We start from the raw sequence: 288,358 nt of genomic DNA, 5'->3' as shown, positions 1-288,358 counted from the left end.
TTTCTTGTTCAAATTACTGGTGTGGTTTCTGTCTCCTGAGTGGGCCCTATCTTATACACAGTGGCCCTGACTACCATTAGATGAGTTTCTGGGATTAAAAAGGGACTGGTTTGTGGGGGCAGGTGAAGGGAGTACAATTGTGTGTGTAACAGTATTTATCAAGTCATGACTTCATCCTCAAGAGAACACTATAAGAAAAATACAATGGTGAGGCCTGATGTCAGAGATGGTCTTCAGCTGGCCCTTGCAATTGGGGTTTGGCTGATCCAACCCAGCTCAGGTCCTGAGCCAAACATGATGGGCGGGATCCTGAGCCCTATCACAGGGTGGAGCCTAGAGTTACATCTTGATTACGAATACACAGTTTCTGTTGGACCAGAGATGAGCTTAAATGTCCATAAAACCATCCCAGCTCAAGGCATTGTCTGTCCCCACCTACCACTCTCCTTCCCCCAAAAATAGGTATCGTGCGCCTACTGTGTACCTACTTAGATTTTGATAATGCAGCCCCAAATAAAAGCAGAGACCTTTGTGTAGCTTACAGTCTAGTAAATAAGGCGTACATTGGTCAAATAATTAAAAACATAAATCTTACAAGGTGCATGGTACCATGAGATCCACGAATAGGTGGCTTTGTCTCAAAGATGTTTGGGGAAATAGTTGCTGTGAGATCTAAAGGGAAAAATAGGGGTTAAATGTATTAGTTTGCTCAGGCTGCCATAACAAAATATTATAGACCAGGTAGCTTAAATAACAGAAATTTATTTTCTCATAGTTCTTGACGTTGAAGGTCCAAGATCAAAGTCCCAGCCAATTTGGTTTTTGGTGAGAATTATCTTCCTGGCTTGGAGATGGCTGCTTTCTTGCTATGTCCTCATATGAACTTTTCTTATTATTTGTGCACAGGGAGAGAAGGGGAGTAAGCTCTCTGGTGTCTCTTCTTACAAGGACACTAATCCTACTGGATCAGGGCCCTACACTTATGACCTCATTTAACCTTAATTACTGCCTTACTCCAAACATAACCACACTGGGGAGTTAGGGCTTCAACATAAGAATTTGGGGGGGAATACATGCATTTAATCCATAATACTTGGCAAATAGCAGAAAGAAGAGTACTTCCTATAGAGGGAACAGCACATGCATAGGTCCTTTGGTGGTCAAGGATACATGGTGGTTTAAACAAAGAGGAAGAAGAAAATTGTACAATGAGGCAGATAATTGGAGAAGATAAAGCTAGAGAGGTGGACAGTGGCCAGATCATGCATAGCCTTGAAAGTCATGGTAATAATTTGAGTCATATTCTAAGAGCAAGAAGGCTTTACTGAAGTGATCTGAATAGGGGCAACATGCTGGGTGGAGACTAGAAGGCAGGGTTTAGAATGGACACAGAGAGAACAATAATGAAGTTGTCCAGCGTATTGAGGCTCAGCCAAGACTATACAAGTGGTCATTGGCTAGCCTGGAGGAGACGCTGGCCAGAAAGATTGCCCAGGGCCAAGGAAGACAACCAGTTTCTAGCCCAGGTGAACTATGACTTGCAACTTCTCTGCAGTCTTGGCTTCTCTCCTGCTATATATACTCTACCTGGTAGACCCCATGCCTTATATCACCTCAGTCAGGACAAACCATCTCTCTGAATAGCTCTGTTTCCCTAGCCCAGTATAGCCCAGCTTGCCTTCCTCCTTTTCCCATACTGGACCACAGAATGAAGATTCATCATGCCGCCCCATGACCAAGTAGATTGACCAGCAACTGCCCATCCCTTCTCCAGACTCTTCAGTGTGACATTCAAGCCCTGAGCAAACAAAACTCTTCACACTTTAATGTAGGATCTTGAAGAGCTTTAATTTAAGAGAAGATGTGAACTGGAAGTGATCCATTCCTTGCACAGATGTATCCTGGTTTCAAGTCATCTGAGTGGACTAGATAATGTCAAGCTCAATACAGAGTGAAAGGATCCTAAACTGTTAAGCACTCCTACGGGCTAGAAAAAAAATCTCTTTGGGAGAAGTTTACATCATCCTAACCTTAAAATAGTTTCTACTAACAATTTTTTTCATGCACTACAATGCTAATGCACAAATACAGCCAGACATATAAGAAGACAAGACACCATGAGAGAAAACAAGTAAAGCAACAAAGAAACAGACTCATGATGACCCCATATACAGGAAATTGTCAGGCAGAGACTAAAAAACAGCCAAAGGCACTATATTCATGGAGATAAAAGCCAAGCTTAGACAAGGAAAAATCATGAGATATCGCTTCACAACCATTAGGATGGTTATTATCCAAAAGAGAAAAGAAAAAGAAAAAACCAGATGTTGTAGTTGATGCAGAGAAATTGGAATACTTTTGTGCTATTCATGGGAACGTACAAGAGTGCAGCTGCCCTGGAAAACAGTATGATGGTTCCTCAAAAAAGTTAAACATAGAATTACCATATTATCCAGAAATTCTACTTCTAGGTAACATATCAGAAAGAACTGAAGGCAGGAACTTAAACAGACATTTCCATACCCTTGTTCAGAGCAACAGCATTCACAATAGCCCAAAGGTGGAAGCAACCGAAATCTCCATCAATGAAGATGAATGGAAAAACAAAATGTGGTCTCTATACACAATAGAATATTATTCAGCCTTTAAAAAGGAGAAAATTCTGACATATGCTGCAACCTAGATGAACCTTGAGGACATGATGCTGAGCAAAACAAGCCAGTCACAAAAGGACAAATACTGTATGATTCTATTTATATCAGGTGTCTATAATAGTTAAATTCATAGAGACATAAAGCAGAATGGTGATTGCCACAGATTGGGAGGAGGAAAGGATGGAAAGTTGTTGTTTAATAACATTTAAAAATGTTTCAGTGTTGCAAGGTGAAAAGAATTCTGGAAATTGGTTGCACAAAAATGTGAATGTAATTAAGACTAGTAAACTGTACACTTAAAAATAGTTATCATGGGTTATGTTGTGTTTCTTTTACCACAATGTTAAAAAATCTAACGAAGAGGGTAAAATCAGGTAATAAAAAATACTTGGCTGAAACAAAAGAAGGAAGAAAAAGAGGAAAACGGGAACAAAAACCAGGTAGAACAAAAAGAAGACAACAAGATTACAGATGTAAATGGTTTGGAACCGTGTCTGTAATTATGTCAAATATAAGTGGACTAAGTATTCTAACAAATAGAAAAATATTGTCAGGGCAAATTTCTAGAAAATTTTTAAATGTTTATTATTTTTTTTTTTCGAGAGAGAGACAGAATGCAAGTGGGTTCGGGCAGACAGAGAGGGAGGCACAGAATCTGAAGCAGGCTCCAGGTTCCGAGCTGTCAGCACAGAGCCCGACGCGGGGCTCGAACTCATGAGCTGTGAGATCATGACCTGAGCCAAAATTGGACGCTCAACAGACTGAGCCACCCAGGTGCCCCAATAGGGCAAATTTAAACAAAATATAAGATTCAACTATATGATGTTTATGACATACTTTAGTATGAGGACATATAGGTTAAAAGATCATGAAAATATTCTCGCTAAAATTTTAAATAAGAATACTATTTTAAACAAATTCCCTTAGAAAATAGAGGGAACACTTACCAACTTATTTTATAAGGTCAGCATAATCATACTACCAAAACCTGGCAAGAACATGACAAGAGAAAATATCACTATCTCTCATGACATCAATACAAAAATCCAAAACAAAATGTTAGCAAATCAAGTACAGCAGCAAATTAAAAGGATAATAAGTCATAACAAAGTAGAGGTTATCTCAGGAATGCAAACTGGTTTAATATTTAAAAATCAACCAACCACATTAACAGAATAAAAAGGAAAAATAATTTGGCTATCTGAATAGATGCTAAAAAAAAGCATTTGACAAATTCAACACTTATTCACAGTAAAAACTCTTAGCAACCTAAAGATGGAAGATAGTTTCCTCATTCTGATACAGGAGATACAGGGGGGATCAACTAGAGCTAACACCATTCTTAATGGTAAAATAGTGAGCATTTTCCTCTCTAAGCTCAGGAACTGACAAGAATATCAGTCATCACCACTTCTTTTTTTTTTTTAATTTTTTTTTCAACGTTTTATTTATTTTTGGGACAGAGAGAGACAGAGCATGAACGGGGGAGGGGCAGAGAGAGAGGGAGACACAGAATCGGAAACAGGCTCCAGGCTCCGAGCCATCAGCCCAGAGCCTGACGCGGGGCTCGAACTCACGGACCGCGAGATCGTGACCTGGCTGAAGTCGGACGCTTAACCGACTGCGCCACCCAGGCGCCCCAGTCATCACCCCTTCTAATCAACATTTTATGGGCTGTCCTAGCCAGGGCAATAAGACAAGAAAAAGAAAAAAAAATCAAAAAGCTAAGAAAGAAAGAAATAAAGCCGTCTTCAAAAATGACATAATGGTAGGGGCCCCTGAGTGGCTCAGTTGGTTGAACATCTGACTTCAGTTTGGGTCATGATCTCCCCATTCATGGGTTCGAGCCCCGTGTCCAGCTCAGCTCAACCTGGAACCTGGTTCGGATTCTGTGTCTCCCTTTCTCTCTATCCCTCCCCAGCTTGCTCTCTGTCTCTCAAAAATGAATAAACATTTAAAAAAATTTTTAACAATAAATTAAAAAATGACATGATTGTGCAGGTAGAAAATCCTAAGGAATCTCAAATAAATTATTGTCTTAGTCTGGCTGCTGTAACAAAGTATTATAAACTGGGTAGCTTATAAACAATAGGACTTATTTCCCCTGTTTTGGAGTCTGGAAGTCTGAGGTCAGGGTGGCACCATGGTCAGGTTCATGGTCAGGTTCTGATGAAGGTCCTTCTCCAGGTGCATAATCAATATGCCAAAGTCAACTTCTGTCTTCCAGCAAATGTCAGAAAATAGTGTTAAATAGTCAAAACAGTTTTGAAATAGCAAAAAAATACCAAGTACCTACAAATGGGTCTAACAAAAGACATGTATGACCTCTAAGGAGGAAACCATGAACATTTTAGTAAATATTAGAGAATAAATGAATAATGGAGAGAGATACCATGTTAATAGATTAGAAGGCTCAATATTGCAAAGCTGTCATTCTCTTCAATTGGTCTATAGATTCAAAGCAATCCCAGTTGATTTTCATATGGCACTTGACATGGTCATTCTAATTTATATTAACTTACATTAAACTTTATAGTTTATATGAAACTGCAGAAGGCCAACAATGGCTAAGGTACACTTGAAGAAGTACAAGGTAGAGGGGATTTAGTCTATCAGCTAACAAAACTTATCATAAAGCTCTAATAATTAAGACAGTATGGTATTGTTATAAGAGTTGACAAAAACCAACGGACAGGAGACCCCCCCCTCCAACCATATTAATGTTAGAGATAGCATTGCAGAACAGTGTGGGGAAATGATCTTTTGAATAGTGTTAAGTCGATTGAATGTCCACATGGGAAAAATGACATTGGAACCCCATTGCACACCATCCTCAAAAGCCAGTTTCTACACATTATGGACTAAAATATGAAAGGTAAGCCAGTAAAGCTTTAGAAGATAACATACAATATCTTTATGACATCAAAGGAGGAAAAGTTTTCTTAAGACAGTAAAAGCACTAACCACAAGTGAAAGACCGATAAATTGGACTTCTTTATAGTTAAGACCTTTCGTGCATCAAGAAACATCATTAGCCACAGAAGAGAAAGATTTGCAATGCACATAGGTGGCAAAGGATTTATAACCAGAATATATAAAAACTACTATAAATGATGAAAATATAGAGCAATGGAAAAATGGGGAAGAGCAGGGTCTGCACACAAAAAAATCCACATGGCCAATAAACATATGAAAGGTGCGCAGCCTCATTAGTAATCAGGGAAATGAACCAGAGAGAAGAGGTACTACAGACCCACCAGATGGCTAAAGTACAAAGTCTGATAGTACCAGTTGCTGGGAAGAACCATTGGTAAATGTACAAGGGGAACTCTCATATATTGCTGGAGGGCGTGTACTTGTATAATCATTTTGGGAAACAGTTTGGCTTTATTTTTTTAAGTTAAGCATAGGAATACCTATAACCCAGCAATTCTGCTCCAGAGTATATACCTAGGAGAAATACATGTCCAGGTGGATACAGGTGGACATGTAGAAGAATGTTCACAGCAGCATTCTTTGCAATAGCCCCAGGCTGGAAACAACCCGTATGTCAATCAGTAGAAGGGACAGATAAATTGTGGTATATTCACTTGATGGAATGCTTTATACTACACAAAACATGAATGAACTACAGCTGCACACAGCAACATGGAGCTCTTATAAAAAACGTGAAGTAAAAGAAGCCAGACACAAAAGAACAAGGACTTCTTTTGTATAAAGCCCATAACCAGACAAAACTCAACATGCCCCTGCCCCCACAATCTTCCACCCCTCCCTGTACCTACGAATACATGAAGAAGGGTAATAAAAGATGGATTTGCGGGGTGCCTGGCTGGCTCAGGAGCGTGCGACTCTTGATCTCGGGGTCATGAGTTCGAGCCCCACATTGGGCGTAGAGATTACTTAAAAAAAAAAAAAGATGGATTTGCAAACAAGTTGGGGAATCACTCTTTTGTCCCAGCCACAACTGCCCCTCTGCTGAATTGTCTCCAGTCGGAAGGGATGAGAAGAGAAAATGGTCCTGGGGGTGAGCTGAAGGAAATTGTTGACACAGCTGTCTGACGTGGGGATGGAGAACAAGAGTCAGGCACCCCTCATGTTGGAGTTCCTTATGACAACCTCAGTGACATTTTAATAAAGTCACTCAAAGTTAGGAGGCCATACTGACACATTGCTAGTGTGTTAACCTTCACTGGAGACCACGAGGTGGGACAAGCGGCACGGGCAGTTTCTGAAATGCAAGGTACACCAGCCAAATAAGGCCAAGCAGTTTTCACAAGATTCCCAACAGCGAACATAGTTTTGTTTTGTGCATGTTCTTCCAGATGTCTTCAGGATATCTAAACATTTTTTTTATTATTATAACTACAGGATTATATTACAGACTGTTGAACTTTTAAAAATACTTAACAACAGGTGCTAGACATCTGTCCGTTTGAATACATGTAGACCTACTTCTTACTTGGGGGTGATGGATATACCCATTATCTTGATAGTGGTGGTGGTTTCATGGGTAGTGAAACATGTTGAAACTCAAATCCTTAAGTGTGTGTGACTGTACATCAGTCATACCTCAGTAAAACCGGAGAACTGTTGTGCCTTCTCGCTCTTCGGCCGCTTTCCCTGCCTGACGCTGTAAGCCCCATCCATTTTGCTGTGTGTACATCTATGCCATCTCTTCACAATGCCGTGCAGAATCTCCCGGCAGGTATCCGTGGTTTACTAGCTCCTTCCTTCGGCACTTCCCTTGCCTCCCGTTCACCTATGCCATGAACATTGCTCTTCTAAATATCCTCCTCCTGGTGTTCTCATGTATCTGAGCAAATTTTCAAAATACATTTCAAGGTGTTAAATTGCTTACCTCTGTGCCCTATGCGTACTTAATGTTACCGAGAACTATGTGCTTATTTTCCAGGAGGGCTAAGCAAGTTTCCCTTCCTGCCAGCTGGCCATGGAGAGTTCCCAGTCTTCGCTTGGGTTTCTGACTCTTCATGCTGCATGGATGTTGGTTCCTCATCCCTCCCCTCTCCCTCGTGTAGTATTGACTTCATGGTTACTGACAAATCTTTAGGTTCTTTTGGTTTATATACCACTTCAAGAGCCTCTTTTTTATTATTATTTTTGAGAGAGAGGGAGAGAGTGGGTAAGAGGGGCAGAGGGGGAGAGGGAGCAGAGGAGAGAGTGAGGGAGAAAAGAGGAGGGGGGGAGAGAGGGATAGAGGAGGGGGAGAGAGGAAGAGAGAGAGAGAGAGAGGGAGAGAATCTTAAGCAGGTTGTACGCGGCGCGAAGCCCCACATGGGGCTTGATCACATGACCCTGGAATCATGACCTGAGCTGAAATCAAGAGTCGGGCACTCAACTGACTGAGCCACCCAGGTGCCTTTTCATGGTTGCTGACAAGTAATTCGTCAGACCATGGCACACGGCTGTGGCCATTCCCTAATCCTTAGGAGATGGAATTTCTTTCCATCTTTACTTGGTTTATAATCATGTTTTGGGGGAGGGGTGCATGTTAGAAACGGGAGCTGTATAGCCTGTCTTTCTGGGCATTCCCTGGCCGCCTTGAAAGGTCCCATCCACATGAAGGAACTGGGCCTTGGTGCTGGGGCCAGTGTTTTAAGCTGCAAGGAATGTGGTGACTCAGCTGGTCGCTCAGGGACACCTCTGTGAACAAGGCCGAGGGAAGGAAGTCATTACACAGGCAGCTGGGCTGTAAAAAACAAAAATACTCCACACACCAAACTCTACAAAGCAGTGTGGCTGTGTGTCCCATGACTCAACGGGACTGTTTCTGCCACGTGGCGCCCAGCTCAGGATATGTGGCACACAGCCTTCACCTACTGCCAGCCGCTTCTCTGAGCTGCTTAGAAAGCTGAGTGGGTGGGGACCCCGAGAAAACCTGTGACTGTCTTCTTTCTCCTCCCTCTCCACTCTGGCCATTGCTTCCCCAATCATCTCCTTCCTCCTTCCTCTCTAATCCTCTTGCTGTTACACAGAGCAAAAACAGGAATTTAGTATTTCATGCCTGCTGGAGACGCGGCGGGGGACACAGTGAGGTCAAAACACCCGCACCCTAGGAAGGCCCTCTGGAGTCAGGCAGATGACTGCCTGACAATTCATATCACCTAGACAGGGGCTGGAGTACCGGAGAGAGGGGCCAGAAGGAGGTGGGCCAGCAGCAGAGGATGGAGACTTTGAGTCATGCGCAAGATCATCAAAGATGTGGACGCTCACCTCTCCTGGAGACCTACTATGTGCCAGACGCCACTCTTGGGATATATCAGTGAAGACAGGTCTTGTCCTCACAGGGGCTTACATTCTCGTGGAGGGGGAGACAAATGCCAAATATCATAAATAAGTAAAACATATAGCATGTGAGACGGTGGTTCATGTTCCTGGGAAAGATTAGAACCAGGAAAGGTTGGATGGGAGTGGTCAGGGTAGAAAGGTGACATCTGAACCTGACTAATCTTGGCGTGGGTGAGGGAGTGAGCCATGAAGGTGTCTGGGGAAAAGCACTGTAGGGACCTCCAGGGCAAAGGGGGAAGTGTCTCTGGTGTGCTCATGGATCGGGATCCACGAGGAGATGAATATGGCCGCTGCAGAATGGGTGAAGGGGGCAGAGTGGGACAGGAGGGTGGCAGTGGGCGGTGGGGAGGGCTCTCCAAGCAGGGCAGAGTTTGGTTTTAACGGCATCCCGCAGTCAGATGGCTTTGACCTCTGGGAGTATGGCGCAAATGGAGTACAAAATGAAACTACAAATCTTGCCAAAGATGTAGAATTTATGAAGCCGATGAGAATGGTGTTGGCAAACTGTGGGAATCACACAAAGCATTAGCAGATGAGGGCCTGTTTGGGTCAGGTCAGAAAAGGACAGTGACGGGGAGGAGTTTCCAAAGAATGATTTAAGTAAGAGGTAAGTCTTTGGGAAAACCAAAGGAGCCCCAAAGTATTTTTGGAAGGTTGTACTTTTTAGAAAATACAATGCTCTACGAAGGAGGTCATACCATGCAATCTACACCCTGCTCCCAAATCATTCATTCTGTAGTCATACTAAAAATTAGGATATGGTGGCATATATAAACCAAAATGTTTACTTAGAAGATAATAAGATTTTGTTTAGTATACCTTTAAGTTTATGTTTTTTTTTTTTAATTTTTTTTTTCAACGTTTATTTATTTTTGGGACAGAGAGAGACAGAGCATGAACGGGGGAGGGGCAGAGAGAGAGGGAGACACAGAACCGGAAACAGGCTCCAGGCTCTGAGCCATCAGCCCAGAGCCCGACGCGGGGCTCGAACTCACGGACCGCGAGATCGTGACCTGGCTGAAGTCGGACGCTTAACCGACTGCGCCACCCAGGCGCCCCTAAGTTTATGTTAATAACTGGTTTCTTGGGTGGCTCAGTTGGTTGAGCATTGGACTTCGGCTCAGGTCATGGTCTTGTGGTTCTTGGGTTTGAGCCCCTCAGTGGGCTCTACGCTGGCAGTGTGGATCCTGCTTGGGATTCTCTCTGCCCCTACCCCGCACACACGTGCTCCTCTCTCTCTCTCTCTCTCTCTCTCTCTCTCTCTCAAAATAGTAGACTTTGAAAAAAATACCTTGTTTCCTTTTCTTCCTATATAACAATGGTTCCCACTTAGCCACATTGTAGTAAAGATTAAAAAAGAGCACTCACTCACTAACACATGAACTAATCCTTATTGTAGGTCTTCTTCCACGTGTCAGGCACCGAGAGAGACTCTGGGGGTAAAGTGATGAGCAAATGTGTCCTCATGAAGACATAGCATTCATCAAATGGTATATACAAAGTGTCACATAAAAGGATGAAAAAGCACTTTAAAAAGGAAAGAAAAGGCACATAATGCTATGAGAGCCTATGTAAAGGGGTTACCCTAGCCGGAAGGTGCATCAGTTAGTTACTGCTCTGTAATAAATCACTACCGACCTAGGGATTCTCAACAACAGAGATTTATTATCTCAGTTTCTGTGAGTCAGGAGTCTGGGCATGGCTTAGCTGGGTCTTCTACTCAGGGACTCCTAAGGCTGTGCTCAAGGTGATGGTGGGACTACATTCTCACATGGGGGCTCAAGCTCCCTCAGATTGCTGGCAGGATTCATTTCCTGGTGGCTGCAGGACTGAGAACGCTGACTTCTTGCTGGCCGTCAGCAGGACCTAGGGACCACCCATAGCTCCTTGCCACTCAGGCTTCCTCAACATGGCTGTTCCCTTCCTCAAGTCAGCAAGGAGAGTGTCAGAACTAGTCTGCTAGCAAGACTCTATGTTACATAATCATGGGAGTGACACCCCATCACCTTTGCCATATTCTAAAAGCAAGTCACAGGTCCTAAGTCACAGGTCTAAAAGCAAGTCACTCAAGAGGAAAGGATTACACGAAGGCATGAACACCAGGAGGTGGGGAGACAGGGGGTCACCTTAGAGTCTGTCTGCCATTGAGGGTTTCCCAGAGTAAGTGACAATGGATCTGGGATCTAAAAACTGACTTGGCATGAACTGTATAGATAGGGGGCAGGGGGAGAACGATGTGGGCAGACAGTGCAATAACATTCACAAAGGATCTAGTACAATGACCAACAATATTATCTCTCTCCTGCTCAACAACCATCCATGGCTCCTCAGTGCCCATGGTTTTGCCCAACACTGAAGGCCAGACAGGTCATCTCCTGGGCACTTACTTTCTCTCTCCATCATCTGTGCCTTTACTCACTACTTTCACCCACTTAGACTGCCCTTGCCCTATTATATACACTCCATCTATATATAATTCAGGGCCCAGAAGAAATTGATCTTCCCTAAACAATATTTTTGAATACCTATTTAAGTGGAGGGCACCACGCAAGACCCTTCTTGAATTGCAAAGCCTAGTGACTTTCATCCATGGTCCTGGATGTCAGCAGGTCGGGGCAGAAGGTATACCCAAATAAAAAGAGGAGGAACGGAAATCCCTTGCAGAAGGTCAAGCCAATGGGGCAGCTGGTAAGTCCTGCAGAGATTTTGGACACACAGAAAGCGCTGCTTCCTACGGTGGTTAATGGTCTTCCAGTAATCCTCCCCGGGCTAGAAATCGCAAACGGATCCTAAGGTTCAGCCAAACTGACGTTTTTCCGGGAAGGACAGCTGGAATCGGGAACTGCCCAGCCTCAGCCCACACTGCCAGGCAACCTGGCCAGGCTGGGTCAGTCCTCCGCTGGCAACAGAGGCTTCGTTGGCAGGAAGAGGAGATAGCTACGGAAGTGTCCTGCGCTCCAGCCCAGGAATCCCTGACCACATCCAGGGCCTGTCCTTGAAAAGCTGAGAGAAGAGGCCCCAGTAGCCCCACGGCCGTTGCCACATCAGCAGGAAAAGGCAGCATGGGAGGCAAAAGCGACTTAGGCCAGTAGCCCAGAGCCTGGCTGCCTCCAGCCGGAGGTGGAGGGCGGAGCCGGAGGCAGGGGGCGGAGCTGGAAGCAGGGGCGGGGTCGGCGGATGGGTGGGGCCGGCAGAGGGGAGCGGTGACCCGCCCTGCTTTCCCAGTCCCGCTTGTCAGTCCCGGAAGGAGCTGGTCTTAGACTGCCGGTCCTGGAACTGAGCACCTGCCCGCTGCTGCCATTGGGGGGTCGAGTCTCCGCAACGGCCTGGGGAGTGGCGGGGGCAGACCTAGGGGCGGAGGAAGGCCTGGAACCCCCTGCATCCCAGTCCCCACCCCCATCTTCCCTAGTGCCATCTCAACACCCATTAAAGCTTTTTCCTTTGCTCTGGGGGCAGAGGACCCTCCCCCCACCCCCCCCAATCTGATACTTCCCCCGCCCCCCCCCCCCCCCCCCGCTCTCCTCACCTTCATCTTCAAGACTGAACTACCCCCAGGTAGCTCTGCAGGGCCTTTGCACTAACCAGTCCCTACACCCAAAACATCATTCGCACCCTTCTTCATCTAACTAATTTCAACTTATTTTTCAAGCTTTTCAAAGCCCTCCTTGACCTGTCCCATCTTGCTATGGGTTTCAGGGTTTGGTCCGGCTAAGCCTGGTCATCTTAAATCGCAACTGCCACTGCCGGACTACCTGTCTATTCTTTCTCTTCTACCCACCCCCCCCACCCCCCTCAAGACTGTGGGGTCGCTGCAGCATCTCTAGTGCCTGGCCTAGGTATGGTGCTCAGTGAGATCACAAACATCCTGCCTGGGAGTCCTCTGCGATCCCCTAGACCTCTGCCTGGTGACAAACTCCTGTGGTCACTTCACCTGTTAGAGCAGTAGGTCTCAAACTAGAGTGTGAATCAGAAACACTGAAGGGGGGGAGGGGTGTCTTATTAAAATACAGGTGACTGGGCCCCACCCCCAGAGATTTTGATTCCTAAGTGTGGAGCAGAGGCTGAGAGTTTGCATTTCTAAACATCTCTCAGGGGCTGCTGCTGCTGACACAGGAACCAGGTTTAAGAATCACTGTTAGGGCCGGGGTGCCTGGGTGGCTCAGTTGGTTAAGCTGCCTTAACCAACTCTTGATTTCCGCTCAGGTCACGATTTTACGGTTCATGAGGTTGAGCCCCACGTGGGGCTGAGCCTACTTGGGATTTCTCTCTCTCTCTGCTCATCCCCCGCACGTGTGCACGTGCTCTTTCTCTCTCTTTCAAAATAAATAAACATTAAAAAACAAAAAAGAATCACTGTTAGGGCATCAGTTTCTTCATCAGTAAAATAGGATAACTACTGTCCATATGCCGTATGAGGTTTTATGAGAACGAAATGAGATTATGCAGATGAAGAACTAAGCATGGGGCCTGTACCCAGGAGGTAGTCACTAAGTGTTTGCAATTGCTACTGGGAGTGGGAAGGACACATGCCATCAGGGGAAACATGAGCAGAAGAGGTGGGTAAGGGTCCAAGCACGGCAGCTGGGCTGGCAGAAGAGCAAGGCCCAGCACAGCAGCCAGGGAGTCAAGGTTGTGCTATGGAAGCAGGGAAGCAGCTGGGAACCATGCACAGTTCTGGAGCAGGGCAGTGACAGGTGGAAGCTGAATGTGGCAACATTGAGCAGGAGGGGCAGCAGCAAATTCCCTGTGCTGGCTTTTCCTTGGCTGTTTGGCCAGGCATAGAGCTGCTAGATTTAGCAAATAAAAATGAAGGCTATCCAGTTAAATTTGAAGTTCAGATAAATAATGATTTTTTTTTTTACTATAAGTATATCCCAAATTGCATGGGACATACTTATACTAAAAAAACTTTTGTTATTTATCTGAGCTTCAAATTTAACTGGTGTTCTTTATTCTTATTTGCTAAATCAAATAATCCTAGCGAGACATCAACTCCCTAGCCCCCAAGCCCCAGGACTCCATGCTGGAGGGAGCCAGCCACAGGTTCTCTGCCTCCCTCCCCATTTTCAATGAGGCCACCAGGCCACCAGGAGTGACTGAGGAGCTGTTCCAGGCTCAGTCTGGCTGTCATAACAAGTGGTCACAGCCACAGGCCTAGGTGAACAGGTCCTCCCACTTCACACCGGGTTCACCCAGCAAAAAAGTCGTGAGGCACAGTAAATAATCATTGGGTCTATAATTTATTGAAGCACCTAAAGTTACCAAGTCCCATAAAGAGGGAGGTGCCACGTGCACTTGTGGGTTACTTAAAAGTCAAACAGTTGCCACTGGCATAGGCCTGCCTGGTGAGGGTACCCAGGGAGAGGAGAAAACAGCCCCTGTCCTCAACCCCAGACATGAACAAACATAAGAGCCCAGGGTGCTTGCATGCTCAGAGCGTGCCTTGGAAATAGTTCTATAAACTGCAAGCTAGAACAGGGTGGTCCCTGCCTCATTCAGTTCCGTTGGACGTTGGGATAAGTTATATTACCAGCGGCTGCCTCTGTCTCCCCCACCCCCATGATCACCAAATCCCGATGATTCATAGTTCCGGAAACAAGCCTGTTGGAAATCCAATTACTGCAACAACCTTTATGTCAATTTATTTCTTCACTAAAGAGGAACAATGAAAACAATATGTGCTCCGTTTTTTTTTTTTTAACGCGCTACACATTTTTGAATGCCTAGTGTGTGCCCTTTGTGCTAAAGCTCAGGAGTTCTCAGCCTTGGCTGCACAGTGCCATCACCTGAAGATTTCCCAGGTGATCCCAGTACCCCAGGCATCAGTATTTTCCCCGGGGTATGGTGCTCTCAATGCACAGCCAAAGTTGAGACCCACTGACTGAGTTTGTCCTGCTTAATCCTCACAACACAATCCTGCAAGGTAGGTTTTATCTCCATTTTGCAGATGAGGAATTGAGGCTCAAAGAGGTACAGTAACTATGGCATCAGTAGCCATCACCTTGGACCTTTCCTTTCCTCCCAGGCTCCCTTGTGGGATTCTTATGTTTCCACGATTTCACTGTTAAATATAATAGTTACGTATAATGCTTCCACAGATATGTTGGAGGCAGCGCTGCCCTCTGGCCAGCTTGAGACACCTCTGCTCCCAACAGGGCTCTTTTGAGATACAAACCAGACATGGTTTGGGTTTAGGACTGACACTAAATGGCTTTGCTATAGTGAGGACAACTGGAGACAGTCACCCCACCCAGGTCCCGTCATCTTGGGTCACAGAACAATGGCGGCCACCTCTCACTCCCCACCACCCGGGACCCTCTAAGCCTGGCTCTTTACAATGCACCCCACTCCTCCAAGCGTCTCGGTGCCCTCGCTCTTCACAGCAAACTCCCTCACCTCCTGATTCCTAGCGCATCTTTTTTGCAGGAGCCGTACATCCACACGGTTTGTCAGAAAGGCCTTTGATCGAGGACAGGCCACAGATCCGAGGGGAAAGAAAACCCGTGTCCTAGCCCGACTCCTCGCCCTTGGCTCGCGGGCCCGCCGATTCTTCAGACGTGCGCGCACCTGGGCTCACCTGTCCCGCTCCAGCCCGGCCTGCCGGCTGAGAGGAAGGGCAGCAGGGCGAAAAGGCTGGTCACCGCCTGCCCTCTGCTGGCCGATAGCAGTATTGACGCTCCACCGGTGCGTCAGATGGGTGGCATGAAGGAGAGCGGGCATCTATTGAGCTCCCGCTGTATGTCAGGCACTGAACTGGGCGCTGGGGTGTAAGGATGAACGCGACCTGCTCTCACAAAGTTCAGCTTCAAATGAGGAGACGGACAAAAATCAAACAGTCATTCAAACAAATATGAAGTTACAGCCGTGGGCTATGTGAGCTTATGATGCGAGGCTCCTGTCCAGTCTACGGGATGTGTTGGGACGGTCAGGGAAAGCTGCCCCTGAAGAGGGAACGTGTGAGGGCCAAGTGCCCCACAAAGTCGTTTCATGTAATCTCGGAAATCACACGAGGTGGCTATCCGCTTTGCCAAACAGAAAACAGGCTCAGACTGGGGAAAACTTACCCAAGGTCATACACCAAGCAAAGCCAGGAGGGCCTAAGTCTGCCGGATTCGAAAGTCCCCGCTTTTCCGCTGCTCCTGGCTGTGGGGCAGGTGGGGGCCACCGGGACGTCCCATCCAGCCGCTGTAGGGAGCGGGGCGGGGCCGGGGTGGAGCCTGCGCGGGGCGGGGCCTGAAGTCCGGCCCGCCCAGCCTTTATAGGTGAAAGGGCGCCCTTGGGCGTGGGGACTGGGCGGAGGCGGGGTCTTTTTGCGGGGTGGAGCCTGGACGGACTGGGGCCTGCAGACACTGGCCTTAGCTCGTGGAAGGGGCGGAGCCGGGATCTCACCCGGTCCTAGAGGAGACGGAAGCTCCAACTGAGTGCGGGGTCGAAGACACTTACCCTGTGCACTCGGGCAGAGACTGCGGTTCGGGGTCCCGGAGGTCCAGTGGGCAGCTCCCCAGGTAGGGCCTGACCCCGGCCTGAGAAGAAGTACCCCCCCCACCCCTGCCCTGCCCCGCCCTTCTGTCGTACCATCTGACCCTCGTTCCTTCCTGTCCGCGGGCCTGAGTCCATCTCCAGTCTTCAGAGGGTAGCTCAGGCGTGGAGGAGCCGCTCTCACTTCGTCTGTCTCCCTGGCCCAGCCGTTGCGGGACCCCGGACATCCAGAATGTGGGATCAGGAGATAAGATGCCAAAACCTCTCAGAGGAGGCTGGCGCAGCTCCACCCCAGCCTGACTGTGTGACCTTGGGGAGATCGCCCACCCTCTCTGCTACTGAGTGTCCCGTGCCTGCAGACTGGGCGAGTCAGCTGGCGTAGCTGTGAAGGCTGTTGGGGATCCAGGGGTGCAGCTTTCTCCCTTCTAGGACTATAGGAACACTTATCCTTCTGCTTCTTCTGGTCCTGGGTGAAGAGCTGTCTCCCAACCCTTCCCAAATCTGGGAGTCTAGAAAGGCCGAGAGCTCAGCCCCAGGGCAGTTCGTTCTGGCTTCCCTGTAGTGGAGTTGTGTGCTGGCCTAGGAGGCCTGTGGGTGTTCCCAGAGTGGACTCTGAAGCTTGGGCATCCTGCGAAGCCTGCCCAGAGCCCACCTGCTCACTTTGCAATTGGTGGGCCACCAACATGCAGGGCCTCGAATGCTATGTAAAGAAGTCTAACCTCTCAAGGATGGGCAGGGCAGGGCAGGGCATTGGAGTCTGACCTGTAGTGTGCCCTAAGGACCAGCCTGGTGACTGGGGCTGTCATGATGCCAGAAAAGATACTACTGTTGATAGGTGACACATATGGGCATTTATTGCATGCTAGTGCTTTACCTGAATTATCTCATTAATTACACATCCCTTATGCCCATTTCAGAGGCTGAAACCAAAGCTCGGAGAAGTGAAGTGATTTGCCTAAGGTCGCAGCTAGTAAATGTCAGGGAGAGAATTAGAACCCAAACAGTCTGGTAGTCTGGTACCTTACCCACAACGTCCTGTTGCCACCCAGGATCTGGGCATCTGGTAGTAAAGCCTTGACCAAGGACAGCAGGAGGAGCAGGGGATTGGGGAATAGAATTCAGAGGGCTCGGGAGGAAGGGACTCGCATAAGTCCTGAGAGGAATTCAGCTGGCCTGGGTCCCCGGGGGGAAGTGAAGTGTTTGATTATAGACATACTAGTTTGGGGTGAAGGGAGGTATAAGGGAGCTGAGCAGAGCTCTTCATATGGAGAAGACCAAGGAGGCAGAGCTGGGTCCTGGGGGAACAGAGATGCCTTCAGAGATGGGTGTAGGGCTTGGCTCACAGGAGTCCCCCTGAATGCTGAGCAGACAAATGTGGGGGGCATCTGTGTGTGGGGGGGGGTGGACAGTGGGAGGAATGAATTGTTGGCTGAGAAGGGTTTGAAAAATTGAGGCCTTGTTTCATAAAGGGGAAACAGGCTAGCAAGTCACTTGCGTGAGGATACCCTGTGGCAGGATCAGAGTAGGACCCAGTGCCCCTTGGGTGCCATCTCTGCTGTTAAGCTCTTTCTCCTACATCAGTGGCTCTCTACCAGGGGTAATTCTCTTCCCCAGAGGATGTGTGACAATGTTTGGAGACAATTCGGTTGTCACAACTGGAGGTGGGGTGATACTAGTATCTGTGGGTAGAGACCAGGAGTGTTGCTAAACATCCTACAATCCCCCCAAAGCAAAGAATTATTCAGTCTCTAATGGCAGTCGTGCTGAAGTTGAGAAACTCTGTGATAGGTAAGCTGGACCTGTCATTATTTCTCCAGCCCAGCTCTTTTGCCCCTAGCAGGACAGATAGCTCAGGCCTGAGCCTCCACCTGGGCAGACCTTTGCCCCCACTCCTAGTCTGCCCCTCCCATGCTTGCTGCCTTGTTCCTGGAAACTTCTGAAGTCCTCTCTGCTTTTCTTGGGCACAGTGGCCTAGAGCCCTGCCCATCACATGTCTGTCCTTGTCTGTCTTCCTAGACCTTTTATTCACAGAATTTGATGTGGTAGGGAGGAACCAAAGTGGGAATTTTCACCTAGCACATAGTAGGTGCTTTGCAGATAAAATATTTATTAAATTTGAGTGCCATTTTTGGGATCAAAAATCTTCATTTTATCCCAGGTTTTCATTTTAACAATTCTAATTGTATCTTATGTTTGTGAAGCTCTGCGTTCCTAACAAGCACCCCACCCCCCAGGTGATGCTGACGCTGTTGGGCCATGAGCCACATTTTGAGTGGCAAGGCATTGCAGGGTTGTGCAGAGGTGGGCTGGGGCGGGGCTGCACCCCCTGCAGACAGCTGTGGCTGTGGTTTGAGGACTGTGGAGTGGAAGGAACCATGGTATGGAGTCAGGAAACCAGGACACAAATCATTACTCCCTTCCCCCCATCTATGGGCTGTTAGCCGAATAGAGTTTGGATAAGTCACTTAACTTCTTTGAGGAGTGGTCTTGCATGGCGGGTCATCCGCCAGGGGTTCTGATGCAGGGTCTGAGAGATGGGAGTGCCCTGTGGAGGTGGGATGGCCTGGATCCTGGCAGCCAGAAGGGCACTAGGCCACTGACCTGGCCAGCAGGGAAGGGGCAATGAGCTGATGCTGGCAGGGCGGGCACCATGCCAGCATGGAAGCAGCTCTCATTATGGCCCTGGCTCTTCTCCATGGCTGCCACAGCCTTCTGCTTCTGGCTTACCCAGCTCTGCCTGGTGTGGGAAAGCTGGAGGGACCGGTCTGGCTGGGGGAAGGAGGGGCAGCTTTGATGGGTTCAGGGACGAGCCCAAGGCCTGAATGTGGGTCTCAGGGCCTGACCAGCTGAATGAGGGCCTCAGAAATGGGGGTCAGGCTTGATACCCATGGCCTAGAGACACTGGGATCAGACTGTGGACCCGTTCCAGGGAAACTGGGAAGGAGTTTGGTATTTGAGGCCATAAACCGAGAGCTTACTCTACCCCCAGCTATAGGGGATGCCCTCCTTCAAGCCTCTGACCCCAGGAATAGAGCTGGGCAGAGCCTTAGGTACCTGCTGCACCCTACCTCTGGTTCTCCACAAGTCAGCCATGATGGCCCAGCAAGGCCCCTTCCAACTCCTAAGACCAGGAGGCAGCAAGACAGATGAACCCATTTCCCAGATGGAAGAACAAAGACTCTCTCCTCCTTACTTCCTGGGAAGATATCAGTCTTTAGGGCTGTCACCCATTACCCAGCAGGGCCCTGGGCCTGATATATCATGAGGCTGCCTCCCCCTATTCCCACAGTTGGGCCAACCCAGTGGTTCACACTGAGGGTTCTGCAGCCAAACAGGCCTGGGTTTGAGTCCTGGCTCCTCTCCTTACTAGTTGTGAGGTCCTGGGCAAATCACTCCACCTCTAAGCCTCAGGTGGCTTGTCTGTAAACAGCAGTAATGACACCCGCTTGGCCAGCCTCGCAGGTTGTTGTGAAGTTGAAATGAGCCCTACCACTGAAAACCATGGTCATTATCATTACTCATGGCATTTCGAGACGCAAGCCTCCCCAGATCGCCTTACCTGGTGCTCTCATTTGACAGATGTGGAGATTGGCACTTGGAGAAGGAAGGCAGCTGCCCAAGGGTCTCACAAGCAGGTGGTGGGCAAGCCAAGACTAGAGCCCACACTTACAGACATACCTCCCGTCCCACAACTGTTGCCCATCTGCAAAGGCACTCCGAGGGCAACGCACTGTAAGTCTGGGGACCTGGGGGGTCAGGCTGCAGAGACTCCCTGCAGAGGGAGGTGGACCTGACCTTTGCCCCATCACCCCCTCCCTTTGCCAGCACCAGCCATGAACTACGTGGGGCAGCTGGCAGAGACGGTGTTTGGGACAGTGAAGGAGATATACCGGGGCCTGAACCCGGCCACACTGAGTGGTGGCATCGATGTGCTGGTGGTGAAGCAGGTGGACGGCTCCTTCCGATGTTCGCCCTTCCACGTGCGTTTCGGCAAGCTGGGTGTCCTGCGGTCGCGAGAGAAGGTGGTGAGTGCTGGCCGGCCAGGGGCCACTGTAGGGTGGGCTCTTAAAGCCAGGACAGCCACTGCAGCCCCAGGAGAGGACCGAGGCCTCCCTCAGGTGGGGATCTGTCCATGGGACAAGCTTCCGTTCTTTCGCATTTTCTTTGAAAGTTTTGGGTCAGTCTGGGGATTTGGGTCCAAGAGGGTTCCCGTTTTCCTGTGGAGGCAGCACAGCGGGGCAGTCCCTGGTACTGGGGCCATCACACCTGGCTCTAGCTCACTGAGAACTTACGTGGGTTTTCTTGGTAAGTCTTTTCACCTGTGCAAATGAACACACTCTGCTCTACCTGGTGCTGGAGGGGTGATTTTGGAGCATGACATAGGAGCTGATGACACTGTCGAAGGTGACACTCAAAGGTTAGCTTCTCTCTTTTAGGAAAGCTGTGCTGTCTTCTCTGGGCCCCAGCGAACATGACACATTTTTAGTTAGCACTGAGGTCGGGAGTATGAAAAGAGGTTTGGTGGGTCCAAATCCCTTTTGCATTGGAGCCACTGGGGACTTGCCAGAATCCTAACAGAAAAGTGTAAGCTTGTAGGGGACAGTAGGTAGCGAGGTGGTTAAGAGCTTGGGTTGTGGACCCAGCCTTCCTGGCTCACAGACAGCCTCCCTCGGCCACTTCCCAGTATATTACTTAACACCCCCGAGCCTCAATTTCCTCATCTATAATGTAGGGGTAGTGATAGGAGCTACTGCACAGGGTTGCTGGAAGGTTAAATGGGAGAGTCCCGATAAAACTCTCCATTCAGCGCTTAGAAAATGGTCATTCGGACTATGGTACGTGTATGTAGTCAGCAAGTGCTCTGGCACTATCCTGGGGGTTGGGGAAACAGCAGCAGCAGCGACAGGATGGGTCATGACTTGTTCTAATGGGGTGTGGCAGAGAGAAGAGTTAGAAACCACGGCAGACACAAGAATACTGAGACGGTTATATGGGCAACAAAGCCCAGAGAACGGGGAAATGGTGGGGGAGGGGCATGGAGAGTTCAGCACAGCCTCTCTGAGAAGGGGAACTTGAGCAGAGACCCTCAGGGTGGGGAGGAGCCAGGGTCTGGGGTGGGGTGGGGCTGAAGTTCCAGCGAGTGCAGTGCTCCATGGAGGCAGGCAGGACAGTAGACTAGAAGGTGGGGGTAAGGGAGAATGGTGGGGACTGTGTGCTATCATGCCTCGTTACAGGTAGACATTGAGATCAACGGGGAGCCCGTGGACTTGCACATGAAGCTGGGAGACAGCGGGGAGGCCTTCTTTGTCCAGGAGCTGGAGAGCGATGATGTAAGCGCCTCGTGGCACCTGCACCTTCACTAGTGCCCCCTCTGGCTGGGCCCTTGGGACCGGTCACCAACCCCACCCCTGGGAATACCCCAGCAGCAAGAGCCTGATGCAGGGGGACTGGTTAGGGCTGGCACTCGAGGCATGCTGTTGGAGCCTGGGTAGAATTGGGAGGGGGGCAGCAAGGGTTGATTTCCTTCCCGGGGAAAGTTGAGGGAGGTTTCTCAGAAGAGGACGCCTGAGCTGGGCCCCTGGAGGGTGGAAAGGAGGGCTTCCCAGGGAAGCTTGGAAAGGAAGGGAGTGCTGAGGAACTGGCTGGGGGGCTGGTGAGCATGAGATGCGTGGTTCTGGATCTGGTGCTGGCTCGATGCAGTTAGAACATAGAAGTGTGTGGGTGAGAGCTGAGCAGAGGCGTGTTTGCAGAAGGGGGACAGAGCCCAACACAAGCCAGCGGAGGTGTTTAAACAGTTTGAGCTTCACAAACTTCAACTGAGCCCCTACTCTATGCCGGACACTGTGCAGTGGACTCGGATGAGGGGTGATCCCTGTCTCCAAAGAAGCTTCCCAGACTAGCCTAGGAGACAGATGTATAAACAACAGATGATGGAACTACATAGTCATTATAATGAAGGGAGTTGGAACAGGGGCTGGGGGTAGTCAGGGTAAACTTCCTGGAGGAGGTGATGCCTGGCTGAGTCTTAAAGGAAAAGCAGGTGTGGTCAGAGAATGAGTAGCCAGTGTCCAGGTTTCTAGCTGGACAGTGTGGTTCATGTAGCACCTGGCCCGCCATGAACTTCCTGGGGTACATGCAACCCCTGGGATTGGGGCTGCTCTCTGTCTCTGTCAGGGAGCTCGGATGCCAGTGGTGTTTGCAAGGCCTTGCTGCTGCTGCCTCTGGCCAGCCTCCATGCCTGTTTTCCTGACCCCAAAGGAGCTCACTCCAGGGCCTTGGGACTCAGGCAGGGCTCAGAATGATTGAGTGGTGAGGGTGGCCCCCCAGGCTATAGCCCCTCGTCTGCTCCACAGGAACACGTGCCTCCCCGCCTATGCACATCACCCATCCCTTGTGGGGACCTGTCTGGGTTCCCCTCAGACTCCCAGCTGAGCACAGACAGTGAGCCTGAAGCCATCACTGAGGGGGTGGCCTCCACGGGGCGGAAGAAGAGGCGTCGCAGGAGGAAACCCAGGCGGAAGGAGGACACGGTGGCAGCCAATTCCAGTTCTGAGGAGCTGGAGACAGGCGCTGAGAGTGAACTGTCTCTACTGGAAAAGCCAAGGCTGGAGCCCCCAGGGTGTGTGGGGACCAGGGTGGCCAAGGGTGTGGGGATACCAACCAGGGTTCAGGCACCTTTTCCTTTGCTGATGCTGTGTGACCCTGGGCAAGGGCCTTGATTTCTCTGGGCTTTACCTCCCCAAACCCCTGACACCCAGGCTCCCATGCCCTTCCGTGGGTACCCTGTCCTTGTCAGTGACCATTTATTTCCTTGTGACCCCTCAGCAGTGTCGAATCCGAAGGGGAGTCCTCACCGCAAGCCAAAGACTTCTACCCCTACTCTGATGGCGAATGGTGCCCCCAGGCCAGGTGAGAGTCTAGGAGGCCTGCAGGCAGGGACTCAAGGCCAAGGTCTTAGAGTGGCTTTCATTTACATTTTCCTAATGAATGATATAGAACACATTGAATGTGTTCATCAGCCATTTCTGAATCTCCTTTGCTAAGCATTTATTCAAGTCTTTGCCCATTTTTTTTTTTTTACTAGACTGCCTCATTATTGTTGGTTTGTAGGAGTTTTTCATATATTTATACATTCTGGATCCAAACATAGGCATGAATACGTATCACAAATATTTTTTTTTCCCCAGGCTGGGGTGGGCAGCGGTGGGCGGTAGGCTGGCTCGAGGGTCTCTAAGTTCTTGTTTCTGGCAGCCTCTTGCCGGGTGTGCTAATGACATCCCCAAAGAGCGACTCAGAGCTGGAGCTGCGGACCCCCGAGCCCAGCCCCCTGCGAGCTGAGTCCCACATACAGTGGGCCTGGGGGAGGCTGCCCAAGGTGAGTTCCTCCGTGTCAGCCTCCCGAGCCTGCCTTTCTGCGGTCCCTGTGGGTCAGAAGTGGAGTGACTGATACCCGGGACCCCCAAGGCCTTTTGGGGTGTGGGAGGCAGGGCCTGCACTGGTTTACACCCCCCGCCCCCATTTGTTTGATTGAAGGTGGCCAAAGCAGAATGGCCCGAGTGCTCGAAGATCGCTGATGGTGGTGTCAGGGCAGCTCCACCTCTTCAGGGAGAGCCCGGTACCCCCTCTGCTCCTGTGGCTGGTGTGGACCCTTCAGGGCCCCTAATCCTGCAGACAGGGGCTGGTGCTGACCTTCCTCCTACTGACACGGAGCCTCCTGCTCTGGTGGGTCCCCCTCTCCCCACCCCTGAGAGAAAGAAAACCAAGACTCAGAGCCAAAGGGATCCAGGCCTCCCTCCTCCCTCGAAATCATGGAGCTGGGCCGCCCTGGAGGGTCCACTTCCCACCAGGCAGCCCGAGGGGGTCTCTAGCAGGAAAGGTGAGTAATGGCTGGACCTCTCCCAGGCTTTTCCTGGCCTCATGTTACCCACTGGCTGGACTCTGGTACTTCAAGCATGTTTTGAGCACCTACTGTGTGCCAGGCACTGTGCTTGGCACCAGCGCTCATGGGCTCACAGCCCAGCGAGGCAGATAGACAAAGCATGTGTGAACAGGAAGAGCACGTCGTGGGTGACGCAGGACAGAATCATTGGTTGGGACAGAGGCTGTTTAAATCATGTGGTCGGGGAAGGCCTCTCTGAGTGGGTGATGCGTGAGCGGAGACTCCAACAATAAAGACCCAGCCAAATAAGGATCAAGGGAAGAGAATTCTAGGCAGAGGAAAGAGCATGTGTCAAGGCCATGAAGTGGGAGGGAGGCTGTGCGCCCAGGAACGGAGGCAGCTGGTATGTCTTGAGCAAGGCGGGGGTGGGGAAGGAAGAAGCAGATGCTGGATCCTTGGCGCAGGAGCTGGGGTTTATCCTAAGAGTGTGGGAAGGCACTAGGACTCACCGCCAGATCAGTAGTTGCTGGCTATCTATGGCTCTGTAAAATTTAATTACAATTAAATCGCATTTAAAATTCTGCTTCTCCGTCACACCACATTTTCATGTGCTAATACAGGGATGTGGCTAGCAGTTACTGTATTGGACCCGTAGATGCGAGACATTTCTATCGTCCCCAAAAGTCCTACCAGACGGTGCTGCTTTAGGGCGTTCAGAGACCAGACACATTGTTCACGCTACTAAGCACATGTCAAGTCTATAGGTGTCCCCTCTGCCCTCAGGCTCCGTGAAGAGAAGCCAGCACCTGGGCCCCAGTGACATCTATCTGGACGACTTGCCCTCTCTGGATTCTGAGAATGCAGCCCTTTACTTCCCCCAGAGGTGCCTGCGTTCTGGGTTCCAGGGTGTCTTGGGATTGGGGCCGGTGAGCCCAGGGGTTGGCCAGCAAGGGCCTGGAGCGGTGGGCCCCTCCTCACAGCCTCCTTGTATTTACATCACTATTGGCTTCTTTGCCCCCAGTGACTGTGGACTGGGGCCCAGAAGGTGGAGTGAACCCAACAGCCAGAAGCCTCTGGGGGACCCCATCCCTGAACAGGAGCCAGAACCCACTTTGGACATGATAGTGCTTTCCCTCTGTGGTGGACTAGCTGACAGCCGGGACATCTCCCAGGGTATGTCTGACCATGGCCTGAACCCTTCCAAGGATTGGCACTGAGCCCAGGGGATGGGGGAGGGCAGGGAGGCCCCCAGAGTAGCAGGCGGCCATGGTGTGAGGCTAGGCTGAGGCCTTGCTGTTCTCTGCCCTGTGGAGCCCCATGCGGCCAGCGAGGGCAGGGCGTTCCCAAGACCCTGTGAAGCAAACACTTAAGGCTAAGCTGTGACTTATCCTGTGAATCCAGGATGGCAAATACCTGGGGTGGGCACAGCAGATGCAAAAACCACAGGTAGGGAGAAGCCCTGCTAAGTATCACACCCAAAATGCAGGAGGCCTGATGATAGAGTGTAGATGGTAGAACGGGGCCTGATGGTCCCGTTCAAATGTGTCAGCCTCATTCCTTACCCTCTGCCTCTGTGCCCAGAGAAATTCAACCAGCACATAGTCTCCTACGAGGACCTCGTCCAAAACCCTGGCCTCCTTGAGCACCCGAACCTGGTGGTGAAAATCAATGAGAAGTGAGTACCAAGGCTGAGACCCTGGCAGCCCCAGAGCCCCCCTGCCCGCCACCACCCTGTGGCTGCTGCAGCCCTGACTCCTCCTTCTGTCTCTCCAGACATTATAACTGGGCTGTTGCTGCCCCCATGATCCTCTCCCTGCAAGCCTTCCAGAAGAACTTGCCCAAGGTAATGGTTAGAGCACCAGCGGGCCTGCTGAGGGTAGATGGTTATGGCCAAGAAGCGGACAGTGGGCAGAGATGGGTCTGGGGCTGACCGGCTACAAGACCACTCTGAGAGGGGATGCTGAGTCCCCCGAAGCCTCACCCCATGACGTGTGGACAGAGCCCCACCCTTCCCTGGCTTCCTGGCATGGCTGAATCCTGGCAAGGGGACACTGTACTCCAAAGGAGCTCAGGGCAAACCAGAGGGGGATGATAACCTTCAACAGGAGGCTTTTAGATCTAAGAGATGAGGCTTGGCAGACAGAGGGCCCACTCCTTACCTTGCCCTGGCAATGTCTCCAGGCTGGACTGTGGGCACTTGCTTGCTTTATTGGCACGCATTTGTTGAGCACCTACTTTGCGCGTTTTTTGAGCACGTACTGTGTGCCAGGCACAGGCCGGAGCCAGTCATGCCCTCCCAGAAAGACAGTTGTCAAAGACTCAGCCAGATGAATGTAAAATTCAACCGTGAGTATTGGGAGTGAGGCTGGGGTGCTTTGAGAGGCTAAAGTGGGAGTTTGCTCAGTGAGTGCCTCCTGGGTAGAGATCCGAAGGATGAGTAATCTATAAGCAGACGAGGGGAGGGGAACAGCATGTGGTGATGCTCAGAGGTGGGAAGGAACCCAGTCTCTTCAGTCCCTCCCAGAACTTCCACTCTCTGACCTGCCCCTGCCTCTCCTATGCCACTGGAAGTGGTACAGGGCCCTGCCCTAATCTGGCCCATGGTTCCCAGATCAGTTAGACTTGCCCAAGAACATCACTAACCAGATGTTGACAGCAGGTGCCTCCCTTTCGTGACACTCGGCTCCACCCTTTGGCTGGCTCTGGGTCTGAGCTAGGACCAGAGCCTATGGGAAGGAGGAGGGCCACTCTCCTGCTTGGTTCTCCTCACTGTCCTCAGACAGACCCACCACCTGAGGCCTCTGGGAGACAACCCCAGTCTGTTTCCAGCTCAAGGGGGTACCCTGGCTGACCCACCTCCAGGTCATGTCCTCCTGACTTGGGTTCACCATTCTGTTTGTAGGAAGCTGATAAGTCTCCTGGGAGGGTCTTGGCCCCGGCTCTCCTGGCCTCTCCCTGGGGCTAACTAGCACACATCTAATGAGCATCTTCCCAAGGTCATGTTCTCCCACCAGACAATCGTGGTAACACAGAGAGGGGGGCCATCCATGGGATAGAGTCACTGACCTTTGGGGTTGCCTATGTTGGTCTTGGAGGTTGAGGGGAGTACTGGCTATGGATTGTTCTTGCAGCTGTCACTTGGTGGCATCATGCAGAGAGTACTAGATCCTGAGAAACGTCAAAGCACGGCCTTCAGCTGCTCTAGTAGCAGTACTGGCCCATAGGATCTGGAGGCCAGGCCAAGCCTGGGCAAGAGCTAGGGGGTCAGAGCTGGAGTAGAGTGGGGATTGGCAGGAATGGCCCTTGGTCTCCTGTGCTCAGCTACATGAGTCACTGTTTGGAAGCCAAGGATGGAGGTGAGGATGCTTCCACAGCCTCCAGATATTGACAGCACCTTGCTCTAGGGTCAGCCCTAGACTCTGGGTTCATGGGGGCCCCAAGGGCAATGAAAAGTAGGTTTGGTGGTGCAGGAAAAAAAATGCCATGGCCTTTATCTGCCCACAGAGCACTGTGGACAAACTGGAGAAGGAGAAGATGCCCCGGAAAGGTGGACGGTGGTGGTTTTCCTGGCGACGCAGGGACTTCCCGGCCGAGGAGGTGAGTGATCATGGTCAAGGGGGTGGTCGGCACAGTGTGGAGGCGGGGTTTACTAGACGTATGTTCTTCCCACAGCGCAGTGCCCAGGCAGAGAAAAGCACAGCCCGGGAGCAGCAGGGGTGAGTTGGATCTCTTAGCTGGCACTCTGCAGCTGGAGCTGAGCCTGGGGATGATCCCTGTGGGGGCAGCGGTGGCGCCAGCAGCCCTCCGCCAGTGATGGTTGTTTGTCACTACCCAGTCGCTTCTACACCCTTTCTTTTTCTTGAGAAATAGCCCCATTTCACACATGGGAAAACCGAGGCCTAGAGCTGCACCAAAATTTCCACAGCTGGGTACCGGTGGAGCTGGAACGGGTGCCCAGACTCCTGGCCCAGACAAGGATTACTGTCTTAAGGAAGGGTGGGAGGGGTGGGGCCTTCCCCTCTTTGCCAGGGGCCGGCTGACCTTGCCTTCTTCACAAGTGACTACACCTCAGCTTGGGTATGAGTGATGACCAGGGGTGGGTCTGCTGAAGCCAAAGCAGGTGGGATTGGGAATAAACTCTAAGACGCACACCTGGGTCTTTCAGGTAACCATCTCCAAGGCTAGCTTGGCCATGCACTAAGGGCCGGGAGCCCTGGCCCCTTTCTGGGCATATACTGCCGACCTGCACCCTTAATTCTGCTACCCCTCTCCAAATGGGTGGCACCTAGAAGGAGAGGTTTCTGATCCCCTGAGTGGTCTCTGGAGGGGCAGCGATAAGCCCCAGGTTCCTTGTGGCCTGGGCCAAGGGGTAAGCATCTGCTGGGAGTGCAGGGCATTGGCAGAGGACAGAGGCCTGAGAGCCGGGCTGCCTGCAGGGCGAAGACTGATGTGCCGAGTAGTGAGGATGACGCCCCAGAGAGCCCTGTGATCCTCGAGGTCCCCTCCCTGCCACCCTCGCCTCCAGCCTACCCTCCTACCTACAGGAAGTCCCTCCGCCTCTCCTCCAGCCAGATCGTGAGTGTGCGCGTTGGTGTGTCCAGGTGGGGGTGGGTGGGGCTGAGATAATTAGGCTCCAAGGAATTTAAAAGCCCAGAATCCATCCTCTTGGCAGCCTCCCTAAGAGCCTCTGCTTGAATACCTTCAGGGTCAGGGGGCTCACTTCTTCATGTGCCAACCCATGTCTTTGCTGGATGCCCTCATTGGAAAAGTGTTCTCTACGTCATCTTAAAATATCTACCTGCGGTGGGTTGTGGGTCTCTCTTAGAGGCCACTCTGAAGGAATCGAAGGCTGATGACAGCCCCTCAGATTTTGGCAGTCCCTGCCCCTGAGTCCTGCCTTTGAGCTCAGTAACTGGCCCCTGAGTGTGGCTCTGTCAGGGAGGGGCCCAGGAGGGCCAACCTGGTACAGAGCAGCTACCATCTGTGTGGTACCCCTGTGTGACACCCACCTTGGGGTCAGCCAGGGTCCAATAGCCTTGGTCACCGGCTATGGCTGAGAGCTGCCCTAGGGACCAAGCACAGGGCTAGATCTCTCTTTGGGGGGATGTCACAAGTACTTGTGAGGATCCCCAGGAGGTCCCTTCTATGGAGTGGGGTGTCTCCCCACCAGGAGCAATGCTAGCCTTAGGGCCGACCTGAGAAACCTGGGTGGGAGCCACGGGCCAGGCTTTGTCTGTGAGCTTCATCCTAAAGGGGCAGGAAGGGAGATTAGGGCTCCCGTGCCTGCCGGTGCGGACCCCAACCAGCACTCTCGTACTGCCTAACTGCCCAAGTTTACCCTCTGCCTGTGTGCACGTGTGTGCATGTGGCTGTCTCTGATGAATTCAGGCAGGTTCTCTGAGCTGGGAGGAAGAGGAGCATGAGAAGCCTGTGGGGTTCACAGGGCACGGTTTGGGGTAGGGAAGGGGGACACACCAGGCTGGGGCACATCACAGCTTCCTCCCTTTGCCCGGCCCCAGCGGCGCCTGAACCTGCAAGAAGGTGCCAATGATGTGGTCTTCAGTGTGACCACCCAGTACCAGGGCACCTGCCGCTGCAGGGCCACCATCTACTTGTGGAAATGGGACGACAAGGTGGTCATCTCGGACATCGACGGGACCATTACCAAGTGAGGCCTGGTTGGCCAGGGGAGAGAGGGAGGGCCTGGGACTGGCCTCCTCTGTGCCGGGGGAAGGGGGACATCAAGAAAGGCCCTCTACCTGCAGTGCACCATCCTGGGCACTGGGGGCTGTGGCACACGAGGGCTACATGGGGCTGCCTCGGAGTGACCCTTCTTCTGTGGCTCTAGGTCGGATGCTCTGGGTCACATTCTGCCCCAGCTAGGGAAAGACTGGACACACCAGGGCATCACCAGTCTCTACCACAAAATCCACCTGTGAGTGCCTGGGCTGGGGAAGGGCCCTAGGGAGGGAATGACAGGATGTTAGGCCACTATGGCCTTTGCCCCAGGAAGCCAGGCTTGGGGACCAGGAGGGCCCACGAGGGAATAAGCCCCAGGCATGTCCCTGGAGCACAGTAACCTACTGGCTGGTCTCCCATTCTCCTGTGAAAGACCGGTCTCCTGGCGTCTGAGTCTAACTGCTGGTCTTTGTGCTGTAGAGAAGCCTACGGACTTGCTCAAACCTTTGTTCATCCCACTCCACCTGGGCCTCAGGATGCTGTCCGTGCCCCTCCTATGTGGGACAGCAGCTGAGGCCACCTCTGTCAGCCGTTCTTCCTAAGTCCCCTCCCTGCAAAGGCCTCTGGGTCTGAAGGCCAGAGCCCCGGGGTTGAGCTGAGCTGGCCGAAGCCAAGAGGGTGGGGCAGGGAATGGCTGGTCTCTGACGACTCTGTGCCTCTCCTGTCCCCCACCCCAGAAATGGGTACAAGTTCCTGTACTGCTCGGCACGGGCTATCGGCATGGCGGGCCTCACCAAGGGCTACCTGCAGTGGGTGAGCGAGCGGGGCTGCGGCCTCCCTGAGGGCCCCCTCCTGCTGTCTCCCAGCAGCCTCTTCTCCGCCCTCCACAGGTAACCACCCCTATAGGACACAAGCCCACAGGCTCTTGTGGGGGGGGGGCAGGCTCGGGTGTCGGTTGAGTCAGACCTCGCGGCACCTGACCCTGCCATCCTCCAATTGCTCCCCTTCCTGCTCATGGCCCTGGCTGCCCCAGGGAGGTGATTGAGAAGAAACCAGAGGTGTTCAAAATCGCCTGCCTGAGTGATATCCAGCAGCTGTTCCTGCCCCACGGACAGCCCTTCTATGCTGCCTTTGGGAACAGGCCCAACGTGAGTGTGTCACCTCCCCAGGGGCAGGGCCACCTTCTCCCTATCTTATCTCCCAGCCCACAGGCCCCTCCTTTGTCCCCCACAGGATGTCATCGCCTACCGGCAGGTGGGCCTACCTACGTCTCGAATCTTCACAGTCAACCCCCGGGGAGAGCTCATCCAGGAGCTCATGAAGAACCACAAATCCACGTGAGGCCAAACCCTGCCATGCACCCCCATGCCGCAAGTCCCCATGCCCTAGCTTCTCCCTGGGCCCCGGTTCCACCCAGGGCTCCCAGGCAGGATGCAATGTTTGCCCGACATGATGGGGGCTGGGGCCTGGTGGCAGCTCAGGCTCTCGGCGCTGACCCTGTTCTGCCCACAGGTACGAACGGCTCGGCGAGGTGGTCGAGCTCCTCTTCCCGCCCGTGGCCCGTGGCCCCAGCACAGACCTGGCCCACCCTGAATACAGCAACTTCTGCTACTGGCGGGAGCCCCTGGTTGCTGTGGACTTTGATGCCCTGGCCTGACCCTGCCCCGGCTGCCCCCTCCTCCCTGGCCAGGTGTTCTAGGGAGTGGGTGTCCCAGGGATCAGGACACTGGAAGCTGGGTACCACGGGGCCAGTCCACTGAACGGGAGGAGGGGGCTGAAGGCTGGTTAGTAGCCACAGAGACCCCCCCCCCTCCCTGTCCTGTCTCCTGCCTTTGCCAGCTGAGCTGCAGGAGGTGGGGGGCAGCTGCTCCAGGCCTCAGCACAGCCCTGGCCTGTAGCAATTAAATGACTGTCACCCGGGCCCTCACAGGATTCTCCATGCCCTTGACATCTCTGTCCCTGTAACCCTGGTATGTTGTCCCAACTGCTGATAGGACAGGGAGAAGAGGGAGGTCCCGGGAGGCTTGAGACCTGTAGGCACGGAAATGGCTGGCGGCAGCAGTGGGGAGGGGTTGAGTGCCCTCTGCACAGCATGGATCATAGCCTCTGAAGCCCGATTCCTCCATAACCCCGGCCCCTTCCCACAGCTCTTGAGCCAGACCTCACCACTCTCCCTGGCACGCCGGTATCTCAGCACACCCCAAGCCAGGATGCTCAGACATCAAGGAACGAGGATTCCCAGGCAGTGCGAGGGCTGAGGGAGTGTGACTCCCACTTGGCCTGGCCCGTACCCAGCTGCTGCCCTTGTTCCCCTGAGTACCTCCCCTAAGGACACAGCCCCCAAACCTGCCAGGGCCAATGGCAGTGACCTGCCAACCCTCCCTAGACTTTGCTGGTCAACTCAGGGCCCACAGAGCTGCCGAGCAAGCTCGTACGGGGATGAGGAACTTTAGGAAGTGGGGCTGGCTCCCCAGCAGTGCAGCCTTCCAGCCTGCTGTCCTTGGGGAAGAAAATACCTTTAGATGGGTTAAAAGCTTTAATCCAGGCCTGCCCCCCCCCCCCAACAGCACCACAGTGGAAGGAAGAAACCAGAAGGCAGGGCTATAGGGACCTGCAACACAGCACAGAAAGCCCTGGGCTGCTGTGGGGGAACTGAGGCCAGGAACCTCAGCAGAGATGGGCATCAGGGTCTCTGGGAACTCTGCAGGCTGGATGAACACTGTGTTTTCAGGTTGTCCCGTGATGGTGTCGTACCTGAATTTCTCACCATTTAGTGAACATCCAGCAGAGGCTGGGGTTTTGCCGGGATGCTGGAAACAGGGCTTGGAGGCCTTCCTCTCCTGTGGCCTCCTGTTCAGAGTCTGGCCTCATTCAGGCCATGACATATATGAGGGCTATTCTCTGAAGAGAGGCTCTAACCTGGGCGGGTGGGGGGTGGGCAGGATATTCTCCCATATGGAAAGGAGGGGAGGGTGTGGGGACCAGAGGCCCTGAAGCATTTTTGGGAAAGAAAAGGAAAAGGATAAATTGGGGTGGGGTCTCTAAACAGAGCCTGGACCCTGTCCTTTTTCTCAGGGAATCTACAGCTGCCTAAGCCCTCACCTGAGGGGAGGGTCAAAAGAAATAAAGAGAACTGAGTCTTTGTGTTTCTGTTCTCCGAAGGACCAGGGCCGGTGGAAACCTCTGGTCCTTGGTTTCAGAAACCATATCCACGAAGCTGCCGGGTGTGAGGACAGTGCCAGTGGGCACCATCTTCCTGCAGAAACTGAGCCCAGACAGCAAGGGAGAGAAGCCAAGGGGACAAGGGAACCAGAAGCCCCCACAGGCTGGGGGCTATAGCCTGGGGACAAAGGGAGATGTGGACAGGTCACTGTCTGTGACCAGACCTGCGGGTCTTTGTACAGGTGCTGACCCTGGTGTGTCTGAAGAGGGACAATTTGCAGACTGGATTGTGAGGTCAATTAGGTCCACCCTGGCCTTCAGGCATGACGTCCTTGCCTTGACCACGATGTTGAATTGTCCAGTTGGTACAGCACTGAGTGTGGATTTTGGTGGCTGGGACAGTCATATGGAGCTGGACCAAGGCTATTCCTTCTGTGGCCTCTGAAGTGGCATCCATGCTGGCCAGGGGGGGCTGGGAGGCACTGCTGGGCAAGGCTGGGCTCTGGAGGGACATCCCCAGGGTCAGCGGGGTCCAGGGGCGGGTCCCGTCTGGCCTGCCTAGTCAGCTTGCCGGGGCCGCGCCTGCTCCGCCAGCTGGGCCCGGCAGTACAGGAGGTCATCCCGGAGGCGGGCGATGTCCTGCGCATGCTGAGCCAGTGTGCGATTCAGCTGGTCCACGTAGCCCCACAGGCCCTCCCTGTGGGCAGCCAGTAGGCCCAGCCTCCCGCAGGCACCCTCCACCTGCGCCACCCTCTGGTCGAAGCGGCCCAGCACGTGCCGCAGGTCCTGGGCTGTGTGCTGGCAGCGGCTCAGCCCGCCCGCCACATCGGCCACGCCGGCCTTGAGTCGCTCCAGCTCCCCCCGCAGGCTCAGGACCTGCCTGTGGCCGGCCTGAAGCCGAGAGCCCTGGCTGCTGACCTGTTCCTGGATGGCGTGCACCTCAGCCTCCACCTTGCGCTCTCGCTCGTCCAGGGAGGAGTTAGCCTCCAGGAAGGCATCGGAATACCGGCTGACGGAGTCGCTGAGGCCCGTGAGCGACTTGCTCACAGAGTTCAGATTGACCTTGAGCAGGGTGATCTCGCCTTGGAGTGAGCTGCCCGTTGCTTCTGCCAGCTGCTCCTGGACCTCAGCCACGGTGCCGTTGAGCTGCCGGAGCAGGGCTGCGTGGCTGGCCACCTGGTGTAGGAGGGCCTCGCTCCGGCTCTGCCAGGCCTTCACCTCTGCCGCGAGGGTGTCCAGGATGGCCGAGGTGGTGCTGGGAGTGCACGAGGACTCCAGTGAAACCAGCCGCTGTTCCAGCACCGCCAGCTCCGTCTGCACCCGGGGCCGGGCCGACCTGCCCGGTGGGTCGCTGTCATGGCTCAGCTCCCCAGCCAGCGTCACCAGGCGCTCCTCTAGGCTCTGCACTCGCTCTTCCAGCAGGGTCCTGAAGCTGCCCACGTCCCATCCCCCATCCTCCCCCCCCAGGCAGCAGCCTCTCCCTCCGCCTTCCGTCCCATTGAGGGTCTCCAGGCCCTCCAGCAGCCGGTCCGCACCCCCCTCGAGCATGGCAGCAGAGAGCCGCTCCAGCTCATCCCTGGTGAGGGGGCCATGGCCCCTCTGGGCCTCAGTGACAGCCTGTAGGTTCCTCTCGAGGTTGTCCACACGGGCGCTGATCAAAGACAGCCGGCCGCAGCAGCCGCCCCCTCCGGCCATGCTCAGCCCCTGCAGCCTCGACCCGAGCTGTGACAGCTCCCGGCGCAGGGCCAGCTCCCGGCCATCCAGGCTCTGGTGCAGCCTCTGGCTGGCTGCCTGACCCTCCTCACACTGCTGCCGCACCTCCTGCACCCGCAGGTCGCAGGAACTCTGGACACCTTGCAGCTTCTGTTCGAAGCCATCCAGTAGGCTCCCCCAGAGTCGGTGCAGCCGTCGGTCCACGTACTCATCCAGAAGCGTCAGGGAGGTGAGTGGAGACGGAGGGGCCTCCCGCAGCCGCTGTAGGTGAGCCTCGTGACCCAGGGCCAGCCCGTGCACCTTGTCCAGCAGCTGCACCTTGGTCCGGAGGGTGTTGCTCACCTCTGTCACCTTGCTCAAGATCTCATCCAGGGGGGGTGTGAGTGGCCCTCCAGCTCTGTCTCTGGGCTTCACAAACCCCTCAGAGACGATCCCGAAGCCCACAGGGGTGGCAGGAGCCCTGGGACCACTGGTCATCCTGTTGGGGTCTTCATGGCTGGCCACCAGGCCACTGAGAGTACCATATGCTTGTGCCAGGCGCTGGACATCACCCTCCAGGCGTTCTAGCCGCTCACCAAACAGCCCTGGACCTTTTCTTCCTGGAAGAGAGAACCCCAGGGGCATCGCTGGCCTGCCTCCCTCAGCTTGTCCTGTAGCCAGGCCACCTGAGAGATTTTCTGTTCTAAGCGCACCTTCCCACTGGGCATAGCTCTCTCAGCTTTGGGAGGGGCTCTGGGAGCTCTCCCTCAAGCCCAGCATGAGATGCACCCTCCCCAGCCCTGCCAGAGCTCAGCCTACCTGGCTCAATCCCCTCCCCGCCGCTCCAAAAAAACCTGATCACCTGGTAGGGTCTCCTCCAGGCAGACTCACCATAGGGGCTGGGGACCGCTCTGCTAGAAGAAGGGGGCTGGGACCCTGGGCCCAGCTGCCCCGAGGGAATCTGGGGCTGAGGCTCTGGCTGGGCTGGGGAGGCCCCATGGTCGGTGAGGTGCTCGGGGCAGCCTTCTCCAGTGAGGCCAGGGCAGCACCGCCAGGTGAGGTCCGTCACTGTCTTGTAGCCGACCTTGTATCTGGGTCTGAGCACTGTGCGGTACCTGGGCCAGACAGGGGGAGAGGGCGCTGCCCTGTACCTGTGGGCTGAGGCTCCTGCCTCCTGGCTTAAGATCTAATTATCTCCCCACCTCTATACCACCATCAAAGCCTCCCTTTTCTGTGTATTCTGTGACAGGGCAGTTGGGGTGGAGGCGGGCCTTTCAGGGCTTCAGAGAAGGGTTAAGGAGCAGGTGCAGGTGAAGTCCCATCCCATCCTGTTTGCTTGGGGAGAACACTAGCAGGGACTTAGCCCCAGTGTCCCCAAGACCATTTTGGATCCCCTTGAGCTCATGCTGCCATGAGAAATTCCACTCTGGCTTTGGCGATACCGGGAAGAATTCTGGCACAATCTCAACCCCTCCCCCGTGGGGTGGGGTGGGATGGGTACTGCCCTGGAGCCGGGGTGCACAGCCCTTCCCAGTGTGCAGGGGCTGCTCTCGGCTCCCATCTGTCCCCTCAGTTCTGTCTGCTCCTCTGTAGCCTGTTCTGGGAACTCAGCTCTGGCCACCCAGGCTGGTGGATGGCACCTTGGATTCTGAGCACAGAAGGGAAGGCCCAGGGGTGCAGGGCAGGGCTCGCCAGGGCCCCTCCCTCGCCTGCTCAGCCACGTGCCTGTCTACCCACTGACACACTGGAGCAAGTGGGTTTGTTTTCAGACATGCACTTAAACCTCTCCAAGTATAGACCTGTGTGCATCACACCTGTGCACCGTCCTACATATCCTCACACAACCCCGCCTGTCCGGCCCAGGCCCTGGCAACCTGGCCTCCATCCCCTCACCCTTGGCCTTCCTTTTCTACAGTCACCACAGCCCTTCTTGGGTCTTCCTGGGGCCCTTTTGGCATCAACCATTGTCAGTGTGAGCCTCTGCCTTTTCTGTTCACCTCCAACCCTCTTTGCCTCTGCGGCTTCTTCCTTGCCTAGTTCTGTGTCTCTTTTAGGAATCCTCCCTTGGTCCCTCTGTGGGCCCTAACCTGAACCTGCCTATGTCTCCTCCCCGCCCCCCCGTTCCCTAGCCAGCCTGTGTGGGAGCTGGGGTAATGGGCTCTTTGCAGTCCAAGGAGGTACAGCCCCTTGTGGAGCTGGCTGCCGCTCTTGGGGGGAAGGCAGGCCTGGGGCTTGTGCCCAGCAGTCCTGAGTGGGTGGCATGGGGGTGCACTCACATGACTGTCCCGGGGCACTTGGGCCCCCATCCACACTGCCGGTACTCAGCCTTCACATAGCTGTCTGCTCCCTCCTGTAGGATACAGGTCACGTTCCTGTGCACCACGTAGGCGCAGAGGGCCCTGTAAGGGAACAGCATCCTTGCAGTATCTGGCCTGAGCCAGGCCCACTGAGGCTCCTAGACCCCCCTCCCTATCTGTAGGTCTCCCCAGGAGACTAGATTCCCATCTCTCTTCTGTCTCTGTTCTTTGTTCCTGGAGGCCAGGGCCCTGGCCTGGGGTCTGGACCCACTGCTGGTCAGTCAGATCCCAGACTTCCCAGTGGGTTGGTCACTGGGGTAAGCACTGTAGTGAACCAGGGGCTGCCTTTCCTGTGGTCTGGCCTCTGCCCTCCTTACCTGGATTCCCCAACAAGAGCCTTGCTGTATTCTCACCCTCCTCCAACTCCTTCACTGGCTCTCAACTCCTTATCTTGGCATTCCATCCTTCTGAGATCTCAACTTAGTGCCTCTGTGCCTTTGAGACCACACTTCTCCTCCTTCCTTCCCTGACTCCTGGGGAAATACATGCCACCTCGTAGTTTCTAGCCCCTGCCTTTGCTCCGGGTTTCTCAGTCTCTGATCACTTCTGGTACTGCCTCCTCCAGGAAGCCAGCTCTGATGTGCCAGGCCCACTGAGCTATGGGCTGAGCACTCTCCTACAATACAATTCAGCCAGCATCCCAGGTAGAGCCCCTAACTCATCTGACTGGGGCCAGTTCCCAAGCCACTGGCTACTGAAGACCAGAAGCTGAGGCAGGGGTGAGGCAGGAGCCAGCCTCACAGGTTACAAGGGGTGGGGAGTGGCTGCCTGGCTAAGCCAACCACCCATGCACTGCTATTGGCCTCTGGAGCCACAACACAGGCCCGGGACCCAGGCGCCCCCATCAGTTCTGTGGTCCAAACACGCTGGGGGTTCCCAAGGGGTGCCCGGGGTCAGGCTAACCGCCGGAGGGGGCGGGCTGCAGGGCGCTGGGCTCCATCTCCTACCTGGCGGGGCAGGGGAGAGAAGGGGGGCGCGGCGCGGGTGGGGGCGTGGGGGATTCCCGCGTATGCCTCGCGTCCACCGTCCTCCCTCCGCTCCCTCTACCTGGTCCGCTTGCGCCGGGAGTTTGCACACAGCGCAGCTGGAAAATGTTACTTCGCTGGAAAGGTTTCCGCGGGCACTGCCAGGTCCCAGCCGCCGCGCCAGGCCCCCTCGGCTTATTTTTCTTCGCCAGCCCCGCAGCCTCCCGGAGCGTGGGGGCGCCCGCCGGGGCAGGGGCTCGGCCTCGGGAGCCCGGATCCCCCCTCTCCTGCGCGCGGTCCGGGCAGGTGGGAGCGCCGCCGGGGCCCCATCCCTCCCGCTTCCCGCCCGGCCGCGGCCCGCGCTTACTTGTGCGGCCCCGGGCGCAGCCGCGGGCGCCATCCCGTCGTGTAGAGGCTGTAGCGGGGGGCACCGGGCGGCGCGGGCCGCGCGAGGAGCGGGGTGCCCTTGGCCTGCGCCCCCGAGAGCAGCGCCGCGACGGCGCACAGCCACACCGGCAGGCGGCGGCCCATCGCGGCCCGCGGCTCTCCACCTGGCCCCGCGCGGGGCCCCCGCCCGGCGTCCTCCCGCCGCCCCGCCGCTCGCCCGCCCGCCCGGGTCCCGCCGCCGCCGCCCGCGGCCCCCGGAGCTCGCTGGCCCGGCCGCCTGGCGCTGCGCAGCGGCTGCGTCCCGCCGAGTGGCCGGCGCTGCTCGCGGCTGGGGCCGCGGAGGGGAGGCGGGAGGCGGGCTCTGCGCGGATTAGCATAAACTTGGGGCCGCGTCGCTCGCCTCCGCCGGCCCCCTCTCCGCCGCCAGCCCCCCGCCCTGGCTCCGAGCTGACGCCCGAGGGGCCGCCTGCAAGCGAGAGGTTAAGAAGGGAGCAGCCCCGGGGTGGCAGGGGCGCGGGCAGTCGCGCCCTGGGGAGGCCCCCGAACGCACCCGTCCACCACCGTCGCCCGCGTGCAAGACAGGGAAGCAGAGCCGGACCCCTGGGTCCCGCCCTGGCGCGGGCCGCCCCCTCGCTCCAGGAACGGCGCCCACCCGCGGGGCACACGGGTCTTAAAAACCCTTGCGTGCCTCAGCTCTGGAGCGGAGATGACCCTGTCTGGGGGCGCACCAGCAACATCTCCGCCGCCACCTCCTTGGAATAGGTTCCAGAAGGTCCCTGTTGGCTAGCTGTGCCTACTCTGCACCGTCTCCGTCTCCAGGTGGCCAGGACAACTGATAGCTGTGCTGCCCCTACCTGGGGCATCTTAACCTCTCCCTGCAGCCCAGTGGGTGACCAGGTCGTTCCTGTGGTTCCCTGGTGGGGTCCGTGCTTCCTCTCTCTTAGGTATGGGGTGCAAGGAGACCCAAACACCCCTCGCCTCTCCAGTCCAGCAGTGGATGCTCTGCTTCTCTTTGTGCAACTAAAGCTCTTAACCAGCTGGACCCCGGCACTGGTTTACTATTTGCAACCGGTCAAAGAAAACCTTTGGGTCCTTCTCGCTGCTGTTAAGGCAGGCTCCTCCTTATTCCCCTTGTGAAATGGTCCCTTGGAACCCAAGAACTGGCCTTTACTGTCATTCTCATTCACCATCATCTCGATGGCCTTCTAACCTGCAAAGAGCTTCTTGAATCCTGCTTCTGTCATCCAGCAGGGTGGCATTTCTTCCTGCCTGTCTCATCCACACAGGTGACTGCAGCCTTCTGTCTTTACCCAAGTAGCTGATAGGTGTGTGGAAGGCATAGAACTCTGAGGCATCCCGGGAGAGACCTTCCTGCAACCTGAGATGTGAATCCGTGCCCTTTGATTAAAGTGATGATATGAGGGTGCAAAATGGGGACAGCTCTGAGAGTCACATGTATGCCCCCTGCCCATTCCCAGCCATAGTATGTGGGTCCCTGGTGGGGGAAGCAGATACCTGACCGAAATGGGCCAACTGTCCCCTCTCCTAGGCTTTGGTACACAGGTGCAGGGGGATCCAGCCTTCAGGCGGGAGTTTCCTGGTCTCTTTGATTCCTAGGGCTGCCATAACAAATTGCCACAAACTTGGTGGCTTGAAACAACAGAAATTTACTCCCCCACAATCCTGGAGGCTAGAAGTGTGAAATCAGGTGTAGCAAGGCCACAGTCCCTCCAGACTCTAGGGAGGAATTCTCTGCCTCTTCCAGCCTCACTGGCTCCAGGCACTCCTGGGCTTGGAGGTGTATCACTCACTGCATCATCTGCTGTCTTCACATGTTCTTCTCCCTTGTGTCTCTACAGGGCCTTTTTTCTCTGTGTCTCTGTGTCCTCTCCTCTTCTTATAAGGACACTGGTCACTGAATTTAGGGCCCAGTCTAATGCAGTATGACCTCATCTTGACTAATTGCATCTGCAAAGACCCTGTCTCCAAGCAAGGCCTCATTCTAAGGTTCAAGGTAGACAAGAATTTGGGGGAATACTATTCAGTGCACTCCAGGGCCCCTGAGGGGTGGTGAAGGGACAGCCCGTGGCATGCTGTGGCCATAGCTGTGTGGGACTTACAGGGAAGCTAAGGAAGAGAGTTTGCCAAAAGAGAGTTTGATGGGGCCCCTGGGTAGCTCTGTTGGTTGGGCGTCCAACTTTGGCTCAGGTCATGATCGCAGGGTTCGTGAGTTCAAGCCTTGCATTGGGCTCTGTGCGGACAGCTCAGAGCCTGGAGCCTGCTTCCGATTCTGTGTCTTCCTCGCTCTCTGCCCCTCCCCCGCTCACACTGTTTCTCTCCCTCTCTCAAAAATAAATAAATATTTTAAAAATTAAAAAAAAAAATGAAGAGAGTTGGTCGAGTCTATGGTGCTCACCCAGGGAGAGGTGTGGGAGGAGCCATTTGGTAACTGGCTTTCCCTGTCTGCTTCCCATAACCCACCTCACTTGAGCTAGCTTGAATGGGTTTCTGATCCCTGCAAATGATGCCTAAGACAGCCTTTTATCCTCTGACCCAAATCCACCAAACGTGCTATTATATTCTCTTTAACAGAGATGTCCATCTGCTGGGGGCAAGTTACACGGTATCCATAACATGCTCTTGATCTTGCAAGCACTGAATTTCCACTTCTCAGACAGTGAGAGACATCTGGGTGGGACATGAACAGAGCTGGGCTCCTGAGTGGGTTCTGATGCCTGGCAGCACAGCCCTGGTGGTTCTGGAAGAACTCCCCCACCCCCACCCCTGCATGCTACAGAAGCTGTGATCCTTTACTAAGGGGCCCCAGCCCTGCCTCTCACTCCCTTTCCAGCCCAGATGTGGGGCCCACAACTCAGAGGGAGGAGGCTGGACCCTGTCTGAACTTGGAAAAGGCCACATAACAAGGGGCTGAAAGAACAGTTGGACCCCACTTCCCCTTTTCCCAGGTGGCTGACATCAAACACCCTCTTTAACTGGAACAATTCGGGAGCCAGCCCTGGGGCCCCATCCTGGGGTGGAGAGGAGGACGTCGGCAGAGGAGATAGATGCTCAGGTTCTTGGTGGGATCCGGCCAGAGTCTGGGTCTCCCCCACAGATGATGAGGACACTTTGCATCTGCCAGACAGGAAATTGAGGGAAGCCAGAGGCAGGGGAGGGAGGCAGTCGTGTCCTCCCCCCACTCAGCCTGGAGTCTCTACACCTGGATCGAGGTAGGCTAAGGGGCCACAGACAGGATCACGATTTCTGTTCACAGGGGCATGCACGCCCATACCCAGACACATTCTATCTCTGTCTCTCTCTCTCACACACACACCCCACTTCCATACACACACACACACAGAAAGAAGCATATGTTCCCAACCTTTACTAGCCCTTGGTGACAGATGTGCCACCTGTCCCTTCAGGAAGAATGGAGGATGCCATCAGGAAGACAAGATAACCCTGGGCAGGGAGAAGTGTAGCCTTGCGTTTCGGGTCCATCAGGGAGTGGCACTGTGGGGGAACAGGAGTGGGGGCCCCTGCCAGACACCGCCACTTTCCCCCCTCCTCTGTGGGCTTCCTGGGGCAGAGGGAAAGAACTGGCCTCTGGGGGCAGAGAGGATGAGAGAATGGATCCCTGGAAGCTGCAGAGAGGCAGGCTTGCCTGGTGGTAAGTTAATGAGGGACTCTGGTGTTTGGCAACCCACCCACCTTCCCTACCTCCATGCATTTCTCAGAACCCAAGGAATTGCATCCCCCCTCTCCAGGCTTCTTCCACCTTACCCAGGAGGTTCCCCCAGCTTTATCGAGGCCTTCCATGTGAGATCATTGAGAGCTTCACCAAGTTTGATGGAATATAGTTCCCTGAAAAGAGAAGGAATGGGAAGCACTGGAATGACCAGCTCTCTGGCATAAGCCCTTCTCGCTACAGATGAGCCCCCTGCGACCAAGGGAAGCATATCCCCCACCCCCCAGGCAACCGGTGATGACACCAGCCTTAGGATACGGGCTGACTGCACAGGTGCTCTGTCCCTGCCCACCACCCTGCCCCATCTCCTTTCTCCTGAGTGCACAGCTCGGCCTCCCTAAAAGGGGCCACCTTTGGAAGTTCTGTGTAGCAAGGCTCTTTCCCCGGGGCTCACTCTCTCCCCAACATAAACATCAGCATGCTCAAAGCCCAGTGAGCATTTTGATTACACCCACACCATCAAAACCAGTTACTGTCAAGTCCACATGCATTTCTGGGGCAGGGGTTTGGAGTGACCCCTTCCAGCTAGGGCAGAAGCAGGGCTTCTCCAGGCCCCCCCAGGGTGGGTAGATGTGCATACTCAAGGTGAGGGCCTGGGAGAGACTCCAGAAATCATGGAAACTGGACTCTATAAAGCCCGGGTGGACTTCTATTGAGTGAGAGTTCCTTAAAAAGCAACTTACAAATTGTACTGACGGGGCTTCATTGTGGACACATGCAAACCAGATGTAATAATTATGCAAATTATATGCAAAACACATGCATGGGCCTCCCAACTCTTGCGAATGCCAGATGCAGCCCCTGGGGATCCTGACTTCAGCTGAGTCTTGTTGTGGGGCAGAGAGATGACCCTGGGCTTGCCAGTCTCTTACAGTGGGCAGGAAGGTCTTAGCTCCAGGGCCATTCACACCCTGGGAGAAGGAACCAGACGGGGGGTGGGTGGCTCTGATCCAGGTTTGAATGCCAGCTCCTCCCTTCACAAGTTGCTTGACCTTCATGGAGTCACTTCACCCCTTTGAGCCTCTGTCTTCCTGTCTATGAAATGAGGGAGCCAGAGAACACTGCCTAAGCTCCCATCTGCAAAGTCAGGCAGCTACGAGACCTCAGTGAGGGTCTCCCCTTCCCTGGGAGGCGGGTGGATGTCTGGGCTTCTTTCCACTCCTTGAAATGGAGACTGCCACGGGCAGCACCTTCTCCACGGGCAGCAGCACAGCTGTGGGTTCAGGGAAGGCCAGTGCTGGACGGGCCCAGAACCCACATATCCTTCATTTCTTCAGAAATCTGTCCGAGGTCCCACTTGACTGTGGGGTGTGGCAGATGCTGTTGGTACCCTGCCAGACCCCTTTTCCCCGGCCTGTGCACCCATCATCCCCCCACGGTGGGAGTGCTGGCTGTTAATACTCATGGCCTCCTATTGCAAACAGTCCCTGGCTGATGAGAGCCTCTCCCCGGAAGTTACAAACCCTCCCACCTGTAGCCAATGACTGGCTGCTTCAGGGTTACAAAAGGTTGGTCTCCTCCCCCCAGGGGGACAGCTCAGCAGCGTAGTCAGGGTCTAGAGCCCTCTGGATCATGCCACATCTAGAGGCTACCTGAGATCCCATTCTTGCTCTGCACGCCCCCTCCCTCGTGTGTCTCCTGAGAGCCCTCCCTAGTAAACTGCGTGTTCCTGAATCCTTGCCTCCAGCTCTGCTTCTGGGGAACCTGATTCAAGACAGGAGACAGACCTGCAAACAGAGAAGGACAATACACATGATACCATTGCAGTCAAGGACCCTCAGGAGGCATGGGCTCTTGAGGCCCAGGGAGATGTGTCTGGGGTGGAGAGGAAGGGTCAGAGATATCTCCCCAGACAAGCAATACTGCAACTCATCTGTGGAGAGAAAGCATCCCAAGTGATAGGCGCAGCCCGTGTGGGGCACAGAGGCAGGAGACAGCCTGGTATGTTTGGGGAATACCAAGAGCTCTGTGTGTTTTGGGGGGGGGTGGGCGTGGGGAGGCTAGGTTCCACAAGAGGTTGGCAGGGGCCATACAAGAGGAGCCTTGAATACTCCAGTGAAGAGTCTGGACTTAACACCCAGGTAACAACACATATAGAATAGTTGTGGAAAATGTCCCTTGGTCACCATTACAGAGAGCAGGTGCTGGAGGCAGGGTGCCAGGGAGGCAGCGGCTGCAACAGTCGCAACAGCCGCAAGGCTGACAAGGCTCTGGTGGGGATGACAGGGGGTGGATTCCAGACGCTGTCAGGAGAGAAAGCTGACAGGCCCTGGTGGCTGGTCTGGGGGCTGTGAGTATGGGAAGGGTTTGGAAGGTGCCAGGCAGAGGGGAGACACAATGTCAGGCCTGGGGTGGGAGTGACCCTGTGTGGTCAAGTGTGGGGAGAGGGAAGCGTTTAATGAGCTGTCCAGGCCAGGGGTCCACATTCCCCACGCCTGCTGCAAGGCAGCCACAGGCCGGGGAGCCTTGATGGGGAGGCCTTGATAGTGATGGTGGGTGTTCACATGCGTGGCTGGCACAGCCGGCATTCCAGGGTGGGGAGGGGGAGGGCCCAGGGCTGCTCCCTGCAAGCGGGTGGTGGGGGTGTGGGGGTGGGCACAGGGCCTGGGCTCATGCCTGCTCTCCTCTAGCTCTTCTATTCATAAGCACAGGAATAAAAACCACACAGGATTACCAGCTGGTAACAGAGGATGCAGGCATGTGATGGGAGGGGGGAAGGGGGCGACCCTCCCCTGAGGGCAGGGGCCCGGGTGGGGGAGGGGAAGGGGGGGTGACCCTCCACTGGAGCAGGGGCCAGGATGGGGGAGGCAGGTCGTTGCCATGGCAAACTCATGCTTGGATGGGCAGAACCTGACCTCCACCCAGACAATGCCCTTATCTCAGACCTGCTCTGCCTTAATTCCTTAACTCTCCAGGACATTTGCTGGGCATCCCCTCCATGCTAGAAGCACAGGCAGGTGGGCGCCAGGCTGTGCTTAGGGCACCTGAGACTTGCGGGGGCAGAGGTGGCTGAGAGTTGGTAGGAGTCCCAGGAGGGGACCGGGGAGGGGTCTGGGGAGGGGAGGGGGCAATGAGAGTGAGGTGGCATAGGAGGGGTGTTTGTGGGGTTCTTCAGTATACAGGCTGAGGACTGGAGAGGTGTTTACAGAGATGCCTGGGCTTCAGCCCCTGTGAATCCACTCACCTGCCAATTCCTGCATGCTACTGTCACTGTTACTGCATAGAGGTCCCCTCCTGACTGGCAGTTACAGATGCAGGGGCCACCTGCTGTCTGTGTTTGTGGAATGGTGAACTGTAGGTTGCAGACAGTCCCTCTGTAGCCATGAGGAGGATGCACTGGGGAGGCTGGTGCAGGAAACAAGGCAAGAGATGCTGGTGATGGGAGGGCAGGAACCTGGGAGGAGGGTTGTGGGGCTTTTGTGGACTGGCTGGAAAGATGGGTCAGGGCCAAGGTCACAGTTACGGACTCAACACCCCAGCGGCGTCCTGGGCCTGTCTCCCGCCCGTCTCCCACTTGGCCCTAGACCATACATTTGGCATCTATTCAGGGGGCTCCCTGCCATAGCCTGATGGCTGCGACTCCCCAGAGCAGCCCACCCACCTGCTCTTGCCTTCTACCATGTGACCAGCAGGGTCCTCCCCAGCCTGAGCCTCTTGTAGCCAGGGACTCCCGCATTCCTGGCTACGCTGGTATTGGCCTCAGTTCCTTTGGGAAAGGGCAGGCAGGAGGCTCCCACGGTGGGGGTGGGGCGTTATCCCTCCCTTCTCTCTCCCGCCCCAGGGCTGCACTGGGATGAGGACAGCCTCTCCCCCGCTGTGTCATCCCTGTGCCTATCACCCCGCCACTAGACTGCATCTGTCCTCCTCCCCTCCCACCTCCTCTTCCGTCTGTCTGGTGAAGGGCCCCATTGTGCCTTCAGCCACCTTGTAGAGCTGTGGTGGGGAGGGTGGGGTGAGGAAAGGAGTCTTGGTGCTGGTTCAGAGGCTGTGCTGGTGCCTGGGGTCAGAACTGCTACCGTGGAGTTGGGGACGGAAGGAAGTGGAAAGCATCCAGAAACATCAGGAGAACGAGGAAGCCCTGGTGATTTCCGAGGGGCTACAGGATGCCTCCAGGCTTCCGGTGTGGGGGCCCTTTTGCTGAGACAAGGCAAGAGGGGAGGCACAAGTTTGGAGGGAAGCCACGCTGAACTGGAGGTGCCTGCAGACACCCAGGAGGAGGGAGGTCCACGATAGGCAGGTATTTGGGGCGTCCCAGGTGTCCGCTGCCCCTTCCCAGTTTGGGGGGCTGGAGGGCGCTCAGCGAGTCCTCTAGTGCAAGGTCAGGATGTCTGCCCCACACATACCCTGCTGGTATCTCGGGTTCCTACTGGAGCCACAGGGAAGTGCCCGACCAGTGGTCCTGGTCACCTCATTCCTCCCAGAGGCCTGGGTTCTGTCTGGGCAGGTGGCGGAGGCCCTGAGCGCCTCTGCTGCCCCTGGTCGCCTGACCTGACACCTCCCAGGCAACTGCTCCACCACCAATGCCACTCTTAGTTTTGGGTCCCTGGTGTGTCCTCATCCTTCCTCCTCTCTCCCTGGATTCTCCAGGCTTCCTGCCCAGGTGCCCTCCCTCTCTACTCCCCCAAACCTCCTTCTTCTCCTTTCCCTGTAATTAGGACGAAACTTGATGGCCCCAATGTATTCAGGGCTCAAACTGGCAGCAAGAGAAAAAGTCATTTTCTCCACCTTGAGAGCTCAGCTTCAGACATTCCGGGGCCAGGCACATTTCGCTCCCAGGAAGAGGTGGGAGAGGTCTACATTCTGCCCTGGGGAGGGTCACCCTCCCCAGAATGGGCTGAATGACTCTTCATTCAGGGGGAGATAAAGACAAAAAAATGTTTTCCTAACGAAAACAAATGGAAGGTTCAAAGCCCTATCTGATTTATCTGGATTCAGAGAGATGTTAATTCATTGGCAAAAGCTAAAGCCGTGGGAACAAAGAGGCATCCCAAGAAGTTTGTGTGATGTAAAGGGAAGCTGGGACATTTAAGGGGAAAACCAAGGAAGAAGAGTCAGTGAAGGAGAACAGAAAGATGTGGTCAGAGGAGTAAGCCAGCTGGGCCAAAGGGCTGTGGGGAGGGAGAGAGAGAGAGATGCCAGTCCAGACAAGGGAGAGGAAGTTTCCACGAGATGCAGGGAAGCTATAGGTGAGACCTTGGCTTTCCTGACCCAGAGAGAAGGCGGGAGGCCCTTTATGTGGGCCAGGCTGGGCCAAAAAAGGGCAAGCAAGGTGGAGTGGGGGCGGGGAGAAAACACAGGAAGGGAAGGCATGAGTTCCAAAGAGGACTGGGGATCTGGGATGGAAGAGCTGGGGGAAGAAGCCAGAGAGAGGGAGGCAAGGCCCCTAAGGGGATGGGACTCAGGCCAGAGGGAGGAGGTATGGGAGGAGGGAGATGGCCAGGAAGGCGTGGGAAGCTGAGCACCTGCAGGAGGGACAGGGGGCTGAGTGGGGAGCAGGAAGCAGAAAGCGCTTCACTTGATGGTCTGGCTTCTTGTGCTACATAGCAGGTGAGGTTGAGATCTGGGGTGGGGACAGAAGGATATTTAGATGGGGCCAAGGATAGGGGCACCTGGGTGGCTCAGTTGATGAATTTCAGACTTCAGCTCAGGTCATGATTTGTAGTTCATGAGTTCGACCCGCATCGGGCTTGCTGCTGTCAGTGCAAACCCTCTGTCCACCTCTCTCTCTGCCTGCCACCCCCCCACCCCCACCCTGCCGCCCCGCTCATGTTCTCTCTCTCAGACAAATAAATAAACATTAAAAAAAAAATAGATGGGGCCAAGGAGAATGCAGAGGCTCCATCACAGTGTGCACGGCAGGGCCACCCTCGTTTGAAGGTGGGGGCAAAAATGTGGCTTGTAGTGCATATCCAGGGCTGTAGGTGCACATCTGGGGAGGGAGGGGAGGCCCTGGCAGAGTAGGGATTGGATGCTCCCCGACCTAGGCTCCCAGGGAAAAATTTAGGATAAGTAGAAGCATGACAATGCCTTCTAAAACTACCTCACCCCGTTGTGTACATTATAAAACATGGGTCTATTCTGTAAAAAAAAAAAAAAACCAAAACACAAAAACGCAACCACCCATTTTCATGAGAAAGAAAAGCAACAACAGAAGAAAACATGAGTGGGAACAACTCGACTGGTGCTGGTGTTTCCCTGTGCCCTTTCTGCCCTGTGTCACCAGTGTGCCCATCCAGCTGGCCTGTTTATCGCTGTGCTGGCAAACATCTCCTATGCTGCAGTTTTCAACGTCTTGACCAAAGCTGGCTGTGGTTTCCTTCTTAGGAATTGTGAGTGTTTAAATGCAGCCTGTTGTCATTTTCCACCAAGAATCTAGAGGCTGTCCAGGGAATTAAGTGATGGCATGCACTTTTCCAGAATCACTAACACCTGGCACCAAAAGAGTGTGTGTGGTACCATTCCAAGACAGGTGTCACTTCTTGAGTGAAGGCAGCCCATCAAAAAACACAAGGTTTGGGGTGCCTGGGGTGCCTGCCTCAGTTGGTTAAGCGTCCGACTCCTGATTTCAGCTCAGGTCGTGATCTCACGGTTTGTGACTTTGAGCCCTGCATCAGTCTCTGCGCTGACAGTGGGAGCCTGCTTGGAAGTCTCCATCTCCCTCTCTCTCTCTCTCTGCCCCTCCCCCGCTTGCTTGCTGACTCTTTCTCAAAATAAATAAATAAACTAAAAAAAAAAAAACAACCCACAAGTTTTGTGCAAATTACAGGATTTTTAAGAGTCTTGATAACTAGAGAGGTTTCGCATTTTGTGACTTTTGCCAGTTTGTCGACTACCAAAAAGTGAGCTGTGGGGAAAGCTAAAAAGTTTATCAGGGAAAGGGCGTGCCTCGTCAGTCCTTTCGTGAAGGCATATTTCCGGAGTTGTTGGATATCGGAAGAAGAAATAAGGGAAGAACTCTTCATCAATGAGGACAAGTGCTGAGTTCTATGTAAGTGTGCAAATTCTAAATAAATTGCTAGGAAACGTAAAAACCGAAATGTTGCAGAGTTTTGAGACCATCAAGTTTTCCCTGGCTTTTTTTGGGGGGGGGGGATGAGTAACGAACCTTAGCTTTGGGTCCACAGAGATTCCTTGTGGTGTTCCCTCTCTTGCAGTGTGTGTTTAGTAGTTTCCATAATAAAAGTGTTTTTTTTTTTAATTAAAAAAAAAAAGGAAAGGATGGAACAAGTGACAATAGATGCTGGCCACTCCTCTTTTCCCTTCCCATTTGGAAGCTCCACTGTATGTTGCCTTCACTAGCGCTGACCTTCCCTTTTCTGGTTTTTGGAACTTAAACAAGTTCTGTTACAAGTCAGCCAGGTACCAGTTCATTCCTCCCACTGAGGGTTTCTCTTCCCGTCTCCCTTCCCCCACAGCCAATAAGAGGTATTACAATGCTTTCACCGGCGCCCTTTCCCATGTTCATCTCCCACCCCTTACCAGCATCATTTAGTGCTTTTAGCTGCAGGCTACCAGTAGGTATTATTATATTTCTCTTCTGTTTTGTTTAAGCTTATTTGGTGCTTATATTACAAACTCAGTCTCACTGATCATTACCCACTTGGAACTAACTACACATGAATTGGTAGGATCTTGGCTCCCTATGGATGGCTTCCTCTTCTCTTCATCTGCCCTGTGTGCAATCAGATTGGTTCATTGCCTGATTCCACTCCTTTCTCTGGTGTTTTCCCCTGTCCAGGGAGCCTCCCCAGAGCCTGACATCTTATCTATCCTGGGTAGGCGAATGGCACCTTGGTGGGCATAGGATCCTTTTGTCTTTTCTCGCTTGGCAAAGGAGATGTGCGTTTTCAGTCTGGTGCTCTTTTCCTCCCATGTAACTTGTTCCCTCATCCGGGAAGCTTGTAAGAGTTTTCCCTTTAATCATGGAATTCAGGAATCTTCCCAGGCCGTGCCTAGATGTCTGCTTTTTTCCATCGCTCCTGCCTGGAACTCAACAAGCCCTTTCGAACCAAAGTCTTTCTTTGCACCACGGAAAATTTTCTTTCTTGTTTTAAAGTTATTGCTTCTCCTCCATTTCCTGGATTCGTCTCCCCTTCTAGGCTTTTTATTATTCACATGTTATGTCCTCTGGGTCTGTCTCTTCCTAGGCTCTTGTCTTCCTCTGTACATGTTCTGTCTTCTTCCATTTTTGCTTTGGGTTTTGCATGATCTCTTCCACTTGGTCCCATTTCCTCTCCTCCGGTTCGTGTTAAATTTAAAAACATGCTTCCTAGTTCAAAACAAGATATTTTCTTTTGCAATTGATTTTTTAAAAAAATATTCTTATCGTTTTGTTTTCTTTGTGTCATGGTTGGGCAGGCTGTGGTCTGTCTCCTCCCGTGCCTCTGAGTGAATCGCGGGCTTTCTCCTGACTGTTGGTTCCCTTGGGTGTTCACTGTCTTTTCTTTGCCTTCCCCCCCCCACCAGAACATCAATATAAATCATATTAAGTTCACTTTTTCCCAGCTTTCCTGATAAAAATTGCATATATTTAAGGTGCACAAGGTGGTAATCTGGTAGCAGCATGCATTGTGGAGTGACAGCCACAATCAAGCTGATTAACACATCTGTCTCTTCACAGTTGTTTTTGTTTTTGTATGTGTGAGAACACTCAGGATACACGGTACAGTTTTGTTAATGATGTCCACCATGCCACACGCCAGGTAATCCTGCATAACCAAAGCTTTGTGCCCTTTGACCAACCTCTCCCCCTGTAGGCACCCCGTCAGTCTAAAACTTGACGTTTTTAGATTCCACGCAGAAGTGACATCGTGTAGTATTGCTTTTCTCTGTCTTGCTTATTTCACTTAGCATATTGCTTTCTGGGCTCATCCATGTTGTTGTAAATGACAAGGTTTCCTTCTTTCTCGTGGCTGAATAATATTCCATTGTATATGTGTGTATCATGTTTCCTTTACCCATTCATGGAAATCATTCCAAGTAGCTTTTCTAGCCACAATGGAATGCAACTAGAAATCAGGAAGAAAATGAGAAAATTCACATTGGCAACAATACGGATGGAACTAGGGGGTATTAGGCTAAGCGAAATAAGGCAGTCAGAGAAAGACAGATATCATATGATTGCACTCCTGTGTGGAATTCGAGAAACTCAACAGATGAACATAGGGGAAGGGAAGGAAAAATAAGATAAAAACAGAGAGGGAGGCAAACCATAAGAGACTCTTAAATACAGAGAACAAACTGAGGGTTGTTGGAGGGGAGGTGGGTGGGGGGATGGGCTAAATAGATGACATTAAGGAGGCATTAAGGAGGGCACTCTTTGGGTTGAGCACTGGATGTCATATGTAAGAGATGAATCACTGGGTTCTACTCCTGAAGCCACGAGTACACTGTCTGTTACTAACTTGAATTTAAATTAAAAAAAAAAAGAAAGAAAATGAGAAAATTCACAAATACTTGGGGACTAAACAGTATGCTCTTGAACAATCATCGGGTGAAACAGGAAATCAGAAGGGAAATTTAAGAACATCCTGAGACAACTGAAAACAACATGCCAATCATACAAACAGACCAACATACATAACATACCAAAAACTTAACGGGATGCAGCAAATCTGTGCTAAGAGGGAAATCGGTCCCTGTGCATTCTTGCACCTCTAACTGCCCCAAGTCTCAGGTCCAGCTGACAGGCTGGCTGTGCGTGGAGGTGCCCCAGGAGGGTGTGCCCTGTGTCCCCATCCCCCAGGGACAGGGAAGGATTCTGCAGGTCCTCCCAGACCACCCAAGTCTGCTGGCCCCAGCTCTCTGGCGGCCCCTTGCACCTCCCCGCACCACGCTCTCTCCTGGAACTGGGCGGCCCTGATTCTCATCCGAGAGGCTCTCCGCTGTTGGCCCCCACTGTGCGGCTGGAGGGACCCAGCACCCTTATTCTAGGGCGCTGCCCATCGGCCACGCCTGGCTGCGGGCTACCTGGGAGCCCGCTATAGCAGCACATTTAGGGTTGGGAAGCAGGGCAGCTCTCCTCCAGGACGTTAGAGGTTCTTGGGTCTCATGAATATTGACGCATGACCGAGGTGGATCATCTATCTCATGCAGGGTTATAAAAATATACCCGTGAAGAAAAATGGCAGCCAAGTGAAATCGACTTGAACGTGCTACGAGATCCATGACAACGCATCTGGAAGGTATAGAACGCTGAGTGGCACGGAGGCGGTTTGAAGAGTTCTGCACATCGGTTCTGGTAGTAATGAAGTTCTGAGAGGAAAGGAAAGACCTCAAATGCCCTTGGTGATGTTCTTGGCACAACACAACGTATCTCCTGCAAGAATTTCCCCAAACTTTTGGAAGTGGGGTGCAGATGAAGCGTGTGGGAGGCAAGGTGATTTCTCTGAAACACCTGGAGCTGTGAGGAGCAGGGTTCAGACGCCGTTGGGCCATGGCCCGTTGTAGTGAAGGCGGCATTCAGTGGGATGGATGGCCCTGTGTCCAAATTTGAACTTCTCTTGCATTTTAAGTTTCTTTACCACATGGTAAGTGTCATAGGAATATTTTTCTGAAGAGCTTCAAAGTGAAACTATAGATGCTTTCTTTCTTTGTCTTGAAAATCCAAAAAAAGATCATCATCTGAGAGAAATTAGGAACATTTCAAAGCCGCCTGGGACACAGTGGATAAATTATGCCAAAAACCAATTCCTAAGGACTTCAAAGTTGAAAAGTATTTCTTTCAGAAGAAAGGAAATTCTGAAATAAAGTAAATGGCGGCGATTCAGATTATGCATTTCTTCGGCTTTGTTAGAGGAAAAGTATTCAATTAGTATCTGTTCTAAGGGATAGGTTCCTAGTTTATCCGATTTAAATTTATACTTTCCTAGAAGCGATCATGAAAAAGTGAAACAAATTTCTGAACTGCCCTGTTCGGATGGAACAAAATAACAAAAAGAAAAGGTCAAACATGTGCAAGGCTTGTGCAGACTGGGAGCACTCTGGAGCCCTCATTCCTCCAAACCCCCCGTTCTGTTGGGATTGCATCGGGCTAATTGATCTTAGCGGCTTGTTGATTTGACATGGTCTTGACCGCCCTGCTCCTTGGTCCCAGCTACCATGTAGGGCAGTGCAGAAAGCTGATCTTCTACTCTTAGTGGCCTAGAAATCCACTTTTTCTGCCCTCTCAGGAGAGAGGTTCTGGCTTTGATGGCTGCTGACTGGGACAAATCACAGCAGCAAAGGTTTCCCGAGTCCTCACTACTTCCAGCCTCAGAAGCAACCTGAGTACATTAGCTCATTCGGTCTTCAAGCAACCCTTAGGGAAGGGATGATTAGCCTCACTTCCTGGGTGAAGAAAACGAGGCTCAGAGAGGTATAGTGACTTGCCCAAGATCACACAGCAAGGAAGACTCAAATCCAGGGCCCTTGACACCAAAGCCAGTGTAATCACTATGTTATTTGTAACCAAAGGGATGAAGTCCCTGTGACACCATAGATTTGTCTGCATCCACTGGGATTAAAAAAAATGCAGTACTACTTTAATCTCATATTTAGGCCATTTCAGGAAGTATGCTGTGTTTTATATACATTTTAGGATGATTACACATTCGAGTACAGTTCTGAAGCTCCCTGCTGAGTAGGGCTGACTGTCCTCTCTGTTGGTGGGATGACACAAAAGAGAAACATGAGAGGGAAATATTATGAAACAATTCCTCATTAAAAAGTAAATTTCCCAGGACGCCTGGGTGGCTCAGCCCGTTAAAGCATCCGACTCTGATTTCGGCTCAGGTCATGATCTCATGGCTCGTGGGATAGAGCCCCGCATCGGGCTCTGTGCTGAGAGTGTGGAGCCGGCTTGAGATCCTCTCTCTCTCCTCTCTTTCTGCCCCCCCCCCCGCTCTCCCTCTCTCTCAATAAATGTAAACAAACAAACAAACAAATAAATAAATACATTTCCTTTGCTAAACAAACTGTGGGATATTTATACAATGGAATACTACTCCACAATGAAAAGTATGGATTCGTGTAGCAGCATGGATGAGTCCCAAACGCCTTATGCTGGGCAAATTAAGCCAGACACAAAAGAGGACATAGTGTACAATTTTTATTTACATGCAATTCTAGAAAAGGTAAACCTGGTGTATTCTTTTGCTGCAGCTGCCACAGACAAAGTGGCTGAAACAACAGAAGCTTACTTTCATACAGTGCTGGAGGCCAGAAGTCAGAGATCAAGTTTTGGGGAGGGCTGGTTTCTTCTGAGGTCTCTCTCCTTCCCTTGGAGATGGCTGTCTTCTCCCTGTGTCTTCACATGGTCTTTCCTCCCGTGTGTGCATATCTGTGTCCTAATCTCTTCTTTTTAAAAAATATTTAAAAATGTTTATTTATTTATTTGCTTGTTTATTTGTTTACTTATTGACAGCACGCATGAGAGAGAGAGAGAGAGAGAGAGCACAAGTAGGGTAGGGGCAGAGAGAAAGGGAGAGAGAGAGAATCCCAAGCAGGCTCCACACTCTCAGTGCAGAGCTGGACTCAGGGCTCGAACTCACGAACTGTGAGATCATGACCTGAGCCGAAATCAAGAGTCGGATGTTCAATGGATTGAGCCACCCATGAGCCTCTCCTAATCTCTTCTTAGAAGGACACCAGTCATACTGGATTAGGGCCCACCCATGTGACCGCATTTTAACTTAATTACCTCTTCAGAAGACCTGTCTCCAAATACAGTCACATCCTGTGGTCTGGGGGTCTTACTGTCCACTTAAGACTTCCACATTTCATTGTATGTCAATTTCACCTGGAAGAAAGTCAGGAACAAGTACCAGACCCTAGTGAGCGATTTGCATGCACAGTGTTTAGGGGTGAAATATAGTGATGTCTGTAAATTGCTTTTGAACTGATTGATGGGTGGAGAGATGGATAGATACAGCGGCATGTTAACAACTGTAGTATCTAGGCGGTGGGTTTATATGGTATTCATGGTACAATTCTCTCAACATTTCTGTATGCCTGAAGTTTTTCATCATAGGACGTTGGGCAGAAATATTTTTAAAAATAACATTTCCGGGGTGCCTGGGTGGCGCAGTCGGTTAAGCGTCCGACTTCAGCTCAGGTCACGATCTCGCGGTCCGTGAGTTCGAGCCCCGCGTCAGGCTCTGGGCTGATGGCTCGGAGCCTGGAGCCTGTTTCCGATTCTGTGTCTCCCTCTCTCTCTGCCCCTCCCCCGTTCATGCTCTGTCTCTCTGTCCCAAAAATAAATAAAAAACGTTGAAAAAAAATTTAAAAAAAAAAAATAAAAATAAAAATAACATTTCCATTGCAAAATGTTAGTCAGACATTTCTCTTAAAGCCTCTTCAGTGCTAGATCAAGTCCACCCATAGAGAGAACCACCACAACCCCATGCCGTGTCACTGGTAGGTCATTGGTGTTTTTAGCCCCTATATGCCGGTGTCTGGAGGGAAGGGTAGGAAGACAATTCAGAGAGAAGCTTGAGGATGCTAGGAAATTCCAGGGACTGGCTAAGGTGTCAGGGGAAACTGAGGCGCAGCGTTGTTTAAGCTTTGTTGTTTAGAATCCAGGGCAGACCATGATCTGTTTTCTTAAGCCACGATGGAGTAATTAAGCTGTGGTGGATGTTGTGGGGGGGGGGGGCAAGTGAATGATAACGAGTTGGTAGCACACAGTAGGCTCACAAGTGCTGAATAAATATCTGAATGAAATTGGAAAGTGGCCTTCTAAGCACGTGGCCCTCAGGAGATAGTGAAGTCGCCTGTCTGGTGGAAGGGAGTCTGTCCCTGCCTCTGCCCTGGCCCACCTCTGGCCTGGCCTGAGTTACCTCGAGAAATGGGCCCAGGAGAGGCGGCCTGGTCTCTGGGTTCCTGGACAGCCTGGGTGAGGGCGCTTTGCCACATTCTTAGGAGAGAGCACATCCAAAACAATTTCTTTTTCTAAAAACTCAGTGCTAACATGTTCCAGATGTCCATTTGTTATATAATGGGGTTTGTTTTAATAGCGTCAACTTCCAGATGTGCAGCCTGGAATCAAGAAGCCCATTGGCCCCCTGAGGACACCACGGGCCAAGCTGAGAGCTGCCCGGGGAGGGGGGGAGAGGCAGACGTACGTGCAGAACCAGGCACGAGAGAAGAGCTGGGGGTGCCTTCCCGCCTACTGGGCCACTCACCTGCCCAGTGGCTGCCCCCAACGGGGGACTGGGTAGGGTGGTCCAGCCCTGTCCCTGAACAGGGCCTCCCGGGGGACAATCACGGAAAGACAGCCTGAGGGGTGTGTGCCTTGGGATCCGGGGTGCACCAGAGCTGCTGGGTGATCCTGGTTGGGTCCCTTGGCTTTGCGGAGCCTCTCCGTCCTCAGACGTAAAGTGGGTCAGCACCACTGCACCCTCAGGGTCACGGGGGAGGACAAGGTGAGGTGAGGGGCACAGAGGAGATACTGGGAAGCCTTGGGCCTTTCCTCAGAGTGGAAGGACCAGGCCCTTGTAATCCAGCATCCTGTGTCCCCCTGCCCCGGCTTTCCCACCAAGCCGGGAAGCCCCTGGACGGCACTGGTGACGTTTTCCCTGGAAGGCTGGAGAAGTGCCATTCGTGGAGCAGTCACCACCGCGCCCCCCCCCCCACCCGCCCCGGGGCTTGTTTCATGGCCTTACAGTTATTCTTTTGTTTGCCACGGGGTGACGCCCAGAGGTGTAAGTTTGGCCCTCTGGAGCCTTGCTGAGCCCGTCACTCCCTCCTGTACATGATGGCCCTTGAGTGCCAGAAGACAGCAACCCTGTCTCCCAAACCTTCTGCTCTTGGGTGGCTGCAGCTATAACATTTGAGGGATTGAGGTTTGAGTGCCCCAAGAAGGGGTGACCCAGACCTCTGACAAGAAAGATCACAGAACCTTGATGTAGTCATAAGAAGCACACACGCCTTTATCCACAACAGAAAAACTCACTGCCGTGAAAGACAATCACCCCCAAATTAATCCATGCAAATAATGCGATTCCAATAAAATTCCAATCAAACGGGGGGGTGGGATAATATAGAACAGAAATGGAAAATGAGTATAGAATAATAATTGCTGTGGACTGAATGTCTGTGTCCCCCGAATTCATATGTTGGCATCCTAACCCCCAATGTGATGGTATCAGGAGGGGAAGCCTTGGGGAGGTGACTGGATCCGGGGGCAGAGCCCGCTGGCACGGGATTAGAGCCCTCGTGGAAGGGACCCAGAGAGCTCGCTCACCCCACTTCTGCCATGTGAGGACACAGCGGGAAGCCGGCGGTCCGCCACCTGGAAGAGGGCCTTGCCTAGAACCCAGTCGTGCTGGCATCCTGATCTCAGACCGTGAGAAACACAGTGCTGGTGTTTATACACCACCCGGTCTGTGGTCCTTGGTTACAGCAGGCCGAACGGAGACGGTCGCGGTACCTCTGCCAGTGAAGACCAGTAAGGGGGGCACCGACCCCGCCAGCTGTTCAAGCACGTGGTAAAACTCCAGTGCTTCACACAGTTTGCGCCCCGGGACCCGTGGTGCCAGCACTTGCATAGCAGAGAGAGAAATGGCCCACCAAACTGGAAGTCTGGAGACAGACCCGTCCACAGAGGACGGTGTGGGATGTGGGAAGAAAATGCATTTCAGGGGGCGCCTGGGTGGCTCAGTCGGTTAAGCAGCCTTCTCTTGATTTTTGCCCAGGTTGTGACCTCGCAGTTTGTGGGTTCGAGCCCCGTGCTTGGGAATCTCTCTCTCTCTCTTTCTCTGCCAACTCTTTTGCACCCTCTCTCTCAAAGTAAATAGATAAACATTAAAACAACAACAACAACAACGCATTTCAAACCAAAGCCAATGGGAAGTGTTGGCTGGTTCCCTTCAGGGAAAAGGACTTGCCTGGGGCAGTGTGGAGAGTGAGAGAGGAGGGCTTGGTTTTCACGTTGTCTCTTTCAGGACTGTGACTTCTCCAACACTAGACGTGTATTACCTTTTGTTTAAGGTCAACATATTTTTATGTCAGTTACGTGTTTTCTAGAGCTCTTGATTCCTTTCGGTATTTTTCTTTGTACATCTCTGTATTTAAGCGAAACCTAATAAATGTTACTACACTAACAATAAAAGGATATATAATAAGCTGCTGGTGGTCATTATTTCGGGGAGGTGGGTTCAGGAGAGGGCTTTACCTTCTGAGTCAGATCTTTCTAGGACCATCGGATTACTTCTTCTCATCCTCCTCGCCTCATCTTCTTGTCCTCTTCCTCTTCCCCCTCCTACTTCTCCTTTTCTGTCTCTCTTTTTTGTTTAGGTTGCAAGTACGACTTTAAAAACTGAAAAGATGAGGAATTTTGAACAAAATAAACAAACCAGTGCAGGAGTGATGGATTACTCACTGAATGGGACTGGACAACTGGCTAACAATTTGGAAAAAGTAAAGTTAGATTCCTGCCATACACCAGAGTAAACCTAGATGGCTTACAGATTTACGCGCTAGAAGTTAAACCATAAAGAATCCTAATGCCTAGAGGCACCTGGTGGCTCATTGGTTAAGTGTCTGACTTTGGCTCAGGTCATGATCTCATGGTTTGTGGGTTCAAGCCCCACATCAGGCTCTGTGCTGACAGCTCAGAGCCTGGAGCCTGTTTGGGATTCTGTGTCTTGCTCTCTCTCTGCCCTTCCCCTGTTTGTGCTCCCTCTTTCTTTCTCTCTCTGAAATAATAAACTTTAAAAAAATCCTAATACCTGTACAATTTTACAATAAGCAACGCTTTTCAAAGAAAATGTCAAATGAACAGATTGGTGGATTGGACAACAAAAATATATAAGGCTCCTTTCCATCAAAGCAAAATAAAATTAAGGTCAAACTGCACAGAGAGAGAGAGAGAGAGAGAGAGAGAGAGAGAGAGAGAGAAGGAGGGAGGGAGGGAAATGACAGACAAGATATCTATGTAACAAAGAATCAAGAATTTCAATATACAAAGACCTCCTACAAAAATTCCTGCCCATAATTTTTTTTTCTTCCAAGCCAAGAAGAGAAGGGAATTTGACCACAGTGCAAGCTGAGTTTCCTAGCACAAGCTGCAGGTGGGGCGGGTGGGGCTGAGCCAGAGGGTTCAGAATGGGAGCGAATAGCTCCATGGGGCAGCTCCAGGGCCAGGGCTGGGTGCCCTCCATGTGGCAGGGGTTCCCCAGTCTCCCTGGCATCCACAGGCCCATCTGGTGCCAGCTTCTCCAGCCCAGCCTGACACACGCCCCGCCCCGGCGCATCTAACACTTCCCATTCCTTCACACACATCAGGCGCTTCCCATTCCCATGACTTGTGTAAATGCTCGTCTCCTGCCTGGTTCACCCTCTCTCATCTTTAACCAGAAAAAAAAAAAAAAAAATCCAACTGCTCTTTGAAAGCTCAGCTCAAATGTCCCTTGTTCTGCAAAACCATCTTGGAGCCACCTGTGCCCCAAGGAACCCCCCTCAGGCTCCCGCAGGGCCTGCCCAGTCCTCTGTCTGCCCAACCACACTTTCCGCCTACCTGTCCTCGTCCCCCGCTGGGCTCTTCTTCTGGGTCTTTCTAGACAGGGCTCTCGGTGGGCTCTCGGTGGGCTCTCGGTGGGCTCCCTCTGGGCCGCTCCAGGTCTGGCAGGGAGCCGGCATTCAACCCATCAACAATGCACAAATGAATTGTACCGCGAGTGACAGGGCAGAGCACTTGAACTGCCACTCCCCACACTTGGCTGGTTGAACTTCGTTATTTTCTAAAACAGTACAATTCTATTAACAGTAAGGATACAAGGTATTTGACTGCCATGCAATTATGAGAGATATGTGAGAAGAGAGGCACCAAGTTACAGTAAGAGCAAAAGCTAGAAACCCACCAAGGGGCAGTGGTAGCTGAATGCACCTGAACTTCTGAAAGCCACTGCTGAGTCTGACAGTAACGGCCTCATACCAGGCTCGGTGCCAGGCATGCCCTGGCCTTCAGATACCCCAGGGAAGAGGAAGAGCTACGAGAATGACATTCCCGGCTTTGTGGTGACACCGTGAAGGTGTTTGCAGGTTGCAGATGCAGGGAAGAGCCCCCAGCAGAAGGGTCCTGGGACTGTCGGGACCCACCTCCGGAGGGTGTCCCTAGACTGAATCCTCTTGAGTTAGAAAACGGGACTGTCCTCACTGGGGGTTCGCCAGCAGAAGACGTGGCTCTGAGGTGGAGGGAGAGAGTGGGGCACCGGGCAGCAGGGCCAGGACCATGAGGGAGGAAAGGGACCAAAGGGAGGAGGGGAGTCACAGAAGCGTCAGATGGATTGGGTGTGGGCTCCACCCTCCTCCCTGTGGCCAGAGCAGCGGGCGCTCCCCCGCTCCACCAGGCCCAGAGACAGCTCGTGCAGAGCAGAGGCGGCTGTGGACTCCAGGAGGAGGTGTGCCTCTGTCTGGGCTTGGAGCACTGTCACAGGGGCTCCAATGAACACAGGGCTCAGGAAGGTCTGTTCTCAAAGCCACCCAGCTAGCGACAGAGCCAGGATTCAATGTCACATCTTTCTAATTCCAGAGCCTGACCTTTCTTTCACTCTGCTAAAAAAAGCGAGGCCACTGGCACAAGGCAGCCGTGGAGCCCCGGGGCCGGAGCCGGGCCTCAGTCTGGGTCAGTGTAGCACCAGGGCCAGGCTTAGAACCATGGGTCACCCTGGGGCCAGGCCCAGGCGAGGGCAGGGAACCACTGCCTTCCTGGGCTCCGTGCAGCCGGCAGAAGACAGCATCTGGGGGTTATGGCAGGGCCTGCCTGGCCCCCGCGCCCTCGCCCGCAGCCCCGGCCCCGCCTGACCTTCCTACCCAGAAGCGAGGAACTGGCCTGGCCCCGGTCCTGGGGAAGGCTGCAGCTGCTCCCAAAGCCCCGGTCCCAGCAGACAAAGGCGCTTTCTTTCCCAGCACAAGGTCTTGATTGCGTGTTGCCCTGGATCCAAAAGTTCCTATGAAGTAAGTGGTTCCCGGCCAGGGTGTGTGTGTGTGTGTGTGTGTGTGTGTGTGTACATGGGTGTACGGGTGTGCTGGGCCCAAGGGAGCTGGGTTGTCAGCATGGTCAAGCCCTCTCCCTGCCTCCTGGGTCTGGCTTGGTATTTCTCCATATGCATCCTTTGCACACGTCTTTCGCTGTGTATTCCATGTGCACACGTGTGGGGTGGGGCCGTATGTGGGAGCATGTTTGAGCACGTCTCTGCAGCTGTGTGCGTGACCGCCTCAGTGTATGTACCTGTGCAAACGTCTGTGCACGCCAGCATGCCTCCCTACATGCTTGCATCCCTGTGTGACCCAGTCTGCACCCAAGCGCTTTGGGGGTGTGTATGTCTCGCATGTGAGTCTACATGAGACACCTGGGACCGGACCTCCTCCCGCTGCTGCCTCTGCCTGTGCCTCCTCATCCTCCCCCTTCCCTGGCTGTGGCTCCACAGTGTGCGAGGCCTCCTGAGGTAGCCCCCTTCCTTCTCCCCTCCCCTCGCCCCCGCCCCGCCTCTGCATTCGTCTGGGAACAACCTGGCCCCTTTCAGCTCTGGGAGGAAGACAGGTTTGTGCAGCTTGGCTTGGCCCATACACTTTCCAAAAGTTCCCTGGCTCCCAGCCGATTCTTTATAAAAAGGCTCACGGGGAATCGCCTAACAGGAAGGTGGGGACTCACGAGGGGGCTCAGGACCCCCGCTCCTAACCCCAAGATGAAATGGGAGCATCAGTCAGCTGAGCCTCAGCTAGAGAGGGGGCCCTAGGTCCTGAGGGTGAGCTTGGTCTGAGGACACTCCACTCTCAAGGGAGGGACACAGCAACTCAGGCTCCCATGCCCAGGCTGGCAGAGCAGGGAGGGACTGGGCACAGGGAAGGCGAGGCCCACAGAGGTGCCCCAGGCCATTTAGGGAGCTGAGCCCCTCCCAGGCATCCTGCTGGCCATGTCCCTAGGGACCCTTCTGTGGGCATCCCTGGGTCTGCCCACCTTCAGGGAGGTGGGTGCTGCTGCCAGTCTCTCGAGGCCTCAGAGGGAGGTCTGAGGCCTGCCCACCCCTTGCTCCTGGCCCACAGAGCCTCTGGACCCAATCACAAAGTCAGTCTTTGTACAGTGCTGGTGTCTTAGGGTGGGTTTTACCCGGCAGCCACCTGGCTCGGGCTGGTTTCTCCCAGCCCCACCAAAGCACAGGGGTGGGGGCTTCTGCCCTGTTCTCCCTACACTGAGAGCTGATATGGGGGGCACCACCCTCTAATGGCACGGGGGTCCTGGAGGCCCTAGGGTGTTGGAAGGAGGGTTGCTCAATGGGGTAAGATCTGATCCCGGGTGAAGTTCAGGACACAGGTAGCAGCCGCTCTCCCTGTCTGTCTGGGGGGGTTGGGGGGGATGGGGGGGAGGGGACACGTGAGCTGGTGCTGAAAGAGGGACCACAGTCACAGGGGGAAGGGCAGGCCCGGGCCACCCAGAAGAGCTCCCAGAAGCGTGCAGTGTAGATTCGGCTCCAGGAGGCTCCTGGGTCCTGGAGTTGGACAGGGCGCACTTGAGGAGGCTGGTCCTTTTGTCCTGTCCCCAGACCCCCCAGCCCCCAGCAGTCCACCTTCTCTTACCTGTCACTCTTCCAGGCCAGGGTCTGCTTTGGGAACTCAGAAGCCAGGCAGAGTCTCGTCCCTGAGAACTGAGCACAAAGGGAGGGTGGCACCAAGGATACAGGGGTAACTAATAAAAACAAGGTCAGGGTTTTGAGAACATTGTGCACCCACTGTTGACCCTGCAGAGGAAGTACCACTTTGGGTGGATGTTTTATGTCTTTTCAGACCTGCTCCTTTTTAGTCCTGCTGGGGTGGCTGGGTCGGTGGGGTCTAGGCAGTGGAACATGGCCCCTGTCCCTTGGGCTTGTTTTGGGGTGCTGGGTTGTGCACTGAGAGCGCTCAGCCTGCCTCTCCATGCCCTTCCTGCAGGGGAGGCTAACTATCTCCTACTCCTCTGGGGAAGGGAAGGAAGTGGCTGCAGGGGCTCAGTCGGCAAGACTGCCTGCTCCAGGGCCACCGTCACTGTCCTCCACCCCTCTGTCTCTGTCTCTCTCAGATGCACACCAACACTAGGACTCCTGGAGTCAAGGCCTTGTTCCTTAAATGCATATACTCTGCTTCCTGATGGGGACATTTGACAAGGGACTGAGTCAGAATAGGAGGGTCCTCCAACCTGGGGAGCCCAGGGGCCCCAGGGGCTGGGGTCAGGGCCTTCCTCAGGCCCCTGTGACCTACCTGACAGGACTGCACGTGTCCCCTCGCCACTCCCCAAAGGCATTCACCCGGGCCTTGGCAGCCCCTCTGGCTCTTTGCTGGCCTGGAAAATTTGGGATCTGTGAATGGAAAAGCCCGGATCAGAGCTGGAGTGGGGATGGGAGTGAGGGGGGTGGGTGGGAGCGGTGTCTAGAGTTTTCCTAGTCTGGCCTCCTCTTGGTCAGAGCCAGGAAAGAGGCTTAACACCTCAGCAGCCCTGAGTCACTGCCTGCCCTGCTCAACCTGGGCCCCCCCAGCCCCTGCCTTCCTGTTAGCCTCCCCCGACTCACACCTGCAAGGTGGCCCTTGGTGGTATCCCCCACTCTTGGGAAGTCCCTGAGGATTCTTGGGGACTCCCAATGTGCTGGGGATAGAGAAATGTGGGGCCCAAGTGTCATCTTGAGTGGGTGATACAACAGGCACATACACCCCACAAGACCAGAGTCAAGGGGCCTAATAATTTGCCTAAGGAGGTTTTGCCAAGCTGCTTCAACCCGGCCTCTTGTCTGCTCCCGGCAAGTGCCCAGCACCTCCCCCACGTGGGGCCACAGCGTCTCCCTGGACCCCCCCCCCCCCCCGCCAGGTGGAGAGCCCCTCTGGGAGGGAGATGCTAGCTGCCAGGATTGCACTGACCCGCACTCCCGAGCTTTTCCTTGTGTCCTGAGAGCCGGCGGGACTCCCCAGTGGGAGACAGGACAGTCCCCTCCCTTAAAACACATCCCCGATTCTGTATTCTCCCAGGTCACCTGCTGGTTGTGTCAGGAACCTGCCAATGCCCACGGCTCTGCAACCACTCAAGAAGCAAACTATGTGCTCTGTGCGTCCTGGATCCAATCTGCAGACAGATACTTGCTCAGTGGATTTTGTTTTTTTGAAAACTGAACTTACCGCATACGTTGAAAAGTCCATCTTCTATTGAAAAAAACACTCAGGGTATTGGGGAACACAGAGCCCGCCTTCCTGCATGGCATCACTGGTTGTCGCCGGTCGAAGCTGTCCCTTTTAGTCGGGGCATGATCCCCTCCGTTTCCTATTGCCTTATATTTGGCCCCTGTCCCTCACGTGTGTCGTCTGCCTTGCCCGGTAGGTGTGGGAGTCTACAAACACTGCCAGACTTTGAGAAGCGAGCCCACGGGCCACTGATGCCTCCCCAGATGCACACAGACCATTGCTTAGTTGTGTTCGGGCACGGCTGTCCAGGCAGGGGCAAAGCCCACAGCTCTGCATTTTGCCTGTCACAATGGAAACCACACTGAGCTGCTCTGGTCACCCAAAGGGGATGGAGGTGACTGTGGCTTGACCTGTTCTTGATGCACCCTTGGCACATCTTTAAAAATCCTTTCTACAGGGGCACCTGGGTGGCTCAGTCAGGTAAGCGTCTGACTCTTGGTTTCGGCTCAGGTCATGATCTCATGGTTTGTGAGTTTGAGCTCTGCATTAGGCTCTGGCTGACAGTGCGGGGCCTGCTTGGGATTCTGTCTCCCTGTCTCTCTCTGCCCCTCCCCTACTTGCTCTCTACCTCTCTCTCTCAAAAATAAACAAATCTTAAAAAAAGATCTTAAAAAAAATCCTTTCTATAATTTTGCCCACTAGGATAGGTGTCACATTGACTAGGCTGTAGTTCCTGGATCGCCCACCTTCCTTTCCTGAAAATGTCAGCACTTCCTCCCTCTTGTCTCCCACACCTCTGCCGCCACCCACGACTTCTGGGATGCAGCGATGGCCATCCCATTACAGATCCTTTTGGCTCCCGTGCGTGCATAATCCCACCACTGGCCGGCAGGAGATGTCTAGCAGATGTAGCTGTTCCTTCAGTCCGTCCTGTCCTCCCAAAAGGAGGTCCCCAACAGCAGAATGGTGTCTGATCTGCCTCCCCCCAAGCCCAGCCTCACTTGGTGCACAGCAGGAGAGGCTGGAAGTCCCCAGGCAGTGGCCGAGGGCCCACTAGCTGTCAATCAAATGAGGGTGGAGCTGGCCGCGGTTGGGGCCCGAGGAGGGAGGGGCCGGCTGCCCTGAGCTGCAGGTGTGGGAGGGGGAGGGATGGAAACTCATAGCTGCATAGACCGGGTCTCCGCCGCTCTTTCCTGGGTTCCTCTGAACTCTGCTTCCAGGATGTGGCTGCAGTCGGCCTGGGCCAGGGGACCCCCCCCCCCCCCCCCCCGGCTGCCAGGGCTGCTACTGCTGCCCTGCGCTCTGCACTCCCACGTCTGGCCTTCCCGTTGCCTGGCTCCGGGTGGGAGTGAGGCCAGTGCTTTCCTGGGAGGCCTCCCTTCCAGCCACTCTGCAGGTAGACAGCGCACCGCCACCAGCCACGGACCGGACCCGGGTTGCCGGCCCCTTCCCCAGGCACAGACGGTGTTGCCTCCTGGTCCTTAAACCCACGTCCTGTGTTTCACTCGGGCTGTGCCCTCCTGCCTTTTCTGGGTCCTCTCTCTAAACACTGCCTCTTCTCCCACAGCGTCTAATCCGTCCTCAGGCTCTCCTGAGCGTGGGGGCAGGGCAGTCCTAACTTTTCCTCCAAAGTGACAGTGCGCCCTGGGGGTTTGGAGGTGGCCCCTCAGGAGGCAGGCCCTCGGTCCAGGGCTACTTTAAAGCCTGCTTTATCTTCACAGGTGTCACTCTTATAATGTGCGTGCAAAAACACGGTCAAATAAATATAAGAAGACTTTAAATGACTTACTTTCTGCACTGAATCTATGAATAAAACCGATGCTCTAGGCCAGGGGTCTGCGAGCTATTTCTGTGAAGGGCCAGATAATAAACATTTTCGGTGTTGCAGACCACGTGGTCCTGTGACAGCTCTCAACTCTGCTCGTGTGGTGCACAAGCAGCCACAGATGGTACGTTCAGGAGCAGGTGTGGCTACGCTCCAATAAAACTTAATTTATGGTCTCTGAAATTTGGATTGGGTATGATTTTCACATGTCAGGAAATATTCTTCTTCTTTTGGTTTTTCCATTATTTAAAACGTAATGTCCACTCTTGGCTCGTGGGCTATACAAAAACGGACGGGGGCTGTGCTCTGTGGACTCCACGCTGCCATCAGACCCACCTCTAAATTCCAGCTGAAGGCAGGTGGCAGCCTCCCTGAGCCCTGTCCTCATGTGGAGGACACGTTTGGGGATGAGCTCCTGCATGTCAAGGCCTGGCACAGTGGGCAGAGCAGAGGAAATGGGCACCCAGGGGGCCGTGCTGGAGCCGCCCTGGGGGGAAGGTCACGGCCAGGGCCTGGTGGGCATGGAAGGAGCGGTGCTGCCTCCCCCTTCCCAGGCGGCTCGTGCTGCACCCAGCACACGAATGGTGGGCGATCGTTGAACATGCTGGGGTGAGGGGGGAGCACACCAGAAAGCTGGATCAAAGCTCTCCCAGTTGGGTTTCTGGTCCTGCTTACTCAAACCTTATAGCAGAAATTAGGCTCCAGCCTTTAGAGATGGTCTGCTGTCTGGGAGGCTGGTTTCCCTGTCATTTGCGAGATCCCCCTCCTCTCGGTCCCGGCCAACTTCCCTCTGGCCCTTCCGGCTGAGAAGTTACACAGACCCCTGCCACTTCTTTCTAAGACTGGACGCTGCTTCTCGCATGGCCCCTTAGGCCTGGGCCTGGTGTGTCTGAGCACCAAGAATGAGACTCCAAGAATGACCCTAGCCTAGCACAGCAGGATGGGAAGGAAACACCTCCCCTCCCCCCCCACCAGTTACCCCGCTCAGGGCAGCTGGCCCCCCAGCCCCTTCCCCTGCTCACCATTCCTATCACCCTATTTCCCAAAGCTGCACCAGAAGGCAGTTTGCTTCATGCCCAGACTAGATGCCCATGCTGATCCCCTGGTTGGCTAATGGCTCTGCAATCTGTCTTTCTGGGTCCCCAAATCCCAGCTCTTGTCGTTTACAGGTTGGGTGCCTGGACAAGTTATTTCACCTCTCTGGGCCTCAGTTCTCTCATCTGTAAAATGGGGACTTTTGAGTGAGTGAGAGGATGGAGGGGATGGCCATAAAGCACTTAGAACAAGCTCTAACTAGAGGAGGTGCCTGCTAAATAAATGTGCACTGTTACATTGAGTGAGGTTATCAGAGAAGATACAGGATGCCTAGTTAAAGTTGAATGCCATATAAAAGTTTTTTGTGTAATTATGTACAAAATACTGCTTGGAATATACTTATACCAAGAGAATTAGTTTATCTGAAATTAAAACTAACTGGGTGTCATTTTCTCCCCTCCATCTGGCAAGTCTATACTGAAGGAGGCCCCAGAGATCCAGGAGGATCTTGGGACTGAGCAAGACCTTCCTTATCCCTGATCCGATTACCCTCCTTCCAGGGGACAGGAGACTGGTGCTCCTCCCCTCACCGGCTACTCAAAAGCGGTAAAGATACATGACTCATATGCAAGCATACTTTTCAGCACCCGACACTGGTCATTTTGATCAATCCTTTAGGTTGCGAGGTACAATTAGCCCTGTTCTACAGATGAGGAAATGGAGGCTTGGAGAAGGTAGGGATGTGCCCCTCCCCCTGACCCCAGAAGCCCCATCTCTCTTCCCTCTGCCCCCCTCTCTCCATCCTAGTTCATTCCTTTGTCCTTGGGCCTCGGGCAAGGGCTGAGCCAGAAATCCGACAACAGGACTGTCTCGGCAGCGTTAGCTTCAGGCACATCCAAACCGATCCCACGAACACCTTCCTCGCAGGAGCTGTACTCGGCTCACCCCACATATCCCCTCAAGTCTGGATCATGAGGGTGGCCCCAGAACTGGCCACCCAGGCAGCATGCACCAAGGTCCTGAGCACCTGCCCTCATGCTTCTGTACCTCAGAGACTGGGTTTTGAGAAGCCACGGTCTGGAACCCAAGGTGCTGGTCACTGGGCTGGGTGAACCCCACTACTGACCTAAGAGACCATCCTTCTGTGGTTTCCAGACCAGGCAAATGAACAGTAATTCTTGCAAGAAACCATTTTAAGGAATTCACTATAAATGAATCAAGCATAAAGTTTTCCAGAGGGTGTGGCCACAACTGTTCCGTTTTCCTCGGTGCCAATTTTTCCCGAGAGTCACTCAGTCAGATCTGGTCTCTGAGGCGGAGGGGGTCCCAGGCTGGCATCACAAAGGCTGGCCTGTTCCAACCTCAGGCTGGAGGGACGGAGAGGTTAGCCCCAGCTCTGCTGTGATTGATGACACAGCTTTGCTGTCTTCCAGTGGCTTTCATTAGGCACACCGGATGCCAGCGCCCTCTACCCAGTAACCAAGACGCTCTGAAGACAAATGAGGTCACTTATGGCAAACACACACAAAACACTGCAACACTAGCCCAACGTACTAAACTAATTGCACTCCTCTGCCCTCACAGAAGCAGACTCTGCTGGGGCAGCCTCGGGGGTTAAGAGTGAAACCAAGACTATTTATTACTTATTCTGCATAAATTATTCCTCTTCCCAGAAGAATGGCTCCCCCCCCCCCCCCCCCCCCCCCCCCCGTCTGGACTGGAGGGCTGCAAAGACTGGAATACACCCTGACTTGGAAAACCACAGCAGAGGACTCTGGGGTCTTAGAGAACAATGCCTCACCCATTCTCCAGGCTCTTCAGCCGCCATCCGTTGGCCCCTAGTGGTGACCCAGCAAGGGCGAAACTGGTGGGTGTCCGGCTGTGTGGCCAGGGCTTCAGCACTTTCCTGCCAGTCTCCTCGACAACTTCGGACACAGTCCTTCTGGGGCTTGAGAAGAAAGCTAAGGGCCACCAAATTCTTAACAAGCCTTAAGAATTCTGAGGCACTCCTGTGTTTTGGGGCCTGTTCCGATCCCACAGTGGTTCCACCGTCCCCCCACCCCCACCCCGAGGTCCCAGGTATGTGATTTGAGGCGGGGCTTCTAGAAAGTGGCGCAGTTGAGGCGTCGGCTGGAGCGTGGAGCGGCTGGAGCTTTCGGGCCCCAGGCCCGGGGGCCCCAGGTCCGGGAAGCAGGGACTCTACTGCTCTCCCTTCTACGGCACGTGTTTTAACCAGGTGTGCCGGTGGGTCAAGAGATAAGGCAAATCAACCCCCGTGAATATCCAATTTAACAAGCCCCCAGTAGCGTGCCCAGAACAAAGTGGGCACTCGGAAAGACCGTGGACTGCTGTGTGCAGATGATGTATTTATACAAGGCCCAGGCAGCAAGAGACATCCAAGTGCCACTGAATTTGACTTTTAAAATTGTTTTTTTTTTTTTTTTTTTAAATCCAGGATCAAGACCACAGACAATTTATTATGTAAGACACGGGGTGAAGAATGACCAAGGAAAGTTATGGCTGTGAGTGACATGGAATTTAGATGAAAAGGCTCAAGTTTGCTGAAGAGAGTTTAAATTTGGCTTTTGCTCTTGGAAACGTCAAAATAATCATAAGAAGCACTTATGCCTTACAGAGCAAATAATCCACAGAGTGTCATTTTCATTTTGCAAACAGGGACACAATAGCAGTCAAATATAAGCCTAAACACCCAGAGAGTTAAACATACAGGTTCGGTAAGATATAACAAGGGGTTTAGCATGCTGGTGGGTTTTTAAATCAAATCCATATTGAACCCTGTGACCTACTGGAGGTTCTAAGTGGAACCTAGGGAAAGCAGCTTTTCCATACGAAACAACAACGAGGACAACAAAGGAAACCCAGGCTCTGCTGGATGTCTATAATACTCATTTGCAGTAAGGCTTTCAAGATACATGAATTTTTATAGCATTTGTATTTTAAGGATTTAGGGCAAATACATTTTTTTTCTACTTGATAAAAAGAAAATTAGTACTTAAAAGGTTCAAAAATATATCGATTGAGTGATTTTTTTTTTACATAAATAAATTATATTGATTTTTAGGATTTAACAGCTGAAAAAACCCTTTCTGCTTCCACTGGAGGCAAAACTGAACAAAATGTTAGTTAAATAGAGAGCAGCATTTCTAAGAAATCTGTTGTCAGCATTATCGACCATCTACGCTACAAAGATGTCATTAAATAGGATTTGTTCAATCAACGGATTCTTTCTTCTTATGCGATCGGTTACAGAATTTCTGATTTTTATCTCTGATTCATAACTCCACCGTTCGAAGATACATCTTATTTTTTTCTTCGGTCACAATTTAACAGACTTCTTTGAGATGCTCATTTTAACATTTACATAATTTATAATCCCAAATGTATAAAAGACAATGACAAAAGCATCATAAATAAATAATGCAAACTGAAATAGTTATGTCAAACTTTTGGACCTTATGATAAATTAGCAAAACTGTAACAGGAAAAGTAAAAAATACAGTAAATTGTGGCAACACCAAGTGAAACTGGTACCAATAGCACTTCCAATGTCTCCGACGGCCCCCGCACGGGCCCTGTGCCCCCCGAGTCCTGAACCACGAGCTTATTTCCAGCCTCAGAGCATGACCGGCCCTCTGGAGTGCGGGACACAAGTGGGAGGGGAACGCAGGCAGGGTAAGCGCCACTCAGGCAGGTGCTTCCCGAGTGAGAAGGGAAAACGATGTTAATTTGCAACAGTCTCGACTAACCTGATCTGGAATCTGGGTCCAACTGTGTAATGGAAACCGAATAGAGAAAAAAAAAATGGGAGAGAAGAAACAAACTTTCACAGTCGTTTTATAAAGGTGGCACACACCAGTTCGGACAACCTCAAATAATCTGACGAAGGGACCTAGCAAAGTGTAAAAGTGTTGAGTGACTATATCCTCGAAGGCTCCAGAAAGAGCCCTACTCTTGGTGAAGGGGAACACAAAGTAAGAACTTGTGAGGGCCTGGTGGTGGCTGGAGCGATTCTTGAGAGTGAGGTGAGCAGTGTCCAGCCCCACAGAGGACGAGCCCCTCACCTGCCCCCACTGCCGGCAACAACCCCGGTGTGTAAAGCTTTTCCATACTGTGAACGATCTTTACGTGGGGGAGACGGCATACATATGTATAAAATAATGCCTCGTCAGTATTCCTTCTTGCCGCAGGTGTCTGAAAAACCATTAAGGGGGATGTCCTGTTACTACCAGTAAGGTTTTTGCTTTCTAAAGAAATGAATATATGCATTTTCAACCATTAGTTATATACTTCTGTCTACACTACTCATTTAGTCCTCATGATAAAATAGGGAAATATCTTAACTAAAAAATACGCACGAGCACTTTCTTCTTCTGTGCTTTTTGGTTTCCCCATTAGATTCTTCCCATTCAACACAGCTCACGGAAAAAAGAGCTCCTCTCTGTCTCTGTTCTTTGGCCCTTTGATGGTAAATCCCTAGACAGCTTTCTTTTGCCACTGTCCCTCCTCAGGTGAGTGGGAACTTGGAAGAGAAGGGGGGGAGGGTGTGTCACCACATACTGTATTAGCTACGGTTGCTGGAATGAACAACTGGGTAACAGAATGAGAATTCTGTGCCTCCTACACTAGGTCGACGACACTCAGCTAATGAAGTGGCAAGACCCTGCAACTATTAACATCTGTGACCACAGTTCTCAGAAAATTAGGTAGGTAATATTACTTATGGAAACACAGGTTCTTATGAAGGTGGAGTGAGGGAAGTAACAAACCTTTATGGGATAAGAAACTTACAAGTCACAATCATTTCTTAAATGAAACAGTTCTAATTGGTGTCACTGTTGGAGTCTTTGAGGCCCCCTTCCCTGGCCTGTGCCACATGTCCTCTCTCTGGAGGGATGGGGGCCCTGGGTTCGGGGCAGTTCTGATCGCCGCCTGGCTCCTTTTCGGACCCGGGAGCAGGCTCTGGGTTGGGGTTCAGGCTGTCCCCTTTTGTTTTCTTCTTCTTCCGCTTCTGGCTCTCCAGACCTACTGCTTCAGAGTGTCTGGCCTGCTGCATCGCCGGCAGAGCCATGCCCATGCCCGGGGACAGAAACATGGATGGGTAAATGAGTCCAGGAGACACTCCTGGGATGAGAAAGGGGTTAAAAGCCACAGGACTACTGGTAGTTATTGCAGGTTCGGACTGATCAGAAAACGGACCAGGACCAGGCTTGTCTTCAGCTAACGTGTCCGTTTTTACATCATGGCTACTCGGCTTGTCTTCTACAGTCTTTTCGGTCGCTGCTGTGCCACTTTTTGTTGTGCTTGACAGAGGCGCTGGAGCGGTGTTGGTGCAGGCAGTGGCCATGGGTGCGTTGAGGAGTCCCCCGACACCGAACATCTGGGGCACTGCGGCCATTCCCGGCAGCATCATGGGCAGCATGCTCAAGGTGCTTTTGACCTCTTCGCCCGTGGGCATCGTGGCGAAGCCGGCCGGGAACCCCACCAGGCCCGTGAGGGGGATGCCTGGCAGATTTCTCATGTTCTGGAGTCCTACCAGGTCCATCCCAGCGATCAGTCCGTTCATGAACAGTGGCCCCATCCCAGAGGGAGAGTCCGCCACGATGGCAGGGGTCTTCAGGAGCTCGCTCCGAGGCCGCCTCCCCCTCCTTCGGGGGCCCGCATCTCGAAGAACAGGCTCGGCCAAGGTGTGATTGAACTTGTTTTCTGGGAGAAATCCCTGTAAAAGGACAAAGAGATGCCGAAGGTTACTGGGGGGCAGGATGGGCTGGGGATGAAGACCAGGGTTCTGTACTGGGCCAGACTGCCCCTGTTCTGCCAAGGATCCGAGTGGGAGCCCCCTGCCTACCTGCCTCAACGGCTCTCTAGCCTAGGTGCGCCTGAGGTCGTTGGCTTGGGAGGCCGAGAGCCAGCCACCACCAGCACACGACAGCAGCATCCACTTCTTGGAGGAGCTCGTCAGAGAGCTGGGAACTGGAGCCCAGCTAAGGACACCCAGGTCTTAGGCGAGACTTACAGCTGCAAGGCCTTGACCAAAGCGAGCGTTCATCTTCCTTGTGACACAGGAAGCTTTTTAATGGAAGCAACAAAGCAGAGTAGGGGAGACAGAGTTTTGCAGGAGATGGACCTGAATTTTGGTCCCAGCTCTGTAACTAGCTGGAGTTACAGAGGGAGTCGGGCCACCTCAGTTAGACTCGCAGAGTGTGAGTGAGAAAGGACCATGACATCTCTCTGGCCTTACCGGAGGCGAAGTGTGCAACACATTACCCGACCCACAGGAACAAGTGCTTACTGGAGGGGTGCCAGTGACCGCACACACCTCACTCCCTGTGGGTCACAAGTTCCTGCAGGACAACTCTGTCACCAAACAGGGTGTCTACATGTTTGCTGAGGAGACGAGGGCATTCTTAATGTGGCTGGGGAAACGCATCATAGTGACTGGTGTTCTGGTTTCCCTCAAGGGAGGCAGTCTAGTTTCCCTCTCATCGGAGGGCTGTGCTCTAGTTTTCCCAGCTGGTGGAGAACTCCGGGGCTAAGTACCACGCGGCCCGCCATCCAGCTCTGCTGCACGTGGGTCACCCAGCACCACGCATGCTCTGCTACCGCCGTGCGGACGATTTACTATGGGGAATCAGGGAACCTGCTGCTCCAACGGCATCAGTGAGTGGTAGGCCACACGGCGGACAAAGCACCAGCCTGGCAGCGGGCTTGCTGCAGCCGCATGCGCTCCTTCCTTCGTGACCGTGGTTCAGGGGCTCTGGGGGGGTGACGAGGATGTACCAGAGCCTGCCAGAGAGCCCACTCTGCCAGAGCTTCCCGTCTGGTTGCAGAGAGAGAATTAAACAAACCGGTGCAATTACAGCGTACCTAACTCTGAATCTGTTCCCAAAGCAGCACGAATAATCCCCATAGCAAGAGAAAGGGAGAGATTTCTCTCAGGACCCTCTGCGTGGAACCCCTGCGTCACCCGGGAAACCACACCTTTCCCTCTTTCTACTGCCTCCCGCTCCTCCCTGCTGTCATTGAGCTCATGGAGGCGGTGCGTGTCCACGGGCTCAAAGGCACGTTGGGACAACTGCCGTTGAGCAGTCTCAATCTTTGTGGAGAAGAGCATGGAGAAAAAGCCCTTCCCTGTGGTCCCTGGAAGTCCTCTCTCCTTTCTGAGCCATTGAAGGAAAGCAGCCTTAACTGCCTGGGCTTCTCCTCGTGGGTCCTGTTACAAAGCTGGTGTGATTCTGCCACCTTCTCTTTGATCACAGCAACGATGAGGCTGAAGATGTTGAGTGGCCATTAGTGATCTGTCACAGTGGGTTTGCACTGGGGACGCAGGTCACCATCAGGGCTGGAATGTGGAAGCCGGGACAGGCCCCAGCACAGCAGCATGACATGGGAGGGCCCAACAGTGAGGCCCCCCGCGCTGATGCTGGAGGAGCCCACGCTTCTCTACGGCTGACTCTGCTGCCTTCTCAGGATGCTCAGCCATTTGTATGCACGCCTTCCCTTCCTGCAAGTCTGCAGTGGGGAGTGGGGACCTGATAAGACACAGTTGATACTCCACCAGTCTACTCTGAGGCTCAGATGCAGGGCCCCAGCTGCAGTCCTTAATGGAGCATACTTGGAGTGAGAAGGCAGGGACAGATCGCACCAAGAGACACCAGAAGGGCCTGAAAAATACTTTCATTAGGGCCAGGACTGCTAAAGAAAATAGGAAAGGAAGTCAGGAGTCCGCGGACACCTAAGGGCTGAGACTGACAGCCAGGTCTGAGAATAGTTAAGATGACTCTTCACAACCTTGGGGCACCTGGGTGGCTCAGTCGGTTGAGAGTCCGGCTTCGGCTCAGGTCATGATCTCACAGTTTGCAAGTTCGAGCCCCACATCAGGCTCACTGCTATCAGCACAGAGCCTGCTTTGGATCCTCTGTCCCCCCCTTCTCTGCCCCTCTCCTGCTTGCACATGGGTGCATGCTCTCTCTCTCAAAAATAAACAAACATTAGAACAATTTTTGAAGAAAAAAGAAAGATGTCTCTTCACAACCCTCCTAAGGACCTCTACTTCAAACTTTAATCCAGGAGTTCTGGCATCTCCATTCAGTTCCCTGCCTCTCTTCTGCCTAACTGTTAAAGAAGCAAACCCTTAGAAACTCCAACAGATCTCTGCTTAAAGGGGCAGCTGTAGAGATGTGGTTAGTTGGTGACACGGGTCCTCGGTGAACACACCTGTGTGGTGGGCTGCCAACCAAGAAGCGGCTGGGAATGGAGGCATGGGGACCTCAATAGTGGCAGTGTGGACAGGACTGTGGCCATCCCAGAGGGGCAGTGGGGACTGGAAGAGCAGCAGGAGTACCGACAGTGCACTAAATGTGCACCTGCCCTGCGTCAGGCAGACATTAAGGGTTCCATGTGCATTAGTCATCCCACCAGCCCTGAGGGGTCAGGACAATGGTCACGGCCATTTCACAAAGGATTTACAGATCCATACATGTGAAAGATGTGTATTTGAATGTTCCCAAGTCCCCAGGAATAAGGTTATTTTTGAAGTCCTACATCTCTCCCTCAATTTCCCAGAGAATATTCAAGAAAAACCCAATCACGGGCAAAAAGCTTTATGATGGTTGACTACAAGAAAACTCTTCTCCAGAAGGCTCGGTTTAGACTAGCAGAACTGAGGGAACAGTGATAATGTCATGCTTAGTGCCCCCCTTCTTTTTTTTTTTTTTTAATTTTTTTTTCAACTTTTTTTATTTTTGGGACAGAGAGAGACAGAGCATGAACGGGGGAGGGGCAGAGAGAGAGGGAGGTACAGAATGGGAAACAGGCTCCAGGCTCCGAGACATCAGCCCAGAGCCTGACGCGGGGCTCGAACTCACGGACCGCGAGATCGTGACCTGGCTGAAGTCGAACGCTTAACCGACCGCGCCACCCAGGCGCCCCGCGCCCCCCTTCTTTCTCACAAAGTGGGAGAAGCAGGGATCTGCCCCAGGGGCACAGCAGACCCTTCCCAGCTTGGCTGTCGCATGCACCTCGCCACACTGGCTCTTACTCCCACCCGTGACCAGTGCCTGCTCTTCGCTGGGCCAGTGTGTCCAGGGTGCTGGGCAGCCACTCACCCTGGCTCTGGGGATGATCACTTGGGGAGCAATCCCTGCCTGGTTCCTATTTCTGAACAGAAAGAGTAGCACTTGAGGGACCGGGGCCAGGCTAAAAGCAGAACTTGTAACGCACACCAGTCAGCCGAGGGCCCCAGCTAGGGGAGCCGCAACAGGACCACAGGGCTTTTCCAGGACCTCTTCCCTGCAGCCCAGCCACAGCCGCGAGCCAGAGAAAGGTGTTGGGGTGTGTCTTTTTCCTTTATACCCACAAAGTTCCCTCCTAACTCTCCAGTAGAGGATGTGTTTGATCTGAGAAGCCTTTCTGTTAGGAAGTAAACCCAGAGCTTGATAAACAATGCCTCCATCTTCTTTTCAAACAATTTGCTATAAACCAGATGTTAACATCTGGGCATCTGGGGCATCTAGGGCTAGACACCTCGTCAAGCCCTATATCCCGCAGGACCTTTGGCATGCCCCTCCGGCATCAGGATGTCCAGAAATGTTCCTCCCCTGCTCTTGTTGTGAGCCTCTGACATAGAGAAACTGATGAGCCCTTTCAGAACTGGGAACCTGCCAAGGAGGCATACTGCCTTCTCCCCTTCAGACTGGATGAGCAGCAGCAGAAAGGTCCCAGGGGTGAAGACAACGGCTCTTCACCTACTGCCATGCGAGAGGGGTGCTCGCAGAGGAAGTCAGCTCTCACCACTTCCTGTGGGAGGGATGGTCCCTCCAGCCGCCCAGCTGCTGCCCACCCTAGTCAGGTGCCCCTCCCAGCAGCTCGGCGACCACACACAGCGGCCAAGTTGGGCTTTGGCAGCTTTCCCTCCTGGTAATTATACCCTGAGAGCAAATCTGCTTCCTCCTCCAGGGAAGCCTGGGGAGAGGGCAAGGAGAGCAGGGAGCAGGAGAGTCAGACGTTAAGCAACACTGGAGGTAAATCTGCTCTTCTAAGCCTAGAAGGACATCTTCACCAATACACAGAAGCACGTATTCCAAAGCCTGTGGATTCTAGCTCTCAAACTTAACTCCTGGTAGAGGAGGAGGAGAAGGTGGTGACCAGAACTTCCTTGCTCCTCCCAGGAAGGTTAGGAGGGTTAGCCCACAAATATTCATGACTGAAGAGAGACCTAACAAACCAAAGGAGGTGTGTGTGGAAGCAAAGTTAAAATTCCTACACACAAAACAGAATGAAACAAAAACTAGCCCTAGAAGATGTTTTTGGGGCAATTTGGGAAATCTGAATGTACACTAGATATTAGATATTAATATTCACATGTGTGATAATGTTAGTAGGTAGGAAAATATTCTTAGGAGACACAGGCTGAAGCATGTAGGGGTGAGGGCTCACGTCTGCAAGTTACTGTCAAATGGCTCAACAAGAAAAAGAAAATCTATACACGCATCTAGACAAATGTAACTTACGTATGTATGTGCATGCACACACACACACGTCTCATGAGCGCCCACTATGTACTGGGCATCCTGAAAGCTGAATCCCACAGGCTTACTGTGGCTAGTGGAGCTTGCCCGGCTGAGCCACAGCACACACAGCAGAAGGGCTGAAGGAAGGAAGAAGTTTCTTGATTTGAATCTGTTTTCCAGAAGCAGGGGTAGGATGGGTGGGGAGTGAGGTCTCCATGGGAAGACACCGGAGGGCTCCTGTCCCAGCAGGAGCTGTGGGAGACAGCGTTGAGGGGAAACTGGCCCTCCTGGGGTCAAGCAGCGTGTTGCTGTCTGGGCCTTGCTGGCTCTTCCCCAGTGGCGAGGCTGGGCAGCCCTGAGGACCGGGTAGACAAGTGCTTCCTCCCCTGGCCTTACTGCAGGAAAAGGGCCTCCGAGGCAGGGACTGTGTTTATTTAACAAGGGAGGAAAAGTGCATCTCTGGTAAGAGGCTGGCTTGCAAGAAGGGCTTAGAAATGGGTTTTCTGGCAAGGGGTCAGCATCTGTAGGAGAGTGATGAGCATTAATTTCCAGAGAACATGAGGGAAATTGTTAGACATAGAAAGAAATAAGAGGGCCAAGGAGGAAAGCACGTGGTTTCTCTGACACGTCTCTAAACCAAGAGCTCAGAGGCTACAACAAAGCAAGGACCACAGTCTCTCCTGGATGCCTTCCATGTGACGCCCTGTGTGGAGACACAAGGAGAATGTGGGGAGACGGCATGAGGGCTGGAGAAAGATGGCTGGGCTGAGAACTACAGTTGTGTCAGCTTGCACAGCACAAGGAGGTCTAAGAAAAGGGGTGGGAGCGACACTCTCTGACAGTAAAGCAAGAGAGGGGCAAAAGGGCAGCTTTTCCAGTGTGATAAGCTTTCTGACAAGCGGCCGACCTTGGGACGGGGCCCCAGCCCCACTCCATGGGGATGAGGGGGGAGCAGGTATGTGTGAAGGTATGTGTGAAGAGCTGCTAGACCAACCCACCAGGTGACATCGGTCACAGCCTCCTTTAAAACACTAAGTAACAACTTCCTTCTGCAAGAGGAGGAAATGACTAGGGTGGGTGGTCTTCTGGAGCTGAAAGAAGAAAATCACATCCAGGCAATCCCACTAAGCAGGGAATTCGTACCCAAGGAAAACCCCAGCTGGCAGAGCCTGGAGGAGAAGGCATTTAGGAAAGCCCATGCTTTTGGGGGGACAACCCGAGAGGGGCGGATGCCCAGGAGGCTCTTGAGAGGCTCCCTGTTTGGGGAGGATGCACTTTTAGGAAGTTAGAAGTGCATTTATGTATGATTTGCCTAAGCTTGACATTTTCAGGTTGAAGTGTTATTACTGCCCCCTAGAGGTTCTATCTTTGCTATTCCAACTCTACTCTGAGCTATAGTTAACTCAGATGCATTAGGCTACAAGTATTTCACAGATGGCTTTGAAGTCTCTTCCAGGCTCATGATTCTATACGAGGAATAGGACAGGGCTTGGAGTCAGCTGTTTTTCATCACCAGTGAGGATGGACTAGGAGGAAATGTCTTAAATGGAAATTTCCAATAATGACATTTGTTAACACTAGAAACAGACTCCTGACAGGGGTTAAGGTCTCCCTGAACTCTCTACACTGTAATGGGGAAGGGGGGATTATCAAGTTTTGGAAATAGTTAAAGTACAAATTTAAACCAAAAGTTTTGGAGGTAAAGGGTGAAAACAAAGGACGACGGGAAGTCCTACTGCTGCTCAAGAGGCCCCAGTACCACTTATCTCTACTTATCAACTTCCTCCCGTGCTGGCCTCTTGTCCTCTCGGGAGATGCTGCCTGGCTCCCTACTTCCCAGCTGGAGCTTTCCCCAAGTCCGCAAGGCTTGGCTCCACTGGGACACGTCCCTCTTCCTTACCCTTAGTCCTGGCTCCTTGGGGACAGCGGGAACCCTCTCTTCCCCACTCAGGGAGTTGACGTCTAATTTTCCAGGTTCCTTACAGCGTGGCCTCCTCTGCTTTGGTTTGTCTGAAAAATTCTAGGAGGCAAATGGAAATCAACATTACAAAACATTCTGTCACAGATTCTTCTGAGGAGGGTGGGGCTTTTCAGCTGGTTTTGCTCTTGTCTCATTAATGGCCCTCTGTACAGGACCCAGTCAGGTTAGGTTGAAAGACACAGCTACCAGGCCCTCAGCGAGGCTTTCTTTGAGGCCACAGTGTTCCTACAGCTGGAGAGCAGGATGTGTGGGCTTCCTTGTCAGACCTGAGCTGACTCACTAGTCTCCCAGAGTACTGTTTAATCTCTAGCTGTCACCTCCTCATCATTTCCCCCAATTCTCTCTCCCCACTACCTACCTGGTGGGCTCTGTCTGTCTCTGGAGGGTATGCATCTGTGAATGCACTCTCCTCCTTTTCTTGTGAGCTCTCTACCTCCACATCTTATCAGTTAGATGTACCCAGGACAAAGACGGTGGTGGGGTAGACGAACAAATGAGAAAAGGAAAACCAAGAAGAGACCTCAGTGGTCATACAGATTTCTAATCTGAAGGATCTGGGTCAAAGGCCGTAGAAGGACTTGAAGGACGAGTCCCAAAGCAGTAACTCGAGCTAAGAGCAGACACTCCTCCCTACAAAGTGGTCATATTTTCAAGTGGAAAGAATACATAGGGACATGTTCATGAAGCGGCACTGTTTATGCAACATAAAGATTTCTCTGTGCACTTAGGGTCTGGTGTGGTCGTTCTGGGAGACAGGGGCACTGAGTTTAGGCAAATTCTGTCCTCATAAGGTTTTGTGCAACGACTTGGTACAGCATTCTGACAGGGGCTGTGATTTGTTACTAGAAACTCAATGACAATTTAAACTTAAAAAAAATCCCAAAAAACAAAACTTTAAAATGATGTTCTCAGTTAACACAGATCTCTCCCAAACTTCCCAAGCTCCCCGAGCATGCTCCTCGTCAAACACAGCACCCCATCAGCGGGAAGGAAATGGCAGGTCGGGCAGAACCAACAAAACTTACTGCTCCAAAGCCAGGAACCTCTAAGGAGTAGTCGGCCTGCTGCCTCAGCCAGTCAAGGAGACTCTTGCTGGGAATGGCCTTCTCAGCCTGGCTGCCAGCTGCTGGGGCTGGCTCAGGGGCTGAAGCGGCAGACACCGGCCCTTCCGGATGTGAGGCGCTTGAGGGCGCCTGCCCTGGGTCTTCATGGACTTCCTGGACGAATGAGAAACAAGTACGTGCAGTTAACCATGACAGAATGAAAACCAGTTTCTGAAAGGAAAACACGTAAGGTGTTCTTTGTACCTTTCCATCCATTTCCCCCCGAATGTTACTGTGCTGGGGTGCTTGAGTAAGAATCTTCCACGCCACTGACCCACACGCACGCTCCGGCAGGGGCTGGCGTTCCCTCCACCCAATGCTCCTCTCCCTGTCTTGTCTGCTTGGTAACCTTTAATTCCATCCTGTCTGCTTAGGTTCAGTGTTACCTCCTTTGCCACCATCAATGACCATCCCAGAGAGCACAGGCCACTCTACTTCCTGCTCCCCCACGGCGCCCTTCACAGGCTTTCCACATAACCGGAAATGCCACACTGCAATTTACTTACCTCTTCTTCCTTCTACAGGTTGAAGAGCTGTGTTACTCATCTCTGTATTCCCAATGCCTATAATCGGGTCCATGAAGTACAATATGGTGCCAGATATATGTTTGCATAATACATTTTTAAAAATACTCTGAGGCCAAGAGTATTTGTTTTCCTAGTCATTCCACTGCTAAATGTTTTCCTAGTCATTCCACTGCCAATCTATGATCACTACAAAGAAACTAGGGCCTTGCACCTCTAAAAAAATGAGACAACGGTCTTAAAAGCTTGCAGGACTGGGCAGGGAAAGAACCTGCCACTTCAGCCTCCACATTATACAGAAAGTCTAAGAGGAAGACAAAACTTTAAAATATACCAAATAGCAGAGCTTAAAAATAAGGCCCTCAGGTCCCAGTGAACAAAGTCTTTGGTTTGGTTCCCTGATCTGCCACTTTACTGGATAATCTTGGGAAAATTATTTAATGCTTGTAAGCCTCAGTTTCCTCATCCATAAAATGGGAGTAACAACACCACCTTCACAGAGTTGTGAAGATCAAATAGGACAATCACACAAAACCCTGAACATAGTGCCTGGCACACGGTAAGCACTCATTAATACCGGTTACTATTATTCCTTTTACAATTAAACATGAAATGTGATTCCTGTTTTGGAGCTTGAAATTCAGTAAGTAGGAAAAACCAAGACACAAAGAGAAGTCAGTTGTCTCTGACACATTAAGAAAAGTTTATGGGGATCTCTCCTGGCCAGGCACATGGCTTCTAACCTTGTCTGTTGTTTACAATAATCTCCTCTGGGTTTAGGGGGTCCTGGCGTGACTCTGGTGAACCCTCCTCATGGCAGCCCTCTGTGGGAGATGCTGTGGGCCCACTACAGAGCAGTGAGGCTCAGTGGTGCACCCCATGTCGCCCACTATGTCAAGCAGTAGAGCCAGGATCAACTTTCAGGATCCTGACCCCCAGCAGCTCCTGGAAAGCCTGCCAATCCGCATGCCACTGCCACAAACTCAACCCTGCCATTTGCTTTAACTCCATCACCAGTGGCTCTTCCAAAACACTGGGGGATATGGGCTGTTTGTACTGGAAATGTCAAGACCCCTGGCTCCTATCTCCAGGCTGCATGCAGGTGAAGGGTCCATAATGGATTAAACGCGTTTCTAGAAAAGACTGAGGGCAACTTACAACAAGAGACCCCAAGTGGGACAACTGAAATAGGGATAAAAAATCCATAAATTAAAAAACTGGGTGTCTGGGGAAGGGTCTGTTGCTCAGTGTAGAAAGGTCAGTGTTGGGGCGCCTGGGTGGCTCAGTTGGTTAAGTATCTGACTTTGGTTCAGGTCATGATCTCACGGTTCATGGGTTTGAGCCCCACATTGGGTTCTGTGCTGACAGTGCGGAGCCTGTTTGGGATTCTCTCTCTCCTGCTCTCTCTGCCCCTCCCCTACTCTACCTCTCTCTTTCCCTCAATAAATAAATAAAAACTTAAAAAAAAAAAAAGTCAGTGTTTTTTACTTAATGGCATCATATACCCACCAAGATTCCTGCCTGAAGTGTCTGCTCCTTCAAAAAGATGAGGTCCATCCCTCCTTCAACATGTTTCCGTCTCCCTCTCCTCCTCCTCGTGGCAGCGTCATCTCTTCTGAGGCTTCCGTTGACGATCTGTCCTGTCACGGGATGGATCAGGCCAGCTTGCAGAATCCCAGACAAGTCCATGCCGAGGGCTCCTTGAAGTGAACCGATAGCCCCGATCTTAGGGGTGCTGGCGCTCAGTGGGAAAGGAGACGCGGCTCCTGGGGACCCCTCTGAAGTGCAGGAGAGGTCTATTGCGGACTCCCCGTGCCAGCCATTGAGGACGATGGGGGGGTGCCCGTGGGTGGCGGAGAACTGGTCCAGACCCCGCGCCTTTGCATCCCGCTCCACCTCAAACTCATAGGGCCGTCTGTGCTTTTGGTCATCCTTTGTGAATACTGGAGCCAGGAAGCTCTCCTGTGAACATACACAGGGGGCAAGAGAGGGGTGAATGCCACTTCCGTGGCCATATGGTAGCTCTTTCTCCCGGCCTGATTTCCTGGAGCCTAGTAAATTCCTAATCAACTTCACAGAAGTTCTTTCCACTCAAGGTTTCTCAACCCTTAGCACCAAATCACCTGGACAGCTTGTTAAAATGTCGATTCTACTTTAGTGGGTCTGAGATTGTGCATGTCTAACAGGTGTCCAGGTGCTACTAAAGCTGCTAGTCCATGAACTAGATCTCAGGGAAGCTCAGCCTCAGCTGTGCATCAGAATCTACTGGGAAATTTAAAAAAAAAAAAAAAAAATTCCAATACTCAGTCTACACCCTGGACCAATTAAATCAGAACCAGCAGCTTTTCAAGGTCCCCAGCAGGTTCCACTGTGCACTTGAAGGTTGACAGCCAGCGTGCTAACAACGTACCTCAAATTAGACCTTACTTGTAAGCCTGAGTTTATAAAACCCATTGTGATTTCCCTAGTTTCTATCAGCTGCCATTATTCTCGTGTCCTTCCAAGTACCGAACACACCAATCCGATCCATTCACGCCTCCTTTTCCTTATCCGTTTATTAGTTATCAAGTCATGCTTTCCACCTCCCCCCCACCCCCGCCCCACGCTGTTTAGATCCATGCTGCCACTAACCTGGTCTAGAACCTCAACTCTTCATCAGACCCACCCTTGGCCTCCCAGCCGCTGGCACCCTTCTTTCCTGACGCTCACGTCCCAAGAGCCCCGCACACCCCTCCAGCTGAGCTGTAAACTCTGCTCTCGTCATGCATTTCCCTGCCCTAAGACTTTCAGTAGCTCCCTGCTGCCTACAGGATAAAATCTAAATTCTTCAATTAAACTAATGACTGCACAAAAAAAGAATAAAAGTCCTATCCATTCAGTCAGTGTTTGCTGAATGAATGACTTAACTGAGAAGAGCCATGTGTCCCTGTTCTCTGCTGCACAATCAGCCCCACGCTATGGCCTCACCTTCTGGATCTGGGCCACCAATGCTGCACCACTGCTGAAGCTGTGTTCTGATGTTTCTGGCTCCGAGATGCTGCTTCGAGAACCAGCACTGCTGGTTAACACAGGGGTGGGCAGTGTGCCCGGGGGCTCGTACTGCTGGCTGGAAGGCCACTTCCCTTTTAACACCACGTGGCAGATATTATCCAGGCGGTTGATTATCACGCGATCCTATAAAAAAGACCAAAAGCTATGAGGAGTAATCACCAAGCTACTCAAATTCACTAAGTCCCTTGAGATCACGTGTCAAGTTTTCTGAGCAGAAGGAGTTGATTAGAAAAGAGCACACTCATATGTACTCACTTTACAAGTCTTAAAATAAGTTCTATGGTCCGGACAATGAAAATTAAAGCCATAGTGCTGTAAATACGAAGACATTTTTATAGTATCGTCTAATTAGTCGAGTGTGTATGTGTTTAGTGTTCAAATGTTACCATTACTAATACCTTTTCAAGATATTACACATTTCTCTGAATTTATTATTCAGAAATACTCTACAAGCTGAGAAGGCTTTAGGTAGAAAACGCACACTCTGTGAGGTACCTTTGGCCACTCAGAGAAGGAAAAGAGGGTCTTCTCCTGGAGCAGTTGAGCAATGGTGGGAGCCCGAGCCTCCTGTAGGTCATCCCCGAGGTCTCCAGCAATGCCTGATGCTGAGCTCTTGCTCTCCTCTTCAGAGTATTTCCCTGGGTAATCTGCAAAGAAGGGTTTAAAAAAATCAATTTGGTACTTGGGAGACAGTAATGATCTGAAAGATTAGGACACCTGATCTGTCTTTTCAAAAAATTAGCTCATTCGGTGCTAACTTATTTGAAATTAAACATTAATGACCATGCCTTCTCTTTCCAGAAGGTTCTGGAAGAACCAAAATGCAGATCCTTCTTTAGGGCTATCCATGCAAGTCATGTGATAACTCTGCATCCACACCCCAACAAAAACAACAAAAGAGGAGACTGTCCTGTGTATCCAAGAATGAGAGCAGGCTGAGCAGCAGAGGCTCATGTAGAGTAGCTGAGGAGAGGAAATTGAACATTGTAATATTTTGATGCATTGAAGGCACAGTCCACAGCAAGACGCTGATGTTAATGAAGGATGGGAGGTCCTGACACTTACAACAAAGGCAAAATAGACCTGATTCATGTCAACAATGATGCAAAGAACCTAGAACATTTATATCATGATGGAAACAAATGGAAACGCAGCTCATTCTTTCAAGTTTCAGTAGTGAAAGTTTATTATCAGTGTGAAATGGATCTTCAAAGATCCACTTACCAGTAATGATAGGGAATAAACACAGGGTAGCAAAATGTCCAGGGCAGGAAAAGCTGTGTGCCTCTTTCCTTGTGAAATGACAAGGAAGGTCGATCCTCTGAAACACAGAGGTGGAGATTTCACTGCTGACTGTGCACCAGTCTAGGGAGCTGTGGGGACCCCTGACCACAAACAGGGCCTTGCCAGGCCATTGGATTCAAGGATATGCAAGACAGATGTGGCCCTGACCCTCAGGCTCTTATGATTTCATCGGGGAAAGACAGGAAAATAGTAATGATAAACGAATAACTACAATTACAAACCATGGCAAATGCTTTAAAAAGAAGCAAGGTGTTATGATAGGGAAAAAGAGCTTTGGAAGGACCTGCTGGTAGAAGGTAAGGCCGGTAAAGAGGGCTTCTTGAAGGAGAGAACACCCAAGAAGAGGAGGAGGATGCTTCTTTTGGACGTGCTGAGGAACAAAGAGACACATCCAGGGGAAAAGTACAAAAATGAGGCTGGATGGGTAGAATCATCTAGATGATGCTGAATCCTGTAGGCCATGATAGAAAATTCGAATTTTACTCTAGATCTAATGGGGAACATTCCTGAAAGGTTTTAAGCAGAGAGCCTGGATTTAAGTTTTATGAAAAAAAAAAAAAAAAGAAAGAAAGAAAGAAAAAAAGAAAAAAGATGTATGAGAGAAAACCCTGGAAAAGAGCCAGGAGACCTGGGGGCTGGCCCTGACAGCTGTACCAATTACTGCCCAACCTGTTCCACATCTCCTATTTGTGGAGGACCCCCTCTGAGGCCTGCTAAAGCATATATGTTATGTGTGTGTGTGTGTGTGTGTGTGTGCATTTATTTACTTATTTATGAGAGAGAGAGAGAGAGAGAGAGAGAGAGAGAGAGAGAAACAGAGTGAGTGCGTGTGCAGGGGAGGGGCAGAGAGTGGGGGATGGGGGTGGACAGAAGATCCGAAGCAGGCTCTGTGCTGATAGCATCCAGCCTGATGCAGGGCTTGAACCCATGAACCACGAGACCTTGACCTGAGCTGAAGTCGGACACTCAACCCACTGAGCCACCCAGGTGCCCCACCCCCACTTAAAAAACATTTTTTTTTTAAAATTTAAAACCATTTTTAAAAGCACTGGTGCAAGGGGGCCTGCCCGTGAGTGTGCCACTCACCAAAGCTCATCAAGCTGATGCTGCACCAAAGGGCCTCAGAGCACAGAGGTTTCTCCTCTAAACCATACCCTTCTACGCCCTGTACTCATTTCACCGTCTGGATTTCCAAGGACTGTTTGGTGATTTTCCCCATAACAAGGTTCAAAACACAATGTGGGTCACAAAGCAGTGATCCTTTGTAGCCTAGGCTGAGGATGCACAAGGTCAGAGACTGGCTCCCCTTGGGTCACCTGGGGCTACAAGTCGACCTAAGCTACTTTCAGTGGCCTGTCATTATCCCAGGTAGCATGTAAAGTTTAGCTTGGGTTTGGAACTCGTCCCAAGGGACATCACAATGACTAAAGCCAAAGGTAAGGGGCTTACAAATAAAAGGAGGCTAGATCATGCAGGGGGGCTCAGCTGAGCTCCTCTCCCTTTTTCCTGCTTTGATAGAAGGGCACTGTCCCAGAAGGAGGAAGCTGTGTCTGTCTCAATCTCTGAGCACCACACCTGGCATTAGGCCAAGCATGAACTGGGTTTTTTTGTCTTTTGGTTGTTTTTGACAACGACAAGGATAAATAGAATTGTTTTTGTCCATTGTAATATGTCCTCTTGGGTCTGAAGGAGTAAAAACACCAGTGAAAAAGGTAAAAACCAATTCTTGTTGCTCAGAGTCTCTAATCAATGTATCTTTGCAAAAGCACAGAAATATCTGAGTCAGGTAGATTCTTAACATTTAGAAAGTCATCTTAACTTGAAGCCTTATCTAAGAATTTATTTAAAAAGACCAAATCTATTTGTATTTTTGTTGAGTTACTTGTAATTTTGTATTCTTATTCCTGTTAACTTACTAAAATGAATTTAAATTCAATGCACCAACATTGACTCACGGGTTTTGACGATAACATGAATAAATGGTCCTATCTTTGCTCACCTTAATAAAGATCGCATTTATTTGTATTTTTGTGGAGTTCCTGAAAAATTAACTGCACCTACACAAAACTGCAGGTTCTTGATGTTCCCAGGTGTTTTTACTTTGACCAGTTTGAAGCACGTCCCTTAGCGGAAGAACAAGTAACTTCCCCCAACAATGTATCTAGCACCTACTGTACAGAAAGAAGCCTACAGCCCTGCCCAAATCACAAGGCTGGTGCAGCAAAGGTGCTACGACTGTCCATAATCATCTTCAGTTCTAGAATGATCAGAGTTGAGCTACTCTGTCTCACTTTCAGACCAAGGCCTGTGACCTTTGATCTTAAACCACAGGAGAGCGGGCAGGTCCCTCTCAGAAGCCACACCATCTCCTGACCCTCCCTCCACCCTGCCCCCTCCCTGTCACGTGAGAACTGGCTTACCCAGAACACCACAGACTGTGCAGACTATACCTTGAGCATGGCTGTTCCCATCTCTGTCGTAATCATCTTTACTCTCAAAATCCATGTCTTCGGACTTGAGCTCACTTGCTTCTGGATATGCAGGGAAACCTTTTTTGCCTTCTGCATTTTCCTTCCAAGGTTCTTTTGACAGCTCGTGCTTTCCCTGAAAGGGCTCTGATGGAGGAGCGGTGGGCTCACCCTCCACTGTGATACTATTCGTTTTGCTTCTGTACAGGTCTGGGGTATAACCCTTGGATTTGTCCACTTCAAACTCCTCGTTCTCGAGGCCACGTGCCCACCTCTCCGTGTGCTTGCAGTGACACTGACAGGCTGCTGGAGGAAAAGCCCCCTGTGGTCTAGGATGCTGGTTCATGGCCTCCAGGCTTCCTCTCTTGACCTCATCCACAGGGAGGCCTCGGCTCTTTTCCCTTAGGATATTAGCAGTGGGCTCGGCTAGATGCAAAACCTCGGGCCTTTCCCTCAGGCCTGTGGTCACACCTACGTTCTCCTCCTCATTCTCTTCCTCTTCCTCCTCCTCTTCACTGTGGTTCTGACTCAAAACCAATTTACTTTCTAAACTTTTGTTTTCTAATAAATCAATTAACTGCTGGTCTGATGACAAGCTTCTTCTGGAATCACAGACACTAAGATGGCACATATCTACAAACCCACTTTCATTTCCCTGATCCAAGGAAGGGGAAGCTAAGTGTTTGGCTTCTAGCTGCCCAATGCTTTCAGGCCTCTGCCCTGCCTCACTGCAGACATCCCCTTCCCTTGAAAGAGACAGCAACAGATGTTTTCCATTTTTGATGTTCATCTGAGCTACCCCTGCTTCTAAGCTACTCATAAAAGACGGCCCTGAAGGTATTTCTGCCTCATGGCCAGCAGGCCGGCAGTTCCCATCTTTGCTTGCCGAGAGGGCCAGAGCATCCTTTCTGGGCTCTGTGTTTGTACTGGGGCTCTCCTGGAGAGAGCCCGGCTCTCGAATGAGAGCCTTCTTCCCATACATCATGCTCTCCAAGGACTCAGGCAGCAGACTTTCATCGTGGGTGATGGAAATGACATCCTGAACTTTAGAAATAAAGTTGTCACAAGTCATGTCAGATAAACTGCCTCCAGGTGGAGCGAGATGATCATCTCTACTTTCTATTTTCACCAGATTCTCAGGTTCATTTTCAAGGGGCTCTGAAGTCCTGCTCATCTGAGTGTACGTAAGAGATTCATACAGCCTGGAGTTGGTCTGGTAAAGGCAACAGAGACTTTCTGGTGCCTGGGCGTCCGTTCTCTTATGCTGGGCGTAGTTTCTGTAGGCATCCAGGAAGGACAGCTGGGGGTCGGTCATGATGTAATAGTCAGTGCGGTTCAGCCCATGCTTGGCGGTGCCGACGAGCAGGTCTCGGTCGTGCTTCCCACACTCCCACCAGACTGGGAGGTAGAGGCTGGGCCTGCAGAGCTGGAGGCGCTCGTGCAGCTGAGGACACCTCAGCACTTGCTCTCGGACCTTCCGCAGCAGCTCAATGCGGTAAAGGGTTCTCGCGGCCCGTTCCTCCGTGATGGGTTCCACATAGATGCTGGGATCTGGGGGACCTGGAAAGGCCAACACAGAGCCCATCACTGAAGGCAACCCCAGGACAACTGCTGCCCACCTGAGCCCCTGTATCTCTGGTTCTGCGTTTAACTCGCTGGCTCCCCAGCATGCAGTCCTAGGTGAGTGTGCCCCTGCTACACGGAAAAGCTACGACAATGGAAGGTTTTTATGAAACAAGGACAGACCCAGTAAAGGTGAAAGGAACACGAGAACTTCAGTTCTGGAGGTGACATGAGTTCTCATTCAGTAAGCATGTACTCGGTGCCCTGTATCCAAAGTCCTTTACGTGCCCTTCGGCTCTCATGGCTATGCTACGCTACAGCATCGTCAGCCCTGCCTAAAGGATGGGGAAGGAGGCTCAAACACGCTAACTTGCTCCACAGGGCAGAACCAGGATTCGAGTCCAAGTCTCATCAGTGGGGCTGCAAGGCCCGGCTCCCTGTGTTCTATCCAGCTCCTTGGTTTTAATGAAAACACCCTAACCGTGTCACGTGGGGGCAGAAGCGGGGACGTGTGTGCATGCTGCCGTCAGCCCAGAACGCACGCTGGGTGGGCTCTGTATTTGTTGTAGCTTTCCTACAGTACAGTCCTATGGTCCAGACCAAGTTTATCTACAAACAAAGGCAGAAGAGGGACATCAAGGAAGAAGCTGTTGCAAATCTTAACCAAGAAGCAATTACTCTGAAGGCGTCCCTGTTGGAGCAGGGGATGTTTAAAACAGCCACTTCCTTTCTATAGCTACAATTCAACACATGGAAAAATAAAGTTACTAAGATGTAATCTAAGGACGGAGCAAAGTTCACCAGAGAATTCAATCTGTACGAGACTTAATGATCCACTGGAGGTTAATTAACAGCAGTCTCCCAATACTTCTGTGAGATGTTTATCTGAATTTCAGTTTTTGTTGAAGCTGCGTCATTTTGGGAGAGAGATTTTATTTTATGAGGGTGGACCCAATTAGCAGTTCAGGAACTTGTGAAAACCCACTTGACTTTACCTGAATTCTTCAGGTAGACTCCACTCTCATGATCAGGATTACCTGAAGTGATTCTGTACCTTGAAAATAAACATGCCCCTTTCCTGTGTATCGGGGATACACAGAGAATTTGCTCACCACCATCTTTCCATGTGGGCAGACGACAGACGTTCCGGCACATGGCCACAAAGCTATAAAAATAGTGCTCCAGGCTCTCATCCGACTTCTTGTCCAAACGGGAAATGATGCGGAACTGCGTCCAGTCAAAAGTTTTCTTTTCTTGATCATAAACAACCCCAAAGGAGGACACTGCTCTGTAGAAGTCTGCTTGCTCTCTCCTAGTCCACCTTGGGATTTAATCAGAAAGGGAGAGTGAGCTGTTTTCCCTTAAAAAAAAAAAAAGCCAACATCTACTTATTGAGTGCCTACCTACTAGGAGAGCCCATAGAGTCAAGAAAGCAGGGAGGGCGGTTTGCCTACTTTATTATTTTTATTTAAGTTAAATTGGGCTGAGAGGCTTATAATGAAAACAGCCTATTACCTTACCACTACTTTCAAATCTTTCAACTTCTTATGGTATTTATCTCTCCATTTCTAAGTCACATGTACAGACTTGCTATCTCTTGATTCATTAATTTTAGATTACCTAGTTTGTTTCCACTTGTTGGAGATGAAGACTCTAAAATCTTCATTTTAGATGAAGACGCTTCAATATTTTATTTATTTTTCCCCCGGTAACACAACACAGAATCAGAGAGTCCTGGAGGGCCTTAAAGCCACCTCCTTGCTTTTCCAAATGAGGAAACTGGTCCAGAGAAGGGAAGTGACTCCCTCAGCCACACATCTCCCCCATTTCACATAGGCTTTCTTCCAGTTTTATGTAGGTAGGTAGCCCATATCTAGGACACAAAGGTTCTCTAGTCTCTACATCCTGCAGGGTTAAGATAATGATGTAAGGTGGCTGGAATATTATACCCGGCCCAGGGTCTTTATGAGGGGCTCTTGGGCATAGTACTTTCCATCCCCGGAGGGAGTTAGGCCAGGAGTGGGGTGAGGGAGTCACAGGAAGAATGAGAAGCAGGCAAGAAGGGCTCAGGTTCTCTTCGGAGCTGTGAAAGATGGAAGAAATATTTTCTCTGAATTACCAAATTTCATAAAGTCAGAAGGCATACACAGAAGTAACTGAGTTTGCTATTTTTTCTCTTTGGTGTTCTTTTAATTCAGTGGATGCTACATCAGAAGGATGGATAGATGGGGTGCCTGGGTGGCTCAGTCGGTTAAATGTCCGACTTCGGCTCAGGTCATGATTTCACAGTTTGTGAGTTCGAGCCCCGCACTGGACTCTGTGCTGACAGCTCAGAGCCCAGAGCCTGCTTCAGATTCTGTGTCTCCCTCTCTCTCTGCCCTTCCCCTGCTTGTGCTCTCTCTCTCTCTCTAAGAATAAACATTTTTAAAAAATTACATAAGAAAAAAAAAGATGGATAGAAAGACTAAAAGAACTGCAGCTTTGTTCATTTTTTTCTGGTGGCATCATTCCTAGACTGTGCTGGCCTTCTGTAGCCATTTTAATCGTAATTCTCAGATTGGCAAGTAACTCCTGATAATTTATCCCCTCCTTCTGAGCAGGCATTTTATAGGGCTTACTGCTTTCAAAGTCTTGATAAGGACTGGTAACTATAACATGGCACCTTCATCACACACTGGTCACTTCGCTGCTAAAAGAACACGGTCTGATATATGCTAATTTTAAACCACATTTCCAGGGACTGGGGTCCAACTTAGGAAGGGGGTCAAGCTGGAAAATCACAGAAGTCTGGGACTTGGGAACAAAACTGTTTCCTAGATCTCACCAACTCTCCAGTCAGTATGACCACACCATCGCAGTTGGAGCCTGGATTGGATTAATTCTGGAGACCACCTAACTTCACGTGAGAACATTAAATACACTTGTTCTCCAGCGATCAGCTCTCCCTCGTCACCTTTACTCAGTGGGCAGTTCCGCATGCCCTTTTGGTCACTGGCTTTTACCTCTTTTGAGCTTCCTTGTTGATGAGATCCATTTCTGAGGTTCTCCTGAACATCTCTTCCTGGACCCAGTATCCTTGGTTACCTGGTCCCAGGACTTCCGGTCGGCAGAGTTCCTTGCGGTTACAGCGCTGGTACACGGTGACCAGACGTCTGAGCCGAGCCGTGAGAGCAGACGGAACTGGCCAGGGTGATTTGTCTGGGTCGGAGCCATCCTGGGCTTCAAACATCAGTGAGGATATTAGTACTTACAAACAGAACCAAAACAAAGGTGGCTGTTTTTGTCGTTTGGGTTCAATAAAAACAAAGCTGACTCAAGAAGCTGATCTATCAGCTCAGGAGCTAAAGCACAGCTGGAAGGCCCGTAATGCCGCGGTAGGAACAGCTTCAGGCTGCGGCTGGCTTTAGCATCTCTCACGTGCAGGACCAATTTGGGGGCCTTGCTCTACGGCGTGGGGACAAGGAGGCCCTGTGTGGCCTTCTCCATATGGAACTAGGGGCTTTGTGTAGCTGGGTATTCCAACCAAGTCTTCCAGGTCTGAATTCAGAAAAAATGAACCACACCAAACCAATCCTCCCTAACTTTCCTCCCCTTATATTAATTAAACGAATAATACATCAATGAAACCACAATTCTTCTTTCTCTGACTCCATCCTGTCCTCAGATATCATTGACCTCACTTCCAAATTTTGAGGACAGGTGGGGGAAGCTTGCCAGAGCCACATTAAAGCTCCATGTGTGACTCCAGGAGACTCTGATGAAGGCCAACTTTCTAGGCTCTTTAAAAGAGCCTCCTTAGAAAGAGCACTTTTATTACACATGAACTCCAGGATAACTACAAACTGGGACCTTACTTTGCTCTGCCTTCAGAAGGACACAGTCTCACCTGCCCGGCTGTCATCTTTCTTTTCGCCAAAAATGCCATCACCTCCATCGCTGGAACTCTCCTAGGGACAAATGGAGCATAGCTGCAGCCCAGGACAAATCAGCCCAGGCAGCCCCCAGGCAGCAGGAGACCTCTCCTGCCCACGAACAGCTCAAAGACTGAAATGGTCCCCGGTAAATAAAGCTTACTTGTGCAGTTTTAAAAGAACCAGAAAGCAGCTTATTTAAAATAAGCATTTCTTCTTAGAACGGTGTAGAATGATTCTGCCTGCAGAGAATTAGCTTAAAGAGCGACGAGCTGGCATGCTCTCCCTGGCAATTACATTTTACAAGCACTATTTTAGCTGTGAATTTAAATATTTGCTTTACCATCGTCTCTTGCAATTTAATACTGTCATTTCACAAAGGTTGTGCCTGCATTTTGGGGTTTTCATTTTTTGCTGTGAAAAAGTATGCTCGTGTTCATTACAGTTCGTTTACTTCACAGCAACAGATGCTCTTTTCCTAAAACGTGACTGCTCCAGACATGAGACCTGATGGCGCAAAAACCCCAGGAATTTAAAATTGAAATCACAACTGAGGCTCCAAGTGAATCTGGAGTAATTTCACAGGCACAGAGCTTATTCATGGTGGAGCATTTGTCAAACTGGCTCTGATGGATTCCTTTACAAATCCTTTCTTGGTCTCAGGAAGGGAACTCTCAAAGTTCTTTATATGTAAGGCGTGTGGGAGAGTTTGGGGGTGGGAGAGGAGATAGTGCTATTTTTCAACTGGACTCCATTTTTAACATGAAAACTTACTGTCTTTTTGATTAGCATCTTTTGACTTGAATGATGAAGAGAATAGCCCCAAGATTCAAGACTCTGGCCATGTTAGGGAGGGTCAGATGGGAGTAAGGATCAGTAATCTATGGTCTACAGGCTGCTTTTGTGTGGCCCTTGAGCTAAGATTAGGTTTTACAGTTTTTTGTGTTTTTTTTTTTTTTTAATGTTTATTTATCTTTGAGAGAGACAGAGTGCAAGCCGGGGAGGGGCAGAGAGAGAGGGAGACAGAATCCAAAGCAGGCTGCAGGCTCTGAGCTGCAGGCACAGAGCGCGATGCGGGGCCTGAACCCACAAACCACAAGATCATGACCTGAGCCAAAGTCAGACGACGCTTAACCGACTGAGCCACCCAGTGCCCCAAGTTTTTACAGTTTTCACACCTTTGGAGGTTAGAAGAAAAAGAAGAGGAAGAAGAAGAAAAGGAGGAAGGAGGAGAGGGAGAAGGAGGAGAATATGCGACGGACTGGAGGTAGCCCCCAGGCCTACATACAATCCGCTTCCTGGAAGGGTGCATGCAGCATATCATCTAGGTTCGGTAGGAATGGAGAGACACCTGTGACTGGCAATAGTCAAAATCATCACCATTCTCTTAGGTCCCTAATACCATGGAAGAGGCTGAAAGAGAAAATTCTAGAAAGGCAACAAGGAGCAGGGGTACGTTTTCTCTCTTACAAAATAGTGATAATAGCTAACATTACTGAGAACTACATGTTACTTAAGCACTGGGTGAAACCTTTTACGTGGTTTATCTCATTTAGTTATCGGAACTGCTTCACGAGGTAGAGACTATGACTCTCCTCATTTTACAGATGCAGAAAACAAGCCCTAGAAAGGTTCTGTAACTTGCCCAAGGTCACATGGCTGGCAAGTGGCAGGGCTGGGTTTAGAACACAGTAGTCAGGGGCGCCTGGGTGGCTCAGTCCGTTGAGCATCCGACTTCGGCTCAGGTCCTAATCTCACGGTTCGTGAGTTCAAGCCCCTCGTTGGGCTCTGTGCTGACGGATTTAGATTCTGGACCCCGCTTTAGATTCTGTGTCTCCCTCTCTCTCTGGTCCTCCTCCTATACACTCTGCCTCTCTCTCAAAAATAAATAATAAAAGCAAAGCAAAACAAAACAAAAAACACAGTTGTCTGATGACTGCCTACACTTTCCAACCATTCTAACCATCTAAAAATAAAGGGCAAAATGAGAGTCTGGGTTGAAACTTTGTTTTGGAAAGTGAAACATATTTAGAATTGGAGAACACCAGTTCAAGCTCTCTTCCCCAGCCCAAACTGTTTCCTGCCATTTAGTATCAGTGAAGAGTGGAACCCTCAAGCTGATCTACTATACCATTAAAAAAATAAAATGTTTACTTATTCATTCTGAGAGGAGAGAATCCCAAGCAGGCTTCACGCCATGCTGTCAGCGTAGAGCCTGTGTGGGGCTCGATCTCACAAACTGAGAGATCATGACCTGAGCCGAAATCGAGAGTCGGAACCTTAAACAACTGAGCCACCCAGGTGCCCCTGTATTGTACCATTTAAATACGCATTTAAATACGCCATCTCATCCTCTCCCACTATTTAAGTAGCTAAAAAAGAAAAAACTACCACCCATGTCCTATATCCTTTCCTGCCGTTGAGAACATTTTTGAGTATCCTCACTGTATCCACAAAGATCCTTCGAATGCTGAAATTTATAATCCTAGACACTTCCAGATGGAGAAACGTTCTACAGCCTGTAAAATGTGGGAGTGAGGCTCCCACGCTCCTTCTGATGGATGGGGTGGTTAACTTGGGCGTCACCACACTCCAAATCCACAAGGGCAGCTCCCAGCTTGGGGTGAGGCAGACACATGTGACATTTGGGTCTCCCTTCCAGTCCCTCTACCAGTTTCTGTTGGTGCACAGTTGGGAAGCATGAACAGCCTTAGGCAAACTCTCAAGTAAGGCAAGATTCTGGTATTGACAAGTGTCTTTCTGTGTACCCTGCCCCGTCTTAGAGGCACTTCCTCTCTCTGGAAATGACAGAATGGAGAAGACCTGGCTTATCAATAGCCCAAGTGGAAAAGATGTCATAATCTTGTAAAGTGAGTGTTTCGTGTGGCTGCAGTGACAGGCTGGGACCAGAGGAGGCACACGGAAAGCCCTGCACCTGAAGTGCACAGTTGAACATTCAGTCTCAACGTCTGCACACATGAATCCATCTGAAAGAAAGACTCATCTTTGAGGAGGTGTGAATCTGTCATGTCAACATGAAGGGCCCCAGAGAGTGCTGACACCAAGAACCTCAAAACAAAGGAAACTGAAAATGACAACAACAAACAGAGGAAACCGACTGGTTACAATGTGCAATTTCTCCATCTCAAGCGTGCATGTGATTTGCAGTCTGACAGTCCACTTCTCAATCTCACAAGCTCATTTCTTCATTTGCAAAAGGAGATAATAATACTTCAGAGGGTGACTGTGGGGCACAAATGTGTTGATTATGTAAAGTGATGAGCCAAATGCTGGCACAAAGCAAATGCCTAACACACAGTACCTGGAACTATGGGAACACTAATACACAGTCCCAACTCCTAGAAAATCAATCAATATCGCTATCTTCCAGCTAAAATGTGTGCTGTAAGGAAGGCTTTAAGGTAACAGGAGCAATAACAACACAGGTCTACTGGGACCCAGGTAAGTGAGTTGCCAGACACTATACCAAGTACTTTCTATGCATTTTCATTTATTCATTATTCCATTTAGACAGGAGGAAACTGTGGAATGGGGCAGTTGGCAATCTCATCTAAGATCACACATAATTGTTAAGTGGTGAAGGTGGAATTAAAGCCCAGAAATCCTGATTTTAGAGGATGAGCACTAACCACTGTACTACATTGCCTCTGGCAGGTAAAAGACAATTTGGCAAGTGGGCCGAATCAAAAGCACTGTCCATCAGCCAAGAGTCCAGACATGTCACCTCTGCACTGGGGGCAGGGACGTGCACGGACTCCTAGTTACTGAAAACAGAAGGCACCGTCTCCCTTGTGTGTGGCTGGCCCCTCCAGGCCTGGCCGCTGCCCTATTTGGTCTTGATGTGGGTGCGGGTGGAAGCATCAGTGGGACCTGCAGATCCAAGGAATTTCTTCTGTGCTCTTACAAAACCCCAGGACCAACACAACAGGCAAGGAGCTGTCTTCTTATATTGAGCAAACGAGTGTCCCTTGCTCTTGAGTGCCAGAAGCTGTGCCAGGTTCAAGGGCTGTAACAGGAGAAAAGATGGAACCCTTGTCCTTCCAGAGCTCACAGTCCGGTGGTCATGAGACATGCAGAAAGATACTGGCCCTGCTTTGTGATAACTGCTCCTAAACACAGCGGGAAAACAAGAGTCACCAGCCCTGCCAGACCCAAATCAGATAGGGGGAAAGATACCCACAAAGCAACTTTTGAGCTTGCTACTGAAGGACACATAGGAGTTTGCCAAGAGAACTTGAGAGCCCTCTGCGAGAGGTAATAGGATGTACAAAGGAGGAATTAAAAAAGATCCCACAGTGACTTTCATTTTACAGGAAAAATCAAGCATTCTACTTTTTTAAAAAAATGTGTATTTATTTACTTTGAGAGAGAGAGAGTGAGGAGCGCCTGACGCAGGGCTCAATCTCATGACCTTAGCTGAAATCAAGAGTCGGACATTTAACAGACCAAGCCACCCAGGTGCCCCCAACTATTCTATTTTTGCATAAATGTCATGTTAGAGAGTAGACAGACACCAAATGTTATTAACATAAAACGCAAGGGTTTTATTATGGAAAGACCGCAGGATGTAGAAGACTGAGTAAGGGAGACACTGTTCTTGTGTCCTCTAGCCAGAAGGACTTTCAAATAAAAATTTTTTTAACATTTATTTTTGAGAGAGAGAGAGAGAGCAACAGAGAGTGCAAGTGGGGGAAGGGCAGAGAGAGAGGGAAACACAGAATCTGAAGCAGGCTCCAGGTTCCGAGCGTCAGCACAGAGCCCGACGCAGGGCTCAAACCCATGAACCATGAGATCATGATCTGAGCCGACGTCGGATGCTTAACCGACTGAGCCACCCAGGTGCCCCAGGACTTTTGTTTTTAATGTTTATTTATTTATTTTGAGAGAGAGAGAGAGAGAGAGAGAGAGAGAGAGAGAGAGAGAACAAACAGGGGAGGAAGAGAGGGAGGGAGGGAGAGAGAGAGAGAATCCCAAGCAGGCTCCATGTTGTCAGTGCAGAGTCCAACGTAGGGCTGGATCCCATGACCCTGGGATCATGACGTGGGCCAAAATCCAAGAGCCAGACACTCAACCGACTGAGCCACCCAGGAGTCCCAGTAGGACTTTTTTTTGCAAGTGATGAAGAAAAATATTTCAGCTTCCTCCTCTCTAGAATGGGATAAAGATAATGCCTAACTGAAGGGGAACATGCTTTGTTAGCTTGGAAGTCGTCCACATTCAAATATTACTGTTTGAGTCTGGAGCACCCTCAAACTCTGAACTTGTAAAGAAAGGCAGAGAAACTAGGGATACTTCACCTGAAAAGACATTTAAAGAGATTACGGTAGCTAGCTGGCCTCAAGAATTTAAAATCCCATCAGAGAGGAAAGAAAGAATAGTTTTGTTCTTTGCAGTATCATAAGAAAAGGAAACAGAATCCATGGAACCAGCTGGAAGCCAGATTTCTGCGGCAGTATAAGGAAGTTTCACCCTACGATGAAATGGGCTTCCTTGGAGGACAGCACACTTTCCCTCTTCTTCCTATGGACTCCCAGAATTACCTCAACCTACTTGGAATGACCTCTGACGGCAAGGCTGCAGAGGGGATGGAACATTCAGAGACCACTCAGACGTGTGTTAGGGTTCCTTACAATACTGGGATGGTGCCAATCTACTAAACGTCCCGTCTGTGCCCAGATCTGTTTATTTCAGAGGAATTCGCCTAGTTACGGACGACACGCTCTTTGGGCATCTTTAACCCTGCCTGTTAATCTGCCCGAGAACAGAACTGGGAGAAGGAAACACCTACGCAGTGTCTTTGGGGCAGGAGGTCTGGGATGGGAGAGAAGCAGGGGTGGGGCAACAGACCAGGTTCAGATGTTGGCTGTTCCTCTACGTTTGTTATTTTAGCACATGGACTAGAAGTCAAGCTTAATCTGTATACAATCTGTCCACCTCAAAATCTGGGAGAAGCCACTCCCCATTCTTTTGATTATATTCTATAATCAAAAGGGACCTCAAAAGCAAAATAAATAATACAGGCATTAATTACATGAATGAATAAAATGTCATTCCAGAGTTTAACCCTACTGTAAGGAAACCTGAGTTATTTTGCAATTCTGGCATAACCCCTTCAGTGCCCAGATCTCTCCAAGGCTGAAGACTGATCAGCTAAGTGTATAAACATGACTGAACAGCTTTCAGAGTTGGGCTGGCCTACAGTCGGTATGTGGCTGTCTTTCCACAGAAGTGCAAGTGCATGTATGTGCAGCTGAAATGCCTTCTGCTTTCCTGAAAGAACACTTGATTAGAGAACATAAAAGCAGAATATCTAGAAAATGTCTAGTCTGAACTCTATCCTTTGGTAGCTGTGAGAATTTGGCAAAATCCTTCAAACTCCCTGGGCCTAAATGTCCACAATAACATCGGAAGTGTTTAGTGTACTTGGCCAAGGTGAGGATTGATGGAAACAAATAGAAAAAGTGCTTTGGAAAGAGTAAATTTGCATCAAGCATAAGGTATTACTTTCATTTCTTTGGTACTTGACTTGCTTCTATGGAAAAACACATCCCAAATTCCAGACAAAAGGGTAACAGGATTAAGTTAGGGACTGGAATGGCAGAACTTGGATTTTAATTGTCAACATCAGAACCTAACTTCCTTCAGGTCAGGGTCAGAAGTTTCATGCTGATCTGCTTCAATCCACTGCTTCTCAAACCATGGGGAGACATGGAAACATATCTCTGAACAATAATCATTTCCTACTTTGGGGAAGTGATATCATTGTTACTGTTATAGGAATCACAGCTGATGGAAGCCAAAGTAAATATCCCACATTCTCCCAACTAGAACCAAAAGAAAAGAATCGACAACTTTTGGGTGGTGATGAGAAGATGAGAGATTATCCTGGCAATGGACTCAGTTGGGGACAACTATACAGTCACCCCTGGGATTCAGAATCCATGAAACTCTACCAGATTCATTTACTCCACAACTCAAAGCCAGAGAACATGTGTGGTCAAACGGTGCTGGGGCCCTGGTAAGGTTTCAGTCTACTTATGCAAAGCCCCAGAAACTCATTTGTAAAACGTAATGCAGACTTGTACTTCTGGGAGAATACACATTTCCCTATTCCTCACTCTAAGTGTAGTTAAACCCCCTGGACGTTATGTATGAACAAACATAAGAAAACTCTGAAAGGTGAAGACAAGGCAAACAAACTAAGGATTCTGGGACCCAAGGAATGACACAGTGGTGAGCTCCATGGGTTTTCTTTTTTGCCTTATATATCCTATATCTGGAAGTAAAGAAGCTGACTACCTGGAAATGCCAAAGTGTGCAGATTAAAAAAAAAAAAAAAAAAAGCCCCAACAAAAGTCTGCTCTCCTTAGCTAGGGACCAGGAAAAATGCAGGTTAGGAATATACACAATGTTGAGGCAAAATCCACTATACTCCAGCCTGACAACACATAACACTGGCTCAACACATCCATGCCAGCAAAGGCCAAGTTGAGAATCTAGACTTCCACCCTTCATAGGCTATAAGATGGCACCCCATGCCCCTGCTGCAGTGGTGTCAAAAAGCCAAGTAGGGATCTGGGACTTTCATCCCTGAGAAAGAGTAATGAGGTCCCCATCCCTGCCCACGGTGTCAGCAAAGAACTTCCTCTGCCCAGCAATAATGAGAAACATCACCCTCAGGTTTCAATGGGAGCAGACTGGGAACATGAACTTCTACTCTTACCTGGTAGTGACAAGGTGGTACCCGCCCCCTACCCCATTCCCCTATGAGAGGTGTCAGAGGTAGTCAGCTAAAACAGAAGTTTTAATTAAGATCCTGAGTCTTACAATATAATACCAAAACGTCCAGACTTTGGTAAAAAATCACTTATCATACCAAAAGCCAGGAAGACCTCAAACTGAATGAAAAAGGACAATAAATGCTGCCACCAAAATGACAGAAATCTTAGAATTTGACATAAGGATTTAAATAGTCATCAATGAGCAGTTCTGAACATGCTTGCCACAAATGAAAAAACAAAGTCTCAGCAAAGAAACAAAGATCCAAAGAAAAACCAGAAAGAAATTTTAGATCTGAAAAATATAGTAACCAAAAGCAGGCCCTCAAAACAAAACAAAACAAAACAAAATAAAGAACTCAATCTCAATGGACAGGCTCAAGAGCAGAGTGGAGGAGAAGAAAATCAATGAACTCAAAGACGGAAAAATAGAAAGAACCCAATGTAAATACCAGGGAAAAACAGATTAAAAAAACAAAAAACAAAAAACCAGAGCACCAAGGACCCGTGGGACTGTAGCAAAAGTTTTAACATTCATATCATCAGTCTTGGAGAAAGGGGGAACGAAAAGACCCAAAGAAATAATAGCTGAAAACTCTCCAAATTTGACAAAAGACTTAAACCTACAGATTTAAGAAGTTGAAAAAAATCCCAAACAGGATGAAGTCAACGAAATCCACACACACACAAATAATCATGGTTAAACTTCTGAAAGCTAAAGACAAAGAAAAAATCTTGAAAGCAGCAAGAGAGAAAAGACGCCTTACCTATGGGGAAAAACAACTGGAATGACAGTGGATTTCTCATCAGAAACCATGGAGGCCAGAAGAAGTGGCACAGCATTTTTCAAGAGCTGAAAGAAAAGAACTGTCAACCCAGAATCCTACATCCAGTGAAAATATCCTTCAGGAATGAAAGGGGGATTAAGACAGTCTCAGACAAAGAAAAACTAGGAGAAACGTCAACTAGACCTACCCTAAAAGAATGGCTAAAGGAATTTCCTTTAGAAGGAAGAAACCTTGGAACACCAGAAAGAAGAAAGCATCCAGTAAACAAAAATACAAGTAAATACCATAGACTCTCCTTCTCCTCTTGAATTTTCTAAATTATATTGACAGTTGTGGCAAAAGTATAACATTGTCTGATATGGTTCTAAATGTAAGTATAAGAAATATTTAAGACCATTATATATATTGTAAATAGGGGGAAGGTAAAGAAACAAAACTGGAAGTGAGGTATCTACACTTCCCTTGAACTGGGGAATGATGATAGCAGTGGACTGCGATATATTATGTATATATAATATCTAGAAGAACCATCAAAAAGCTGTTAAAAATATAAATGAAAAAGGAATCATAAAGTGTTCAAGTAACCCAGAGGAAAGGAGGAAAAAGAAAATAGAGAATCAAAACTTGGAGAAAATAATAAAATATCAGACTTAAAACTTACTGTCTCAATAATTACATTAAATATGAATGACTGAGGGGTGCCTGGGTGGTTCAGTCAGCTGAGTCTCCGACTTCAGCTCAGGTCATGATCTCACAGCTCGTTAGTTTGAGCCCCATGTCGGGCTCTGTGCTGACAGCTCAGAGTCTGGAGCCTGCTTCAGATTCTGTGTCTCCCTCTCTCTCTGCCCCTCCCCCACTCATGCCATGTCTCTCAAAAATAAATAAATATTAATAAAATTTTTAAAAAATATTAATGGCTGAATACACCGACCAGAAGATTGGCATAATGCATGAAAAAGTATGATGCAACTCTATGCTGCCTATAGGAAACTCACTTCAAGTATAATGATAAAAGTAGGCTTAAAGTAAAAAAATGGAACAAGTTGTAAGATGCAAACATTAATTAAAGGAAACAGGAGTAGCTACATTAATGTCAAGTAAAATACACTTCAGAACAGAGTAAGCTATCAGAGGCAGAGATGGACATTACATAATGATAGCAGTCAATCCACTTAAGAAGACAAACCTAAAATGTATGCACCAAACAACAGAGCTGCAAAATATGTGAAGCAAAACCTGATACAACTGAAAGGAAAAATAGACAAATTGATAATTATTTAGAGATTTCAATACTCCTCTCTCAACAACTAATGAAACAACTAGATGGGAAATCATTAAGGATACAAAAACTTTTTTTTTTAAGTTTATTTATTTTTGACACAGAGAGAGAGAGCAAGTGCGAGCTAGGGAGGGGCAGAGAGAGAGAGGAGACACAGAATCGGAAGCAGGCTCCAGGCTCCGAGCTGTCAGCACAGAGCCAGCCCAAAGCAGGGCTCAAACTCACAAACTGTGAGACGATGACCTGGGCCGAAGTCAGACGCTTAACCAACTGAGCCACCCAGGCGCCCCAAAGATACAGAAAAACTTAACAACACTATCAACCAACATGATCTAATCGACATTTCTGCAATTATGTCAACATAACTGCACCCAATAACAGTACGATTCACATTGTTTTTCAAGTGCCCACGGAATGTACACCAAGACAGATCATATCCTGGGCCATAAAACAAACCTTAACAATTTTAAAACAACTAAAGTAATAGTTTGTTCTCTGAACATAACGGGATCAAACTAGAAATAAAAAACAGACTTAAAAAAAAAAAGATTAAAAAAAAAAAGTGGGGCACCTGGATGGCTCAGTCAGTTAAGTGTCCGACTCTTGGTTTTGGCTCAGGTCATGACCTCACGGTTCATTAGAGCCCAGAACTGGGCTCTGTGCTAACAGCACGAAGCCTGCTTCGGATTCTCTTTCTCCTACTCTCTCTGCTCCTCCCCTGCTTGCTCTTTCTCTCTCTCTCAAAATACATAAACTTAAGAAAAAAAACAAAAAACAGAAAGAAAATAGGAAAATCTCCAAACACTTGGAAACTAAGTAATAAACGTCTAATGATCTGTGGATCAAAAAGGAAGTCTCAATAGAATTTTTTAAAAAAATATATTAAGTTGAATGAAAATGAGGATAGAACACAGCAAAATTTGTGAGATATAGTTAAAGTAATATTGACAGGGAAATTTATAGCACTGAATGCATACATTAAACAAGCAGGGAAGTCTCAAATGGTAATTGAAGCTCCACTCCAAAAACAGAAAAAGAAAAGGAAAATAAAACCGGGGCAAGCAGAAGGAAGGGGATAATAAGGAGTAGAAATCAATGAAATTTAATAATTTTTAAAATTTATTATCTAGCTAGCTAGCTACCTCTTTGAGAGAGAGACAGAAAGAGAGCGTGCACACGTAAGTAGTACAGAGTGGGGCAGGGGGACAGAATCTTAAGGAGGCTCCATACTCAGCATGAAACCCAACGCAGGGCTTGATCTCATGACTGTGAGATCATAACTGGAGCCAAAATCAAGAGTCGGGACACTTAACCGACTGAGCCACTCAGGCACTCCTGAAATCAATGAAGTTTTTAAAACAGAAGACAAAGAGCTGATTATTTAAGAAAATAAAGCAGACAAATCTCAAGCAAGCCAGGTAGAGAAAAAAAGAAGACACACATTACCAGTATCAAGAATGAACAGGGAATAGCACTATACTTCTGCAACTATCAAAAGGATAAGAGAATACTACAAAGAACTCCACACACATAAATTTGACAACTTAGCTGAAACAGACCAAGTTCCTTGAAAAACACAAACTATCACAACTTACTCAATATAAAATAGAGAACTGGATTCATAATTTTAAAACTCCCTCAAAAAAGAATTTCCAGGCCAGTTACTGGGGAATTCTACTAAATATTTAAAAACTTAATACCAACTCTAAACAACCTCTATCAGAAAATAGTTGGAGGGAACACCTAACTCGTTTATAAAGTTAACATTATTACCCTGATATCAAAAGCACACAAATATAGTACCGAAAGAAAATTATAGACCAATATCCCTCATGAACATAGATGCAAAAAGCCTTAACAAAATATTAGCAAGTAGAATTCAATATTAAGAATTATATACCATGTCCGAGTGGAGATTATCCCAGATTATCCAGGGATGCAAGGCTGATACAATATTTGTGAACAATCAATGTAATCTAACATATTAATAGGCTAAATAAGAAAGACCTCACAATCATATTAATTGGTGCAAAAATGCATTTGACAAAATTCAACATCTATTCATGACAAAAATTCTCAGAAAACTAGGAATGCCTCATTTTCAATAAAGAACATCTACCAAAAACCTAGAACTAACATTATACTTAATGATGAAAGACTGAATGTCTTTCTCCATCAGGAACAAAGCAAGAATATCTGCTCTCAGCATTCATTCAACACAGTGCCAAAAGTTTCAGACAGTACAATACAGCAAGAAAAAGAAATACAAGGAAGATAGATCAGAAAAGAAGAAATAACGCTAACCCTATTCACAGATGACATGAGTGCTGATATAGGGAATTTCAAGAAACCTAAAAACCCCTAAAACTGATAATTGCATTAAGCAATTTTGCAGGATAGAAGATAATTGTAACACCATTTACAATCGTGCCAAAGAAAATGAAATAGTTAGATGTAAATCTATAAACAGAAATTGTTTGCTGAAAAACTATAAAATGGTGATGAAAGAAATCAGAGATCAAAATAAATGGAGATATATAGTAAGATCCAACAGAGTAAAAAAAATCAATATAGTAAAGGTCAATTATCCTCAAAGTGATATATGAGTTTAATGTGATTCCTAGTAAGATCCCAGCAAGAACCTTTATAGCTATAGATAAGATTATCCTAAAACTTATATGGAAAGGCAAAGGAACAAGAAAAGCAAAAACAATTTTGAAAAAGAAGTGGAAGCAATCAGTCTAATCAATTTTAAAACTTATACTATAGCTACAGTAATTGATATTACATGCTATTGGCAGAGGAAGAGATAAATAGAACAAAGAAACAAAAGAGAGAACCCAGAAATAGATCAATCGCTCAAATGATATTTTGACAAAGGTATAAAAGTAATTGAATGTGGAAAAGATAGCTTTTTAACCAAAGGCTTAGAGCAAGTAGAGAGCAACAGGTTAAAAAAAGAACCTCAATCTAATTCTCTCCATTTATATGAAAACAAACTTAAAATGGATCATGGACTTACATGTTAAACTAAAAAACTTCTAGTAGAAAACACAGAAGAAAACTGTCAGGACTGGAGACAAGCAGAATTCTCACACTTAAAACCGGCAACACGATCCATAAAAAGAAAAACTGGTTAAGTTGGACTTCATCGAAATTAAAAACCGCTGTTCTGCTGAAGTCAATGTGAATCAGATAAAAAGACAAACTACAGGTGGGACAAAATACTTGCCAACCACATGTCTGACAAAAGACTGGTATCTGGATTATATAAAGAACTCTCAAATACCAACAGGAAAACAAAGAAACAAACAATGCATTTAAAAAATGGGCAAAGGACACGAAGAAACATTTCACCGAAGAGGCTTCCAGGTAGCAATTAAACCTATAAAAAGATAAATGGTGACAACACTGAAAGCTAATAAAAGATGAGGAAGTGCACCACTCCTACATGGCCGGTGGGAATGTGAAGTGGTACAGCCACTCTGGAAACAGCTTGGCAGTTTTTAAAAAAAACTAAACACGCAACAACCGTATGACCCAGCAATCGTACTTCTGGACGTCTATCCCACAGAATTGGAAATGTACAGTCACACAACATCTGTATGCAAACGTTTACAGAGGTATCTGTAATAGTCGAAAACTGGAGACAATGCACATATCCTGCACATGGATGAATGGTAAAACAAAGTGGGACATCCATACCAAGGACTGCTATGCAGCAACGAAAAGGGAATTACTGTTACAGAAAACAACCTGGATCGGTATACAGGGAATTACGCTGCGTGACAAAAGCCAATCCCCAAAGGTCACACAGTGTATGTTTCCATTTAATATGTATATTCTTGGGGTGCCTGGGTGGCTCAGTCGGTTAAGCATCTGACTTCAGCTCAGATCATGGTCTTGTGGTTTGTGGTTTCGAGCCCCACGTCGGGCTCTGTGCTGACAGCTCAGAGCCTGGAGCCAGCTTCTGATCCTGTGTCTGCCTTTCTCTCTGCTGGTCCCCTGCTTGTGCTCTCTCTCAAAAATAAATAAAAACATTAAAAAAAATTTTAAAGATAATGTATGTTCTTAAATTCTTATATCTTATATCTTCTATCTAAAAAACAGTTTATTTATTTTTGAGAGAGCAAGTTGGGGAGGAACAGAGAGAGAGGGAGACAGAATCCTTAGCAGGCTCTGCACTGTCAGCACAGAGACCAATGTGGGGTCGAACTCACAAACAACGAGATCATGACCTGAGCTGAAATCAAGAGTTCAATGCTTAACTGACTGAGACACCCAAGCACCCCACCTCTTATTATATATCTTAAGTAATAATCTTAAAATGACAAATCATAGAAATGGAGAAGAGGTTAGTGGTTGCCATGGATTAAAGAGGAGGTGAAGGTAGGAGGGAAGTGAATGTGGCTGTAACGGGCAACAAGATGGACCTTTGTGGTCATGGAAACGTCCTATCTTGACTCTATCAATGTCAGCACCCTGGTTGTGATTCTGTACTACAGTTTTGCAAGATGTTCCCCTGGTGGGAAACCGGATAAAAAGTACGTGGGATCACTCTGTAAGGTATCTCACAAACGCATCTAAAATCTATAGTTATATGAAAATCAAAAGCTCACTAGAATGAAAGTGCAATGCAGTCTGTATGTTGAGAATTTTTATAATAAAATCCCCAAGCCCACTGCCAAGATGGGGGTTTCTCTCTCGACACTAAGTAAGGACTGTGTGGACCAACACAGCACATGTGACTCACCATTTGTTTCTGCAGGCCATCTAACTTGTCTTCAGTGTTGTCTTCTTTATCCGTGTTGCCTCTAAATAAAAGTAAAATAAAAAGCATCACGCACCACCTAGGAGCTATTTTGCAACCAGGATGCTTGTAAGAAAACCATCTAAATCACTGACTACAAAAATATTAGTGGATCCCTTTTCCCACAGGCCTCAACATCTGTTTTTTTTTTTTTTTTTTCCTAGTGTCATAACGTCTACGGGCAAGGACCTCCACTCAGTACTAAGACTTCAGCATGAGACTCAGGATCTTCTCAGACAAGTTTAGAGGCCGGCTGTTTGACAGTGATACTGTCACAAACAAGAGCATTACTGCCCATCCAGAGTTTCCTGAACATGGGTCTTTGATGAAAGAAGAGACTCCAGAGGTTGAGGCCTGTGCAACAACCCCCCACCCCTAATCACAGTGGGGTGAAGCTTCATGCAGAATCCCTTACCTGGTGGCATTCACTTCCTTGGGAGGAAACGGGGCTGCCACTGCTATTAAGGAAAGACATTTTTCCCTCTTTCCCATCAGACACCTGCCTTGAGCTTAGCTGCCCAATGTCTTCTGTCCTGTGAGCTTAACTATTGCTAACGCCTGTTTTTCATGATTTGTCTTAAAACTAGCTTTGAAGTGTTCGTATCTCAAATACTCTTATTGTTGCTGCTCAGGTCCTGGAGGCAGTACAATCTCCCACCTTTACTGCTTAACCACACAAAAAAGAGCCACCCACAAAAATGTAAGCTTTCTGCCCCATTCTACCTCACCCACATAGTGCCTTCCCCCCACATCCAGTATTAGTATCACCACTCGGGCTTCTGTTAACATCTTTCCAAATGTATCTTTATTATCTGCTCACAGGAAATTCTCTTTGGTACAGAGAATGTTACAGTAGCTTAGTTTTCATTAGGGGTTAAGGACAGATGAAAAATGCTTTTCACTCTTTTGTTGGCTTTAACAGGTGGTTAGGAGCTCCTGGCTAGGCCTGGCCGCAGTCCTAGGCAATGCAAAGCGATATTTGCTACTTTTGGGGAGAAGATGAGCTCAAAGTTTACCAAACACAAGCTAAGAGATATGTATTACGTCTTCCAAATATATATATTTTGGAGCACCAGTTTCTGGCTGTTTATTTAGCTCTCTTATGAATTTACACATTTGGGAGTTATGCCAACAGTAGATAAACTCAAAGGAGACGTTTTCATACCTTTTTTTTTGCACACGACCCATAAACAAGGCCTAAATGCCACAGCCATCAAGCAGTGGTTCCTAAATCCACCTTACTCATGGACAACGCATTCTTAAATAATGCCAGAATTTCATCTGAGGAATTTCAAGATCAGGAAGCCTGTACTTGGGGTACCTCTTAGTTTCTGTTAGGTATGAGAGGTCTAGCTGAATTCATCCTCAAGAATCCGCTGATCAAGTAAGAGACGAGTTGGGTAGGATGGTGGGCAGCTTGGGGAATCCATGAAGAACAGGAACTGGTATTTGGTTCAAAATGCTTGGAAGTCAAAAAGGCCTAAGGTGTAACAGAACGTAACCAATGCAGCAGTTTTGAAAAGTAGTTCCCAGAGGGCAAGACTGAAGGGAGATGCTGGGAGAGGCTAGCAGAATGCTGGATATGTGGAAGGGGTCATAGATTCATGGCAAAATCTGTCACCTCACAGATGACTCACCGCTCGGGAATGTCTGAGGTCCCCTCTGTAACACCCTGTTCTGCAGAAAGAGACTTCTCATCTGGCATCCCGACTTTCTCCAGGAAGCAAAGTGCTGGGTCTGCTCGCATGGCATTGTACCTCTCATACCCTGATCGGGGGCAGAGAAATGTCAGATGATAGGTTAGAACTCCCCAAATCTACCCTGGGCCCTGGACAGCCATTTTTGTTTTGCTTATTAAATGAAAAATAAAACAATCAAAAAACACTATTTAAGATTAATAGAATCCTATCAGATATCCTATCAGAGGAATATCCTTGAGCTAAAGTAGATGCCCTGAGTAGTGCTTGACCAAAAATAAAAGCTTATGCACGTATTCTGTGTCCGTAGAGATACAAGGCCTAGATACAACACTTACTCGTTTACTTCTTTTGGACAGCAAAAGTAATCAGGCAAGTTGGTTCTATAGCTTCTTCCCCTCAACCCCCAACTCCGGACAACTTGTTACCTCCTGAACGGGCCCTGTTTTCTGATAGTCCAATACCATCCCATGTGTTAGGAACAGCAATTGAACAAAGTGATGCATGCAGGGGATAAGACACAGGGAGGGCTGCTGTGGTTGTTAATCAGATTAAAACCGACCTATTGCTTCCATAATCATCAACTCAGTATGAAATCCTAATCTACTGGCAGGGCTTTGGAATTACCTAACCTCACCACATCCCAAAAGTCAAACACAGGATGAGCATTTTTGATGCAGAAGAGACTCCCAAAAGGAAGCCAAAACCGTGAGATAACATCACTTTTACTGTGATAATCCCAGGCTTGAGAATTTGTTACTATTTTACTAAACCTAATGCCATCTTATAATGAGACAGGATTTGGTCACATACAAGATCCAAATCTATTGTTATAGCAAATTATCTTGGGTGAAACTCCTTCAGGATCGTCAAAACCCTTTCCATGTTGCTCCTAGGAAGCAAGGTTCATTTCTAGCTCTGGAGTACATACACAGAGACCCCCGTGATGGAAAATGCTGTACCTAAAATGAGAGCCAGCATGGGTGCTAATAACAGACTTTGTTTTACTTTGCTGGGTACTTCACCTCCTTGTTGGCTTCTGTTCTACCATCACTGTTGACGCACTTCTGTCCTCCACCCTGTAGGCAGCACCTGGAACTTGTTCTCTGAGGAGCTGCAGGTACTTTATCTTTTAATCCAAAGTGACTCTTGTGCCATCTCAATGACAGGTGCTGCCCGCATGAGGCATATGGCAGGAGAAACTGCGATGCCTTATGTTCTTTACTCGCTATTCCTCAGGGCGATTACTTGATTACTGTCAGTCACATGTGATTGTGGGCTCCTTAGGAAAAGAACCTGGGTCTGTTTCTTATCAGTACACATTCAGTACCCAGCGTGGGGCCCAACACCGTGCACGCTCGAGAAAAGATTGCAGGAGTCAGCTTTGTCCAGATTCTCTTCCAATAATCGTTGTAGGCAGAGCCATTCATACCCTCTCCCTGTGTCCTACCTCAGCTCACAGGAAAACAAAGGCCCTCCATGCTCCTGCTGCCTTGAGGAAATTCCTGCCGCTAGCTCCACCTGCTGCTCCCCATGAAAAGAGAGGTGCTTCATCTGATAGGTGAGAGGCTGAAAACCTCCTCCACCAGCCCTTTACTACTGAGGACCATGTGTCCTGCCCTCTGGTGCTCTGGGCTCAACAAGGGCATGAAGCAGTTCTTTCAGCAGCCGACTACCTGGGGACGCTTCTGTTGTGCAGCCCTTCTCTGTCTTGTGTGGCTCTCAAGTCTAGAGAGATTTTGCACTCCTATTTCTCAGTGAGCTACGAAGCTGGTGGCAAGGAGGAATGACGGATTCAGTCCCCTAGAAAACCCGACAACCTCCCTGCAGAGTCGCAGGAGCTGGAAGAGCAGTACCAATAAATACATAGTAGATGATGGCCTTTGAGGGTGTGGGCTGCTTGCAGAACATGAACAAAAATACTAAACTCCTTATCTTGATGAACTTTTTAAACACAGGCTGCCCTAGAGGGCTGTAGTCAGTTAACACAACTGACAGCTGTCAGGAGCATCATTCAGAAGAGGTTTGCTACAGGGCCCTTCTTGTTGCAAACAACCAAAGGTTCAGGCAATTCTTCCCCAGGGGTCAGCTTGGAGATGCAACCATGGCTATATCCTTCTAATCTAAGTAGGGTTGTAGCGGGCTATGTCTGGGGCAGACTAAAAGAGCCACAAAACTACAGACAATGAATGGCTGTGTGTTTCTTAACAAAGAAAATGGCTGTAGCGCCGCAGCTCATACTTAGGCCTCCACAGGATGAAGGCGAGGCAGAGGGCTTCCTGCCAGAAATCCCTGAAAAGTGAACACCAGATGGCTTGGGTGTCTGGAAGCTTGACTGTCAGCTGGTAAGACCTGGTAAGACATGTTATGTGGGCTAAGTTATACAGGGGTCATCAGGTGTATTCTCCAGATGAGCCTATGCTCATGGAATGTCCGATGGGCATTTGGCCAGGGGCAGGATCCAATGTGGATTCTATAAGACACCAAGGAGGATGAGCACATGAAACCAACCACAAGCATCTGTACAATGTCATCTAGGTAGAACCAATGTTACCATCCAGCTAAAGAGGGCTAGTTCTATGCAGGAGTGAGCCAGGTACGCATGTGTGGTTTAGGTCTAGTCCCCCAGCACTGGGTACGGAGGCTGGGTTTTCCCATCTTTATAATGTGTCTGCTAGTCATTGTATGCCACAATGAGCCACTGTAGGCATCGCACACATGCCCTCAGCCCTGATTTTGACAGTGAGTTCACCTCAACTGGCAATCTGGGGGAATCTGAAAGGAGTGGGTGATGCATCATCGTAAGACTGCACGAGTGTGCTCAGGAAACACTTAGGAGTTACTAACTTATACCCTCCCAAACTGTTTCATAGAGCAGAGGAGCATTAGACATGGAAGTTATCTTAGACATCATCTGACTGGCCCTTGAACATTTCCAGTATAAGACTAAGATCAACTGATTAATCCACTACCCTAAGCCTTCATCAGGGACAAAAAAACTAATAGGTATGGTGCCAGCGTTAATTTGCCTTTCCTAAGAGAGAAAGGGTCTTGGCTCCACTTAGAGTCCTGTCTTCTTACACATTCTGAGGTTACCCTGCTAGCCACACCTTTGTAAGGAACTACACTTATCAGCAAAGTATAACGACCTTCTTTATCCCAAACTATCCTTTCCTTAAAGACCTTTTGTAGGACACTGATCTTGCCACACTAGGTCTCTTGTGTTTTGTTTTTGTTTGTTGTTAGCATTGGTCTGGGATATCTTGTTTTACTGCTTACAAGGCAACCTCATTCTATCTTCCACATTTTCTCCTCTTTCGTGTCCATAATTTATCTCCCATGAACATGTTCTTCCAGCTCTGCATGCTTGGGCCAAAGGGCCTCTTCTTGCCCTCCTTTCCCAGAGGGCTTGTTTCTTTCTTGCGTGTGGGCATTACAAACCCAGTCTCTCTGGTTTGCTGTCCTATCAGTGAACTTCCAGCTCTGGCTTTAAGTAACCTCTTCATTCGGGGATTTTATTTGTTTCATGTGTAGCTAGGTGGTTTCACACTGTTGTCAGAATCCACCCAGGCTTTCTGTATGTCTGTGGTGTGTGTGTGCTGGGTTGGAGGAAGGATGGAGGTGAAGCGTGTGGCTGCCATAATGCTGGGACTTCAGGTTGTGAGGTCTTTCCACATCACGTTCTCTCCACCAAGGGTCGGGCAACATACCCTAAAACTACCGCCGATAGGAGACCCAGGGTCAATGGACTTTCCTACACACTGAGTTCAGATGCTCTGAATCTGCCTGTCTCCAACAACTTGTCTTCCTTTGAGTTCTTTCCAAAATCAGATTAAACCAAGTTTTGGTTGTACTGTGGGCTCCTTGTGCTTAATCTTCATCCCACTGCAGAGGTGAGTTCTGGCCCTGCACTGCCCCAACGAGGAGCCACATGTGGTTATTTAAATTTCAATTAATTACAATTACATAAAGTTAAAAATATAGTTGCTCAGATGTACCAGTCACATTTCAAGTGCTCAAGAGTCACATGTGGCTGGTGGACCACACAGCGGACAGCACAGAGACAGGGCATTTCCACCATCACAGGCAGCTCTTGCTAACAGCATCGCTGCTCCCACCTAAACCAGCGGTTTGACAAAGGGCTCTCAGCAGCCCTGACCTCCCACTGCAGCACCCAAATCCAAGCGTCGAGGGGATTCCTCATTAAAATATGTACAGGCATGGCTCTTAAGGAAGCGTGGCTGGTTGGCCTCCAGATTTGAGTCCTACTGATGAGGGCTGTGTGAGAAAGCGACTTTCCACGGGCAGAGCAGCGAGTGGCTGCACATAAGTGGCAGAGCAGCACTGAACATGTCCTACACTGGCACGTACCGCCTGGCACTGCCCTAGGCAGTCCACATATAGTGTCTCAAAGAGTCTTCAAACAACCCTCCGGGCAGGCTGTTTCGATACTATCCTCGTGGTACAGGTGAAGAAACAGGTCAGAGAAATTTATAATTTGCTCAAGGTCCCACATGTAGTAAGTGGCAGAGCTGACAGTGAAAGCCAAGTATAACCAACTCTTCCCACTTTGAGTCCTGCTCTCCAGTTTAAGATTTCAGTTACTTCACTGGGCAGGGAAGGGGTCTACCAGCCACAATACAGTGACTATCACGTGGTGCTTCCATCATTCACCTTAACCGCTGGCTGAAGGCAAGGGCAGGTGCCTAGGACAGTTCCAGAAGTGAAGAAAGGGGCACTTATTTAGTTTTTTTCCAAGCTACTCAAATACTTCTCTCAGTCCCCTAGACTCTTAGTTACCGTATTTTTAAAAAACGATGTCCATGCCATCTTGTATTCTTAAATTTTTATACCAGTGGGGCAAAAAGATGCACTCCAGGAATATGTAGATTATCTAGACTGATCTTAGAATTCTACATACATACGAAAGGTTAAAACCTAACATTTTCCCATTTACTTATTCTTTTACTCAAGCAATGCTGTATGCCTACACGTGCCAGGCATTAGGCTAGACACTGGGACTCTAAGAGTGAAGGAGAATGAGGCAGTCCAAGGTTTGACAGTGTGGACAGGCTCTCTGTAACCACAGCAGCTCTCTGCGAAGCTCCTCACTGATATTATTTAATGTTCGCCCTATTTTCATGACTCACACGTTCATCTGAGAGGACAGAGGAGAGGTGAGGCTTACTTTCTACCAGAGACGTGCAGCAAGCTATGGAGTTGCTCAGGAAAGGGAGAGCATGCACTGAAATACACACCGTGTTTGAACACGCCTATCAGAAGGGACTTATCGGCCTCAGCATCCCACCAATCCACTGGGATCTCCATGTAGTCGATGTCGGGCAGGGGTACGTCTAGCTCCCTGTGGAAGGAAGGGCATGGGCTCAGAGTTCCTTCAACACAGACAAAAAACAATGCAAGAGCTACTGGCTGAACCCTGATATTAAGCCACACCCCAGTCACACGCTGAGAGGCTGAAGTTACAAGGACTCAGAAGGCTGTGGGCTAAGGTTTCTTAAACCAGGACTTTATCACATTCACCCAGTGAGCTATTTCATACATGTACTTGATTTCTAGGCTCTACCTTAGACTGACACAGAACCCTGAAGAACCTCTTGGAGAACTCATCAGTAGGTCTAGGTTGGGGCTTGGGATCCTTATGTGTAATGCCCATCTTCAGCTGGGAACCACAGCAAAAGCCATCAATACATTGGTCAACTGAAGGTAGAACACTCTCCACTTGGCTGAATTCATACACAATCAAATGTTGGAAAGTGCCCAAATCATCCTGGTTCAACATGTGGAGATCTCAAGCACTGTTTGAGAACAAGACAGTCAGCACTGGTACATGCAGGGAAATAAAGACCGCCTGTTCAGAGGACAGGTCTCACAGCAGCTGGCCTCCTGGCACGTAGGGAACTGACCCCGGGCTGGGTGCAAACACGGGCCTCCTGAAGCACAAGTAGGTTTGTCCGTCTCCATGAACGGGACTATATGGTAGCTCTTTAACACCAAGAGCCATGCTGACTTGTTTTACCTGGCAGGGGTGCCTTCAAACGCTTTATCAGCTGCCTCTCCCAGTATTTCAGCTTTTAGGTAGTACAGCATCCGGACTCGCAAAAGGACCCTGTGAAAGGTGAACACATCAATGCAAACGTATCAGAGCCCATGAGCTGCCTATAACCTGCCACCCCCAAGTGGACACATGGAAATTCCGGGCGCTCCCAAGTTATTATGATGTGAAGTAATATATGAGAAAGCACTAGAAAAGCAAAACCCAAGGTATTGATGGCAGATGCTACTGTGATTATCCCCACTTCACATGGAAAAATGTATCTCACCAGCCCTGTAATCACCCTGTAAGCCCTGGAGGGCAGCAGAAACACTGTTTCTCCAGATCCACAAGAGTACACACCACCTCTATGGGGCCATAATGACCTCTAGGGCAGAGGTGCCTTCCAAGAGGCTGGTTACCAGTTTATTGATCTACTGAAGAGCAGGTCATGTTGAATGGTGCTGTTTTCCGTTGCATTTGCATGTGTTAAAAATGGATATTTACAAGTCTTTTTCATGGCAATACTCCCAGACAGTAATCATGCCTTCTCTCCTGAGGTGCTCAGTTCCCTGGATTCTGCTCAGAGCATACTCAAGCTCCAAGGGAGGGCATGCGCCAAACATGTCCGAGACAAGGAAGTAAGCGTTTGTTGGGCAACTACTGTGTGCCCTGCACCATGCTGGGTACTGTGAGGCACAGAGCAAAAGCAAGCCTGTTTTTGAGGAGCCCACAGCAGTCTAACAGTGAAATGAGACCAACCACGAAAGAACTACAGCATGGAAGATGACCCTGGGAGTCGACGTATGCAAAACGGGGTGAAGGTAAGGGTAGGCACAGAGAAGCTGGCCCCATTCAGGGAGAGGCTTCATATTCACGGCTAAACTGCAAAGAAGTTTAGAAGAGTACTTGTAACTTGTACAATACCAGTCAAGACTAAAGGCTAGCTATTAAAAATAAAGGCCTACTTACACAGATAGGGACAGACCTCCATCTAAGTTATTTTAAAAGGAGAAAGAGAAACAGCGCAGAGCACGAATAGTATGTAAAATACACATTATTTTTGGGAGAATAAAAGGAGGATGTACATTCATCTAAGCTGGTCCATGTACAGAGTATCTCTGGAAGAACCTGGTTAGCAGTGGCTGCCTCTGGAGGGGGAAATGGGAATTGGAGGTGGGAGGAAAGGTTATTTTTGGCAATTTTTAAAAAACACATAAAGTGCCACTCTGGGCTCGAGTAGTAGGTGGCAACACACACACAATTTTTAGAATGGAAAGAACCCTTATTTTTCTGGTATGCCATCCCTTACCTCAGCTGTCAGTCAACTCAAATAATTTCAAGGTTTATTTTTTTTAAAGCTCAGATAATAAGAGCTCTAAGAATTTACAACAGTCGTTGATCGTTCTACCTTGCTGACAGTGCCTGCTGGCCTCCTCAGTAAGAACTTCAGTGAGGAGGTCTTAGATATGGGAATCCCAGCCTGCTTACATCTAGCCCAATCAGAGGAAGGTTTTCCTGATGATGTAAGATAGAGTGGTCTCTACTTCTTTAAACCGAAATGTGTTGACACTTGGTAGCATCTATGGCATGAGAGAATAGAATTTTAAGTGAACAGTATTCACTTATTCTCCAAATGAGAAAGAAATCAATTCAGAGGACAGATGGGCAGCTCCTCCCCGAGTGAGAGGATAACCCCAGCTGGCATCTAAACTCAAAGGGAAGGAGGACTGGGGCACGTTTGTAACACCCTTACTTCAGCCAGACAAAACCCACCAATATTTCGGTGGCATTACTGCTCTTTCCTTCATCTCTTTCTTTAAAATAAAACACAACACCACATTTTGTTGATATGAAATACACTTCCAGGAAGTGCACCTTAGATAAACATACAGCTTGATGAATTTCCAAACTGAACACACATGTGAATCCAGGACCCAGATTAGGAAGCAGAGCATGTCACCAGGACTCCCCTGACTTCTCATAGCCTGGATCTGAAACAGCTGTTATTTAACTTTTTAAAGTTCTTTTGCTGACAATTTCCTGTCCCTAAATACTATACCACTACTACTACTGAACAATGCTTTGAGTACTTATCACATGGCAGCATGTATTAGCTCACTTAATCCAAACAACAATGCTAAGAGATGGAAACTATTATTACCCTCATTTTCTAGATGGAAACTATTATTATCCTCATTTTCTAGATGAAAGAAAGAAGGCAGAAGGCACAAAGAGGTTAATAATTCACCTGCTCACAAATCCAGGCAGTCCTGACCCCAGACCCTGTCTCAACCTTTATCTGGTATGAGGGTGGCAATAAATTTGCTAACAGAGCCTACAATTCTAGAAGCTCCCAGTCCACTTTTTTTTTTTTTTTTTCAACGTTTATTTATTTTTGGGACAGAGAGAGACAGAGCATGAACGGGGGAGGGGCAGAGAGAGAGGGAGACACAGAATCGGAAACAGGCTCCAGGCTCTGAGCCCTCAGCCCAGAGCCTGACGCGGGGCTCAAACTCACGGACCGCGAGATCGTGACCTGGCTGAAGTCGGACGCTTAACCGACTGCGCCACCCAGGCGCCCCTAGTCCACTTTTGCTGAAAGAATTCTGCCTGTTCTCCAACGTACCTCAGGGCAAACCAGGACCCAAGATCAAAGGGTGGAAGTTTCAAGGAAGCAGACTTCAGATTCAATACATAGAAGGGTGATTAATTAGAATCTGGTAATTAAATGAGCCTTGCAGAGAAATGGTAAGCTCCCATCGCTAGGAAGGCTCGAGCGCAAGCTGGCAGACTCCCTGGCAGGGTCCTGCCCCCAGAACTCCCATGCTGAGTGCAAGAGCTGCAAGGTCCCTGCTGGCTCTTGCTGAGCCAGGACTAAAGAGGACAGTTGTCCCCTTTGGATTCAGAATAATAAACAATAGTCAGCATCTCTGAACTCAGATAAATGCTTTACTGCATTCTTTTCTCTTTCTTTTAAAGATTTTATTTTTTTTAACAGTAATCTACATCCAATGTGGGGCTCTAACTCACAACCCCGAGAACAAGAATCACACACTCCACCGACTGGGCCAGCCAGGGGCCCCTATTGCATGTGTTCTTTGATTCCCAGCATCAGGCACACATTCAGGAAAAGTCTTGGGGATGGCGGTTAGAAATGTTAAGGAATTCCTCAAAGGTCCAAACTGGTTCTGTTCATCAGCTGTGATCATCTCTGCAGGTATCAAGGGAAGTTCTATGCCAACTTCTCCAGCTCAGCCTGTTTTCAGTGCCCCACACCCACATGTGCAGTAAGGAATGGAAGAGCCACATACTGCCACTGTCACTTAGCAGGGTACAACCCGAGTCCTTCACCTTGCACCTCACTGTTCAGTGAATGTAAGGACTCTGATTCTGTTCCAGCTACAAGTACTGTTATTCTCCTAGCCGGTAAGACTCACAGTCATGAGTTAGCTGCTTTCTATATTCCTCATCACATATTACGGGTTATTCCCTAGTTGTGTCATAGTCGACCCTTTCTCCCCAATTCTACAGTTGGCACCTTTCTCTAGATCCTTATGATCCATACTTACATTACGACAGAACTCTCCTAGATGGCCACTTAGCTCTCGGTTTACCCAGTCCATCTCACTGTTGCCAGATAAAGTTTTCTCCCCAAACATCATTTTTTTACTACATGTCTCACTTATTAAAGAAGCATGGCTGCTTAATCTACAACAGAATCCTCAGCCTGCAGTACAAGATCTCCTAGGAGTCCTCTTAGCTAGGCAGCCTCCTCTTTCTGTCTGTCCCCTACAGGTGACTCTGAGTCAGTCCCATGGCACATGCTACCAGGTCCTCTACCAGGCAGGTTCTACCATCAACAGCACGCGCCCTTTAATTCTCAGCTTGAGAACTACTGTCCCAAAGAGCCTGTCCTTCTGTGCATGGTTTTTATTACTGTTTTGGGCACGAGACCTATCTTCAAAGATTTGGAAAGATGAAGGGAAAAGGATCAGACTTCATCTGTAAATGGTGAAGAACACAACCTGACAACCACCGCAGGACCATTAGGCTGATGTCACAGGGAAGACACACTAATTTGTAAGTTGACAAACGCTTACTTCTCACTTAACTTAGAAGGTCGTACCCAGAGGTGAGGCAGCAGAGACCTTCTCACTGCCGAGCAGGAGTGCTGGGGAGACATGCCTGCAAGGCCTACGAAGCTGGGCTAGGTGGTTTCCAAGGGTCCTTTTCGTCCTGATAGATACTCCGTATGGTGATGCAAATATCCACGTGCAACTCGTCACTGTTTGGTGGCTGAGTGCCCTCTAACTCCCCAAACTAAACTTCACAAGAGCAGTTTCATTTTCCATCACTCTTTCCTTTGCCCTGCCATCCACCCTGCACGGTGTTGGCCCAGGGATATAAAGGGTAATATCTCAAATGCAAGTCTGTCAAATGCCTGGAGGCCATGAATGGCAACAGCAAATCAGAAGAGGAAGCAACCTGGCATGGGGGAGTGGGGCTGAGAGTAGTGGCCACTAAGGCCAGTCTTCTGCTCTTGCTAATGTGACCTCAGGGGCAGAAGGAGAGAAAGGGAAAGGAGAGGAAGCAGTAAAATCACAATGTCCTAACTGGATTTTGACAGTCAGGTCAGAAGTCCCCTCAGGGGTATAAGGGGCAATGGTAGAGAGTCCAGGTTCTGGGGGAGAGGAGATGTTGCCAAAGGAGGGAGACAGGCTTTATGTGAAGGGATCCCAACCAGGTTAGACCACATACCCTGCCTTTTCAGACCCTGCATGGTGGTACAGGAGCATCAGGTGGTCCCCCACAGCCCCGAGGGGATCCCAGGAGCCTGAACGGTCTGAATGGAACTGCCGCGAAGGATGGGGAGGGGCACACTCACTTGTTGCAGTGCTGTTTGAGGTGTTTCTTATAGCCGTCATCATGCAAGACCACCTCGGGGTTGCAGGTGGCCAGCCAGTCTGCATTCTTCAACTCAGGGAGCAGCAGCTGGTTCTTCGTCTTCTTCCCCTTCCTCCCTCTGGGGACTGGAGCAGACAACCCTGAAACAGAAAGGAAGGCCCATGAGCCTAGGCAACTTTAAACATGGGGGCAGAACAGAGTTGGGCTTAGGGGCCCAGGAGGCAGCCAGGCTGTGCATGGCGGCCCTACGTGACAGATCCCCCTCCTCGGCCCACCAAGTAGTGCTAGTGGTGAGGAGATCTGCCTGGGCTCCAGCTCAGTAAACTCCAGGAATGTTCAGTCAGGCGGTAAGAATTTACTGAGCACCCCATGCAGACTAAGAACATCACCTGCACCCCTCGGGAACTCACAACCCGGCCAGGGAAAAAGGGATGCTCGGTCCGAAACGTGAACGTGAGCAGTGGCCAAGCACAGGGAAGGAGAAGCACAGCACAAGAAAAGGCAGAGACAGGTAGAACTGGGGCACAACAGTGACATGCCAGAGAAAAACCAGAGCACATGGCGTGACCCCAGTTCCGTGCGGGAACCCTCGGGATGCTCTGGTCAGCACACAGGACTGGCATGCGGGCCCAACTGTACTCCCGCAAAATACTACAGGCAGCACTGGATCATTCTGAGGGAGAACTGAAGGAAACCTCTTGCTCTCCCACAGCTAACATTCTCAGATAACATCTGAGGAAGAGAAGCCTCCCAAAGCACAGCAACCTGGGCAATGCAGAAGGACGGGAGCACACAGGAGCTGCCGCTTCTCAGGCCAGCCCTGCTGCCGCTCACCTGAGTGGTTCTGGAGGGTCTGGGCCTGCCCGTCTTTGGTAGGTGTGATCAGTTCCCAAATGAAGCTCTTGATCTTCTCGTCCCCCTTGTAATGCTTGACACAGTAGACCAGCAGGGCCCGGCAAATCATCTCCATGTCCTTCTCATTCAGATGCCACTTGAACCGCCCGTGGGTCAGGATGTCCTTCCACCGGCCCCAGCTGGGAGTGGAAACACAGAAGGGCGTTGGAGGGAGGAAGGGCCATGTGTGCCCTCAACACTGCAGGACAAACAGGTGCCAGGAGTGCTTCTCATCGTCTGCTGAGTCTGCTAGTCACCCTGAGGGCTTTGCCCTGAAAGGCCTTCAAGGACCACATGCTGTATCACACCGAGGGTCACCGAGGTGACCTGAACCCTGAGAGCTTCATATGGCCACTTGAATGTTAACAAGGGAGGGACAAAACTATTTGGAGAGGGGAATAAATTTGGGATTAAGACAGTCCAGCTGCAGTATTCAAAAGCAATGGTGAGCTCCCAGAAACTAAACCTCGTACTTCAACTAGAACCAGAGCCCTGCACGAATCATGCCCTAACCGCAACATCTGCTGTGCTGACTCCATATATATCCTCGGTGGGGGGAAAGCAGGAAATCAGTACCAGGCAACAAATTAGTAACAGAGATTTGCCGTGACAAGCACACGAGAAAATCATGGCGCGTCTACAATATGGCAGCAGAGCGTACAACAACTGAGGGGGGGCCATGGGCGAAAAGCACGGTTCTCTCCTGCTCTAACGGGTCCTCCGTCAGCCCGGAGCGCTAGAGGTGACTAGAGACACAAACTGGACAAATCTCAGGGACTGGAAAACAGCAACACACAGTCCAGGCCAATACCCACCCAAAGATGAGCAGGTTCTTCTCTACCCGGAAACACTCGGCTCGGAGGTAGCGCCTGGTTTTGTCATTGAGGCGTCTGGACCTCGTGGGCCTTTCGTCTGAGTCGCTGTCTAGCTCCGAGAACTCCATGAGCTCATCCTCCTCAAAGGAGTTGTAGTGTTTGGTCTGCTTTCTCACTCGAGGCCGGTCGATCACTAAGCTCTCCTAGAAACAGAGAGGAACAGTTGGGGAGAGGACCCTTCTTCGTTCTTCCCCCATCACGATGCATACATACACCCTGTCGCTGGTCCTGGGTCCTGAGGACACATCCGGCAGAGAACCACACCCCAGCCTCGTCCTCCAGCAGGTAAGGCTCTTCCCAGCACACCTGCCGTGTCCACGACAAGCAGAGGGGATTCTCTGAGACTCGCTGGAGTTGGAGTGTTCCCCAAGCCCCCGGCGCCGGCCGCCACCATCTGCTGTTTCTGTAGTCTTTCTAACAGTGCAGGCGGATGGCAGGCAAGGCCCCCCAGCACCCAGAGTGGCGGCTGCTCTTGCCAAAAAAGGCAAGAGTGGGGCACCCCAGCTGTTCTGCCCAGCATGCAGAGGCAGCCTGCGCTCCGGAGACAGGATGAGTCGGACAGTTCCATCTGCTCGGCGACTTTCTCAAGATGCATACATTTCCTGCCACTTCATTCTCTGCCTTCCATGGGCGCTAACTCCTAACCTTTTGTCTTTCACTGAAGACATAATCTCCAGCCCAGGATCTTCAACTCCTTCTGGCAGCTCCCCTACCAGAACCATCACCTCTTTTCCAGTCCCCGCCATTCCTGCTCCTTACCCCTTCACCCCACACCTCTTCCTAAAGCTTGGCTAAGCTCTGTGTAGCCCAGATACATTGGGGCATCACTCCTGCTTCAGTCACTTTGCTTTCCGCCTTCCATGCTCCAGCTGCTTCTAAACGTCTCTACGACAAGAGCTTTTTCCTCTCCGCCCTCACCCGCCATCCTGTGCACAGAGTAACTTCTGGATTGTCACCTTATAAAACAGGTTTTACTAAACAGGTTACTCAAGGGACTTTAGACTCTTCCTACTAAAGAAAACAGGTTGGACTGAGAAAGCTCTGGGGATGGGATAGAAGAGTTAAGGCTGGGTGTGAGTTACTGCATCAGCTAGATAGGAGCAGGGACTGTCTCCTGAGCTTGTGGGTTCACGAGAGTTCAACATTCACCCAAGAAGACCAGTAGAAAGGGATGTGCGGGCACTCTGGAGTGAGGTGACAGGGCCAGAGATGGAGGGAAGGGAGATGAACATTTCAGGGGTGCCTCCCAACAGGCGAGGCAGGTGTATTCACAAACCTTATCTCCCAACTCTGCAAAGGGGCATCACCACCTCTTTTTGTCACATGTCTTGCTCACTTGTCTCAGTGGGGTCAACTGCCTTGCCCAGAAGAGGCATGCAGTCAGGGGCAGACTGACATCGGACTCCAGTTTCATTCCACAGCTATTCTCTTTCTCATGTTCAGAAGTTAGAAAATTCAAGGTACAGAGAGAATGGAGGAGAGACCAACAAACCCCTTCATTCTGCTTAGCCTCCCCTGGAGTATCTGTCAGAGGTAAAGTTTCTTTCACAGGAAGTGTTGAGGCAGAGGTAAAATAGTCCCTTGCCAAGATGGGATGCTGGCCTGGGTCTGAGGGCTGAACTTGACCTGTGTGGCCAGTTCCAGTTCTAATTGCCTTTGTCACATTTCCCAGGTGCCCAACAGACTGTAGGTCCCAAGAAGTCATTTTAAAATTGTTAACAGTGAGAGGCGCCTGGGTGGCTCAGTCGGTTGAGTGTCCAACTTCAGCTCAGGTCATGATCTCGCAGTTTGTGAGTTTGAGCCCCACATTGGGCTCTGGGCTGACAGCTCAGAGCCTGGAGCCTGCTTCAGATTCTGTGTCTCTCCCTCTCTCTGCCCCTCCCATGCTCATGCTGTTTCTCTGTCTCTCAATAACAAATAAACCTTAAAAAAAAAAAAAATGTAACAGTGAACATTTATCAAGCTCTATGTGTCAAGCATGCTTTAAGTGTGTTACATATAGGATCTCACTTAAGAACTAAGGCTCAGGAGTGAATAATGACTTGAGCCATGTGGGAATTTATGGTCCTACAAGCCACAGCAAAATGTACAATGGAAGAGAACATTCTCAGTACTGTACCTTTTCATTCTTTGCTTCGGTGTCCAATTCAGCTATTTTAGCCCATTTTTGCCAAAAGTTTGGGTCATCTAAGGAAATATCTGTCCTGTTTCCTGAAGCCACAAAGCTAGCCTGTGAAGATAACAGAAGTCAATAAACTGCTCTTGAACACAGTACAAGCTGATAATACCACCTGCATTATTTCAAATTTACCAGAATCCCAAGTATGTTCTCCAATTGCATTTGAAGCCAAAACCCCTAAAAGAGCCTCCCAAATGAATGTGAAAATCTCAAGGCTGTTCTTTTTTTATTTTAAAGATTGGGTAAGGATATTACAATTTCCACCTCCAGGATCATTTTTTGGAACTTAAACTTGGAAGCAGGAAGAATGCCCTGGAACACAATGGCAATGTGTTACTTGGTGTCTAGCTCCCTGCAAAAGGGTTGCTTTGTGAGACTTCCCTAGATGCAATTTTTCTTTCAGTTCACCACTTTCCAAATGTCTGCTTTGGGAAACGCACCGGGGTTGGGCAGTATGAGGTATACTGAGATGACCAGGCACTTATAAAGCACAAAATGTCCTATTGAGGAAGTCCTACATAAGCCACCAAACAGGAGACTCAAACAGGCCACAAAGCTCCCAGAGCCCACGGCCGGAGACACCTGAAAGTGATTTGGTAAGTGGCCTCATCAGTCAAATTTGAAATCCAGTGAGGTGAAGAGCAGGGGAAAGAGGCACCTAGAGTAGCAGCTGGGAATCTAGACTAACATCTTTTCTCATGGAACGAGCAAAAACCCTTGCTTCAGTTTGAGGAATGGAGGGTTCAGCGGAATTTCAGTGCGTGGACAGTGATCACGGGGTGCTCTACAAGGAAATCCAGATGACCATTCAAAGGTTTTGGAGCAGTCTTTGCAAACAGTGAACGGTGCAAACTGTAAACCGAAGTGTCTGTCCTGTCTGCTGGAGACAGCTCCCACTGGTCAGGAGTGGGGTTTTCTTTCTATAGCTTCTGACTCATTACTCAGAAACCCTCTAAAGAGTCTGTATTTTCTGTCTCACACAAAACCCACGTGTAGACAGATAATCTCAACAGTTTGCATATTGAAAAAACAAAGCCTGGCTGGTGAAGGTCAAAGAACAGTGTTTTCTTTTTGCTCCCATTCCGACACGGACTCTGGAGAAAGGTGCCATACCTTGGCAAAAGTAGATCCTTTCCCTTCAGACTGGATGGTGATGGTGTGGGTTCTCCTCTGCAGAATCTGGTCTATGTCTTCTTCACAGAATTTGGAGCCTTCATCTTCCTCGTCCATCAGGGCTCCATAAGCCCCTTTCCGGAGCAAGTCCTCTACTTCCATTTTTGAGAGCTGTTGTACCTGGACAGGTCACCAAAGGCTACTCACAATGTGGAAAATGCACAGGAGAAAAACAGCCTAAAATCTGGCCTTCATGATCCACTTCCTCCACTAACTGTACATGTCGGAAGACTAAAGATATGGGCCACAAGTTTTAGAAAATTAGAGCCCAGATAAAGATACTCAAGAAAACTATGGGGAGGGCAGACAGATAATCCTCTATAGGGAGCTCTGGAATCAAAGCCAGCACATGACCCAATGGCCCTAACATTCCTCAGGACATTGATTATTATCACATGTCACAAGCTATTGAAATTATGCACCACTGAAGAAGGTATGTTTAATGCTTTAGTTTGAGTCTGTATCTTTAAAAACCTCCAGATGTACTAAACAAGCTACAGAATGATGATTTATTCATTATTAAATAAATACATGAGTATTGGAAATGATGTCATTTCTCAACTAAAGAAAGGGTCCTGTGCCAAGTGTGATCTTCTCAATTGCTTGTTGAAAACAGGAAATGGGAGTTCAAAACACCCTTTCCTGGTTCTAATTAAGAATCTGGTTCTCTCTCTACCAATCACAAGAGGGAGTTCCAGGACTCCCAGCACTGGTGAGCTGAAGTATTAAACTTAGCAACACATGCATAGCTAAGAGGATACAGAACATCTGGACTGAAGACAACTCATTGGAAGGTTTTAATTCTCAACCTTTGATGCCCTGAGTCCAGAGATTAAGGAGATACTCTGTTTTGTTGGCCTATAACTTAATACAATTTAAGAATCTTAGCTGCATTTTTTATCCCTGTGTAGGGGGGAAAAGATTTTATTAACTGCCATATTGCAAGCTGCTAACTTATTCATTTTTTTTTTCACTGACCATCATGCATTGAATATCTTTAATATGCCAAGTACTGTTAGGGGCCATGGGTGATACAGATAAAATAGGTTTCATTATACCCTCAGGAAGCTCAAAGTCTGGAGTATGAGATAAGACATGGTGACAATAGATATTCAGAGTGTTAAACGTTAAGATCTACGGACTTCTAATGGGCACTGTTAAAAATTCTGCTTACCGAAACGTTACTGCATGCTGGGCAATCCTACCACACCACTGCGCCTACAGATTTCCTTTATCCATCTGTAAAAGCAGAGACCTGACCCTGAATTATCCTCTGCTGTGGGGAATGACTCAACAAAGATGTGCAACTGGATTTAATTTAGTGAAAGTGAATCTTAAAACAGCTGTAAGAAGGGAGACCCCAGAGGGGCCCGGGCTGTGTGGCGAGTGTCCTGGGGGGCTCTGAGCAGGTCCCGTCATACTCACCCCATTGGTGCTGCCCTTTCGGTTTATGTCCTGAAGAACAGCCTTGTCCAGGCCCAGCTTTAGGCTGGCTTTGTCAAACATTTCCCGCTCATAGGAGTTCCGAGTAATGAGACGATACACCTTCACGGCTTTGCTCTGGCCTATCCGGTGACATCGGGCCTGAGCCTGGGAAGGAAGGAAGGTCATACATATCCCGTCACCAGATATAATGGCAACAGCCCAAGGAACAGGGAAATGCCATGTGGTGTGAGTGGCCAGCTCTCACAGTTATGAGTCACGGGACCAATTTTGGAAGAAAATTCACCCAGATGTCGGCTGCCCCTCCAAACTCACTCATTTCTTCACGCATTATTTATTGAGTGACTACCACATGCTGGGATAAAGTGATGAGAAGGACATGACTTCCTACACTCCCCAGCTTGAGGGCTGAGTGCAGCTACTCATTCCCAGGATGCTGTCCTGCTTTCTGGGCAAATGCCTCAGAGCTGGCAACACCAGTTTTTAAACTTTTTCATCTTACTAGAAAGAAATTTTCACACAAAGACCAAAGTAGAGAAAAAGCAGAATGACCTCTTATGGATGATCCATTTTTTTTTTCAATCTCTACTATGTTCCCACCCTCCAAGACTATTATGAAGCAAATCCTAGGCATCCTATAGTTTCATACTTATGTATTTCAAAAAAAATTTTTTTTACATTTATTTATTTTTGAGAGACAGAGAGAGACAGAATGCGAGCAGGGGAAGGGCAGAGCGAGAGAGGGAGACACAGAATCCAAAGCAGGCTCCAGGCTCTAAGCAAGCTGTCAGCACAGAGCCCGATGCAGGGCTCAAACCCACGAACCATGAGATCATGACCTAAGCCAAAGTTGGACGCTTAACTGACTGAGCCACCCAGGCGCTCCCATACTTATGTATTTCAATATATAATTCTTTTTTTTAATCAGTGCTGATTTTTTTAAAGTTTATTTTGTTTTTAGTATTTAAGTTTATTTATTATTTATCTATTTATTTATTTAAAGTTTATTTATTATTTTGAGAGATAGATAGATGGATAGAGATAGAGAGATGGATAGAGAGCGAGCAGGGGAGGGGCAGAGAGAGAGGGGGAAAGAGAGAGAATCCCAAGCAGGCTCCACACTGTCAGTGCAGAGCCTGACGTGGGGCTTGAGCTCACAAACCGCGAGATCACGACCTGTGTGGAAATCAAGAGTCGGACGCTTAACTGACTGAACCACCCAGACGCCCCTCAATATATAATTCTAAAGATAAGGACTCTTGTAAAATAATGCTGTTGCCACACCTCAAAACATGAACATTGGTACTAACAATCTCATCAACGTCCCAATTTCCCTGCTTATCTCATGTGTATTAATAACTACGCTTATTTGGATCAGGATGCAAATAGGGCCCATACGTTGTACCGGACTGATAGAGCTCAAGTCTCTCTCATTCTGTAGATATCCCTTGCCTTTGACCTCTCCTTTTTCAAATGCAGGTTTTTTTGTTGGAGAGACCAGGTGTCTGTCCTCTAGCTTCTCAGGGCTCACATGTTGCCACCTGTATTCTGGCTGTGGTGTTAAACAAGTTCCTCTGGTCCCTGCATCTCCTCTAAGTAGGTCATTGTTTCTAGACCTATTCAGTGGGCAAAAACAGAAGTGTTTGGGTGTGTAGAGTGTATACAATTATGTGCATATACAAGACAAAATATGTCATGAGATCAACTTAATTCAAATTTATAACTATGGGACTTTAACTTCACCAACCACACATCTGTATCTCTTTTTTAACCATGTCAAAAAGCTCAATTCTCAACCACACGAATATCATTATTCATTTGATTTATCCCACAATGTATATAAGAGTCTCAGAAAAACTGTACCATCAGGAACTCCCCAAAACATAATTACTGAGAACAATGCAAGATCTTTGTTTTCCTCCTCTCAGGGCTATATCCCACTAAGTATGCATGCTCCACTTAAAATGTTTTAAGAACTACCAGCAGGTAGGTTTCTTTTTCTTTCCCAGTGTAGGGTCAGCAATTCTGAAACTACTTTCTGTGTAATACAGGATTGAGGAAAGGGGTAAATATAACAGGGGTCAAGGCTTTCATTGTTGAAGAAGGACGTTACAAATATGGAAAGAAAAAAAAGTAGAATAGCCGTATGGTGGTGTTTCTATGGAAATAGGTACAGACATGTGTGTGTTTACACGTTATTACACGTGTATATATACACGTACATATGAATGTATGTTATGTACCTGTGTATTTATATTCTCTGTGTGTATGTACTCTAGCTATATCCACTGAATGGGCCTAGAAGCAATGGCATCACAGCAGCAAAGACCATAACTCCCAGATCTTGGTTTCTAAATATATTCTCCATCAAGACAAAACCAAAGCATGTAAGAGAAATAATTAATTCCAGGACTGGGGGCAGAAAAAACACCGGATGAGTCCCAAACATATTACTATGCCAGAAAATAACGAAGTACTCAAAGAATGATGGAGACACACCAAAAGAACACTTCCAACTTGAAGAGGTTTACCACTGGCTAGGCCCAGAACGGTCTGAATATCAAAATAAACATAGTAGTGAAATATAACCCACCAGATAATAATAATAATAAAAGAATCAATGAGTACATAATGACATAACTAAATGGGAGAAAAAGGAAAACTCTATTATAGTAGAATAACTAACAGACATAGAGTAACAAAGTTTAAAAAATCACCACTTTGCAACCAGTCAGCGCTGACTGATACGGGCAAAAATAATCAACAGATACTAAAACCAGTGGGTTAAACTTTGATGAGGAGCAGGAAATTTATATAGTCTCAAAGTATCTTTCCAAAATTGCTTATTAATTTCAAAGGGGAAAATGCCCACTTTTTAGTGTAGACATCTGGTAGATACCACTTAACTAAGATATCCAAGTACATATTATCAGACAAACAGACATCACGTTCCTCCTGATGTGATATATTGAGAAGGACACATCATTTTGGTGTTATTAGTAAGACTGAATCCTACCCTGAGGAAATACAAACACAAACTGAGGGATAATCTATAAAACAACTGGCCTGTATTCCTTAGAAATAACAAGGTCGTATTGTTCCGTATTCCCGGAAAAGGGAACTCTTTCGGATTCAAGGAGGCTAAAGAGATATGGCCAACAAGGTGACAGGTGCTCCTTTACTGGATGGATCTCAGAGTAGGGGGGAAACAGTGGCTATAATGGATGCTGAAATAAATAATAAATTTGAATATGGACTCTGGATTGAAGACAGTTTTTGTATTTCCAATCCTGAGAACTAAGCTGTGGTTATATAAGAGGATATCCCTGCACTTAAGAAATACATGCCAAAGTACTGCGGGGGCAACTCACTCTCAAATGATTCAGACAAACAATGGCGTGTGTGTATATGTGTTTAAGTCCATGTATGTACTCAGAGAGGTCGAGGAGCTAGAAGGCAAAGTGATAGGGTAAATGGGGAAAATGTAAAGGGTTGGTGAATCTGGATAAAGAGTATACTGGAATTATAAACAAATTATATCAAAGTGAAAATGTCAAAAATATTAAATACAAACATTTGAAATGTCTCTCTTGGGGTTATGCTGTCCACTTGATAAACAGCTAGATTTCAACTGTTTCATTTTGCTTCTAAATTTTGGGGATTGATTTTTTCCCCCCACATTAATTTAACCATAATGAAGGGGGTGGGAAAGAAGAAAACCAAACCAAGTAACTTTGGAAAATGATATTTTGATTATATACTGTAGGACTAATGACAACCCCCCCACATTACAGCCCAATATTATATATTGGTAAATTTATTTATGTTACATAGAATATGATTAGTAATTCTGCTACTTTATGTACACACTAGGACTGAACAAATGAGTAAAAAAATATACTGTGTTATCATGAGACTGAAATTTCTCAAAGCCAGAGAAAGGATTTACAAGTGAAGAAGAGAGCAAGGATGGAGTGAATCAGCAGCAACTCACGAAGGGTGAAGAGAGATGGGCAAGTACAGCCATGTGGTGTGAGTGCTTCTGTCAGTACACATACACGTATTTCCTAGCTCTGTCTGCTCACAGAATCTAGAAGCGCTAACACTCTAGCAGCAATGGGCACTCCTAGTAGCCAGATCTTGGTTGTTAAATGCCATTCTTGAATAAAAGGAAGCAGGGATCCTTGGAGAAACTGTCAATCCCATGGCTGTGGCAGGAAAAATGCAACATGAACCTGAACATCATGCGGTGCCAGAAAGGAAGGAAGTGCTCAAAACCTGACAGGTGCACATCAAAAGGACACAGGAACCAACCTAAAGGACCTCCTAATGACCAAGTCTGAACAATAAAATAAATAATAAGAGTAATAGATTATAACCCATAAAATGAGTTCATACGGATATAAATAAATAAATGGGGAGAAGGGACAGCTGTTCTTTATAGAATTCCAATTAATAAGTGTATAAGAAATGACTGAAAGAGAAAATTGCCATTAGCCAAACCCCATGGTAATAATTACTGAAGGCAAGAACCATTGATGGATGCTAAAATTAACAGGTGAAAGTAATGGTGAGAATCAGGAAATGTATGGTCTCAAAATATCTCTTCCCAAGATACTGATTAAATTTAAAAGTAAAAACAGTTATTTTACAGTGAAGAAACCTGGCAGATACCACCTCAACTAAGTAATCAAGGTTATCATCGCAAGCAATAAGATGTATTAACATCATGTACCCCCTGAAATGATGCACGGAGGAGGACGTAACATCACTTCTATGATATTCTTGCCAAAAATATATAACCTCAAATCTCATCATGAGAAAACACCAGGCGGACACAAACTGAGAGACAGTTTGTCAGGACCCTTCAAAATTGTCAAGGTCATGAACGATAAGGAAAAGACAGGTGCTGCCACAGACTGAAGGAAGCTAAGGAGTCAGGATTTCTAAATGAAATATGAGAATGTGCATTAGATCCTGGACAAGAAAAAGAACATTGGGAGGAAACTGAAGGAACATGAATAAGGTCCATAGATTTCTGTGTCAATGTTAATGCCCTTATGTCAATAATTAGACTATGGCTTGCATAAAATGCTAACACTAAGGGAGGCTGGGAGAAGGGTCCTAGAACCCTGTACTATTCTGCAACTTTTTTAAAGTTTAAAATGATTCCAGAATAGTTTTTAAAAATTTAATTTTGTTTTATGGTGTTATAAAATACTGAAGGTGGTTCCAAAGGCAAATATACAAAAAGGCATGTTTGGAAAAAGTAGCTTCTTTTCCTGTCTCTTCCATCTTATCCTGTCCCCTTACTCCCCCTACAGCTAAACCATTTAATAATAAAGTTTTTTGTTTTATCTTTCAGCTGGGAGGCCAGGGAGGAAGACACACACACACACACATACACATACACACAGCTTTTTTAGATAATAGCTAGCATAGCATACATACTTTTTTCCACCTTATCTTATTTTTTTTTTTCCACACACCATATACTCCAGAGATGACCCCCTAGCAATATATGGAGATAATCATTCTTCTATCAAAGTTTTATCCACTACGGTTTAGTCAGTCAGTCTTCTATTGGTGAACAACTAAGTTGTTGAGCCTTTGGCTATTATAATTAGTTGCCACATCTCCTTTCAGTATCTTTAGTGGCAGTAAATCTATGAGAAGATTTGATGGATAGTTGGTAAACAAAGGAAGTGATCAAGGTAACTAATATGGTTTATGGAACCTATAAAGCACTAATAATAGGTGGCTACAAGTAGTGACACTGATTTTCTTTCTCTGGCTCATCTGACATCGTAGGCAAATTACAAGAAGGAGTTTAAAAAATGTTTTGAGCAAAGGTCCAATACAGGATCAGTGCAGACGCTGCTAATTACCTTCTTGTTATCCACATGCCCCTTCTTCCTTGCTCCCAGAACCCTGATGCTTGTAGAGGGCAGCAGTGTGTTCACCTGAAACCATCTGCAGCCTCCCAGGGATGATGAAGTAATACAGCCTGGACAACGAGGTGCAGCAGAAGTCTATCAGGGACATCTGGAAAAGTCCTGCCCTCCTGACAGAAGCACCACACCTTCCTTCCTGATCTTTCCTGTCTGGTCTGAAGTATCCATCTTGGAACAAAGAGGTTGTAACTCACACTCCCTGAGGATGGAGCAGGAAAACAGAAGGAATCTGGGACTTGGATGACACTGTGAAGCCACCTTACCCTGGACTGCCATCTCCAGACTTCTCATTAACTAAGAAAAACAAACCTGTTCTGGGGAGTGGGGGGGAGTCACTGTCACAAGCAGCTAAATGACACCAGGAGGTAACATGTGGTCTCCCGAAATGCCTTACCTGAAAGATAACAAGGGTGACTCCTATCACATTTAAGAGACTCATCATTTTACAGCTAAATCTCACGGACAGGCCTTACTTATTTCCCTGATCAGAACTCACACACAAAACACTGTGGTAAAGAGAGAAACGCTTGCAACAAGGGCAGCAACTGAAACGAAGTCCAAACAAGATCCTCAGCAAAGCTGAGTAAATGCAGAACTTCTAGAGCAGGCCACAGGGGCGGGAGGCAGTGGTGCGACCCACCCTCACAGGAAAATCAGAGCTCTCACGCTCTCCCAAGGCATGACGCGCAAGCTCAGAGTCTGTTCTTCACTGATTAATACATTTGAGTCGAACACAGCCAGGCCTACAAGAAACAACTAGTGATGGTCAGAAAATGAAAAACAACCAACGAGGCACAGATCCCAGGGACTGCAATGGCAAGAAGGGGGAGCCGCTTAGTTGAACAAACAGTGACAGATTTCAAATTGATACCAGCCTCTGACTCACTATTGTCAGTTTCAGGTCCAGAACTTGGCAAACCTTGTCCTACATTTTTACAACCACACAAAAATTAAATAGCTGGTACAAAGATCCAAGCACAATGCTGACTCCTCTCTTGACCATAACAACTTTTTCAAATCATTTGCTACATTTTAAAAGTACATTTTCTTTAATACTTTAAAATGCTACTTGGTCCTTAATGAAAATCCACATTTCAGAGAAGTTAAACACAATTGCCTACAGTCCCACCTGAACCTAACCACGTCTAGCACAGTGGTATAGCTTCCTAGCCCACCTTCTCTGCCCAAGTATTTTATTTCGGGTCCAGCAATTTTACATTTCTTCTGGCACTCTAAAAGTGCGTATCCGCAGGCCAACTACTTGTGCAGAAGAGGACTCAGGGGCTCTCCCTGCAGTAGGAATCAGAATGCATTAGATGATGCCCTCCCCTAACTATCTCCTTTGCAAGCCTGCTTTGGAATTGGAAGTTTCCGGATCGAGATTTATTCCTTGGGGAAAGGTATTATCCCCTCTTAAAATGTAAACATTTTGGGGGAATAGCACAGATACCTGCTCACTCCATTTCTACTATGTGACTCAATTTATCACCCAAACCAAAGTCCTGGGCACTGTAGTCTCCCCAGGGCCTGGCCTGCTGTCTAGGGCTCAATAAATGTGCCAATAAGTCAGTCAAGAGCTGGCTGACTACTGGAAGCAGAGAGGAGTTAGTAGCATAACAAAAGGGTGCTTTGTGGCAGCCAAAAAAGAAGTGGGGAGTGAAAAGGAGAGGCCACTGGAAGGAGAGAGAGGAGTGTACTCAAAAACCTGACTCACTTTATTTGGGGTTGATGCTGTAGTCAGTGCCCATTCCATCTGCCTCAGGGGTGCCACCTATGCTCATTCTCACCTTTTTTTGTTCCCTTGGTCTGTAACATTCTTCTGATCTCATATTTGAGATCCTGCCTTGTAGTCAGGTCTCTGCTCGGATGTCACCCTCTTAAAGAAGCGTTCCTAGATCATTCTCTAAGTCAGGACACCAACCTCCACCATTCTTTTATTTTTTATTTTTTTAACTGTAGAGAGCCTGAGAGAGAGTGAGAGCAGGGGAGAGGGGCAGAGCCAGGGAGAGAAGAGAATCCACGCTCAGCATGGAGCCTGATGTGGGGCTTGATCCCTCGACCCTGGGATCGTGACCTGAGCCAACATCAAGAGGCGGATGCTCAACTGACTGAGCCACCCAGGTACCCTGCAACCCCTGCCATCCTCTTAGTCTGTTTTACTTCTTTGTAACAAGTATGCGATCCATTACTACCTCATTTATTTTTCCTTGTCACCCCATGAAAATGGAAGTTCCATGAGAGCACTAACCATTGGTCTTGCTCACTGCTGTGTCTCTAGTCCTTTGAACAATACCTGGCAGGTCCCAGTGCTCAGCAAATACTGAACGAATGGACTACACAATGGAACATTCACAAATTCCGAACTTTCTTCCAGCAAAGAAAAGTAAAGCCAGTGGTATCTAGCTCTCTGAGGTCAGGGCTGGATTCCCTCTCCCTTCCCAGATCCTGTGGACAGACAGCTGCTGCATTCCCCTGTGGCAGTGCCCTCTGCCAGTGGCCCTGTTCCCATGCTTTCTGAATCCTCCTTTTAGGGACCTTATCAACAGGACAGACAAGGAACCTTATGGACCCACCACAGTTACCCAGTCCAACCCACAGGAACTCTGGCCTTAAAGAGCAGGAAGCTCCCAGAGGAGAAGGAGTGTCACAGAGCAATGAGAAAGCAAGGTGCTCATGGTCTCGGTGAGGGGATGCGTGGTACCCTGGTACCCTGCTACTCCCATAGGCCTGTCTCTGACCTCTGAGCTGGTAGCACTGCTGGCTTCCTGCAGGGGAGACAAGAAACCTGCTTTTCACTGCTCTTCATCATCCTCAAGCTACTGTCAACACCCTTTGCCATTTCTTAATTTGGGTGCTCCAGGAAACCTGATGCACCAGGACTGGGTCACAGCTATGCCTCCCAAACAAAGGTGACATAGAGTGAATCTACGCTCCTGATTTTCTTATACACACGGACACTAACATAGACATATTCAAGGTGAGAGAGAACAGGTGCATTTACCTGAGACCTCCAGGTAAGGTCTGCTTATTAAAGGGACCTCAAGTTGATTCACCTCGGAGATTGCTGCAGTCCTTTGGTGGTCACTTTATTCTCTCATTATCCCTGAGCAGTGCCTGGTTCCTATCCTAGATCCTAATGAACTTCACTTGTCTGGAAGGTTTGGGAGGGAAGTGCTCCCAGAGTAGATACTATAGGAAGAGTCCTAGTTCCCTCTCCTCGTGCTTCCACAGGGAACGTCTGCTCCCAGGCAGGAACATGACAGTCTGTCTCTCTACCCTCCTTGTCCTCTCCCTATCCTGAATGGAGGAGACCTGACTGATCAGTGAAACGTAAGATCCGGTCCGAGCTCCTGTGGACTCACCCCTTCCCCTCGTCTTTTCTATCACTGGCGGTCCTGAGTGGGCAGACTCTGCTCTGCAGATGACTGCCAGTGGTTCTCTGTGGTGAGGGTGTACGAGCGCAGGAGTCTGAGGGAGCCCCATTCCGGCTACAGGTCAAGCTGTATCATCTAATCCACCTTCACAGTCTATTAAGCTCATCTTTTGATCCTCCACTGTATTACCGTGTCTATTTCTTCATTGGTTCAGATTTAGGCATGGAAGACAGATAGAACTTACTGGACTCCTCAGGTTCTAACAAGACCAAAGGAAATAGCATGTGACACTTGATGTCATTTGTTTTATGAAGACCTAGATTAAAAAAAAAAAAAAATTTCTAGCAATTCCTAAGCCTAATTCTATCCCCATAGCACAGAAAACCCCAGCAACATGGTCAAAAGAGAAGGCTGAATGAATGAATGTTTGAGAATAATGAAGCCTGCACCAGAAATGGTAACACTGCTCTCTGACTTTCAGCTGACTTCTCAGAGAAAGAAACTATGTTCTCTAGCTGTGAAAGCTGGTTGTCTGCAGACCCTTCTCAGGGCCTCGGGCCTACTTAGCTGAGCCCAGCCTCCCCTACTCAGGTTGGCTTCACTTCCAGCGCTCTGAGAGGGTCTGCCTTGGATCAGTCAAGAAACAGCGTCCCAACATTGACACTGCTTCTCCATGCTGGCTTGCCTGGGGATAACCACGGACTGCACCAAATCTTTCCAGGCTGTTTGAGTCCAGAGTGAACACTCACACTTTCTATCATCTGAACTTGGACCTCTGGAGCTATGCTGAAATCCCACTAGGGTAGGGCGTGAGACCCTATTCATAATGAGATTCTCCCATCTGTGGCCCTGACATTGATACCAGGCAGAATACATCTCAGTCTACACACAGATAGGTGTTCTATGCCAAGGCCATCTCCCAAGAGAAATACAATCATCATCTATCAGATCTGGAATTGTAGTTCTTCAATAACCATAAAGAATTACAGATGACTGAAAGCTTTCACGCATTTAACCAAAAATATTAGATTATATACACATGTGTGAATGATTGTGTGTAAGTTAACATGACGTAACTAGCAAGGATAGTACTGGGGAGCAGTCCGGTTAAGTTTTCTACTGTTAGGGTTAGGAACACAGCTCACTGATGTTCACAGCTGCGTTCACCTGTAGTTCTGGGATGGTCTCAGGGTCCCAGTGTCCAGACTCTCTCCCTGACATCGTACTTACGGCCTGTGCTATGAGGGCACATGGCAGGGAGAGGGTGGAAGGTGAGCATGCACCGTTCTGTGGGCAGCCTCCAGGCCCCGTGCTCCCTCCCACGCCAAGCAAGCACACCACCTCCATCTCTGCAGGTGACTCAGAACTAGACCTTCCTTTCACTGTCCCATCTTCCTCACAGCCCCCCAACCCCACTCCCCACTAACACGGATCCCTGCCCTAACATTACTCTTCCCAATCTTTTAATTTCTACCCCAGTCTGGCTGACATTTCAAAAATAAAGGACTGGTCCCTCTAAGTTACAAAACTTTTACATGAAAATAACAATGACAACAATAGAGCAGAGAGCAGTAGATGTAGAAGGCACAGTGGCCAGTCTGGAGCCCACGGGTTGAGGACTTCTAACTAACTGGGACCTGCAGCTCCCACTGTCACTGAGGCCCTCACTCGTTTACCTTCTGCCACATTCCTGGCTCTTGTCCCCTCCCTGCATAGCCTGCAGTGCTGGTGGTCTTTGTTCCTTCACTGAGGCGGAGCGTTAGAGGAAGTTCAGAGACTGACTCCACTGGAAGTCTCACACAGACCAATTTCCATGTGACTTCGCTGCTATTCCTTTGTTCATCTCTTGCCAGTTCCCCAGCAGTGGACATTAAAAACAGGTTTTCCAAAGCTTCTCCCTTTTTCCCAGACCCTAATTCTGGACAGCCCCACGTACCCCCTCTGGCTGCTACACATACAAATCAATCACCTCAAATGACTTCACCTTCTCTACCAGGCTTGACCATTCTCGTTTCTGCCCTTTCCTATCAGTTGGCATTGGCACCTATTTGCAACTGGTAATGTCTAGGATTTCACCTAGATCAAGCATGGTGATCCCCAAATCTCTGCCTTGACCATGACTTGCCTCCAAATGCCAGCCTTATGTTTCCAATTTCCCTCCTGGAAATTCCTCCAGGCATATCCAGCTACCATGGCCTCAAATTGGCCAGGTACCAAGCCTCATAGTCAGATGAGCACTGCAAAGGAGCACAGAACTGGACTTAGGAGATCACCTGTATCGGGGTCAGCAAACTTCTATAATAGTGAATATTTGAGATGTTGTGGGCTATGGTCTCCATTCCGATACTCTGTCACTGTAACATGACAGCACCAAAGATCATATGTATACGGATGGGTGTGGCTGTATTCCAGTAAAACTACTTAAAACTGGTTAGCCAATGGGCAACAGTTCTGCACCACCTAATCTATATCACTACCTAATTAAGTTCTTGCTAGTTACCTAATCAAATACTAACTTTTGTTTATTTTTATGTTAGTGCTGAGTATAGCATTCCTTTAAAAATTGGTTATTCATTATATCTAGCAACTCACCTTTGACCCAAATATCCCTTCACCAGTAGAAAGGCCTCATGGGGAACTAGTCATGTCCACTGATTTTCTTTGAAGTTGGATGTTGAAACAGTGCCACACAATTTGGTTTACAAATGAGTTTCCCCCCCTGGGTTTCAGCCAATTGTCACCAATTTAATAATTTAAAGTGCCATCTAGTAGACTGCTTTCTTCAAACAAAATTTTATTTGGAAACTCATTAAATGAAAAAGGCAAAGCCAAATGACTGTGAAGTGGTGGGTAAAATGCCCCCAGCTGAGCTCCTTTCCCAGTGTGTGTTCCCTTGCAGCATCCCCTAAGGCACCTCTTCTGTTTTGTGGCACAGCAGCCTCCAACCTTCTTTTATCAATCACCTGTATCATGAAAAAGGTTCTGAGCCACCCACCACCCTCCCCACTCACCATATTGGCATTAGCAAATATCCCAGCATTCAATATATACTTAGGGCACAGTTGATCATTAATGAAAATGGAGGTAAATCTAGAAATGGTATTCTTGACAAGTTAGAATCTTTTTAGCAGACATACTGTCCTATCTGGCCAGAATGCTACTGTTTTTACTTTGAAGCAGGGTGGATAAAGAACTCTGATCCAGAGAACTGTTAGCTCTTTTTCTTGTTTATGCTTTTTTAAAAAAACTGTATTAACTCCAATCTTTACAAGAATCTTTTAAAGCCACCAATTATCTAGTCTGGTTAAAACTAACAAACATGTCTGCAAATTCACTCAACTGGGCACACAGAATCTCTAATATGCAGATTAGGTAGACAGCAAGTGAACTAGGGAGGGCGCCTGTCACCCTGGCCACACAACGGAACCTGGGGTTAGGTGTCTCCTTTACTATCTAGGACAGAAGACCATCTCACAAACCAACCAATGAAAATGCCTGAATCAATCTACATGTCAAAAATTAGAGGATTAGTCAAGCTTAATATTTTTCTTTATGTCTGATAATAAATAGCTCTATTCTTTATCTGGAGGTTACCACTGTGAAAAACCATTTGGTTTAAAGCAAAAAGAACCACTCTCTGATTAGTGGGAAAGGGTGACATTTACTTTTCGTTCAGTTTCACCCCCTGGCCGAGGCTCTAAAAGCCTGCGGTCCAGCTGATGCCCTAGCATGGAGCATGGCAGACACTCTCTAGCAAGCCAGGCCCTATCGTGACGTTCTTAGATGCAGGGGCAGCTAAGGCAAACAGCAATCATCCTAATGGTTACCTGCAAGTCATTTTGTGGGTTCCAGTCTGAATCAAATATGATGCAGGTATCAGCAGCCGTGAGATTGATCCCCAGGCCTCCCGCTCTGGTGCACAGAAGAAAGACAAAGCGGTCTGAGTCTGGCTTACAGAACCGGTCGATGGCTGCCTGGCGCAGGTTTCCCCGTACTCGCCCATCAATTCGCTCATAGGTGTATCTGAGGGGACCCAAACGAACGAAAGCCCAGGTGTTAATCATGACTTCAATGGAGAGCAGCAAACAACGCAGGAAGCTGTTGACCCATGGCCTTAATCCCTCGCTTCTACATTGGGACTAAACTAGAGCAGTCCACAAGGAATCCCACCCCCCACCCCCAGCCCACATATTCAGCAGGGCAGACACCTAAAACCGCATTGTGAAACGTACCCCCCACCAAAACAAGCCAACAAAAACCAAACCAAACCAAAAGTGTCAGCCACAAACTAAGGGACTAGAAGAATTGTGAACATAAAATATCAGTCCCCACAGCCTGAGCAACTTATTCTCTGGTATTTCCCAGTTTTTACTTGCACTGAATCTAATCCTAGAACCAGGAAAAGCAAACAAAAGCCTCAAACACCTACTTTAAGTAGTGCTCTTAAGGAATCAAAGTTCAAATCAGTGTGTAGCTGCTACAGGGTAAAGTGAAAATGGGAAGCAGACTGTACTGACAGACAGTCCTTGTGCGTCTGGGCTGGTCATTTCCAGCCTGTCAGTTCTCCCAGGCAGTACACTGCCACGCAGATAAACCACAGGGAAGGTTTCTGAGCTGTGTTGGGGGTTGGGGCACAAAAACTGAGGACTTTTTTGAGGAAAATAAAACAAGGAAGCAAAGCTAACAATCATTAAGAAGGCACATACCTGTGTGGAAACAAGGGCGAAAAGCACGGTGGAGGAGAGGGTAAAAGGAAGGAGAATAAAAATAAAACTGCTATGGGAGTGCATTACTACCTGTCCATCCAATAAGCATACACAGAAGGGATCTTTATGATGGAATCATGTGATTAATACAGAGTTAAAATACGGTAGCAAGGTGGACAGCTGCTGAGCACCTAATTCTTTTCTTATTTACCCTGAGCAGGAAATGGTTTATAAAGTATAACTAAAAGGAACCTCGTAAGGAAAGGACCAAGTCACCCTGGACTCAACAACAGCCAAGAACATGAATCCTGACAGAAACCTTATCAGTAGCCCAGAACTTGGGAAATCTGATCCCTAAAACCTCAGATAAATAAGTGGTAAGGGAATAAGGATAGATAGACACTTTAGGGTCTCTGTGTGGTTCTAGAAAGTGGAGTTTGGCTACATAATCCTGACTTCCCTGAAGAAAAGGAAAATCCATGTAAAGAAACCACCCAAGGAAATAATATGTAGAGAAACCAGACCAACTCAGACTCATAAGGACACATATAAAGCAAAGAACCAAGTGAAAAGGGGGTCTTCCTTTTACAAAGCTATAGTGCACCAACACCTGGAATTATAGGTGTGGATTTTTTCCTTTTTCTTCCTTTTTAATGTAATAAACGTAAGAATAATATGTGGGACTACAGAAGCAAATAAAACAGGAGGTGATGACTTCTATAAGGGCAGACTAGGAAGAGCTGTGTCAAGATAAAAGTGAAGGCTGTATGCCTAAATTTTATAAAACCACAAGGCAGCTAGATATAATGGTCATTCTCATTAATAGCAGCCACAGCAGTAGTATTAGTAGCAAGCTCTTAAGCATCAAGCTACGTGCCAGCCAGCCAGGCACTGTGATACACACTTGATCTGCACCATCACTTTATAACACCTCACGATAATCCTAAGGGATGTTTTTCTTATCATCCCTATTTTAGACTCTAGGAAACTTCCAAAACAAAAACAATAAAACCCCATACAAGCAAACTAATTTGCTCAGTCACTGAGCAGGTGAGTGGCTTGAACTGAGATCCATTTGACTCAAAGTCCACATTCTTTAAAAAAAATTTTTTTTAATGTTTATTATTTATTTTTTGAGAGAGAGAGAGAGAGAGAGAGAAATAGTGTGAGCAGAGGAGGGGCAGACAGTGAAGGAGACACAGAATCCGAAACAGGCTCCAGGCTCCGAGCTGTTAGTACAAAGCCCAACATGGGGCTCGAACTCATGAAACATGAGATCATGACCGGAGCCAAAGTTGGATGCTTAACCAACTGAGCCACCCAGGCACCCCTCAAAGTCCATATTCTTAACCAGTTTGCTGTATGGCCTTCATATTGTACCCTACATTTCAATGCAGGAGAATGGAAAGACTGCCCTAAAAACTTAAAAGAGACAAAAATAAATAAAAGAATTTAAAGAAAAATTTTAAAGGGGCACCTGGGTATCTCAATCGGTTAAGCATCTGACTCTTGGTTTCGGCTCAGGCATGGTCTCTTGGTTTCGTGGATTCGAGCCCCACATTGGGCTCTGTGCTGATGGTGCAGAGCCTGCTTGGAATTCTCTCTCTCCCTTTCTCTCTCTGCCCCTCCCCCACTCACATGGTCTCTCTCTCAAAAATAAAAAATTTTTTTTTAACTTAAAAGAGAAAATTAAAGATAAATAAGAGACACCAGTAAATTTAGGAAGGTGATAACTCTAGTGGAAGGTGGAAGAAGACACTATAGGTACCAACATGGTTTTGATAAACCAGTACACTGAGAACCTGCACTGAGTACTCAGAAATTTGGGCATGTGGGTGATATGATGGAAGTACAGGATTTGGAGCCAGAGGACAAGGTTGAGATTCAATTAAATGAGAGATGCCACCACCCCCACCATCATACATGTGAACAATTAATGCTGCAGGCACAGAGGATTCGTGTTCTTTGACAAGACACCTCTAGCCATCAGAGAGAAATCAGAAGCCCATAGGTCGAGGGAGGCAGGGAATTAGCACAGCGTTAAAGAGGAGGAAAAATCAATCGTGATGCTACAGTGATGCTACAGCTCAACCGTCAGCCAGGGAAAAAATTCCCATAAAACTATACTGTTTTGCCAGCTATGATACAAGAACAGTTTTAGAAATTGTGCAGGATGACTGGAACATTAATTCTCATTTCCATTCTTGTTCAGTTTCGAGGAAGTGCTTTCAAAGAACACAAAACTAAAAATCCATCCCATTATTTGAGCTCTTTTAAACTGTTCCTCACTCCCCTCACTCCTGAGCCAGATCCCTTGGCTATGCCCTCACCCCTGTATGAGAATATGGCATGAAATTAAGTGGGACCAAAACCAAACTGACAGCTGGAGAGGCAACAAGGCTCAAGAACAAAGAACATCTTGAAGGCTAGTAAGTCTGAATGAAGAAATCAGACATCAAAAAAATTTTCACACAAAACATCAGTGCAGCAATTAACCCTCTGAGTCAACTATATTTTGAACAAAATCCCTAGGAGTTTATGTGGCTCATCAAACCGTGATTCTCAGTCACTGTCAAATTTCAACAAGAAGCAGGTGGCTGTCTAGAAAACCTGTGTGCTTTGTTTTGGGTGGGGGGGGTAGTGACATGTTTTTTGGCACAACAGGAAATGCTGACCTCAGAAGGCCTGAAGGAAAATGAAAAACTTTCTCATCTCTCAGTAATAACCAGCTGGAAAACAAAAAGAATTAAAAAAAAACAGAATCCCACTCACAATAGCCATACACATACAGAATACTTAGGATTAGGCTCAGAGAAAGAAATATGTAGGACTTGGCAACATGACTCTAGGCGCCATGTTGGTTTGTTCACCATGTCCCTAACACCTCCAGAGGTTCTAGCACAAGGCAGGCATGTCATAAATATTTAGTGAACCAACAGTGTATATGGAATACCTGAATACGTACAGTGAATAGCAGATTCTTCAGTTTTGCAAAGATGTCAATCCTGTCCTACTAAATGTATAAAAGCCAATCAAAATCCCAACCAATGGATATATGTATACATAAACACAAATATGCACATGTGTGTACCCACATACATATATACTTTTTCTGTAGTCAGAGGTAGATTAAAAAAGAATAATTCTGAAGTTTATCTGCAATAATACATGAGCAAAGGAATAGAAATACTGATCAAAAGAATACACAGGTTAGACACACACCCAGCATAAATAGTATTTCAGTATATTTTATGGACAGTGTTTTATATGAATGGAGGAATTATTGAATTAAAAATGAGACACATTTGGGAATAAATTAGACATTCATTATATGCCATTTACCAAAATTACAGAAAGACTAAAGACTGAAATGTAAAAAAAAAAAAAAAAAAAAAAGAAAAGAAAAGAAAAAGAAAAAACCAAAGAAATCTAAAGAAAGATTCTCAGATTAGAAATAATTCAATACTGAATGTCCAAAGGGATCATGCATTGGTGGCACCAGGTAACCCTGAAAATGGGGATGCAAAGAGTCTAAAACAGAGGAACTGGCTTGAGTGTTTGTGAAAGTATCAGCCTACAGATCACCCACCCCAGCCTTGAAGAGGGTAAAATAGAAGACCTTTAGCCCTCTCTCCCCCAGGAGACACCAAGCACCATTAGAGGTACTATACTGAAAAAAGGGAAGAGAGAGAGAGACTGAGAACTCCCTATTTCTCGCCACCCGTTCCTCACAACTGGCTCCCATTACAATCAAGCTCCCATCCTCTAGGCAAAAGACAGGAAGAGAAACACCCCCAAAATACAGACACTGGAGGTTCCCCAATGAGATGATCCAGTTAGATGGATAGTGTTCATATATGGAGAGTAAAACCCACAGTCAACAGCCTGGCCCACATACCCAGAGCTTCTAACCAGCCCACCATCTGCCAGCTAAGACCAGACATGAAAGGAAAGCCTCTGATCTGAAACACAGAGGCTCTGCTTCTGGTATGGAGGCAGAAGTTCCTAACACACCAGCCCTCCAGCAAATAACAACCACAAAATGAACAAAATACAAAAAAACAAAACACAAATTTTTAAAGTGGAAGATAAAATATAAATTTTCCAGAACTGAAGGAACACAGGTTTCAAATGAGAAAGACCTGTTCGGTATCCAGGTCAACAGATCCCATACAAAGGACAGTTCGCTGTGCAATTCCACAGATCTGGGACAAAGAGGATAAATCAATGCTTCCGAATAGAAAAGCATGTCACATACACAGACCAGGAAGCACAAGGGCTCTGAACTTCTAAGCAGCAACCGTGGAAGCTAGAAGACAGTGGACTAAAACCTGAAAATTCTGAGGGGAAAGGATTTCTAACCTCCAATCCTAAACCCAAACTGTTACTCAAGGAGAGCAGACTGCGAACATTCCAGACAGTCTCCACATGCATCTATCATTCACCCTTCCTCAGAAGCTCCCCAAAGCCATACACGGGATTCACCAAGGAGGTTTTATTCCAGAGGGAAGGAAAGGAACTTGTCAGTGTGATGAAGGAAGGGAGAGCCCAGGTGGCAACGTGTACCAGGTGGGAAGAGCACTTGGCCAGAGAAGGCAGGACGAGCAGCCCCACCAGAGGCGGCTCTGAGCCCAGGAAGCTGACAGGCTTGAACGTAACAAGAGGAGATTTAGACAACCAGGGTCAATTCTGGAGCTGAAATTATAATAAGGAAATAGAAAAACAGGCAATAAAATGAAAGGAGAATTTTTAGCTTCATGAAAAATAAAAATTGTGAGAGAAAAAAATGTAAACAGCATACTATAGGTCAGAGCTATCACTCAGCATTTGTGTAAGTCATGTGGTGGTTATGAGGGGCAATGAGAAAAGATAAATGCTCATCTTCCATAGTGGGAACAGGTAACACCTAAAACTAAACATCATCAAGATATTACAACTACTAACACTACTTAGGTATGGCTATAAATCCCAAAAGAAACAGCATAAAGAACTTAAAGTCATCGTTTCTGGGGCTGGAAAAACGGGCTGGGAGGGAAGGGTGCTATCAGGAAAGGCACTTTTTTAAAAGTCTAACAGAACAATTTGGTTCCCTAAATTATGTGCACGTATAACTTTGCTGGAAATAAAAGCTAAATTAAAAAGAGAAAAGTGGGGCGCCTGGGTGGCTCAGTTGGTTAAGCATCCAACTTCGGCTCAGGTCATGATCTTGTAGTTTGCGAGTTCGAGCCCCACGTCGGGCTCTGTGCAGGCAGCCGGAGCCTGGAGCCTGCTTCAGATTCTGTGTGTTCCTCTCTCTCTGCCCCTCCCATGCTCGTGCTCGGTCTCTCTCTTTCAATAATAAATAAACATTAAAAAAAAATTTTTTTTAATAAAAAAAAAAAAAGAGAAAAAAGTAACCATGATATTAAGGCCAGAAGAACCCTGCTGGATGCTGCTGGGGTGAAGAAACCACAAAAAAAAGTGTAAAGAAAATACTTGAGAATATTTATATAATTGCATGGTTTTCCAACCCATGAATTTAAGTATTTAACCTTACCTTTAAGCATAAATAAGCATTTAAGTTTATACAAAGCTGCTTTAAGACTGCAAGTTTTGACTATTTCAAAATTTAAAACTTCTAAAAATAAAATAAACAAAAACTCACACCTATAAACAAAAAGTCAAAAACAACACTGGGGAAGTATTTGTGCTCTATTCTTTTTTTTTTTTTTTTAATGTTTACTTATTTTTTGAGAGAGAGAGCACGTGTATGAGAGCACGTGAGCATGAGTAGGGGAGGGGCAGACAGAGGGGGAGGCACAGAATCGGAAGCAGGCTCCAGGCTCTGAGCTGTCAGCACAGAGCCCCACGCAGGGCTCAAGCTCACAAGCTGTGAGATGATGACCTGAGCCGAAGTCGGAGGCTTAACCGACTGAGCCACCTTGGTGTCCCTGTGCTATATTCTTAAGTAAACAAATAGTTCTTATAAATAAAAAGGCAAAGAGCAACAGAAAATGGAGAAAGAACACGAATGAGCAATTCAAGCCCACAGAAATACAAATAGCTAATATATATATGGGAAAATATTTACTCTCCTTATTAATCAGAAATACAAATTAAAACAAGATAATTTTGGCTTATTGAATTAGTTAAGATTAAGCAGCAAAAACAGTATTAATCAGAGAATGAGGGGGGAAAAAGCATTCTCATACACTGCTGAAAGGCATAAAAATAAAAATATCTTTCTAGAGGGTGTTTTGGAAATATGTACCAAATGCTTTTTTAAAATCAGAATTTAGCCTAAGGTAATAACTGGAAACATTCACAATGACTGTAAAGGGACAGCTACAGAGTTCCTGAAAATGCTGAAAAACTGGGAACAACCTATGAGAAAGAATATTATCAAAATTATGTTGTGGGAAAATGAGTTTAAAGAAAAATCCATGATATATTAAATAAAAAGGAGAATATATAAAATTGACAATGAAACTAAATGTTTGCATGTGCAAAGTAGAAGATAACTCCCTGAGTATGAGTGGGAGCTTTGAGCCAGTAGTGGTGTTATGTATGTCCATATATTCAAGAGAAATTGTAATACCTAAATAACTTGAAAATAAAATGAGCAATAAATGCTAAGGAAAAATAGCATAAAAGGGTGCTAAGTAGAGACATCTGTACTTAGCAAAAGTCTATTAGTTACACCGTTACTCATTTTGGAGGGGTTCTCTAAAAAAAACCAAACTGTTCACTAGTAGTTGCAATATATTTTGAAAAGTAAGATAATATATATATTTATAAAAAGCAAGTGTTCTGGAAATGGGTTCCTAATCTATAGTGAATTTACAAAATGTGAAACTACTTTCACTAGTTTCGATTTACTCATTATAAATTCCTCAAAGAAAAAAATAATGTAAGTCTCAAGAATTCTCTACCTAAAGACCTCCACTACAGGGCTCTGAGAAATTCTTTTTATTGTCTAATTTGATTTGAGAATTATTCATGTAACATCAAATGTCAGCGTATCCCATAGTTGAATCTGTCATTTGTTTTAATACTCTTTCTATAAATGTTATAATAGCAAACAGAATTTTTAAGGATATTTAAGACAACTGAGATTTGCTATAATTACTATACGAAAACAAAGATTTCCTTTAAACTCAGCAATGCGAAAACTAATAGTTTCTATGACCTTAAGTCTTTTCTCATTGCATAAATTCTTAAAAATCAACTTATCATTCGGATCATTCGGATCATTGCTGTGTCCCAGTGACTGGAAACATAATGTTCACTGGATAAAGGAACAAAGTAGAACCCACATGAATCCAAACAACCCATATAACATAACCCCACATACTGTTCACCTGCGTGAGTAATGGAACTTGGACTCAAGGAATTAACAGGAATATGAACAAGACAACAGACTGGAATGCTATAGCTAGTGTATCATAAAACCTTAGAAGGTTTGCTGAGAAAGGACAGAAAGTGTCCCCAAGTTCTTTTTTGTGGGCTGTCAGCTTATACTCTTAGCAACTTGATACAGGGATGTTTTCCAAGATATATTTCTCTCATCATTATTAAGCAAAAAATAAAAAAGGAAATACATTGTTTTCTTAACCTTCTCTAATGCTTTTGAATTCCGTGTCTTACAACTAGAGAGAATATAAATAAACATGCAGAATTTCTTTTTTAAGCAAAGCAAGGGCTCCACATCATCGGCTGCAGCATTCACTTTAGGCAGTTAAAACTGGGCATACTTGGTCACGGGATTTAACTCTGAATTTCAGTCAGTCTTTAGGAGGAGATTCCTTTTCTCCGTGTTTGAATGCTTTGTTGTTGTTACAGCATAATTTCTGCATGAATCAAAAAGGTATCAAAACAGGGAACCGCCTGCAGCTTCTGATGAACAGCTCTGACACAGGTTCTCACCTTCTCTGGATGAGATAATCTTCCAGGATATCGAGGCAGCGCACCATCTGGGAGAAGATGAGGACTTTGTGACCACCTGCAATCAGCTTAGGGAGCAGTTTATCAATCAGCACCAACTTCCCTGCTGCTTGAATCATGGCCTGCAGCTGAAAGTCAGGGGCATCGGGGCTGTGGGTTTTTCGGAAATCTTCCAGAATTTTCTCCTCTGCCCCTGAAAAGGAATGGGACAAAACTATTCCTTGAACAAACTATGAGGATAAAAGCTTCTCTCTGCTTTACGGGTCCTAGAAAAATGAAGTGAATTCCTAGGTCCTGGACCAGCAGGCCGGTTGGTGAGGCAGTACTGTGGTGCATACCTGGTCTGTGCCCGCAGCAGAGGGGCTGCAGTGGCAGCAGGGCCATTTTGCAGAGAACACAGGTGCTTTGCTTTCCTGGGAGATCTCATCAAGTAGAGAAAGAACTTGAGATACCAAGCTGACCCACGCAAGCAAAGAATCTCCACAGAGAGCTGACAAAAAGACATACCTCTCGACATCACAAAAACTAGCTACAGGCAAATCCAAGTCACCTTTTATTTAAAATTTTATCAGAAAATTTTATGTAAAAAAAAAAGCTTCCAACATGTTCTCTACTTAATATAGTTAACTGTTAATTCATCTGCGGAGAGTTTTAGTCTCATTGCATGGCGATCATTTATTCAGCTAAGTGATAGTTTCCTGTCCCAAAGTGCACAGTGTGGGCCAGACTGCAAGTAAATAAAGGGCAGCAGGCTGCTGAGTGCTATCCATCTTCTGAGGGCAGAGAGTTGGTAGAGGCAGGTTCAGAACTTAGCTCCGTGCACTCACTGCTAGATGGCTTACCCAGATCTACCAACCTCTTTGAGCCTCAGTTTCATGCTTCATAAAAAGGTGAGCAAACATACATCCTAGCATCTAATGGAACTCAATACCTAAGACTGTTGGTTATTATCAGCTTTTGGCACACCACACCAGGCCCGAGTTGCTCCCTGTTTCCCTGACTCACCATTGATCAGGTAGGGATGGTTACAGCACTTTCTCAGCTCCATCATGGTGTTGATGAGATTGGGCATATTGTGTTGATTTGCCCCCTTGGTCAGGAAGGAAAAGTTCTTCTCCAGGATGGCACGGTAGTACTTTTTCTGGATATTGGTGAGCTCTACTTCAATGATCGTCTCCTGTTTAGGAGCAAGGTTCTTTTCCACATCATCTTTCAGCCGCCGAAGCATCATTGGTTTTAGGATAGACTGCAGTTTCTTCACCTGTCCAGGGAAATGAGACCTGTTCACCTGCCCCACTCTGATTTTAATGACTGATTACCGGGCTATTCCAACCTTCACTACACTCTCCTGCGCATCTATTCATAGCACTGCGGTGGTAGACTATATGAAAGATCACACTGATACCCTGAACATGGGGAGTTTATAATAGGATCTAAAGGAAAAAAGGGATCTGGTTGTAATTCCCAAGTAATTACAGAGAACCTAGGTGACAACCTCACAGGAGATAAAGGGAGAAAAACATGAAAGACAGTACCTATTCTCTGGATGGAGAAACCAAACCCTTCTCGCTCTACCATGCATTCATGTGAGGCAATTACCTGAGGACAACTTTAGCTATGTTAGGAGGTACAGGCGACACATTACAAAAGGGAGACTTAGATGCTAAGAGAACAAAGTAAAAAGTAGAGGCAATCTGGGCATGGGCAAAATGTGTGTAGGGGGTTAAAACTTTCAGTCATAAAATAAGTTAAGTCCTGGGGAATGTGATTTAGATCATGGTGACTACAGTTACTAATATTGTACATTTGGAAGTTGCTAAGAGAGGAGATCTTAAAAATTCTCATCACCAGAGAAAAAAACTGTAGCTATGTATGGTGACAGAGGCTAACTAGATTTATTATGGTGAACATTTCGTAATGTATACATATATTGACTCATGGTCATGCACACCTGAAACTGAAGTTATATGTCCATCATATCTCAGGTTAAAAAAATAAAAAAAGAAGTAGAGGGCATCTGGAAGCAGACTCCTCCTACAACTTCTAAGTAATGGCAGCGAACACGTTTGGTGTAGCAGCATTTACAGTTAATGTTGTAAGATGATGTCTCCCATGCCATCACACAAGCTGTCACATCAGGGGTCCTTTGAGCTGACAGTGGTCTTTGCTATGATTTGTCTGTTTCCTTAGCAGCCCAAATCTGGACAGCAGGTGTCCGCTAACCTGACTGCACTGGCAAGGCCACTTGTTCCGTCTCCCAAGAAGACAATGACAGACAAGGGATGCAGAATCAAGGCACCTGACTTCACCCTGAGCTAAAACGTGACACCAATAAGATTAATCCTGCTGGGAAAATAAAATAAGAAAGGGCAAGTGCAAAAGATTGTTGCAAGTCATAAAGGGCTGTTCAAAAATGCCTTAAAAGGGGGTACTTATTTACTGCATAAATAAGTCGGGTGCAGTGTCAACGCTTCCTGAAAGAAGTATAAAGTAATTTATAGACAGTGATTTAGAAGAGTTACCGGTACAGGTTTTAAACACTGATGAATATGTTTCACTTTGGAAACAGATGCTTTGTGGACCTTTTATTTACTGTGATTTAAAATTTAGACATCTGTGGCTACTTTTTGTGGTTTTCTCCTAAATAACCCCAATCTTCAATATAACCCATTCGTGAGATCTTGATTTTACCAACCATGGTACTTAGGAATCTATCCCCCAAATGAATTAGGAATTACTGTATAAGAACCCAAACAGGAAAGACACACCTAGACAATTATTAAAGATATGGACAAATGTCAATCTGCCACATGCTGGGTTCAGCTTTGCCCTTGACTTGGTTCATACCTTGAATCATTTAGAGTATACTACATGCCAGACACTGTGCTGGTCAATACAACAAACACAACTTTGGAGAAGAGGTGGGCCTTGTCCTCAAGGAGGTCATTGTCTAGGAAGAAGAAAAAAATGCATACCACAAAATAAGTGCAACGGGAGAAGAGGACACATTGCCAATGGTCCAAAAATGGAGAGAGGGTTGGGAGCTGGCTTTTGAAAGATCAATAGATACTGCAAATGCAGAGAAGTGGAATTAAGTTTGATTATTCACTGCTCTCAAAGTCTGACTTGCCACAGAAGTAGAAACAAACAGACCGGAACCTGAGAGTGTGCTCCTGACACCTGTTAGTGAAATTTCCAAACCTTGTCAGTCCCCAAATTCTCTGTCCCAACGCATTCTCACACCACTGCGAGGTTAATTTAGCAGAACTAATTATGTCATCCCTGCAATCAAAGCCTTGCATTGCTTCTCTAATACCTACCGAATTCTTCAAGCTGTCTTTTAAGATCTTCCCACAATATAACCCTCAACCCCTCTGGCTTCATACTCCACAATTCATCAACCCTGTTTCCAGCTCAACCAGATGATTCCCTAGGATGGAATAAATTCCATGGTTGATTATGCTGGGTGGGTTTTTTTTTTTTTTTCTGCGCAAAGTAGTCACCATCTTTTCTCTCTCCATGACTAAAAATATACCCACCTTTCAAAGTCCATTTCCAAATTGTACTCTCTCCATGAAGGCTTTCTTTATTCCCAAACAGAGGTGACCTTCTCTCTTATAAAATCCCCAATTCTATTACTTGCTCCTCTTATGGCATTTCAATTTGTCTGGCTTATTTCTGGAACCTCAGTCAAGATTTTTACCCATCATAGATAGGTATTTCTTAACTTTGGTAGTTTTGACTTAGCTTTGAGTCCAATAAGCTGGTCTCAGGACCAGATCTTTGAAAACTGAGGAAATCTGGTTGATTTGGACAAAACTGAACTTAGCAACTACTCTAGTATATGACTGCCTTCTTTTCCTCACTACCTGTGTATTTTGTTGTACTCGAGAACATAAGCCTGGGAACACGCTGCAGATTATATAGGAGGAAGCAGGAAGGATGAGGAAAGCAGAAGAAAGCACCACGCTCCTGAGTCCAGGGCTGAACAGAATCAAAGAACTTACACATGAGATCAGCAAAGGCAAGAGGCCTGATGTGCTAACACAGGATATTTTGGATGTGGACTCATTTATCCTCTGGAGTAATAAGAACTCCTAATAATCAGTTTAACCTCCTCAATGTGAACAAACAAATTAAATCAAGGAGGTAATGCTCATTTTAGGAGGGATGTGAGAACTTGTGAGTGCCTGTCCCCATGGTGACAATGACTTGTCCTTTCCCTGACGGTGAAGGTAATCACCACACCATCTTCTCAGTCCTTTAGGCCCCTATTTACCTGTTCCTCAGTTTTCAGATCTCCAAATTCCTCCAAGAAAGCAGTCTCTGAAGGAAACTGTGATGGCTCCAGAAAATTCAGCAAACTGAAGAGCTCCTCCACAGAGTTCTGTAACGGTGTCCCAGTGAGCAGTACTTTGTGTTCCTGCACAAATTAACAGTCCACCATGAGCAGTGTGCGAGCCACCAACATGATATGCTTTGGTGGGAAAATGAAGCCAGGGAATTCTGTGCTCACTTTGGGGCAATTCTGTTTGGCTTTTATGCAAAGAGAGGACGCCGCCATTTCATGAGGGTATGGTCAATAAATAGATCAACCTTCCTTTCCCATCACTGATTCCAGCAGCAATGTCATGTTAGTGAAAGCAACACTCATTCATTTGTTCATTCATTCTTATTGAGTGCCTACCCTCTACATACTGGGCACTGTGCCAAGACCACCATCTTTGGTACCTGGAAATAAGCCAAAACACCTTACATTTCCAGGTCACCAATTTCATGGTATTTCAGATTCCCCCGGTTCCCTTTGGGAATCTGTTTGTGGCAAAGGTCAAATAGTTGACCTAGTTCATAACAAAAAACCTTTTGATTCCTACACTATCACACATATAGAGGGCAAAAAGAGAATTTAGAGTAAGCAGACTATGCACAAGTAAGCTACATGCAGAATGGCTACAGAATGCCTCCTCCACAGTGAATACACGGAACCTGTGTGGATGTAAAGAGCTTGCTAGCTCTCACCAGGGCCATGAGCTTTAGACCCTCCAGAAGTTTGCAGTTCCTGTTCTTCAGTCTGTGGGCTTCGTCAATTATCACACAGCTCCAGTGAATCTTTTTCAGCTCTGGGCAGTCTGCCAGGATCATCTCAAACGTTGTGATGACAACGTGGAACTTGAAGACTCCTGAAAGGGGGTTTCCCTGAGGGTGACACAACGGAAGGCGAAGCTTTATGCCATGACTACAGAATTCCGCTAATGCGTTCCCGGCGGGAGCAGAGGAGGCAGTGCGGTAAAATGCCCGGGCCTAGGTGACAGAAGCCAGTAAGCACTGCACTTCCTCGTGTGAGGAAAGAGAGAATACGAGGATGAACCAGCCCTTTAGACAAAAGAGAGACCTTATTACACCGATGACACAGAAGTAAGAGACATGGGCCCTCACGATGCTGAGACATATACGCAAATATGGAAGATACAGCAAGGAAGCTTTTTGTTTATTAACTGCCATGACAAGGAAAGCAGACGGGTATTGATTTGCACATTCCCAGCCATGAGCTGGTCTCAACCACACAGAGCTTGAAGACCCAAAGGAGACCTTTTTCGCTCCTTTTCAGATATGGTTCATTTCACCTTGTAACTGGGGTTCTAGCACAAGTTCAAAGTAATGTTCCTGATTCACCTGGGACAAGAGCTACCAGACAGGACACATGTCTTTTCTCTATCTTAGTGTTGCTATCACACTGAAAGAGCAGAGCTGCACTGTGTTAGAACACATCATAAATTTCTTCCAAGTGTCTCCTTTTGCTGCTTTATGAAGTCCCTGGGGGAGAGCACTGGCTTCCCTCTGGCTGGATTCATTTATATTTTCACCTTGCTTGATTAGAAAAACCAGTGGCCAGACAGGCTTACAAGCATACTCAGTAAAGTGATTATAAATAACAAAAACCAAACAAACACCACAATCTATTGTGCTTTTAACAATGTGAATCCTATCTTCTCTTTATCCTTCCCTGTCAAATGTGTTAACCACCTCTCCAAACTCCCTGGCTAGGAACCCACCCTCTGTACACTAATTCTTCCCCCCCACTTTTTACACTGAGCATGTAACAATTCAGATAAAATCTTCTGCACGTAAAAGAAACTTCGTAAGCCAACCAAGAAGCCAAGCTTTCAGTATCCCAAGAAGAGCCTCTGGCATATGCCAGAGAGTGTCAAGTATGCCTTACAAATTCTGTGTTTTATCAAAGTAAACTACCAAGGAGAAACAAAAGTCGACCTCCATAAACATAAGACTGTACAAAGTCAGTCAACAGCAACCTAAGGTGCAGGGCATTAAAACTCCTGAAGACAAGTGACGGGAAGGCTGTTCTGAATGACATCAGGCTGTCACCGGGTCTCTAAGACCCATGTAAGGCTCACCTGTGCGTCTCGGTACACCATCTCATACTGCTGGATCATCTGTCTGCTGATCTGGCTGCCATGGTACACAATGGCATTCATCTCTGTCCACGTCCGGAACTCTCGCTCCCAGTTCGTGATGGTGGAGAGTGGGGCAATGATGAGAAAAGGGCCATGGATTCCTCGGAGGAATATCTCTGAGAGGAATGTGATGGACTGGATGGTTTTCCCCAGCCCCATCTCATCAGCCAAAATACAATTTTTTCTGTAAAGTAAGAAATACAGATAATTCATCATCGATATAGGAAAGCGGCAGAGGTTGGGCAGAACTAAAATGATACTTGAGAAGCACACCCTGACCTATAAGGTCATCAGTGAAGGGCCTTATCAGCATTTTCCAGAGATGCAACTGAAGCAAGTTTTTATTCTTATGATTCACACCCTGACTATTTCCAAAAAGGAATTATGGCAACTTGGGAGAAAATACAGGAAAGAGGTCCATATATAAACTGAAAATACCAAAAATTAAAATAATAGTGAGCCACAAGGAGAGAAATATGCCTCAAACCTAAGCCAATTTCTGTACCTGACAAACGTCATGGAAGCCAAGGCAAAAATAAAAAGATTAAGTTACGTGAATTTCATGGTCTACTATTTTTGTCATCAAGGGTTAACTTTTAACCCACACAATAAATTCCTTGTCAGAGTAAGAATGTTGGTCTCTTCTGGTGACCCAGAATCACAGACTGCACAGAGCTGTGACATTCGAAGGGTGTGGCCCCTGTCAGTCTCGCCCCTCACTGTACAGATGGGGAACCCAATACCTGGAAAGGCCACGTGAGCCGCACTCCGAGAGGCTCTGTGAGTAAGTGGTGCAGACTGTGCTAGAACACAGGTCACCAGTGTCCCATCTTGTGTATTCTCCACTGCAGCATTCTGTCTTTAGAATCCATACTAGGTGTATACTCTAGAATGTTACAAAAATCTCAAATTTCATCTGTTTCGCCTAGATTCTGACAAGACCTAAAGCACAAAGAGTCCAAAATTGAGAATTACAGCCCAAGTTTAGAACATCCAGGGCTCATGAGTAAGTAGCAGAGTTGGGACTAAAATCCAGATCTACTCCCTTTTAGAGCCAATTTTTGCTAAAGACTTAAAGATAATGACCTTTCGGATTTTGTTTCATCTAGGTTGAGTCTAACCTTGTGGCTAGAATGGACAAGTAAAAAGCAGCACAAAGTCAATGATGTCTACAGACCATTCTTTCTGGTTGGAGAAGCACCTGATGTAAAGTCTTGGCACGCATCCTGTGCAAAGATTAGCACCCTAAACCGATGGCTAGGTTGCACACTCTCACCACCTTGCTACTGCTGCTCTGAGCAGGCTAAGGTGACAGTCTAGCTCCAGGTACACACTTGGGAGGAAAATCATCCATGAGGACAGCCCTGGTTCTGGTTCCTCACCTGTTATACCAGTTAAAAAGAAGCCAGTTCATCCCCTCCAGCTGGTACTCCCGGAGCTGGTTACTGTTCTTATACTCTCGAGACTTCTCCAGTTTCTGCCAGGAGTCTGAAGCAGGCCGCTCCTAGTGGAGGAAGGCAGAGAACACAAAATATGTTGAGAATAACGTCTGAGGAACATAACATGAATAGGGACATAGGATAATAATGGGGAAGGTGGCAAATCTCAAAACACTGCCCTAAAGCTGGCATGAAACTGCAGCTACTATTTTCTGACTAATGTGCAGGCGAGACCCTGTATTTTCTTGATTTCACCAGATTAAATTAAGAAAACCTCAGGGCACCTAGGTGGCTCAGTCGGTTAAGCGTCCGACTTCGGCTCAGGTCATGATCTCATGGCTGGTGGGTTCGAGCCCCATGTCAGGCTCTGTGCTGCCAGTTCAGAGCCTGGAGCTTGCTTCTGATTCTGTGTCTCCCTCTCTCTGCCCCTCCCCTACTCACCCTCTGGGTGTGTCTCTCTCTCTCAAAAATAAATAAATATTTAACAATTTTTTAAAAAAAGAAAACCTCTATAAAATGTGCAAGCAATTAATGAAGAAGACAAACACACCCACCTAAAATCTTGGTGTTACATAGTTTGACCCAAACTCTTAGATGCCACTCTCACTTAATACCTCCATCTCCCCTCAAGCCAATATTAGGTTTTTGGTTTCTATAGATAATTTCTTTTTGTTATTTCTTTGTGCATGTGGCATCACTCAGGAAAGTACAGTGGGTCAAATATTTTGTTGATTAGTTCCGAGAGTCAGTATGAGGCAAAAAGCCTGTAAAATCAAAACTGCAAATTCCTTAAACTCCTCATAAAAATAATAGCCGTCTTATTTTCCCATATAAAACACTGATTTCTAAATACAATTGATCTTTTCTCTACTGATATGAAATGCCATATTTATCACATGCTAAGTTTTAATGTATCCATGGAGCTCTACCCAGATTTTTCATTCTGTTCCATGGGACTGTCTAGTGCTGCAATAAAAGCAAATTTTTAAATTACTATAGCCTTTTATCTGATTAGGGAATTATTTTTCAAAAGTGTCCTGGCTATTCTATCTTATTTACTATTCTGTATAACTTTAGAATCAACTTGTCAAGTTCTCTTAAAATGCCATTGGAATTCCAATTATAATCAGAGGAAAATTTAAACCTTCAGGTGTAGAGGCTTCCCATCCAAAAATCTTATTTAATTAGGCTTTATATTATTTGGAAAGCAACTTGGCTATTTTGCTTATAGGCAAATTGAGCCCCCAAGTTACAGTTTATAGTCTTATAAATTAAAAATCCCTAGCTCTACCTGTAGTTATAAATGAGAATTTTGAGACTATAACTTTTCTAAACAGTTTTAGTTTTTGGTAATTCTACTTTGGAGTTCTACAATATAATTTACACCTGAAATATGTTATTACCTGAAACTAAACCATTTGCATGTGAAATTAACAAAATATCCCCAATTATATCATTGACATTTGGAGTTAAGTATAATCTGTCCATGATCTTTCAGAAAAATACACATTACAGCTTACCTACAAAATTACTACAGCTACAGTTAGGGTAAGCCTTTTAAAATAGGGCTCTGTTGAATATTATTATAAGAGCATAAGTATAGGTGCTTTTAAAATAAGGGAGAAAATAATTTATTATGTAAAAAATAATGATTTTAAAGAAAAAGCTTTTAAGCAAAGATATTCCTATATAAACCCTCTTGCTCTGTTCCGTTAAAGAAAATATATTCTTCTTAACCTACAGGAACCAGTCAGGCTAGATCCCCAAAGTCCATGTACCTCTTTAATCGGGCATGCTCCTCTACTTCACTAGATACTGTGGAGAGGCCCTCTGGAATGTTCCTCCAGAGACTTAGTGGCTCACTCTCAGTATTGTTAAGTGCTGGAGGATGGAATTTCACTGCAGATTTCTACTTTGCTGCCTTGGTACAACTCCAAAAGTAGAGGCATCACTCTGTCATCCAGTCACTCCTCTGGGTTTCCCTCTTTCTCAGTGCTAAAGGTCTTAGTTTAACATCACCTACTGGCCAGAAATTTCAGCTATCTGAGCCTAAGGCCTGAAATCAGCTAGGAGTTTCTGGTATATTCCTAAGTGGTACAGACTACAGGAAAGAACTTACCCAAGGGCTCCACCACCTTCAGTGACTACTTAGTTAAATTTGAAAGAGGAGAATTGATTCTCAGAGCCCCCCAAAGTGGGTTCTGCCTATTAAAAGACTCTTTCTTGGCACAATCATCACCAATGTCACTTCTTGCTTTCTAAAAATTCCATATTTTACCTATACATAACCAATTTTTACCAAAAAGCTTTCAGATGCAAAATGTCCTATATTCATCAAGACTGGTAGGGTCATGTCTCAACTTCAAAGCCCAGAGTAAGATCCCTTTAAAAATTTATTCGGGGCAGAGAGGGTTCTAGGTGGCTCAGTCGGTTAGGCAACCAACTCATGATTTTGGCTCAGATCATGACCTCATGGTTTGTGGGTTTGAGACCCCTGTCAGGTTATGCACTGAGAGTGCAGAACTTGCTTGGGATGCTCTCTCCCTCCCTCTCTCTCTCTGCCCCTCCCCCGCTCATGTGTGCTCAAGTGCTCTCTCTCAAAATAATTTAAAAAAAAAAAAAAAAAAAAAAAAAAAGAACTATTGGGGGTGCCTGGCTGGCTCAGTCAGAAGAGCATGTGACTCTTGATCTCCGGGTTGTGAGTTCGAGCTCCATGCTGGGTGTAGAGATTACTTAAATAAAAACTTAAAAAAAAATTATTCAGGTAAACTACCATTTGGAGCCAGTCTTTTCCTTAATACATAAAAAGACAGCTTTAATTATATTGCTAGCTGCCATTCCAATTTAGAACTTTTGGAGTAAAATTTCTAAAATGTGCATTTTAAACGAGAGAACAAATAAATTAGAAACAAAAAGACAAGCGTGAAATACTAGCATGGTTCATGAGAGATAATAGTGGCATGGCAACAGCAAAGTAAAGGAGAAGTGAAATTGCCTGAAGACACTTGAGAATTCATGTTCTTACCAATCTGTGTAGTCAGTCAGAGGAAATAAGTGGGATTCGAGCTGAGAGTGTAAGAATGCTGATTACTTCAAGATAATAGCTTACAATTAGCTGCAGAATGGAAATGCTCTCTACTCTCCGCCCCTACACTAGTTTGTCCCTGCGCTGGGCCACATGTCCCAATTAGTCTGGGGCCACGTGTGTCCATACACATGCCTTTTCCATTAACCTGTGCACTCCTGAGGGCTCGGCATGCAGCTTCCTTCTTACTCTATGTCACTGAAGAGTCAACCAACAGGAGATGTTTAATAGGTCGTTGATGGACTGAATTAACAAAGGGCAACAGTCATAAGAGAGGGCTGAAAGAGAAATTTATTAACTAGTCATGCAACAAAACACCATTAAAAACTATGTAGATTTCTAATCACAGTTCTACACCTCAAGACTCCTCCATACACTTCATATGCTAAAAAACTAAAACAAACACTGCTTTTGAGTGGACTCTGATAGAGATCTAAGTTCAATGTTGAGGTCTCGTCTTCTGAGTCCTAACTTTCCAGCAACATAAAAACAACAAATAATACTAATAAGGAGGTGGATAAGGGTTTTTCATGTAAAAATGGTGATTTTTAAAAGAAGGTTTATTTATTTTGAGAGACAGAGAGAGAGAGAGAGAGAGAGAGAGAGAGAGAGAGAGAGAGAGAACATGAGCAGGGGAGGGGCAGAGAGTGAGGAAGAGAGAGAATCCCAAGCAGGCTCTGCATTGTGAGCACACTGCCCCATAGGCAGCTCAAACCCCTGAACCGTGAGATCGACAACCTCATCCGAGATCAAGAGTCAGATGCTCAAGTGACTGAGCCACCCAGGTGCCCCAAAATGGTCATTCTTTTTTTAAACAGTAACTTCATATTCCAGTCTACAGCCATGTTCAATAACTTTGATTCTCTTCCCAAGTGAGTTAACATCTTAATCAGGCTCTATCCTAATTCTACCTCCTTTTAATTATTGATACTTTATATATAACTACTTGCCAGATACCCTGGGACATTTATGCATCTTGGTGGGAGTTCTTCAGAATCAGAAAGATAAACTGATTAAATAAATGTATGTTGAAAACCTATGTTCCCTCTGTGAAACTCATGGATCTACAGATAAAAGATAGCTCTTCCCCTTAAAATATTCCAGTTGAGTAAAGGCAAAGGATAAAAACAAAGAAAAAAGATCATCACCTTTTGCTGATGGAACAAAAGATAACAGGAAACAATATTTCAGGCATTTCTTACACATTCTATCTTCCTGACTCCATATAGCAGCCATATACCAAGAAACCTAAGCTCATATTCATTTTTCAGTGTCACACACATCAAAACAGAGCCTAGATCTAATGTTGATCTGAGTGCCAGCAAAGTCTGAACTGCAGGTTCAATGGAGAGTGGCCAAAGGGAAGGCACCAATGAAGACCACTTCTGAGCACAGCCCAAAAGACATCCAGGACTGCCAAGTTCATAAAGTTACATGTTGTAAGAGGTGCCAAACAGCGACACGGATACATTACCACATGCTTAATTTCAGGGAGAACTTGAAGAGACTCAAATTCTTTAACTTTTGCAGGATCCACATCTTCCTCTAGTTCCCACGTACTTTCTTCATAAGGCAGTGAGCACCACTTCACCAGGTAATGCGTCACCTCCTGGTGGGAAACAGGATAGCAGCTACTGGATTAGAGGAGCCAATCGTGCTCTGGCCAACCACTGGAAAACCCACCCGGTAACACATGAATGCCATTAAAAGGAAGACCACATGTTAACAAAACAAGCAAAACATGTAGTAAGAAGGGAAGACACTATAAGTGAGTCAAAATGGCCAAACACCCACCTCTCCTGTTTCTGCATCTTTGGTGTGGGCTACCTCCAGGACGCGATCAACTTCTACATAGTCTGGGTTGAACAAGTCTTCATCAGGCTAGTACAAACAAAGGAGAAGAGTTAGAAAGTGTCCCCCTTCCCTCAAAACCAACACTCTGTGTTTTATCTTTAAGTCACCCCCTACTCTGGGCCTTATCAGGAAATACACAATAGAAGGGGTAGCTTGTGAATAAAAGTCACAGCGCAGACATTTCTTCCCTGTCCCCAAACCCTGCTGTGACTGAATTTCCAGGTTACATCAGGGCCAGATGTAAACTTCCCTAAAGGTCATTACAGTACTGTGCAAAAACCAGCACAAGAATTCCTTTTTTCTTACTGCTTCTCATTACAAAGATAACCCTTGGAAACTCAGAATTAGTTTCTTTTTCTTTTAATAAGCCAATAATAATAATAAACACTGGAAGGAGGCATGAGGGGAAGGTTCTTGTTTTTAAATTTTTTTTTTTTTTACATTTATTTATTTTTTGAGAGACATAGAGAGACAGAGCACAAGTTGGGGAGGGGCAGAGAGAGAAGGAGACACAGAATCTGAAGCAGGCTCCAGGCTCCGAGCTGTCAGCACAGAGCCTGACATGGGTTCGAACTCACAAACCGTGAGATCATGACCTGAATCGAAGCTGGACGCCCAACCAACTGAGCCACCCAGGCGCCCCCGAGGGGAAGCTTCTGGGGGACTGATAATGTTCTATTTCCTGACCTAAGTGGTGGCTACCCAGGTGTGTTTATTTGGTAAAAATTCACTGAGCTGCACCCTCAGGATTTGTTTACCTTCATGTACATTATGCTTCCCAAAAAAGTGTACTTACGAAACAACAATAAGCATCACCTGGAAATATTTAACGTGTGCCCAGGGTAATGCTAAGTGCTTTATGTCTCAAAACTACTTTATGGACTAGATGCAATAATTACTTTACAGATGAGGGAACTGACTCAGAGAGGTTAAATAAGTAATGTGACCAAAGCCACAGAGCTGTGTGAACTGCAACACTTACCCAGGACTTTCTTACCCAGAAGCCCTCCTCCTGGACTTCTAGAATGTTCTTATTGCCCCTTTGGCTGGAAGGCACTTTAGGGGCTATCTAGTTTCATCTTCAACACAGGAATACTTTTTATAACATCCCTGGCAACCCTCCCTCAGATTCCATTATTCCCTGTTTCGGAATTTACTGCCCTCTAAGACCTGACCCATTGCCAAGACAGCTTTACCTCTGCCTGCTTGGTGGTGGCATCATGATCTTTATCTTTATTATTATTATTAAATTACAGCCTAGTTTCCTTCCTGTAATGGGGGCTCGCTGGTGTCACTGCTTCATCCACAGGAGCAGCAACAAAGTTAATTTTCATTCTATGCTGGCTCTTCAACAATCTCTACCCTATCTGGGTGAAATTACCCAAGGTGCTCAACTGTTGTTTGGGTCCCAAGTTTCTAGTTCCCTTAATGATGCAGAGAGCTAACATTTATGAACAGTGACCATGGGCCGGGCACTGTGTTAAGCACTTCTGTAAACACTGTGTCATTTAGTCCTTGCAGGTATTCTGTGAAGCTGATATTATTAGGGGTTCTGCTTTACACAGAGAAGGACAGTGGGTTTGAAGGAGCTTATGCAAGTGGCTCAAGGCCACCAAGCTCTGTGTGTGTGTGTGTGTGTGTGTGTGTGTGTGTATATGTGTGTAACCTGTACCCTGGTAGTTTGGCTCCAAGAGCCCAGGCTCCTAGGACCGTGCAGTCCAGTTTCCACATCTGCTGACAACACTCAGCTGTGCTTCCTTTACCAGTGTTACAGTCCTCCTGCAGCTGCACTCAGGTCCCCAAAGTCCCCCACTGGACCCTGATACCCAAAGGAACAGAACACTCAAGAATGAAAGAAAAGGCACAGCAGGACTGTTCTGCTGGTATGTTCTAAGATTACCGTTGCTTTTTAAGCAGCTGCACGGCCTACTCCTGGCCAACAGGAAATTTGTAATTTAATGGGCTTATCTTTTCTCCCTAGAACTGCTAGTCAGTCATTTTCCCCACCCAGAAGTTGTAAAGATTTTAAAAATACAAATGTAAAACATTACATTTATTTACTGCCATTCTATTTCATTCATCCTAGCCTGTCCAGTAAACATGAACTTTGATTTTGTCATCTATTCTCCCAGTGTTGGGTCTGGTTTTCAGGAATTTGGGCTTAGCCAGAAGGCCTCTACCCCTGCGGAGCATGGAAGTCTTAGCCTCTCGAGCCTGAGCCTCCTTTACATAAAGCAGCTAGAAATAATAGATATGAAGAAGCTCGATTCAAAACTAAGTTATTGTTGATCTTATTAGAATATCACTTATCCAAGTCATTAATAAAAACGTTGAACAGGTCAAGACTGAAGACCATATTATAGGAACTACTCCCCACTTTTCCTCTTCCTTAATCTCAAGATGTCCTCTGGTCTTCTCAAAAGTCTTTCCTCCCTACGGGAGTTATGAGCTCCTGGTATGTTATTTCTATACACTTGAACATAGCTTTGGCTCTCTATTCCCAGCCCAGGCAAAATCTCTCCCTTGAGAATAAAGCAGAAAACAGACACACGGGGCTTTGTAGGCTATATTAAGGACTGTGGACTTTATTTCAAGAAAATGTGCTAAAGAGTCTGGAGCAGGGAAGAGCATAAGGCAACCTCACCCCCTTACCAAGGGGGCAGCCAAATATTTCCTGAGCACTGACCCTGTGGCTAGTACCAGGGATAGAAATACAAGGAAGACATGTCCTTGTCTGTCTCACTGGACTTAAAATGGAAGAAAGAGACATGTAAACAAGTTACTATACAGCAAATACTTGCTAAAATAGAGGTGCAGATAAAATGTTCCAAGAACAGAAGGAGAACAGTATCCAGTGGGGCCTTGAGATGGTTTTCCAATTCCAGCTGTCTTCTTTCCCCAGTCCTTTATGAGAAGAACAATGCCACGAGAAACAGCCTCACGTGCTTTAAAGCAATCCCGGAGAGAGCTGGGGCCAAACACTAAAGCTAAGGACAAAGGACCGCACCCTGGGACAAGAAGAATGCTTACTGACATTATCCTAAAATAATTTTTTGTCACTTGTGGAGAAGGAATACAACACGCAGAAGGAGCTGATAAAGTACTGCAGCGATGTACTATGGTTTCAGGGCACCTGAGTGCACTTGAGGCCTAGTGCTTGCCCCTACATTTTAAGAGTAACTTTTATCCCTTCTTTTTTTCAAAGTTATCTGCACAAAAATTTAAACGTATGTGTTACACAGAAAAGAAAAAAATAAAAGTCACCGTGATCCCATTAACCGGAGAAAATGACGGCACATTTTGATGCACACTGACGACATTTTCCATGCCTTGCTATGGTGCCTCTTTTCCCCTCCACTCCCCATACTGGAGCTGCCACACACACTGAGGGGGCCTGACATTTTCAACTAACAACAGCTGATAGCGCTAAAGCCGCCTTCCAGGTCATTAACAATGTTCTCCAATATCATTCTTCCTAGCTGCACAATATTCTGCTCTATGGGATATATACATAATCTAGCAAATGTCTGCTATCTCATATTCTGTTTGTTCACAATTTTCCACCAATATAAATGACTGAATGTCACAGCTGATTCTGCACAAAGACTCATTAGCTTCCTTAAAATACATGACAGTATTGGAATTGCTGGGACAGAGGATGTGAATAGTTTGAGATATTTCATGTCTGTTGCCATACTGCTGGGACAGGTCTTACCAGGTTATATTACCATCCACTGTACACAAGAGTATCTCTTCCCTACACCCTCCCCAGCGGTGGGTAATACTTATTTCTAAAACCTTCATGGGGGACCTGGGTGGCTCAGTCGGCTAAGTGTCTGACTCTCGATTTCAGCTCAGGTCATGATCTCACACTTCGTGAGTTTAAGCCTTGCATCGGGCTCTGCGCTGACAGTGTGGGGCCTACTTGGGATTCTCTCTCTTCCTCTCTCTGCTCCTCCCCCACTCATACTCTCCCTCAAAACAAATAAATAAACATTAAAAAAAATAACAAAACCTTCAAATATCTGGTAAACAAAAACCAGAAAATCTCTATTTTAATTAGCATTTCCTTGACTACTAGTGAAATTGACCACAGTTTTGTATGATTAATGATAAGCATTTCTTATCATTAAAGCTATTTGTCGTGTGTATGTATATGTACGTATAAGCAGGAAGGTTCCTTCACCGGATAAAAAGAACATATGCCACACATGTAAGTATATAGTTAGGAAATATGCGTATGTACATGATGCACATATGTCCTATTTACTTTAAGATTTGTATGAAGTATTTTCTAATATATAGACATTACAGATTTGTTTAATGTCAAAATCCATGAATTGTTCCTCTCGCTGTAGGTACCATACTTAGAAATACTCAAGCTTAGAGGCACCTGGGTGGCTCAGTCGGTTAAGCCTCCAACTTTGGTTCAGGTCATGATCTTGTAGTTTGTGAGTTCGAGCCCCACGTCAGGCTCTGTGCTGACAGCTCAAGAGCCTGGAGCCTGCTTCAGATTCTATGTCTCCCTCTCTCTCTGCCCCTCTCCCATTCACATTCTGTCTCTCTGTCTCAAAAATAAATATTTAAAAAAATTAAAAAAAATACTGAAGCTTATATAAAGTTACTTATTTCCTTTCTCATATTTTAGCTTTGTTTTTATTTTTTACATTCAAACTTTAAGTCCTTTGGAACTTGCCGTTTTGGGAAGTGAGGGGAGGAGGGAATGAAAAGAGTTGTGTGCACATTTCTCTCACCCTAGCTATTTATAGATTTTCTGACCAAGATACACGTTCTTATGAATTGCCAGTTTATAAGGCTCGATCCTCATAACTTGGTGGATAATTTTTTTCCTTCAGCTTAAACCTGGATTGGTTTTGCTGCCAATCAGTGCACATTTAGTGACATGACTTGAGCAATAATTCTGCACAGAACTTTGACTTAAAGAAACTTAAACTCAGCATTTAATACTACAAGAAGAGTAGTGGTCAAATTAGTTGGCAAATATTGCTTCACCTCAGTAAAAATGTGCTTCATCTGGGCTTGTTTATTCCTGAATCGCTTGATCTTCTGTGCAATGCGAGGATCCTTTTCCAGCTCTTCCATTGTGGCCCATTTACAATGCAAGTAGGAACTGTCCAAAGACACACAAATTGTGAGACAAGTGCAAACCACCACACCACTGAGCCCTACAGCGTTTCAGCAAACAGGGTGACTAACCCAGAAGTAGCGGTTTGTGGTGAAACTGCCAGAGATTAGGCTGCGAAGGGCCTTGCACTAACGGGACAACAAAATAAGACAATGAAGCGATTAATTCCAAATGACCGATCCCTCTGCAGCTTCTACACAAACTGCCTGAGAGCAGAGGGAGGGTAGGCATGGGCAAGCTGTCATTAACACACATTAGTGAAAGTGGGCACGAGGCAGAGGAAGAAAGAAAAATCTAAGAGGGAAACAGTGCGAGCTACAGGACAGTGGTTCTCCACCAGGAACAGATGAGAATGGCTTGGGGAGTTTTTAATAAGCACCAGTCCTTGGGATCTACTCCCAGAGTCTGAGTCAGCTGGTACTGAGTGGAGCAAGGTCTTCCCCGGTGACTATCTGCACAGCCAAAGGTAAGTACTACTGCTTAAGGTGAAGTTGAGTCAGTCAAGATCCACAGGTAGGCCTCAGGGGCCATTCTTGGAAAATACAGAAGGTGATGTGATGAGGGAAAGGAAATTTTATTCATATAAAATCCAAATACAAATAATATATGAAGAACACGTACAAATTTCTATACTTAACGTAGAATAGCTCCAAGTCGAATGGGGGCTCTCCGGGGTGAACCTGTAATCAACAGCAAGCAGTTAACAGCTCAGACCCCCACAGATCGCCCTGACGTTGCACAAGAAAACAGGTAAATCAACACCTCTGCTTGATTTTCGTACAGACTTCCTGAGGATGTTTTCAGTTTCCCCCTTCTTTTCCTGACAGCTACTGAGCAGCTTTCCCAAAGGATGAATGCACAGCTAGCCAGAAGGTAAAAAAGAAAATGATCCTCCTGGTGTCCTTCCAAGGTCCAGGCTGGGACAGTGTTTGGCTGATAAACCCAAATCGGCCCAGGATCTGAAAGCTGTCAGGCCCAAAGCCTGGCGTGCAAGTGAAAACACAGGTCTCCGGCACACCCCCTGACCACTATCCCGAAACATCAGTGGTGCCCACTCTCAAAGTAAGGAAGTTTGCTCTCATAAATATTTGAAGATAAAACTATGTTCTCACCAGTGACAACTTTTCTTTCACTCAGGTATACTCTCTGGATCTCCACAATGGTCCTGAGATATCTAAAGAACCCACCCTCCAAATGTTTTCCTTTCTTTCTTTTATTTATTTATTTTTTTTGTAGCTGTGGTTTTATTATTTTTTTTAATATGAAATTTATTGTCAAACTGGTTTCCATACAACACCCAGTGCTCATCCCAACAGGTGCCCTCCTCATTGCCCATCACCCACTTTCCCCTCCCTCCCACCCCCCATCAACCCTCAGTTTATTCTCAGTTTTTAAGGGTCTCTTATGGTTTGCCTTCTTCCCTCTCTGTAACATTTTTCCCCCCTTTCCCTCCCCCATGGTCTTCTGTTAACTTTCTCAGGATCCACATAAAAGTGAACACATATGGTATCTGTCTTTCTCTGTATGACTTATTTCACTTAGCACAACACTCTCCAGTTCCATCCACGTTGCTACAAAAGGCCAGATTTCATTCTTTCTCATTGCCACGTATTCAATTGTGTTTATAAACCGCAATTTCCTTATCCATTCATCAGTCAATGGACATTTAGGCTCTTTCCATAATTTGGCTACTGTTGAAAGTGCTGCTATAAACATTGGGGTACAAGTGCCCCTATGCGTCAGCATTCCTGTATCCCTTGGGTAAATTCCCAGCACTGCTATTGCTGGGTCATAGGGTGGATCTATTTTTAATATTTTGAGGAACCTCCACCCTGTTTTCCAGAGCAGCTGCACCAGTTTGCATTCCCACCAACAGTGCAAGAGGGCTCCCATTTCTCCACATCCTCTCCAGCATCTATAGTCTCCTGATTTGTTCATTTTGGCCACTCTGACTGGCGTGAGGTGATATCTGAGTGTGGTTTTGATTTGTATTTCCCTGATGAGGAGTGACGTTGAGCATCTTTTCATGTACCTGTTGGCCATCTGGATGTCTTCTTTAGAGAAATGCCTATTCATGTCTTCCGCCCATTTCTTCACTGTATTGTTTTTGGGCGTGGAGTTTGGTGAGTTCTTTATAGATTTTGGATACTAGCCCTTTGTCCGATATGTCATTTGCAAATATCTTTTCCCATTCCGTTGGTTGCCTTTTAGTTTTGTTGATTGTTTCCTTTGCAGTGCAGAAGCTTTTTATCTTGATGAGGTCCCAATAGTTCATTTTTGCTTTTAATTCCCTTGCCTTTGGAGATGTGTCAAGTAAGAAATTGCTGCGGCTGAGGTCAGAGAGGTTTTTTTCCCTGTTTTCTCCTCTAGGGTTTTGATGGTTTCCTGTCTCACATTCAGGTCCTTCATCCATTTTGAGTTTATTTTTGTGAATGGTGTAAGAAAGTGGCCTAGTTTCACTCTTCTGCATGTTGCTGTCCAGTTCTCCCAGCACCATTTGTTAAAGAGACTGTCTTTTTTCCATTGGATATTCTTTCCTGCTTTGTCAAAGATTAGTTGGCCATACTTTTGTGGGTCCAATTTTGGAGTCTCTATTTTATTCCATTGGTCTATGTGTCTATTTTTGTGCCAACACCATGCTGTCTTGATGACTACAACTTTGTAGTAGAGGCTAAAGTCTGGGATTGTGATGCCTCCTGCTTTGGTTTTCTTCTTCAATATTACTTTGGCTATTTGGGGTCTTTTGTGGTTCCATACAAATTTTAGGATTGCTTGTTCCAGCTTTGAGAAGAATGCTGGTGCAACTTTGATTGGGATTTCACTGAATGTGTAGATTGCTTTGGGTAGTATTGACATTTTAACAATATCCAAATGTTTTCAATATGGCTCTTTTTCCATGTTCTCTTCTTGGCCCCCTGAGGACTTTCCCTGGGCTGCAGAAACTAAGGGACAAAAATACCTTCTGCTAGCATCACAATGGAGGGAAAAAATTATTTGGGGCTATATTCAAATATTTAAGAATTTTAGGACCTAAAATCTTCCATGGGGGTAAGAATAATAAAGAATAAAAGAATAAAAGAATGACTAGCAAGACAATATTCTTGCTTTGCTCTCACTCTGGCCAATCAGGACCATTCCAGGTTGTCTAGCCAAATCTCTCTTCACAGAGGGGAGAACCTGTGATATAAAAGCTGACACATAAGCCACTAACCTCCTGGACGGTCTTAGATGCCAGGATCTTCTCAATGATGTTTGCGTCATCTTCTGGAGGCTCCTGGAGACAGAGGTTAAGAAGAAAGAAAATTACTGGCACCACAGAATCCAAGAAATAATTCTGTAAGAAATGCTATAGCAGGTACTACTTGGTCTGAAAGTTCACCATTGAGTGCTGAGGCCTCCCTCCCTATCAGTCCACAGAGTGATCAAAAGATCACAAACATTCTAACATCTGGACACAACCTAACACCTCCCCTTCCACATAAGCAGAGAAGTTATGCGGCTTTTCAGACTCTTAATTTCAGATCTGCCTTTAGCATCACTAAAATTGGTCCCAGGACTTCCCTTTTCTGCCAAACCTGCCTACGTGTTGCTGCATAAAATTTTCAGAAAGGTGTAACAGAAAGGAGTCTGGGGGCCTTAGAAGCAAAGAGTCCTAATTCTAACACCTACCAGCTACTGACTTTGGGTAAGTCAATTAACACGTCTTCGTTTCCAAATCTATTAAAATAGGAGTTAAATATACTTATCTCACTGGGTTACTGGGAGGATAAAACGGTATGTGAAAATATTTTTGGAACAGTAAGCACTATGCAAATGCAAGGCATAATTATTCTCTACTAAACGATACCGTCTTTCCCTTCTGTGTCTGGAAATGGCTGTTTCACCCATCATCCTTTGCCTATAAATCCTAACTCAAAACAAATTAATTTCTTCCTTTCTACCCCGGCTACACATCAACATTTCTAGGCTCCTGATCTCCATGAAATCTCTCTACAGAGTATTTGATTAAATAATTACAAACTTAAAAAGGATGTGTTGAGTCAGAACACTCTTATGTTTGATGTTCTTTCTGGGACTTTATTTGAGCCATCCTATTTCAGAGGTTTTGTATGTACTATATGACCTCCTCAGATCTAGTATTTGTCCACAACAGGGTACTCAGAACAGAATGAGAAGAATGCTCATCACAATAGCCGTAGCTCCCAAAATAACTTGGGTTCCTGATCAGAACTTCCCCAAGGATGACTTCATGCTGCATTACTACTGTCTTCGGTCCTACCCATTCCAGGGGTTCGCCTGTCCCAGAGCCACACCATTACAGAAAATGGTATATAAAAGTACTGAAAGAAAGAAAGGAAGAAAGAAAGAAAGAGGAGGAGGGCAGATGGTAGAAACGAAGTATGGCGATCAGCAGGCGATGACAGATGCTCCCAAAGGTTACAAATATTTATTACATTCCCCTAGACACATGGCATGGTGCTAGGTGCCATGCCAAAGTTAATCCAAAGTGACAAGAGTCTACTCCCACTGCTCAACAAGAAGACAAGTTGATTGTGCCTACCATATAGTAGGAAGAAGGGATGGGGATACAGACTAAGCTTTTGTTTTTCTGCTCAAGTGTTCTGCCTGATTCTTAAGCACAAGTAAGGAAAGGAAGAGGCGGCAGGTGGCTGTTGCCTGCCTTCTCCCATTACAATGTAAACCTTCTGAGGGCAGGGATCCTTATTTGTTTTATCCACTGCTATAGCTAAAGCCCTGAAAAGGCCAGGCACCAATGGGTGACCAGTATATATTTGTTAATGCTAAATACAAGGAAGAGGAAGAGAGAGGAAATACATGAGGAAATAAAGCATCTAAGTCACCAGGGCTACAGACTGCAGACAGTTAATATTCTTAATCTACGTCACTTAATTAAAAATTCTCCTCCTTCTTCATACACTGGGACCTAGCCATACTGTCAGGATGGCCAACGGCAAAGGGCCAGAGCCTGGTGTAGTTTTCTTAAGCCAAAGATCACTACCCCAACCTTGCAACCAACAAAGGAACAGGTGCCGGTTAAGAGAAAGTAGATGAATGAACAAACCTTCCTAATTTCCTACTTCATTTCCTTCCTAAATTTCTTCCACATTATTTACTGTCTTTTAGGTTTATTCACTGGTCTTACAGAAATAGATGAGCCATAGTCCTCCTCAGCAAGGAACTACCAGATATGCTAACATAACACTTTAAAAGTTATTGAAGTATGGCATACATACAGTATATAGAGATCTCAAGTGTACAACCAATGAATTCTTACACATACACATACCCACTTGTATAAATATCACCTAGACCAAGTTACATAACATTCCCAATGTTCTGGGAGGCTCTCGCGCCCCCACTGGAAGTAACCACTATTTGGATTTCTACTACCACTGGTTAGTTTTGCCTACTACTAAGCTTCATGTAAATGGAACTATATAGTATGTGGTTCATTCTTCTGTATTTCTGCATAGTATTTAGTTGTATAAATATACTACCATTCATTTATCTGCTGTTGAGGAATATTTGGGTTGCTTCCAACATTTATATACACTGTGTATATTTTGGTGGACAAATGCACTCATTTATCTTGGATATATACCGAAAAGTGGAATTGCAAGGTTATGAGGTAGATTATATGTTTGGTTTTAATGAATGTTGTCAAAATTTTTTCCAAACTGATTCTGACAATTTTTATACCCACCAGCCACGTATGGGAGTTCCAGGTGACTTAATATTGTCAATCTTTAAAATTTTGGCCATTCTTGTGGCTAAATTCACATCTTTAAATTTAATTAATTCACATCTTTAATTCCCATCTCCCTAGCAATTGAGGATGCTGAGCACCTTTTCATATGCTTACTGACTGTGTGGATAACCTCTCCGTGAAGCTCCATTCATGTCATTTGCCGATTTTAAAAATTGTCCTTTTTTTAAATTTGTAAGAGTTCATTATACATTTCTGAATAAGTGTCCTGTCAGTTATATAGATAACAAATATTATCTGCCAATCTATGGTTTGCCTTTTGCTTCTATAAATGTGTCTTTTGATGAAGAGAAGTTCTACATAATCCGCCTTATCAATCTTTTCTCTTATACATTCTTGTGTGTTGCTGAATCATGTGGCAGCAATGTGGCAGTGTTGTTGTGGCAGCAATGGCTGCCACAAAGGTCACTCATTAAGCCACATAAAGTAATTTAAAATTTTCTTGCAGCCACCTTTTTAAAAAAGTAAAAATAGGGGCTCAGTCAGTTGAGCTCCCAACTCTTGATTTCAGCTCAGGTCATGATCCCAGGGTCGTGGGATTGAGCCCTGTATTGGGCTCCGTGCTGAATGAATATGGAGCCTGCTTGAGATTTTCTCTCTCTCTCTCTCTCTCTCCTCTGCCCGCCTCCCCAACTCGTGCTCTCTCTAAAAATAAAAATAGTAAAAATAAACAGATGAAATGAATTTTAATATTTTATTTAAAGCAATATATGCAAAAATTTATTATTTCAATGTATAACCAATATAAAATTATTAATAAGATACTTTATATTCACTCATTAAGTCTTTAAAATCCGATGTGTACTTCACACTTAAAGCACATCTGAATTCAGACTACCCATATTTCTTTTTTTTTTCAATATATGAAATTTATTGTCAAATTGGTTTCCATACAACACCCAGTGCTCATCCCAAAAGGTGCCCTCCTCAATACCCATCACCTCCCCTCCCCTCCCTCCCACCCCCCATCCACCCTCAGTTTGTTCTCAGTTTTTAAGAGTCTCTTATGCTTTGGCTCTCTCCCACTCTAACCTCTTTTTTTTTTTTTTTCCTTCCCCTCCCCCATGGGTTTCTGTTAAGTTTCTCAGGATCCACATAAGAGTGAAAACATATGGTATCTATCTTTCTCTGTATGGCTTATTTCACTTAGCATCACACTCTCCAGTTCCATCCATGTTGCTACAAAGGGCCATATTTCGTTCTTTCTCATTGCCCTGTAGTACTCCATTGTGTATATAAACCACAATTTCTTTATCCATTCATCAGTTGATGGACATTTAGGCTCTTTCCATAATTTGGCTATTGTTGAGAGAGTGCTGCTATAAACACTGGGGTACGAGTGCCCCTATGCATCAGTACTCCTGTATCCCTTGGGTAAATTCCTAGCAGTGCTATTACTGGGTCATAGGGTAGGTCTATTTTTAATTTTCTGAGGAACCTCCACACTGTTTTCCAGAGTGGCTGCACCAGTTTGCATTCCCACCAACAGTGCAAGAGGGTTCCCGTTTCTCCACATCCTCTCCAGCATCTATAGTCTCCTGATTTGTTCATTTTGGCCACTCTGACTGGTGTGAGGTGATATCTGAGTGTGGTGTTGATTTGTAATTCCCTGATGAGGAGCGACATTGAGCATCTTTTCATGTGCCTGTTGGCCATCCGGATCAGACTACCCATATTTCAAGTGCTTACAGCCACATCGGGCTAGTCGGAGCCCTACGGAGCAGCGCAGCTCTGTTTGGTTCTACTTGTTTTTATAGCAACACTACCTTGTCTTCATTACTGGAGTGTGATTAAAAGTCTGGATTACAGGGAGTCTTCCAACTGAGTTCTCCGTAAAGATTGCCTGGCTATTCTAGGTCTTTTGTGTTTCTATCATCAATTTCCAGCAGAAAACACCCTGCTTAGATTCTGACTGAGAATGAACTGCAGACATCTTTAACAATATTGAATACGTGTATGTCATACATTGCTCTATTTATGTAGGTCTTCTTTAATTTCTCTCAGCAATGTTTTTCATATAGAGAGGGCTTGTATATCTTTTGAGAGCTATTCCAGAATATCTAATATTTTTGATGATGTTACAAATGGCATTTTAGAATTTTTCTTTCCTGATTTCATGCTGCTAGTTCACAGAAATAAAGTAGATGTTTATGTATATTGTATTTGTATCCAACAATTTAGCTAAATCCACATTTATTAATTCTAATGGTTTGTCAATTCTGTTGAATTTTCAACACACACAGTCATGTCATCTACAAATACTGAATCGTACTTCTTCCGTTCCAATTTTTAAACTTTTTATTTCTTTGTTTACTTATAGCAATGGCCAGGACCTCCAGTGTATCTCTTTTTTAAAATTTATATTACATATTCTTTTTTTTTTAATGTTTATTTATTTTTGAGAGAGCAAGAGGGGGAGGGGCAGAGAGAGGGGGGGGACAGAGGATCCGAAGCAGGCTCGATGCTGATACCAGACAGCCCAGCAGAGGGCTCGAACTCGCGAACTGTGAGATCATGACCTGAGCCTAAGTTGGATGCTTAACTAACTGAGAAACCCAGGTGTCCCCTGCATTTCTGAATATAAAGATAACAGTGGGATTTTTTTCTTACTCCCAAATTCAGCAGGAAAGCATTCAGTATTGTACCATTTAATATAACGTTAGTAGTCAGTTTTTATCTAGTGGATTTTAAGTCTTTGGTTTTCTACAGTTTCAGATGTGCCTGAATATGGTTTTTGTTTTTGTATTTTCCCTGCTTGGGAGTTACCTGATGCTGAATGTATTGGTTGATATCCCCCATCAGTTTATGGGAGTTGTTGGCCATTTACTTTTATCATCAAACACTCCTCTGCTCCAATCTCTCCTCCACATCTAGGACTCTAACCAGAGATACACAATGCACTTTTTCACTGCACCCCAATTGTTTCATATGCTTTGTTCTGCTCTTTCCATTCTTTTTTCTATGTGGCAGTTCAGAAATTTTCTATTGATTTGTCTTCAAAGTCACCAATCTTATCTTCTGTTGTATCTAATCTGCTTTAATTTTTATTTCAGGTTATTTTAATTTTTTACTTTTTAGATTTTAAAAAGTTTTTAGACTTATACACACACACAAATATATATATTTTTAATGTTTATTTTTGAGAGACTGAGACAGTGTGAGCGGGGGAGGGGCAGAGAGGGAGACACAGACTATGAAGCAGGCTCCAGGCTCGGAGCTGTCAGCATAGAGCCCAACATGGGGCTCAAACTCATGAAGTGCAAGATTATAACCTGAGCCAAAGTTAGACGCTTAACCACCTGAGCCACCAGGCGCCCCTCTAATCTGCCTTTAAAGTCATCCACTGTATTCTAAGTTTTTTAAATTGGAATTTTCAGTCCAGCCTGTTGAACCGATTCTCTTTACAGATTCATTTCTTCACTGGAATTCTTCATTTTAAAAATTTTTTGGCTCATTTTCTTTTATTTTCTTTCACATGTTAATCAGTTATTTTAAAATTCTTTTCTGTTAAGTCCACTACCTGGATCATCTAGGGTCTGCTTCTATTATATATTACTTTTACTTTTTAGTCACATTTTTTCCAGCTTTTTCAAATGTGCAATAGTTTTTTACTTATGGTAGATATTGTGAATAAAGGAAACTTAGCAGCTCCTAACAATATTTTCCACAACTATTTCCTATTTTCTCTGTGAGAGGGGGTGGTCCCTGGGTCCAATGAGACACTGAATTGGGTCAGGCCTGGGTTACTGTTAAGATTTATCTCTTGCTTAGCAGGGGTAGCTGGGTGGCTCAGTTGGTTGAGCATCTGACTTCAGCTTGGGTCATGATCTCACAGCTCATGAGTTTGAGCTCCGCATCGGGCTCTGTGCTGATGGCTCGGAGCCTGGAGCCTGCTTCGGATTCCGTGTCTCCCTCTCTCTCTGCCCCCAACCCACTCGCATTCTGTCTCTGTCTCTCTCAAAAATAAATAAACATTAAAAAAATTTTTTTTAAAGATTCATCTCTTGTTTTATCCTGTTTCTCAAGCATGAATGTCCAGGACCACTGACTGAATGTGGCAGGTCTTTCTATTCCTGAGCCCTGGAGTCTCCAATCCCAAGTAAGTTAAAAATCTCTCACTCTCTTTTTAAAAATTTATTTATTTATTTTGAGAGACACAGAAAGAGAGAGAGCAAGTGCGAGCGAGGGAGGGGCAGAGAGAGAGAGAGAGAGATAAAGAGAATCCCAGGCAGGCTCCGCACTGTCAGCACAGAGCCTGACTCAGGGCTCAGTCTCATGAATCTCAGGTGAGATCATGACCTGAGCTGAGATCAAGAGTCGAACACTTAACAGACTGAACCACCCAGGTGCCCCTCTTAAAAACCTCTCTTCAGGGAGAGTTAGTTTTTCTACACTAAGCCCATTCCTTTAGTGAGATTTTCCCTCTAGGTACCATGATACTGTGAGATTTCAATCTGCCTTCTGAATGAGCCACTAACTTCTTGGGCTACCCCAGAACTCCCCAACGTCCTGCGGAGAGCCCTTTGCTTTGGGGATCTTCTAGTTTCCAATCATTTCACCAGCAGGGGCAGATGGTGATGGTTTCTCTTCAACCCAGAGAAGTCTGTTTGAGCCAAGCCTGATCCTCAACCTGCACCTAGAACTGAGGAATGTTTCCAGAGAAGAAATAGTTCGCAACTGCCGGCTCATCTAGTAATAAACAGCTCATCACTGTCTGGAATTTTAGTTAATCTAATTCTTGTTGCTTTCACAGATATCTGATGTCTTTAAAGACACATTCTCTTTTTTTCCCTTTGCAATGAGTGTTGCCCTGCCACGACCTACTGTCTCTTCCCTGGAAGAAGGAATCCTCCCACATCAACTCTCATTCCAGGAACTCCCTAGGGCCTACTTTTTACTCTTTTCAATTCATACTCATTTTTCTGGCGATCTTGTCCAGTCTTGAGGTTTTAAATAAGGGCTACATCATGACACCAGCCAAGTTTATGTCTCCAGCTCAGAACCTCCCCTCGATTCATAGACTCATATATCTAATTGTTACCTGCCATCTCCACTTGAATATCTCAGAGGTATTTCACACTTAAAATGTCTAAAATGTAAACTCCTGCTATCCTAGCCAACTTCCCTTCCCTACCCATTCCATCTACAGTTTTCTCCCAACTGAGTGAATTCTATCCTTCTTGGTGTTCAAACCAAAAATCTTGGTGTAATTCTTGATTCCTCCTATCTCTCCACACACTGTGTCTGATTAGCCAAGAAATCGTGTTGGCTATATCTTCAAAATATGTACAGAATCCAGCAATTTCTCACCACCTCCACTGCTTCTACCCTGGTCTAAATCACCTTCATTTCTCACCCAGATTATTCTCAACTGCCTTCTACCTAGTTTCCCTGCTTCCACTCCTGCCCAACTAGTCTATTCACAATACAACATTCAGAACTGCCATTATAATGTCTTTTGCCTAACCTGCTTACAAGGCTTCTCTTTTAGAATAAAACCAAACATCTTTTAAAGGCCTACAACAAACCCTGCTGGAGCTCACCAAACATCCCATCTCCTATTACCTTTCAGGTCTCCCTGTGTGTTCCTCACACACACTAGTGGCCCATTTCTACCTCAGAGACTCTGCACAGGCTATTCCCTCCGCCTAAAATGCCTCCCTCTCAAGATTCCCTCACTCCTTTATTGCCTTCAATTCTTTGCTCAAATGTTACCTTGGTGAGGCCAAAACAGACCACCCTAATTAAAACTGCAACCCTCACTCCTCAATTCCACATCACTCTTCTCCTGATTTTTTTTCTCACAGCACTTACCACCATTGATGTACTACGCAATTTTATTACTTTTTAGATTTGTTCCCAGCCTCTACCTAGGTATTTCCACCCTTTGGAAGCTAACTCGGAGTTTGGCTGTTTGGCCTCCTCTCCCACAGGTTCAGAATCCAGCAAATGTGAAGAGGAGATCAGTTGCATGGATTTCGTAGGTCCCCTCTCCATTTATTGTATGCTCCCTCTGTGAGAGCAGGGAGTTTTGCCTCTTTTGATCCTTGATGTTATCTCCAGCACAAAACAGTCCTTGGCAGGTAGTAGGTCCTCAAGAAGTATTTTTGAATAAATAATGTTAAGAGATTTTGCAACATAAATGGTAATATCAGCATAAAGCAAGTGCTGAGAACCTGCTGAAATCCCACAATTCAAGACAGGGCACTTCGGCAAATTAGGAGAGCCTCTGAAAGTGCAGCGACATCTGAGTTAGATCTCTGTTAACCAGCACCAAACTTTCATAATTTCTGATTACCTTTCCTACCCACTCCCAAGTCTGTAGAACCCAGACTAACCAGGGAGCATTCATACATGTACACATGTACTGACAGGAACAATTATGTCTTCCTCACTACTAGATTGCTTCAAACATTCTTATTCTTATCTACCATTAAGAATAGAAAAAAGATGGGTTTTAGTGGGAGGATTTTGATAATGTTATTTCGAGTTTTTACTAGGACCAGCCAAATCCAAGGAAACGTTAACACACGGACAAGAAAGGACAGTACTTTACTCTGAGTATTAAAAGGATGAAGGGCTTCAGGGGCACCTGGGTGGCTCAGTTGGTTGTGTGACTGACTCTTGATTTCAGCTCAGGTCATGATCTTGCAGATTGTGGGATCAAGCCCCACGTTGGGCTCCTCGCTGGGCATGGAGTCTGCTTGGGATTCCTTCTCTCTCTGTCTCTCTGCCCCTCTCCTGCTTGCACATGTGCTCTCTAAATAAATAAATAAATAAACTTTAAGAAAAAAATAAATAAAAGGATGGAGGGCTTCAAACATTCTTCACCATAGAAAATTTTCAAGTAAAAATTAAGGAATGTGAAATAAAATTTCAACTTATCTTTTTTTTTTTTTAAAGGTCTTTTTTTTTTTTTAATGTTTTATTTATTTTTGAGACAAGGAGAGACAGAGCATGAACAGGGGAGGGTCAGAGAGAGGGAGACACAGAATCTGAAACAGGCTCCAGGCTCTTGAGCTGTCAGCACAGAGCCTGACGCGGGGCTCGAACTCACAGACCGCGAGATCATGACCTGAGCCGAAGTCGGTCGCTTAACCGACTGAGCCACCCAGGCACCCCTCGACTTATCTTTTATAGGAAGAGCAATGAATACTGGAATTAAAAAAAAAAAAATCAGTGAGGGGTGCTTGGGTGACTCAGTCAGGTAAGCATTTGACTTTGGCTCAGGTCATGATCTTGTGTTTGGTGAGTTCAAGCCCCACATCAGGCTCTGTGCTCACAGCTCAGAGCCTGGAGCCTGCTTTGGATTCTGTGTCTTCCTCTCTCTCTGCCCCTCCCTGGCTCACACCCCTCCCTGTCTCTCTCTCTCTCAAAAGTGAATGAACATTAAAAAAAAAAAAAAAAGGAAAGAGGAGTGCCTGGGTGGCCCAGCTGGTTAAGCATCCAATTCTTACTTTTGGCTCAGGTTATTATCTCACAACTCTGTGGGTTCGAGCCCCCACATCGGGCTCTGTGCTGGCAGCACAGGGCCTGCTTGGGATCCTCTCTCTCCCTCTGTAGCTGCCCTTCCCCTGCTTGTGCTGTCTCTCTCAAAATAAATAGATGAACTTAAAAAAAATAAAGAAAAAGAAGAAAGAAAAGAATAATTCCTTTAAAAAAAAAAAACTGATTATCATCAAAACACTGAGAGCAGGCTTTACTCTATCCCAATAAAAGGAAAAGGGAATAGCATTTCCAAAATACACATCAAAGCAGGACGGAAACTAGGAAATCAGGACTTTTCTAAACAGAGATTGTGCATAAGCACGATCATGTGTGTATCAACACTCCGTGTATACAGATACACACAGATATAAACTAAATCTGCTTGCCAAACACACTTCCATAACAACCATCTGTTCTCAGCTACTTGGAATTTTCTCAAATTATCCTTCAAAGAAGGCCATTTTAATTCATTCTCTTTCATGTCAGAGACTCAGATAACTAAAAATTTTTTTCTTAGGGAAAATTTCAAAAATTGTCAACCCTAGTCACCCCCAACCTCAACCAACCACCTGATTTAGTTCTATTTAGCTAGGCACAAGGGAGAGGTTCTAGCAAGAAGCAAATCACTTTTCAAATCACCAAGTATGTGAGGGTACAAAAGTAGCATCAAACGAGATGCCCAGTCTCAGGGGCTTACATTCGTGTAGGGAAAGCAACATAAAACATTTTTATTAGAAACGTTGCAGGTTAAATTCTAATTGGTGTGACAGTAACCTCAAGTCCAGCAAGAGTGCAAAAAGCAAGAACAGCTTGGATTTCACAGAATAGGTAAGGTTTTAGTAGGGCCCTAAGGAACGGTGGGTCGTAAGAGGACAACAAGCAGGAAGGAAAGCTGAAATGAACTGGAAGGATGAAAGAATGAGTCCACAGGAAACATGATGCATATACGGAATACTAAGTAAACAGTAGAGCAAAAGCATTAGAATGAGGTAGGGAAATAAACGGGAGTAAACAGGTAGTGTGCGGTCACATTTAAAACAAAAATCAGGCAGGAATTTTGATTTAATATCGGAGTTGAGAAACAACCACCTTAGACCATAGAGCAGGGGCACTCTCCCCCAGCTCAGGGAAGGAAACGGGGCTTCTGGGGGAGAAAACAACTGGGCTCAGCCCATCAGGCACGGCAAAAGGTTAGACAAAGCGGAGGGCGCTGGCCTCAGAGACACAGAGTGAGGCACAGGAGGGCACCAGGAGCTGAAGCCTCATTCAGATTAAAGCCCTTTGTTCTAAAAGGCAAAATCACACAAACTGCACAAACTGTAGGAGGCAGAAACTGAGACAGCCTTGTAAAAATCTACACAACAACTGCGAAAGTCTGTCTCTGTTCCAGACACCAACATCCGTTTGACAAAGAATAAGAAAGCAAAGACTTTGCTCACTGTGACGTGAGGATGGAAAGTTATTTCCTGCCCCCGAATCCCGTATCCCAGTCAGGGGACCGTCCCTCTGGCTCCAGAGCAGGGCCGTGCTAGCATGCCAGTCCTGGCCTACCACGAATCACATGTAAAGATGTTTCCAGCAACTCCCCACTAGACAGCCAGTGCTGAGGCTGCAATCTGGGACTGGGCCAGGGGCCACAGAACAAGGCAGAGCATGCTGAGAAGGCACTGCCCGAGAAATGCAGCGAGGGAGCAGCAGGGCCTTTCTGCTGGGGACTCCACACGGTTCTTGGCCCCAAGCTACAGCCAGCAAGCAGGCAGACAGCCATCCAAAGGGCCTCGGGAGAAGGACACAAGTAAAAGCCTCATCTTCTTCAACTGATTTTCTGTGCCACTGGGTACTGAGGATTGTCTGGAATCCTAGATGAGATTCATGGCTTTCAAGGTTTGCCATCAGCCTGGGAAATCTTTGTTCAAACCTCACCAGGAAGCCCAAAACGTAAACCAGAGGCAAATGCGGTGTAGTCGGGCAGCAGCTAGGGCTCAGCTGAGGCCGGCCTCTGAAACCCACCCAATCCCCCTACAGGCCGTCTATCTACCCTGCATGCTAGGCCAGGCCTGGGACACAGAGGCCAGATCCACGTGCTTGCCAAAGCCACATATCAGGCCTCTTTCTGCTTAAATTTCATAACAATTTTTGAGGCCTAATTAATGAAAATTCAGATTCTATCGTATGTTAGCTCTCTCTCTTGTGTACCTTGAAGAGGATAAAAAGAGCCTTGTTAAGATACATAAAATTTCCTGAATTATTTCTGTCAGATCAGCTAAAGCCGCCCTTCAGGTACCACAAAAGAAGTCATAACAACAACTGAAATATGGTTAATGACGGGCTGAATGGCTACTAGGAGAAAATAAATTCCCTTCTAATGTTTTAACTACCAAACCAACCATAAATCTCCAAGGAGGGAAAACCCATCATAAAGCAATATAATCCTATCACCTCATGGCACTCTTGCCAGAACTACTCTTAACTGTTTGCTTGAAAAGCACTACACTGATAGTACATCAAATTATTATTCCTATTAAGTGCTATGTTCATTGGTTGGATAACTCTTGGCAAAGGGACCTGAAATCAACTCTTACATGCTAGTCACTGGTTGACTACCACTAGGGTGTCCCATGACCCAGATCTTTCTGTGCCTGCTTCTTGGTTGTTAAACCAGGGACGACGACCCCTCCTCCTAGCTACTGTCCATGCAAACACAAGGTGAAAGGATATGTGAAATTATGTGAAAATGCTTTAAGCTGGAGGAAAGGTGGTTTAGACAGATAAAGTATTACCGGCTTTGCTAAGCCACCCTAGTGTCTGGGAGGAAGGACAGGTATTTGTGCTCTGTCGCACATGCAGAGCATGAATTCTGCCAAGTCAGCGTCAGGGACTCCACAACAACAGCCAGCCTATGTCCCAGAATGTGCTGCTGGCAATGATGCCCTTCCTATATGCACAGCCTGTTTCTTCTTTTGCTTCTAATGTCTTCTCTGTAAGCTCCCTGGCACAGACCTCCTCCTTTTCAATATTTACCTCTCTTCCTTCTAGCATCTGGTTATCAGGTCCCTCTTCTTGAAACCGCTGCCAATGGAAATCCCTAAAATACAAATAGGGCCATCCTGCTTCTCTGCTGGAACCCTCAATGTCCCCTCCCCCCTACCATTTGCTCTGCAGTATTAAGGTCAAATACTTTAGCTAATCCCTAGGGCCTGCATAATGTGACTCTTCCTACCACTCAATGCTCATCTCCCACCACTCCTCAGACCAGATCCCAACATCCAGCCGAGCTGGTCTATCACAACACCACCCGCAACACCATCCAGGCTGTGGATGTTCATGTTAGAAATGCCTTTCCTAAAATCCTGACCTCCCCCTTTCCTGTCCACTCCCCCATGTAGCCACTGTATCCAGCACATTCTTCTAAGGCTGCACTTTATCACAGTGTTCATATAGCCATAAGCCCCTTCTTCTTGGAGCCAGGGACCATGCCTTGATACTCATCCTTGTATCCCAAGACCTGGTCTTGTATGGACTCTTAATACACATTTATTGAATCCAAGTTCCAACTGTAATTACTAGTGCGTGTGATTTCATCCAATGAATGGCTGTTTAGCATGTTATCAGACTTTCACATTCTAATGGGAAAGACAAAGAAATAAATGCAATCAGAACACAATGATCAGCTGTGGCAAGTGCTATGAAAGAAACAGACAAGGAGTGAAACTGAGAATCATGGGGCTCAGAGGCAGAGATCTACTCTAAATACAAGAACCAGGAAAGACCTCTCTGGGGAGAAACCATTTTAGCTTAAAAGATGATGAACCAAGTCATGTAATGCATGTGAAGAAGAGATATCAGGGCAAGAAGGTGGGAAAGAACTGTTAACCCAAGGCTAGGGAGTGGGGAGAAAGTCATTTATATGCTGAAGGAATTTGCTGAGACAGAGAGAACCCTGCTGGGCACCATAGCCAGGAGTGAACTTCATTCTAAATGGATTAGGAAGCCAACTGAAGGTTATCAGCACCAGTTACAATAACCTAACCTAGCTTCAGCGAAGAGCCACAGAATAACTATCAAGTGGGCCAAAATGATGGATCAAGCCAAGGTCAGCACCCCAGCCATAGGCCGTACCTCCGCCTGCCATGCCAGTGTAGAAGCCGAGAGGGCGGACGTCCGGCCGGCTCCAAGAACGGCGATTGTCTCCCCGTCATCGTCCACCACCTTGAAATCCAGGTCCTCGTTATATTTTCTGCGCTTCACCTGCCGTCCTGAGCGTCGTTTCTGCAGGGCAAACACACCCATCGGAGAGATGCTCTGTGAGTCAAAGGCAAAAAGCTTGGACAAGAAAGAATACCCTCATCTACACTCACTGACATGCACAAGAGACCTGTCCTACTTTACAAAAGCAATCTTCCTTAAACACAACTCTTTTAAGAATTAAATTCACTCAAAATGAAATCTGGCTGAGGGAGGGGATCCAAATTGCCAAGATCCCCTGAGAAGAAGGTATAGTCTCAGAATCCAGTGAGATGTGTCTTGTTCATGAATGATAGTGACTTTCCTTTTCCTTTCTGGAGTCAGTTTCTATTCCAGTAAAACGGGGATGAGAGGTAAACTCCATCATCTTTCAGGTCCCTTCCAGCATAGCTGGAAGCTCTGATTTTAGGGTGATAAGATAATGTTTCAGTTGTGGTCAAATTCACTGTACTTACAATATATTCTTTAAAAACTAAACTAATACCAGTTTTATTAGGACTTACTTTGAGAATCTCCTTGAAATGCAAGGAGACATATTAAGTGTGACAAAACAAGATTCATGAGTCACCATCTGAGGACTCATCTATAATTAAGTAACTCCTGACCTTTTAGAGAGACAACATTCTACAACAAAGCAGCCCAGTGGCTTTCCTCAAACAGAAAAACACATGGTTCATCTCATGGACACATCCTATCCAAGCAGCAGAAACACTTCTGGGAACCACTCACCAGCTAGCTCACTCTCCAGTACTTCAATCTTAAAAAACAAAACCAAAGCCAAACACCACCTGCCTTATTTTTTAAAACATACCTCCTGGGCCTCTCTCTGTTCTCCCACCATTTCTTCATTATGTTACCTCTATGACGTTTAGTTTTACATGAGGGATTCCACATGAAAACCTGTCTCCCAATCCCATGTACATACAGATCACCACCCTGGAAACACTTAAACCCCTGCCAACTCCCATCAACCCAACATGCCTGCTGCTCTGCCCATGAGGACACCTGACAGCCACTAGCCCGAGTTCAGAGACAGTGATGGGGGGGGGGGGTTCTGCTCTGATACCCCAGACACTACTACTTATTACCACTGTGACATTAGAAGCTGATACCTTCCTACAGTGAAGACCATCTAGGAATCTACGAGGATCCAAGGATACTTGAATGTGCAGTAGTCGGATGATTTTACATGGTCCCCTTTCAGCAGGCATAACCCAGGTAAACTGTCATGGATATCAGAGGAAACAGCACTTTCAAATATTAGAACTCCTATCCAAGACAGGTTGCCTCAACTGAGGGAGAAAATTCCTACCAATGTCATGGGCATGCTTAGTAATGGCTTTAAAAATCTCATTCAGGTGGGCAACTCTTTGTTTCCATGTTTGGCCAAACTTCCTTTACTATTTCGGCAAAATGAATACACACAGCCTTGACTTTTCCAGCATCTGGGATTATAAGAATGTCCTTATGCAGACCGGCCCAGCCCTCTGAATCTTAAAAGCATTAGCTGCATTGCAAGTCAGGCCCCCGACACCTTACTCAGAGTGCCCCACAATTCAATTTTCCATATTCATTCTTTCTACAGCCTAATAACATGCTACTTCCCAAGAAGAAAGCAAACACCACTAAAAAAACCTGGGAGATCATTAGTATAAGGATCAGGATGCTAGGGGGAAAAAGCCTGTGGTCTTGGTGCTCACCCACCAAAACAGTGAAAGCCCAGCCCGGATCTATGCGCAAGGGGTGCAAGGCTGGAGATGGAGAGAGAAACGCAACAGGACGCGCGTCAGCAAGATCTGTGCGGCAGCCGTAACCGCCCGCAGGGTTCCCGGTCACAGCTGTACCTGGCTGTCTGCAGACTCAGTGGACTCCTCAGGACTCCGCAGGGATGGGTTCGGCAGGCCCTGATCCAGCTCTAAACTCTCCACTGTGGTTTCACTTTTCCTCTTTCCTTTCTTCTTTCTCTCCACTGGGGTTGGTCCTTGCTCCTTGCTACAAGGAGAAATTCAGAATTAAAACTCTTGGGCAGTTTTTAAAACTAAGAGTTCTCACGTGATCAAAGTAATGGTATCACATAAGGATATGGTATCGCAAGGAATTCTTGTCCTAGGGGTAGGCTTTAATGGAGAATCTACAAGAGTTTCTTCCCAGAACTATACACAGAAATATGGGAAGAAATACCTACATGGCTTGATGCAGAGTTCACTTTTTTACACCCCTATCATGATTCCTGTGGCTATGATTAATGTGGTAAGAAATAAAATAATATGAACATCTTCAAAACCTCACTTTCAGTTTATATAAATGTCTTCTCTAGTAAGCTTAATTGCTAGATATTGAGATATTGAGAATCAACAATTTCAATCGCCCTTTAGGTTACATGGGAAGAGACGTGTCCTTAATCTGTCACCATCCTCTACTGAAAATGGTCTACATAAGACTTGGAGGAAGTACTAGGAAGTCAAAATTGAAAAACGATACTGTCCCTGTCCTTGAGGAGGTTATGAATATGAAAATCCTACAGGCCTCCCAGAGCAATAGCTCAAGGCAGTAGCTAAAAGCCTCCTGAGAGAGGTGAAGATGGGCAAGATCCATCCATCCTGCAAGGTCCTGCTAAGATGGCAGCACCTCTAAAAGCTTTTTCTGACCATCTTAGCTGATAAAATCTCTTTTCTATACTCCCAAACCACCTCAGCTATGCTTTGCTTAAGGTACTCAAACTCTGATCTTTCACCAAAGTTAGTTATTAACTATGATATCAGCCTCGGAACCACACAGTGCTTGAATCCTCTGTAGTTTCCATAAACATCTGCTGAGTAGATGAATATTTTATACTTCTCTGATCTCTCCTACCAGACTCCAAATTCCTAGAGGACAATATGTACTTGATTCAAGTTTGTATTCTTAGTCTTATGCCTTATACATAGTAAGTATCTAATAAATACTTATTGAAAAGATAGATGGATGCATCAATGGATGGATTAAGTCATTGGGGAGATTTGGGAGAATGCAACTGAGCAGAGATGTGCATGGAACAGTAATAATAGTAGCAGTACTAATAATTAGAGCTACTAGCTACATAGCAGTGATTACATGCAGGCACAACTCTCTAAGTATTTTACATGGATTATCTCCTTTAGTCTTCATATCAATCTTATAAGGCAGATAGTATTACTATCCTCATTTCATCAAGCAGCAGAGTGAGGTTCAGTTAGATTTCCAGGGTAAGATGGCTACTAAACAGTGAAGAAAGGATTTGAACCCAGGCATGCTCTTAACTACCGTGGCATTGTTAGGGAACTGAAGAGTGTTAAGGGCACATTTAGTAAAAGACAGTCTGTATGGCTGGATGACAGGGCAAGTGAACAGAAGCACTAAATAATGGAGCTGCAAAGCAACTAGGTATGTATACCAGTCAGAGAGTTTTGACTTCATTCTGTGTGACAAGTGCCGTGATGGCAAGCCAAGGCAAGAGGGAATGAAGCCCCAGGCTAAATACAACCAATGAAAACTCAAAGGTGAAAATCATTTGAAGGATCCAGCAGAAATACAACCATTAAGTCTGAGGAAGGGACAGAATGTGGAAGATGAGGAAAGAGTCAAAATTATTGGCATTTTCTATCAGTTGGGTTATTGGAAGGTGTGGGGGAAGAGAGCTTGCCCTGTTTAGAGATGGGAGACCCAGCATGATGAACTGTTGTCAGGAACGCCAACCAGTGCTGACTGCTGAATCAGCCTGCCTCTCTCTTGAACACCCTTCACTCCTCATGGACTCCCAATCAAGTCAGCACAAACAGCCCACCCTCGTTTCTCCAGGCTGAAGACTGGCTTGCCTACTGATCAGGAAAGTTCTTTATGAAAATTATTTTGGTCCAAACTGAGGAAATGAAATTCTAGGGGTCCTGCCATTTTTAACAGGAGACTTGTACTCTCAAACACAGAGGGAAAAAGCAAATGTTCTACTTATCAGTGCAGGACAGGAGACACAGGTGAAACAGTTTAAAAACGTTCTAAGTTTTCGAAGGAATATTTATCTCATGTCATATACTCCTAAGAAAACTGTATAGCAATTTATATTCTATAAAGCACTTACGTGTTCTGTGTCTCATTTAACTGTTACGACCACAAGGCCATGAGGGAGTATCAAGGGCAGATAGATGAATCTCATGTTCCAGATGAAAAAACAGGTTTAAAAGCAGCAAAGGTCCCAAAGTCAGCAGCTGAGTAGCAGCAGAGGCCTGCACTCAGCTCATCTGACTCACAGCCTATTGTTTTTTTTTTTTTTTTAATTTTTTTTTTTCAACGTTTATTTATTTTTGGGACAGAGAGAGACAGAGCATGAACGGGGGAGGGGCAGAGAGAGAGGGAGACACAGAACCGGAAACAGGCTCCAGGCTCTGAGCCGTCAGCCCAGAGCCCGACGCGGGGCTCGAACTCACGGACCGCGAGATCGTGACCTGGCTGAAGTCGGACGCCCAACCGACTGCGCCACCCAGGCGCCCCACAGCCTATTGTTTTTAACACCATATGTTTTCTGTCTTTTTTTAAAGCCCCGGTCTCCCTTTTAATGAACGCAAAAACTTCAAATCTCCTTTAATGTTATTTGAATCTCAAAATAATGACCAAAAGAATTAACAAAATATTCCAATGACCCAAATACACAGAAAAAAAATCCATAGTCGTTGACAGTTTTTTTAAATGGATCCCTTAACAAAATAAGCCTTGTGCTATTTTAAAAAAAAGGAGGGGGGGCGCCTGGGTGGCTCAGTCAGTTAAGCATCCAACTTTGCCTCAGGTCATGGCCTCATGGTTCTTGAGTTCGAGCCCCCATTTCCGCCTCTGTGCTGACAGCTCAGAGTCTGGAGCCTGCTTTGGATTCTGTGTCTCCCTCGCTTTCTGCCCCTCCCCCACTCGCGCTCTGTCGCTCTCAAAAATAAACATTAAAGGGGCGCCTGGGTGGCTCAGTTGGTTAAGCGTCCAACTTCGGCTCAGGTCATGATCTCGCAGTCCATGAGTCCAAGCCCCGTGTCGGGCTCTGTGCTGACAGCTCAGAGCCTGGAGCCTGTTTCAGATTCTGTGTCTCCCTCTCTCTCTGACCCTCCCCTATTCACGCTCTGTCTCTCTCTGTCTCAAAATAAATGTTAAAAAAAAAAAATTAAAAAAAAAACATAAAAAAAAGTTTTCTCCTTAATTTTTTGGACACTGATTAATATACTAAGAGTCATCATAATAATCACATGAGCAGGGCCCCATTTAATCTCCTAGAAAATCTGAAATCCTTTCTCCCCACATTTGAAATCAATTTTACCTACTAAATATAACTTCATTATATTAGAAAACTATGTCTATATGTTTAATCTTACAAACATACACACTCAAAACTACTCAGCTGCATTCAAACAAACTCATACTCAAACTAAACCAAGCTCAAGCCATAATTAAGGAAGAGAACCTCCTCAAAATATGAATCTTTACTATAAGACTTGTATATATTTTACATCTGCCTTCCATTTTTCAGAATCACATTAAATAACAAAAGTAAGGAGGAGTCACAGTGAGGCACTTTCAAAGTCAAGCCTAGTAGGCACTACTAGGCACTAGTAGATTTTCCTAGCCAGAAACTGGGTGTAGTATGGAGTAGAGGGAACATCTTCTCAAATATATGTCCAATGACTGGTGAACCCTGCTTGCTTATTTGTGGATAAATAAGAAGATACTCTACCAAAGTGATTTTCTGTAGGTTACCTTTGGCAACACAATCAATTTTGAGTTCCAAAACTTCTTCTTGGAGCTCTTCTGATAAAGACAAGTATCAGGGAGAAAAGATTCTTTGTAAGCTTATAAATGGGATTTTCAAATAGGACACAAGAAAATATCACCTGAATTCATCCTCTAGGAAGACTACATGAAATGTGTTTTTTCCCTCTTTGGAATAACTTTTGAAAACTTTATGCTTGAGATTTTATCAAATGAAGACATTTAACCTCTAAATGGCTCTATCTATAGATGGATTTGGTCCATGAAAGCTTGTTTGCTCCCTGAAGTTCCAGGTTCTTCAAAAACAGTGGTCAAATAATATGTAAAAAAAACTATGTATGATATATATACCCTTTGATCTAGCAATTCCATTTCTAGGAATACACTCCAAAGATACACCTCCAACAATATGAAAAAATATATGCATGAGGTTACTCACTGCAGCAAGTGCAAATTAATAAAAATAATGTACATGATGAAATGTGACTGAATAAAGTAGGACAGTTACAATGGAGTACTATGTAGCTCTAAAAACCATTAAGACTCCAACTGATCAGAATATGGAATCATTTCTAAGCTACACTGCTAAGTGAAAAAGGAAAGTGCTGAAGAGTATAAATGTTACATTTTGGGGAAGAAAAAAGAGTAAGAAAACATGAATATATCTATGTATTTTTAAAGTTTATGTATTTATTTTGAGAGAGAGAGAAAGCACAAATCAGAGAGGGGCAGAGACAGATGTGTGGAGAGAGAGAATCCCAAGCTGGCTCCATGCCGTCAACACAGAGCCTGATGTGCGGCTCAAACTCACAAACCATGAGATCATGACCTGAGCCAAAATCAGATGCCCAACCGACTAAGCCACCCAGGTGCCCCTATCTATTTATATTTTTAAAAGAAACATAGGAACGATGAACCAAAAAACAATGATCATCCATAAGAGATGGTTAGATGGGATACAGGAAGTGAATGATATTTCTCAGAGAATCAATCTTTTTATAAAAATTTGACTTTTGGAAGCATGTTAAATTCTACATATTAAAAAATAAAAAAATTAAAGATGAAAACAAGCTGAAACAAATGAATCCAAGTATTTCAAACAAATAACATAACCACATTGAATGGAGGGGGAAAATCTCATTAATTATGAACACAATAGAGCTGACCCTTAAATAATACAGGTGTTAGGAGCACCAATCCCTGTTCAGTCAAAAAGGTTTGTGTAACATTTCACTCCTCAAAAATTTAACTACTAGTAGCCTACTGTTGACCAGAGAAGCCTTACTGACAACATAAACTGTGAATTAACACATATTTTGTATGTTATATGTATTATATACTACATTCTTACAATAAAGTAAGCTAGAGAAAATGTTACTAATAAAATGTTAAGGAAAATACATTTACAGTACTGCACTGTATTTTTTAGAAAAAAGTCTGCATACAAGTGAACCCATGCAGTTCAAACCCGTGTTGTTCAAGGGTCAACTGTATTTGACTATGTACTCTTAGCTTTTGGAACAGTGAAAAAATCCTGAACTTTTTGGTAGGCATATGGGTGAAGCAATTTTGAAACCATTTTAGATGTGATACAGGATTAAGCAAATGAGTAACTGTGTTGATGTGATTAGCCAGGGAAGTTCTCATGGAGGAAGAGGGAAGATGTAAATATGCTGTAAAACAAGGAAGATAATACGGCATGAATCTAAACTGGAGACATCAGTGTGAACTCAGGTTTTCTAAAATAAGTATACATATATGAACACATGTACATAAATGTGCACACATGTATTATGAATATATGTGTATGTGCATATAGGTGTGCATACATATGTGCATGTACAGAGATGTCTATGTACACACGTGTATGTATTTTTTGCCTTGACAGCTCAAAGAGCTGAAAAGTGAAGATGCCCCATTAGCAATGTGCACACCTAGCACTCGGATCTTGGTTTCTAATACCAAAGTTCCTTAGAGAAACAGGTGATTCCAAAGCTAAGGTAGAGAAGATAAAAGATGAGCCTGAAACATCTTGCTATGTCAGAAAGTAGGGTATACTCAAAAAAATGAAGGCAGCATGGCAAAAAGACACAGGAGTCAGCTTAAAGAGTTCTTGTTGGTTAAAATTGGGACCATCTGAACACCAAAGTAACTAAGGACAGTAATGAATTATAAGTCACTGAAAACAATAGGAATACATACCAGTAATGGATAGATAGATAATGAATAAATGAGGGAGAAGAGGGAGTCCTTGCTTACTACAGAACCCAAATGACGAATGCAGAGGAAGTGTGGGGTTGGAAAATCATTTTATAATCACTGCAGGAAAGATGAGTACAGTCCAGGATCATCTAGGGAGAACAATGTAAAGATGAGCAGGATTTTTGCATGATCTTAAAGTGTCTCCCCACATATTGCTTATTAGTTCCAAGCGAACAAAAGCAGCAACTAGACAATGATTATGTAAGAAAATGGCCTTACTCTTAGGAAAGACACACTGGAGTATTTAGGGATCAAAAGGCAATGACATATGCACCTTATTCTCAAAAGCTTCACGAAAAAACATATATATAAATATATTTATTTTGAAATATACCTATTCCATGGCTGAAGTGGATACTGTTTGATCAGCAACTTTTTGCTGATAACCAATATGGACCCTCCTGACTATAAGAGTGGGTGGAAGGTCAGGCTGGCTATGGTATCCTATTCCTTCTACCACAGTGATTGGTCCAAAGATGGACATATGACCCAGCCAAGCCAACTTGGGAGTCCTTCAATAAAGAAGTAATAATTTCTGGCAGGAGTGCTTTCGAAAATGAATCTTTTACCTTCTAGGTCATAAGGTTGTTAAGCTGTGGGCCCATAGTTTCAGGCAGCCACAATTCAACCACGAGAAGAAAACCAGTTGCCAAGGATGAAGAGAGGTGCAGGGGAGGACTGGAGACAAAGAACATTAGTGGAATCCTCAATTATACCTCCCGGTTCTGATTCCTTAAGCTCGTGAACCCCTTTGTTATTTTTTTTTAACTTAAGTTAATCCAAGTTGGGTTTATGTCACTTGTAACCAAGGGAGTTCTGAATAATACAAAGGCCTAATACTCTCACCACTTAATGGCACTGGAGGCTGAATCAAAGCAATTTTATTTTTATAATCCTCTTTTCTAGCTTTCAGAGTTAGAACAAACTAAAACTTGCAAGGACAGAAAAGAAAAATGGCAGATAAGATTTTTGAGGCTCAAAGCACTTATTTTTAATAACAAAAATCATATTTGATTTTACAATAAAACTTATTTCTACTTTAGAGCCGGCCTCGCCCCGAAGTTCTCATGCTATCTTCTAAACGGCTTCATCAGCCAAGAAGATTTATACATCTTCACTTTCTAGTAGTTTGTATTAGGAAAATAGGTAATTTAGGGGCCTTCCAAATAGGAAATTACATTATAATAACTACTTATAGAAAATTCCACTAAAGCCCTACACACACAAGTCTTTCTCAAAGTTTCTTCCCAGCCTCATCTTCGATCCCCAACCTCCAGGTTTCTTCACTAGAATTGAGAGTTAGAAACAGAGCGCTGGATCCGAGGATGAGGAGAAAGATCTGGGTATATGTCACAACATTGTCTTACTGTGAGCCATAGATTACTCTGCCCCCATAGATTCCAGGTATTAAAATTTTTATCTATCAAACCCCATTATTTCAAAATGACTGACTCATCATCCCATTTTTAAATTAAATCTTATAAAATATCCATCAAAGTCAGCAGGAAAAATCAGTTATTGCCACAGTGAGTTGCCATAATTCCCAAATTCAGAACTGAAAACAGCACGTGATGCTAGTTACTGCCTTCACAGACATGCACATGGCTGGGGAGTACAGCCCAGGAACCACCTCCGCTCCAGGAACAACCCTTCAGAGAAGCTTCCAGCCCAGGCCTTGCCACAGGCCCTGATCCTCTTCCCAGAAGTACAATCTGAAAACATGGACATTATGCCCAAAGAGCCCGTCTGCACACTTACTTCAACTTTTATTTAATGCCCATGTTAGTTCAGTCTATACACAGAGAACCAAGTTGGGCACACACTGTGAAGATACTGGTTAAACAAAAAATAAATACACAGAACTAATTGTTCCAATACAGATGTGGTCAGCTGTAGACAAAATGAGAAGAAAATCTACCCCGTCCTCAGTCCCTTTAACTGCATCATTAGCACCATCAAAACAATCATCCTAGTTTGTGATGTTATCCTATAAAAACTGAAAAAAAAAGAAAAAGTTATATACTTATAAGATGAAAAGGCAGAATTTCAAAAAGTAACCTTGGGGCACCTGTTAAGCATCCGACTTCAGCTCAGGTCATGATCTCTCAGTTTGTGAGTTCAAGCACCGTGTTGGGCTCTGTACTGACAGCTCAGAGCCTGGAGCCTGTTTCAGATTCAGTGTCTCCCTCTCTCTGCTCCTCCCCCGCTCATGCTCTCTCTTTCTCTCAAAAATGAAAATAAACATTAAAAAAATTTTTTAAGTAACCTTATTAAAAGTTGTAAAAGCAAATGAAAATAAAACTTCAAAAAATGTAGAAGGGTTTCAAATGACAAGCCATCCCTACACTTGCACCAAATCCCACGTTCCAGAGTGAAGTGCCTTCAAATGATACCACCCTAACTCCCATATGTTCATGCCTCTAGTTCTTTATCAACAGCAAGCAATACCTGGTGACATCCTGATATGAAAGCTGATTAATTTATTTTTTTTTGTTTTGTTTTTTTTTTTTTAAAGTTGAATTTAAAATTTTTATTTTTTTATTTTATTTTTTTTTTAACATTAATCACTTTTATTTTTTTTTTATATGAAGTTTATTGACAAATTGGTTTCCATACAACACCCAGTGCTCATCCCAAAAGGTGCCCTCCTCAATACCCATCACCCACCCGCCCCTCCCTCCCACCCCCCATCAACCCAAAGCTGATTAATTTAGATCTAACATACCTCCCCTACTCTTTCCTCTGTTTTTGTTGAATTCTTTTAGTTTAGGCAATATGTTTTAAATTTTCACTAATTGTTTCTTGTTTTCTGACTGCTCCTGTTTCCTAACTCATCCTTGTTTTGCAGACAAAATATCATCTTGAATCTGAGGATGCTAACTTAAAATCTTCACAAGTTTTTTTTTCCTGGACTTCTTTCTTATGAGGACAATGTTTCTGCTCATCATTCCTTTTTCCTCTTCTTTGTTGCTCAGTTTTCCTCTGCGGTCTCACAATCTTTGGTGGATTGTTCCTATTTCAAATGAACGAGGCTGATAATACAGGTGACTGGTGAGATTATGTCTCATCCCTGAATGAGGGGCCTGGCGTAGAACTCTTGTCCCCTTTTAGGGCCTGGCAGCCCCTCTTGTCCCCTTTTAGGGTATGGACAGGGAAAGAGCAGTAGCTCCTGAGTCTCCCTTCTCATCTGTGGGAGTCTCCACTTGGGAGTCCCAGACTATCCCCAGGGCAAAGGCTTAGTATCTTTAGAGTAACTACCTGACTTCAGCCTGGAGCTGATGCCATACGACCACTCATTCTATAGGCAGTCCCTTCATCATCACATCCATTTCTGGCCTGCCTCCCGTCCCTTCTCCAAAGCTGCCAGGTCCCTTGTGAGGAAGAAGCATTTCTACCTCTGCTACAAACAGCTCCTGCATGGACTCTGAGTTGGGACTCCCCCACAGCATTTATCCACCAGTATGATACCCAAAAATTCACATCTCTCATCTTTAAGGATTTATTTCCCTCTGCCCTTCCTGTTGTTTCGTTGTTATTATTTGGTTAGGAAATGAAAATAAAAGTATGCCTGGTGGCCATCTTAAACCTAGAAGCCCAACCCCCTCTATGAATTCTCCCAGGAGCCAACACACTTCCTCTTCCCGTAAGCAGCCTGAGGTGATCTCTGAAAATTGTTTGCTATTCACTTGACCCAAAAAACCCTACAAAATCATGCAAATCAAGAGATTAAAATCTTTGTGTTCACTTTAAGAATGCGCGTGAAACTGCCCAGGCCATCCAGGGTATGCACATCTGAAAAAAGCCACAAGTATCTGAAGGATGTCACTTTACACAAACAACGCATGCCATTCTGGCGCTACGATGGCGGAGGTGGTAGGTGTGCGCAGGCCCCAACAGTGGGGCTGGACACAGGGCTGGTGGCCCAAAAACTGCTGAATTTTTACTGCACATGCTTAAAAATGCAGAGAGTAATGCGGACATAAGGGTTTAGATGCAGATTCTCTGGCCATTGAGCGCATCCAGGAACGAAGCCTCCAAGATGTGGTACAGAATTTACAAAGCTCATGGCTGCATTAGCCTATACACGTGCTCTCCCTGCCACACTGAGATGATTCTCACTGAAAAAAGAGAGCAGACTGCCCCTGAACCAGAAGAGGAGGTTGCAAAGAATAAAAAGATATCCCAGAAGAAAGTGAAGAAACAAAAACTTATGGCCTGGGAATAAATTCAGCATAAAATAAATGCAAATAAAAGTAAATGCAGAAAAAAAAAAAAAAAGAAACGGAAGCCCCCCAAAGAACATTTATTTAAATGTCTTTTGGTCTTTTTGCTTTAAATCTTTTCTCACTATTAATTCCTTTAATACCTGGCTCAATACTCACCATGTCCAAGGGACTCCCTGGACCACAATTGAAACACTCTTAATCCGCCAAATCCTTTCAGCTATTCTGTATACAGTTATACTACATTCTTTGATTTGTTTCTTTTTACCTGTTTTTTGAACACTTGCAAGACTCTAACTCGTGATAGCACTTCAGTGATAGAGCTCAAAGATGATGTGTCTGTGACACCTTCCTTCCTCCACTATCCCACTCCCACCAAAAGCACTCACAAATAAAGCAAGGCACACAGGAGGCACTAAAAATACACTGAATAAATAAATAAGCAGGTATTCATCAAGCGTTATTATTAACTGTTTTCTTTCGGATCAGGTCAAAGTCCACTACGTACCCAACCCTAATTTACAAAGCCCCGGGGATTAGAGTAAGCGCTCCAGGTGCTCTCAGAAGAATGGGAATGGAGACCTGGTCCAAAGCCTCAGAGGTGGGTCTCTGCCATTCTCATTCACATATCCTCCCTACATCACAAAAAAACCTAGCCGGTTCCAACCACAGGTCTCTACTCAGAACTCATACTTGTCTTCACATTTGTCTTCTTTCTTCTAATAATTGATCAGAATATAAAAGCAATTCCCTCAACAGAAATAATGCTGTTAATACACATTCCTAAGCCTAATAAGCCCAGCTTCAATAAAGATCTTCACTCTTAACAAAGACAGGTGATTTGACCTTCAAATAGAGAGGGAGAGCTGAGCTGACTGAATTTTACTGCCCTTTCTGCATCACAGCGTCAGCTGACTCACAGCTCACATGGTTATATAATCAGAAGATCTGGGCTTAACTTTCTAGAAGCAACCGTCAAAGAAGAAAATCAGAAAAGGCAAAACCTTTCTTCCAGGGTGTTACTAAACTTACTGGATTTGGGAGAAAAACATTCTGCTCTGTTGGCTCTTGACAAGCCAAAACAAATGGGGGTAAAATCTGCGGCCCGAAACCTGGGGTTTGTTTTGGGGGAAAAAACAAAAAACAAAACAACTCCTACCAACAAGCAATTCTCAGACACCAGCAGGGTGTCGGAGAATTCAACTCAATTCTGACATTGTCTACCTGGAAGGGCACCAGATTCCACAGGTCCAGAGTTCAGCACCACAACACTGCACCCACCTACCCTCCCACTTCAGACACCAGTCATAAGCCCAGGTTTCCTGCTCTCCTGACCAACCACTATATACTGGAGGGTGCAATGACCCCCTCCTCAGGTTTGATGGCTTTGCTAGAGAGGCTCACAGAACTCAGGGAAACACTTCCGTTTACCAGTCTATTAAAGGATACAACAAAAGATACAGAGGAATAGCCAGAGGAGGAGATACACAGGGCCAAGTCTGGGAGGATTCTGAGCACAGGAGCTGAGGAGCTGAGGTGCGGAGCTGAGGTGTGCCAGGCATGTGGATGTGTTCACTCACCTGAAAGCTCCCCACACCCCCTACTATTGGGATTTTTTTAATGGAGGCTTCCTCACATAGGCATGATCAATTATTAACCCCGCCTCCAGCCCCTCTCCCCTCTCTGGATAATGAGGGGTGGGACTGAAAACTCCAAGCTTCTACTCCTGCTTGGTCTTTCTGGTGATCAGCCCCCACCCAGGAGCCCACCCAGAGTCATCTCACTAGAACAAAAGATGCTCCTAGTGTTCCTATCACTTAGGAATTTACAAGGGTATGGGTGCCCTGTGTCAGGAACAGGATCAGAGACAAGTATCCGAACAAGGGATGCTACGAGTGTTCTTACCACTTGGACGATTACAACAGTTTCAGGAGCCCTGTGTCATAGTTGCATCAAAGACAAAATACTAGGATATGAGAGAAGACAAGTATTCTTATCACTCAGGAAAGTACAAGGGTCTCAGGAGCTCTGTGCCAGCAACCAGGGCAGAAACCGATACGTGTATTTCTTATTACTTCGTAGGGCTAATCACACTATCCATCTCTTTTCCTCTTTTTGGTTTTCCATTCCTAACAGATGTTAAATTTAAAAAAATGTAAATATGCTCCAGGGCGCCTGGGTGGTTCAGTCGGTTAAGCGTCCAACTTTGGCTCAGGTCATGATCTCGCAGTTCATGAATTCGAGCCCCGCGATGGGCTCCATGCTGACAATGCTTGGGATTCTATCTCCTTTTCGCTCTGCCCCTCCCCCACTCGTGCACACACATGCGCGCTCTCTCTCTCTCTCTCAAAATAAACAAATAAACTTTTAAAAAATGAAAATATGCTCCATTTTCCCAGGAATCTCTCAACTGTGTCTCAAAGGATGTTCTAAGAACCAAGCACACTCTAATTATCTGGCAGGCTTTTCGATTACAGATTCCTGGGTCCACCTCAGACCTAATAAATCAACCTCTCTGGGGACGTAGTCTGGGAATCTACTTTTCTAACAAGCTGTCCAGGTGATTCCTTTGGCACAGCAAAGGCTGAGCATCAGAGATCCAAGTAGATGTTCCTCCACTTAGACCAGCTTGCTGATTAGTTTCTTGACTTTCAAGAGAGAATATAAACCATCCTGACATGTGTAGAAATTCCAAAGCTTATGCTCTGCCTTCAACCAACAAAATGAATACCAACACTTAAGAAGACTCTAGCTTACAACAGCAACCTCCAGCTCAATCAAAATGCCTAGCTTCTGATTTAAGAGAGTGCAGCCTAAAGGGCTATCGACCTACTATTCAGGCACTCCTCCCTAGACACGAAGTAAGAACACCAGACAGCTTCACACACACTGGAATGGGTCGTCTTTCCTGCTCACTGAGCCGTGCTTTAATGCCATGAAGCTTTTACTAAAGGCTATTTCAAGAAAGAGAAATATGAAATTCAAAGGCACACAGAAGCACTGGAGCCCAAAACTGTTGTTGAGGACAGTATCCATTACATCATGTAATGTTTCTCAGTGAGAAATTTCTTTGGCCTCCCTAAGGAACTGCCATGGTGCTTTTCTAATACCAAAGTATTTTCCCAAAGCACTATCAACATCATATGATGCCCCAGGATCTGACCTGACACTTGCCTACCTTTCTGATCCCTTTGCTGCAGCTATACAGGCCCTGTGTGTCTACCTATGTACAGGTCTGTGTATATGTTTGTATGTACACACACATGTGTATCTTTGTGTGTCTTCTTATGCCAGTGGTCCCTTCCTCTTTGGGAAAAGGGGTTGTAACTAAAAAACAGTAAAAGTAAATAATCTATACTAAGTGGAATTTAAATTTCAGAGTCAGGGAAACAACAGCCTAACTTGGCTTCCTGGAAGAGCTTTCTTGCTTAAGTTTTATACAATAAAGAAGTGAATTGTGCTCACTCTCCAATATAATTTGAAGGGAAAGGAAGAGATAGTCGTTCAAAAAAAAAAGAAAGCTTCTTGCCTCTCTTACTTGGGCATGTCAGACTTTTATCCCCTATTCAGTAAATGAATATTCATCACTATTGATGTCATCCTTGAAAAGGAAAATCTGTTAGACGATCACTTGTTTAAAACAGGAAACATGTCCAGTTATCTACTTGCTGGCTCAAGTGCAAGAGAAACTGCACAGGGAAAAGCTGGAGCCACTTTAGTCTTTAGAGGATTAGAGGGCATTGTGCAGTGTGCAAAATGAAATTCTACAGAAGGGCCGTGTCCTACAAATAAAAAACCAATTTCTCTGACACTGGAATCTCCCCACTGCTTTCCATTCCCGACATCCTCTTGTGAGGCATAAATAGGTGCAGAGCTGAAGGAGAAAAAAGTGGGAGCCCAGAGTCAAATCCTAACAGTGCTGCTCATTAGCTCTGTGCCTTAGACAAGTTTCTTTTAAAATGTTCATTTCTTGGGGTGCCTGGGTGGCTCAGTTGGTTGAGCATCCAGCTCTTGATTTCGGCTCAGGTCATGATCCCAAGATTGCAGGACCAAGCCCTGAATCGGGCTCTGAGCTAAGTGTGGAGCCTGCTTGAGGTTCTCTCCCCTTCTCTCTCTGCCCCTCTCCCTGCTTGTGCTAAGAAAATAAAATAAAAAAATAAGAGGCACGTGGGTAGCTTAGTCGGTTAAGCGTCCAACTTCAGCTCAGGTCATGATCTCACAGGTTTGTGGGATTGAGCCCCACATGGGGCTCTGTGCTGACAGCTCTGGGCCTGGAGCCTGCTTCCGGTTCTGTGTCTCCCTCTCTTTCTGCCCCTCCCCTGCTCATGCTCTGTCTCTGTCTCTCAGAAATGACTAAGTGTTAAAAAAAATTTTTTTAATAAAAATAAATTAAAAAATAAAATGTTCACTTCTTTAGTTAAAATTGAGACACCACCTACAATTATTTAACAATGAGAGTTATATCTTATATGGTCTTATTTACAGGAAGAGCTCTATTTGTTCTAGGAAAACAAATTAAATACATAAATAGAATATATATGTGTTATATGTAGTTTATAAATATGCAAAGTATATGTTACATATATAATATATAAATATATAAACTCAATGTGTCCAACAACCTGATAAACCTCTAGTGACTGACTCCTGAGAGCATAAAAGACACAAAGTATAGTGGCCCTGACCCTAGGCATTTAACTGATGCTGATGAGACAAGTCATACACACAGGACGATAACAGTTTCTAATCGAGAGGCACCTTCCAAGAGGGAAATGTACAAGACTGGGGAGCAGAGGTCCGAGTTTATGACACACCCTTGTAAGCAAGACACTTCTCAGTGAGTCCTCCCTTTCCCCAGCTGCAGTACAACAGGTTAGACTAGCTCTCCTTTAGTTTTCCCAGGAGTAAAAGTCTCTGATTTACAATGGGGAGCAAGGCTCCAAGTGCTATGGAAGAAGGGACATGCCAGCACACTGGTCTGGGGAAGCTCTTGGGAGAACTGGGACTTGCATTCAGACCTGGAAATGGAAAGGACTTGGGATACTGGGAGAAACACAGGGGCAAAATGTTGGGAGAACCAGCCAGAGCAACCCAGGAGAAACAAGTCAAGTGTCTTTAAGGGCCAGGAAGAGCAGTCTAACTAGTGAGGTCTGTTGTCAGAGAAGTGAGGGAGGGGTCAGACCCCAAAGGGTTTGAATAACAGAAAAAGGAGTCTGGATTCTGTCCTGGAAGCAGTAGGAGCAATCAGAAGTTTCAAAATTAGAGGATATGAGGATATCCCATTTCCCAGTGCCCACATTTTACTCCCAAGGAAGGACTATTACTGGCAACATATTTTCAACCCTTCTTCAAACTCCTCCCACTTCTCTGATCAGGGACCCGACTGGAGAGACTGGGAAAGGGCACAGAGCATACCTGCCCCAGCACGGGCTCCAGGCTTCAGTGCCTGCAGTTCTGGTGGGAAAAACTCAACCAAAGGGAGGAAAAAGCAGCTCACGTCCAGCCACAGCTGGTGGAGGTTCTTCAATCCAGTTTACAGTTAAGAAAGCGGATCACCACACCTCCATCTCTGCTGACTACTTCCAAACTGATTTGGAAGGAAGAGAGAGGATGAAGGCATTTGATTCACCACCTTTTCCAACTAAAAACAGAAATAAGATTACAGCAAGTACTTCAGAAAGATGAGCCAGGTGGAAGCTGGTAAGAGGGACTGAAGGCAGAAAAGGCTGGGAGCCCTCAAATTAACTGTGGAGCTCCTACGATAATCCAAGCATTCAGTGAATGATTTGCAACCACCAAGTATGATCCAGGGCTAATCAAAACATGTACTTGAGCCAATCTGCAAGAGAATAAATCAAAGAGCACAAAAAAACTGAGAATTGCCAGCATAATTTTTTAATTAATGTCCTTTCATAATTAAAACTGCTTCTGTTGACTAGTGGGATCTTTAATTTCTTTAATTAAAGGAACCAAAGCAATAAATACAAAAAGAACAAGAAATGAAAGGCTCACCAGTACAGAATCCTACCAAGCTACATAAGGATTCTCTATTACAAGTCAGTCTTACACAGGTCCCCAAATCAAAAGAAACCCTCATGTAACTTGCCCACACTGCTGAGAGGTAACCAGCTCTATCAACATCCTCGCAAAGGGTGTCTTCTGATGTCAGAAGTTAGCAGCCCCTGAAAAGACTACCAAGCACTTCTCCACGTCACTTATAATTGATCACAATCAGGTTCCCTTAGTATTGCTACACACATATAGGACACCCAAACTTCTTTTGTGAAATGCCTCTTATGGCCCCCAAATGGAATTTACAGCAACGTCTATATACTTATTCCCTTGTTTCACAGCCCACACAGAAGTCCTTTAAGCAGGTAAGTACCAGAGACCAGAGCTAGTGAGCTCAGATACCTATGGCGTTCTATGGCCTTCTACAAACCAACCAGAGTCCTCAGCAAAGCTGTGAGAACCCTCCTCCAGTTACCCCAATTCTAAGGACTCAGGGACTCCTCTTTGTTCTCTAAGCCACCCCACTAGCTCACATCTGATTCTCCCTCACATGTGCTAGCTCCCTGAAGAACCCCTTCTGCTTCTCCCAAGCAACTTGCAGATGAAAATTATGGCAGAAGACAGAGACTCACTATGCTACCTCACACACGCATCAGAGATCAGAGCATGCTCACTGGGTTCACTGAGAAACAGACCGTAAGTTTCCCTTTGTGAGAATCCTGATTTTTACATGCCTCTCTTGACCTTCTGTAAAGTACTTTAGGTCCACTGTCTGTAAACTACATTCCCAGGATCCCCCTCAAGCCTTTCCCATGGACAAAAGATAAAACCCCCTGTGGGGCAGAAGGGAATGAATATTATAAGGCAGTTTGCACTTGGATTATGAAATTAACCATCTGTTCCCAACAAACTGTCCTTCTGAAAATTAACTGAACCATATAGTAAATTCCTTGTCGCAGCACAAATCACCCAAAATGCTTTCTTCTCTTTAAAGCTTACTTCCTAAATGCCTGACCCCACACAGGTCTGATGGTCTAATTACTTTATGTGAGTGTTCATACCAGTTTCTGTGCTTTTATGGGTGCTCCTGGTCTACATCCTGCCACTGCACTTAGGTTTTAGAAACTTAAATTCCTTAAATTCCTTTTAAGTATATAGAGATTATGTATTTTTTGTTTCACATTTCCTCAGAAAGCTTAAATATAATGTTCTCCACAAAGAATTTAGAAAGAGACAAAATGAAAACCATTCCATTTGTATACAGGTGACCAATACGGAGTGAAGAGTACATCTGGATCCCGATGGGATCTCTAACCAGGACCCTTACCACCCACCCTGCAGTGAATGTGTACCCACACCCTCCGATCTCTCTACAGTCACTGTGGTCTCCACTAGTCTCTTTCACTCCTCATTTCCCAAGCACCTGTTGGCGTGTCAGGCACTGTGTTAGACACAGAGGGAGAGAAATGGACCAGGAGCAGTCCCACACTAGAGAGCTTGTGGCTGCAGGAGGCTGAGCAGGTGTTCCCTGTCTGTGCACAGCTCTCCCAGACTGCCCGCACACGAATTCCCAGGTCCGGGCACCTCCTACCAGCTGCCCCTCTGCCACTCCACACTGCTGCCGTCCCCCAAACCGCTGCCAGCCCTGCGTCACACCTCTGACGTCCCTTCCCTTACACCCTTTGTGTGTGACAGTATTTTAATTCTTCTTAATCCAAAAGGAATGGCCAGAAATTGCAGGGCCAGTATTAAGGTTATCTTTCTCTCTTAGGAGGGGAGAGTAGCTCATTTTGGATGAGAGCGGTAAAGTTATGTCTGAGGGCTAGAGGAAGGCCCAAAGCAAACCTTTGTGTGCAGGCAGAGCCAAGTGCTCCAAGCGGGCAGAAAGGGACACGCACCTGGCCTTCTTGGACTTCGTCCTGGCTGCAGAGTCCACGCCACTCCTCTTCTCTTTGGCCTCCTTGGTACCCGAGGCCTCCCGGGGCTTCCGTGCTTTCTTGACTCCATCCTTCTGCTTGGGCTCCTTGGGCTCCTTGGCCCTCTTGGGCTCCTTGGCCTTCCGGGCTTCCTTTGGCTCTCTAGGCTCTCGCTTCCTCTTTGGCTTGGGCTCCCTGTCCTTGCTTCCCTTCGCTGCCCCCTCTTGCTCTCCCGGGTCCTTTTTCTTCCTTTTCTTCTTTACTCCAGTGCCTCCTCCTCCACTGTCCTCCATCCCGTTATGGGACGTCATTTTCCTAGGAAAAAGGGTCTCAGCTTCCTCTTCAGCAGCATACAGGTCCTTCTGAGGCAGACAGTGACTGGCAACATCTTCGATCTTCTCTTCCTGATCAGTGCCATGGTCAAACGGGGAGGGGGATTTGTAGTCAAAATTGACAGAGGCATCAGACATTGGAGAGTGATTCAGAACTTTTAAACTTGACAACTGTGAAAGAGAGAAACGAGCTTGTTAGTTTCCCAATGCATGCTTCATACGAAAGAGCATTATGAAGTTTGAATGCATGGATCTGTTCAACATTTACTGAATTCCTATCACGTGCTAGCTCCTCATGTGCCAGGTCTTGGGGAGACAGTGGCAACCAGGACATACTTTGTGTCTGCCTTTGCCCTTGTGGAGCCGCACCAAGCCACCGTTACCATATACAAAAATTGCATGTGAAAAAACAACTCTCAAGGAGTTGTTATGTGCTAAAATCTGAGCCCCATGTCTAGTACAGGCAACAACAGTGGTGTCCCCACAAAATACCTCTAGATCCTAGGCACACAGTTCTTACCCAGAATGGCATTTCTCATGCTGATACACAAAAGTTCTGTTCAAATATGCTCCTAAATAAAAGTGGCATCACTGGATGACAAGGATGCAGGGACAATCTCAGTGTGTTGCTTTATCTCCCCACATCTTTGCTCTCATGTATCTTCAGGCAGCACCAACAATCAGCTGGTTTGACTTTCAACAAGAAAACTACATCTTTTAGGGGTACCTGGGTGGCTCAGTTGGTTAAGCGTCAGACTTTGGCTCAGGTCATGATCTCATGGCTCATGAGTTCGAGCCCCACGTCGGGCTCTGTGCTGACAGCTCAGAGCCTGGAGCCTGCTTCAGATTCTGTGTCTCCTTCTTTCTCTGCCCCTTCCCTGCTCGCTGTATGTCTCTCTCTCTCTCTCTCTCTCTCTCTCTCTCTCTCTCTCAAAAATGAATAAAAAACATTTTTTAAATTTTTTAAAAATTCTAAAACTACATCTTTTATTTTTAACTAAAGGTGCTGTTCCTCTGCATGATCATCTAAGCCTCCAGACTCAGCACCAAATAACCTTTGGCCACTTACAAAAAAACAACTGCCCCTACAGGGGAAAGCTTTATTATGATACATGCCATTAAGAAAGAATGTGTCACAGATGCTGAAGGCATCTTCCTAAAAAAGGAAGTTCTGAAGCTGTTTTTGAGCACCATTAAAGGTACAGCTTCCCCGAGGTGACCACTTTCAGGAAACATCCCTTTGGAAGTAGAAGTCACATCTCATACTTTCAGGTCTGGTATCACAGTACATCTGTCATTTCGTAACCAAGCTAAGGCTGGCAATAATCTGATACTGTGGGTGCTGGTTTCAGGAACAGCACCCTTCTGGGTCAGGAACAAAGAAATAACTCAAGGAGAGCCTGGGAGGGACAAGCAGGCTTTCCAGGAAGCCAACTACAATCGTCTTTGCATGATGGCTTAGGAACAGCACCATTTGTGAATAGTCTGCTCCCCTAACAAGAGGCCTGGCGTGTGCTGAAGGGCACAGACACTTGCCTAGGTGGCGTGGCTTCCTTCCAGTGTTCTGGTTACCCGATCTGTGCTCAGACTTCCTGGCCCACCCTAGGAGTGATGGAGTGCAAAATTCAGCTGCATGGTCCCCCTTCTGTGCCTTCCAGCTCCCTACCCTAGGCCAATACTCCCAAACATAACACTGAGAATCCCAGGAGAAAAAGATGAAAGAAAAGAAGAATTTTTTTGTATCTTTATCATAAATAAAGTCCAGCCTCATAAACAAGCCTAAATCCAGAAAGAACTGGTCATTCTGGCAGCATTCACTATGAAAGAAAAGAAAAGAAAAGAAAAGAAAAGAAAAGAAAAGAAAAGAAAAGAAAAGAAAAGAAAAGAAAAGAAAAGAAAATTCAGTTTGACTACCTCACTGCTGATTCAGTTCTTAGGATGGCTTGGAAAAAGGAGAAGCTAAGCAAACTTAAAAGGAATTTAAAATCAAATACAAGAAAGTGCTCAAGATGGTAAATTTTTTTACATGTAAATGGTTATATTTTTTTTTCCACAATAAAAAGGAAAAAAAAGAAGAGAAAAAGAAAAAAACAAGGCAACAAGAACCTCAGAGGTGCATAATAGGCACCTAATTAAAGCTCAGATCTTAAGAGTACACTGCCGTCCCTGGGATGTTACTGAATTCTGTGCCAGGGACACCTGACCCTCAGGACACAAGTATTTGCTTCACATGCAAGGGTGGACACACTAAAAAAGCAAGAGATACAGGTTAGTTTATTAAAGAGGCTTTCAAAGGCAACACATTAAAGTCCTAATTCCACCAAGGCAACACTCTGTAGATAAAAGTGGGACACTCTTTTCAACTCATACCTCATCTCAAGGTCTATCTTTTGAAGGCTAGGGCCCTCCAAAGCTGAGGCGGATGGAGATAGGTTGTAGAAACTGGACACTCAATCATTAGTCAAGAACAATAGCAACAGCTAACATTTATGGGACACAAATCATAAGGATCTACCTGGAATTATGCAAAGCATGTTCCATGATATCTCCCATCTTTACAAAAATCCTAAAAGGTTAGTGTAAAGACACCTATTTTGTGTACGAAGAAACAGAAGATTACTGATGTTAGATGAGGTACTCACACACATATACCTAGTAAGTGGAGGAACTTGGACCTGGACCTTCTGCCCAAAAGCTAACACTCATTTCACTGAGCATTTTATGACCTACATCCCGAGAAACCATTAATGACTGCTAGGCCACCAGACCAGTATGATTAGACTTGGTGAGAAATGTTAAATATAAAGACCTATACAACCAGTTGGGGAAAAGTTCAGGTAGTTCTTTAGAAACATAAACACGCAAATACCTGTCATTGCAGCAATTCCACTCTGAGGAATCACAAATAGTTATCTACTCTACCCCTCATTTTATAGATAAGATAATTGGGTCAGAGAGATGAAGCAACTTGTCAAAAGGTTATATTCCAGGGAGTGGCAGAGCTGGACATCCTATAGGAAGTAGGGATTCCCAAGAAATGCAGCACAATTAAGTCAATGTTTCCAAAAAGTTAGAAGTATCCCAAAAGACAGATTATCAGTATTAAAAAAATATAAAATTATAATCTCCAAAGTCAGTAATACACCAGGAATATTTTTATTTTTTCAAGGCACCTTGGTGGGGGCTTGGAATAGATGTCTGTTGAGAATTTAAAAAATATGACAAAAAATATTTTTCATTTGTCTCAAGGTCAGTGGAGAAAAGACAAAGAGCCTTAATAAATTGTTTCAGTTTCTACCAAGAAGGACATTAAATCACCACTTCAAAAATGGCCCCAAAGGGAATGGATTGGAGATGATGGATCACGACACCACCAATAATTTACATTATATTGACAATTTACTAAATAGAGATAAGCACCTAGAACATAAGATGAAATGGAGAGGAAAACTGATAAAAAAAAAAGACATCCAACAATGCTAGCTCATAAACCACACCGTTAGCAATAAAACCCACTTCGCTGATTCAAAATTAGCAACCTAGGATATTCCTGGAAAAGACACTTAAACATATGAATCCAGATAAACTAGATTTGGGTCAACTGTAAAGGATTTAAGAACCAATGGAGATATTATGGCCTAGGTCAATGGTTCCCAAACAGATTTAAGGACAAACCTGGGTTATTTCCCCAAGAATCACTGAAGTACTTGAAAGTCAAAATAGACTTTAATTAAGAAAATCATCCATGGTACAACACGGATAGACCTTGAAAACATTATGCTAAGTGAAAGAAGCCAGGTACAAAAGACTACATATTGTACAATTCCATTTATATGAAATGCCCAGAATAGGCATATCCACAGAGACAAGAAGTAAATTAGTGGTTGCTAGGGCCTGGGGGAAGAGGAAATGAGTGTCTGCTAACATGCATATGGTTTCTTCTGGGGGTGATGAAAATGTTCTGGCATCAGATAGTGGTGATCTTTCCACAATCTTGGGACTACACTAAAAACCAGTGAGTTGCACAATTTAAAAGTATAGTAGAATTTACAGTATGTGAATTACATCTCAATTTTTAAAAATCCAATATAAGAATATAACGAAAATGGTCCGCTCATATGTTGCTGACAGCTGCATCAAGTATTAAAAAGCCTTTTTTGCAGGGGCATGTGTTAACAATATTAAAATTTTAATTATGGATATGCTTTTAAACTGAGCAATTTCTCTTTTACAACATAAATTAAGGAAATATTTAGGTACTCCAAAGACAGAATATCTGATGCAGAATTTTTAATAAAGGAAAAAACTATAAATAACCTATTGGTCAATCTTCAGTAAAATGTTTAAATTAATAGCATATCCATTATATGGAACAGTATTATGCAGCCATTGTGACATTATTGTATTATATATTATTAATTACAAAGTTTTAGTTGACATAAAAAAAAGTCCACAACATGTTGGAAAGCGGGCAAAAAAAAAAAATCTATGATCTAATCCCATTTTTATTGTTTAAAAAAAAATTTTTTTTTTAAGAGAGAGAGAGAGACAGCATACAAGCAGGAAGGGGCAGAGAGAGAGGGGGACAGAGAATTTGAAGCAGACTCTATGCTGACAGCACAAAGCCTATGTGGGGCTCAAACCCATGAACCGTGAGATCATGACCTGAGCCAAAGTCGGACTCTCAACCGAATGAGCCATCCAGGCGCCCTCTCTGGTTTATTTTTTAAAAACGCTATTTATTGGGGCGCCTGGGTGGCGCAGTCGGTTAAGCGTCCGACTTCATCCAGGTCACGATCTCACGGTCCGGGAGTTCGAGCCCCGCGTCAGGCTCTGGGCTGATGGCTCAGAGCCTGGAGCCTGTTTCCGATTCTGTGTCTCCCTCTCTCTCTCTGCCCCTTCCCCGTTCATGCTCTGTCTCTCTCTGTCCCAAAAATAAATAAACGTTGAAAAAAAAATTAAAAAAAAAAAAAACGCTATTTATCAACACCAGTTTTTAAAAATAAATTTAGGACATGTATCAGATATTAACCATCATTACGTCTGGGTGACAAGACTGTAGGTAACATTCCCTTCTTTTTTTCTTTCCTGAGAGTTTTTGTTTCTATCTGTCTCCCATAACTAGAATGTAAGCATCATGAGGCAGTGACTGCGGATTCCCCACTATCTTTGTGGCTTACAGTAAATCTCAATCATATGATTACTGGATGAAATGAGTGTTTTCAATTTGAAAAACAAAGGAGAAGTCAACAAAATTGTGCATGTAAACAAAATGAAAACAACAAATTCCTGTGTATAGAAGAACGAATGGAAGAAAATCAACAAAAAGTGAATAGTATTCATTTAAGGCTGTGGAAATTTGGTTGTTTAATTTTTCTAAACAGTAACAAAGATATTACTTTCACAATACTTGTAATAAAAATATCTTTTAAAAATTTTTATGTTTATTTTTGAGAGAGAGAAAGAGAGAGAGAGAGCAAGCATGAGCGGGGAAGGAGCAGAGACACAGGGAGACACAGAATCTGAAGCAGGCTCCAGGCTCTGAGCCCGACACGGGGCTTGAACTCAGGCACCAAGAGATCATGACCTGATCCGAAGTGGGACACTCAACCGACTGAGCCACCCAGGCACCCCAAAATATTTTCACAGGTATATAATAAAAAATTTTAAATACTTTAATAATGAACAGGAAAGGCTGTTTTGCCAGACAATTTACACTCCTCCAAATTATCACGATTCAGGAAATCAAAGGCAGAATATGGGAGGCACTGGCACTGTGACCACATTTGACTGAGTGCTGGACAAAGACAGTGCTCTTTGCACTCAAGCCCAAAGGCCCCCCCTGCACGCCCTCCATATGCACCTTGAACCTGACAGTGAGTACAGCCCAGCCAGCTGCTGCTGTTGCCTGCCTCAAGCTCTTCCATCTTCTCCAGTAGGAAGGGGACAATGTTCTATGTTCAGACTTACTTAATATCAAGAAATTAGCTAAACATAAAAATGAGTAGAAAAGCTTATCTAAATTTGAGACCTTGTGACTTTTAAAGTCCAAACAATAAAAATGAAAATACAAAGAACTGCTACTATTATGAATGAGTTGGTGTGCAGACATTTCAGGTGGCAACTGCTATTTTCCAATTAAAATGAGGAGTGCAAAAAAAAAAAAAAAAAAAAAAAAGAGGAGTGCCTTACTCTTTCACCTTCACTGTCTTCTGAAAGAATATTCCCTATGGTTACCTGACTGTGGGATACACTACCGGCGAAAACCCCACATATCCTCGCCTTTATTACACTGCCATTGTGCTGGGCTCAGTTATCTTGCAAACAGAGCTTTGCTGGGTGAGCAAGACCCAGGAACAAAGTCCAACTGTGTGTGTGTGTCCTGTTTCCTCCTCCATTTAGAATATTCCATTTCTCTTCACCCAGGAGTCCTGTGCTCTGGGTGATAAAGCAGGCATTCTGACCCTGACATGACTCCACATGTAGTCACAGCTGGTCAGCACCAGGAGGAGGAAAGATCAGTTTCAGGCATCTGATGATAATGCAGGGAGTGGTGTCCAGGAGGCTCTCAGGTATACTTTCCAAGAGTCATTTTTATAAGAATGAATGAGACTACCCAGGAAGAATGAATGGACAAAGAAAAAGAACAGGACCAAAACCTGACAAACACTGATGTTTAAGGGCCCCCAGAGGAGGAACCTAGAGAGAGGGTGAGAGGGGGCAATCAGGTCAGTGATGTGGTGGGGAAAAGAAAGTGTGAGTGTCACAGAAGCCAGAAGATGAGAGCACTTGAAGACACAATGATTATAGGCATTGCATGCTGTGGAGAAGCTGGTAAGTTAAGGACTGAAGAGTGGTGGACAGGTTTGCCAACTGTCTCTCACCGAAATCTGTCATTTCTAGTCCCCAAATCTATTATCATATTTTCGCATTTAAAACTGGGGGGGGGGGAGGGGGTTTTTTCCCTTATGATGTTCCAAGAGTATTAGAAATCTGAATTCTCCAGATCTGCAAAGTCAATCTAAACCTTGTTAATTCCAGGCAGTAACAAAAACTGGGGGCAGGTAGATTATTAAATTTAGATGCTGACAGGGAATAAACAGAGGAAACAATACTTAATAAGTGCCTTGGCCTATCCTCCAGTTAATGCTCTCCATGTGACCATTTGCATCCACAGGTTCAGCAACAGATACATTTAAATCCCTTTTCTCTACAGGATGTTTTTAAATCTTCCTTTTTAAAATACAAATCAAAACCACACTCAGATATCACCTCATGCCAGTCAGAGTGGCCAAAATGAACAAATCAGGAGACTATAGATGCTGGAGAGGATGTGGAGAAACGGGAACCCTCTTGCACTGTTGGTGGGAATGCAAACTGGTGCAGCCGCTCTGGAAAACAGTGTGGAGGTCCCTCAAAAAATTAAAAATAGATCTACCCTATGACCCAGCAATAGCACTGCTAGGAATTTACCCAAGGGATACAGGAGTACTGATGCATAGGGGCACTCGTACCCCAATGTTTATAGCAGCACTCTCTCAACAATAGCCAAATTATGGAAAGAGCCTAAATGTCCATCAACTGATGAATGGATAAAGAAATTGTGGTTTATATACACAATGGAGTACTACAGGGCAATGAGAAAGAACAAATATGGCCCTTTGTAGCAACATGGATGGAACTGGAGAGTGTGATGCTAAGTGAAATAAGCCATACAGAGAAAGACAGATACCATATGTTTTCACTCTTATGTGGATCCTGAGAAACTTAACAGAAACCCATGGGGGAGGGGAAGGAAAAAAAAAAAAAGAGGTTAGAGTGGGAGAGAGCCAAAGCATAAGAGACTCTTAAAAACTGAGAACAAACTGCGGGTGGATGGGGGGTGGGAGGGAGGGGAGGGGAGGTGATGGGTATTGAGGAGGGCACCTGTTGGGATGAGCACTGGGTGTTGTATGAAAACCAATTTGACAATAAATCTCATATATTAAAAAAAAAAATATTCCCTTAAAAAAAAAAAAGACTTTATTTTTAAGTAATCTCTACACCAATGGAGGGCTCAAACTCACAACCCCTAAGATCAAGAGTTGCATGCCAGAAGCCCCTAAACCTTCCCTTCTTTAGGCTACATAATCGTAGTTTCATCCATCATACTTCACATGAAATGAGTCAATGTTCTTTTATTTATTTATTTTTGAGAGAGTGACAGAGACAGAGCATGAGCAGGGGAGGGGCAGAGAGAGGAAGACACAGAATCCAAAGCAGGCTCCAGGCTCTGAGCTGTCAGCACAGAGCCTGACGCAGGACTCGGACCCATGAACCGTGAGATCATGACCTGAGCTGAAGTCGGATGCTTAACCGACTGAGCCACCCAGGCGCCCCAAAATAAGTCAATGTTCTTTTACCGTCCTGGTCACTATACTCTGGCTTCTCAAGTATGTTTCAGAACACAGAACAAATTATGACAACAACAAAAGTCTGTCAAGGTATGTCAAAACATAGAGAAAAGGATTCAAGGCTCAGATTGCTTTCTTTGGAAGAGGGAGAATTTGGATACGGTCCATTTTAAGTCCTTTTGAAACATGACTCCAGGGTGAGGCTGTTTAAAATCCTGGTTCTACTAAGCAATTTACTAACACTCCCTCTTTAGGCATGTTCAAACCAAATGGAAGGTCTGACTAGTATTAGCCCTTAAGACCCTCTGCAGGGTGACACTGAAAAGTCTAAGAAATGAATTATTCATCCATATGATCAACTGTGCTATTTATCTTTCACTACTCTGAACTGTGGGTCATTACCTGCTGATCTCTTATTAGTGTTACACGCACCATCCTCGGGATTCAAATCCTCACCTCCCCCTAGTAAAGAACAGGTAGGACCAACACTTTTGGGAATTTGGTGGCCAGCTAAATCCACCATGCTTTTTATCTTAGTTTATCGTAGGTCACCACCCAAAATAGTACTCCGCACTAAGGTCATGGGGTGTGGACAGAAGGTTCTCTCATAATTACTGCAAGTCTGAGTTAACTTTCTGGTCACAGCTCCAAGTTTTACTCCTATTCACAGTATTACCTATTCCTATTGTGTTCATGCTTATAAACCTTCCTCTACATTGGATTTGTGCCCCCCCGCAAACCCTCTTACCTGCATCTTATATCAAATAATTATTTATCATACTTTGTACTTTTCTCAGTACCACACAAGGAAGCTGGGATGAATACAAATGAGTATTTCCTTACCATAGGTTTGTCACTGCTCACATCAGCAATGATCTGTTCCCTTACAAAGAAGTACTTTTAGGAGTGCCTGAGTGGCTCAGTTTTGATTAAACATCCAACTCTTGGTTTTGGTTCAGGTCATGATCTCACGATTTGTGGGTTCAAGCCCCACACCGTGCTCTGTGCTGACAGTGCAGAGCCTGCTTGCAATTCTCTCCCTCTCTCTCTGTCCCTCCCCAACCCATTCACTTTCTCTGTCTCTCTCAAAATAAATAAATAAACTTAAAACACACACACACACACACACACACACACACACACAGAAGTACTTCTAGCTGCACTATGCGTCAGTAGTGCTACAAGTTTTCAATGATTAGAATTCACATTTTCTTCCTCTTGCAAGATGTTTTTCTGCATAATATTGCTTAGTCTTTTTAGGGATTAAAATATATACATAGATTTCTTAGGAAAAAAAGTTTATTTTTTGATTATAGATAAAAGACTATAGCCCCTGATGACTCATTCTTAAATGTTTTATTATAAAAGTCTATTTTTCTTGCAACACTTCTTTAGGCAGTACAGTCAATCTCTAAACCCTTTGTTCTTGGCACACTACTCTTGCTATGTCCTTTCTGGTTAAACAGTAGTATGATTATTTATTACCAAGTTTTGATTAACTTACAAAATCTTTCATCTCGGTTTAATTTACCTTGATAAAATTTTGGACAAGGAAATGAGTAATTTTCAAGAACAGAATGTATTTACATGTCATTTTCCTCCAGAGAAGAGGAAAAAAGAATTTATAGGAATGAGGGTTTTTAAAGAGTGGACATTTTATTTGGTGTTACTTCTTTTTTCTTTTTTTTTTTAAGTTTATTTATTTTGAGAGAGAGAGTGCACACATGCATGCATGAGCAGGGGAAGGGTGGGGATAGACAGAGAATCCCAAGGAGGCTCCACACTCTCAGCACGGAACATGCAGGGCTTGAACTCACAAACCAAAAGATCGTGACCCAAGCTTCAATCAAGAGTCAGATGCTTAACTGACTGAGCCAGCCAGGTGCCCTGCTGTTACTTCTAACACTTTAAAAACATGGTTAAGGGAAAGGACAAACTGTGGTGGTTAATTTTCTCATTCTACTGGACGATTTCCTTGCCACTGACACACTGAATGGCAAACACTTGATGAGTTATCCCATTTAATTCAATACCTTGTGAGGCACATATGATTGCTCCCACTCAAATGATAGAAAAAAGGTGTGAACTTGTCCAAAGTTACACAGCAAAGTGGTAGCTAGTTTCAATTCTATCTACCAGAATCAAAGCCCAAGTTCATTCTAGAACATGGGCCTCCCCTCTGTCTCTATGCACATGCTCAATGCTGGTACCTATGGATTGCTTTGGCACGAAGGGAATTTTCTATTTCCGTGCTCTGCAACCAGTTTAGTCACAGTTTAGTCACCAGCATGGCCTATCACCTGCACCTGAGAGAAGCAGGATCGATTCCTCCTGGAAGTGGCTCCACTTAATTCACTTGCTCCCCTATCACAGCTAATACCAACTTTCAAGTATGAATTCCACCCCATTGATCAACACTACTAAGTGAAAACTCATCTAACCTAAGCTGCATAATAGCTGGCTGACACATTAAGGTCTTAATATGAACCAGTAAAATCTCAAGAGAAAGAAACCTGAATTCATGTTGGTATAATTTCGGTAAAGAGTATTTTTACTGAAGGGCGCCTGGGTGTCTCAGTTGGATAAGCATCCGACTTCAGCTCAGGTCATGATCTCACGGTTCGTGGGTTCAAGCCTTGTGTCGGGCTCTGTGCTGACAGCTCGGAACCTGGAGCCTGCTTCAGATTCTGTGTCTCCCTCTCTCTCTGCCCCTCCCCCACTCATGCTCTGTCTCTTAAAAAAAAAAAAAAAAACAACAAAAAAAAACCACAAAGTGTTTTTACTGAATAAAAGCTTACCTTAAAGGATGTTTAAAACATTAAATATGCAGAATGTTTTAAGAAATATAAACCTGCCCGTGTATCATAAATGATAATAGTTTTGAAGGCTTGGGGTTCTCTTCACTAATGTGTTCTTTTTAACAGAGGTTTTAATATTCTACTAGATGGATGTGCTATGATTTAAATAGTCCCCTTTCTGATGGACGTGCAGGTTCCTTTCCATTTTTGCTTCTATAAACAAAGCAGCAGCAAAAACCTTTGTTCACCCATCTGACACCTGTCTGAGTCTACCAGTAGGATAAATTCCTCACAGAAGGCGCTGCATTCTCTATAGTGTTTGTCTACCAGCTGATGGCGCTACAGAGCCGGGATACAAAGAAATCAGTGTGTGGATAGCGTTTAGTCACTGCTTTTCCTGTTAAGAATTGGCAGCAAATGAGTCAATTATTTCCTAAAACAATTTGTTTTGGTTTGGTTTCACAAGGACCTATCCACTGGGAGAGAACAGAGAATAATCCTTGTAACCATATCCCTAGGTCACCCTGTATCTAACTAGTCAGTGCTCTCTAGCAGCAGAGAGCAAAGTGGCTGATCCCACCCAACCTCTTCACACAGTCTCTGTGAAGGGCAGGGGTTCAGATACTCCCAGTTACCAGGCTATCTTCCAATTCTGTAAAAGCAAAATAGCCCATCAGAGGTAGCATGTTTCCAAGAGATGGAGGGAGGTCCCCCCTCTCACCTCCTCCCTGAACCACACTGGTTGGAGTCTCTGGGTTCCTTTGAGTATGGAACCACCTGGAACACAGAAGCACCAACTAAGGAAAAGATCTTGGCAGGGTGGGTCACACAGGGTCATAAACGTTTTTATCAATTCTCCTCCCCTTCAAGAAACCAAATGCCCAGTAGCTGATGTTTACTTCCTTCCAATTAGTTTATTACTTTGTCTAGGAGGAAATTTCTACACATCATTATGAGTACAAATTTTATAGATTTTAGATTAACCAAACAAATAAAATGATGAATACATAAAAACTATAAAGAATTGATCACAGGGGTGCCCGGGTGGCTCAGTCAGTTAAGCATCTGACTCTTGATTTCAGCTGAGGTCATGATCTCACAGTTCATGAGTCCAAGTCCCAAGTCCAGCTCCATGCTGAGTGTGGGGCCTGCCTGGGATTCTCTCTTTCTCCCTCTCTAGCTAACCCTCTCCCCCATTTGTGCTCTCTCTCTCTCTCTATCTCTCAAATAAAAAAAAATTTAATTAAAAAAAATATGTGATCACTTACCTGCTTCTCTTTCTTTTGTATTTTCATTATCATCTATTGAAGGAAGTTACTTATTTCTGTAAAACATAAAAAAGCCAAAGATTATGGTAAAACCCAAAATAAAACATTTTTTTTTAACGTTTATTTATTTTTGAGACAGGGAGAGACAGCATGAACAGGGGAGGGTCAGAGAGGGAGGGAGACACAGAATCTGAAACAGGCTCCAGGCTCTGAGCTGTCAGCACAGAGCCCGACGTGGGGCTTGAACTCATGGACCATGAGATCATGACCTGAGCCGAAGTCGGAGGCCCAACCGACTGAGCCACCCAGGCGCCCCCAAAATAAAACATTTAAGGTGATCTCAGGATTAACTGTGACACATGAGGAAAATACAGAAGAGAGTTTCCTTCTACAAAATATTCACAATCTTGTAACAACAGTCAACAGCCAGCCCCCAGAGTATGGTCCTAAGTTTACCTGATTTATTGCTTCAGATGGGTGGAGTCAAAAAGACACTATCTTTGTAGACAAAATAAGTTAGAAAAGATGCTAGCATATGAAATTACAAAAGAAGCTAAAAGAGAGACATAAAATAATGTTATGAGGCATAATGGCATAAAATATACCAAGAGGATTGGAGGAGAGGGGGTAAAAATAAACTATCCTCATTTCTTCTGGAAGGAAATCAATAAATCATATTTACTACTGATAAATCAAAAAATTAAAATATACACAGTAAAAGAGAGAGCTAAAAGAGTTAAAAGTAGTTCTCCTGAAGGACTGAGAGAGAAGCTGGTGTGAGACAGGATAGGTCACTCTTGCATTTCATCACATGCCCCCCATACACTTTGACATTTTAAACCGTGTGCATACATTACTTGACAAAATAAGTTTCATTCCAACATTTAGTATGATTTTAAATGACTGATTCTACTGTACCCATATTTAAGCCCCCATCTCCACTGAGTGTGCCCATGATGCCCATGATGACACTGAACTTTTTCTCATAAGTGACTTTTGAGCACCACAGCAATAAGAGCCCAGCAATTTGGCTCTGGAGGTCGAGAAGTGCATTGGGGCATTGTGGGAACCAGAAAGAACCTGAAGAAACCCGAAATTTGGGGCTGCCTGAATCACTAAAAGGTAGACTGGCCCAAGTCTAAAGCGCTCACCTTCCTCATATACAAACAAGGGAGGGATCCTAGAATCTCAGCTTCCAGTTCTAGCCCGGATGTAGACACCGCCTCATGTTTACTTTGTACTTTGATTTCCTGGACATCTCACAGAGCTAGAGAACACTGCTCCCTCAGGAAACAATTCCAGAGGCACATAATTATCCTTATGTTCATAATTATTTCTTATATCCAGATGAATGTGATGTGTGTGTCTGTCCACTTAGGTTTTTTTCCTCCAAGAGTCAGAGGGGTTTTCTGTAAGAAGAACTATAAAAAGCTCATGAGCATAGCATCTAAGTTGCTAACAAGCTGCAAAGTGGGCAGAATCAGGGGAAAAAGAAGGAGGACAGAAAGAATTAGCCAAATCAAGAAAAGGGAAGGTCAAGTTAGTAAATGATGATGGAACAAGTATTCACTTCAAGAAAACCGTAAACTCCACAACCAATATCAAAATAACACATTCTTCACAGAGCTAGAACAAACAATCCTAAAATTTGTGTGGAAACAGAAAAGACCCCAAATAGTCAACACAATCTTGAAAAAGAAAACCAAAGCTGGAGGCATCACAATCCCGGACTGGAAGCTGTATTACAAAGCTGCAATCATCAAGACAGTATGATACTGGCACAAGAATAGACACTCAGATCAATGGAACAGAATAGAGAACCCAGAAATGGACCCACAAACGTATGGCCAACTAATCTTTGACAAAACAGGAAAGAATATCCAATGGAATAAAGACAGTCTCTTCAGCAAGTGGTGCTGGGAAAACTGGACAGCGACATGCAGAAGAATGAACCTGGACCACTTTCTTACACCATACACACAAAAAAAAGTCAAAATGGATGAAAGACCTCAATGTAAGACAGGAAGCCATCAAAACCCTAGAGGAGAAGCAGGCAAAAACCTCTTTCACCTCGGCCACGGCAACTTCTTACTCAACATGTCTCCAGAGGCAAGGGAAACAAAAGCAAAAATGAACTACTGGGACCTCATCAAGATAAAAAGCCTCTGCATGGCAAAGGAAACAATCAGCAAAACTAAAAGGCAACCGACAGAATGGGAGAAGATATTTGCAAATGACATATCAGATAAAGGGTTAGTATCCAAAATCTACAAAGAACTTATCAAACTCAACACCCAAAAAAACAAATAATCCAGTGAAGAAATGGGCAAAAGACATGAAGAGACACTTCTCCAAAGAAGACATCCAGATGGCCAACTGACACATGAAAAAATGCTCAACATCACTCATCATCAGGGAAATACAAATCAAAACCACAATGAGATACCACCTCACACTGTCAGAATGGCTAACATGAACAACACAGACAACAACAGATGTTGATGACGATGAGGAGAAAGAGGATCTCTTCTGCACTGCTGGTGGGAATGCAAACTGGTGCAGCCACTCTGGAAAACAGTATGGAGGTTCCTCAAAGAATTAAAAATAGAACTACCCTATGACCCAGCAATTGCACTACTAGGTACTACAGGTGTGCTGTTTTGAAGGGGCACATGCACCCCAATGTTTATAGCAGCCCTACTGACAATAGTCAAAGTATGGAAAGAGCCCAAATGTCCTTTGATGGACGAATGGATAAAGAAGGTGTGGTATACATATACAATGGAGTATTACTCGGCAATCATAAAGAATGAAATCTTGCCATTTGTAATTACGTGGCTGGAACTAGAGGGTATTATGCTAAGCGAAATTAGTCAGAGAAAGACAAATATCATAGGACTTCACTCATATGAGGAATTTAAGATACAAAACAGATGAACATAAGGGAAGGGAAGCAAAAATAATATAATAACAGGGAGGAGGACAAAATATATAAGAGACTCTTAAATACAGAGAACAGAGGGTTGCAGAGGGGCTGGGGGGGATGGGCTAAATGGGTAAGGGACATTAAGGAATCTATTCCTGAAATCATTGTTGCACTATATGCTAACTAACTTGGGTGTGAATTAAAAGATAAATAAAATAAAATAATAAAAGAAAAGAAAGGAAAAGAACATCGTAAACTCCAGAGAAATAGTGAGCGCTCAAAATTTGGACAGTTAAAATAATTTTACCCCTAATCTTCAACAGAATAATGCCAATTCTAAGTAAATTATGTTAGTACAAGTTTATCTCCTTTATCTGTCAACTTCAAACTATCAGGCCCTAGAAAACCAACCTTCTGAGCCATTACAAGTGGCTACACGTTCTGAAATGAAGAGAGAAGTTGGAAAAACAAATTCCAGCTAGTAAAAAAAAAGGATAGTATCAATAACCGGACACATACTCAAAATTCTACCCAACAAAATGAAGATCATTTAAATAACACAGAAAACCCCACCAATGATGATAAAATTTATTTTTTAATATCTAAAAAATAAGTATAATGCAGTAAAGCCATCACAAAAAACACAATTTCCGATTAAGTACCATAAACTGGCATGCTTACAGAAGCAAGGCCACAGCACTGCCAGGAACATGGTGGAAAACAGGTCCAACTTATCATTGCTAATGGCACTTGCCTAATTGCTTCAAGCTTTCTGAAGAGCACTCAGGCAATGTGCCACTAAGTCTATAAACTGTTGAGTCCTTTTATCTGCCGATTCCACTTTAAGGAATACATCCCAAGAAATAAGCCTGTAGGAAATAAACCTGGGCCATAGAGGAAGCTCAAGGAGGAGGTAGGAAGTGTGAACACATCTATCACAGCGGAGCCTGGGCACTGGAGAGGGCCATAAAGATCACAGGCCCACCACCCCATGGGCCTGCATCATCACAGGACCTGAGAACATCAGAGAAGGCAGATGAGCACAAGCAGGAAAGTCTAGGGAAGTATGGCTTGAATTTGATTACCCAGCAAAGTGAAAGCTTGTAGGAAAAGAGGTGGTAAAACCAAATCTCCCCACTGCCAATTTGTTCACACGCAAGATATTACTAGGGGCACCTTTAGTGATATTCATGCTGCATAGATAACCCCACCCCATCCTATGAAAGAGAGAAAGGATGTGTGTGTGAGATCCAAGCGAGTGGGAATGATGTTACTATAAGAATAACTGCTCTAGTTCACTAAAAGCAAGCTTTGACAAACTTCATGAAATTATTTCTAGCACCCTAATGGATTGCCGCACACCAGGCTGCTGCCACCCCACAAAATGGCAGACATCGTCAACCATGCAGGGGTCCAATAAGCATTTATTGACTTTTATTTCTCCAAATAGTATCGATCAATTTACAAAGCACTCCCTCAAGTTACTTCTACTTTTTTACCTTTTATGGCACACGTTTAAAAAATACGAAACTAAGCAGTATTTTCCTAAGGCAAAATTTTATGTTGCAGGAATGGATAACCAGATAGACCCTAACAGATGTACTTCTCCACAATACTAGACATGGTTTTACTGCTTCTGTTGCTATGTTGCCATCACTCAAAAGTTGTGACTAGATCCTCTGGGCTCAAATAAAGAACCAAGTAACTTCTAACTTCAGGGTACCACCACTTAATTAGAAAGATAATACAGACATACTGTGAACCACCTAACTGTGTGGGCAAACCAGGAAATTTGTCAACAGGGGCAAAAATAATGTGTATAACTTCTGAATTATATGAAAACTGGCAGGCCTCCTGCCCTCCTAACTGTGTTTCAGTGCTTATGTATGAAGGTAGGATTTAATTACCTTCACAAGATAAGCTGCTAATAATGTAAAAAGCAAACAATATAAAAATTCCCATTTCCCTCTTACACTTACCCACCTAACAACGTTTCTATGAAGAAAAACACGGTGCCAGGTTTCAATAGTAACATTTTGAAATTTATTTTTCTTATTTCTCTCTCTCTCCAGTTCAGAAATTCTGCAACAGTGCCTGTGCCATTTCCAAGTTCCTCAGTGCTGAGTTACAGACACTTAAAAAAAAATAAAACATCAGGTACATGCTATTCCACTATTCATTCAGAAATTATTTACATTTACTATATATACCTTGAGAATTCTGCCATTCTAACAATCCGTGCTCAGACCAAGGGGTCTATTTCATTTCAAGAGCATGCGTTTTCACAAACACAGACAAGTGCACATATAGCAGACTGCTACCACAGTCCTTTATATTCACCAGGACGGCAGAAGGCACACCTGATGGCAGGAAGAACAAGGACCTTTGCTGTTCACAGGCTCCCAGCCCCCAAACTATTATCAGGCCCTTTGGGGCAAAGAGTACAAGGGAAGCAACTTTAAAAATCAGATAAGCCTTGGAGCACCTGGGTGGCTCAGTTGGTTAAGCATCCAACTCTTGGTTTTGGCTCAGATCATGATCCTACGGTTTCGTGCGTTAGAGCCTCATGTCACACTCTGCGCCAACAGCACGGAGCCTGCTCAGGATTCTCTGTCTCCCTCACTGTCTGCCCCTCCCCCACTCGCACTGTTTCTGTCTCTCCAAATAAATAAATTAACTTTAAAAAAATCAGATAAACCTTGAAGTTTCCACAATGAATATGTATTTTTACCATCTAACTATGCCCACCCTCAACCTCGAGAATGGTTCCGAAGAACCACTTTGACAACCACAGGCACAAATAAGGCAATCCCACACTATTACAGCGTGGGGATTTTAGAAAGGACAGGAGAGGAACAGAACATGGGGAATACTCGCTCGAGGAGAGTTAATGAAAAAGGCAGAGAGGTCTTGGGGAATGCCACCTTCCTCACACGCCTGTCGTAACACCTCTTCCCAAGATTCCTTACATTCTGGACCACGGAGGGTCGGGTCCCATGGGCAAGACAGCCCTCCGTTTCTCACTTCCCCACTCTCGCACCCTCCATAAACTGCACAAATTTATCTATGTCTGTCGCTAGGCTTGGAGCAACCTACAGGAGGACAACAGCAGAGTGTGAAGGGCCAAAAAGCAGTGAAAATGCAGGCTCTAATAACAATTAGCCAGGTAAAACCTCTTCCAGTTTGGTTTCATCACCTGTAAAATGGTGACAATACTTACCTCAGAGGATTTCAGGAGAATTCAAAGGGATGAGAATCTCTAGTGTCTGTCACACGGTGAACATTAGCCATGTGGCAGCCACTGATGTTGCTTGCCCTTATGCGCTTCTCTCCAGCATCAGAGGAAGACGGCTCTCTCGACAACTAACTCTTCCATCAATGCTTGGGATCCATCCTCTCCCACTTCTCAGCCACCTCAGACCCTGGGTTACTTTGCAGTTAGTCTTTCTTCATTTCGTTCAGGGGTCTCCTCAAATGTTACCTGGACATTGATGCCCTCCCTAACCACCCCATAGAAAACATACCCCTACCCCTGTCCCCACTCTCTATCCTCCTATCTTACTTTAGTTTTCTTTCTGGCACTTGTTACTACTTGACATTATAGTATGTCTGCTTGATTACAAACATACTACCTGTGAGACATGTGCACGTATGCACACAAGTGTGAGCTCTGTTTCGTTCATGCTGTACCCTGAGTCTGGAACAGCACCAGGCTCACAACAGGTGCTCTTCATGAACATTTTCTGAATGGAAGAATCCTTTCCGCTCCTATCACTAAACCTTTCTCTTTCTACAGTTCTTTTCTCCTCAACAAACAGGTTCAACCCAATCCTAAAATAGTGACTACACTAATGAATCCCCCACAAACCTGTATTTTCTCTTCTTCCCATATTACTTCCCTACAGTTGCTCTTAGCAAGGACTCCCTAGGAGCCAAATCCAATGGACATTTTTAACCTCTATTATAACTTCCTCGCAGCATTTTAAGCCATGAACCATTTCCTCCTCTTAAAATCCTATTCTCACTGGTTTCTTGGAGGGCGTGCTCAGCTGATTTCCCTCCGATTGCAAGCTTCCAAAGCTCAGCTTCTTCCCTAGGCCTCTCCTACTGGAAGTCCTATTTATTAACTGTCAGTGTCCCCAGGATTCAACACTGTTACTACCCCCAGGGCTTACTGAGGTCTCTACTCAGTTCCCAGACTTCATCTCTCTACACCATGAACATTGTCCATTTCCAAACCCAAGCCCTCCTGCTGACCTCCAAGCGAACACTGCCAATCTCATGCTGGCCAGTTCCAAATAGGTGTTCCACAGATTGCACAAAAAACCCACAACTCCTTCAAAATCAAACTCTATACTACTTTTACACACATACACACCTGTTCCTATGTCCCCCACCATCAGAGGCTAATGTCCCACAACGTGCCACCCAGTCCTGGATTCGGTCATCCTTAACTCCTGCCCTTTCCCCTAATTCCTTCAAAATTCCCGAATCCCTTGGTTCTTCTCCAGTCCACTTTATCTTTGTACTTGACATCATTTCTGTACTTCAAATAGCCTTTTAAGTACCTTTATTCTTCATGCCCCCTACTCTCATTCCATCCCCTCATTGTACCAAGAGTACATTTTCCTAAAACGTAAAGAAAATCAGATCCTATCTCTGTAGTGTCCTCAGGAAAAAAATACAAATTCCTCAAAGCACAGGGCCCTGCATAGGCAAGCTGGCCCTTGGCTTGTCTCCTACCAGCTCTGACATTACTTTCTCCCATTCATCCAAGTATACTGAACACTGGCAGGTTCTGAAACCAGCACTGTTTGCTGAGATCTTTGTTCAGGCTATGCCCCTATCTGGAAAATCCTTCCACTGCCCTTCCTCTCCAGTCTCATCCTATAAAACTCAGCTCTGGTGTCATGTTCTCTGGGATGTCTAACCTAACTTCCCTAAACCCTGAAAGCATCTTGTGAAAAGCACTAAATTATAGTAGCCATATCACCGTGATATCATCTTTTCCCGTTTTCCCTGTCTGCAGTGCCATCGGCTATTAAGTGCCTAAGTGTCCTCTGGGAAGGAACTCTGTTCTGCCGTATCAAGGTTGATATTTGACTTCTGAATGATTATCTACAGAATGAGTGAGTGAATAAATGGGAAAGCTCAGAAAAGGCTTTGAGCTCCTGTCTTCTTCATCTGAATTGGTGGACTCCATCTTTTTCCTTTCCTGTTTTTTCTGTTCTCCTAGTCCAACCAAAATTTTCAGTATTCTTCATTCACACTTTTTTCAAAGTAATACAAGTACTTAGCTCAAGAATTCAATAACCTAAAGCTTAACAGAAAAAGTAGCATTCCTGGAGCATCTGACTGGCTCTAGTTGGTAGAACATGTATGTTGGGTGTAGAGATTACTTAAAAATCTAAAAAAAAAAAAAAATAGTATTCCCCTGACTCCACTCATCCCCATCCCTGATTCACTCTTCCCAGAGGTGATCATTTGATCTTAAGCTATTCCTTCTGCTTTCCATTATATTTCTGTAAAAAATGCTAATACCTCTATTAGATTTTTTTCTTCCAATTTTAAACATTATTCTATTGGCTTCTTCCTGTGAAACAGGAGGTGGCAAATATTTTTATAAAAGGCCAATAATAAATATTTTAGGCTCTCAAGCCACATGATCTCTGTTGCAACAATTCAATTCTGTCATTACAGCACAAAAATAGTCACAGACAATATGCAAATGAATGGGTCTGGCTGTGTTCCAATAAAACTTTATTTATAAAAACAGGTAACCTCCTGTTATGGAAGATGGAAGTGTTACCTTCCCAATATACTTATTATCATCATTATTTATTAAATCAATATTGGACTCACAGCTAACTATATTGTGCTAAAAAAACTGTTTTGTGTAATTTTTTCTCCTACAGATAATAAGTATATCATTTTAAAACCTGTGTTGTTGTCTATGAATCATTAACTTATCTCAAAATGTTCTCTTCAATCAGAGAAAAGCATTTAACTCCTAATCTGGTGATAAAAATCCACTTGGTTGATAAGAATCACCATTAAGGGCAGTAGTAGAAGCAAGCCGCCAGGCACTACCAGAGCTGTATCAAATATCACACTGCAAAGGAAAACCTGACGGTACTTTTTTGTTTATCATTAGACCCTACGCCTTCATGTCAACTGATCCGGATCAGGAATGATCACATCTGTGAACACAGGACTGAAGAAACCAATCTCGTGACAGCAGAGCCCACTCAAGGTTCAGAGCCCTGAAAATTCAAGCTATAACCTTTGGGGGAAGACAAAGGATTTAACAAATGACACACCAATTTCATTCTCAAGAGACCTCACCAAGTAACACAAGACCTTTCGACTCATTACACTCTAATGCCTGTTTTGGAGGAACAGGAACACCTGGAGACCAGGGAGTGCAGATATCTAAATTCTGAACACAAGGGTTGTATGATTTGTACAACTGATTCAATCTCCCTGGGTCTCAGTTTCTTCATTTGCAGAACAGGGACAAAAACCACCATTTGGGAGAGGAAATGGAGTTCTATTTTGGACATAAGTTTGAAGGACTGGGGAAGGAATTTAAAGCTCAGGCAATGCAATCCTTTTATCTTAAGACAGGAAACTAAGGGTCAGAGGAGTCTGATGACCCAAAGGCTCACAATTATTCCAAAGTACAAGAATTGGATTTTCTGGGTTCCAATTCAGCTCTCAGCACTACAATGAGCTGCCTTGAGCAAATGAAAGGCAAATGAAAATAGCATAAGTGAGAGGTCGGGATTTGGAGATGTTCTATTTGGGGTACTCAGAAAGTAGGCAGAGGTTAGACAGATATTCCACAGATAAATTACAATAGTCTAGAAAAGGAAAAAAGGAAAGTCCATGAAGGGGAGGGGCGGGGAGGTAAGCAGGCAACAGCATAGGATGACTTTGATCCATCCACAGGGTGAAGAGGAAGCAATTAAAACAGCTTGATCAAACTGTCTTTCAAGAAGACTTGTTAAAGCACATTTTTAGAGAAGATGGATGGACCCTTCAGATAACATTACATACAAGGGCAAAATAGTTCATGAAGTAATTCATATGATAAACATAGATAAAATCTTCAGGGATAGATAACTGCAAGTAATTCTGTTTAAATTCTTTATCTACTTTCATAATGCCTTCTATCTGAATTTTGAATTGTTACGTAAATTTGTTTTGGACTAATTTATAGTAAGGAATAAAGTCTATCTGATAGCTCTATCCAAGACAGCGGGGGAAACAAAGTAAACACATTAACAGAATTATAATACAGACAATCCTCAGCAGAGTTTGTACTTTGGGATAAATAATAAAAGAAAATCACATATTTATGATCATCCAGGCTCAGCACTCTTTATTCTACAGGAAACAAAAGAGCCAGTCCAAGTGCAAACCAAGCTATAATCTAAAAACATCCAATCACCTACATTTTCAGAATTCCTAAAACTAAAAAGATGGGCTTTCCCCCTACTTCTACAACTCTGCTGTTTTAAAGTAAAATAAATAAAGTGTCAACATGTTTCCAAAGAGTTTTTTTCTGTTGTGTAAAGACAAGACAAAAGCCGGTTTCTGAATCTGACACACATTTCCTTTATGTTCCACCTTTAAGATGAAATCCTGAAACCTAATCTGCACACCCCTCACAAAATGGCCAGCTGCAAACCCAGGAGGAGGCTGTCCCTGATGGAGTCCACAGCCATTAAAGTCCCTAAAAGCTGTTCAACTCTGGCACCTCCTGCACTTCCCTTAGGTCTAAGCATTTAAAAGGAATTGAAAAGGATTTTTTAAGCTATGAATTTTTAAAAGATGAAACCATTCTCCAATCCTCTCCCCCTCTCAACTCCTCCTTCCCCAAAATCTAAAAGGAAGAGAGGGCTGGGATAAATGCAGAACCAGGCTGCAAGGGGAGGGGGGAGGGCCACGGAAAGCAAGGTGTTGTGTGAACGAGCCCCGTGTAAAAAGTTCTTGCAAAAGCAAGCACAGACAACCCTGGCCGAATGGTGTGGTGGGCGGCTGGCATCAGGAATCCCTTGACAACAAAATGTTCTGGCTCTCCAAAGCTGGTGGGACCACACTGAGAGCAGAAACTGCAAGCAGTAAGCAGAAGAGTCAAGAAACCACCTTAGGCAAGTCGAAGCCAACTGACTAAAATCTGTTAACACCATCTACACTGTGTGTGGTTCACCTAATTACAAATTGGTATAGATGGAGCCATCTATTTCAAAGTAACATATTAGCAAACAACATATTGTTAAAACAACTACAATGACTTCTCACACCAAAATCATGGCTTACCTGGAAGTACAACTCAGTGGCACTGTTTTAGGAGGACTGGTCTGAGAGTATCAGAATCATACCACAATGAGCAAGAAAGCCGCAGAGAAAGGCCTTAGTTTACTTGGCAAACGGTATGGATTTCCAGATCAAAAGACAACCATTTTGAAATATAAACTTCTTAATATCCAAAATCCTGTGCTGATATTATATTATGTTTGTACTTCCCATTCCAATGCCCCCTTCCATCATCAGCACTAAGAACCAGCTGTAGTGATGTGACTGCAGATTGTTCTACATACAGATGACCAGTTTGGAGGACAGAAAATTTCCAAACTGTCACTCTGGAGTATATGTGCAGAATGAGATTCCTACCTTCGGCCATCCATGGGTACCCTTTCTTTAAAATGCTAAATTTGCAAATGAAGTCCTTTATCAGTGAGACAGTATGAGCCCAGACTAGTAATAAAATGAAGTAAGTAAAGTCAGGAAACTCATTTGCCTGGATATGAAATCCAAGTATAAGATCTGAAAGGCTCAAGAGAATCCTAAAGGAGTTGGTGACAAAGCTGTAGGTCACAGACCAGTATGATAAAGGCGGCCCTCAAAGAGACGAATACACCTAGGGCCTAGGGACTGCATCAGATTCACCTTTGAGTCCTCAATGCCTAGAACAGGGCCTATGATACAGTGAATACCTGTAAGTACATGCCTGAATTTATAAATGAAAGGCTAGTTTCACCATACACTATTTTATTCCCTTCACCTTCAAATGACTTAGGGTCAAAAAATACAAGGGAACAATTTTTGCAAGGGAATCTCTCTAGGTTCTCAGCCTTCTGTGTTACATGTTTGTGGTAACTCTCGCCTTGGCCAAAGCCTCATTAGATAAGGGTACTACCAACCATTCAAAGCATGAAAACAACCTCATATCCTATCAATGTGGAGATCTCAAGCTCTGCACACAAAAGTAGGTAATTCCAAGTCTATTACTGTCATTCACTTTAATTTAATAACAACTGGGCTTTAAACAACTAGCCCCACTTTAAAATTCACCCTAAATTCTATCCACAGTGTATTGCAGAGTTTCTTAGCACCCTTTGCTTTCTGGGAATGTGCCTCCTGTCCAGATTCCCTATCTACCTCCTAGATCCAGGTTCAGCTCCTAACGTGGTGGATTCCTTCCATTCTGTGCCCAGTTACTACTCCTGAACAAACCACAGTACTAAGCTGCTTTCGTTTAGAGGTTTTAAAAGCCACGTGCTGAGTCTGTCCTACCACCAATTCCCGAACCAACCATCTACAGTTATCATTATTCACCCCTATGTGGAAGTTACCATTGTGGGCCTCCCAATCTCTCAGCCAGGAAAGAAGGATCTGGTGATTTGTCAGCAGCGACAAGAAGAAGGGCGCATCATGACAGAGGTTAAAGCAAAGATAATGTTTACAGAGGAGAACAGTGGTATTTTATTTACACTGCATCTGAAACACCATAAAAAAACTAAGAAGCTGCTGTTCAAAGAATCAGTAAGAAGAATGGCAACAAGAGGAAGTGGAAGTTGCTCTATCGGCAGCCTCAGCATTAACAATTTGATCCCAAATGAAAAGAAAGGTAGTCTGGCAACAAATACTTCTGCTGAATGAACAGTGACAGATTTTTCAATTTTAAGACGTACAACCCTCAAGCAAGTTTTTAAAAATAAGAAAAGGGTGAGTTACCCAGTATTATTTTGTATTTCCTCTATTCTAGACAGGATCTTGTATTTAAGCTTTTACTTTTGGAATTAAACTATACCACATTTTAACTTCTATCAAAGTATATAATACACACTAAAAAAAAAAAAAGTACTAATCTGCACAAACACACCCATGTAACCAGCATCCACATCCAAAAAACATTATTAGCACAACGAAAGGCTCATCCATGCTCTTTTCTGGTCACTACTACTTTTCTCCAAGGGTAACCACTATCTTGACTTCTAACGGTATAGATTCGTTTCCCTGCTTCTGTATCTGATAAAAGTGGAATTATATAGTGCATACTCTTGTATCCGGCTTTGGTGCTAGTTATTAATTTATTGCCTCTCAACTCCAAATTCACCCTTCAGTACCTGCTCTGTGATAACACACAGGGCTCTTGAAATATTTCTCCTTGACAGATAACATGACATTAAGCTTGGCCAGTAGAGGGCACTGGAGGGGTGTCACAGGAGGAAGGGAGCTCCTTCAGATTCAAGAGAGCAGTGCTTTTGTTTGTTCTTGCTTCTATACCATGGTCACCAGTGAAAGTATATATAGGGACATCCAGTGACATGCCCAGAGCTTAGACCATTTTCTCAGAGTTGATCTGGAAGCTTCAGTTTGCCAGCATAGGTCCTACCTCTATGTGAGGATAATGAAATCATCCTATGTTTTCTCTTCTAGAGGACAAATATCCCCACATACTTAATATTATTTAATACCTCATATATTTTCTGCTATCCCCTGAACTTTCTAAGTTCTGTATGTTCCTTAATTTGCAAAGTCAAAAGTGGAACTAAGATACTTTATTTGGTTAAAGTAGTTATCATCACTTATAGATATCTATCTGAAACCAAGTCAAATCTTATGGTGAAATGTCCAAGGCCACCCTATTAAGTCGGGAAAAAGACAAGGATGTCATCCATCAAGAGCTGCTCTGGACATTCCAGAGAATATGGGAGAAAAGTATGAGATGTACAAACTTGACAGAAAGATACAGAATTTTTATGATGTGACTGTTTCTCTTGTAAGCCCATTAAGAAACAACTTTTAAAATTATGGGAACCAAGAAAAGAGTTTACAAGACAGCTAAGAAAAAATATATTTACACAAACATCAATACCTCTGTGGAAAGAAACCTCAGGTTTTCTTCACGTATGCACTTGCTGCTGGTTCATGTCCCACATGCCAAGTGAAACCACCCCCACTGCTCTGGTGGGACCGCCTATTCAGGGGACTGGTGCCAAGGCAGAGGCCCCACTTGTACAGACCAGACACGAGAGGCCAAGCTCCCAGAGCACAGTTTAGCCCCCATACTGGAACGACCCAATCAGCTGACAGGCATGTTTAGCTGGTCTTTTTTAACACAACCCTATATGCCCAACATAATATTCACCTTGAATTTCTAGTACACCAAATTCAACCATGTCTCAAAGTGGCCCCTCTCATTTTATGGTTTCTCACATCTCCAAGGAGATGGTCACTTCACTCAGCAACCAACAAGAGAAGATACGCAGGACAGTCACCAATGAAACTGAAGAACTAACGGTCTCTTCTACTATAAAATGAAAGCACTGACCCAAGATTTGGAAAGCCCTCTCCTAGGGATCCTATGCCCTAAAATCCTATAAATCTATGACCTCAGTATATAGAATAACTACATACCAAGAGGAAAAAAACTACAGAAAATGAATCCTGTGCAAACATTACTATGTCCTCTATTTTACTGAGTTCTCCATTCTCCAGGTGAGTAAGAAAGAAATTCTTTTTCCAACCGCACCAAGAAAACCTTACTAAAAAGGAAAGGCTGCACTGACATCAAGAAGATGATTCAGGAGGGGCAGGCGCCTGGGTGGCTCAGTTGGTTAAGTGTCTGACTTCAGCTCAGGTCATGATCTCATGGTTCAGGAGTTCGAGCCCCACACAGGGCTCTGACACCGCGGAGATTAGGATTCTCTCTCTCCCTCTATGCTGACAGTGCCTGGGATTCTCTCTCTCTCTCTCTCTCTCTCACTCTCGTTCTCTCTCTGCCCCTCCCCCACTCACACCTGTGCCCGTGTGCATATGCTCTCTCTCTCTCTCAAAAAAGATAAATGAACTTAAAAAAAAAAAGATGATTCAGGAAAGGTTTCTGTTAGAAACCTTCTGTTAGAAGGCATGAAACATGTTAAGTATTTCAGGAAATTCTCCAAATTTGGGAAAAATTAAGGATGCAATGATTACCAAAATTATATACAGTGTCAACATCTGAATCTGTAACTAGAATAAATAAAATTAAGCAACATGTTGTCTGTAAGTCCATCTCCTCTCTTTTGCCTAGAGAATCAGTCCCGTGAGGCCTTTTCTATTAAATTTTACCACTGGCACATAACTGCTTGAAGCTTCAAACACAGACTAAAAGACACTAGATAAATCCATCTCTTTTGGCTCCTGACCTGAGGAAGCTTCCTCATTAGTTCTGTGTAACACATCCCTATCAGTGATACCCAACTGCTCAAACCATCAGATTGTTACAACAATGTTCAGATTCTTGAGGATCTAGTCATTTTTTTATTCATACACATTAACCTCTTATCAGACTAATACAAAACAAACACAATTCAATTTTTTAAAAAAATTTTAATGTGTTTATTCATTTTTGAGAGAGAGAAACAGAGCAGAGAGAGAGGGAGACATAGAATCTGAAGCAGGCTCCAGGCTCTGAAGTGTCAGCACAGAGCCCAACACAGGGCTCGAAGCCACAAACGTGAAATCACGACCTGAGTCGAAGTCGGCCGCTTAACCGACTGAGCGCCCCAAAACAAGGACAATTCAAACATAAAAACAGAGAAAGGTAGAGATTTTCTTGTGAAAGAACACGACTGTTCAAATTATTCATTATTCCCATCTAGAATGACATTCAGTAGAAATAATAAATTCACTTGCTAAAGTAAAAATAGAATGAAGGACAGCAAAAGAGGTGAAGAGAATTATTGAAGTTTGTTAAAATATGAGACCCATTACCTCATTTAAAAAAAAATTACTTAGCAAAGAGCAGAGACACACTTGGGACAAGACAGTCTGTATATACATTGCCTCCTGACTCTTGGTTCTATAATCGAGACCTATCACTGCTATTTATTATGATTTGGAGAATCTGAAAAATTGTTTCCATGGTGTTGAATACTAGCTATATGGCTTTCCGCTCCATAACTAACCTGAAATTGTATAGGTAAGATCTGGATGGATGTTTAGAGAGCAAGCAGCCTGAACTTCAGGGCAAAAAGGGTCCAAAGCCAGAGTAGTATCTTGTGTGAATCTGTGATCTCAAGCTGTCCGCTAGGTTACCCTTGTGACCTTGCCATCTCTTCTGACCTCATAAGTCCTTCTACCCCAGGTGATAATACAAGAGTCTGGGGGCTGCTTCCACCTCCATCTAAAGTTAAGAGATTCAAAAAAACGTCTTAGGGTAAGAAAGACCTTCCTTAAGGGAAAATTCTACCTGTCTGCTCCTCCATGTAGACATAAGTGTGTGTGTCTCTCTCTGTATAGATACACACACAAGCAAACAACATACACACATATATGCAGATTATTTATATATGAATACAAATAAATTATTCTCCAGGACTAGTAGGTACACTTGAGGCATTTTTCTAGTAATAGAGACACTACACGATCCACTCTATCCTTCTGCTACAGCAGAACACAAATTCTACAACTTAACTGTCTAGGCCCAAATCCTGGCCCTTGCCATTCATTAGCTGTGTGACCTGGGCAAATTACTTAATCTCTCTGCCTCAGTTTCCTCATATATAAAACAGGGATAATCATGTGAGGATTAAACAAATCAGTACATGCAAATTACAAAGTACAGCATCTGGCACACAAGAAGTCTTTTATAATGTCAACTATTTCTACTGATACCACACAACAAACAGCCTTCTAGGCAAGCTTACAAAAGAAATATGTTACCACAACAATGAGAAAAAATGGCCTACATGAATTCAAGTGACCAATGTGGATTCATGACCCATAATCCCCAACCAAAGTAACCTTAGAACTTTACTATACTTGGAGCAAGACCCAACATAGATAAAAATATTTCACAAACGCATAATAATGCAAAGCAAGAGTCTAACTCAAAATCTGTTCCCATAAAACCTTTTAAGGACAACTCATTCAAAAACAAATACAGGGTAATTAAATTTAGCTAAACACATAACTTTTAAACATTCTTTCCTACACAACAGGTCCTTTATAAGCCATAATCAGAGAAAAACATACTTGGCATAAACTAATTTTCCAGACACCTCACAGTATACTTGCATTTTTTTAAAATTCTTAATAAAAAAATTTCCTTTCCTTTTCTACAAGTTACTCAAGTCTTCTTAAAATGTTAACAATAGTGAAATAAATTATTCAGGCCATAATCATCAATGATTATTATATTAAGACCATTAGCTAGAAGGTGAACAGACCTGGAAATCTATAGGTTGTCAGAATGTCACCCTATGGATTTTGTTGGTCAAATGGGGAAACACACCTGACAACAAAGCTATGCCAAATGAGCCCATCAATCAATCAATTAGGATACAAAGTAGGACAATCAAACATTATGGCCTACCAATGTGAACAAGTATGCCTCCAAATCTAACTACCTGTTTATAGATAATATGGAAAAAAAGTAACATGTTACACAACACAAGGACACAATCAGCAAAATCCATGATGTGGGGTAGGGGGACAACTTAGATTCTACAATAAATAAATGGCATAACCAAAAAAAAAGATATATTATAGATTTTAAAAGATTGAATTAAAGAGATGTTATCAGTCAAATGCATTAGGTAGACCTTATTTGGACCTGATTCAAAGAGTTAACTGTAAAAGACATTTCTGAGAAAATCAAGGGAGGAGATTCAGTATTAGATAATATTAAGGAATTAGGTTATAAGGAATTTGTTGGGTATGATAATGTGCCTTTCTATACAGTCCAGATCCAACAGACATACACACACTAAAATAGTTGTAAGTGAAATAATAGGTTGTCTGGAATTTTCTTTAAAATAGGTCACAAAGAAAGTCAGAAGGGACACATTAAAAAAAAAAAAGAATGGTGTGAGAATTTATCATATTATTCTCTCTACTTTTGTGTGCATTTGAAATTTTCCATAATAAAACATTTTTTAAAGGTTAAAGGGAAAGAAGAAACAGGAATTCATAACCAAATCTAAGTTTGGCTACCATCCATCCATGAGGCATGAAAACTTGCAGAAAGCCTGTATGTAAAACAAACACAAAAAAGCTGACAGTAGTGGCTTCTAAAGACCGTCTGCGAGATACTCTGGACAGATTTCTTTTGTCAGCAGAAATTCTACAACATTCCCGTGGAGGTGTGCTTTCCATCAGGCAATGTTCCATTACCAAGGTGTCAACAAGATGTCCTGGTACCAAACTGAACTCTTCAGCCTCCTTTACTGAGAAAAGTTATTCAAGGAAACTGACTACCAAAACATATATAGTTGACCTTTGAACAACATGGGTTTGAACAGTGCAGGTCCACTTATACGCAGATCTTTTTTCAATAAATACAGCATAGTACTGTAAACATATTTTCTCTTCTTTATGATTTTTGCAGTAACATTTTCTTACTTCACTATAAGAATACAGCATGTAACACATGTAACACACAAAACGTGTTCATCAACTGCTATCAGTAAGGCTTCCAGTCAGCTGTAGGCTATTACTGGTTAAGTTTTTTTGAAGAGTCAAAAGGTATATATGGATTTCTGACCATTGAGGGGTCAGGGCCCCTAACTCCGACATTGTTCAAGGGGCAACTGTAGTTTTTAATGGGGTGCATGTATTTCTAAGTCTTTGGCAGTTAGTCTCTTTATACCTTCCAGTTTCTCCATTTATATAAATAAATATTGTTTTCCAAATTCAGGAAATAATATTTGGCACAATAAAAAAATTTCACTGTGTTAAAAAAAAATTTATTTCAACCCCCTTTCTTCCAATCCCTTCCCCACTCCCATTCCTCCTAACATAGTTCATGCTGTGCTAGTATCACCTCATACTTGCTATCAGAATAGTTAATACATTACCTAATTATACCAGATCTGTGGGTCAAATTTGTCACCTATTTCATTCCAAAATGTGAAAAATACATGAATAATTATCATTGTCCCAGATATAGGAGTGTACTGCATTTACAGAAAAGGATACTGTTCAAACGTCCTAACTACTAACCTAATAAAGGGGTTCAGTGATATAGGCACCAAAGCTATCCAAAGAGTAATCCTCTTTGATCCACGACTGTGTTTTGTACTGCTTCTTGTTAGGTAAGCAAAACTGTGAATCCAGAATATTGTACCATACCAGCCTTAAAAATATTTTCCCAGCAACTGTCTGTCAAATATTTTTAATAACTCTCACCAGGCTATCATCACCCTTCTACGATTCCTTCTGGGCTTTACATATCTATTTAAACATAATTTGATCAACAACGGTGGTAAAAAAAGAAGACTACTCTATAAAAATAAACAACAATAAATAATACCTAAAGGTAAAGATGAATATGATTTTTAATTTTTTTAAATGTTTATTTTTGAGAGAGAGAGACAGAGCGTGAGCTGGGGAGGAGCAGAGAAAGAGGGAGACATGGAATCTGAAGCAAGCTCCAGGCTCTGAGCTCCGAGCTTTCAGCACAGATCCCAACATGGAGCTCCAACTCACAAACTATGAGATTGTGACCTGAGCCAAAGTCGAGCACTTAACCGACTGAGCCACCCCGCACCCCAATAATTTTAGTATATAGTTGAAAATGAGCTATAAGATAAAGTACCTTAGGTTGCAGAAAAGGCTGATCTGGGAAATCTATTTCTGTACTGATCTTATTCCACTGGGAATAGGGCACATTGTCCCTAGGATAAGAGAGCGGGTAAATCAATACAATATATTATTGCCAGTAAAGGAGAAAACTACTCAGCTTTGTTCTCTTTGCACTGTAAATATTCAGACCAAAGGTTATTTTCTTAATTAACAGAGAAGTAGTTACATTTATCCACACTGAGATAGATGGTTTTAAGATACTAAGTGTCCTCCTACTGAAAGAACTTAGCTTAGTAAGAACTTAAAACTGGATTCGCCTTTTTAACATGCACTGTGAATAATAAACTGGAATGCAAGAACTAGCACTTATTGCATTATTTTCTTTATTTTTTAAAAAGTTTATTTACTCGTGCTCGCTTCGGCAGCACATATACTAAAAAGTTTATTTACTTAGTATTTGAGAGAGACAGAGGCAGCACGAGTTGGGGAGGGGCAGAGAGAGAGAAAGAGAAAATCCCAGAAGGCTCCGCACCACCAGCGCAGAGTCTGATGCAGGGCTCAAACTCACAAAACCATGAGATCATGACCTGAGCTGAAACCAAGAGTCAGAAGCTTAACTGACTAAGCCACCCAGGTGGCCCTGGATTATTTTCTTAATAATCATAATAATCTCATGAAATAGATACCATTATTATTCCCACTGTATAGATTTAAAAAAGCAGAACAGAGGATGTTAAGTAACTTGCTAAAGAAAACAGAGCTAGTAAATAATGGAGTAATAGCACCATCATCATTACTCAAAGATTTTTAGGGATAGAAAAAGCAAAGCTGTTAGTAACTTATATCCAAAACCATTAGTATCATTAAATCTGGTAAAGAAATATTTGCTGAGCATCTACTGTATGCTCAACATTGGGCTGGTTACTAAAGGATACCCGAGAAGCAGAAGACTGCTATTTTTTCTCAAAACCTTACTGTCACAAAATGTACACATAAAGGGGCACTTGGCTGGTTCAGTCAGTAGGGCATGCAACTCTTGATCACAGGGTTTTAAGTTTGAACCCCGTGTTGGGTGTAGAGATTACTTAAAAAATAAAATCTTAAAAAAAAAAAAGTACAGGGCACCAGGGTGGCTCAGTCGGTTAAGCGTTGACTTTGGCTCAGGTCACAAGATTATGAGTTGGGGTTCGAGCCCAGCGTCAGGCTCTGTGCTGACAGCTAGGAGCCTGGAACCTGCTTCATATTCTGTATCTCCCTCTCCCTCTGCCCTTCCCCTGCTCACACTCTCTCTTCTTCAAAAATAAACATTAAATTTTTTTTTTTTTTTAAACAGAACACATAAAACTAGTACAGGGGCACCTGGGTGGCTCAGCTGGTTGGGCATCCGACTTGATTTCAGCTCAGATCATGATCTCACAGTTCATGAGATCAAGCCCTGTGTTAGGCAGGCTCCGTGTTGACCGCTCAGAGCCTGCTTAGGTTTCTATCTCACCCACTCTCTCTCTCTGCCCTTCCCCTGCTCGCTCACTCTCTCTCTCTCTTCTCAAAATAAACTTAAAAAAAAAGAAAAAGGAAAACAGTAGAGAAAAATGTTTGTCTTCCCTGTGTAACAGCTACCTCATCATAAATTCATACATGGCCAGCCCTCATAACTCACCCCAGTGCATTTTTTAGAGACATCACAGCTGACTATGGAGTATCTTCCCACTAACTGGTGGCGGGAAGGGCAGTGTGGATTTCTGGCTGAGAAATAAAATTCATTTCATAATTTCAACTCTAACTTTAAAAAGACATATCTAAAATGTATTGAAAGACCACAGAGATCCAAATATAAATAAGATACCCTACCTACTTTTTTAAAAAGTGTATTTATTTTGAGAGAGAGCAAGAAAGTGCATATGCGTGAGCAGGGGGTACAGAGACAAAAAGGGAGAGAGAAAGAATCCCAAGCAGGCAGCATGCAGCATGATGTGGAGTTCAAACCCACGAACCGGGAGATCATGACCTGAGCTGTAATCAAAAATTGGATGCTTAAACGGCTGAGTCATCCAGGTACCCCAAACACCCTTACCTAATTTTAAGAAATTATAGTCTAGTGAGAAAAGACAAACCTGTTAACAAATGTCATTTGTTATGGAAGACAACAGAACTAAGGAAGAGTTTCAAATATAGTGCAAGCCAAAATAAAGGAAAAAGAAATTACAAGGAGAAGTTCTGATAAAGTAACTCCTACGGATGCTACAAAAAGAAAAAGATTTAGAAGTGCAAAATTCTATAATAACTGAAAAATATAAAATTATGCTCCTAGTCCTAAAATAGGTCCTGAATATTCTATATACACAATATGACTTCTCTCCCCCCAAACCTACCCCTAATGTAACAGTAGTCTCAACAATATGTGATGTCCACCTCAGTCTCTTAAATCTTTTATAACAATATGCAGCAGTCAATCAAAAATTACAAGATAGGGGCAAATGGGTGGCTCTATCGGTTAAATTTCCAACTCTTGATCTCAGCTCAGGGCTTGAACTCAGGGTTGTGAGTCCAAGCCCTGAGTTGGGCTCCATCCTGGGTGTGAAGACTACTTAAAAAATTTTTTAAAAAGATACACAAAAGAGCAAAGCGGGTGGGGGAAAGAGACAAAGCAATCAAGAGGACCAGGCTGAGAGATACCCAGAAGTTGTAACTAAGGCAATTAAAAATAACAATGATTAATAAGTTAAAGAATTTAGTACACAATATGTATGAATAGATCGTAAATTTTTTTTAAGTTTATCCATCTTGAGAGAAAGAGAGAATAAGCAGGGAGGGGCAGAGAGAGGGAGAGAGAGAGGACCCCAAGCAGGCTCCGCGCCATGAGCACAGAGCCCAATGCAGGACTCAAACCCACAAATTGTGAGATCATGACCTAAGCCAATCAACAGTTGGATGCTCAACCAACTGAGCCACCCAGGAGCCCCCAGATTATAAATCTCAACAGAAAGATAGGTTATGAAGCCTATCAAATAGAGTCAAAGAGAAATGCTTTTTTTTTAAAGTTATCAGAGATGAAAAATTCCTTTGCTGGGCTCACCAGAACACTCAATATAAACAAGGAATCAATGAACTTGAAGACAAATCACTAGAAATCACCCAAAATGAAACACAGAGAGTTAAAGAAGTGTGCAGGGGACATGTGCACAACAGAAAGAACATTGAAGGGCTCTGGGATATGATCAAATGATATCATATACATGTAACCAGAGTCTCAGAAAGGGAAGGGAACAAGGCAGAAATGTCATTTGAAGAAAAATGGCTGAGACCTTTCCAAAATTAAAATCATCAAACCACTGATCCAAGAAGCTTAGAGAACCCTACAGAACAAATATAAACAAGTAAGCAAATAAATATGACAAAAAATATATGCCTAGACACTTGACAGTAAAAGTCAAAGTGAAATCTTAAATACAGTGAGAGGAAAAAGAAATTACCTTCTGAGGAAGAAAATTACATTTTCAGCAGACTACTCATTAAAATTTATACAATCCAGAAGATAATGGGGTGAAATCTTTTAAGGTACTAAGGACCGGGGAGGGGAGGGGGGGTACTTCATGACTCATGACTCACAATTATACAGTCAGCAAAAATATCTTTCTAAAAACAAAGGCAAAACAATGACTTTTCAAACAAACAAAAGCTGAGGTAATCCAATGTTAGCACACTTGCCCTACGAGAAATGGTGAAGGAAGTTATTCAAGTAGAAGGCATGTGATACCAGAAAAAATGAGGATCTACACACAGAAATGAACAGTTCCAGAAATGATAAAAATGGAAGGAAATATAAGAGGCCCTTTTTCCATATTTTTAATCATTCTAAAAGATAATATCAAAGCAATATTAATACCAGTGTAATGTGGATTCATAAAATATGTAAAAGTAAAATGTATGACAACAATATCACACTGGATGGAAGGGGAAAACTAAAAGTATACTGTGTTGTGAGGATCTTATGTTGTATGTGAAATGTGAACTAGTATATTATGTGAAGGTAGACTGTGACAAATATTGTAAACTCTAGGGTTGCCACTAAATTTTTTTAAAGAGGTATAACTGATATACCAATAGTAAAGATAAAAAGGGAATTTAAAAACCCTCACCTGAAAGAAGGAATAAAGAAAGGAGGAATAGACAGGACAAAAAGAAATCAACTAGCAAGATGACAGATTTAATTCCAAACATATCAATAATCATGTTAAGTGTAAATGGTTTAAAGACCCCGATTAAGAGGCACAGATTAACACAAGACCCAGTTACATGTTTTCCATACAAACCCACTTTAAAGACATAAATAGGTTAAAAGTAAAATGATAGAAAAAGACATGCTGTGCAAATATTAATCCAAATAAAGCCAGAGAGTCAGCATTAACATCAAAGTAGACTTCAGAAGGGATATTAAAAGAGATAAAGAGAATGACTCACATAATAAAGGAGTTAATTTATCAAAAAACATAATAATCCTTAATTTGTCTGCATCTGACACAGAGCTTCAAAGCATATGAAGCAGGGGTGCCTGGGTGGCTCAGTCGGTTGAGCATCCGACTTTGGCTAAGATCATGATCTCTCGGCTCGTGAGTTCAAGCCCCATGTCGGGCTCTGTGCTGACAGCTCAGAGCCTGGAGTCTGCTTTGGATTCTGTGCCTCCCTCTCTCTCTGCCCCTCCCTCACTCATGCTCTGTCTCTGTCTCTGTCTCTCTCTCTCTCTCAAGAATAAATAAAACATTAAAAAAAAAAAAGCATATGAAGCAAAACCTGATGGAACTCAAAGGAAATATATACATAATATATGTAACTAACAAAACATATACAATTTTATATATATATATATATACACACACAGACACACACACACACACACATACACACACATACACATATATTATAGTTGGAAAGTCAACACTCCTTTTTCAGTAATCCATAAAATGAGTAGACAAAAAACTTATAAGCATACAGAGATATGTGTAAACTATCAACCAACTTGACCTAATTAACATTTATAGCATACTCCACCCTACAAGAGAAGAATACACATTTTTTTTTCAAGTGTACATGGGACATTCACCAATATAACCTATATTATTGGCCATAAAACAAATCTCAACTTTAAAAGAACTGAAATTTTACCAAGGTATATTCTCTGACCATAAAGTAATTAAATTTGAAATCATTAACAAGAATGTATCTGGAAAATCCACAAATATTTGGAATTAAAATACTCTTCTAAACCACCCTGGGTCAAAAAGGAAGTAATAAGGGAAATTAGAAAATATTTTGTATTAAACGAACATCAAAACATAGCATGAAAATTTATGGAAAGCAGCTAAAGCAATGCCTAGAGGAATATTTATAGCATTAAAAAATTATTATAAAAGAAAAAGGCATCTGATAAATTAAGCTTCTACCTTAAGAAACTAAAAAGGGAGACCACAGTAAACCCAATGTAAGTAAAAGGAAAGAAATAATAGAGAATAAAAATCAGTGTAATTGAGAACAAAAAAATAAGAGAAAAAGTAATGAAACCATGGTGTGCCTGGGTGGCTCAGTTGGTTAAGCGTTCAACTCTTGATTTCAGCTCAGGTCACATGACCTTGTGGATTGTGAATTCGAGCCCCACACTGGGCTCTGCGCTGACAACGTAGAGCGTGTGTGGGAGTCTCTCTCTCCCTATCTCTCTGGCTTTCCCCTGCTCGCTTGCTCTCTCTCTCTCAAAAAATAAGCAAATAAACTTAAAATTGTTTTAATAAAAAGAGAAAAAGTAATGAAACCAAAAGCCAGGTCTCTAAAAGATCAGTAAAACTCATAAACCTCTAACTAGAATCATCAAGAAAAAAAGAGAAAAGACACAAATTACCAATATCAAGACTCAAAAAGGAGACATCTCTAGGGAGCCTACACAATTAAAAGAATAATAATATTAACTTTATGCCTGTACATTTGCATAACTTAGATGAATCATATAAGTTCCTCAAAAGACACAAACTAGCAAAACTCATTTAAGAAGAAATAGAGAACTGGGGCACCTGGGTGGTTCAGTTGGTGAAGCAGGTCTGACTCTTGGTTTCAGCTCAGGTCATGGTCTCATGGTTTGTGAGTTCAAGTCCCGCATTGGGCTCTGCACTGACAATGAGAAGCCGGCTTAGGATTCTCTCTCTCCTTCTCTCTCTCAAAATAAATAAATAAACTTAAAAGAAGAAGAAGAAGAAGGAGGTGGAGGAGAAGAAGGAGAAGGAGGAGGAAGAGGAGGAGAGGGGAGGGGGGGAAGGGGAGGAGAAGAAATAGAGAACCTAAACAGGGCTTCATCTATTAAAGATGTTGAAACTATAGTTAAAAACTTTCCAAAAAGGAAAACTGCAGGGCCAGACTGGGCATCAGTGGTGAATTTTACCAAATATTTAAGAGGAAATAATACCAATTCTACATATACTCTTCCAGAAAACATAAGAGGAGGGAACATTTCCTATCTCATTTTATGAGGCCAGTATTACCCTGACACCAAATATAATACAAGAAACCACAAGGCAGACACAAAGATCAAAACAAAGACACTAAAATCCTTAACAAAATATTAGAGCAAACTGAATACAGCAACAGATGAAAAGGATAACACATCAAGACCAAGTAGGATTTATCCTGGGTATGCAAGAGGGATTCAACATTCAAAAATCAATTAATGTTATTCACGGTATCAACAGACTGAAGAAAAAAATCTATATGATCATCTCAATAGATATACAAAAGTATTGACAAAATCCAACATCAATATATGATAAAAAACTCTCAGCAAACCAGAGTAAAAAGTTATGGAACTGTATTATTTTTCCCTAAACTCAGGAACAAAGCAAGGATGTCTAATCTCATCACATCTGTTCAACATACCAGTGTCCTAGCCAATGCAATAAGACAAGGAAAAAAAAAAAAAAAAAAAAAAGAAGGTATACAGATTAAACAGAAATAAATAAATGATCAATGTAAAAAATTCCAAAGAATCTACAAAAAAGCTTCTAGAACCAGCAAATTAGCTTAATAAGGTCAACAGAGTATAAGATTAACATATAAAAGTAAAATATAGGGGCGCCTGGGTGGCGCAGTCGGTTAAGCGTCCGACTTCAGCCAGGTCACGATCTCGCGGTCCGTGAGTTCGAGCCCCGCGTCAGGCTCTGGGCTGATGGCTCAGAGCCTGGAGCCTGTTTCCCATTCTGTGTCTCCCTCTCTCTCTGCCCCTCCCCCGTTCATGCTCTGTCTCTCTCTGTCCCAAAAATAAATAAACGTTGAAAAAAAAAATAAAAAAAAAAAAATAAAATAAAATAAAATAAATAAATAAAAGTAAAATATATTCCCATATATTAGCAAGGAAAATTGTAAATTCACATTTTTTAAAAATACCATTTATAATACCCCAAAACATGAAATATTTAGAGATAAATCTAAATTAAGCACAACCTTATAATTGTTATAAATCACCTTTAACTTGACCAGTCTCTTCCCCTATACTATATAACAACTCTGGGAAAGCCTAAGTGGCCTAAAACTTCAGAATAGGTGGACTTATTTTCTTCTCAGCTCTGAAAGGTTTGGTAGAAGTTGATTTTTCTTCCAGTATATCTCTTTTCTCACATTTTCCCTTGAAAGAGGTTCATCCCAGGGCACCTGGGTGGCTCAGTCGGCTGACCATCCAACTTCAGCTCAGGATGTGATCTCACAGTTCACGGGTTCAAGCCCTGCATCATGCTCTCTGCTGTCAGCACAGAGCCCACTTTGGAGTCGCTCTCCCTATCTCTCTGTCCCTCCCCCGCTCTCAAAAATAAATAAACATTAAAAAAAAAAAAGAGTCCATCCTGAGAATTCAGGCTGTAAGGATGGTATCTTAGAACTAGGAAACTGAAAAATGGGATGCAGCCCCCCAAAATTAAAAGCTTCCAAGAGCCAAGTTAAAAGCTTCCCCTCTGGTGAACTGACAAGCTTTAACACTCACTAAAATCCCCAGATGACATATCACACTGTGTTAAAGACTTGTCTTATCACTAAGCCTTCCACACATTCACAACCTCTATTAGTAAGGCACGCACAAAGCAGCTATGTATTTCAGACACATTCCTCCTCCCAACATACCCCTAGACACATCTAACTGGACTGAAAGCAGATCCCTAACCCAAGGGCACAAGGGCAGTCAGTTCCTAAAGAGGCCAATGACTGAGGATGTGACATTTTGGGCAGGGGGTGTGACCTACAAGGCAAAATCAATTTACTCTCAGAAATCTGAAACGAAGTGTACCTAAAGAACAAGGTATTAAGCAAGAGGAGTAGAAACTGAGAAATCATGAGACTGAGAGCCTGAAGGAGCTATAAGGGACCTTGGTCATGGGAAAGTCAAGACAGAATATAACATACAAGTAAGCAAAAATTATAAAGTAAAGACAAGCAATAAGGTAGAATGAGGGAGCCAGAAGTTGGGAAGAGAAGGGTGGGGCAGATTCACTGGGAGTCCCGTAAATGGTAAAGTACTAGGAGAAACTATCCAAAAAAGACGGCCACTAAAAGCCCTGGAGCTGTCCTGGATCCAGCAGGATTACTGTATTAGTCATCTATTGCCAAAATAATGCTTCACAACAGACCACAAAATCTTGGTGGCATACAACAATAAGCATTTAACTTTCCCTCAGGCATCTGAGTTGGGTTGACTCTGCTTTAAACTACGGGTCTGCTGGGGTGGCCTTCTGCTCTCTCACTCTGAGGTCCATGCCTAACAGGCTGCAGCTACCCAGGGCTCTTCTCTTGGCGATCACAAAGGCATGAGAGGACAAGTCCATCAGCACAAGCATGCTGCAAACTTGTGCTTTCGTGTCTACTAACATGCCATTGGGCCAAAGCAACTCATACAGCCAAGCCTAAAATGAAGGGATAGGGATAGAATTCCACCCATCAAGTTATGCCAAGAGTATGAATGTAAAATACTACTGCAAAGAAGTGAAAAAGAGGGGCCAATGACTCAATCTACTATACCATTCACACCACTCTTCTAAACCAACTTGGCCTAAATCTGTATCTTACAATTAAAAGGATCTAACTAAAACACAAGAATTAAGAAAATACACTGGGAGCTCCCATTCCCCAATGCAATGTAACCTATGGATGCCATTTCTCCCTTCTCCCCTTTCAGAGGTCAGATACCATCTGAATTGTTTTGTTGAAACATTTCTACTTAAAAAGGGGTTAAAAGGGGCACCTGAGCAGCTCAGTCAGTTAAGCGTCTGACTCTTGATTTTGGCTCAGGGCATGGCTTCATGGCTGGGAGATGGAACCCCTTTTTGGGCTACTCACTGGGCATGGAGCCTGCTTAAGCTTCTTTCTCTCCTTCTCTCTCTGCCCATCCCCCACTCGTGAGCATGGGCACTCTCAAAATAAACATTTTTTAGAAGTTAAAAACGTTTTCTAAAATTTATTATTAAAAAATAATAAATTAAATAAATTAGAAAGGGTTAAAAAAAAAAAAAAAAAACCTCTTAAGAAAGTCAGGGGCACCTGGGTGGCTCAGTTGGTTAAGCGTACCACTTTTTGGCTTAGGTCACCATCTCACAGCTCGTGAGTTTGAGCCCTGCGTCCAGCTCTGTGCTGACAGCCTGGAGCCTGCATTTCTCTGTCTGTCTGTCTGTCTGTCTGTCTCTCTCTCTCTCTCTGCCCCTCCCTGCGTGCCCTCTCAAAAGTAAACAAATGTTAAAAGAAAAAAAGCAAGCAAGAAAGAAAGCAAGAAAAAGGTAGTTGACACGTGTCTAGAAAATATGGCAGCAACAGCTCAAGGATTTCCACAGATGGAAGATGCCTAAAACACGCACGCTACTCTACTAAGATACAGAGTTTCGAATCAGTCTGTCCATCCAGTGGTCACAGGTTTTCTGTACCTCAAGCTTTTGAGTCCTGTCATCACCTTTATGGTTAAAAAACACTTTTCTATAATAGTAATATCTACCTAGTTTGTAAAAAAGAAAAATGTCACAAACCACAAAAAGGAAAAAAAAGAGTGAATAGCGTCAAATCTAAGACTAGAGTAGAATGAAATGGCAGAAAAGGGAATGAAAACAAAACAGAAAAAATTGGAAAGTTAACACATTTAATTTTCTGGGGGTACAAGAAATACCATTTACTGGCCTAAACACAGAAAGTTTTGAGAAAAACAGTCTTGTTTCTTTAAAAAGAAAGCAAAATGCTGAGTACACTTCTCACCTATGACCCATTTCAAACAATGAACTCACTCCATGTTAAGTGAATTAACAATGACTCAGTGATATCTGTTAAAAGAAACTCATTCGTCAGTAAACAGCCAAGCAAGTCAAGGACAACACAAATAGTTTAATATAAACAGAAATCAGAGTCACAATGCACACTACATTTGACTGTTGTTCAAATGCGTACTTCTGACCCAGACCATCCTCACAAAATGGAATTCATGGTCAATCAGCCCACCACACTATAAAAGATGGAACAACATGGCAACAGAACTGCACTGGCATTAACAGGGATGCGGCGTGAAAACACTGGCCATGCTGTGACTTCCCAAGATCCCTGCTCCATAGCAGGCTAAGTCTAATATGAGTGGGCGTTGAGCTAACACATCTCATTCAACTCTGCATGAGTTAGTTCTCGTAATAGCCTAGAAGCTTTAAAGATCTAACTCTGGAAAAGGGTCTTGTAACAGCGACTCTAGGATACAGACCATTATAACACCGTTATAATAAACATCATTACCCTGAAAACCAAAAACTTCCAGTTCCCAGGTACCTATAACAAGCCTCATCTGCTACCACAGCATTCCAATGCAGATTACAACAAAAGCAGTCCCTCCAAAATTCATCCTGATAAGAGTTCTCTGTGTCTCTAAAGAAACAAATTTAAGATGTGACTATCTAAAAGCACTTTCTTAAAAGAGGCTTCATTAACATTAAGAAGAATCCTCACCCATCCACCACCCTCTCAGTGGCCACCACAAGAAAAAATTCAACAAATCTTTCCACAATTTCCTTCCCCCCCAAGGAGGGGGAGATTGAGATGATCTGATTTAGAGACAGCTCTTTGGTATTTAAGCGTTGCGATAAGGAGAATGCCAAGGCTGTTTAACGCCAGCCCAATCGAAGAAAAGGGTTAGGTGGCAGATGAGAGGGACAGGATTTGTTCAGAACAGGAACAGGTTATTAAGAGTTATGAAACTACCTTCTTTGTGATATCCACCTGGCGTTCGTAGTTTAGGTTCTGTTCTTCCCAGTCCTTATTTTCACTCTTTATTAATTGATAAAATAGCACAGTGTGGACAGTGTTAGACGCAGTAGCCAAGGCTCATGGATCCGTGTGTGCAGATGAACCATTATGAACTCCATACATGGCCACTGAAGAGCAAGCCCAGCCCTCACGGGGGTTACACCAGACCGGTCTACAACCTGCTTTTCTTGGTGCTGTCCTTGTCCAACCCCCCTATCTCCCCCAGCTGCTTTTCTCGGGTGACAACCCTCACATAGCCCAACAACATTATGGCGAGTTCTCAAACACTGGTGTTATGAATTGTGTAACCCCCTCCACAAGCCAGATTCATATGCTGAAGCCCTAACTCCCAGTACCTCAGAATGTGACTATATTTGAAGACAGAGCCTTTAAAGAGGTAATGAAGTTAAAATGGGGTCACTAGAGTGGCCCCAAATCTAATACGGCTGGTGTCCTTTTCAAAAAGAGATTAAGACACAGATAACACAGAGAAAAGCCCACATGGGGACATGGTGAAAAGGAGGACTGCAAGCCAAGGAGGGCCTTCAGAAGAAACCAAACCTGCCACCTTGCTCTTGGACTTAGTCTCCAGAATCGTGAGAAAATTAATTTCTGTGAACCCCACCCACCTGTAGTATTTTGTTACAGTAGCCCCAGCAAACTGATACAACAGGGAACACATTTGGAACACATTTTGCTACAAAACCCCATGACTAAGGACAGACGCTCCATCTGGATCCACCCTCAGGGAACTTTTGATGGCTTTAGGGGACATCTCAAGTCATCTCAATTACTGAAAAAATACCATGTTCATAATAAGCATCTCTGTAGCTTCACCTCACCTCATAAAACTCTTCTTCAACATCAACAGTAAAGCACTGCCAGTTGTTCCTTAGCTACAACAATCACCAAATTTCACTTCCATTCCCTGCCTTCTCCACAACGATACAATGATGATCATTCCCTACAGTGGTCTTCTCTCATGGCTCCCGCCTAAGACAGAGGTCAAACAAAGGTTTCCTCAAAATTTCTTCCCAAAGTGATAGTTTTGGCATGCCTACACCTCTTGATCAATCTAAAATCAAAGTATCACTACTGCAGGTCTCCAAAGACACCATGCTGCTTCATACATCCACACCTGTGCTATCACCTTCTGACCCCCTGGAAAACTTCTAGTAATCCTTTGAGACTATCAGAAGAAATTTCACCTCCTCTATAAAGTCTTTCAAAAACCATTTTCACCCCTAAAAGGCGACCAATTCTTCACTCTCATAATTATGTGGGTAAGTGTCCATCTCCTTCACAAGACTCAAAGCCCCCTGATAGCAAGAAGTTATTTATCTTTGATCCCAAGGCCTGTGCAAAGCACCTGGTATAATGGCACTTATAAACGTATGCTGAATAAATGAATGTCAGTCCTCAATGGCGTAAATCATATGTGATTATTCTAGGTCTCTTCCTAGCAGGGTCACGTGACCAGTTAATAATCAATGGTCCCCAACAAGGTGGATGAATCTCACAATCATAAGGTTGAATAAAAGAAGCCAGATACAAAACACTACATTCTCCAGGATTCCACTTAAAGTTCAAGAAAAGGCAAAATGAATTTTTGGCGTTAGATGTCAAAATAATGCTGGGGAGGACTGCGGGGGGGCAGGTATGAATATTATCAGAAAAGGGCGTGAGGGAAGCTTCTGCGATGCTAGAAATATCTCCATCTCGATCTGAAAGTTGTGGTTACACAGGTATATTTACATGTAAAAATCCAGCAAGCAGTATACTTGAGTACACTTTACTGAATACATGTTATACTTCAAAAACCCAAATTTTATGGTCCTCATCTACCCTCCACCCCAAAAACTCAAGTGCTCAAAAAACATTTGTGGCTGAATGACTAAATACCCTCTGAATGACAGTAATTAACCAACTATTTTCACATAAGAGAAGAAAAATCTACTCAAGCAAATGCAATCAAAGCCTTGGGTTAGAGCTAGGCTACAGGGAACACCATCATCCCCTCACACAAGCAGGACATTCACTTCTGTCCAAAGTTGCAGCGTGCCTGCAGGTGCATGGGTAGCATCTTTCCCTCTTCCAACTGGCCCAAAGCATAATCCTTAGATGTACAGCCCTACTGCTGAAGCCTAGGACCTCAGTGGCATTTCAAACTACTAGGAGAAAAAAGGGAATTTTACAACTGGAACTTCTTTCTACTGCATTAAGAATCTAGACACATAGTTGGGGCCCCTGGTTGGCTCAGCTGGTTGAGCGTCTGACTCTTGATTTTGGCTCAGGTCATGATCTCACAGTGCGTGAGTTGGAGCCGCTCATAGGCCTCTGTGCTGATGGTGTGGAGACTGCATGAGATTATCTCTCTCTCTGCCTCTCCCCCACTTGTATACACACACTCTCTCTCAAAATAAATAAAATACAAACACTAAAAAAAAAAAAAAAAAAAAGAATCTAGACACATGGTCAACTAATGATTGACAAAGCAGGAAAGAATATCCAACAGAAAAAAGACAGTCTCTTCAGCAAATGGTGTTGGGAAAACTGGACAGCAACAGGCCGAAGAATGAAACTGGACCACTTTCTTACACCATACACAGAAATAAATTCAAAATAGATGAAAGACCTAAATGTGAGACAGGAAACCATCAAAATCCTAGAGAAGAACACAGGCAGCAACCTCTTTGACCTTGGCCACAGCAACTTCTTACCAGACACATCGCTGGAGACAGGGGAAAAGCAAAAAATGAACTACTATGACTTCATCAAAGATAAAAAGCTTTTGCACAGTGAAAGAAACAATCAACAAAACTAAAGGCAGCCTATGGAATGGGAGAAGATATTTGCAAATGACATTTTGGATAACACGTTGGCATACAAAATCTATTAAGAACTTATCAAACTCAAACCCCCCCCACCCAAATAATCCAGTTAAGAAATGGGTAGAAGACATGAATAGACATTTTTCCAAAGAAGACATCCAGATAGTTAACAGGCACATGAAAAGATGCTTAACATAGCTCATCATCAGGGAAATACAAATCAAAACCACAATGAGATATCACCTCACACCTGTCAGAATGGCTAAAATTAACAACACAGGAAATGACGGATACTGGTGAGGATGCAGAGGAAGAGAAAACTTTGGCATTGCTGGTGGGAAAGCAAACTAGTACAGCCACTCTGTAAAACAGTACGGGGGTTCATCAAAAAGTTAAGAATAGAATTACCCTATGATCCAGTAATTGCACAACTAGGTATTTATTCAGAGGATACAAAAATACAGATTCGAAGGGGTACATGCACACTGATGTGTTTATAGCAGCATTATCAACAACAGCTAAACGTGGAAAGAGCCCAAGCACCCATCGACTGATGAATGGATAAAGATGTGGTATAAATTTATAAAATGGAATATTACTGAGCCATCAAAAAGAATGAAATCTTGCCATTTGCAATGATATGGAGGGAGCTAGAGTATATTATGCTAAGCAAAATAAGTCAGTCAGGGAAAGACAAATACTTTATGATTTCACTCATATGTGGAATTTAGGAAACAAAACAGGTGAACATATGGGAAGTGGAAAAAAAAGAGGGGGGGCAAACCATAAGAGACTCTTAACGCTAGAGAATAAACAGGGTTGATGAAGGGAAATTGGTGAGGGATGGGCTAAACAGGTGACAGGCATTAAGGAGGGCACTTGTCATGATGAATCACTAAATTCTACTCCTGAAACCAGTATTACACTATATGTTAACTAACTAGAATTTAAATAAAAATTTGGAAAGGGGTGCCTGGGTGGCTCAATCGGTTGAGTGTGTGACTTTTATTTTTTTTTTTTTCAACGTTTATTTATTTTTTTGGGACAGAGAGAGACAGAGCATGAACGGGGGAGGGGCAGAGAGAGAGGGAGACACAGAATCGGAAACAGGCTCCAGGCTCCGAGCCATCAGCCCAGAGCCTGACGCAGGGCTCGAACTCATGGACCGCGAGATCGTGACCTGGCTGAAGTCGGACACTTAACCGACTGCGCCACCCAGGCGCCCCGAGTGTGTGACTTTTATTTCAGCACAGGTCATGATCCCAGGGTAGTGGGATGAAGTCCTGCACTGGGCTTCGCACTGAGCATGAAGCCTGCTTGGGATTCTCTTTTTTCTCCCTCTGTCCCTCCCCCCTTCTCTACCCTTGCTCGCTCTCGCTCTCTCTCTCTCTCTCTCTCTCTCTCAAATAAAAAAAATAAAAACTTCTTAAGAATAAGGAAAAAAAGAATCTAGATACATTGGCAATAACATCAGAAGGGACCTTCTGTCCATCTCTCTAGCAACTTTCACTTCATTATTCTGCAACTGTCTACTTACCTGGCAAACTCCTATTTACCTTTCAAAACCCAAGTTAGACGAGCACCTGGGTAGCACAGTCGGTTAAGCATCCGACTCTTGATCCTGGCTCAGGTCATGATCTCTCAGTTTGCGAATTTGAGCCCCACGTAAGGCTCTGAGATGCCAGTGCAGAGCCTGCTTGAGATTGTCTCTCCTCCTCTCTGCCCCTCCCCTGCTTGTGCTGTCTTTCTCTCATTCTCTCAAAATAAATAAACTTAAAAAAACTTTTTTGTAATAAAATAAAAAATTAAGAAGCCCAAGTCAGATGTTAACTCTTCTGGGAAGTTCTTCCTAACCTCCTTACCATCCTCTATGTTCCTTTTTCTGTTCTACTTACTTAGTTTCACTGCAATTCAAATACTGGTCTTATCTATCTCCCCTACTACACTGTGATCACATTTATTACCGCCAGCACCAGCACCAAGTACATGGCAGGGCACATAGGAAGCATGTAAGGGTCTGCTGAAGTGACTTGAAATAGGACTACCACTGGACAAGCCCTACCATTTAAGTGTCCAACTCTAGAGTCCTAAAATAAGTGGTATTTCCCAGATAAGGCACAGTCTGTACTTAAGAGGGAATGAAAAAAACTATAAATATTCTCTAGGACAATGTTATTTTTAGTATTGTGGTCAACAGCTTCTAAGAGTGAACTTCAAGGTGGCAACCTGAAGATGAAATGACTTAAATGAAGACCATAGGATGTGCCAGGTAGGCTATTCTCCTGAAAAGAGGTATGGCACAGAAGACATGGTCCCAGCAGCGGTGGGTTCACTCACTTCAGGGCAGGGTCTCCAATGCCCTGCACATTTCTATTACATGCAAGAACAAGTAACCATGTGCTCCTGAACTAGTTTCTTTACCTCCCTGTGCCTCAGTTTCCTCACCAGTAAAATGAGGGGGTAACAGGTTACCTATTACCTCACACTGTTGGAGAGGATTAAATGAGAGAATAAATCTAAAATGCTTAGTACCTAGCATATAGTAAGCACTCAATCAAAGTTTGCTCTAATTATTCTGCTGCTATGGGATGGGAGGCCTGAGCTTTATTCCTGCCCTGCCTGGTGCTGGGACCAAAATTAAAGAGAGGCAAAATCTCCTTTCTTGGCCTTTCTACCACTGGCATCCATGTTTGCACAGCTGATACTCTCTAGCTATATGCAGGGCTTCCCTCTGACCATGAATACACTGCGACAAAGCAAGCTACACCTCATTCTTTACACCTCTCCTCTTCCGTTCTAATAAAACCTAAGTAGTTTCCTATTTCATTTCCTCGGTGCTCTACACTCTTTTAAGAGATTAATGACAGCAAATTAATCAAATACACAGAAACTTGTAGTCACTCTCTCAAATATTCCTATGAATAAACCCATTAAATACTGAGGATCTTAAGAATTTCAGGCTTGGGGCACCTAAGTGGCCCAGTCGGTTGAGCGTCCAACTTTGGCTCAGTCATGACTTCGCGGTTCTTGAGTTCAAGTGCTGCAACAGACTCTGTGCTGACGGCTCAGAGCCTGGAGCCTGCTTCAGATTCTGTGTCTCCCTCTCCCTGTCCCTCTCTCCTGCCCACACACTCTCTCTCTCAAAAATAAACACTAAAAATAATAATAATAATAAATAAAATCTTTAAAAAAAAAAAGAATTTCAGGTTCTACTATCGAATGTTAGATCAATCTTCCACCAGCCTCCATCCCCCCACCCCAACCTCTCTTCCTTCCTTTCTTTCTTTCAAGGGGAGCAAGGGGATGCTGGCACCACAAATCAAAGAATGAAGTTGCTCATTTCACCTTCCTGGGAGGCAAGCTGTTTGGCTGCCACCAGAGCAGTTTTACTTGTGGGCTTAAAAACCTCACTGCAGCCCTCCCCTGCAATGAGCTCCCCAGGCTTCATTCCCTACCAAGGAGTAAAACTGCTGGTGTGATCAAGTTCAAGGGCATTTACTGAAACAAAATCCAATGACTACAGTGAGTACAGAGGCTCAGGCTCTGCCCACCTCTTTCTTCTTGCCTCTCTGGAGGGTGTTTGGTGGTCTCTAGACCCGCTATGCCTAGGCACTGCTCTTCCTGCTGGCTGTCATGCTTCTGTAAGTCAGTGTGTCATGGGGGGCCTGGGTGACTCAGTCAGTTAAGCAACTGACTTTGGATCGGGTCACCATCCTGCAGTCCATGAGTTCAAGTCTTGCATCGGGCTCTGGGCTGACAGCTCAGAGCCTGGAGCCTGCTTGGGATTCTGTGTCTCTGCCTCTCTCTGCCCCTCCCTCCCTCCCTCTCTCTCTCTCTCTCTCTCACTCTCTCAAAAATAAAATAAACATGCTTAGTGGGTAACAACCAGCATTTCTTTTTCTTTCTTTCTTTCTTTCTTTCTTTCTTTCTCTCTCTCTCTCTCTCTCTCTCTCTCTCTCTCTCTCTCTCGAGTGCAGTACACAGTGGGGGAGGGGCAGAAAGACAGAGAGAATCTTAAGCAGGCTCCATGCTCAGCACAGAGTCTGACACAGGGCCCAACCTCACAACCGTGAGATCATGACCTGAGCTGACATCAAGAGTCCACACTTGGGGCGTCTGGGTGGCTCAGTCGGTTAAGCGTCCAACTTCAACTTGGGTTCTGATCTCCCGGTCTGTGAGTTCGAGCCCCACGTCGGGCTCTGGGCTGATGGCTCAGAGCCTAGAGCCTGCTTCAGATTCTGTGTCTCCCTCTCCCTCTGCCCCTCCCCCGTTCATGCTCTGTCTCTCTCTGTCTCAAAAATAAATAAACGTTAAAAAAAAAAATTTAAAAAAAAGAGTCCACACTTAACCAACTTTGCCACCCAGGTGCCCCCAGCACTTCTTTTTAAATTAAAAACTTTACCAAATAAAAACAGGTGACTTTAAAGTAGAAAATTATCTTAATAAAACTATTTTCTTAATACAGTAGATACAGTGCATCATGAGTAGTAAGAATAAATACTGAGTATTAAAACCTTTGAATTACATATGTGTGTGTACATCGGGCACAATATACAGTTGTTATTACTGGGAGTTGTGGCTACAGCAAGATTACAGAACTAGTTACAGCGGTCAGATGCAAGCCTAAAGTAAATTCTCTGCAGACAGGAAAGTTAGCAAGTGGACTCTTCAGCTGCTTTGTTTCTAGCCATTAGACTGCCTCCAGTCTAGGTTAAAACAAGCATTCTCAATTGAGCAGTATCACTCCAAAGGGACAAAAAGTGGTTCTTGAGGGTTAAAATATCTTAACTTGTTCATGTGTGATACAGATGCACACAGTATATACACATATACACTATATATTCGTGGTATTAAAATTTCATGGGTAGGAGGGTAATAATGCTAAACAAAAATTGTCTAAAAGGGCTTCTTAGGGTAGTGATAATAAAAACAAAGGTTGAGAAACACTGGGTTAAAAGAATTCATTCCAAGAAGCCTAACTTCCAAGACTCCACACAGAGCAGGAAATGGTAGTGATAGCAAAGCCTTGCCTTTGGCTCACCTGTTTCCCTTGAGGTATTGGGGGAAGGGGAGATGAGGGCAAGGGCTGATAGGGGACAGGAGCCTAATGTTCCTAGTTCCCTAATCAAATACCACCTCATTCTCATCCTCCAACCAATATTCAAACCAGCGCTCTGACTTAACGAACAGACACGGAGCTCAGCTTTGCATGTGGAGCACACAGCTGCAGGTGCCGAGATGTGGCTGGAAAGGAAGGTCTGGAACACAGAGGATGGTGAGGATGGAAACAGAGATCCCAGGGTTATAAAGAGTTGAAGCAACAGGAAAGAAGTCTGCCTAAGAAGGAATGAAAAGACAAAAACACACAACCACTGGCATATTTAAAGGGGGCAGGGGCAGGGAGGTCCTACTAGTTAAAAAAAAAAAGAGAAAGAAAAAGAAGACCCCATGAATTATAGAAAGACAAGGTCATGATAATCAGTGGTCCTCAAGAAAGAGCAGAAGACAACTAACTTTTAACATTCAGATGATTTACAGTCAACTATGAAAATCTTTTCTCAAAGTCCCGTTGACACTATCACATTTTCTTTTTCTTTTTTAAACTACATTTTCTTAATTAAGCACCTGGGCAACCGGAATGGCTTTGATCCTAAAATGAAAACTACCTCTGTTCAAGATAAAGTCCCTCCTGGCCTCAGGAGGATGTGCACAGTCAGGTCTGCATTAGCTGCTGGGTTCCACTTCAGAACTCTGCCTTCCGTCTCCGAGGGCCAATTCCCAGCCGGCTGCGAGAGCATGAAGGAGGCCAGCTGGGGAGAAGGATGAGAAGCTCGGCCTCACTGCCCTTACAGAGGTTTTCACTTCCATTCCTGAATTCTGCAACTACTGGATCACACTAATCAATACTGAAATATAAGGACACATGACAACTTAGTACAATGCACAGTCCTAAACTGGATTGGAGAACAGGAATAAAAAAGCTAGAGAACAGGTGAGTGGTAAGATTTAGACACAGACTATATATTGGTTATATGTCAAGTGTCCTGAATGATGTAATTATAATTATGTACCCTTTCTCTCACAATAAAGATGCAAAAGTATTTAAGAGTGAAGTGTCATAATGTCTGTCTGCAAGTAACTCCCAAAGGATATGGCTAAAAACAGAGCACGCACAAACAAGCAAGTGAAAATTTGGCAACAGTAATTGGTGAATCTAGGTGAAGGGGAGATGGGTGTTAATGGTAACATTCCCATAACTTTCTATAGTTTTGATGTTTTTCAAGACACAAATGTCAGGAGGGAGGTATAAACGACATCAACTATATAAAAGTTTTTAATTCCTGTATGTTCTGACTCCCCTGTATTAGAACAGAGAATGAAGAGTTCACACAAAAATGATTCACAGTGGGGGCGCCTGAGTGGCTCAGTCGGGTGAGTGTAGGACTCTTGATTTCAGCTCAGGTCATGATCTCATGTGACATCATGCCCCATGTCAGGCTCTGCACTGACAGCGTGGAGCCTGCTTGGGATTCTCTCTCCCTCTCTCTCTGTCCCTTCCCCACTCATGCTCATTTGCTCTCTCTCCCAAAGAAACCATTTTTAAAAAATGATTCACAGCATTTTTTAAAAATATTATCCCCACTCAGAAATAAGTGTATTTGGCAAAGAAAAATTATTTCAAATATACTCTATACCACATGGTTAAGTTCCTGAGTTACACAGATTAACAGAATCTAGTGTTAAGGTGCACTTTCCACATGTTGTTGTAGAAGATAAACCTTAACAATACTTTAAGAATATTGGGGTGCCTGGCTGGCTCAGTCGGCAGAGGGGGCAACTCTTGATCTCAGGGTTGTGAGTTTAAGCCCAACATTGGATGTAGAGATTACCTAAAGGCAAACTTACTTATTCACACTAATAAGGAAAGAGAGTATGGACAAACCAAATCCATATGCAGACTAATTGTTTTAATCATTGAATTTTAACTTCCTAAATCTTTAATCAAAACTATGAGGAAGTAGAACAGACCAAAAGGTTTCATTTCCATTCACTCACATCCCTAAAGGAACTTCTATTTAGTAACAAAAAGGAAAGAAGCAAAAGAAATAGAATGCCCTGAATACTCAACTATGAGTACCTGAACAAAAGAAAACTAATCAAGGCAAATGTTTATTAGGAATCTACTATTGGGGCGCCTGGGTGGCGCAGTCGGTTAAGCGTCCGACTTCAGCCAGGTCACGATCTCGCGGTCCGTGAGTTCGAGCCCCGCGTCGGGCTCTGGGCTGATGGCTCAGAGCCTGGAGCCTGTTTCCGATTCTGTGTCTCCCTGTCTCTCTGCCCCTCCCCCGTTCATGCTCTGTCTCTCTCTGTCCCAAAAATAAATAAACGTTGAAAAAAAAAAAATTAAAAAAAAAAAAAAAGAATCTACTATGTACAAATCTCTGAAAAGTTCAAAGTACAAAGACTGGACTTTGCTCCCCTGGGGGCCACCATTTTGTTGAAAACAGAGAAACTGAAGAAAAATAATGGTTGGCTCAGTCTTCCCTTGTCCCCGTTCCCAATGCCTCAAAGACTTCTCTTCCAGCCAGCCTCCTCATTTATTAAACTGCCATCAGGCCTTTCAAACCACAGGTTCTCAAACTTGGGTGGCACACTGCAATCACCTGGGAAGTTACCAAAAATCCAACACCTGGGTCCCTCGAGGATCTAGACAATCAGGTTTTATTGTGTGTGGCCTAGGCATTGGTATTTTCTAGAGCTCTCCAGGTAACATGCAGCAAAATTTGAGCACCATTTGATCTCTACTGCCCAAGTACAGAATATAATCTACTCCCCAGCAATAAAACCTCTGATGATTCCTCACTGTCCACACAAATCTCAACTCCTTACCATCATTTTCAAAGCCTTTCTTTTTTTTCATTCTTTTTTTTTTTTTTTAATGGTTATATTTATTTTTGAGACAGAGAGAGACAGAGCATGAGCGGGGGAGGAGCAGAGAGAGAGGGAGGCATAGAATCCAAAGCAGGCTCCAGGCTCCAAGCTATCAGCACAGAGCCCGACACGGGGCTCGAACTTGTCAACTGCGAGATCATGACCTGAGCCGAAGTTGGACGCTCAGCCGACTGAGTCACCCAGGTGCCCCATTTGCAAAGCCTTTCTATGTCTCCAAACCTACTTCTCCAGGCCTCATGCCCACCACAAATCCACAGGTCTCCACTACTCCTCCAGCTACACTGAACTTCCCTGTCCGCACCGCCCCCTCACAGGATACTGTCCATGCATAGAAGGCTTTCTAAACTCACAGACACCAATTCCAGTCTCTGTGATCCAAATCAACTTTCAAGAACCAATTTTAAAGTTTCCTCCTTTCCAAACTCTTAAACAACTTCCCTGAGTAGGTGGCTGCCTCCCCTTCTTGCTTCCAACAAAACTTTGGACATTTATCCAATTATCTAATTTGACATTTATCATGATGTTCGTAGTAGCAGTTTACATTTCTTTCCCTTCTAACAGACTGTGCATTCCTCAAGGGCACAGACCATGTGCATTTATCTTCAAGTTCCTAGTGCCCAGACATGGCTGAAACACAATGCAAGTCCAATAACTGTTTACCAAATGAATGGGTATCACATACTTGTGAGATAAACAATGAACAATTTGAGAAAAGACAAAGGCAGTTCAATATGAAATGCCAAATTAGTTACATGGGCCAAACCTGACTCCAGAAGTGCAGAAGGGAAAGAGGGTGCTTACAAGGGGGATGGCCCCATGAAGATTCCGGGTCCCGAGTTCAAGTTTCAAAGAAAGGAAATTATCTAGACAGGCTGAGAGCAAAGAGCAGAGAATTATGAGCATGGAAAACGGCACAGATATGGCCTGGTGCACACGAAAAAGCCATTTAGCTCAGCTTCAGGTTTCCTCAAAAGATACCCGAAGAAAAATATTAGAAATGAATCATGTTTTTTCTTAGTTATAGAAATCTGTCTCGTTAATCCTCTTCCTAGTCCTTACCACCACTTGATACGTTATGGTTCTGTATATTCAAACACTCACTATAATACAAGCTCCACAAGAACAAGAACTTCCTTCTGTTTACTGCGGCATCCCCAGGGCTTTTATCAATGCCTAGTACATAGTAAATGCTCACTATATATCTGCTGATTGAATGAACATGTTTATTACAGGCCTCTGATCTAATGCTTCCTTTCACCTGGCGATTTCTTCCAGTCTCCACTTCCAAATCCCATGTATCCTTCCACCACTAATAAAAGCTCCGACTCAAAGTCTTCTCTGATTCCTCACTTCCCCCTTTTCTGAACTCCCAAAGGATACTTTTTATGGGCTACCTTGCAGTAGCACAAGTATCAGCATACAGGTATTTATGTATATCTTGGCTCCCCTTTATACTATAAATTCTTTGAGGGTAAGCTCTAGGTCATTCCCCACCCCACCCCCCAGAGCATAGTGCCATGTAGAGCTGTTCAGCAATTCCTGTTAAATAAAAGAAAAAATTAAATTAAATGTGGCATAAAGCCTTTAATATCTTAATATCAGAAAGATTAAGATCAGTAATGTCTTATCTCCATTCATCTGGGCCCTGCGATACCTGATCCTTTGAAACTATAATATCCAACACTTATGCTTACATGTGCCAGGCATTGTTCCAAGTCTTTACGTAAATGAACTCAATCCTCAAAACAACGAAATGAGATATGTATTGTACAGATGTGGAAACTGAGGAACAGGGAGGTTCACACAGCCAGTGAGCGGCAGAGCAAGGATTCAAACACACAAAAGATGGAATCCCAGAAGGCAGTAAAAGTAGATAACAGACAACAGAAAAGGAATGGAGGTTTCTGTAGTGCAACACTGAGAAAAGTAAATCCTGGTAAGAGACCCTTGGACCTGGAACTTCAGGAGTATCTGTAAGAAGGGATGGAACAGAGAAGTAAACATAAGCTCTGGCAGGACATTATCATGGGCAGAACCCATATTCTATACACAATAGTGGGTACTGAGTTGGTATAGCATAATCAATGGCAGCAAACAACAGTGCTTAAGAATGAAGGGTTCAAAGTGCCTGGGCCACTAGTTCTGCCACACAGGTAAACTTAATTCCTTTGTCTCCATTTCCTCAACTGTAAAATGGGCCAATATCAGTACTCAGCCATGAAGATCAATGATGGTAATACGTGTATATTTACATTATTCAGGATGAGCTTGATTTATGCTGCAATTAAAACTCCATTTAAAAACCTCAGTGGCTTATGGGAATGCAAGCTGGTGCAGCCACTATGGAAAACAGAATGGAGGTTCCTCAAAAAGACTTAAAATAGAACTACCCTATGACCCAGCAATTGCACTACTAGGTATTTATCCAAGGAATACAGGTGTGTGTACTGTTTCAAAGGGACACATGCACCCCCATGTATATAGCAGCACTATTAACAACAGCCAAAGTATGAAAAGAGCCCAAATGTCCATCGATGGATGAATGGATAAAGAAAATGTGGTATATATATACAATGGAGTGTTACTCGGCAATCAAAAAGAATGAAATCTTGCCATTTGCAACTACATGGATGGAACTGGAGGGTATTATGCTGAGTGAAATTAGTCAGAGAAAGACAAATATCATATGACTTCATGCATATGAGGACTTTAAGAGACAAAACAGATGAACATAAGGGAAGGGAAACAAAAATAATATAAAAACAGGGAGGGGGGACAAAACAGAAGAGACTCATAGGGGCGCCTGAGTGGCTCAGTTGGTTAAGCATCCGACTTCGGCTCAGGTCACAATCTCGCGGTCCATGATTTCGAGCCCCGCGTCGGGCTCTGGGCTGATGGCTCAGAGCCTGGAGCCTGCTTCCGATTCTGTGTCTCCCTCTCTCTCTGCCCCTCCCCCGTTCATGCTCTGTCTCTGTCTCAAAAATAAATAAACGTTAAAAAAAATTTTTTTAAAAAAAAGAGACTAATAAATATGGAGAACAAACTGAGGGTTACTGGAGGGGCTGTGGAAGGGGGCATGGGCTAAATGGGTAAGGGGCACTAAGGAATCTACTTCTGAAATCATTTTTGCACTATATGTTAACTAATTCGGATGTAAATTTTAAAAAACTAAAAAGAAAATTTAAAAAAATTCAGTGGTTTAGGGGCGTCTGGGTGGCTCAGTTGGTTAAGCGTCCGACTTCAGCTCAGGTCATGATCTCACAGTCCGTGGGTTCAAGCTCCATATCAGGCTCTGTGCTGACAGCTCAAAGCCTGGAGCCTGCTTCAGATTCTGTTTCCTTCTCCCTCCCCTCCCCCGCTCACGCTCTGTCTCTGTCTCTCAAAAATAAATAAATGTTAAAAAAAAATTTTTTAATAAATAACTCAGTGGTTTAAAGCATAGGCTTATTGCTCACACTACATAACCACTGAAGATTTCTTTCAGAAAAAAAGAGGTATTTGCCTAGAAGTGTCTCACATCACTTGTACTCAACTTTCAATATCCAAAGCAAGTCACAGAGCCATGTTCAACTTCAAGGTGATGGAGAAGTACTATTCTACCAGGTACCCAAAAGAGAAACAAAAATAGGGCATCAGTGAACAGCCCTAAGAACCACACCACACAAGAGCCTAGCACCATACCTGGCATACAGTAAGTGTTCAGTGATTGGCAGCTGCTATGATTATCACAATAATTAAGGGGTCTGGGAAAAACCTATTGTAATAATCCTAAATTAACTGAATGTGTATGCAGATGTGGGGGAAAAAACTATCATTCACATTATTTGCAATAAAGCAAAGGTAAATTTACAAAGAATTTCACAATGATATCATGGAGGGATATGCCAAAAAGTTTCTAGTAAATAAAAAGTAGTAAACAAGAGTTACCAAAATAGTACCACAAGCCTTTTACCATGATATAAAAGGAAAGGACATGCCAAAATGTTTCTAGTAAATAAGACATAGTAAACAAGAGTTACCAAAATAGTACCACTCATTCCTACTCATTTAAGACATGTAAAGTTTCATTGATATCTTTGTTTTATTTGAGAACATTAAAAAAAATTATTCAGCCTTTCACAAATTCACTTCTAATCTCAGAACCCAACTTCCTCATACTATCCCCATAAGTTCTTAAGGTAATTCTCCCACAGGGGGTTTCAGGACCTTCACCATCAGAGTCAGGGAAAGAGTCCTATTTAGTAAAATGAGAATTGAATTCTAAGCCTGACTTGGCCGCAGACCAGCTCTATGGCCCCACAAAATACTTATATGACTAGAAGTCCATTCTGTCATCCATAAGATGATGAAATTGAACTAGATGGCCTCTAAACTCCCTTCCAAAACTACTCTCGCAATCCTGAGAAGCCAGAAAGAGGCTTTGGTTTAGAGGAATCTAGTTGAGATGCTGAATTATGTAAGACCTGATAATGCATAAAGCTTAAACTAGAAATAACTCCACAAGCACAGCTCTGATGGTAGCAACAAAGCTTAGTTCAAGAGTGAGCACAGGGGCAAGTCAGAGCACCCAGGGAGAGCCCTACTAGCATGAAGTGCTGCGCTAGAGTGGAAAAGGGTGGGCAGAGTACGACTAGTATGTGTAAATAAGGAGACTGGTATTTGTCCATGGCTTATGAAATCAGTCTTTTAGTAACATGTCATACCACATTCCAGTCACAGCTCTAGGAACCAGTGACAGTGATGGAAACAAACTGGAAGCAAAGAACCTGCAAACATTTTAAACTTAAGATCTGTCAACTATCAGATCTCAGTACCAACAGACTGTATTTTTCAATTCCAAAGCAGCAGTCCAAATATATACCTAGAGATTAAGAACTTGAAACTCTTTGGAGAAAGTCAGACAAAAGAGCCCAAAGCACCATGTTACAAAATGTTGAGCCACACCAATCAGTGATACTCGTGTCATTTTCAGCTACACAGAAGCCCCTGCCGAGACAACCTACCAGGACATCTTCACTCGCTGAGAATATAAGACAATCCCTACAACAACATGGGAAATGGTGCTTTTTAATGAACACCAATGGAAGATAACACAACATTAATTCATGCCATAAACACAGTAACTGACACTGTTGCATTGACAATTTTGTGATTCCTGCAGCCCTATCCACGATCTTTAAGGAACCTACCCACTCTAAGTATATCAACACTCTGAGTGTATCAACAACATGGAATACCCTTTACTGTCTCTTATGCTTCAAAAGTCATTGCCTGTATGACTAACAATCTCCTGCCTGAAAACCTAAAACCTGGCAAATATATTTAATAAAATTATGGTCCTATTAGAAAAGACTCACTGTGTGTGGACAGCATTTCAAAAAGCTATGATTCTACATGTGCATCTTCATTTACTTTTATAGCTACGTTTCCTTCCACTTGTCAATCAGAAAACAATCTCCAATACTGCAACGGATACTGATCAATATATTAGAGTCAATGCTATCCTTGACTTTTAGGAGTTTAAATATGAAGTACAAGTAGATGGAGAAAGAGGCAGAGAAGCATATACAACTCTGTATGAGTAAAGGAAATGTTTTACCAATCAATTTTTAAATGTATTGGAAGGGGACAGAGTATAAGGTTCAACCTTTCAAAGGATCCTTGGTGGATATTATTAAAAACAAAGATTACCTTTATAAAATGAAAAACTATCCTCTAAGTAACCAAAAATACTCTCCATATGAAAAAAAATCTCCATTAACTAGTCTAACGTAATGAGAACTCTCCATAACTGGTGCTTTATAATGAGAACTAGAAAACTACAATGTTGCACTTAAAAGCTTAAATCTTTATATGAAAGAAAAAAGCCTAAGAAGTCATATTGCAAGACATTATGCATGTTAGTCACAGCCATGAAGGATCACAAGGCCTCACTAAAACAGCTACCCTGCTGTTTTCAAAACCTTTGTGACACGGATCTAAATTTATTTTCTGACCCTACTATTTTCTTAACGTCAAGTCAACTTTTAGATAAAAAGAGGTAAATATAAATGGGCAAACAGTGCCAACTTTTATTATATGATTGGCTTAGTCTCATTTGAAGTCTAAAGGATAGTCTTGTCCTATATTCTAATTTCTAAAGGAATGGAAAAAATCCACTTCTGCCCCCCCCCAAGATAGGGGTACTCTAAAGGATCTAAACCTGTGCTATCAAATGCTAGTGCCACTAGCCGTATGTGGCTATTTAAATTAACTAATATTAAATAAAATGTAAAATTCTATGCCTCAGTCATACTAGCCACCTTTTAAGGGCTCAAAGGCCACGTGATGAGTGGGTCTCACATATATAAGACATTTTTCATCATAGCACAAACTTATACTGGACAGTGCTGATTTAGCACAAAGTTTCTTTTTTTTTAATTTTACAACAAAGTTTCTTAGATTTAAATGTGCCCAAAGATCATTAGTACAGCTCATTAAAACAAAGATTACTTGGTCCCTACCCCAGATAGTTTATTTCAGTCAGTCTGGTAAGTGGCCCCAAAATGTGGGCCATTTCTAAACAAGCTGCAAGAGAATGGTGATGTTACCTATCACCTTGAGTACTGCTCCCTATGGTTAAGAACTTTTTGTTTTTTCCCAATTTATCATAGACTTAATTCTTTTATAAAACACCAGAAAAATGAATTATCAGGAAAAAAAATTTTTTAAACAAAGACTACTATAAACTTACATTTTTTTTATTATCAGACTCAACAGGCAAATCATTTTTCTAAAAAATGCTGTAAAAACATCTAAATGCTTCAAGTTCTGTACTTAACCTGGTCGCAGACAGGTAACAAACAACCCGTAGACCTGCACAGATCTGTGGACTAACACTGATCTAGATCTAGCTCTGATCTAAAAGAACTTATTTCACATTTTTACAATTATCTTTTGGGAGCTGGTCATTAATGATCTCTTTCATATCCTCTCATTTCCTCAACATAGTTTTACAACTCAAGGTAAAAATGCTAATTCTATTAAGCACAATATGGAGTCCCTTAAAAACAATGCTATAAAGGGCCAACTAAGAGAAGCAATCTGGGGCACCTGTGTGGCTCAGTAGGTTAAGGGTACAACTCTTGATTTCGGCTTAGGTCATGATCTCAGGGTTTGTGGGTCAGAGACCCACATCAGGTTCTTCACTGACAGCTCTGAGCCTGCTCAGGATTCTCTCTCCCTCCCTCTCTGCCCCTCCCCCACTCACATACTCTATTTTTCTCTCTTGCAAAATAAATAAACTTTAAAAAAAAAGCAATCTGACGGTGTTACTGTTTATAACGTGATCTGATTCTGCCACATGGTCAATAAGGATGATGCCTTGACTTCTTCAGGCTAACCTACAGTTGAATTTAGACTGCTACCTTTAAAAGAGTCGTTTAGGTCAAAATACACAAATGAACATTAATAAAGTCTTTGTGTTAAATTATATAAAATTTCTTTCAGTAAATAAAATCTATGATTTGGACCTAGCTTACTGGACATAACCTTTCAAAGAATTTTTTTTAAGTTTATTTATTTTGAGAGGGGGAAGGGCAGAGGGAGAGAGAGAATCCCAAGCAGACTCTGCACTGTCAGCGCAGAGCCTTATGTGGGGCTCAAACCCACAAAGGCTGAGGTCATGACCTGAGCCGAAATCAAGAGTCGAATCCTTAAGCAAATGAGCCACCCAGGCACCCTTCAAAGAATTTCTTAGAATACTGATGGTTTCCTTGAACCCAAAGTAAATAGTCCAAGCCAACTTCTTTACTCATGTACACTTAGGGAAGGAACAAATCAAACAGAATCCCCTCATAGGAGTCCATGCCCTTCACGGAACTGCCTCAAGCTTAAGGTGTTTTCCTCAATATTTATATCAAACCAAAGAAATGGATTTTTCTTCTAGTCAACTTCTGGTCTGCCCAACAAATGAACTTCTCTAAGAAAACTTCCAGAATTTCTCAAGTTTAGCCATTTCCTAGAGACTACTTTTAGAATTTTGTTGTAGCTTTAAATATTGTTTTACCAATTTGCTTCATTTTTTCTTAAGCAAATTATAAAATAAGGCTCTGAGAATTTTAACATTTCATCCTCTTGCCTATAGTAACATCTGGTTTAACAGAACTCAACATATATGCATGTTATCTGCAAAATAAGCTCACATGTTCAACCAGAAATTAAGAAAAATTCCACTTGAAATTAACAACATTGACAGAAAAGTTGCAAGGTATCACATACAAAGTCTGGGGAATATAAAAACGGAGGGGTTATTTTTTAATTGTTCCTCTTAACCCCTTTTTCCTCCTAACATATTGAATGAAGCAGTAACTGAATGAGTAAGTAGTATTCAAAGCAAGAAAATGTCAGCTTTTGCCATGGCCACCCCTCCAGTCCCATCTGAAGAGGCACATGGCTGCAGCAGAGAGGCCAAGGACCCTCTAAGACTGTTTTGCAAGTGCCCTCACGCCTCCTGCTTGAACCTTTACTCTTTTATCAGGCTGCAGGGGAAAGGGTGTGGAACAGCTTCCCAAGTATAAAAATAAGGCAGGGAAGAATTCCAGGGATAACCCTTGCCTGGATGCTACCCGGAGTGATTCAGAAGTACTTCACCAAGCCCAAGCCAACTAATTCAGACTGAAATCGCAATACCTCCTGAAGGGCAAAAAAAGCTCAACAAAGTCAGCCTCCTGGAAAAGGTTTTGCTCATACAAAACAACTAGCTTTGAAATGACCTAAATCAATGATCCTTAATATTGTTTTTGCATGTGGATAGGAAGAGACAGAGGGGAAAAGGGGGGATGGGAAAACATGGGGGTACAGGAAGGGAAGGTGGGAGTCACAGATGCCTTCAAGAATTATGAAAGGAATGGATTCACTGCCCATAAAAGTGCACACACAAACAAAATTTTGCATACTATTTTGGAGAGTTCACAGACCAAAGAGTCTCTAGGGGTCCATGAGTCCCAGGATAAAAAGCCTCAACCTAAACAGGTAGGAACTAAAGACCAAGGTTACCACAGTAATTAGACCTTCTTTTAACCTGAAGCCTGACCTTTTATGTAAAAACAATCTTACAATTAAAAAATATAGAGATTTCTGAGCACCTGGGTGGCTCAGTCGGTTAAGTGTCCGACTCTTGGTTTTAGCTCAGGTCATGACCTCATGGCTCGTAAGTTCGAGGCCCACATCCAGCTCTGCACTGGCAGCATGGAGGCTGCTTGGGATTCTCTCTCTGCCCCTTCCTTCCTCACTCTCTCTCTCTCTCTCTCAAAATAAAGAAAAATCTTAAAATATATATATAGAGAGAGAAAGATTCCAAAAATAAAATACTTTGGTCACATAATGTAGGACAAATTTTTAAATATATTTAAAATTTACTGATAAAATAATATATTTAATCCATAAAAAAGATCAGTGAAAATACTCCCTACAAAAATCTTTAATTAACAAAGGAGTAGAAAAAGAGAAATCTCCCTTTACTTATTTAGAAAATTCGAATCCAACTTGTTTCAATTCATGTCCTGAAGTTATCTTAAAATTCTACTTCCTAATTTTCCTGAAATTTTCATATACTATCTTAGTAGGTTAAGTTCTGAAATAACTAGCGGATAAAAGCATCATGGCAATCTACTGAAATATCATGGTTTTTTCCTTGCTAAAAATTTAAGTCCTTTGTTATGACTATAGAAAGAAAAGGTACATCAACTGAAAAAAATGATTCCTCAAAACAGGAACTATTTATGTCATATACATTATCAAAGATTCTAAAAGTCTCGACAGCAAACGACATAAAGAGTAAGTACACGAGTATGTAAAGAATCACTATTACAAACTATAAAAACCAACTAATAGGGGTACTACAAGCAAAAAGAAATGCTTTTCTCTGGATTTTATGCAAATAATTCAGTTCAGAAATGGGAACAGGGATGGATATTTTAAAATAACTCCATTTTACTACCTTCAGGACTTTTATGGAAGTAACAGAATTTCTCAAGAGGGTATCAACGCCTCCACAAAATGAACTAAAGAAAAGAACATTTTGGCAAGGAAAAAGTGACTGCATTCTCCCTCTGCACTTCATGGTTATTAGTACCAGGCCAGGGTGAACTCTTAGGTGCCCTACAAGGACCTCTCCTACACTTTGGAGACAAGGACGGTAAAGGGTACCCTTACTGTATTCTAATTTGCTTTTTCAGTGACACATTCTTGAAATGAAGTAGTAAAAATGAGTGAGTGCATAGAACAACTTGTTAGTTGACTTAGCCCCATACCACTAAAACATGACAGCACATTCCAGCTTTTAAAGAAATCTTTAGAGGCTGGTTGGTGAAAAGAATATGTGCTTTGAATCCAGATGATCTGGGTTCAAATTCTGGCTCCAACATTTACTAGTTTTATTGCCTTTATATACTAGCTTCATAAGTTACTTCATCTTTCTGAGCTTCCGTCCATCCTCATGGAATGGCCATGAAAATGAGACATTTTTTCATCTCTGAAGCCCCAGTGCCTGGCTAAGTGCTGAACACACACCAGGTATTCAACGTTAGTGCGTCTTGCACGCTTCACAAGTATGTCACGTTCTATTGGGGAAAAAGAAAAAAAAAAACAAAAAAACACAACACAAAACACCAAACCTGTTCTCTAGGAAACAGATAGCTAAGCCCTACCTATTATTTTATCTATTTCAAAGAGTTTTCAATGTAATAACTTGGTACAGGGGAATGCAGGCAATTCCATGGAATTCACTGCAGCTTTTCATCTGAATTAAACTAAAGCTTTGTATGAGGAATGGAAGTATAAAGTGTAACACTAAATATTTATTAAAAATAAAGCTATTTCCAGGGTGCTTGGTTGGCTCCATTGGTAGGGCATGCGACTCTTCATCTCAGGGTTGAGTTCAAACCCCACTCTGGGTATGTAGATTACTTTAAAAAATAAAATCTTGGGGCACCTGGGTGGCTCGGTTGGTTAAGCATCCGACTTCAGCTTCAGGTCATAATCTTGTGGTTTGAGTTCGAGCCCTGCATCGGGCTCTCTGCTGACAGCTCAGAGCCTGGAGCTTGTTGCAGATTCTGTGTCTCCCTCTCTCTCTGTCCCTCCCCCGTTCTGTCTCTCTCAAAAATAAACATTAAAAACATTTTTTAAATCAAATCAAATCTTTAGGGGTGTCTAGGTGGCACAGTCAGTTGAGTGTCCAACTTCAGCTCAGGTCATGATCTCACAGTTGGTGGGTTTGAGCCCCAAGTAGCGCTTTATGCCGATAGCACAAAGCCTGCTTCAGATTCTCTGTCTCCCTCTCTCTCTCTCTGCCCCTCCTCCACTTATGCTCTCTCTCTCTCAAAAATAAATATTAAAAAAAAAATCTTAAAAATAAAATAAAATCTTTAAATAAATAAAACTATTTCTAACCTTGTTATCCTGGGGGGGATAAAAGGGAGTGAAAACACAGTCTCCTCGGTTGACTTAGATATTGTCATTGTCAAATACCGAAAATCTTTTTGCAGGTAGAATCCTCGAAACCTCTAACCTGTTCAAAAGGGTCCAGCCATTACCAATACAACTCCATTCAGCCATTACCAATACAAAGTCTTGCCATGAAAGCTGAAAAACATAGGCCCCTACAGTGAGAATCAAGCCTGAGAGTGAGGAACCCTTTTTCCTCATGGTTTAACACAAGAAGACATAACCACAACCTCTGCTTGGGGCAAAGCCATGTTTCCAAGAAAACCGAAACACTTGTTTGAAACTTCTATAAGTCAAAGAGATCTCTAAGACACAGTGGTCCAAGCATCTATTGTTTCTGACAAGTTTTCTGTAACATAATGGCAAAAATCACAAATGAGATCTGGTTTCTAAAGAGACAGGATTCTGCTTGAGATCTTTGGTATTTGAAATAGTTATAAGAAAAGTAAATCCATAAATATAAAAACTAACTGCTAAAGGATCTTCCAGAAATACAGTAGTGTTACTTATGGCTCTCCCATTTCACTCCAAACTGGTCTTTCAACTTCTTGTGTGGTTGGCAAAAAGTAACACAATGATGAGTTCAGAGAACTTCCAACTATATCAATAAATTATAAAAATAATCATAAAAATAGAGAATATTAAAAAGTTGTGGTATAAGTGATCACACTGAAAAACCATGCATGCTGTTAACAACAGAAAAACTATGAACAGGCAAGAAAGAACTGCAGGATAAAAGATGTGACTCCAGGCAGACTGATACCACGATGAGACACAACTAACTTCACAAGAGATTGAGATTTATTTTGCTCATGACCAGACTACAGCAAGAACAGTATCATATTCTAGTTACTATAAAGGAGATTCCAAAGTTAGCAAAAAGGAAAAAAAAAAAAATTGTAAAGGTTAACTCTTAAAAGTCCATTAATGAAGAAAAAGGTTTTAATAATCCTTCATAATTCATCAAGGAGATCTGCCCTGGGACAAAAAGAAGTCCAAAATTAATCATTTTACCACTCCCCATTTTCCCAGGCCTTGGGTTACAGTCACGCATTGCTTATATGAAACCACCTGTTCCGGTTGGCATAAAACATGTTACTTGAATATTCATGCCTAATCATTTTTCATACATAGATCTCAAACCTTCTTTGTACTGTCCTAGAGCCACAAAGTTCACAAAAACTATCTCCCGGAGGTTGTCAACTTGATCTACCAATTCAGCTTATCAACCAACTACCATGCCATGCACAGTCAATAACTACAGATCTCCAGTAAGAAAGACAGTTCACAATTAGCCTTGAGAGCACAGTACTGTGGTCCCTACCAGGACTTAGTTCTAAGTACCACAAGCATGCCCCATAAAGTATGCCGAAATTTGGGGCCTCATGGGATTGTATTCCAATACGCCATCTGAGAAACAATAACTGAATCTCGGGCAGTATTGCACACACTCTGAAAATTACAAAAATTTTTAAATGTGTATCTTCTCTGTTCATGGATCTGTTACAGCAGAAATAAGCACTTCTGAAGGGGTGGGGAAGAAGGTACATACAACAGTTCCAGGGATGCCTGGAGATGCCAAGGATTCACTGGAAACCTCGGCCAGATTACTAATGGTCCATAAATCCTAATTTGGAGAACACGGGCCTACAAGTTGAAAATTGAATTATATTGCCTTATTAGATCCCACACTACCGAAACCACAGTCATATCAGTCATAACTGGTACTAGGAATACTTTATGTACACAAATATAAGTGCCTGCTTATGTATTTTTAATTGGATCAAATAAAACTGAAGCTGAAAACAAACTCAAATTTCAATTATCTCACTAGTGAGGGGATTTCCTAACAGAGTCTTTTTAAAAACCAAGTAGCTGCCAACCCTCTGCACATCTGACAAGCATGTCTCTGGAAATTTGGGAGCAAAAGACGCCGTTACTTCTCAACAGTGAAGGAAATACCCTAAAGGGGACAGATTCCTCTTTTTTTTTTTTTAAACCTCAAACATGCAATCTAATAATGCACAAAACTTGGCTGCGGGGTTGCTGGACACCTCCAGGGTTCCAATTTTCGGGGCGAGTGCGCGCTAGTGCGTAAGAAGGGGGCGGAGGGGGAGCGCGCTCCGAGGACGCGCCGGGGCCCCCGCCCCCTCCCGGAGCAGCAGCCTGGCACCAGCCCACCCTCCTCCACCCCTGCAAACAGACGCAGGACGCCAATAGAGCAACTTCTCCGCGGGGGCGGCAGTGGAATAGCGGTCACCCCCGCCGCGCGCGGCGCTGCCCTGCCCGCCCGGGGGTCCCTCCACGGCCCGCCCCGGGGGGGCCTCCGCACGCCCCGCCCCCGCCCGCCAGGCTCGGGGCCGGGGGCTGCCCGGACCCCCGCCCCTCTGCGCCGCCCGCAGCGGCGCACTCCCAAGGACGGCCGCCCGGCCCGAGCGCGGCCTGAGCGCGAGCGGGAGCGGCGTGCGGCGGAGGCCGGCTCCTCTCCTCAGGCCTCAGGCCGCCGCCTCCCCTCCGCCAGGCCGCCCGCCGCCGGCCCCACTCGGACCCCGGCCGGGCCTCGGCGCCGCCGCAGCCCCTCATCCCGGCTCCATTCATAGGGGCACCCTAGCCCGGCCAGCGGGGCGGGGCCAGGGACCTGCGGACAAGGCCGGCCAGCGAAGGCCGGGGAGGAAAATAAAAAGTTAAGAGAAGAACTTACCTAAAATGGCTCCTGCAGCAGCCAAAATACAAACAGCTATTATTTGGTGAAGTTTAGCTCAGACACCCTGCAAGGACACCCTAACCCAGCTCAGGCCCGCCTTCTCTGCCACGCCATTGGGCTTCGCCGACCCAAAACACAGAGTCATTGGTCAGCCTGACTGCCGCTCAGGCGGAAGCCCATTTCAAGCTTGCTTGCAGGGGCGAGTGATGGGCTCGCTCCATTGTGCTCGTATTTGCATGGATGTGATCGCGGCGATGATTGGCCGGCGCCGGGGCCGCCCCGCCCTCTGCCTCGCGCCCCCCGCCTTGGAGACGCCGCTGCGCGCGGCCCCGCCCCCCGGGACTGAGCGGCGGGGCCACGGGGGCGGGGCGGGGCTGGGGTCCTGCGGGCCGAGGGGGCGGGGCGGGGTCCTGCACGCGGCACTCCGCAGGCAGGGGGCGGGAACCTGGAGCACGCGGGCAAGGAGGGGGTTCTGCCCGCAGGTGGAGGTCTCACAGGTAGCTGGCCGACGGGCTGGAAGACGCTGGGCTGGCGTCTCCCAGGGTGGGAGAGGTTGTAGCTGGGGTCCCGCGACAGAGAGGGATTCCGCTTGGACCGCGATCCCGCAGACAGAAGCGAAGAGAGGCGAGGGTCCCGCAGGTCAGGAAAAGATTCCGAGAAACCAAGCGAAGAGTCAAGGAGCTCCATCCTGTGTCTCCAGCCGCATCTCCTGCCGCTCCGCCTGACTCCTGGCATTCTTGGCACACGACGGGCTTCTTCCCAAGGCCCCCCTACTCCCCGGGAGTTTTCACCCCCAGGGATCCTGCGGCGCCTTGGATATACCTCCGAAAAATCAGGTGTCGAGCTATGGTATATTTATGTTCAGGCCTATTTCCCCCATTATCCTTGTAGCATCCTCAAGGACAGGGCCCAGCATATTGCAGAGATTCAACTAATTGTTTAATATTCTTTAATTCGTTAGCAGCTAATTTTTGCACATCCAGTAAATGTCACGCATTGATCTAAGACAGGGGATACAGCGGTCAATAGGACAAAGGCCTGGCTCTTGTGGAATAGGCATGCTAAGGGGAAAGGAAGACAATAAATAAATACCAGGGGCATGTAGTGGAAAATGCTGTGAAGAAAATATATGGAGCGAGGGAGGGAGAGTTATCCACCTGCCTGGCTAAATTCCATTACTGGCCTCCTTCCCACCCAGTGATAGTCACCTGTCCCTCTCACTCCCTGCCTGCCCCCTGATGGGTGTTTCCTTAGCACCCACTAAAAAAAATAAAAGGTTGGATTCTGACTGTAGAGGCTCATTTTATCTCAAAGTAGGAATGGTCTGAGTCCTGGTGATTCCAAGAACAGTTTGTTGGGTACATTTAAGATGAACATGGCTTGACTTTGTCAGGAGTAGCTGTAATGATGCAGCCAAGCCTTACCGCACCCCCAGAGAGAGGATATTTTTAGTTTCTTTGAAGCCTCAGTGTTCCTATGGTTTTCAACCTATGACCCTAACTCCTTTCTGAGGACCACTTCTTGACTTCTTGGCAGACGCCAGAGGTTTTTCCAGTTTGAAAATACAGAGATACCAGCCCCCTGACCCCTGTCTACCTCACTTGTGCACATTTCTCTCATTTGACTCAAGACTAGCCAAGATGCCTCATGATTCTTCCTTCCTCCTCTTTAGTCCTTCCTTAAAAAAATATTTCTTAAGCACCAACTAACTGTGTTCCAGGTGTTGTCCTAGACACAAAGGCAGACAACATCCCTGTCCTCAGGGAGCTCATAATCTAGCTGGGATCAAGATGGAGATTTACGCATTGATCCTGAGGGTCTCCAACCCTGTCAAGCTCTTGGTAAGCAAGTAGACAGCTGCTCATTCCCCCTGCCTCACAGGGACAGTGGGCTTGCTCTCCTGAACAAGCTGCTGCAGAAGCTGAGGCAGGACCAGGTAATTGGTAGGCACAACCTCTTTAGTCCAACACAGGATCAAAGGGTCTAAAACTCTCAAGAATGCTCAAGGGGCTCAGGACTGTGCACTTTAGTTTCTAGAAAGGGGCTGGGAAGAGAGTTATATCAGAGACAGACCGTGAATCCTACATGGGAATCAAGTGGCCCTCCCTTTGCAAAATCATGCCCCTCGCTCACAAAAGATGAAATAACATAAACGAGGTAGAGGAGGAATGGAACTCCAGGCAGAGAGGGAGCAGCATGTATATGCAAGGCACATACAATACAGCAATGAGAGGTGTTGGAGCAGGAGGGAGGCAAGAGGCAAACCGGTCAGACAGTAATTCCTGTTCTTAAACTTGAGAAAAGTCTGTAGTACAAAAGAAGTCAAACATAGAGATACAAATGTTATGTTACCAAACAAGAAATCAATAGGCACACACAACTGATCCACAAATGAATAGTACAGGTACAAGCAAAGGAAGGTTCTGGAGGCTCCACTCAGGAGAGGCAGTAGGCTTGACCTTCACAGAGTCAGGTCTGCAGAACTGAACAGGGTTAGTGGAATCTGATCCTTAAAACCCTTCTGCAGCAGGGCACCTGGCTGGTTCAGTTGGTAGAACATGCAACTCTTGATCTTGGGGGTGTGAGTTAGAACCTCACATTGGGTATAGAGATTACTTAAATAAATAAATCTTTTTTTATTTTTTTTAATGTTTATTTTTGAGAGAGAGAAAGAGAGAGACAGAGTGTGGGGGGGAGCGGGGAGAGAGGGAGACACAGAATCCGAAGCAGGATCCAGGGTCTGAGCTGTCAGTACAGAGCCCGACGCAGGGCCTGAACTCATGAACTGTGAGATCATGACCTGAGCTGAAGTCGGACACCCAACCGACTGAACCACCCAGGCACATCAAATAAATAAATCTTAAAAAACAAACAAACAAAAAAACACTTCTGCAGCATCCAGGGACCTGCAGATAGGCATGGGAGGGGAGACTGAGACCTCTGGGTGGCTTCTAGCTGCACCCATTCATGGGCATGTCTTAGTCTGAGTTTTCTAAGATAGAGAGCTTGATTCTATAGGGCAGAAGTGGGAAGCAAAAGGAGGCAGGTAGGGAAGGGAGAAGAGCTGATACCAGGATGGTTATTCATCTGGCCTCTACACATTACTGATGGCTCCTGCTCAAGGGATTATCCTCTCAGAAGCCACATAATATGAGTCGTAGCATAGCTTATGGGAGAGGGAAAGGAAGGAAATTTATCCACCAGCTCATCTCCCATTGGATAAAGATCCACTCCAGTTGTTCATGCAAAGGTGCCAAGTGGGGCTTTGCCATGTCCCAGAACTCAGTGTTAAGAGGCTTGCAGCAGGGTTGTGAGGCAAAGATTTATCAGGATACAGCTGTGTAAAATCAAATGGAGCCCGTGCAGAGCTGGTACCGCGGAAGCTTCTGGGACAAGAGATGGTTAGCACTAGCCCTGGAGGTCTGTCACAGAGGGGGCAACAATGATGTGCAACTCTCTGTGCCACTTAGTAGGTCCATATTTACAGAGGGCCCCAAAAGAGCAATCCTTAGGAGGCTCTGAAGGGGAGCCACGGAAGGGCTTCCAGCAATTCTAGAACTTCTGTAACTTCAGGTTACATCCTGCCTGACATGTTCTCTCTTACCATCTGCCTCTGTTGACTTGTCTGTTTCCTCCATTAGACCATGAGCCTTGCCATTGTTCTTATTTATATATCTGTCACAGAAAAGACTATTTTCACCAGCCCATTTCATTTTCCTCCTAGGTTCATAGCAAAATTACATTTCTCAGTAATCAGGTAGGTTCATGTGACTAAGTTCTGGTTAATGGAATCTGGACAGAAGTGACAGATATATCTCACTCCTAGGCATCCCCCCAAACCTCCTGTGTGAGCCTCCAAATTCTTTTCCTTTCCTCATCTGCTGGCCAGATAGAGAAATATCCAGTGGAGGACTTAGGGGCTCCCCAAAATGGCAATGGAATGACCCTGGGTCCCTGACAGACTTCATGGAGCAGAACCCCTGTGCTTACTTGCACTGGACTGTGCCAGGAGTGAGAAATAAAACTTTCTTTTTTTTTAAATTTTTTTTTTTCAATGTTTATTTATTTTTGGGACAGAGAGAGACAGAGCATGAACGGGGGAGGGGCAGAGAGAGAGGGAGACACAGAATCAGAAACAGGCTCCAGGCTCTGAGCCATCAGCCCAGAGCCCGACGCGGGGCTCGAACTCACGGACCGCGAGATCGTGACCTGGCTGAAGTCGGACGCTTAACCGACTGCGCCACCCAGGCGCCCCTGAGAAATAAAACTTTCTTAATGTCAAGTCACTGAAATGAGAGGATTGTTTGTTACGGCCATTAGCACACTCTGACTAATACAGCACTTGTCTAACTTCATTTGATTTGATGTCCCTCCAGGGCAGGGATTATGTTTATTTGTTTTTGTAACCCAAGTACTAGTGTGTTGCCTGATACATAGTAGGAATTGCTTAAAGCATGAATGGGTGTGAATGAGTGAATATGTCAGCCTGATCTTAAAGGATCAGAGGTAGAATGCCAGTCAAGGTGGCAGGTAGAAAGTGTTCTACTCACTACAGAATCAAAGAGACCGGGGAGAACATGCACAGTTCTCAACAGTGCAAATGGTTCATGATCTGAGAAGGAGATTGCTAGGGTGAGCCTAGAGAGAAGGCAAGGGCCAGATCACAAACGGTCTTATTCATTACATAAAGGAGTTTGAACTTGATCCTACAGGAATTATTCAAAGATTTTAAACAGGTATGTGATATAATCAAATTTATGTTTAAGAAAGATCTTTCAGCCTAGAAAGGGGATGAATTAGAAAGGAAGAGCAAAAATGTAAATGTTCTAAAGCAACATTTCCCATTGCCCCTAGATCATTCATCCCATGAGATGATCCAATAAAAAGAGGTTTTGGGGTCAAGTTGGTTTGGGAAATTGTGCATACTCTAGCCCATCTTGGAGGTTGCCGTTACTCATTAGCATATTAAAAACTCTGAGAGGTCTTGCATTAATGAAATCTGTTAAACTTTAATAATTTTCAAAATTATCTGACACAGAACACTCTTTTCATTTAATGCCTATTAAAACTGGTATTAGGATTAGATTTAGCTACATATACCAGGAAAAAAAAGTCATAATAAAATTAAAGTTTTTGTCCTGCATAAAAGAAATATGGGAAGCTTTACTTTTTTTTTAATGTTTATTTATTTTTTAGAGAGCACAAGCAGGGGACAGGCAGAGAGAGGGGACAGAGGATCCAAAGTGGGCTCCATGCTGACAGCAGCAAGCCTGATGTGGGGGAGATCATGCAAACCACGAGATTATGACCTGAGCTGAAGCCAGATGCGCACCTGGCCGACTAAGGCGCCCAGGTGCCCGAAATACGGGAAGCTTTAATATTTTTGCACCACCATCTTTAGTTTCATTCCCAAGGTCCAGGATGTCTGCTGGAGCACCAGTCCACATTTCCTTGGAAGGAAAAAAGGAAAGGCAAGAGGGGAAAAGTGGAGCTCAGTCATGTCCCTTAAATAGGCTTCCTGGTAATTACACAACACTCCTGCTTACATCTCATTGGCCACAACTTGGTCACATGGTCACATAGGGCTGCAAAAAAATATATACGGTATTTTATTTATTTACCCTATTTTATTTTTTAAAAATGTGCCACATTAAAAATTGAGGTTCTCTCAGGCACCAGGGTGGCTCAGTTGGCTGAGTAACTTTGGCTCAGGTCATGATCTCATGGTCGGTGAGTTCGAGCCCCGTGTCAGTCTCTGTGCTGACACCTCTGTGTCTCCCTCTCTCTCTGCCCCTCCCCTGCTCACGCTCTGTCTCTGTGTCTCAAAAATAAATAAATGCTAAAACAAATTTTTAAAAAAATTGAGGTTCTCTCACCAAAGAGTTGAGATTCTCAACTACCAGTCCCTGGCACAATGTCCCACAGAAACAACGTTCCATAGCACATAAGTTGGGATAAAATGAATCAGGACATTGATTTTTGTAAATACTTTTAACAGCTTTATTGAGACATAATTCACATGCCATACACTTCACCACTGCAAATGTATAGTTTTATAATTTTTTTGTAAATTTATACAGTTGTGCAACCATCACCAGAATCCAATTTTAGAACATTTCCATCACCTCCAAAAGTTCCCTTCTTCCCACATGGAGGCAGTCCCCACTCCTACCCCCAGGCCAAGGCAGCCATGGGTCTGCTTTCTTCTTTGCAGTGTTTCCTTTTCTAGAAATTTCATACATATGGAATAGTACACTGTGTAGTCTTTTGTGTCTGGCTTATTTCATTTAACATAATATCTTGGGGGTTTATCCATGTTGTAGTACATGTTTTTCTTTTCTTTTTCTTTTTTTTTTTAATTTATTTTTGGGACAGAGAGAGACAGAGCATGAACGGGGGAGGGGCAGAGAGGGAGGGAGACACAGAATCGGAAACAGGCTCCGGGCTCCGAGCCATCAGCCCAGAGCCTGACGCGGGGCTCGAACTCACGGACCGCGAGATGGTGACCTGGCTGATGTCGGACGCTTAACCGACTGCGCCACCCAGGCGCCCCCATGTTTTTCTTTTTTATTGCTGAATGGTATTCCACTGTATGGATGTGCCACCTTTTGTTTATCCGCTTGCCAGCTGATGGACATTTGGATAATTGCCACTTTGCAGCCATTACGAATGTCACTGCTAGGAACATTGACATACCATTGTTTGTGTGGACATATGTTTTCATTTCTCTTGGGTAGATACTTAAGGAGACTGATGTTGAAAATTGAACACATTCACTGAAAAAACATTTACTGAATGCCTATGACTGACTTTCACAGCATTGTACCAGGTGCCAGGGATACAATGATGAATAAAATTCGGCACAAACTCAGTTCTTGTGGAGCTCGTGCAGTCTATGGAGGAGACAGGCATTAGTCAAATAATCGTGCAAACGAATGTAACATTACACCAGGGGTGAGTCCCATAAAGGAGGGGCACATGGTGCCATTGAGAATCTATGCTGGAAGGATCTGCCAGGAAAGTGGTCAAGGTCAGGAAAGTGGAAGTATGCCAAGACTTATCACCTCCATGAATTTTGCCCTTCAAAGTAATATCCTTGGAGGCCATGTGCTTATTTCTAATAATGCTGCCCTTGCAAACAATTCTGAGCCAGTTTATAGGTGTGCTGGTCCTGGGCCTGTTTGTCCTCAGATAAAGTCCTTATGTTTTAACCTCTCAGAGTTTTTCATTTTCTGATTAAACCATGAATAACATAACAAGCCACACAAGAAAATCAACTGCATTCCTTTAGAATCACATCTCACAGATAAAAATGGAATTCCCCTGCTAGATCATGGACCTCATTCCCCAGAGCTGGGGGAGAGGGGTTCATGGCAGTCTACAAAAATAAAGTTACGGACACCATCTGTAAGAGGAGGAGAGTGGACAATGTCAACTCTATTCTCCCTTATAGCTCAAATTATGTCTTTGATTTGCCAGTGAGGAGATTCCAAACAGTGACCCATGGTGTGTGGAGGTAACTCCCAAAGAGGAAATGAAAGAATGTGTGTAGCCAATGGCAGTGTCCTGGCTTGCCAAAAGCACCCTTACCCAGGACAAAACTGGATAAGAATAGTTAAGCCCACAGGCTTTGGAGGCCAACAGATCTGGTTCAAATCCCAGATTTAACCACTAGTGAAGTTTTTTGATTTCGATAACAGGGCTGTTGTAGGGATTAAATGATTCATTCAAACTACTTACCACATGGTAACTGCTCAACAAACTGTTAATTACTACATTATTATTATATCCTTTCCTCTGGCTCTCATCCCCTGTACTGTGTAGACCGTCCCCCTTCTGTTGACTTGCTCTTTTTGAAACACACTAATTCCACTGATTCGACTGAAGTCAATCTCTATTCTTCTTGCCTTTGACCTGGGGGACATTTTGTCTTTTAAAATTGCTTCTGGTAATAGATGGCTTCCATCTCTTATGATTTAACCTGGTTTAACTCTTAAAGTGCTGCGGAGCTCTTTCACTCATATATAACACTACTACTATTTTTTTGTTAATGTTTATTTTTGACGGAGAGAGAGACAGAGCATGAGTGGGGGAGGGGCAGAGAGAGAGGGAGACACAGAATCCAAAGCAGGCTCCATGCTCTGAGCTGTCAGCACAGAGCCCGACACGGGGCTTCAACCCACAGACCACAAGATCATGACCTGAGCTGAAGTCGGACGCTCAACCGACTGAGTCACCCAGGCGCCCCACTACTATTTTTTTTATCTGAGTTTATACATATAAATGACTGGGCTCACTCTTAGTAACTATGATTTATGAAAAGTCACACCTCAAATGTTCTTGGGCAGGAATTTTTTAAAACATTGGCCACCCTACCCCGAAACAATTCCATAAATCCTTCATTCTCACTCAGCAGTGTACTTTCCTGCAGCGACAGATAATTTTAGCCATAAAAACCTGCTTAAGCCGAGGCTTTTCACCAAGCTTCAAGTTGCAGTGGAATCCTTTTCCTCATGAACTCAATTCTGCCATCAGCATAACTGACCGACTCAGAGAGACTACCACCTGCAAATTAACAATAAAGGAAGCATCACTGTTTTACACTCTGGGAAGAAGGCACTACAGTTTTTTTTTTTTTTTAACTAATTAGTTTCCATGTTTTTGCTGAGGAGAAGCATGGTAGGCATCCTTATATCGTCCCCACCTATCCTGAACACCGCCAGCTAGGAAATTTCACAGCATGAAAATTGTTTTGTCATCTCTGGACATCAGCTTTCTAGATGTAGTCATTTCATCTATGTAATGGGGATATGCCCCGTCTATGCAATTTCTCAGAGTTGTTGTAAGGATCAAATGAGGTGTAGCATGTGAAAGAGCTTTGGCATAAACCTAAGAATTATTGTTGAGGGATTTCAAGTAGTGTTTCATACAAGAGACTTTAAAGTATAAACCCTTAATGTACAATTTGCACCTGTCTTGGTGATAGCCAGAGCCCATATTCATAAACCAGTGACCTCTTAGTGTTGGAATGTCAGTGCATTCAAAATCTTGTGATTCAGGGCCCTAGAATCATCCAACTGCTAAGAAGTGATATCTTGCCACACCAGACTGTCAATCGGTCGTAGAGAATTGCCAGAGAATTCCCCTCTTCATCCATTTCTGAAATATTCTTCTGGCCAAGACTTTGTGAGCACAATTTCCATCAAGTCTTCCTTACAGTTTTTGAAAAAGTGTAGACCGTGCCCTCAAAGGGCCAGGTTTGAGCGCCATGAAGATGTACCAACACGTCTGCTCACTCAACGAATTCATGGTATCTGCAGGACAGGAGCCAGTCTACCAAGACTTGATCAAACAATGTAATTCCAGTTGTGCCCATCGTGGATTTTCAGCCTTAAACATATAGGAATCCATCATTTAGTCATGGTTCTCAGTGGCCGTGTCTTGACATGGTCAATCATGATGGACATGGCAAGTATCTTGTCACTGATGCTACATAAAGTACCATAGTCCAACGAGATACCTTTTAGAAAATAAATAAATGGGAGCAGGTACTCTTATAATAGTGTCACTCCCATTCATTTGTATTCCGATGTGCTCTCCTGAGCAACAGAGCATGGGGTGGTGTTTCAGCTGAGTGCTGGGAATGTCACACAGCCTGCAGTCTACCTTATCTATGTCTTTGCCTGTGATGAGAGACCATTATCAGTCTGACAACTATATACATTGTGGTGGTGTTTGTGAGTGAATAGTGATCTTGTAATTATTGTCACTATTACAACTTTTGCTCCAGTAATACATGCTTTCTTACCTTATTAGTAGTATCTGTGGGGGGAAAGTCTGAGGGGGAAACAAAACGTGTTAAAAATAAAGTTTGCCGTATTTATTTAGTTTTTCCTTACCTAATGGCAATTTTTGAGATTTTTAAATTTTTTTCATATTTTCAAAATGCTTTTTTGACCATTACACCACAAATATTTTTAGTACTAGTTGTCTTATTTCCCCGTGGGGGAGAAAATCAACCTAGATTGTGAAGAGTATAGGTTTCATCCAGACCTTTTTATTGGGAGCGGGGATAGTAGAGCAGAGAAAACACTGAGACACACAGCTCTAATCCAGAACCTTCCCCATGCACACACACATACTGCGGGTTTGCTTATTCTCCTCACTCCTTCTGGGCATAACCAGGAGAAGGCCAGATCAGGGTCAACACAGAGTCAACACAGGCAGGGCTCCATAAAGTAACTAAGATTACAAGAAGACTCACTGGCATGCAGCCAGTACAAATTACTACAGGCAAAACTGAGAGAGAGGTTTAGGATTCAGGAGCTCCAACTCATTTGGAGTTAGGATCAGAAAAAGAGGTGGTTGAGAACAAATTATCAGATAGGATGATCTGTTTTGGTAATTAGGTTTAAAGTGTGGTGTGTGTGTGTGTGTGTGTGTGTGTGTCTGTGTGGTCTTGAAAGGGTACTGTTTAGTTAATTAAAAGGTCAGAGGCAAGGTAGATAAGGGTAGTTCATGAATGATGAGATGGATGGTTGGATAGGTAGATAAATTGATGTATGAATGGCTGGTAGGCGAATGGATATTGAATGGATAAATGGAAATAATGAAATTATGATGTATGTTTGATATGACAGATTAATGAGTGGTGGGAAAGTGAATGATTAGTTGGATGAATGAATAAATAAATGGACAATTGGATGGATGGATGGATGGATGGATGGATGGAGAGGTTGATAGGTGATAGATAGATAGATAAATAGATACATGAATACATAGATCCATAAATAGATGAGTCAATGGATGACCAAATTTATGAATTGGCATATGAACATAAAGATGAACTAATGAATGAATTGGATGGATGAATGCATGGATGGATGGATGGTATGGAAAAAAGAATAATGGTCCCCAAAATGTCTATGCCTTAATCCCTAAAATTTGTGAATATGTTAGATTATGTGGCAAACGGAAATTAAGTTGACTAATCAACTGACCTTGAAGTGGGAAGATTATCCTGGATTATCTGGATGGGCCCAATGTAGTAAAAAATATTTTAATAAGAGCAAAGCGGAAGGAAAATATTCAGAGGGAAATTTGAAGACGTGCATAGATGCTGGTTTTAAACTTTGAAGATTTGAAAATTTAAAGATTCATGTAGATGCTGGTTTTAAACTTGGAGGAAGGAGAAAATAGATCAGGAATGCAGGTAGGCTCTAGAAGCTGGAAAAGGCAAGGAAACTGATTCTTCCCAAAAGGACTACAACTCTGCCAACATTTTCATTTTAACCCCTTAAGACTCATTTTGGACTTCTGGATTCCAGAACTACAGTTCTTCCTCAACTTAGAATGGGGTTACATCCTGATAAACCCATCATTAAGTTGAAAATACCATAGGTCAAAAGTGCATTTAAGACACCTAACCTACCGAACAACATAGCTTAGCCTAGCCTACCTTAAACATGTTCAGAACACTTACATTAGCCTACTGTTGGGCAAAAACATCTGACACAAAGTCTATTTTATAATAAAGTGTTGAATAACTCATACAATGTATTGAATACTGAAAGTGAAAAACAGAATGGTTGTATGGGTACAGAATGGTTGTATGGGTTGTTTACCCTCATAACCATGTGGCTCACTGGAGCTGTGCTCACTGCCACTGCCCAGCATCATGAGAGAGGAGAGTATCACATATGGCTAGCCAGGAAAAGATCACAATTCAAAATTCAAAGTATGGTTTCTACCGAATGCATATGGATTTTGCACCGTTGTGAAGTCGAAAAATCTCAAGTTGAACCATCCTAAGTGGGGGACCATCTGTATAAGATCATAAATCTGTGTTGTTTTAAGCCACTAAGTTTGTCCCAGCAGCAATGGAAATGGATGAATACATTAGTGAGTAAATAAATGGATGGGAGATGGATGAATACTTGGATGATTGAATGGATGATAAATGGAAGAATACATGGACGGATGGATGGATGGATGGATGGATGGGTAAGTGGAAGAATGGGTGAATGGATACATGAATAAATGGTTGGTTGGTTGGTTGGTTGGTTGGTTGGAAGGTAAAAAAGGACTTGTTTCTCCACTCATAACACTTCCGACACCAGATGTATGCAGTTTTCCTCAAATAAACAATTCTGACACTACCTGAAGTTAGCCCAGATCCCACATGCTAGGGACTCATCCCTCCAAGACTGCCCCCACTTCAGATGCCAGTCACAAGTAGTGGGCTTCCAAGTTACCCACACTTCTGTCCAACTTGGCTACAAATTGGGACTTCCCATGACCTTCTCCTCTGGTTGGAGAATTTGCTATAATGACTTATGGAACTCAAGGAAATGCTTTACCTACATTTACCGGTTTATTATAAGGATACAGATGAACAGCCAGATGGAAAGGAACAGAGGGCAAGTTCTGGAAGGGTTTCAAGTGCAGGAGCTTCTGTCCCTGTGGTAGTTCAGGGTATCCACCCTCCTGGTATATGGATGGATTCACCAACCCAGAGCCTCTCAAACCTCATGGCTTAGGGATTTTTATGGAAGTTTCATTACATAGGCATGACTAATAATTAACTCAATCTCCAGCCCCTATCCTCTCCCCAAAGAATGAGGGGAGGTGAGGCCAAAAGTTTCAATCTTCTAATTATGGCTTGATCTATCTAGTGACCAATACCCATCCTGAAACTATCAGGAGCCCACCAAGAGTCACGTCATTAAAACAAATGGTGCTCTTACCACCCAGGAAATTCCAAGGGATTTAGGAGCTCTGTGTAAGACAATTCTATCACTCCCATCACTCAGGAAATTACAAGGTTTTCAGAGCTCTGTGTCAGGAACTGGGGGTAGAGACCAAACATATTTCTTATTATGTTGCAGAGGGAAAGATGAGTAAATGGATACATGAATGGATAAATGAATAAATGGATATGTGGGTAAATGACTGGATGAATAGGCAGGTGGGTGATAGATAAATGGATATATAAACACATGGAGAGATAAAATGTGTGTAGATGTATAGATACATGGGTTGATGGGTGTTTGTGTGGTGGATGGGTAGACAGACATGTGGATTGATAATTGGTTTGATGGATGACTAAATGGATATATGAATAGGTAATGAATGAACAGATAAATAAATAGATACTTGGGTGGAGGTCTGATTGGATAGATAGATGGGTACTTGCATGCATGCATGAATAAATGAAAAGTATCTTATGCATAAAGACAGAAACATGATCTTCAACTTGAAATGTGGACTTGTTGACCAGTTAGGAAAGGAGACATCCAGATGGAATGTAAAAAGTGTGCAAAGCTCTGATTCTGCACTAATCCTCCACCTTCCAGGATGAACCATTTTAAAGCATGGGACCTTTGCACTTAATGACTTCTTTGTCTGGAATATAATACTCTTCTTTCAAGTAGTTAACTGTACTTATTCCTTACATCACAGCATAAGCATTGATTTCCTTTTTTAAAGTTTATTATTTATTTTGAGAGAGAGAAAAAGTGAAGTAGGGGAGGGGCAGAGAGAGAGAGAGAGAGAGAGAGAGAGGGAAGGAGAGAGAGAATCTCAAGCAGGCTGTGCAATGTCAGTGCAAAGCCTGATGTCAGACTCAAACTCACAAACCATGAGATCCTGACCTGAGCCCAAGTTGGGTGCTTAACTGACTGAGCCACCCAGTTGCCCCTAAGCGTTGCTTTCTCAGGGAAGCCTTACCTTATAGTATTGTGTAACTTTCCCTATGAGCACTTGCTAAAATTTCAGCTTTATATTTATTTGTATGACCCCGTGATTAGTATCTGTCTCCCTCACCAGACTGTAGCTCCAAAGACCAGGGATCAAAGTATTTTGGCATGCCATTTGGTCCCCATCACTTAAGTCACGTCTGGCACATAGAAAGTGTGTTTTTTGTAAGGGTTGTTGTTGTTGTTGTTGTTGTTGTTGTTTTGAATGTATTGAAACCTCCCTGTGGCTTTCTCACTCAAATCATCAGGAAAGATCTTGATGGGTTGCTGGGGCATTACTGATACCATGGTGACTAAGTCTTGATTTACTGATGTAAGACTTTGACAAGGAGAGTGCTCCTCCAACAGGGAGGAGTCATCCCCTTGAACTCAGTGTCCCTACTGTCCTGGAGAGGCCAGATACCCTGTCTCTTTGCCTTAATTCAGTGGCTCAGACTCTCAGCTGTACTGGAGCCAGAAACCTCTCTGACTGGATGAGGCCCTCCAGCCATCCTCACCC

General features: G+C 45.2%; 3 protein-coding genes across 4 annotated transcripts; 1 reads left to right on the top strand and 2 right to left on the bottom strand.

Moving 5' to 3' along the window:
- The first annotated feature begins 16,376 nt into the window (after window positions 1-16,376).
- Window positions 16,377-32,919, top strand: LPIN3 (lipin 3). Its single transcript, XM_047069651.1, has 21 exons — window positions 16,377-16,468; window positions 20,022-20,174; window positions 20,268-20,467; window positions 21,677-21,772; window positions 22,796-23,061; window positions 23,268-23,351; window positions 23,694-23,817; window positions 23,976-24,318; window positions 25,105-25,204; window positions 25,343-25,494; window positions 25,903-25,996; window positions 26,095-26,164; window positions 27,826-27,918; window positions 27,994-28,037; window positions 28,758-28,896; window positions 29,841-29,989; window positions 30,170-30,256; window positions 30,738-30,890; window positions 31,034-31,148; window positions 31,234-31,337; window positions 31,513-32,919. Exons 3-21 carry the CDS (start codon window positions 20,276-20,278, stop codon window positions 31,655-31,657), a joined length of 2,550 nt encoding a protein of 849 aa, XP_046925607.1. The 5' UTR covers window positions 16,377-16,468; window positions 20,022-20,174; window positions 20,268-20,275; the 3' UTR covers window positions 31,658-32,919.
- An 801-nt stretch (window positions 32,920-33,720) lies between these two features.
- EMILIN3 (elastin microfibril interfacer 3) lies at window positions 33,721-38,707 on the bottom strand. Its single transcript, XM_047067791.1, has 4 exons — window positions 38,544-38,707; window positions 37,131-37,253; window positions 35,746-35,969; window positions 33,721-35,474 (listed from the first exon to the last, which is right to left on the bottom strand). The coding sequence occupies exons 1-4, from the start codon at window positions 38,705-38,707 to the stop codon at window positions 33,721-33,723; spliced, it is 2,265 nt and encodes a 754-aa protein (XP_046923747.1).
- A 30,666-nt stretch (window positions 38,708-69,373) lies between these two features.
- Window positions 69,374-274,143, bottom strand: CHD6 (chromodomain helicase DNA binding protein 6). 2 transcript variants are annotated; one of them, XM_047067984.1, is made up of 37 exons: window positions 274,100-274,143; window positions 218,062-218,117; window positions 205,253-205,773; window positions 186,945-187,092; window positions 184,975-185,124; window positions 170,791-170,853; window positions 168,201-168,259; window positions 167,447-167,564; window positions 162,374-162,460; window positions 162,054-162,188; window positions 157,438-157,559; window positions 155,996-156,239; window positions 154,602-154,778; window positions 153,862-154,005; window positions 150,588-150,843; window positions 149,565-149,775; window positions 140,781-140,976; window positions 127,608-127,772; window positions 126,123-126,302; window positions 124,950-125,060; window positions 122,771-122,973; window positions 121,896-122,095; window positions 121,042-121,201; window positions 116,139-116,228; window positions 115,360-115,463; window positions 110,042-110,171; window positions 108,348-108,408; window positions 93,704-93,764; window positions 92,820-93,036; window positions 90,930-91,138; window positions 88,237-89,814; window positions 84,977-85,128; window positions 84,398-84,604; window positions 82,940-83,392; window positions 80,829-81,020; window positions 79,723-79,842; window positions 69,374-73,030 (listed from the first exon to the last, which is right to left on the bottom strand). In XM_047067984.1, exons 2-37 carry the CDS (start codon window positions 218,092-218,094, stop codon window positions 72,134-72,136), a joined length of 8,154 nt encoding a protein of 2,717 aa, XP_046923940.1. In that variant the 5' UTR covers window positions 218,095-218,117; window positions 274,100-274,143; the 3' UTR covers window positions 69,374-72,133. The 2 variants fall into 2 exon arrangements, with proteins under 2 accessions (XP_046923940.1, XP_046923941.1); XM_047067985.1 differs by lacking the exon at window positions 79,723-79,842.
- Between the last annotated feature and the right edge of the window lie 14,215 nt (window positions 274,144-288,358).

Source organism: Lynx rufus, unplaced genomic scaffold (assembly GCF_022079265.1).
Source record: "Lynx rufus isolate CCGP_SWC_20201006 ecotype Redwood Valley unplaced genomic scaffold, mLynRuf1.p SCAF_8, whole genome shotgun sequence".
NCBI classification, from domain to species: Eukaryota; Metazoa; Chordata; class Mammalia; order Carnivora; family Felidae; genus Lynx; species Lynx rufus.
This window is presented reverse-complemented; position numbering and strand designations above follow the sequence as displayed.

Bases quoted from the DNA above. Each gene is read 5' to 3' on its own strand.
- LPIN3 (XM_047069651.1), top strand. From the start codon at position 20,276: ATGAACTACGTGGGGCAGCTGGCAGAGACGGTGTTTGGGACAGTGAAG. The intron at 23,062-23,267 runs GTGTGTGGGGAC...GTGACCCCTCAG, and splicing joins CCAAGGCTGGAGCCCCCAGG to CAGTGTCGAATCCGAAGGGG. The intron at 24,319-25,104 runs GTGAGTAATGGC...CTCTGCCCTCAG, and splicing joins GGGGGTCTCTAGCAGGAAAG to GCTCCGTGAAGAGAAGCCAG.
- CHD6 (XM_047067984.1), bottom strand. From the start codon at position 218,094: ATGATAATGAAAATACAAAAGAAAGAGAAGCAG. The intron at 154,006-154,601 runs GTGAGAGCTAGC...TAATTTGTGCAG, and splicing joins GTCTAAAGCTCATGGCCCTG to GAACACAAAGTACTGCTCAC. The intron at 89,815-90,929 runs GTGAGCAAATTC...TGGCCTTTCCAG, and splicing joins GCCCACATGGAAAGATGGTG to GTCCCCCAGATCCCAGCATC.
- EMILIN3 (XM_047067791.1), bottom strand. From the start codon at position 38,707: ATGGGCCGCCGCCTGCCGGTGTGGCTGTGCGCCGTCGCGGCGCTGCTC. The intron at 37,254-38,543 runs GTAAGCGCGGGC...GTTCCCTTACAG, and splicing joins CTGCGCCCGGGGCCGCACAA to GGCCCTCTGCGCCTACGTGG. The intron at 35,970-37,130 runs GTGAGTGCACCC...TGTCTGGCCCAG, and splicing joins AAGTGCCCCGGGACAGTCAT to GTACCGCACAGTGCTCAGAC.